The sequence below is a fragment of the Castor canadensis genome, chromosome X (genome assembly GCF_047511655.1).
Source record: "Castor canadensis chromosome X, mCasCan1.hap1v2, whole genome shotgun sequence".
Taxonomy (NCBI): Eukaryota; Metazoa; Chordata; class Mammalia; order Rodentia; family Castoridae; genus Castor; species Castor canadensis.
In genome coordinates, this window is record NC_133405.1 from 122,939,501 (window position 1) to 123,227,858 (window position 288,358).

The following is a 288,358-nucleotide window of genomic DNA, read 5'->3' on the forward strand; positions in this document are numbered from 1 at the left end:
GAGTAGAGGGAGAGTTCTTGATTGTGGATGACTGTAGTAGTACTGTATGGATGCTATGAACTTTGATCCAGAACCAAGCTAGAGAAACTAAACATGTGACTCTGAACTAAGTTAGGCCTTTAAAGGGGAGTAAAAGTGAATCCATCTTGGTGGTGGTCATTGGCCATTAGCAGTAGCAGAAACAAATCCTTTATGGTTTTGAAATATTGCACTGAACCCCATTAATATGTACAATTTAAACATGTTAATCAAAAATAAAATCCTCTATGTGGTAATGTTCCTTCATTTAGGGAGCACACAGATACATTAGTTTAATTTAACTCATACATTAGTTTAATTACTTTAAAGTGACACATTATAATCAAATAGCATCAAAGGGGTGTAGGAGTATGGCCCAGTGGTAGAACACTTGCCTAGCATGAGTGAGGCCACAGATTCCATTGCCAGCACTAAACAAAAGAAATAAAGCCCAAAATAGAAAAAACACCAAATAAAAGAAAACAAAAGGCAATGAGGTCAGCTGGAGCAACCAAACACACACCAAGACTTCCAAAATTAATGATAAGAGAGAGTGTAGATATACCCAAAAGACTGTTACTCCAGAGGCACCTGCACATCCATGTTTATTGCGGCACTATTCACAATAGCCAAGTTATGGAAACAGCCAAGATGCCCCAGCACTGACGAATGGATTAAGAAAATGTGGTATCTATACACAATGGAATTTTATGCAGCCATGAAGAAGAACGAAATGTTATCATTCGCTGGTAAATGGATGGAATTGGAGAACATCATTCTGAGTGAGGTTAGCCTGGCTCAAAAGACCAAAAATCGTATGTTCTCCCTCATATGTGGACATTAGATCAAGGGCAAACACAACAAGGGGATTGGACTATGAGCACATGATAAAAGCGAGAGCACACAAGGGAGGGGTGCGGATAGGTAAGACACCTAAAAAACTAGCTAGCATTTGTTGCCCTTAACGCAGAGAAACTAAAGCAGATACCTTAAAGCAAATGAGGCCAATAGGAAAAGGGGACCAGGAACTAGAGAAAAGGTTAGATCAAAAAGAATTAACCTAGAAGGTAACACCCACACACAGGAAATCAATGTGAGTCAATGCCCTGTATAGCTATCCTTATCTCAACCAGCAAAACCCCTTGTTCCTTCCTATTATTGCTTATACTCTCTCTACAACAAAATTAGAGATAAGGGCAAAATAGTTTCTGCTGGGTATTGAGGGGGGGAGTGGGAGGGGGCGGAGTGGGTGGTAAGGGAGGGGGTGGGGGCAGGGGGGAGAAATGAACCAAGCCTTTTATGCACATATGAATAATAAAAGAAAAATGAAAAAAAAAAAAAAAAAAAAAAGAAGACCAAATAAAAAAAAAAAAAAAAAAAAAAAAAAAAAAAAAAAAGAGAGAGTGTAAGACACATAGTATAGAATGTTTATGGTTGAAGGATCATTTTAAAAAGAAAAAAACAATTGTATATAACAAGACTTTGGAAATAGACCAGAAAGTTTTGGTGAATAAAATTAGAACTTGAAAAAATAAAAAAGTAACAGTAAAATATAACAATGTATTCATAAAATAAAATGCTATTCAGCAGTGAAAACAAGTGAGCTAAGGATAAATCACCAATTTTCCTTTCTTGTGTTCTCTCTGTTCATTCCTTCTGGTATTCTCTTGAGGATGTGAGTTTTCCAGAAGTGATGGAAAAATGTGAGCATAGAGACATAGAAAGCACAATGAATTCCAAGCATGATAAATAAAATACTCATGCAAAGGTACATTGTAGAGAACCTACAGAATATTAAAGACAAAAATATTAAATGAACCTTCCAAACAATATGTACTATGTAATTCCACTATATAATGTGCAAAGACTATTGTATGAGATATCAGTTTTTAAATTTAAAAATCAGATATTTGTTGGTCTGGGGGGCAGGAGTACTTTACCTTACATATATCAATACTTATTACAAAAAATTATATTATTGTTGTACTGGAGGTAGATTGTGACATTTACAAAATTTCTTACAATATATTGTAGTTGAATTCACCCCCTCCATCGTTCTCCCTTATCTCCCTCTTCCCCCCATTCCTGGAATAGTTTCAACAGGTCTCATTTTTCCATTTTCATACATGAGTACATAATATTTCCAAAAGCTTTTGTTATTAAGACAGTGGGTTAATGAATGATCTAAAGTGGCCATACCAATAGGAGAAGGGAATCAGGAACTAGAGAAAAGGTCACATCAAGAAGAATTAACCTAGAAGGTAACACACATGCACAGGAAATCAATGTGAGTCAACTCCCTGTATAGCTATCCTTATCTCAACTAGCAAAAACCCTTGTTCCTTCCTATTATTGCTTATGCTCTCTCTTCAACAAAATTAGAGATAAGGGCAAAATAATTTCTGCTGGGTAGTGAGGGGGTGGGGGGAGAGGGAGGGGGTGGGGTGGGTGGTAAGGGAGGCGGTGGGGGCAGGGGGGAGAAATGACCTAAGCATTGTATGCACATATGAATAATAAAAAATAAATAAATAAAAGCCAAAAAAATGCAAAAAAAATAAAGTGGCCATACATATATCAAAACACTACATTGTATCACATAGTTATATACAACTATTATTTTTTCAATTAAAAATTTAAGAAACATATTGGACAGTGAAGTAAAAGAGACCCAAGAAATGTGAATGCATATAGTTGCCACTTGGTATCCTCTGGGGATTACTTCCAGGAGCCCCTCAGATTCCAAAATCCACAGCTGCTTGAGTCTCTTCTATAAAATGGTGCAGTGTTTGCATATAACCTACATATATCCTCCAGTATATTTTAAATCAGCATCACATTATCTAGAATACCTAATATAATATAATTGCTATGTAAATAGTTGTTACACTGTATTGTTTAAGGAATAATGACAAGGAAAAAAGTCTATATGTTCAATACAGACACAATTTTTGTCAATATTTTCAATATGTAGTTCGTTGGCTTCACAGTTGCAGAGTTGGTGAATATGGGGGTCAAATGTATAAAACTTTGACGTATGACAAGAGGTCTTGCATGTAACTGGGGAAAAGAAAGACTCTTCAGTAAAGGTTACTGGGAACAATTTGTTATTCATATAGAAAGGTCCTTAAATCACAAAATTCACAACAATCAATCCCAAAAGTTTTGAAGACTGTAATGTGGAATGCAAAGCTTCAAACACTTTAGAAAGAAAATATAGGAAAATCCTTCTGACTTTTGTGTAGGGGAGGGTTTTTTGAAGCAGGAAAGGATGTGGGAATAAAATCAAATATGTGTACATTTGACTGTTTTATAGTGAAGTACCACCTTTCATCAAAACACACTAGAAAAGAGGGAGAAATGAAGCTATTAACTGGGAGAAGATATTTGTAAATCCAATAAAGGATTAGTGTCTAGAATACATAAAATATATAACTGAATAAGAAGACAATCCAAAAGGATTCCATGGATTTCACGGAAAATGAAATATCTCTAAGCAATAAACACATAATAAGATTTTTAAATCTTTTACTGATTTAAATGTAAAATAAGAGCTATGTTATATAGCACTGCCCACCTAACAGAATGGCAAAAAACTAAAAAGCTTGACAGAGGATGTGTATCAACAAAAGCACTGTTATATGGCACTGATAGAATATAAATTAGAACTTGAGGAAACAAATCATTATTATATCCCAAAATAGACTATTTACATGCCCTGTGACCAAACAATTTCACGTCTAGGGATGCTATTTAGAGAAATTCTTTCATATTTTCACCAGAAGGCCTATATAGGAATTTTGATAGGTGCAGAATTTATAACAATTCCAAACTAGAGATAATGCAGTCCAAATGTTTACAGGCTGGCAAACAGAAGAATGTGTATATTATACATAATACCCATGCACATTTTTGTGTGTATTTTTCACAGAACAAACTATTATCCAGTAGTAAAAAATGGGTGAGCACTGCTACATGTAGAAACATGGATTAATCATAGAAACATAACATTGAGTAAACAAAACCATTAAGTCTCAATGGACATAGATGGTATGATAGGAAAAAGAAACCTTTAAAACAAGAACAAATTCTATATGTTGTTCATCCATACATAAATGTGTGATACACCTATTATAAAACTAAGGGGAGGTAGGTTTGGGGAAAAGTACATGGGTGGATGGGAGACATTGATAATCTATTCCTCAGACATTAGATATTAACTATTATGGTTTATGATTTACCTACATGTTATATATACATATATTTTTCTCTTACATTAGTATTGCAGAGAGACAATTCCAAGAAGCAGTGGCAGAAAAAAGGGAAACAGGATACTAAAGGGTTGGAATCTAAAAGAGTGCCAGGAATGAGATTAGGATCTCAAATACAGGAAGTCCTGTACAGTTGCTAAGAGAAAGCATAAATTTGGATGTAAGCTTCTTAGCAATTGAGGCAAAGAGGGAATAATTGGTTATATGGGTCACAACATTCATAAAACCAAATTTCTAAAGAGAAACAACTATTTCTGGTATTGTACATCTGTTGTTGGCATTGGAAATATCAATGCAAAAACTAAACCATATAAAAGTATTAAAACAATATATCCCCATGATCACAACTTCCGGTGCATATTTCTTCCCTTTCAGGTAGTATTTAGGTAGCACAGGCTGATGAGCCTCAGAAGGAAGAATATGGTGGGTCTTTGGGGATAACAGAACCTGCCTTTCTTGGATGCACTCAGGGCTCTGCCTTCCTCCTACTTAATACTCCATAACACTACATGCACTAGTGAGACAGCTTAGATAAGTGTATGGCAAAAATTGGTAGGCAACTTCCCTGAACTTGTTGACTGTCCCAGATAGCAGCAGGAAGACAAGGGAATGTGAAAGTAGAGTGATTATTTTTGTTTTAAAATCCCACCGTGTACATGTCATCAAAGGCAAAAATGTGACTTGTTATAATGAGAATTTGTGTTATGCAGTTGGTCACGGAACAGTTGTTTCCAAAGGAATTATTTATGGATAGTTTAATGTTATCATATTATATAATATATAATATGTGTGATTTAATACTAGTCAATTACTATTTGGTGCTGACCTTTACTTTTGTGCAGAATACATAAGAAGTATGAGATTTAAGAAAAGTTCCAGATCAAACATGTCCTCTTATTCACACACACACACACACACACACACACACACACACACATATTTTATTTACATATATACTAAAATGCCCCTGCATGGCATCTGTAAACCTTTACATTCCGGCCCTGACTCACTTCTCCAATATCTCACATAATCTCTCCTGCATTTTGTAAAATTCCTTATCCAGAGTTTTTACTCTCCCAGTAAAAATTCACTACTATGTTTCTTGGTGCAGCCTTTCCACTCCCAACCAGGTAGTACACTATCATCCCCATTTGGTCAACTCCTGTCTCCATCAAAACTCAGCAATAGGGCTGGCAGAGTGACTCAAGTGGTAGAGAACCTTGCCTAGCAAGTGTGAGGCCCTGAGTTCAAGCCTCAGTACCACTAAAAAAGGCCTCAGCTAGACATTGGACTAACCCCAAGCTCTCTGTACCTATTATGGTCCAAATAGCATCTTACATAAATATAAAATTTTCCATGTCTCTTTTCCTATGTCTGAGATCAATTCTGTACTTCAGCCTTAGGTTCAATGGCATGTTGGCCAGATATTTGTGTAGCTACATGAATCCCTTCTAACAATGAATTGCTATTAATACTATTACTTATATATGTTAATTGTATTAAAATTTTCAAAGTGCTTTCATTTCCATTATCCACTTGATTGTCACAACATTTCTGGAAGGATATATAGTTTATATTTTGCAAGTGAAGAACTAGGTACACAAAAATGAGTTGCCTAAAAATGCAAATAGTAATTTCATAATATCTAGTAAAATTAAATATGTTTGCCTTTTGACCAGGGACTTCACTTCTAGAAATTGTTCTCAAGACAGGAGTGGCAAAATATAAAATGATCCATTCATTACAGTAGCAAGACACTGGAAATAAGCTAATGTTTATCAAGAAGGAATATATGAATAAACTATAGGGCATCCATCCAAAGGAGTACTATACAGCTATGAAATGATTGCAAGCTCTCTGTGTCCTTTAAAGCGGTATCTCTGGGATATGCTGTTAAATCCAGGGAGAATAGTCTATGTAATATATTTCATTATTAAACTTGTGTTGTGTTACTGTTATCTTTATTTTTAAAAATATATAATGGAAAGGTAAGCCTCAGTAAAAATGGTTATGTATAGGAGAGAAGGGAAAGTACAGCTTGAAAGGGAAAAGGATAGAATCTATATTTTTTGCTGTATTTGTTAGTATATAAATGATTTAACTGATTCTAAAACAAAATTTTAGAAAAGGTAAATTCTTAAACATGCAAAAGATACTGAAGAAATACTTTATATACCAAGTTGGCAACATAAATACATAAAAATATTTTAAGTGACTTTAAAACATAGTATTTTGACATTATATCCCTCATGGCATATATTCAAAGGATGAAAGGAACCAAAATAAGCTTCAAATGGCTTTCAGAAATCTCATTGTTAGAAATAATATGGGCATTGTTATTTTGAATCTATATTTATTGAGAGAGAGAGAACACATAAAAGGTATAAATGTCATTAAGAACTAAGATTTTGATTTTGATCATAAGACAAAGGATATAAAAATTTATAACCCAGGGACTTAAATACAATTCCTATAATCTTACATATGAATTTGAAATATCACTATGAACTCAGGATTTAATTTTCTTGTTCTAAAGGTTATAAACTTTCCACTTAAATTTTCTGAATAGAGGTATCAAAGTAATGCTTACCCCTCAGTGCTAAATTGTCACCTTTAAATACCAATTTCTATTAAATGAAGAGTTCCTAAGAGAAATGGGTGGTTTCAGATCTGAGGCAAGAAATCTATGAAATGAGCTTGGTGCTTCTAGTGCCAGAAGTCTTAAGAAGTGAGCAATGTCTACTGAGGTCATGTTAAATGAACACAGAAGCAAACATTAAGGAAATTCTTTTTTTCCAATTTGGAAGTTTGAGCATCATAGGACTAATGATTGCAGTGGCTACATGAACTATGTAAGCATAAGTGAATTCATAAGAGTCAAAGTTAGGCCTTTCCCTTTGGAAGTTGGTAAGGATCAATTTACTATTCTGAAAAATTGGTAAGTAAAGTAAAATAATATAACATTTAACCTACTATTTGTGTTTGAACTACTTTTCAGAGTAACATAATAGCGTGTAAAGGAACATTCTTTTTAGAAGAATCTCTAATAAAGTCAAGAATTACAGTATTGGAAAATTATAGTTGCATAATCCCTAATGAACTACTAGATCCATGCAGAAATTATCCAAGGGTGCTAAGATTTTTAAGTGAAAAGTAGATGGGGAAATATAAAATTGATGAACCAAGCTGAAAACACCTGAACCCAGATCAATTTTGGCGTCACTAAAACTAGGGCTGCCACTATTTGCACACAACAGATTTCTAGATACTTTTTGCTACTAGCTTTATATAATATTTATTGAACATTTTTACAAATATTTGTTTTTGTAAGCCTAGAAGTGACTTTTGAAAGTTTAAATAAACTTGATCAAAACATAGTACAAAAACTCTACTAATTGTATTTTGAATGCCACTATATTTTTTTCTGAAATTATATATTTTGTGGTAGTATGAATTTTAATGTTAAGTCATATTAAACTCTTAAGTCAAATTAAGCACACCTGGCATTAGCAGTGTAGCTCTAACTTTCTGGTTTTAGTGAAAACAAAGTTGGCAACTTAAAATCAAACCATACCAGGGTTTTGATACACTTGTGATATTAATGAAACACATTAATAAAAAGTATCTAGACTTTCAGATGGTTGTTGTGTGAGTTTTGTTTACTTGTGTGTATTTTTTCAGGAAATGTCTGGCACCTTGCAATCCTCAAACATGTGGCTATCTTTGTTGTATTGGTGTAATCAATGACTTGTATATTCAGCTATAGCATTCGAGCAAGTTTTATCAGCAAGCAATATTTTCAGTTAATGAAGTTTCAGAAATCATGTAAAAATGGATTTAAACTTGATGAGTGTAAAGATTGAACCTCAAGTCACTGCAGCTTTAGTAATTGCTTATTGTATTAATTTAGATGCTAGCACTGCATGTACTGTGCATGTTCTAATTTTATTAAAACAAAAAGTTGAGCTGCAAAAACAAATAGGGCAGCCATTCTTCATGGGCTTCCTGATGGGATGCAACAGGAAATCCTACACCATTCTTGATAAATAGTTGGCCAAAATAGGAAAGGGGTGGCAGGCAACTAAATTTAATGATACCTCTATATCTCACTTCTAGTTTGCAGGAAATATAAAGGATAAAGGAACATGTTAAATTATACAAGGATTAAATCTATAGGGAAAGGTGGCCTGCTTTCCTTAAATTAATTTCATGAGAGACAAAAGAGGAGTGGGAAAACTGTTATAAAATGAAAGAGGTTTAAGAGACTTAAAAACCAAATGCAATGAGAACCATGATGAGATTCTGATTTGAACAATTCAACCGTAAAATGAAAGTTTGGATTCAATTATGAGAATTTGAATATCGAACAGTTATTGGGTGATACTTATAAATGATTATTAATTTTAGATGGGTTATGGTAGTATAGTGGATATATTAAAACATTCTTAATTTTTAAGACTGAATTATATTCTGTTGTATATATGTGTATATGGATACGTATATATATATATATGTATATATAAAACACATCTTCTTTACTCATTTGTTCATCATGGACAGTTATGTTCTTATATACCTTGGGTATTGTGAATAATGCTGCAATAAACATAGGAGTGCTGATTTCTTTTAGGTCCTGATTTTACTTCCTTTGGTAGTCTACCCAGAAGTAGGATTGTTGAATCATTTGGTAGAGCTTTAATTTTTTGAAGAACTTCCATACTGTTTTCCATGGGGGCTGCATCAATCTACGTTCCTACTAATAGAGTACAAAGGTTATTTTAGCTTCACCTCCTTGCCAACACCTGTTAACTTTTGTTGCTTGGATCTTAGCTATCCCAACAGGTGTGAAGTGGTATCTCATTCTGGTTTTTACTTCATTTATACCTATTGGCCATTTTTATGTCTTCCAAGAAATTCATAACTCATGTCCTTTGCCAATTTTTAACTTGGGTTGTTTGTTTATTTTGATATTGAATTGTATGAGTTCCGTATATGTTTTGGATATTAACCCATTACAAGATATATGTTCTGACAATATTTTCCCTTTCCATAGGTTGCCTTTTCATTTTATTTATTTCCTTTGCTATGCAGAAGCTTTTTAATTTTATGTAATTGCATTTGTCTATTTGTTCATTTTGTTGCCTGTTGTTTGGGGGTCATACCCAAGAAATCATTGCCAAGATCAATGTTAAAAAGCTTTGTTTCCCTGTGTTTTCTTCCAGGAATTTTCAAATTTCAGGTTCTATGTTTAAGCCATCCATTCTGAGTTGATTATTGTGTATGGTATGAGATAAAGGTCCAATTTCATTCTTTTGTATGTGGCTATTCAGTTTTCCCAACACCTTTTATTGAAAAGACTATCCTATCCCCATTGTGAATTCTTGACATCCATGTCAAAGATCAGTTAGTTAATTATTTGTGGATTAATATCTGGGCTCCCTTATTCTGTTCCATTGGTCTATATGTTTGTTTTTATTCCAGTACCAAAATGTTTATTTATTGTAGCTTTGTGATATATTTTGAAATCAGAAAGTGTGATGCATCTAGCTTTGCTCTCCTTCCTCAATATTGTTTTTGTACTGAGTCTTTTGAAGGTCCATAGGAATTCTAGGTTTGTTTTTCTATTCCTGTAAAAAAAAAATGCCTTTTGGATTTTGATAGGAATCATATTGAATCTGTAGATTGTTTTGGGTAGTGTTGATATTTTAATAATGTTAATTCTTCTAATCTATTAGCATGGAATTTCCTTCATTTATTTGAGTCTTCTTAAATTTCTTTCTTTAATACTTTTTAATATTCAAGTCTTTAGCTGCCTTCATTTAATTTAGTCCCAAGCATTTATTCTCTTTAATGCTATTGTAAGTGAGATTATTTTCTTAATTTTGTTTTCACATAGTTCATTGTTAGTATGTAGCAGTATGAATGAATGATTGTTTTGTATATTGATTTTTATATCCTGTGAATTTACTGATTTTGTTCTAAAGAACTTTTTGGTAGAATTTTTAAAGTGTTCTATATATAAGATTATGCCATCCATAGGCAAAGATAATTTTGCTTCTTCATTTCTGGTTTGGGTGACTTTCATTTATTTTTCTGTACTCTCATGTTCATTGCTGCATTAGCCACCATGTCCAAGACATAGAAGAAACCTAAATGTCTATGATGAATGAATGGGAAAACTGTGCTAATGTACATACAATGGAATATTAGTTAGCTCTTAAAACAGAAGAAATCCTGAGTTTTATGATAAGCTAGATTTATCTGGAGCATATTATACTACATGAGGTATGATAGACACAGATGGACGATACTTCATGATCCCATTTTTATGAGGAATCTTGACTAGTCCAATTCATAAAAGCACAAAGTAGAAAGATGGTTGCCAAAAGCAAGGGGGAGGAAGAAATGGAGAGATATTGATTAATGGTTACAACATTTCTATTACACAAAATGAATATATTTTGGAGATATAGTAACCATACTTATAATATTTTATAATGTTTATAATATTTTATAATGTATACTTTAAAATTTGCTAAGAGAGTATACCTTATGTTAAGTGTTTTTACTATCAGTGAATGAATAAATGAATGACTAGAATAAGAGGAAACTTTTGGAGGCAATGAAGATGTTCATAAACAGGCCTTGATATGATAGTTTTACAGGTTTGTATTTATCTAGAAACTCACTAAGTATACAACTTTAAAAATGTACAGCAGTTTGTGTCTCCATCATACCTCCAATAAAGAGCTTAAAATTCTTACTAAAATTAATAAATTGTACTGTATGTGAATTATATTTAAAATTTTTTTTTAAAATCCTTCTATAAAAGTGGATTGTCCAGGGGCTGGTAGAGTGGCCCAAGTAATAGAATGCCTACCTAGCAAGCATGAGGGTCTGAGTTCAAAACTCTAATACTGCAAAAAAAAGGAGGATTGTCTACTAGAGAAGCATACATCCGATATATTAGATTTGCAGTATAATTTTCAAGCAGAAGGGGAAACAGTATATAGATGAAACGGGATTGGTAGATTGTTGAGAAATATTAAAGTTGTATAATGGTTACATGGAAGTTAATATGTTTATTATACTTTCATGAAGGTTGGAAACTGTCATGATAAAAATTAGTAGAAAAATGGTAAAAGAGGTATATACCATTAGAATCAGCACTTCTGATCCTAATACTCTATGTTATAGTAAGTATCTCTAAGAACTTAACAGTGAGCAGGCTTATTAAATGCATAATACAACATCCTGGCTGCTAATATCTCACAAATAACCTAGGAAGAAAAAAATTCTTCCCAAACAATTCTAATGCAAGGCACCATTCCAGGAACCCAGAGATTTAGATCAGTTCTAGGCACAAGTCCTTTAGTTATCTGCACATGCCTAGCAATTCTATGACTTCAGGCCATACATAACTGTAGAGGAGAAAGACATTTCTTTTCCTATTGCAATGGCAGGCATTTGGAGTGAGCGTTAAAAACTGGTCCAGGTTTCAGTATCTAAAAAAAAAATCTATCAAATAGTTTCTCTAACTCTACCTTATGCCCAAGGCAGTCCCCATGTATTTTGTGCTGTAAACATAAGAGAAGGGTTTGCCTTACCTTTCTGTGCTAAGAGCTAAACTGCTTGTGTTAGCTTCCTCCCTCCTCCATAGGGACAGACAGCAGAATTTTTTGACATAAAGACACTTGAGTGAGCCTGAGTTAAAATGCCAGTCCCCCCTCCAAAAAAAATCCCTAGTTTTATCAACAATCTGAGTGGATGAGTATGAACACAAGTGACAGTGTCCCGTGATATGTATAGGAGCTATTATTTTAAGTTAAGGTACTGGTGAGGTGTGTGTATGAATGTATTCTACTATTAAAAACATTAAAAATGTAATAGATGTTTTATAATCTCTAGGAGAGATTATGAGCAATGGTGGTACTGACAGTGAGAGTGCCAGCAGTGTCATTGAAAAGGGTATGGTAAAAATAAATAAATAAACTTTGAAAAGTGTTACAATTAGCTGTCTGTAAGTGGTGGAGATAAGAAGAGACTATGCCACGTTGGTTGGTTGGTTGTCCTTGAGAAATCAAACAAGACAGTTGGTCTGCTGAGATAGCAGAGCTATAAAAATAAATTTGTCATGCTGAGAAAAACAAGTTAACTGAATCATAATGATTAAAGATAGATAGAGATAGTCTCATTCAAAATATGTTACTCTTCTCAGTATTGTATGGGAACTGGTGGGAGGAGGGCAAATAAAAGATTGGAGGGACTTAATTCCCTGTCCATAAAAGACTTTTGGATTGGGCTATGGGAGCTAATCTATGAGAAACAGATACCCTCCACAGGAGGGACCCATTTAGATACTAAGTTGACAAAACCTTCCAGTGTTATATCTCCAAGATTTTATTTTATTGTAATGATATGTTTTATATATTTTATACATAAGACTGATGTATGAAGTATAGGCTTAAGCATCACTGAAGTTTAAATCAACAAAAAAAACTTTTGTGGGAAAAACAGAAAGGAACCCTGGATCATAAAGAATTAGAATTGAATCTCAAAGTAAAGTATGATGGTATGGTAGCTAGAACCAAGAGAACAGATACATTCTGTGAAATAGAATATGTAGAAAGAAAAGGCTGTAAATATAGAAGGCTAGATTTTAATGAATGTCCATCATAAGAGTGTGAGGAAAGAAGGGAGAGTAAGGAAAAGAGTGCGACAACACTCTGTCATGGAAGCCAACAATCACAGAGATACATGGATGATTTTTAAGCAATGTATAATACCACAGAAAGGTCAAGGGCAGTGAGGAGGGAGGATGGTTCTATGAGTATCCTCTGATATTGGAGGTACACACACACATTTCTGGTTTTGGTTTGTTTTTGTTCTGTTGTTCTGGAACCTCAGAAGCATTGTATAATTGTAACTGGAAGATCTGTGTTAACCAAAGCTAGAATACTTACAAGTGGAAAGATATGATTACCTGGGTTTCCTTCTCAGGTGTAGGATTAGAACCTTGAGCCCAAAGACGTATGAGGCACCCTCAGAGAGCACCATGGACAACTGGAGAGAAAGCACTGAGGAGTAAGAATTGAGCAACCCTAAACAATGTGTGGGCATTTTCTTTTGCATCTGCACAGTAGTCAGAAAGGCACTGTGGGCCTAATCTACTAAAGCAAGCCTTTCAAAATGGCTAGATAATTTTGTGCCATAATGTACCAACCAAGTAAAATTCCCTGGTTGATGAATATGTTGTATCTCTGAAGTTACCCTTTTACAGTTCAAAGACTGCACTGAGCCAGGCTCTGTGTAAAGCTTTAAAGAAGCACATTGTTAACAACAAAATGCCTCTGTGTGACAGGGCGAGGGAGAGATGTAGACTAAAAGGGTAGCTGAAGAATGTGCCAGATCTCTGGAGTTTTTCCATGATGCAATCATCTCCAAGCTGTAATCACCCTTGCTGACCCTGTACCCCACTGTGTTTTTCCTCACTCATGCCACTTTTTGCCAGCACCTTCCTATTTAACAGAGATACCCATTTCTGATACTTTATGGGGGCTAATTATCTTCCATTTATTTGTACAGCCTTGCATTTGCCATCTATTAGTCCAGAAACATAAATGATGTAAATCCTTTTATATCTGGCTGCACCACCTAATTATTCCTCATTTGTTTTTATTCTCTCTCAATTTAGCATCATCTGCAAAGTTGGAAATCATGTTTTCATATCATAATTAGGTCTCTAAGAACCTCAGAGAAACTGCCTCATAAATACTCATGCCTTTGCTTTTCATTTTAATGGTGAATTTAAAAGTTTGAAAATAAATTAGGGCTGAAGGAAATAATAAAGTGAAATGAAAGTTTCTGGAATATAGATGAGAAAACATGATAAAGCAACATAGGGAGAGAAACTTCCAGTATCAGAGTGCAAAAGCTGGCCTCCAAAGTGAAGCCTTCAAGTAGATCAGCATTTTGCCTCTTTTCTTTGCTACTTGAATAAACAGCTGTCCTTAAGTATGTACAAGATTTACTTTTCTATAGGGTATCAATGTGTGTGAAATACAATGACAGTGTGTCAGTTGAGCAGACATGCTCAACTGTTCCCACTACTTACTGAGGGAACAGAAAGAATCCATAGGCCCAAAGGGCTGGAGGAGGGTAAATGGGAATACAGCAGCCTCATAAGGAAGTTCTTGAAATTTTTCCTGTTGGATTTCATTTTTCTTCCACAAAATATCCCCTCCTGGGAGTAGCCTCTCCCACAAATCATTTAGCACTTCAGAATTTTCTTTAAGGTGCATTTCCAGGATTTGCTAAAGGAACTTCACCTGGCTCAAGGTCATCTACAGGATTTTCTTCCCTATGTACTTGTCCCCTTCTTGATTCCTCTTTCTTCAATGAGTCCATCTGTATCCCCATGCTGTAAGATTTGAATGTGTACGTTTGGGTATTTGTATCCATTATGTATGCAGACATGAGTTTGTGTATTTGTCTTACTATATTAGTTAAAAATCTCAAGGGCAGGGATGATGTATTGATCATAACCAATTTGGTTATGGCCTAGTAAGAAAAAAAACCCCAAATTTCTGCACCTTAAAAGAACAATGTTATCTTGTTCACATTTCCTATCTGTTTCAGGTCAGTGGAGGTGGTGGTGGGGACTCTGCTTCTCTTTTCTTGCTGATTTATGTTGATGAAGGTTTCCAGTTACTTGCTTCCATAATTTCAGAGAGAAGGAAAATAGAAGCCAGAGAACAATGTTCTGTCTCTTAAATTTTCTGACCATAAGGAATATGTATCACTTCTGCTGACATTTTACTGGCCAATGAAACCTACATGGCCTTCCCTGAGTTCAATAGGGTGGGAGTATTTACTATAGGCAGGGACTCTGAATATCTGTGAACAATAACACTACTATTACAACTGGTACTTCCTGTCTTTATCTGCTTTAGTGAAACCAGAGAGACAAAAATATAGCTAGTTAGACAAATGAAGAATTTAGGTGTTTTTTTCATTAAGATTTAACTATGTGACCAGAAATCTACCTGCTAATTCTTTCTACCTGCTAATATCGCTCTGTGAGATTGTTCTGAACCATGCTTCAGTTTTGTGCAATTAGTAATAAACACACATAAGCAAAGTGAAAGGAATACATGTACATTTGACCAAAAGAGATGATGAATCAATGAAGTTTGAACTTACTCTTTGGAGCGAGCTTTTTCTCACTCCTCTTACTACTAAACTAACTGGGGGCAACAGGAGATGCAGAAAGGACAAACAATAGACAAACATGCATAAAGCTGAGGTCAGGTGTGTTGGGCGCTTGGATGGAGATGCACAACAGCCTCATTACTTTTTTACTTCCCTTCTCTTCACTCTGCTTCTTTTCTCTACCTTTAAAACCTTGCTTCTAAAGTCTTCTTTTCTGTTCTTTAAAGTCTCTTTCCTTAGACTCGCTCTGTCCCACGTTCTCTCCTAGCCTTTCTTTAGCATAATCTCTCTTAAAGTCTCTGTCCTTATACTTGCACTGTCCCATGTTTTCTTTAATCTAAGTCCTGGCCCTCAGACTTGCACTGTCCCATGTTCTCTTTAGCTTTTCTTTAGCATAGCTTTCCTAAAGCCTATGTATAAAGTTCTTGGTGCAGAAAGCTGCTCTGGTGGAGACACACCAGCCAGCAACAGCTTGCATCCTCCTTTAGCAAGTCTTTTATATCCAGTGGTAAACAAGGAGGTGGAGCAACAGTTCTCCGGGAGGGGTGTGACATTGTAATAAGAGAATCCTGAGATCCTGCTTCTCTGAACATAAACAATTTAGGAAAAGCAACTGTGCTGCATCCTGCACTCTTCTGCAGCTGGTGCCATGCCAAACTCAGCCTGCTGATTCTTGAGCACAGCTGTGCTTATCTCAAGTTCTCATAGGCTTCTCATAATCAACTCCCCACAACTCTTCCCCTCTTTTAAAGAATTAAGCATAAGATACCAAAAACACAGGACATAAAAGTACAAATAAACAGATGAAACATCAAACTGAAGAGTTTTTGTACAGCAAAGGGATTAAGGTGAAAAGGCAGCCTAGGGGTTGACAAGTCTTATATCTGATAAGATGGTTAGTATCTAAAATATATAAGGAACTGAGGCAACTCAATAGCACAAAAAGAATAATTTTAAAATAGGCAAAGTTATTTCTCCAAAAGACATAAAAATAGCAAAATTGCCTGACGCCCCTAATCAGGAAGATGCAAGTCAAATCCATGTTGATCTACTGCCCCACATCTGTTATGATAAAAAGGTAAGTATTGATAAAGGTCCACTGTGGAGAAAATGGAATTAATGTACACTGTCAGTGAGAATGTAGATAAGTGCAGCCATTGAGGAAAACGGTATTAAAGGTTTCCTGAAGAAGTTAATAATTGAACTACCATATGACCCAGCAATAAATCTTCTGGGTATATACCCAAAGAATATGAAATGATTATCTCTTAAATTGTACTTTGTTGCAATGAACATGTAAGGAGACATTGTCATTTGCAACCACATGGATGAAACTGGAGAACACTTTATTAAGTAAAATAAGCCAGAAACAGGAAAAATATGACATGATCTCATTAATTTAGAAAAAAATCAAATGATAGTTACAAGATGCAGGGTGTGGTGGGCAGGGAAAATAAGTAGATGTAGGTCAAAGGGCACAGAGTTATAGTCCTGTAAGATGAGTAAGTATAGAGATCAAGTGCAAGCATGATGACTATAGTTAGTGTATTGCTTACTGGAAATTTGCTGAGACAGTAAATTTTAAGCACTCTTATCACAAAAAGGAAGGAAGGAAGGAAGGGAGGGAGGGAGAGAGGAAGGGAAGAAGAAAAGGAGGAAGGGGAGGGAGGGAGGAAAGAAGGAAGGAAGGAAGGCAGGAAAGAAGGAAGGAAGGAAGGAAGGCAGGAAAGAAGGAAAGAAGGAAAGAAAGAAGGGAGGGAGGAAGGAAACTATGTAAGATGTTGGCTATGTGGTTGTAGTAACCATTTCACTATACATGTGTATATTAAAATATATTGTATATGATGAACTTATGCAATAAAAGAAAGAACTGAGGGATAGAATTTTTAAAAATTTGAACCATTATAGAAGTTAACCTTTGAACATTACTGTATTGTCTATCTCTATTCTAGTTTTTAAAACTTTAAATGTTTTTATTTTCTTGCCTATAAGTCTATATTTCTGATTGCTTTGTACTTTGCTCTAACAAGCCTAGAAGTTGAATTCAGCAGTCTAGCCAACACCTCCCAGATTTGCTGTCATTAGGAATTATTTTCAGAAAGCAAGCTTGTTAGGAGAGGAAAAGGAGATAATTCTAAGAATTTACGAGACTCTTAGGAAGTCCCAAACCAAGCCAAGTACTGAAGCTAGTTGAGGGAGCCACAGGAATGAACAAGGCCAGTTCCAATGTCAGACATAAGGAAGAACCAAAGCCTCAAAGACACTTACTTACAGGAAGTGTGAAGTGCATACAGAATCAAAGCGTGAATTACAGGAACTAAGCTGGGAGATAAGACAGAATGAAAGCTAGAGATATTTATTTTTATCTTTATTTTTATTTTATTCATATGTGCTTACAATGTTTGGGTCATTTCTCCCCCCTTCCCCCCTCCCCCTTCTTTACCCACCCTCCCCACTCCCTTCTTTACCCCCCTTACCCCTCGTTACCCAGCAGACACTATTTTGCCCTTATCTCTAATTTTGTTGAAGAGAGAGTATAAGCAATAATAGGAAGGACCAAGGGTTTTTGCCAGTTGAGATAAGGATAGCTATACAGGGAGTTGACTTGCATTGATTTCCTGTGCATGTGTGTTACCTTCTAAGTTAATTCTTCTTGAACTACCCTTTTCTCTAGTTCCTGGTCCCCCTCTCCTATTGGCCTCAGTTGCCCCAAAGTATCTGCTTTAGTTTCTCAGTGATGAGGGCAACAAATGCCATCTAGTTTCTTAGGTGTCTTACCTATCCTCATACCTCCCTGTGTGCTCTCGCTTCCTCATGTGATCAAAGTCCAATCACCTTGTTCCGTTTGCCCTTGATCTAATGTCCGCATATGAGGGAGAACATATGATTTTTGGTCTTTTGGGCCAGGCTAACCTCACTGAGAATGATGTTCTCCAATTCCATCCATTTACCAGCGAATGATAACATTTCGTTTTTCTTCATGGCTGCATAAAATTCCATTGTGTATAGATACCACATTTTCTTGATCCATTCATCAGTAGTGGGGCATCTTGGCTGTTTCCATAACTTGGCTATTGTGAATAGTGCCGCAACAAACATGGGTGTGCAGGTGCCTCTGGAGTAACCTGTGTCACAGTCTTTTGGGTATATCCCCAAGAGTGGTATTGCTGGATCAAATGGTAGATCAATGTTTAGCTTTTTAAATAGCCTACAAATTTTTTTCCAGAGTGGTTGTACTAGTTTACATTCCCACCAACAGTGTAAGAGGGTTCCTTTTTCCCCGTATCCTCACCAACACCTGTTGTTAGTGGTGTTGCTAATGATGGCTATTCTAACGGGGGTGAGGTGGAATCCTAGCGTGGTTTTAATTTGCATTTCCTTTATTGCTAGAGATGGTGAGCATTTTTTCATGTGTTTTTTTGGCCATTTGAATTTCTTCTTTTGAGAAAGTTCTGTTTAGTTCACTTGCCCATTTCTTTATTGGTTCATTAGTTTTGGGAGAATTTAGTTTTTTAAGTTCCCTATATATTCTGGTTATCAGTCCTTTGTCTGATGTGTAGCTGGCAAATATTTTCTCCCACTCTGTGGGTGTTCTCTTCAGTTTAGAGACCATTTCTTTTGATGAACAGAAGCTTTTTAGTTTTATGAGGTCCCATTTATCTATGCTATCTCTTAGTTGCTGTGCTGCTGGGGTTTTGTTGAGAAATTTCTTACCTATACCTACTAACTCCAGAGTATTTCCTACTCTTTCCTGTATCAACTTTAGAGTTTGTGGTCTGATATTAAGATCCTTGATCCATTTTGAGTTGATATTGGTATAGGGTGATGTACATGGATCTAGTTTCAGTTTTTTGCAGACTGCTAACCAGTTTTCCCAGCAGTTTTTGTTGAAGAGGCTGCTATTTCTCCATTGTATATTTTTAGCTCCTTTGTCAAAGACAAGTTGCTCATAGTTGTGTGGCTTCATATCTGGGTCCTCTATTCTGTTCCACTGGTCTTCATGTCTGTTTTTGTGCCAGTACCATGCTGTTTTTATTGTTATTGCTTTGTAATATAGTTTGAAGTCAGGTATTGTGATACCTCCTGCATTGTTCTTTTGACTGAGTATTGCCGTGGCTATTCGTGGCCTCTTGTGTTTCCATATAAATTTCACAGTAGATTTTTCAATCTCTTTAATGAATGTCATTGGAATTTTGATGGGAATTGCATTAAACATGTAGATTACTTTGGGGAGTATAGATGTTTTTACTATGTTGATTCTACCAATCCATGAGATTGATATAGAAACAGAAGTGGACCACAATAGTTATTGAGTCACCAGGAACAGGAGACCTAAAGTCATATCGAATAAGTCAGAGACCCAGAGTGAAAGTAGAAAAGCACCGTCAGATGAGGACATGTTATTAAACTTTTATATTTTTCCTCCCAGAAATATTTTATTTGTAAGTGAACTTTCATCCTTTGATCTTAAGGATCTCTACAGTATAGTACTTATAGTTAATAATACTGCCTTGTATATACTTAAAATTTTTCCAAGGAGGTATACTATCTGTTAAGTGTTCATATCACAAAATAATAATAAAAAATTAGGAAGAAACCTTTAAGAGGTAATGTTTATCTTTATGATGTACATTATGGTGGTGTTATCATGGGGATATATTTATCTCCAAACTCAACTTGTATACATTAAATATGTACAGCATTTGATATGTCAATTATACCTTGATATGTGGTTCAAAAATAGGACTTCATTAAAAATCAGTATGTATACACTGTAGAAAAACAGAAGATACATAGAAGCAAAACTAGGGAAACAAAGATGTTTTATTCTACAACTTAGATTATATCACCATTAGCCTTTGAATGCACATCCTTTCAGAAGAGCATCTTGAGATATCTACAGTTGTAGGTACTCTTTTAAGAAAATTAAATAACATTGGGGAAGTTCTTTGGTATCGTTCTCTTTTCTCTTAACAAATCTACCTTAACATGTCAATAAGTTGCTCTCTAATGGTCACCTTAGACCTTGCGACCCATACCTCCATGGAATGAAAGTGCCCAGATGAAGAGCATTGTTGGGAAAATAGAATTCAAGCATCAAGTTTGGAAGTAAGTTCTGAAACACTTTTAAAATATTGTCATGTTCATCACCATAAAACAATTAGCATTTGTTTGGTGGTACTGGAATTTGAATTTAGAGCCTCCCTTGCTAGGTAGGTACTTCACCATTTGATTATGCCCCCAGCCCTTTTTGCTTTAGTTATTTCTCTGGTAGAGTATTTCATTTTTGCCCAGGACCAGCATTGGATCAAAATCTCTGACTTATGCCTCCCACATAACTAGGATTAAAAGTGTGTACTACCACATCCTGCTTGTTGGTTGATTTGGGGTCTCACTAACTTTTTGCCCAGGCTGGCCTGGAACCATTCCTCCTTATCTCTGCCTCCTAAGTAGCTGGGATAATAAGCATGAGCCACTGTGCCCAACCCTCAAATATCCTTCCATTACTGAATAATAACATTTTCCTTTGATGACCTAAATTGGATGTTTTAATGTCAAGATACTATTAGAATCCTAAGAGCAGGGTCAACTTCATGAGTTTGTAATATGTATAATCACAGAGCCCCAAATTTAGAAAGGCCCCACCCTTAGTTTAATACTCTGTTGTCACTATTATGAAATTCTTTTTTTCAATCTATACAGAAAGACTTATTAGAAAAAAGGACACTATTCTAGGCAGAGATAATAACTCAAATATTCATTGATATGGCAATGAAGGTGATCCATGGAAGAAAAGTTTTATTTGAATATCTGGAATGGATACCAAACAAACAAAAAATCTCTCTCTCTCTCTCTCTTTCTCTCTCCTGCTCCTCTCTCTCTCTCTCTCTCTGTATACACACACACACACACACACACACACACACACTTTTTTTTGGTGGAACTGGGGTTTGAATTTAGGGCTTCATGCTTGCAAGCACTCTATCACTTGAGCCACACCTCCCATCCATTTGCTCTGGTTATTTTGGAGATGGGTTCTTGCTAACATTTTCCCCCAGGCTGGCCTTGAACACTGACCCTCTGATCTCAGCCTCCCAAGTGGCTAGGATTATAGGCGTGAGCTATGAGCACCTGGCTTAACATATATTTAATGCTTGCCTTTTGACTCTCAGGCTCTATGCTAGATATTGGGGATTCAAAAGATGACTGAGACCATTTGAGACCTTAAGCAGCTCAAACTGCTTATGCAGTCTAGTTTATGAAGACAAAGAAGCAAAAAAATAATTAGAATTCCTGATAATTGTAAAGATCTAAACCAAGTGCTACTGATTCCTAGAGGATAAAATGATTAAATTCTGGAGGGTCCATATGTCAGGGACTGTACCAATGACTTTATGTGTATTAACTCATTTATTTCTTACAATTCTGTGAAGCAGATATTATTTTTTCCTATGAAATGGTGAGTTAATTGAGGGTCAGATGTGATGGTACACACCTATAATTCCAGCACTTGAGAGGCTCAGTCAAGAAGATAGTGAATTCAAGACCAGCCTGGTAACAAATGAGACTCTGTCTCAAGATAAGTAAAGTGAAAAACAAACAAGAAAGAAAAAAAAAGTGAGGTCACTAAGGTTCAACTATCATGAAATTCTTTTTAATATTATCCTTGAAATTGTGTTTTGTAAGTGAAGTCTCAGGGGTTATTGGACTATGAATAAGTAAAGGGGACATGTGCAATGTACGTGTTCTTTGTTACTTACTGCCCTGCTCATATATTACCATTTGTAGATACTAGTACTGGTAAGAGAAAAAAATATATGCATGTATGAGCTAAGAAGAGTGAACTATGTAATTTTAGTCACTTTGTTAGTAAAATGCTTCTATATTTATACTTAAAACTCACATTGTACAACATCTAAAGATTAGTGGTAAAATGCATGTGAATAAAATCTTCATTTCTCTTTACTTAGAATAACATTAAATAGCAATTTTCAAAGTTCATGACAAATTAAGAGAGAAGTCACAGAAATTTTTGAAAAGCTTTATATTTTAGTACATTTAATGGTATGTTTTCCCTGCTTTTCAAATAAGGGCTCCCCCATTTTCATTTTTCACAGGGCCCCACAAATTATTAGTGGTGTTTCTTAATAGTAAAAAACAATAAGGGACATACAAATGAGTTCTTTGGCTAAACCAGATTTGGCAATACTAGGGCTTGAACTCAAGGCCTCACACTTGCCAGGAAAGCACTATACCTCTTGAGCTACACCCCAGCCCCTAAACTATTTTCTTTTTTGGTACTGGAGTTTGAACTCAGGACTTCATGCTTGCTAGGCAGACACTCTATCACTTGAGCCAAACCTTCAGCCCCATATTTGGAAACAAGAGCTTGAATTAGAAAGAAGAGGATTTAGCACATGAATGGAGGACTTTAAAGGTAAAAGAATAAAATTCATTACAAAAGCAGAGGGGCCAGCAGTTGTGTAGAAATACATTGTTTACATTATCTTATGACACATGCAAATGATTTACTATTAAAAACTGATATAGTTTTGAATAAAACATGAAAGACAGCAAGCAAATAAGCAAGGAAACTGTTGACAAAATAGTACTTAATGTTCTGGAGTGGTGGATAGGGCATTATAGAGACGAACTGGAGCCTGGAACAATAGGTGAAAGAAGGTTGCATTTGATGATTTGATGGAATTTTCAAAATATTAAAGAGCCACTTAAGATCTAAGAATCAAACCACAGCAGTGGGTCCTTTAATCTTGGAAGATCCATCATTTCACATTTAGAGCCTTTTGTTCAATGTGGCTCCTGAGTTGACCTCTCCTTCCAATTTTTCCTCAGAGAGGTCTCTTCTTGGGGGGAATGGCATGGTTATCCTTTTATATATTTTTTAAATGGGTACATGGACCCTTCACTGCAGTAGCCCACGGACTGAACTCTTTCCTCATCGCTCCAGCCTTTGGTCAGAGTGTGGTCAAGCTTCATGAGGCCCTATGGACAAAAGATAAACAGCCAGATATCAAGGTAATTACCCTACAGAGCAAACATCATGGTGTTTGTTTTTCTGCCTTGTCTGGCTATCTCCTCCCCTTGTTGTTGTACTCATGCTTGAAGGAACAGATGTTATTCATGCTATAAAAGCAAGCCTCTTGTCCTCTTTGCTCATCAAGTAAAACTCATTTCATGCTGGTGCTTGCTCCGTGGGTAATAGGTATATTTAATAAGCTATCCATTGCTCTAGAATGACAGAGAGCATTCTCTAGAGGTCAGCAGCTTTGGGCCATGCTCTGTGTTCACAGAGAATGGGACAGTGCTCATTGCTCAGAAGGAGTAAGCGTTTTGTTATGGCTGTAGCCTGAATTCCAACCTTGTTCCTTTCCAACTCCCCCTGGCTCTGAAAACAGAAGACACTTTCCTTTCAAAGGCAGCTTTATGAAAAGTGAACCCTCTCTAATTTATTTAGCTTTTCTTGTGCCAATATCCTAATAGTTAGACAGCAACTCCCAGTAAGTGGTTGATTATGTTCAAGCAAATACACAGCTGAGCAATTAAGTACATTCACTTGCACCTTAGCAGAACTTAGGTGGTGGGATTACCTCATAGAAATAATTATGGTTGGTCTAACCTGCCTTTCTATGGCTTGGGAAAATGGCTCTTGATGTTGGCTTTGGGTCAAGTGGGATGTTGCCTGGATGTTTCTGACTGAGAACTATTTAGAAGTATTGTTTTGGAAAATAATTAAGTTTACACTAAATGTTAAACCAGTCTTTTGCAAAATGGACTCTTTCCAGCTGAGAACAGGGATCCCCATGCCCAATAAAAGCTTGGTAAATTAGGTGATTCTGTATATATTATGTTCATTTTAATTTTCAAAGAATTGTTTGCAAGCATTTCTTTGGGAAACATCGTAGTGTGGCAGAATGGTTGTGAAGCAGGGAAGCAGCATAGTCCAGCTCTTACGCTAGTTTGGTAGGTAAACTATTAAAGTCTCTGTGCCTCAATTTCCCTTACCATTATTACTTTCCTCATAGAGTTGTTATTAGATCAAATGAACAGTACATAAGAAAGTGACTGATGGGCTGATAACACTGTGGAAACTATGGAAATACACATAAACCTGCTGGGTTTAAGTCCTGCTCTGTTTGATGGCTATCACTACTTCAATGGGAATGATTTGTTCACCTAAAGAATTTTGTTTTGTAGGAGCAAAGTGAAATTAGTTAGGGACAGATACTGCAATAACTAACTCACATAACAGGACAATGGGGGTGAGGGAAGGGAGACTACCATTTGTTGAGTACCTCAGGGCCAGCTACACACATTGTTACGGCATAGAACCTGCAGAATGATTCAAGCACCCCCCCCTCCCCCAGCTATTGTAGGAAGAGACAGAAAATCATGGTGCCTTGAAAATGTTTTTGAAATCAGGAAGAAGAAATGGCAAAGGAAAATAAAGTTCAGAACTGCTTTAGTAGTAAGGCAATACATAGAAGTATGTGAAAATAGCTAAAATTTCAAAAAGCAGCACAGTATAAGCAAGGGCAGTGGAACCAAGGTTGAGAAACAACAAAATGGCAAACCATGAATGATAGAAAGAGAAAAGATAAACAGAAAAGTAGACTTAAAACAGTTAATAAGGTACATCAATTATACTGAGGAGTATTATCATCTTTTCTACTAGCTATTTTGTTTCTATTAATATAATCAGGTTTGTAAGCTGAATGTGAATTGACATTAGTTTTAGTTTAAATAAACTGTAAGCATATGCATTCAGTGTTATATGCTCATCTTTGTCAGTTATCAACCCACAGCCCAGCTGTGTCTAAATTCTTTATCTAGAATTGACTTATGCCAGTTATTCAAGGTGCAACTGGCATATTTATAAAAATTTTATAAAAAATGAATAGTTTCTGGAAGAATTGCATTGTCACCCCAAAGTACAAAGTAGCCCCTCACTCTACCAGGCAGACTTGTAGTCAAACATCAGTCTGGACCCAGGACAATAAAAGGATCCCATTGGTAATACGGATTCTTTCTCTAGATAAACTTTTCTTAAATAAAAGGAGGTCACTGGGGCTGGAGATGTGTCGCTGAGTGGTAAAGAACTTGCCCTGCATCCCCTTCTTTAGGCCCTGGGTTACATCCCCAGCACCATAAATAAATGAATACATACATACATAGTAAATCTAGGTCATCTTGTCTGTAATGTTTATGTTAATATATGAACTACTATAACCTTCGTCTTGCCTGGCACATTGTAGTTACTCAAAAATGATGACCACATGGTTGCTGTTGCCGTTATTATTAATATGACCCTTCCTTTCTGAAAATGGATAAGCATGAAATTAAATGCATTATTCTATCGATTTATATAATGGGTAATACTTTTACTTTTCCATCATTGTTAACTAAGTCAATAAATTAACCCATTTCAAACTTCTAGAGTTCAAGCTGACCTAGGACTTCAGCATTTGCATCTTTTATTTCACACATGATTCCAGTTTAATGCAGTCATGAAGCATTGCACTCCAATACTTGGAGTTTTCAGCAAAAAGGTGCTTTGAGCCTAGTTATGAGGAAGCTCCCGAAAGCTGCATTGTGATCAAAACCTGAATTACTCCTGTTATTGTTTCATTTCCTCAAACATATACACTGATTACATAGACGGTACAGGATATTGGATGAAGGGACTGAGGCATACAGCATCAGATATGAGTCATTCCCTTGCAAACCTTGTCATCGAATAAGGGAAAAATGATATAAATTCATAATTTTCATGTATGATGGGAACTTGCTTGTTTTAAGAGAGGCACAAAGAAAGTGAGTCAACTTTCAGAGGTTGGGGGATAGATAACTGCCTTCAGGGGAATCATGGAGAAAACAACAATCCAACAGTCTGGAGGACTATCATGAGTGTTCCCTTCTGCTCCCATCTCCTGATTTTTTAATCTTAATTTTAGGTACCTCATTTCTTATACATATGCTAGAAGAGCAATTAACAAAGTTATTGAATGTGCCCCATACATCTGATATGTATGTAAGAACATTAGCTCCTGGATGACAGTCAACATGGGTGATGTACCAGACACCCTTTGGGTTCTCTATAACTATTAACAGCCATAACTAATGATATTAAGGAGGTAACTCATTGTTTTATTCTATTAATTACAGCATAGGCATCCCCTGAACTCAACAAGTCCTTTGACTTGTTTTATTCTTTTTTTACTTTTTATTGTTGTGCTGGGGATACATTGTAACATTTACAAAGGTTTTTGCAATATATCATAGTCTAATTACCCCCTCCATCATTCTCCTTTATTCTCTACCCGCCCCCCCCATTCCTGGAATACTTTCAACAAGTCTCAATTTTCCATTATTCTTATTCTATTTCATATCCTCGTGTTCTGCAGACAGCCCTGTTTCTCACAGTGTGATTGAGTGAAGGAGAGGATAAATAAGACTGTAAACACACCTAAGGGAATCCATGAATCTGGAAGTACCTGTTCCTGGTGGATCCCAGTGAGGCAGCAAGCCACCACAATGGAAGTGGCTGTGGGTTGTGTATAAAAATTAAGAGTGTGCTTAATGCTGGGGAGCCACAGTTGCATCGTTTCCAGAATGGTTCCTGTGTGCTCATGAGTAGCACGAAAGTACAAGTGGCTTCAGGGTAAACCTAAAGAGAGAGCACTTTAGACAATCTCAATGAGTTTCCTGGGACTGGAGTAATCTGTGTCCTGGAAGGTACCATGGACATAACAGCAATCAGCACCAGGCCCAAAAATGTCTTGTGAACAGGATCAGAGCACAGGTGCATTCCATTACATACCCTACAGCCTATTCTTTAAAATTATTTTCCTGCTCTTTTCATATTGCAAGTTTTGGGCTACTCCACCCTGATTTTTTAATTTGATTGTCCATGAACATCAGTGGTCAGCTTTGACATAGCAAGCCCTTCTAAGTGCTGATGATATAAATTTTATCACAATAGGAAATAAAATTGTTCCTTTTTTCCTATGCTGCAGAGAGGCAGACAGTATTTGGCATCATGAAACTATCCTTTAAGTGTCAATCTCTGATTCAGGAGTCTCAAAAGACACTCTAACTTTAGAGAGTGTCACTATATCCTATGAAGATTTATTATTTTGTAAAAATGTAATTTTAATTCCAATTGCATTCTTATAAATTGGTTGCCCTGGCATTAATATTTAAATGGAATTCTCTGTCTTACAAAAAGTAGAGAAGTGTGTGAATTTTCTTCTTTAGAACAGAAGTGGATCATTGGCAGCACACACAGAAGATTTTTTTCTTTAAAAAATGTTATATATTAGGTTCCTCAGGAGACAAATAATTTAGCATGTAGAATGCTTCTTAAGGAGTGTTTTTGGGACCAGCTGCTGTGTAAGGGAGGTAGAAGGAAGCAGGACTGGTTATATGGGAAGACTGAGCTGTGATGCCACATTGGTAATAGCCCTAGCTGCCCTGGCTCTAGGAACTTCCCTTCTGACTTGTCCTGGGTTAGGCCTTTCTCTTCCCACATAATCAATCTCGGGATATGGGCCATCATGAAGTAGTATGCTGGAGCTAGCTCATACCACCTCCCATCAATTCCCATGCTGCATTTAGTGAAACCAGTGATGTGGGTAGCTTGAAATCAGCAATTGACAGAACGTTATACATCATGAAAATCAGAAACAAAATAGTGTAAGTTATAAATCAGGGCTTTTTGGTTTTTTTAATTGGGGAGCTAGAAGGTAACACCCACGCACAGGAAATCAATGTGAGTCAATGCCCTGTATAGCTATCCTTATCTCAACCAGCAAAAACCCTTGTTCCTTCCTATTATTGCTTATACTCTCTCTACAACAAAATTAGAAATAAGGGCAAAATAGTTTCTGCTGGGTATTGGGGGGGGAGAGGGAGGGGGCGGAGTGGGTGGTAAGGGAGGGGGTGGGGGCAGGGGGGAGAAATGAACCAAGCCTTGTATGCACATATGAATAATAAAAGAAAAATGAAAAAAATAATAATTGGGGAGCTAGTTCTTCAATATTTACTAGGAGATCACTGACACTATGGGAAGAGTTGTGTTCTTGAGTGAGGCAACTGTCTGAAATGGAGGTAATCCTGTATTGTGATAAGATTCTAGCAATTGGGAGTACACAGTGTCAACCACAGTTGTAATTCCATTCGCTTCCTGTTTAAATGCACTCTTGAGAGGCATTGAGTCATTTAAATTAACAAATGATATCATAAGCAGGAAAAAAATGAGCAAGGACTAGTTGACTGAATATGGTGAGAACACACTGTGCTCAGGTAGGAGCTGGCAAAGGAAATAACTAACTTCTTTTTTTATATACCTCTGGGTTATTCCTTTAGATTTTCAGGATCTATATCACTAAACAACTATTTTTGATAGAAAACTACTGATTTTTTTAGATATTATGGAGAATGAATTTAGGGTTTTGTTGCTGTTATTGTTTTCATTGTGGCTTTTGTCAAATTTCGCATGAGAATGGAGAATGTTAGCAGAAATAGACTGCTAACGTTGAACTCAAAGAACTGCTACTATATTTGAGAGCAGAGTAGGTTAAAACCACAATGTAAATTGAGAAGAGTGGGTTATTCTTTAAGAGAATGAAGACCTACTGCACTGCAATTAAGCCAGGTTTGATTTTCTTGGTAAGTGGATTGTCTTTCCTCATGAACAAGGAGCTTCTGCAGCCACACTTGAAGAATGAGTACAAGGTTTAAAGCTTGGATAATGGAAAACGAATCCATTTTCCCTTCCAAAAGCATTTACCCCCTTTGTCTTATACTTTTAGCCATATACTGTTGGCAAGTACAGCACTGAACTGGATGTGATTGACACATACTGCACAGCCACTAAAACATGTACTCTGAGTTAGAGATTTCAGTAATGTGGATAGAAATGCTTTCACACTTGGAATTTAGACTATAGTTAGTGATCTTGTTGCAAAACAAATCAAATCTACTCCACTTGGTGGTAAATATATTGTAAACTTAACTTTAGCCTCTTGATTTAATACCTTGATTCTAATAAATTAGTATCACAAGTAATTTGTGATGTCACTCACAGAATCTCTGCTCTTACATCTTGGGAAATGCCCAAAAAATCTTCTCAATTTTTAAAACCCACTGCCTATCATTATTCCTGTTACCAAAAGCACCTGGCTTCCACAGTCACACAAAGGGTTCCTACCAGTGTTTTGTAGTGTAAATTTGTACCGCTAGAAACAGATTTCTTAATGCCCAATAATAGTAATAGGTTTTTTTAATTTTTAAGTAATTATTATGTGCTTGTTACTGATTCTATTTATTTTTATATCAATTCCTTTATTTTTTATAACAGACCTATGAAGTAGGCACTGTTTTCCCCCCATTTTGTATATGGAGGTTAGCCGATTTGGAGAAAGTCACACAGCAAAATGAGTGATGGAGCCAGACTTCAGATCTAGGAATATTTAGAGTCATGCTCCTACCACTCAGCTACATTGTGTCGCAACATAAATTTGCTTCATAAACTACATCTCTTCATTTTTTTGTCACAAGAACTCATTAAGGTGCTCCTGCTCAAAATTACACAGTAAGATAATGGCTAAGTGTATGAATGAAACTCAGATTCCAATTGTCATATAGCTAATTTATCTTACTGTGCCATTGAAAGAACATAATCCAAAAAAATGTATCATATGGTATGTAACTTAGTTTATTTTATGCTTCTCATTACAAAATTACATTAGCAGCATAGCCAATCAAATGCTGTTTGTTCTTAAATTATCTTCCCTTGACCAAGAGTTGGAAGAGTTAGGGACAATGTGAAGTGTGGATGGCAAAATTTCTCCAACTTGAATGTGAAAATTGTGATCTTGCTAAAATACAAATTCTGATTCTGTCTGTTTGAAAAGGGACCAGACATTCTATACTTCTGCAAGCACTCAGCTGATTCTGTGGTTCTTCAGACCACAAGCTGAGAAGCAAGGGCATGGAGTAGAAGACTTCCCACTAGAGACCTGTAATGACGCTTGTTAGAAATGAAGGAAAACTGTTGTGCCCAAGACCAAGCAATCAACTGCAACAAAACAGGATAGCACCTTTAGTATATTTTGTTTTACTCTAAGTACAGTGTGATGCAACATGACCATGCAAATGTGTGAGAAGAGAGATGTGGGCTGTCACACCTGCATATTCAATTCTGGCTAATAAATACATGAGTGCATATATGTTCTATTTCCAACCCTAAATTTCTACAGTTGTAATGGCTATAGCAGGATAACATTATGTCTGTCACATGTTCATAAACAGGAAAACATAGCAACTTACTATCAGCTTTCGATTATCTTTATAATTAACCTACTTGTGGGTGGTTCCCCAAAAATAGTTATCCTTCATTATGCTTTGGGTTGTGTTCTCCCACCATCATGCTTTGTGTGTATCCTGAGATTGTATATGTGTGTGTGTGTGTAAAATATAGGTGAATAGTTTGATGCCCTTTAATAATTCCTGAGCCATCAACCAAGGCCTTAAGATGTGTCTATGCTGAAGTGAATGAGCAAAGATGTATGTTTGATTTATTAAAAATTTTTGATTAGATTTAACTCAGCTCTGTAGAAAAATGTTCTGCCTTTAAGAATGAGAATTCCCAAAGATGCTGTTGTGACAAGTTAGATCATTTGGAAAATGAGGGATTGAATGGATAAAGTAGACATATTTCAGAGACACGCCCAAATTTGACAGCTCACCTATATGAGGCTGTCATTCAAAATGTTCATGAGAAAAGCAATTAACATTTCACCTGTATGGGCTAACATGTTTATTCATTAGTAAGGTTAAAAACCCATTTTGTATTTTATGGAAGATTTATGCAAATGATAGAAAGCAATTAAGATGTTTCTGGCCCAGATGTCACTATCAATTACAAGACAGATTCTTATAGATTGAAGAAGAGCTTGGAGCTTACTTGGAAGTTGAAAAATATAATTAAGGTAATATGATAGAAAAGTAATAACTTGAGAGTGTAAGGAGAAAAGAAAAGAAACCTAGACTTCAATCTGTCTGAAAGGTCTGAAGAAAACTACTTACCACTTTGGAGAGAAGGCAAAACATGTCAGAATGAGCTGAGAGGGAGAAATAGGCAGGTAAGGCAGGAGGCTGACAGCATGAACCTTCAAGTGAATTTGAATGAGGCCTGGGTAAAGAGAGATGTTGAGAAGCAGTGGAGCGGAATCACTAAAGTGCAAAGATAGGAAAGGAAGACATGGAAAGGAAAGCTTTGGATACCCACAGCAGGAGTGATTTCAAGAACTCTTGAATCAGTACAGATAAGTCCCTGTTGCTACAACCACAGCTTACTGAAAAGCTGGGGACAGTTATCTGACAACTGTCTGTAGTGCTCTAGGATACTGAAAGGAACACTTGGAGAAGGAAATCCTACAATCAGCCTGGGTCCCGTCACATATGAGATTGAAAGTAAACAAAACAATAACTACTCCTTGAAGTTGAGCTCTTTCTTTTTAATATTGAAAAGACCCAAACGATGTATGCACATGTGAATAAAAGAATAAAAAAAAACAAATAAAAATATTACATGAAATCTTATAACCATGTCTGTCTCCATTTTCCAGAATGGTTATTTATTTACAGAAATGTTTTTACTCATCTTCACTTGAAGTTGATAATGTCTCTGGCTTGTTTCCTTGGTATTTATATTTTCCTATTAGTGTGCCTGTATGTCCATTGAGTTTGCCATTGAGGGGATGAGAGAACAATCCTATGAGTTCACAGATTTGATGTTGCTTCACTTTTTCTAGGAAATACCAAAGGCTTTGTCTAGCTCATGAAATGCATCTCGTAAGCACAGTTTAGTTATATTTAGATTTCTGGTTCTCATCCCAGGGTATACATTAGAATCACCTGGGGACCTTTGTATTGATGCCTTGGTCTCCTCCATAAAAAATTAATTTTATTACTCTGGGGCATTGACACTTTTGAAAAACTCTGCAAATGATTTTCGTGCACATCCAGTGCCAAGAACTGTTGGTTTAGGTATGGAGAACAAAGTTAATAGCATATTATAATATTTGTAAAGAAGACAACAATTAGAATTTTAGACATAAAATACTGATATCATGCCTGTAACAAGTGACAGCAATTAGAAAATTCAATGAAAATGGTAAAAATCACAAAAAAGTGCTGGGGCTCAGTGTGAGGGACCATTGAAAGGAGCAAAGTTTTAACTATTTTTATAGGTTCATCACTTATGATAGTTTTCAATTCATCTTTTCAGTGTGGTCAGCAAAGGATAAGGAAACTAGGTTGTTTTCTTGTTAATTAGGATATTTCATTAGCAGTAGGGAAAAAGAAATGAGTGATTGTTGCTTATCTAATGAATTGTATTTTCCATCAATTTGAAATGTGATTTTATGGAACTCTTTTATTCTCATAAGCACTGTGGCCAGTAATTCACATAACTTGCCACCAGGAGGATAAGAAGCTTGGATTTGGGCTGTGTCATATAAATCAAATGTCAATAAACTATTTCTATACAGGGTCATACAGCAAATATTTAAGGCTTTATGTACCATCAATACTCAACTCTGCCACTGCAGGCTTTGACAATAACACTTTATTTACAAAAGCAGGTAGCGGGTCACATTTGACCTAGTATAAATAAGTTCTTTTTTATTGGTGTGCCAAATGCAAACATTATTCTTTTCTATCCAAAATGCAACTATCAAACTATAAAATATGAGCCTTAAACATCACAATCTATAACAAAAGAACATTGAAGAAATACAAAATTCTAGAAGAAACCTTTCCCATTAACTTAACCACTTTAATTGAGGCTTAATTTAGCTTCTACTCTCTTTCCAATCTAAAGTAGAAATCCGTTTTTTCAATTATCCTGAAACATTTTAAAGGCCAGAAGCCCATTTGCTATAGAGACATAGGCAGCAATGGTTTTCAGTTCTTTTTTGGGGGGTTTTAGAATCCTTGGTTTTTGCTTTCTCCTCTTTTCCTGTCTTTAACTGCCTGCTTACAGTTATCACAAAGACATTACATTACCTTATAGCTCCCAGTCACTTCTTTGGCTCTCGTTTATTTTTCCTGCCCTTTAGCAAAACCATCAAGAAAGGAAAAAAATTGCATTGTGAAGCCATAGGTTTATATAAAAATCTTATAACCCTTTTCCAACTAATGTTTTTCCTGGAATTGAACTTCAGAACCTACCAGAGTAGAGGCAAAGTGCCCTCTCCACTCTAGATTCATTGTTAAGACAGGGGGTGGAGAATGGATTACAAACATTACAGGCAGATTTCATTGGGAAAGTCCTTGAATGTGAATAAAAGGCATTTGCATAATTCTCTGAATGGAGCTCATAGAGGTAAAAGGCTGGCAGCACTCCTGGGGAAGAATCTATGCCAAAATTGTATATCAACCAGTGAGTAGAAATTATGCTAGGTTAGGTGTAGATGAAAAGGGTGGGCTAGCAGAGTAGCTCAGGTGGTAGAACATGTGGCTAGCAAGCATGAGGATCTGAGTTTAAACCCCAGTACTGCCAAAAAATAAAAAAGGTGAGAGAGGTATCCTCATCCTTGTTTGTCTAGGGAAACAGGCATGAATGAACATTCCTTAATTCTTTCCCCCAAAGGGCATACATTAAAAGGGAGGCGCCAGGGAGGGAGGAGAGATAGAGATAAACAGAGAGACAGAGAGAGTGAGAAGGAGGAGGGGTTGAGCCTGATAAGATGTGGAAAACTCAGGTTAAGAATCATAGCCCAAGAGAGCAACACACACATCTCCACAGACATGGCAAGGTTAAATAAAGCTGATGCTCACGTTCAGAGGAAATGAGTTACACATCAGCAACAGAGGCTTACAGACAAAATACCCACACCACTTATATCCTCAAAGTCAAATAAATATCCCTCAGTCCATTTCCAGAACTTAGCTGCCACTTTGAGGGAGAGAGGGCAGAAGGGTTAAAACTTTAAATTGGTTTAACAATATTTAAATGCTTGCTTTTCTGAATATCCAATATTAACTTTTTGCCACTTGCTGTAATAGAAGTTCAAGGTAAAAAAATTTCAACTTCAGTAAATTATATGGCAATGTCATAGTTTGTACAATTATGTTTCTAAGTGTAAAATTTGGTCCTGCTGCCTATACCTGGGGAGATTGGAAGGATCAGCATTCCAAATAAAGAGCACTGGTACCAGTGGGAAGGGGGAGAATATAAGGAAAGGGTGTAGGAGGGTGGATGTAGGGGAAGTAATATGTACTCAAGTATTTAAATGGAAAAAATGAGACCTGTTGAAACTATTCCAGGAGTGGGCGGGGGGGGGGGGGAAAAGAATGATGGGGAGGATGAATTTAACTAAGATATTGTAAGCACTTTTACAAATGTCACATGTACCCCCAGTATAACAATAATATAATAATAAATAGTATTGATTCATATGTCAGTGTGTTATGTGTCTAACCCAGCATGGGGATTATACCCTCACCATAACCATGCTCTACTACTTTGCTGCCGTCACCCTTTCCAGCAGGATTTCTTTGTGTACCTTATGTAGCAGAGAAGGATTGGGTACAGTATTCATCACCCAACCAATTGGGCAAGAATTATACAGACAGGCATACATAGGTTTGCACAGGTGCAAAGAAGTATCTCAGAGGGGAATATGCTTAGGATAGTGACAAATCCTGATAAGGCTGCCTAGCCTGCTGACAGTGGTGCAGACCTGGCTTCCACTAAAGTGACTCTTGATCACTCTAATCCTAAATCAGGAGTCACAAGTATACAGTGATAACAACTGGGGCACCATGTTCCTAAATCAATCACACTCCTTGGAAAACCTTCAAGGACCACTGCATGGAAAACCTGCTAACAGCCAGCTCAACATTGACAGATAGCCTAAGGAATTAGCCTAGATGATGCCAGTCAATCAGAGGACCTCATAGACTGCTTTCCCAGTCTGAGCCACAGAGGCTGCAGTTTTCAGATTTAAAAACTCCTGCCCAGAGTTTCCTCCTCTCAGCCTCATGCCCCAGAGCGTAGACCCTGTACTGAGTCAGGTGCATGCTAGGTAGGGAAATGTTGACACAGGGTTCCTTCATTGGGCCCAGAGACTTCACTTTGTTTTGAGCAGTACTTTTTGTTACTCCTGTACTATTAGCTACCTAAAATATTTTAAATAGACTCTTTTTGGGGAAGGGAGGTAAGAAAGAATAGTGGAAGGGGTTAATTTGGTCAAAGTACATTATATGCATGTATTAAAATATCACAATATACAATTAATATATACTATAAAAAGAGAAATAAATAGACATTTTGGTACATGGCCTTATCCTAGGAAATAGTATTTATCATCATAACTTTTACAGACCCAGTTTTATTTTGTCCTATCCTTTAAAATAAATACCTCACTATTAAAAATGTTTGCTAATTCATTACTTGGACCATCATATACCGGGAAACATAAAATTGTGGCACAAGTGGTAGTCTACAATATTTTGATATAGAAAACTGATGGCCAGGTCTTGTACCTATCATTTTTTGCTTTGCCTCATCTTTCCCTATTTTCCAATTCATAAGTATGTAAACCTAATAAGGAAAACTATGTAGAGTATCTAGATATACAGACCGGGCTAATTGTTCATTTATGAAAAAATTTTAATTGGCAAATGGCAACTTGTTAGAAATGCAAATTATCAGGCCTTATCCTCAAGCTTCTGATTCTGAATCTCTGGGAGGGGGGGGGAGCCAGCAATCTTTGGTAAAATGAGAACCTCTGAGTTAGAGAAAACTTCATGAAGAACGGAGGTTGAGAAATATTCAGGGGACATGTAGATGGAGAAAAAAATCCAGCTTGGAGAAATGTCTGAAAAGAGGGTAATAGAAGCATGCATAGCATGACTTGAATGGCTTGAAAAGGAGTATGCAGCTAAAATAGATTGGTTAGAAGGCAGATCCATTCAGAACTGAGAGAACTTATTTGGACTTCATGCTTAAGGGGTCCATGCTTTGTTTTAAGATTAAACAGAACCTGAATTCTCTTTTCTTGGAGAGATTTGCCTTTATTTCTCCTGCTAGTACAGTGTTTCTTAAAATGTGATCTAAATTCACCAAACGTCTAAATCACCTGGATTCTAGCTAAATAAGAAGATCAATTGGCTTCATCTTTACTAAATCATAACATTTGAAGTATGGAAGAGAAAATAGCACTTTACTAAATAGTGCTCCAAGTAATTCTTATCACTCAGTTGAGTACTGCCCTAGGAGTTTGCAAACTACTATCTGCTGCTTATATTCATTATATCCTGCAAGCTAAAAATTTCTTTGCATTTTTATTGTTTATTCATTTATTCATATGTGTATACATTGTTTGGGCCATCTCTCCTCCCTGCCACCTGCCCCCTCCACCCCACTTTGCCTTGCTTCCAGGAAGAACCTCTTCTGCCCTCTTCTCATATTTTGTTGAAGAGTAGACATAAGCAATAGTAAGAAAGACATAGCATTTTTGCTAGCTTGAGATAAAAATAGCTATACAGAGAGATTCATAGCATTTTTAAACAGTTGAAAAAATCAAGGGAAAACTGTTTTGTGACATGTGAAAGTTTAAATATTATCCATCAAGTTTTATTGGACCACAATCGTGGCCATTTGTTGTCGGCTGTGGCTGCTTTCATGCTACAGCAGCAGAGTGGTTGGAGCTGGGCACCCACAAACCTAAAACACCATCCGTTTTTTAACAATAAAAGTTTTCTGTCCCCAGCCCCCAGGGATCCACACTATCTGTGTGATTTTACTCACCTGATCTGCTGATGCTGATAATGGGGAAGGAGCACAAATGCCCCCTTTGGCTAAGAGGAGGTGTAAATTCTGGAATCTCCTTGGCTTCTGGGATGGTAGAGATGCCATCCCTTCATGCCAAGAAATTTCGAAGAGAGAATAGGTGGAGCTATGTGCAGATCAACACCTCCAGGTGAGTCCTATGCTGTTAGGAACAAGTAATTTTCCCTCCTAGTGAGAGGCCTTATGAAGATGACGATGGAAGAGGGCTAAATTGGGAGACCTTGAGAAATACAATTGAAGGCATTTTAATGTAAGTTGTGAATTTGATCTGGAAACAGATGCCTTTGAATCAAACATTCAGGATAAGGTAGATCATATGATATCAGTAAAATTTTCTATAATTCTGTGAATCATGCTTGTCTCTGTGTTTTCTATATTAACCTTAGGACTACAAAATATACAGCTACTGAGAAAGGACAAGAAATAGGTAAAAAGAAAATTCTGAAAGGAATTAAATTCTGCAATACGCTGTGGTTTTCATTCTCTGATCAGGAAAAATCCATATAGTTTAGGATTGGAGGCAATAAACCCTCTCTTTCCTACATACAACCCAGAGAGCAAGGAGGGAAGCAGAGGAGAATACTGGAATTTAGTTCAGACCCCCAGATGCTAACATGGTGGCTTTTTTTATACAAAAAAATCTCAGTTACTTCGTTCAACACAGGACATAGAGTAAATGGGGGTGGTTGCAATCTATAACGGGGTGAGAAGACAAACCTTTCTTGAAAGGCACAGTGAGTTCTAGCTTTAAAGTCTGTGACATAGCTGTGGACTCCCCAGAGAAAAGGGCAGCCAACAAATCTGCCCCTCAAAGAGCAATTAGGATTTCTGAGACAGAGCTCAGAGCTTCTTAGGCAGAGACTGCAGCACAAACAGCCCACATACACTAAGCCCTCTGCATAGAAGCAAAGCAAAAGTATTCATTTCATGTGACAGGGTAAGGTTTCCAGGTCTGCATTGGCCTTTCACCATCGTGATCAGAAACAGGAGTTGCTGATGTAAAGGTCAGCAGCATGCAGAGCTTGTTTCTACCTCGGTGAGGAGAGATTTCCCTGAAGGAATCTAATTGGTTGCCGATGAGTCACAGATGCTGAAGTCCACAGGCGGAAGCATCTGATTGGCTGTCACTCTGCTTCAGCATTCCCAGCCTCGAAAGTCTGTGATGAATGATACAGAGGGAGTAAAAGCTATCATTTGGATCAATTAATATGATGAGAAGAGGTGGGGAGAACTATCTTCTTCCACGCATCTAACCTAATAGCTATTCCTGAAGCTTTATTTTCTCACTGCTGCATTAGAGGAGGCCTTTAAAAATAAGTCATCCTGAAGATAGGAAACTTTTGAATGCTACGTAAATGTCAACTGTTTTTATTGTTGTTTTTCTTCTGCTTACATCAGTGAGGTGAGGGTTACAAGTAGGCGGCAAATACAGAAACAGTGGTGACGTAAAGCTCAAGGAGGACTCTGGCCAACAGAAAGGCTGGGGGATATGAAATAGAGCCTCTGGGACTCAGTTCTAATCTTAGTCTGGTTTTGACGTTTGTCTCAGAAACCTGCAAGAGACATCTACGAGATGGATTTTCTTTCTTTCTGTTTAATCTCAGTGCTATTAATTTCCACAAGGCTTTGAAGCTAGGAATCTCAGACCATACAATGGAGTCTCTCATACATACACAGTATCCCAAATGTTTAATTGCTAGAGCATAAGAAAGATAATGAGCACATGTATAGGGCTCAACATGCAAAGTTCATTTTGTATTCATAGCAGCACAGCAAGCAAATGCTATTATCCTACTTTATAAGATGAAGAGACTGAAAAGTCAGAGTGGCTAGGAAACAGTTTTTAGGAAAGCAAGGAAGCCAGTGGGGATCCCACCTACTGATGGCAGCCACACTCCACTCAGAGTTCACATTTAGAGACCCTTCCATATGATTCGTTTATCAAACACTTATCAAGCCTTCCATGTGCCAAGCCTTGTGTGTGTTATAGATGCAGAATAGAGATGTGAATTTTAGCCTCAAGATGCTCACAGTACAGTGAGGAAAGGACCAGTATCATGTGTTAGAACAAAGATAGGGCTACACCCAGGGAGACCTAGGAGCACAGAGGTGGCAGAAGCTCACCAGCAGTGGAGGTCAATATTTTCAAGTCTCTTACTCTTTGTGGAGTTCAGAGTCACCATCATCACTTGACATATTTGGCCAAATAGAGATCCTTAAAATGGTGTACATGGATAGTTATCAGAGATTCCTTGAAGCGCCTGAAAAATATACCTTTGTGTCTATTTGTGCATTTTTGGATAAGAAAAGGACCAAGTTCTGAAAGTGAACCCTGACTCAGAAAAGGCTAACATCACCAATGAAAACTGTTAAAGCTCTAACCACAATAATCTAGATAATTCACTCAGCATCAAGCCAACAGAGGTAGAAATGAAAGAATAAAATATTAATAACTCTTTCTAGACAACATGAAAAAGTCGTGTGAAGTTACAGTGACAAATTTTAACCATCTAGATATCTTTTTAGTAGACTTCAAATTGAAGGTCTTATGGTTACTGAGAGAGCATAAAAACCAGAATTTCTAATTCAGAGAGACTGTGCCTTTGAGTTTTATTGTAGAACTGCCAAAAACTAAAACGCAAAGCAAAAACCTGAAGGTCACACCTGGGACTTCAGAATCACTTTCTTTTCTGAAAAATGTATTAAAGGCTTTTTATTTACTTTGGAAGGTAATTAACCCTAAAGGGCCATTAGGGGTCAAAAAGCCATTGAATCCAGATGAATTATGTGCTGAGGGAGGTTAAAGAGCATCTGGCTGAGAATCCTTTTATAACTCATAATCCAAGCCAGTCCAATTCTCATTCCAGCGGTCTTCCAGGTCTCATAGGTGGAGCCTTTTAACCCCAGCCTCCAGGCTCAGCCAAACCTGGGCACTTAGAGGCTAGAAGAGAAAATGATCTTAAGTTAGGGACAAGTTAAAGTCCCAGATCATGAACTTGGAAGCTCTATGCTTTTTGACTTTGTATCCTACCCTGATCTTGGATCAAAGTTATACACTCTTGGCTTTGGACTGTTCTTTGATAATTGCAGGATTTGTCATTTGATGTGTAGAGCTCACCTTTGATTTCCATTAGTTATCCTGCTAGGATTCTAGAGTCCTGTATAAATTCTCCATGTTATTCCTTGAGATTAGGGTCTGTATGAGAAGCACAATCAACCTTTTCTTTATTTGCATTCCCTGCTGTAACACCATGAACTTTATTGACCGCAGGCTCCTCTAGCTTCACAACTTAACTGTTCTTTCCTGTACCCTGAATGGTTTACTTAGTACCTTGGCCTTGGTTATTTTCTGTGTAGCCCTTTCTTATGATGTTTGATTCCTTTTTCTGTCCCACAGGAAATCAGATGTGCTGTCTGGCCTATGAAATTAGGACCATGGTACAGTGCAAAACAATGTATGAGAGAACAATACCTTATGTGAAAAGACTAGAATTTACCATATTCAAGAAAGACCAAAAGCAAATTTAAGAAGTTTAGAAATCAACTGGGTGTAATAGAATACACCTGTAATCCCAGTCCTCAGGAGACAGGAAGATCATAAGTTCAAGGCCAGCCTGGGCTACCTAGTGAGACTCAGTCTGAAAAGAAGTAAAAGAAGTATAGAGATCAGAAGATTCATTTTGAACAGGGAGCATTCAGGGACACTAGCATTAGAAATGCATAATGGTTAACAAATCATTAGTGGTTTATAAAAAGAAGTCCCAACTTGCTAAGTGTATGTTATTTCAATAAGGACAATTCAAGAAGCAAGATAAAAGCAAATTAAGGGACCTCATTTATTTCCCCTAAAAGCTTAATGCTATTCCATCTAAAAGATTAATATATGATGACAATCATGTACACATTTACATGGCATTAAATAAATGGCTCGACAGTGATTATAGGGTTGAAAACCAAGAATGATGGACAGAAATCACTGTCAAATGATGCAAGCTGAGGACCCGGATTATTTGTCAGCAACTATTCAGCTATGAACTGGTTGATAACAGAATATGTAACTTTCTAAGAAGCTAAATATTTGTGGTTGAGAGGCAGGGAAAGAGTGGCTTGTGTCTAGAATTTGGTAAGGGTAACATCTGAAACTCAACAGCCACTATTAAATTTCTGTAGAATGAATACTGGAAGGAACCTCTGTGAGGGTGTACTTTCCTGGGATTTGCCTCAAAGAATTAATAGCATTTATTAAAGAAAGTGCACAAAAGATAGCACTGAATAATCAGAAGCAGACTAGGAAAATAAAAAAATATATAAGATTCTGAATCAAATCTGCCACATCTGTGTAGTGTTCTACTGCCTGATGACTCAGTTTCCCCATCTGTAGAAGGAGGTACTTGGTCATTATGCTCTGTAAGAACTTCCTACCACTATGAGCTTATCATTATGACCAGCATATGAATCCTATATAGTGATTTGTACTTATTCTTGGATTGTTACCTCCTTTAATACCAGTAAAAAACTGAAATACTTATTTTCTGGTTTTCCCTATCCTCAAATATGAACTGTGTCATAAGCACAATCCAATTCTGGCACTACTACTTTATATGTATGCTGGGAAAATAATTTGCCCTGAGAAATTATTAGTCACATGAGTCACCTTTCCAATGTGAATGTACATTGATTTTCCCAAACAACATGAGGAGGAAAGGCAATGCTCAGTGCTGAGAAATGCATGTTCAGTGCAAAGAATTAAGAAATCAGAAGCAGATGGTTGAGATGAGAGATTTTTGAGAGGGAACCTTCCAAATAACCACTCTGCTACAGTAAATACTTTTGTTCTTATTTTTTCCACCTTCTATCACAGAAGCCCGAATTACAGGGTCTCCCACTGGTTTAGCAGTAGCCAATATTTACATAGTTCCAATATTGTAAAAAACCAATTCTTATTTAAATAGTATTGGCAGCATCAGAGAGAGGCTTCACCCATCATACAAAAAAGGTCTCCAACAGATAAAACTTAAATTTAGCACATATAAATAAAATTCTTCAATTAACATATATTTATTAAGTACCTGTGGTGTGCCTGGCATTATTTCAGGCACTGGGACTATAAGTGACTGACAGAAATCCCTTCTCTCATGAAGCTTATACATAAGTAGAGGAAAGAGGTTACTGAAGAGAAATAAATAAGTGCAGGGTATATTAAATAGTGATAAGTGAAAGAACCAAAGATATGATGCATTGCCAATTTAGCTGGATAAGAAAGTTTTCATTGAGATGGTGATCTTTGTGGAAAAGAGAGCTGGGGTGAGTCTTGCATATAGTATAGGAAGAGCATTCTAGGAAAGGGAACAGACAGTGAAAAGGCAACATGATGTAATCAGGAAAGCATCCTTCCTGGTATGTTTGGTGAACACCGTGCTTCATGTGTTTGAGGAACAAGGAGGCCACCATGGCTAATAGAAAAACGAATGAAGGGAGGGATAGGTATAGAGGCCAGAGAAGTAAAGGGCATTGTGTGATTTAAAACTTTTTTTATTTGCAGTACTGGAGTTTGAACTCAAGGCCTCATGCTTGCTAGGCGGGTGCACTACCACTGGAGCCACCTCACCAGCTGATTTAAAACTAATAAAGTAAATACCAAAAGAAATACCTAAGAGTGAATATGGTTGTATCTAGGGAGAATAGTTACATGGGGAAGAGACAGCAGGGGGTTTTGTTGTTGTTGTTACAAGCCTTTTAGCACTGAAATTATGCGCTTAAATGTCTGAGTAAAAATAAAAATGATTTTTGAATGTATATAATAATACAGAAAACATTGTGGCAAAAAATATTCTATAGGTGTTTAAACTACAAATGCACCCTAAAAGCTGGGTTTGTGGGAATTCTCCAAGCATATAGAAAGTTCACTGGGCCTTGAAGGGTGGCTGTCATCAGGACAGATGGAAAGGAAACTAAGAATGTCAGTGTCATCATGAGACTCCAAAATACATGGGAGATCATATAGCCCAGCTCCATCATCTACTTGGCTTAGAAATACAAGGAGATTTTGAGTAAATAAAAGAACTTGCAAGGTCTCTCACTTTGTAACCTGTGCAGCTGGGACAGAAATCACTTTCCTCTTTTCCTTTCCAATAAATGAGCTTACAATCGTACACAAAGGCTCTTTTACCCAAACCTTCTCCATGTACTTCAAACCTTTCACCTTATCAACTGTCCCCTACCCTCTGAAGCTGATCTAGCTCCTTCCTTCATGGAAAACACAGACATCAGACAGGAAGTAGCTCATTATCTGGCCAGCAAAATTTAGATTTCCTCTAGTGTTTGCCTCTTCCCATCCTTTTCAGCAGATGTGTCTGTCCCACATGCCTGAGGGCTCTGGTCTCATCTTTCTCTGTGGTACTTCTGAGTAACTATTTCTGTGGCTGCCCAGTCTCCATTTTGCTGATGGACCACTCTTCTGTAGTACCACTGTTCTTTCCAAGGGTTTCCTTGGATCTCTTCTTTTTGTGTTCTTATTCCCAACGGGAAAATTCACCCAGGAACTCAGCTTTAGAAATGTCCTGTTTATTAACTCTGAAGTATAGAGCTCCAGTTCTTTCTTTTAACCCTCAGACTATGTCTGAGCATATCTGGATATGTGCACTTGTATATGGATATCTCAAAGAAGTCTAATAAAATTATCAACAGCTCTCCTCTAAACCTGCTTTTTCTCCTTTTTTTCTGTTATAGTGAATGGCAATATAACCACCTAATGCCTAATGTCACAAACCTGAAAAAAATCATCTGAAATTTCTTCTTTGCCATTCTATCCAACCTACAAGCCCCATTCGTTCCATTTTCCAACTGCTGCCACCACCACAGCTATTAGCATGTAAAGGATTCAGGCTTCTCTGTTTTTTCACTTGAATGTTAACTGCAACTTTCCAGCAGGTTCCCTCAACCTTATTATTTTTTTAATCTCAGTCAGGTAGTATTAGGCAAACAGAAATCACTCTATTTATGCCAGACATAATGGATTTAATTGAGGACATAGTACTCAACCACTATTGAAGGAACTGAAAGAGCAAAAGATAATGAAGCTGACATTGAAGATTAAGAAAGCTGATGCCTAAATATTTAGTGGGAATCACTTAAGTCAGTGGTTCTCAGTATCTTACCAGGGAGCTACTCTGAATGTTCCATTTTCTCTTGCCTCAAGAGAATAATGACTTTGCCTTCTTATACAAAATCTTGCATTACTGTTCTCTTTAGCCAACTATAATGTAAACCAATAAGAAGAGGACTGGGGGGAGGAGGAATATAGTCTTATCTTCTTCTCTTTGTTGGAGAGAAGAACTTAAAAGGGTCTGTAGTGATAGTGTTGTCAACAGATTATCCATCTTATCCTTATGACTCTCATGCTCAAAACTCTTCAATAGTTCTTCATTCTTTTTAGGGTAAAAAAGAGAAATGCTTTAATAGTGTTCACAAGACTCTTATGTAATCTTGTCCCAGCTTATTTTCTCACTTCTATATATTAACTACCTTTAATTCGTCACAATCTAGTTTGTAAGGAGTAATTGAATGAGAAATTCTGAGTGAAAAAGTTAATGCACTACTGTAGAGAGGTTCAAGTTTGGTCATAGAGGGATAATGTTTACAATAACACTTAAAGTTAAACAAAGAAATTTGGACTTGATGTGGTAGGAAATTAGTTCTTGAGTAAAGGGCTAACTTTATTTAAGAAATACCTTACAGACTGGAGGTGCAGCTCAAGGAGTAGAGAGCCTGCTTTGCAAGCATGGAGCCCTGAGTTCAAGCTCCAGTCCCTCCAAAAATTTTTTTTCAAAGAAGCATCTTAAGAAATTTGGTCTGGGGATATTATAAAATGAGTTAAAAGAGACATGGAACAAAGACTTTAATAGGGTAATAACAATGTTCTACAACTCCTTGTTATTATATCCCTAAGATGAAGGACAGACAGTAGTGGCAATCAAGGAAATGGAGGGCAAATGGGAGGATTAACTGGCTTTGATAGCAAAATACATGCAAAAGAAAGGATGCACAGGATTTTGATTACAAGAATGCTAATGTGACTGATTTTCTTAAGTCTAAATTGGGGAGAAAAAACAATAGATACATTACATTTGAGGGGATACTGGAAACAGATTCAGTTAAATAGTGCCCAAAACTCAGCAGCTAATTATGCTAAAATAATCCAGTTGGTCTGAATTATCCATATGGTCTGAATTATCCGTATAATTACGCCACTTTATACCCTCACTTTGTCCGCATAAAACAGCTCAGAATGAAAATGTTTTATTTTTCTTTTTGCCAATTCGAAGGCATCTTGTTAGGCAGAAAACAGTCCCCAGGGCAACAAAGTTTAAGTACAGGGCTTTCTCTATTTTTTTATGGAATGTGCATTTTCAACTACTTGTGCTGTCAAAACTAAAGAGAAAGTCACCTGGATTTATATGACAGGACTTCTTTTTGAGCTCTCTTTTCCAGCTTTGAGAGACTCCACAATATCATTATTTAGACTCAGCTCAGAATTAGTCTAATTATGAATATTGAGTTCCTAAAGGACAGAGAGATTATTTTTAAAGTCAGTGCTAATTAAATTTAAAACAACATTAAGGAAAGATATTCTGGAGGGATGAAATTCTCTTTAACATTTGTTTATAAGATTGGATTAATTTTATACTTTAAAAACAGTGGAACAATCCTTTTGCATTGTCTACTACAGGATTTTGTGTCATCATTATTCAACTCTTTAAGGGATATACAGTGTTTTCTTGCTAAATGACACCCAGTGAGCTATATGATTAATGAGGAGGAAGCACTAATGCCTATTTTCCTCAAAAGTGAACATCTGCCTAAACTTCCTGGGGCAAGAGAAGTAGATTGGGAGAAGGAATAAATTTTCTCTCACAGATGGTTTCTGTGTGGCTTCCTGGACTCATCAAAAGGAGATAAAGCCACGGTGTGTTTGGGCCACCAGCAACTGGTGATCAGAGTTTCTCCAGCCATGAAGCAGTCTTGACTCACTCCACATGGCTTAGGAAGGAGCCAGAGGTAATGCTCTTATACCAGACTAGTTATGTTTTAGTTTAGTTTAGGAGGGGAATTCATATCCCTAAAGATATACCACATCTTCCTAGGTGACAATAGGGCTACTAATGATTGAAAATATTTTTTAAATTTTTGTTTCTCATTACAGATGAATTGATATTATTAAATATGGTGTTTAATATGTATCCTTGTGTTTTATTGTTATTATTTCAACCCCACCATGTTACTATGTGAGCTACTTGCATGATTTTTAACCATATCAAGCTTGAATTACCATGTCACCTGCATTCCTTGTAGAAAAATGAGTTAGGACTTAGAGACATGCAATAAATAAGGTGGTATAAAATCTAAATACTATTTTGTCACAGAATGTAAATGATGAATTTCCTTTATAAACAATGTGGACTTGGGAACAGTGATAAAGCCTGTGAGCTTCTACTGCCAATAGTAAACACATAGACATTGGCAGAAATGTTTTTGTGAGTGTTCCTGAATCATAGTTGAATATTGAATTTCTAGGTGCCTCTTCTGATATAGGTGTAGTATTCTTTAAAACAAATAAAATATAATCTTTAGTCATTAAAGCAACCATAGACTTGTTTATTGAAATTGAGTTATAAATTCTCCAAAAGTGTTACTGACCTTATGTCACTTTTGAAAATTAATTCTTTAAAACACCAAGCTAATACCAATGCATAGCCACCATTCTGCATTTTCAACATAAATATTTTGGGAAATTACTTATACATTTTCTGCCTTCTTCCAAGAATTTAATACAGAAGCTGACATGGTTAGTAGGCAACAAGAGTGATGTATAATAGCAGGCTGTGTGCCTTGCCTAGGCTAGGTGTCTAAAGACCTAAATTTAACTAAATTTAAGTCTTGGATCAGCCACTTCAAAGGGTGTCATGTAGCAGATTCATTCTCATTCATTCTCTCTCTCTCTCTCTCTCTCTCTCTCACACACACACACACACACACATACACACACAGAGGCCCTACCTATATCTCCTCGCTCTATGTAGAGTACAGCATCCTGACTTCCATCTGGCAACACCAACACCAACTGAGAATGTTTGAGAGCCTACTCTTGTTGACAGAGCTCTTCCCATTGCCATGGCAAAAGTCTGAGAGTGCTGGGTATCATTGCCCTGTGGGAGCAATCCTCAAACAATGAGGATATAAAAACTTCAGCTCCATTGCCTTGACCACATGCTGTACACTGGTCCCTACAATTTCCATGATAGAATTAAGCTCCAATCTCTTACATTTTTTAGCTGTCTTGATAAAGCAACCTATGTTGAATTTCTGCTCTTCCTTTTCTCGCTTCCCCACTTCCTCCTGACTCACAGTTGTTTATGGGGAAACCCAAATAAGGCATAGTATCTCATGTAATAAATAACAGAACTTAACAAAGCTTCCTTCCACTTGTAAAACTCCAAGATTGTAATATATTCCCCTGCTTCTCATTTGGACTTTGAGACATCTGAAATTAATAGTTGATGAATATTTGTAGTCAGTAGTGACAAACTGGTGATTTTATAATCACCTTTCCAAAGTGTAGAAAATAGGGGAGAGTCACCACTTAGATAATGGAGATGCTCAAAAGTGATAGTCACAGCTCACATTCTTCCCCAGCATTCAGTGCCAGTTTTGACTTTCTGCATTATTTGATAACACAATTAAACTTTAACAAAAAAGATTACTCTAAATATAACATGAAAAACCCTTATACACTCATTTTTAAAAAACATAACAATATATTCTCTCTGTGTCATCTCATATATTGGCAATATGTACACTTGTCCTTTAATTGATGCTAATCACTATGCCTGTGAGGTGGGGAGGGCAGATGAGAAAACTCAAACTTAAAAAGGGCAAGTAATCATTCAGGAACTGCCTTTTATCCCCATAATCTCTACATTTTCTGCCAGATTCTATTTCTTCCTGTTTACCCAACAATTCTGTTATATACTAGCAGTGTCTATATTCTCTTGGTGGACTTTTCTCTTTATAATTCCTGTTTTCTGTGCATTGAAAATCTATTTTGTGGGAAAGATCACTTCCCACTTGGAAGATGAGCTAGAAATGGTTACCATCACAGATTCTTTTGGTACATCTTCAGTTTTTAAATGAAATATCTTCTTATCCATAGTAGCTCATAACATTGGTAGTTAAGCACATTAGACCTGATATTGGACACATATTCAGAGGAGAATGTAACAAATAGAGATCTCTCAGGCATGCAAAGAACAATCATATTTACCTCCTTTACCTCCCCTGGGTTTCTGTAATACATAGTATCTTTAGTTTAACAATTCTATTCCTACTAAAATAACATATTCTTATATATGTCACAATGGAAGCTTGGAATGAGCTTTTTCTTGCTCCTTTGTTATTACTGAACCTAACTGGGCCTAACTGGGGGTGACAAGAGATGCAGAAAGGACCCAGGATAGACAGACAGACAGAAAGCTGGGGTCAGGTGTGCTGGATGCTCAGATGGAGACACACAGCGGCCTCATTGCTCCTTTTATCTTTTATTCTCTTCATTTATTTTGTTTCCTTTCTCTACCTCTATTCTTTAAGGTCTTACTCCTTTACAGTTCTTTAAAACCTTGCTTCTAAAGTTTTCTTTAAAACCTTGGTTCACTATTCTTTAAAACTTCTTTCCTTAGACTCGCTCTGTCCCATGTTTTCTCTTAGCTTTTCTTCAGCATAATCTCTTTTTAAGTCTTGCCCCCAGACTTGCACTGTCCCACATTCTCTGTAGCTTATCTTTTCTAAAGCCTATGTGTAATGTTCTCAGTGCTTACTTTCTATCAACCCCTCTTTAGCAATTCCCCTTTAGCAATTCTCCTTCAGCAATTCATTTCCCTTCAACAATTCTTTTTCCTGTCAGCAATCCATTTTCCCCCTTCAACAATCTCCCTCCAGCACTTTCCCTTCAGCCAAAACCCCCTTCAACAATCCTCTCTTTATCAAAAAACCTCCCTTCATCCAAAAGCCAAAAGCCTCACATCCTCCTTCAGCTAGTCTTTTATATCCAGTGGTAAATAAGGAGGTGGAGCAACAGTTCTTGGTTCTCAGGGAGGGGCGGCGTGACATTGTAACAAGAGGAACCTGAATTCCTGTTTCTAAACAATTTAGGAAAAGCAGCTGAGCTGCATCTCGCCTTTTCGCTCTCTTCTGTGGCTGGGGCTGTGCCAAATCTCAGCCTACAGTTTATTTGACATAAACACCTTAGGAAAAGCAGTTGCTCTGCATCTTACTGTAGCCTTATTCTGTGGCTGGGGCTGTGCAGAACTCAGCCTACAGAACATTGAGTACAACTGTGCTTCTCCTACTGCACTCCCCACAGAAGCTGCTCCCAGTTTTTTTTCCTATGAATGATTTCAAACTCTTTTCTATAAACAGATCTGACAGAGAGAAGGGGAACACCCACAAATTGATCATCCTAAATAGAAGAAATCATAGAAGAACAATTGGGATGGTGCTGAGGACACAAGGGAATAAGGAAGATTATCCTGGCATATCTGACTTCACTATTTGTCTGGGTTCTAGAGCAGTCACAGAATAAGTTTTCTGGCCATGTTGTCATAGAAAAGGCATTTACCTTTCTGAGTCAGTTTTTCCAGCTATAAATAATAGGTTAGGACTACATGATCTGCAAGTCCCTTTTCAGTTCTAGAATGCTATTATTCTTTGATTCTGTTTATTACATACACCCATGGGCATGGTTCCAAAGGTGAGTGATAAAATCCATTTGGCATCTGTTTTCCTGAGTATTAGCTAGTAAGCCAAAAAATTGGTAATGAGATTTTGTGTTTGAGTATGTAATCCACAAAAGAGTCTTCACAATGAAAAATGAGGAAAAGCAAAGTAGAGAAGCAGGAGTTTGCATTATTCACAAGTAGTCTTGTATACATGCTTATAATGGACCCCCCCTCCCAGCAATTTGGCAAAGTACGAAGATTGAAAGGGTGTATCTGCTGTGCTGTGCCTGATTTCTCAACAGTTTTAGCCTAGAGGCAGCTGAAGGGCTGTGTGAGATACCTAATCAGAAGGAAACAATATGTTACTCTTCTATCACACAGTATTCACTCATCGCTTTCTATTTCTTCATGTGCCAAGGGCTGTGATCATTGCTTGGGTTTTTCCAGACACAAAGTCTCAAAGATTCCCCAACTATTGGTTTATTTGGAAAGTACAGGGAACATTGGTTTAAGGAAGGGATAGTAAAAAAAAAAAAAGTACATTGTAAAACCTGCTTCCACTGTAGGAAACAAGAGCTTAATCCTTCAAAGAGACCCTGGGAAACTACACAAAACATATGCCTCAGACTTTTCCTAGTTAAAGGTTTAAGGGAGCTGGGGTGTTTATGCCATAATTCCTATCAGTCATTGACTTGACAATTGCTCCTGTGAAATGTTAATTCTCTAATTACTTCTGGCCTCCCTGTGGGGAGGCAAAGTAAGCCCTGATGACCAGCAAAGCAAAGCCCTCCAGCAAAATGCACAGGTTGAAGTGAGGCCAGCTTTCACTGAAGAGGTAAAGGTAAGGGAATGTAAGGAGGGTACCAACATCACTCAACAGTAATCATCTCAATATATTTGTACAAACAACACTATGAAGTGGATACTATTACTATCTTTCTTCTACAGATCAAAAGACTGAGGTTGAGTAGCTGAAAAGTGCCTTATACAGGGTGAAGTTGAGATTGAACTCAGGTGTCTATGACAGAATAGACCATACTGTGAAACAGTGCATCTCTGTATGGTACAGAAAGGGGAAAATGTGTCATCTATGGTAAGATGTAATCCAAATACCCTTCTTTCAGTGAAGAACTCCCTGACTTTGTCATCATTTTTTCCTATGTGTTGCCATAGATCTTTCTAAATTCTATAAAAACATTTACTGTATCTCATTATAGTTGTTATAATTAACAGTTTATATTTATTATCCTTACTAAACAGGAGATTTTTTTCAAGGACATTTACAACATTGGTCTATCTCTTCATTTTTGTATTCCCATGTAAGCAAAGAACGTAGAATGTCTGTGTTAATGCTAATAAAATTCCAGTACCTGATTCTTCTTGTAGAGGCTTAAAGTGACAATAATTTACACTTTAAAAAGGTATCTGATGATTTATAGGATGCCTACTATGTGCTAAGCAAGAAATAGATACAGAAATGAAAACAAGTGTTGCTCAAGGGCACAATTAATATGTGCAAAACTCCTTTGTCTCTTTTTAAAATATTTCTACGCAGTCAACTCAGGTTTGGTTCAATTTTTCTAGGTCTTTAGGATGTTGAGGAATAGCGTTTTTCTTTTTGATCTCATTTTACTCATATGTGATAAACACTACAAAACATACAAGGATTGGTGGAGTGGCTCAAGTGGTAGAATACCTAACTAACAAAGTATAAATGATTAAATCTGCTTAATTTGTTTTACATAAGCTGCAACTATGTATGAATATCTAACATGCTGCATTTTGCAATACTATGTCTGGTGTCAGAATGAACCTATTTCAAATATACCCCAAAGTTTTATTTACAGTTTGTGGCCCAGGCTTCTTTGGGCTGCTGATATACCTCACTTAGTACAGGCCAGGTGGGCAGTAATTTTTACATATTTCTAATGCACAGTACGAAGCAGTTAATTTCCAGCCACATACTGCTTTAATTTCAGTTAGTCCAATCATTTTTCAGTACAGTGCCAGGGTCCTCCCTGCCAGGGGCTATAATTTTGTAAGAGTAGAACTCTCGAAAGTGTGGGGGAGAGATTAGTGGGTGTGCCTGAAACACTTTCTTTCTTACTTTGGGCTTGCAAAGCCTCAGGCAGAAGGTTTAGGAAGTGGTTTCATTTGGAGACATTGATCAGTTTTAGATGAACTCTGGAGAAAATCTCAGATTTTCCTTGGAGTGTAGTAATCAGAATTGCAAAGTGGTCTCCTGGGCCAGAAATGATGCATGAAGAAAATGCAGGCCCTATATGGCAACAGTTCTCCTTTGTGCTTCCTGTTTTTTTTTTTTTTGAAAGAATCAATTAATTCTCAATTTGAGTTGTGATTAAAAATGGAAAGAGTAAGTCTATTTTATGCCTGTATGAACGTCTAATACAGAACAGGTAAGAAGCAGGAAATGAGTGAGAGTTCTAGGAAAATAAATGTCAAATGGATATAGAGGACAAAGTGCCCAATCGGCCCAGACCCTGAGGGCTTTATATAGCTGAATGCACTGGCAAAGTGGCTTATGACAGCAGAAGACCAGTGTGTAATGACACCCACTGAAACTGTAAGTGGGATGTCAGAGTCCATAGCATATTTATGCTGTGTGGTTTATGGAAAGGACACGTCTCAAATACAGAATGACCCAGAATCCGAGTTACCAAGTGCAAAGTGCATATCTCATTTGTCTGATCCTTTTTGGCAGGGAGATTGCTAAGGATACTGGGATAAGAGACTGTGAGGAAATTTTCCATGTCACAAATACATATTCAACAAATATGTGGTATCTATGATGTGATAATCCAGTGTGTTTCACTTTTCAAACTCACAGTCAAACCTATTAGTGGGTCTTGAAAGCAATTTTGTGGATGCAACTGGATTTTTAATGAAATAGAATGGAATAAAAAGAATAAAATATAGCACATTGCATCTCACACAGTAGCTTTCTTTTTTTATGAAGCTTTCTTAGAATGTGTGAATGTTCATTTATATGTATATCTACTTGTATGCAGATATATGTGAATTTATATGTGAGATCGATGAGTGGACTAAGGCATAATTCAAATCATTTTTCTTATGAATTACTATCAAAATAGTTTGAAAAACATTTGCTAGATTCTATGACAGATACAAATAAATGGCACCCACATGGAGTCCCTGCTCTTCAGAATCTTACAATGTAGTTAGAAGTAAGGTACATGAAGAAAAGGAAACAAGAGTTGGTTTTATTCATTACTCATCATAAACAAGTTATTTATGTTGTCCCATCTGTTTCTCATGACAATCTTAGACATAGGTATTATTGCTATCATCATCTTATAGGAAACTTGACCAAGGCAAAGCAGTCCAGCCCAAATTGGTAGGGTCTGCATTCATAACCTGGTCTGATAAAGTAGCAATGTGTATGAAATGGATGATATGAACAGAAGAAACCTGGGATTTTAGAGAAGGGAGAGGTTGCTATTAGCTGTCAAGAGAAGAAGGGAAAAGTTTCATGGAGGAGGTAGGATTTGATTTTAACTTGTTTTTAGAGAGGAAAGGAAAATGGGCAAAGTCAAAAGTCTTAAGAGTAGGAGATGAGTATGGGGTTCATAGGGTCCTGGGAAGTAGACTGGTCTGATGGAAGGAAAGAAACATATTTGGATAATAAAGGAAGAAAGGGCTTCATACACACAGGTTCTGCAAAAAGTTGCTCACATACTGTGTGCAAGGCACTATTTCTTTTGTGCATTATTTAATTATCATCAGGACTCTGGCTGGTGAATAATGTGATATTTATTCCAAAGAGTAGTAAGTGAGACTTAAGAGGTTCTCTAAGTTATCCAGGATGTTAATGTGGTGCTAGATTGAAAGACACACATGTCTAAGTTTAAAGCCTATGTTGCTAGCCATTCAAGCCATATTCCCACTTCTTGGAGTACATTGAAAAGAATTCACAGATAAAGCTTGTAGTATAGCCCCTCCCCCGGGACTGCATTTCCCCAGTGGTGTTTATTCTCATTATGGTGCATATGAAAGGAGTCCTTGAAGTTTTCTTGTGGCAAAGCCTGCGTTGTTTTGCACTTGGAGGACCTCTTTAGTCAGAGGATGAAAATAAGAAAGGGAGGTGAGAGTTGGATTAATGTGGCATATTGAGGAAAGAACCAACTCAATATTCAAAGGTAATGTGGAAGTTTCAATCTTGAGCAAATCAAATGATAACATTTGTGAGATGGAGAAATTTAAGCACACTGAAATCAGAGTCAGACTGAAAGAACATCATCTATATGCCTCTTAAGATAACAACAATGTATCCATGTTTATTGTATGCTTACACCATGTCAGGCATGAGGCTAAGCATGTTGCATGGATGAATTTATTTAATCCTCCCAATTGTGCAAGCAAGGAAACTGATCTTCCCTAAGACTACACAGACTGTGAAGGTCAGAACCAGATTTCAAACCCCAACCTAAACTTCTCTTCTAAACCGTAGCTTCATATACCCATCAACTTTGTAACATTTCTACTTAACCTTCCCAAACTTCACATGTCCAAAAGTACCTCCTGATCTTCTTCTATTATCCTCATCATTCTCACCAGAACTGTACTTCCCGCCTTTTTTTCCATCTTAGGTTGTAGTGAGGGCATCCTTATGGTTGCTCAGACCCCCTTTCATTCTATTCTCAAACTAGAAGCCAAAATGATCCTATTAAAACATAGAGGAAGTATATCCTCTGCTTCAAACTCTCCTATGACTCTGGCATCTCAGAGTAAAAGCCAAAGTCTTTGTATTGGCCTTCACAGCCCTACATTATCTGTCCCTACCCCCAACTCTGTGACCTCATTTCCTACTTCTTTCTCATTCAGTGTCAGTTACTTGGTACTCCTCACATTTCCTTGCTTAATATACAAATACTCCTGCCTCAGAGCCTTTGCAATTGTGTTCCTGTGACTGAAGTGCTCTTTCCAAGTATGTACTCACAGATCACTCTTTCATTACCTCCAGGTATTACTCAAACATCCCCTTCTTAATAAGAACTTCCAAGGTCTCCTACCTATAATTATAAAACTGACCTTTCCTATTCTTCTTTAGCTTTTTCCCTATCACACATTATTCATCAACACACTTATCTCTATTTTTTGTCTCCATCACTGGAATTTAAGCTCCATAAGGCCATCTGTAGTACACAGTATCTAGAACATCACCCAACATATGTTAGGCACACAAAAAGCATTCATTGAGTGAATTAATAAATGCCAGCAATGTGATTCCAGGGAACCCCTAACCCGAACTGCCTCTCAGAAGTTGAATGTTTCTTGAAAGGACAAGTTATGAATGTGTTTACATATTAACTCATTGTCAAGCCTAGAAGTATTCAACTATTTATAGATGATTTTAAATGATATATAATATGGTACATTTTTTGTTTGATAGTAAAACGTTCTCTTTAAAGTTGTTTGTAAATAATCTATTATCTGATTTGACTTATGATCACTGCAAAATTTTCAAGATAGTTTCAATTCTCTATTTGCAGTAAATCCATTGACATAAAGTATATGTATAATAGGTCAGATAAACATATGATATTTTAATAAGAATATAACTTGACTTTTCATGATTTATGGTCTTTATATCGAGCATTTTATAGAATTTCTTTGTTATAGAATTTCAATAAATTTCCTTGTTAGTGTCCTTTTGGTTTTTTATCTTTTACTTTTTATTGTTGTTCTAGGAGGGGGTACATTGTGGCATTTACAAAAGTTCTTGCAATATATCAAATGTATCATACTTGAATTCACTCCCTCTGCCATTCTCAGGTATCATTTTTCCATTTACATACATGTGTACCCAGTATTTGTACCATATTTACCCTACTATGCCATTTCTCTACCCCCTCCTCCCTCCCATCAGTGTCAATCCCCCTAGGCAGGACCTGTTCTGCCCTCCTGTTCTCCAATTTTGTAGAAGGAAAAAAATGACATTTTTTCCATTCCAAGATGGCGGCTAGAGGGAGGAAGCAGAAAGCGAGCCCCCTATAGTGAAATCTTGGAGAGACACCGGAGACACACTTTGCAGGCATAATCACAGAGAAAAGGCATAACTTTGACCCCTCCACACCTCCTGCTGGCTCAGAGAATCTCCACTTCACGTTAAATGGAGAAACAAGGAGGGCCCCCGGGCCGCCAGTGGCCGGTGCCCATACGGCTTGGGAAGACGCGGACCAGGTGAGCTTCGTGGTACTGCAGTACTCCCACAGACAAGCCTGGGCCAGAGCAGCATAGCCCCCTGGACAGACTGACCTCCACCCCAGGAAAAAAGAGAAACTGAGTAATAAGCAATAAGAAAAAATAAGACACGAAGGAAAGAGGGTGGGGCGCACTGAGCGCTGAAGATTGGGGGAAGGGAATCCTTCCTGGGACTGTAAATAAACAAGCCGGGCGGGCCGGAGAGCCTCTGGCAGGAGCGGGGCGCGCCCTGCAACCAGGAGCAGGGAAAGCTTGTGAGAGTGGTGGAGGGAGGAAAACTCCACAGGAGAGGAGGGAAGACCCACTTCCCATGTGAACTGTAAACAAACATGGCGGCTGGCAGGAGCAGCAGCACCGCCCAGTAACCAGGAGCGGGAAAGCTTGTGAAAGTGGCGGTGGGAGGAGAACTGCACAGGAGAGGGGGGAAGACCCACCTCCCACATGAACTGTAAATAAACACGCAGGCCTGAGAACGCGGGTGCAGTGTCACCTTTCCCAGTGCTTGGAAAGGGGAAAGCTTGTAGCAGAGTCTCAAGCACAGGAGAAATCTGAGCAACAAAGCCTGCAGGTCCAGGTGAGTGCTAAGCTCACCCCAGAGATCTGCATAAATAATGCCTCCAGCAACAGCAGACTGACAACAGCGGGCAGGCAATCCACAGTTGCAGAAACCATTCTCAGAACTGTCTCCAGACTCTTTTTTATTTTTTTTTTGTCTCCCTACCTTTGATGAGAGAACAACCGAATTACACCTGCAAGCTGAAAAACTTACTGAAACTGTATTGCATTTGAACTTGGGACACTTGGTGGGGTTATTATTGTGTGTGTGTGTGTAGTTTTGTTCTTCTTTATGCGTCCCCTTTGATGAGACAACTACAGAACAACATCTGAGGCACCATCTCTAGGATTGGAGACTGTGACTTCACTGCATTTGAACTTGGAGGTTTTTTGGTTTTTTGGTTTTTTTTTAATTTTCTATTTTTTCATTTTATTTTAAAACATTTTTATAAATAGATTTTTCTTTCATTTACTTATTTTTTATTTTTATTCTTACCTTCATTTTTTTTATTTTTGATTTTCAATCCTCTCTCTGTCTCTGTAATGTCTGTTCAGCTTACTGTCGATTAGTACACTAAAGCTCCCTGTTTACACCTTTGAAATCTTCTTGTCTGACACCTTGTTCTGTTTTCTCCCTCCAGTCTGTGTATTTGTTTTTCCCATTTCTTTAACTTCTTGCTTTCCATCTCAGCTCACCCTTCCATTCTAAATATTACCATTGTTATTATTACAAGCTAGAAAATACTTAATTGCACACAGTACAGGGACAGTAACAACACCAAAGACAATGATGGGAAGACAGAAAAAACAGGGAAACCAGTTTCCCCACAGCAAAAAATTAGTACAGGAACCAGAGGGGAATGAAGAAAACAGGTACTCAGATCCAGACTCCAACAAAATGAAGATAAACTATGCCAAAGGACCCAATGAAGCCCACAAGAATAATTTAAAAGAAGACATACTACAGGTACTCAATGAGAATTTTTAGAGATGATACTGGATATGCTCAACCAAAATGTACATGAGACACTCAAGAAATTCCAAGACAACAAAAATAGAGAATTTGAAAAAACAAAAGAAGAAATAAAGGAAACCATAGAAGCACTGTATAAACACCAAAGTGAAAGAGAGAACATGATGAATAAACAGATAAATGAACTCAGAACAAAAATAGACAACATAAAAGAGGAAAACAGCCAGGATATGGAAAACCTCAGAAAAAAGAACAAAACAGAACTGCAAAACAAAACGGAAGGCCAATCCAGCAGAATAGAACAAATAGAAGACAGAATCTCAGAACTTGAAGATGAAATGGTAATTAAAGGAAAAACCAAAGAGCTATTAATTAAACAACTCAACACCTGTGAAAAGAAAATGCAAGAACTGACCGACTCCATCAAAAGACCAAACTTGAGAATCATGGGCATCGAAGAAGGAGAAGAGGTGCAAGCGAAGGGAATGCGTAATATATTCAACAAAATAATAACGGAAAATTTCCCAAATCTAGAGAAAGATATTCCCATACAAATGCAAGAGGCCTCCAGGACACCAAACAGACCAGATCAAAATAGAACTACCCCACGACATATCATCATTAAAACAACAAGTTCAGAAACTAAGGAAAGAATATTGAAGGCTGTAAGAGAGAAAAAACAAGTAACATACAAAGGTAAACCCATCAAAATCACAGCAGACTTCTCAACAGAAACATTAAAAGCAAGAAGAGCATGGGGTGAGATCTTCCGGGCACTGAATGAAAATAACTTCAACCCTAGGATACTCTACCCAGCAAAACTATCATTCAAAATAGATGGAGCAATAAAAGTCTTCCATGATAAGCAGAAACTAAAACAATATGTGACCACAAAGCCACCACTACAAAGGATTCTTCAAGGGATTCTGCACACAGAAAGTGAAACCCAACTTAACCATGAAAAGACAGGCAGCACCAAACCACAGGAAAAGAAAAAGCAAGAAAGTAGAGAGTAACCTCAACTTAGATACACACAATCAAACCTTCAAACAACTAAGACAACTAAATGACAGGAATCACCACATACCTATCAGTACTAACACTTAATGTTAGTGGACTTAATTCACCCATCAAAAGGCACCGCTTAATGAAATGGATTAAAAAGGAAGATCCAACAATTTGTTGCTTACAGGAGACCCACCTCACCGACAGAAATAAGCATAGGCTAAGGATGAAAGGCTGGAAGAAGATTTACCAAGCCAATGGCCCCTGAAAACAGGCAGGAGTAGCAATACTTATCTCTGACAAAGTAGACTTCAAACCTACATTGATCAAACGAGATAAAGAAGGACATTCCATACTAATAAAAGGGGAAATAGACCAAAAGGAAATAATAATTATCAACCTATATGCACCCAATGTCAACGCACCCAATTTCATCAAACATACCCTGAAAGACCTAAAAGCATATATAAACGCCAACACAGTGGTTGTGTGAGACTTTAACACCCCATTATCATCAATAGATAGGTCATCCAAACAAAAAATCAATAAAGAAATCCAAGATCTAAAATATGCAATAGATCAAATGGACCTAGTAGATGTCTACAGAACATTTCATCCAACTTCTACACAATATACATTCTTCTCAGCAGCCCATGGAACCTTCTCCAAAATAGATCATATCCTAGGACACAAAGCAAGTCTCAGCAAATATAAGAAAATAGAAATTATACCGTGCATACTATCTGATCACAATGCAGTAAAAGTAGAACTCAACAACAAAAGTAAAGACAAAAAACATGAAAACAGCTGGAAACTAAATAACTCATTACTTAATGAAGAATGGATCATCGATGAAATAAAAGAGGAAATTAAAAAGTTCCTGGAAGTCAATGAAAATGAAAACACTACCTACCGGAACCTATGGGACACAGCTAAGGCAGTCCTGGGAGGAAAGTTTATAGCCATGAGTGCATATATTAAAAAGACTGAAAGATCCCAAATCAATGACCTAATGATACATCTCAAACTCCTAGAAAAACAAGAACATGCAAATCCAAAAACAAATAGAAGGAGAGAAATAATAAAAATAAGAGCTGAAATCAACAAAATAGAAACCAAAAAAACCATACAAAGAATTAATGAAACAAAAAGTTGGTTCTTTGAAAAAATAAACAAGATCGACAGACCCCTGGCAAACCTGACTAAAATGAGGAGAGAAAAAACCCAAATTAGTAGACTCAGGAATGCAAAAGGGGAGATAACAACAAACAGCATGGAAGTCCAGGAAATTATCAGAGACTACTTTGAGAACCTATATTCAAATAAATTTGAAAATTATAATGAAATGGACAGATTTCTAGATACATATGATCATCCAAAACTGAACCAAGAGGAAATTAGTCACCTGAATAGATCTATAGCACAAAATGAAATTGAAGCAGCAATCAAGAGTCTCCCCAAAAAGAAAAGTCCAGGACCTGATGGATTCTCTGCTGCATTCTATCAGACCTTTAAACAAGAACTGATACCAACCCTCCTTAAATTGTTCCACGAAATAGAAAGAGAAGGAAAACTGCCGAACACATTTTATGAAGCCAGTATTACACTTATCCCAAAACCAGGCAAAGACACCTCCAAAAAGGAGAACTATAGGCCAATCTCCTTAATGAACATTGATGCAAAAATCCTCAACAAAATAATGGCAAACCGAATTCAACAACACATCAAAAAAATTATTCACCACGACCAAGTAGGCTTCATCCCAGGGATGCAGGGGTGGTTCAACATATGAAAATCAATAAACGTAATAAACCACATTAACAGAAGCAAAGACAAAAACCACTTGATCATCTCAATAGATGCAGAAAAAGCCTTTGATAAGATCCAACACCATTTCATGATAAAAGCTTTAAGAAAACTAGGAATAGAAGGAAAGTACCTCAACATTATAAAAGCTATATATTCCAAACCTACTGCCAGCATTATACTTAATGGAGAAAAACTGAAACCATTCCCTCTAAAATCAGGAACCAGACAAGGATGCCCACTATCTCCACTCCTTTTCAACATAGTACTGGAATTCCTAGCCAGAGCAATTAGGCAAGAAGAAGGAATAAAAGGAATACAAATAGGTAAAGAAACTGTCAAAATATCCCTATTTGCAGACGACATGATCCTATACCTTAAAGACCCAAAAAACTCTACTCAGAAGCTTCTAGACATCATCAATAGCTATAGCAAGGTAGCAGGATATAAAATCAACATAGAAAAATCATTAGCATTTCTATACACTAATAATGAGCAAACTGAAAAAGAATGTATGAAAACAATTCCATTTACAATAGCCTCAAAAAAAAATCAAATACCTAGGTGTAAACCTAACAAAGGATGTGAAAGACCTCTATAAGGAAAACTATACACTTCTGAAGAAAGAGATTGAGGAAGACTATAGAAAGTGGAGAGATCTCCCATGCTCATGGATTGGTAGAATCAACATAGTAAAAATGTCGATACTCCCCAAAGTAATCTACATGTTTAATGCAATTCCCATCAAAATTCCAATGACATTCATTAAAGAGATCGAAAAATCTACCGTGAAATTTATATGGAAACACAGGAAGCCACGAATAGCCAAGGCAATACTCAGTCAAAAGAACAATGCAGGAGGTATCACAATACCTGACTTCAAACTATATTACAAAGCAATAACAATAAATACAGCATGGTACTGGCACAAAAACAGACATGAAGACCAGTGGAACAGAATAGAGGACCGAGATATTAAGCCACAAAAATATAACGAACTTGTCTTTGACAAAGGAGCTAAAAATATACAATGGAGAAATAGCAGCCTCTTCAACAAAAACTGCTGGGAAAACTGGTTAGCAGTCTGCAAAAAACTGAAACTAGATCCATGTATATCACCCTATACCAAGATTAACTCAAAATGGATCAAGGATCTTAATATTAGACCACAAACTCTGAAGTTGATACAGGAAAGAGTAGGAAATACTCTGGAATTAGTAGGTATAGGTAAGAACTTTCTCAACAAAACCCCAGCAGCACAGCAACTAAGAGATAGCATAGATAAATGGGACCTCATAAAACTAAAAAGCTTCTGTTCATCAAAAGAAATGGTCTCTAAACTGAAGAGAACACCCACAGAGTGGGAGAAAATATTTGCCAACTATACATCAGACAAAGGACTGATAACCAGAATATATAGGGAACTTAAAAAACTAAATTCTCCCAAAACTAATGAACCAATAAAGAAATGGGCAAGTGAACTAAACAGAACTTTCTCAGAAGAAGAAATTCAAATGGCCAAAAAACACATGAAAAAATGCTCACCATCTTTAGCAATAAAGGAAATGCAAATTAAAACCACGCTAAGATTCCACCTCACCCCTGTTAGAATAGCCATCATTAGCAACACCACCAACAACAGGTGTTGACGAGGATGCGGGGAAAAAGGAACCCTCTTACACTGTTGGTGGGAATGTAAACTCGTACGCCACTCTGGAAAAATATTTGGAGGCTACTTAAAAAGCTAGACATTGATCTACCATTTGATCCAGCAATACCACTCTTGGGGATATACCGAAGAGACTGTGCCACAGGTTACTCCAGAGGCACCTGCACACCCATGTTTATTGTGGCACTATTCACAATAGCCAAGTTATGGAAACAGCCAAGATGCCCCACCACTGACGAATGGATTAAGAAAATGTTGTATCTATACACAATGGAATTTTATGCAGCCATGAAGAAGAACGAAATGTTATCATTTGCTGGTAAATGGATGGAATTGGAGAACATCATTCTGAGTGAGCTTAGCCTGACCCAAAAGACCAAAAATTGTATGTTCTCCCTCATATGTGGACATTAGATCAAGGGCAAACACAACAAGGGGATTGGACTTTGAGCACATGATAAAAGCGAGAGCACACAAGGGAGGGGTGAGGATAGGTAAGACACCTAAAAAACTAGCTAGCATTTGTTGCCCTTAACGCAGAGAAACTAAAGCAGATACCTTAAAAGCAACTGAGGCCAATAGGAAAAGGGGACCAGGAACTAGAGAAAAGGTTAGATCAAAAAGAATTAACCTAGAAGGTAACACCCACGCACAGGAAATCAATGTGAGTCAATGCCCTGTATAGCTATCCTTATCTCAACCAGCAAAAACCCTGTTCCTTCCTATTATTGCTTATACTCTCTCTACAACAAAATTAGAAATAAGGGCAAAATAGTTTCTGCTGGGTACTGAGGGGGTAGGGGGTAGAGGGAGGGGGCGGAGTGGGTGGTAAGGGAGGGGGTGGGGGCAGGGGGGAGAAATGACCCAAGCCTTGTATGCACATATGAATAATAAAATTTAAATAAATAAATAAATTTTTAAAAAATGACATTTTTGCTTGTTTAAGATAACTACACAGGAAGTTTCCTTCTGGCACTTCCATGTATGTATGCATTATAGACCGATATGGTTAATCTCCTCTATTTTTCTTTTTACCTTGGTCCCTTTCTTATGGTGGTTTCCACCAGTTTAAAAATTCTATGTTCATTCTTGTATGGAGAGTACATCAACTATATTCACTTTCTTAACTTCTTTTACCATCCTCCTTTCGTATGTGACTTCCCATTTGTGTTACATGCTTTTCATAATATTGCTATATTTGTATTAGAGCTATATTCCACATATGAGAGAAAAGATGTGACTTTCAGCCTTCTGAACCTGGCTAATTTCACTTAATATGATGTTCTCCAGTTCTATCCATTTACCTACAAAAAACAAAATTTCATTCTTCTTTGTGGCCAAATAATATTCCATTGTATATAAATATCACATTTTCTTAATCTACTCATCAATAGTGGGGTATCTTGGCTGTTTTCATAGCGTAGCTATTGTGAATAGTGCTGCAATAAACATGGGTGTACAGTAGCCTTTGTTGTAACCTGATTCACATTCTTTGGGTATATCCCTAGGAATAGAATTGCTGAATCATATGACAGATCTATGTTTAGTTATTTTGAGGAGCCTCCATACTGTTTTTCATAGTGGTTGTACTAATTTACGTTCCCAGCTGCAGTGTATGAGGGTTCCTTTTTCCCCTGTATCCTCATCAACATTTATTATGTTCTTGAGGTAGCTATTCTAACAGGAGTGAGGTGGAATCCTACAGTCCATTTGGAGTTCTTCCTTTGAAAAAGCTCTGTTCAATTCTTTTGCCCATTTCTTCATTGGGTCATTGATTATGGGGGAATTTAGGGTTTTTTTCTTTTCTTTTATTGTTTTTACATTTACTTACATGTGTATATATTGTTTGGGCCACCACCACCCCTCTTCTAGCCCTCCCCCCAGTTTTTTGAGCTCCCTGTATATTCTGGTTAACAATCCCTTGACAGATAAAGAGCTGGCAAAGATTTTCTCACATTCTGCAGGCAGCCTCTTCAATTTAGAGACCATTTCTTTTGTTTTGCAGAAGCTTTTCAATTTCATGTAGTCCCATTTATCAGTCCTTTCTCTTAGTTGCTGAGCCATTTGGGTTCTATTTAGGAAATCCTTGCCTATGCTTACTAATTCCAGTGTATTTCCTGCTCTTTCCTGAACTGGCTTTAAAGTTTCAAGTCTTATATGAAGGTCCTTAATCCACTTTGAGTTGATACATGTACAGGGTGACAGACATGAATCTAGTTTCAGTTTTCTGCAGGCAGATAACCACTTTTCCCAGCAACATTTGTTGAAGAGGCTGTCTTTTCTCCATCATATGTTTTTGGTACCTTTGTCAAAAATTAAGTGAGCATAGCTGCATGTATTCATATTTGGGTCCTCTATTCTGCTCCACTGGTCTTCATGTCTGTTTTTGTGCCAGTACCATGCTGTTTTTATTTCTATGGCTCTGTAGTATAGTTTGAAGTTGGCTATCGTGATACCTCCAGTGTTACTCTTTTTTGTTCAGTATTGCCTTGGCTATTTGCAGTCTTTTGTGCTTCCAAATGAACTTTAGGGTTGATTTTTCAATCTCTGTGACAAATATCATTGGAATTTTGATGGGAATTACACTGAACATGTTGATTGCTTTTGGTAATATAGCTGTTTTCCCTATGTTGATTCTACTAATCCATGAGCATGAGAGATCTGTCCTTTTATATCTAAAGAAAAAGACTGGAATTGATACCATATTTTTAGAATGTGTTTACTTATAGATGTTTATAATAGCTTGCTTGATTCCCATCCTTAAAAATGATTTCTTAGTTATCTGAAATTTTGATAACACGCTGTATTATTAAATTGTTTGAAACTCTTGAACATGTGTTAAAAAAACCCTAATCCCTTTGTGTACTTATAGTTTTCTACCCTGTTTGGGCAGCTTACACTAAAATTGGGAGGTTAATGGTATTTAGCACAGCTTAAAATGTACAGAAAAATATAGAACCTATGACTGCCTTTAAGCCTGTGTTACATACGAAAGCACAGAATGCAAATACAATTGAACAATGTCCTCATTAGTAGTGGGTACTAACAAGTACTTTTTTAAAACAATAAATTTTATTCAATGAGTATGTTCATTAAAATTTAGCCCAGGGCAAATTTATTAATCTAAACCCTTATGCTTCAAAGTAACAAACTTTTTTAAACACATAATCAATCTGTTAGTAACACAGTTCAAGTGCCCATTTCTTGGTTCTTCTATATATAAAATGATTGATTTAATTGCATTTGATCATTCCAAGTTACTTGATAAATGTTGAAAAGACTTATGTTCTGGTTTAGGTTAAAGCAGTGTTCCCTAAAGTGTATTTCATAGAATTCTAATCCTACAACAGTTAATTGGTACTTTCCAGGGGGTGAAAACTATTTCCATGGTCAAATGAATTCTAGAAATTCTCAATTAAACCAGGAACAAAGTTTAACGTGTTTCTTATTGTGCAATGTCTCAGATCCTTTAATACTATGAATTGTGACTCCCAAGGGGATGGGCAAAATTTACAGGGATTTCAAATTGCTTTTACTAAGGAAAATGCTTTCAGTGAGCTACCTTGTTATTCTAATGTTCCATGGAACACAATATGGGAAACACTGAGTTAAAGCCTCAGCAAGAATAGGACTATTAATAACCAGAAGAATATCTGCATAGAGTTTAAATGCCTGTTGTTCAGAGACATTGAAATGTCTGTTGTGTGTGTCACTGATAATATTCTCAACTTGCAATTTTAAGTATTTGACTCTCTGTGGGAGGGAAGGGTGACCTAGCCATGATAAAATGAGAGAAAGAACAGAGAGCAATTACAAAGCATTTTTCCATTCTGATTACTCTTTTAAAAAAAATCTTCTGATGTCTGTATATTTTATCTCTGTGAAATAAATGTTCTGCATTCTAATGAGGCAGATCCTAAAAGTGATGTATTTTAAATAATATGTTCAGGTATGAAATGTCCAATCCAATTCTTAAGCTTAATTGCCCTGTTACCAGGGTGACCATATGTCATGTTATATCCCAGTACAGTCCAAACATTCACCTATCTCTGTGTAATTATTAATAACACTCCATTTTAGTCTATTTTTGGGTGACAAATTAAACTGTCACCATCCTAGTTACACATGTTTGGCAGGTTATATTTTCCAAAGAAGTTGCAGCAGTCTCTCCTGTCCACATGCCATTCTTGCAACAGGAGATGAAGTCTAATTGTTCTCTCCTAGACTCTAGGAGGACCTGTGGTGCACTTGTAAATAGCAGACTACAACATAAGTGACATTACCTGACTTCCCAGCTGAAGGCATAAAAAAGCAATTCTGCTGCAGCCTTGCTCAATTGAAAACACTCTGGAGCCCTTAGTCACCTTGCAAGGAGTCTGACTACCCTGAAGCCACCATGCTGTGAGGAAGCCCAAATTAGCCCACATGGAGAGATCACATGGAAAAGCTCTGAGACTAAGGAAGGGGAACATGCCCAGGCAGCTCCCAGACAGTTCAGCTCTAGGTATCATCTTACTACAATCTCATGAGAGATCCTGAGCCAAAAGCATCCTGCCACATGCTTCCTGGAATACTGAAGCAAAAAATACTGCAGAAATCATGAAACAAAGAATGATTTTTGCTGTTTGTAGTCACTGAGTTTTGGACTGATTTGTTACACAACAGATAAATGCAGCATTGTGGATTTGGACTAGATATAAAGCTATATATCTGCTAGGGATTTGCTTATCTTGTTTGAATTTGAAATTAGGTAGCAGATATTTAATTGTCTTTCTAAAAATGAAATATAATCTGGAGACTACATATAAATGGTGCATTGAAGTACTTCCTATTCAAATATGAACTTATGAAATAAAGTACCAAGGGACAAGGTGATGACCTTTTTTACAGGTTTACTTTTACCTTTGTTTTTTTTGTTAAATATGTTCAGAAAAGAGGGTATAAAACATATCTGTCTAGCCTAAAGACTGAACAAAATGAGCATTGTGCAAAATGAATTTTTCAACCACAAAATTGGAAATACCTAGATCTTTCAAATATTCTCACAAATTTCTTTTCTTGAATTGCTCCTTTCCCTTCATCATAGAGGTAAACATTATGCCAAAATTGGAATTTTTTATTCACCATTTTCTCTGTGTACTTTGTAGCTGACCTACTGCTATAGTTTGGGTGCATTGTGATTGAAGTATTGAACCTCACAGTGACACTATGGGGAGGTACTGGAACCTTTGGAAGATGGGGCCTAATAGGACATCCTTAGGTCATTGGAGGCATGTCCTCTGGAATTAGTTCCAATGGGACACCTTGGTTGTTCTTCTGAGATAGTTGTTGTGAATGACTGAGTTTGGCTCCAGCTAGTCCTGTCTGTTTCCTGACTTAAGATATGACCTCTTCCCCTGGCACACACATTGCCTTCTGGCACTGGCCATTTGGCATGAGGTTCTCATCAAAACCGAGCCAGTATAGGCACATTGCCCTTAAATCTCCAAAACTGTGAGCTAAATAAACCTTTTCTCTTTATGAAGTTAGTTGCCCCAGGTTTTCTATTGTAGCAACATAGAGCTGACTAATACACCTACTTTTCTTGAAACAATACAGTATTCCATTTCTTCAGGTACTGAACACAGAAGCAAACAGTATATTTTTACCACTTATTGTGCTCAAATATATGTTTATGAGTTATATCTGTGTTAATGTATGTAGCTATAGTCCTCTCATTCCCTTCCCTTTCTACATAGGTCTGATTCAAATTAACTAAATTGAAGGGAAATGAAGGTTGCATGCTCACTTGCCTCAGAAGTTTCTACAGAGTAAAATGAATGAATATATGAGTGACTGAATGAAGGCCAAATGCAAGAAAATCTGAAGCTTATTTGGAATCATTTATAATTCACAGGTAAAGAAAAAACTCTGTTTATCTCTTAATTCTAAAGGACTCAAGTAAAAACATGTTGGTCTTTGAGACAAGTTCAAATGATATCTTTATGAGAAAGTGGCTTAATATTTGCATCATCTTAACCAAGCTATAACAGAAATTCCCTAATGATCCCTCATTCTCTCCTCACTATTATTATAGTTGTAGCATAGACTGCCTAGATGTTTACCTATCCTATTTCTTTCTCTTGAGTTCACAGTATATATTGTTGCTATGCAACTGATTCTCATAAGTACAAAGTTAAGACAAGTGGTGTATCCCTATCTGAGACTTGACAATACATGCTCACCCATAAAAATTCATGCTTTCTTTTCTCCCTGAGATGGAACCTCAGAAATAGCCATATTATAGGAGGAAAGAAGCCTGGATTCCATGGTTGCTCTAAGGGATCTGTCAAGGAGAGTCAATGGAGCTGGGGATGTAACTCAGTGGTAGAGCACTTGCCTAGAATGCACAAGGTCTTGAGTTCCATTCCAGTACTGGAAAAAATAAGGAAAGACAGTTCTCCAATTGACACTGAACTGTGACATAACTGAGATTTTAGAGTTGTTTGTCACAGCAGTCTGACTTTGCCTATTCTGCTCATTATCATCATCAATAATGTTGTAGAATACAATGTCAGCAGCTGAAGGATATTAGGTTTGCTTTTTTTATTTCCTTTTAATTCTGTTTTCATAAATAGCCAGCAGTTTTTGTGAAATTAAAAGAGAGTATAAGATAAAACTACTAAAAGAAGAATAACAAATATTATTGATTGGACCTTTACTATTTCCCTGGCAGTGTGCCAAACAATTCGCAAGCAGCCATGGTACTACTTCAGTCATTACCATTCCTTTATTAGGAACTTGAGGTCTAGATATGAGAAGAAACTTAATAAAGTTTCTAGAACAAGTGAGTCCCAGAATAAAGACTTGAACTCAGGTCCTCTCTTCAAAGTTCACACTATGCTTAACTCAATTTTAAAGCTTCCAAGAACAAGTCAGTTTAGTAAAAAGTAATCCCAATTGGAGGCAGTCATTAGAAAGACTCCAGCGTCTCCCTGCCATAGTCTCTACATATTCAGTACTTTCACTCAGTGTGAGATAGGAAACATCCTCATTGTGGTTACTTGCCTGCAGATGCTTCATTATTGTCACTGTCAGGAAAGTAAACTCTAAAGAGAGAAAAGATACAAAAGGCTAAAAACAGAGTTTGTGATATACATCAAACAGCCCTCAGAATCATTCAAAGCAGCTGCCAACCCAAAGAAATATTGAGTTGTTTGTGTCTGTGTTGTTTGAAAGTTGACTACCATTTTACAGCTGAGTATTTGAAATGCCTGAAAATGTGTATCAGGGCCCCACGGCTGTTTAAATACTCTAAATTGTATGGGGAGCTTGATGTGTGATTGTTCCTTAATACAATTTACAAATGACACGCTTATTAGACATTGATGAATCTCAAAAGTTGGAGAGGTTTGGATAAGCATTCTGAGATTCTGAAACTCATCATAAGGGTTTCTTTTTTTAGTTTCGAAACAAGCTACTTTTGTGATGCTTTCTGAGTGTGAAAATTTTTGTTTTTGAAAACTACTTTTCATGAAGGAAAGGGAGAAGGGTCTTTATGCTCTATATGGAAAGTAAGCAGCCTTCAAAGATAATATAATACAGTGAAAAGAAGTATAAGAGAAGATGTGAAGTGGAATAGGAGAGAGACAAGAGAAATCATAAATAGAAGCAGGAGAAAAATTACATCTAGAATGGCAGACAGACATCAAGGAAGAATACTTTTTCAAAAGGAGCCTGTCCAACCACTTACAATTTCTTAGAAGAAATGCCATGTGTGGTAGTTTAAGAACATTCTATAATAAAGAGGGCTTAATAAAGACCTTGCCTAAAGAAAGTCAATCTGTAAATGTTTTTCTTACTACAGGAAAAGACAAATAATTCAAAACAATAGATCATCTGAAACCATTCATTTTGTACTTATCACTGGATGCTTATAGAGGTCACTGCCTCTTGGACACACACACACATTTTGTGCTCCTTCCCATTCTTACCCACTGTAAGCAAAGGATGTGCATGAAGGGATCTACCCCCACTCCTATCCCATATCAACACAGATAAACCACTTAAGAAGGATGGAATTATATGGTTGTTTCATAATCCTCTGTAAGCTATAAAGGTTTTCTTTTTGAAAAGCTGATGAGATAATATGCCTATGGTATCAGGACGATGTTCCCTGTCAGCAGAGGGAGAAGGGAGAGAAGCGATAAAAGAGGAAGTCCCTTTAATCTGAATTGCTTTGTGACTGGAAATTCACAAGTACAGCCAGGAAGGTCTGGACAGCTACTGCACTGCTGCTCGTACCATGCTGATAAAGCAATGCAGTTTATTTCCATCATCTCAGGATAACGGCAAGGAGGCCACCCGCAAGCATGCAAGAAGGAAGGAGAAGCAGGAAGCCTCAGAGAATATCGCTTCTGATAGTTTGGCCTTATCACCCTTTATTACCTATGTCCTTTTCTTTTTTTTTTCTTTTATTATTCATATGTGCATACAAGGCTTGGTTCATTTCTCCCCACTGCCCCCACCCCCTCCCTTACCACCCACTCCGCCCCCTCCCTCTCCCCCCCACCCCCTCAATACCCAGCAGAAACTATTTTGCCCTTATTTCTAATTTTGTTGTAGAGAGAGTATAAGCAATAATAGGAAGGAACAAGGGGTTTTGCTGGTTGAGATAAGGATAGCTATACAGGGCATTGACTCACATTGATTTCCTGTGCGTGGGTGTTACCTTCTAGGTTAATTCTTTTTGATCTAACCTTTTCTCTAGTACCTGTTCCCCTTTTCCTATTGGCCTCAGTTGCTTTAAGGTATCTGCTTTAGTTTCTCTGCATTAAGGGCAACAAATGCTAGCTAGTTTTTTAGGTGTCTTACCTATCCTCACCCCTCCCTTGTGTGCTCTCGCGTTTATCATGTGCGTACCTATGTCCTTTTCCTCAACGTCATTCCCCCAGCCTCCTCACCCATTTTAGTGTACGTGTACAAGTTAGTAGTAAAGATGACTGGGAAAAAGAGAGAACACACTTAGAGCAGTGACTGAGAGTAGTTCCAAAATCTGCATATGGATTTCTTTCAAGTATCTGGCTTAGTTCCAAACACATAGGTAGCACACAAAAAATACTTGTTTTCTTCCTTTCTTATTATCCCTGTGTTCTCTAATCTCCTGTTTTGCAAGTTGGGTTTTGGGGGATTGGCATCAGAGAGTAGGTTGGCTAGATGTCTGTATGGTACTTTGTATCAAAAGCAGGATACGAACATTCAAAGTTTGAGAACCACAATTCCATTGAAATGTGAAATAACTCATAAAACCCACAATTAGTCATTTAGACATCTGTTCCTCATCTTTATAATTGAAAAAACAAGAGGATCTTTATTCTTCCCTAACTCATTTCCAGTAAAAGGATTTGTTACTAAAATATTTTGTCTCATAAAATTCTTGCCTTAAACTTTTGTAGACATAGATATTAATAGCAACAAAAACAAAAACAATGACTTTCATGTAAAGAGAAGTCAGCCATTGGCCAGTAATTAAAGTAATTTACATATCTTACTTTATTTCCTCCTTACAACAACCTTCAGAGGAGTTATTACTATCAGCAATTTATGTCTTTCAGATTATGATTAAATTAACTGAACAAGAACATTGGTAAATTATCAGAAACACTACAGTTTCAAACTCTACTAGGACTTTCACTACTTTTTACTTAAACGTAAGTTCAATAATGCAATGTTGCTTTAATAAGCACAAGTTAACCATAATATGACTGAGCTGGAGGATGTAGATGACTCACTTTATGATCATCCTCCTTTGCCCGCCTGTAGCTAACACTATCAAGCACTTCCTTATGTTACCATTTAAACTCATCCAAATAAACTAATTGATGGGAAGATATTGGGAGATTATGTAATTACTTCCTCTGGCTCTGGTGGTGTTACCATCTGACTTCCAGGCAGCAAGATGAGATCTAAATTAAATGCAAATAATTGTTCACAATTAGTAAATGAAATGCCTGGAGAACCCCATGGTATTTTAAACAAGCTGATGTACTTGCCATCAATCAACAATTGAGACTTTCTAGCATGTACTTGGCTTGAGTCCCAATGATGATATTGTGCATAGCAACAAGATACCCTTCTACATCAGAGGCAATAATTCCCAAGGATGCACACTTCAGTTGGAAATGAACTTTGTATATATATATATATATATATATATATATATATATATATATATATATATATGTATAAAGTATTCTTAGTTCAAGTTGGTGAGGAGCATGGAGTGGTTGACACCAGGCCATGCAATGACTTATAATGTAACACTACCTAGATAATCATTTAAATTAACCATTGTGGATATGTTGGCTATATCTGGCCTTCTCTCAGGATAGTTAAACCAGTACATTTTGTATTGCTTTAAGTTCCCAGTCAAAGAAGCCATTCTTTTTAAAGTTTCTCAGAATCCTTGGTAATGACCTTGATGCCACAGAATTCATCCATACCTGTAATGACCACATCTAACAAAAAAGAGACTTTATTGCTTTGAACATTCTAAAAAAAAGATGCTATCTGTTCAATAGAGAAAAAGGGCAGAAAGATGAAGAGAAGACGTAAGCCTGGAAGAAAACATTTCCAAAGAAAATGACCTTAACAGGCTAACAGCTTAGATGGGTACAAAGGTTTTTATAAACACCATTAGTATTCATTTGGTAAAGGTAGCAGACAGCAACAAGGATTGGAAAATAACTTGGAAGTGATAACTGAAGGGACAGAGGGAGGCCAAAAAATATAAGCTTCTTCCTGAGCACAAATCTCAGAGTCACTGGAGAGCACAGTTGGAATGTCCTCCTTTCCTGATTAGCAACCATCTAATCAAGGACACTGAGTGCCTGCCAGGTCTATATATATGTCATGCCGAGAAGAAACAGAAGGGTTCAGGCCATGGTGTTTTCAACTATTGTATGCGCCAGGTTAGGAGCAATTTAAAAAGTAATTATTTGGGATGAATTTGATGAGCTTGGAGAGTAGATTTTTTTAATGAAGAAAAAGGTTTTTCAGGAGTCTTTATTAAAAAAATCCAAAGCCTCATTACTTATTTACATATAGTTAAGGTAACAGGGCATAGGGATAAATATTCAATATATATGTATATATTATATATGTGATAAAACAGGGGAAATCCAATATATATATACATATACAGGATATATATAATATGTATACATATATAATTTATGTGTGTATTTATCTGTCTATATGCATAAAAAATTGTGTGAAACAGTTTTCATGAAAAGGCTCCTCAAACTACATATGCAGAAATATTATATAAATACCTTTGAATAGAAATTTTAATGAGACTTGTGCACAATGTAACTACAGAGGGCTAAAATGTATTAATTGAAATACTAATCTATTAGGTTGCAATTTAAAATACCACTGCCCAGTCTTCCCACCACCTATGTATACTTGACTGGGGTCATAGAGCAGATGCATTTTCTCCCTATTGTCACGTAACATGGGAAAACCAATTACTATAATCAGGATGCTTGTGAGTAAGGTATCAAGGCAGGAAGAGAAGTGATGCAAAGATTTCTGACATCAGCTTCAGATGGTCCATAATAGGGATATACCTGCCAGATGGGAAGGAGTGTAGCATCTGCTTTCCTGGGCATTCTCCCTGTTGATTAGCATTTGGGAAAGCTTGAATACTCCTGGCATCTCAAGGTCTTTTCTTTCCTTTATTCCCAGAGCCTGCCTATCATACCTCAAGGCTAAAAGACAATCTCAATAGTGACTGATGAGTACATGAATGGCTTTCTCTTCTCATGGACACAGTCTTTATATGCCTATTACATTTGAAACATTCTTGTTCTGATCAAGAAAATATGAAAATAGCACAAAGAAACCCACTAGAATCTGTTAAAAAGGATGAAGGAGAATAGTTAAGAAAGAGTAACATAGATGGGGTGAATTTGATCAAAGTACATTATATTGCATGTTATAAATATCACATTGAAAACCCATTTATGAAATTAATTTTTGCTAAATAAAAATTTTTAAAAGAAACAATATTCTGTGCCTAAAAGTGACCTTGGGTATCTCTGTTCTAGTCTTGTGTGTGCTTTTCTTTGTGATATTCAAGCTAATTTCCAAACTAAGAAATTTACATTTTAGAGGAAAACAGAATGGGAAAGTCTGGTAGGCATTATGGTGCAGCAAATGTCTTCTATGTAAAATAAAGGAAGCATGACTCAATTAAACAGGCTACCATACTTCTCAGAAGGTCTTTGGGTTTACTGCTATAGTTTTTCCCAACTTTACATTTGCATTTGGCGAGAGTTGTTCATAATGAAACTACAGTAAGGCTAAGCTCTGTAAACTAAAATACTAATCTGTTAGATACTGCTCCAGTTTCCACAAACTTCTCAAAATGACAGTGGTATTGAGATGATCGTGGAGTTTCAAGGACCACAGGATAGTCTTTATATAGACTTGGTCATTACTTTTATAAGTCAACTTCAAATATGATAACACCTGCATTTAACTAGAATGAAACTTGAACCTTTGTTCAACCTAAAGGACCATATAATAAGTAGGAGTTACTTTACAAAATAAATTGGTTTTTAATTCCCCGATCAGCACTCAACCAACTGCATGATAATAATATATTCTTTGGGTAGAGAGCCAGCTACAGCTTCCCCAAAACCCCGAAATCTACCTTCTGATGGAGGATATGCACTTACAAATATGTCTAGATGTAAAATATTTAAAGAATTGTGATGACTTTTGAGGTCATAATGCAGCTTTGGAAACACAACTCTCTGTTATTAATGGCTGAATTTTCTCAAAAGATTTGTGGGTAGTTATGACAGAGAAACTTTGTATGGCTTTTCATTATCATTTAATTCAAAATACTTACATAAAAAATAGCAAATACACATTACAGTTCTCAGAGTGAGACAAATTTGTGTTGAATATTATTTGTTTATCTTTTGTTAGAGTCCTCGGAGTACATTTCAGACTCTCTACAAGTAAATAGCCAAGCTGTTAACCGTTTTCATCCCTGGAGAGGAAATACTGACACTCCTTTAGAGTGTCGTGGACCCTAAATTAGTGATGAGCTCTTTCCATGTGTCTAATATCCAATGTAACCAACACTTCAAGATTTTTTATGTTACAAAGATTTATGCATTATTTCTATCATTCTTTTCTAATTTATGTTCTTTTCAAAGAGGATTTTATGTGATACTGAAGATCAAGCACAGGGTCTTTTTAAAAAAGTATATCTTTTATTCATATGTGCATGCAATGTTTGGGTCATTTCTTCCCCCTTCCCCCCACCCCCTCCCTCTTCCCCCCCACCCCCTCGCTTCCAGGCAGAAACTGTTTAGTCCTTATCTCTAATTTTGTTGAAGACAGAGTATAAACAATAGCAAGAAGGACCAAGGATTTTTGCTAGTTTAGATAAGGATAGCTATATGGGGAGGTTCCTCGCATTGCTTTCATGTACATATGTGTTGCATTCTAAGTTGATTCTTCTCGAACTGACCTTTTCTCTAGTTCCTGGTCCCCTTCTCCTATTGGCATTTTTTGCTTTAAAGTTTCTGCATTAGTTCCTTTGCATTGAGGACATCAAATGTTATCATGTTTTTTTGGGTGTCTTATCTATCCTTATACCTCCCTTGTGTGCTCTCGCCTCATCACGTGACCAAAGTCCAGTCTCCTTGTTGTAATCGCCCTTGATCTAAAGTCTGCATATGAGGGAGAACATACGATTTTTGGTCTTCTGAGCCTGGCTAACCTCACTCAGGATGATGTTCTCTAGTTCCATCCATTTACTTGTGAATGATAAGATTTCATTCTTCTTCATGGTTGAGTAGAATTCCATTGAAACACAGGGTCTTTAGGCAAGTTATTAGGCAAGTGCTGTACCACTAGAACCATGCCCCCAGCCCTTTTGCTCTTAGTTTATTTTTCAGATAGGATCTCATGTTAAATTTTCCCAGCCTGACCTAGAACCAGGATTCTCCTACCTCTGCCTCCCAGGAAGCTGGAACCACAGGTATGTACCCCTACACTCAGCTTGTTTTTGAGATAGGGTCCTGCTAACTTTTGCATAGGTTGGCCTCAAATCCTGATTCTCATCTCTCAACCTCCCAAGTAGCTGAGATTATAGACATATCCCACCACATCTGAGTATTTTAGAGAGTTTTCACTTTCTCTTTACTATTATTCATTATATTTTCATATTCTGAATTCACCCTTTTTAAAATAAAACATGAAATACTTTATTTTCTAGTTACATGCTTCTACATGTATGTATAATGTGTTTTGCATGTTTAAGAAGAAGCATACAACATAGACACAACCAAATATCTCTAGGGTTTGGCTTTAAATGTCCCTTACAAATATCTCCTGAAGGTTCTTTGTACATTTTGAAAAGAGAAGCAAAATAATTTCAAGCAGCCATGTAAATATGTCAAGTAAAGATGAAGCTAATATTTATTTGTGGAGGCATTTCCATATTTAGATCCACAACCATTTGACCATTTTTAAGTCTTCTTTCAAATTGAATGACAAATTTCTTCCAAAGACCACAGAATAATTATTATGTGAAATGTTTTCAGTGGATATGTCTCAAAATGAAAAAGAATGTTGGAAGAGCAGCTTAACTCTTGAGCAAATATTGAGAATCTTTCCAATAATCTAAGAGGGGAGAGAAATCCCCCTAAATATAAATCTGTTAGGAAAGAAATCCTGTTCAATTCCATCACCGGGTGTTACTTTAATGGATCTGGGAGAGAAGCAAAACACAATAATTAAAGATGAAAAGAAAAGCAAATTTAAAAATGCCAGCAATACTAGTGTCAAAATGGGTACCTTGGCTCAAGCAAGGCAACATCCTAAATAAATGGTTTTGTAATAGGCCCATCTGTCTGCTTTGCAAAACTAACCTATAACATAGCACAAATTTTTATATGTTAGGTTTAGAAGAAGCTAAGGAATTAGAATTTCTCATGAGCCATGGGTAACCATTCTATGTTCTTGTTTGTCTTAAATTCTCACTGATCGTGATGACCTTAGCAATGTTGATGAATAATTTTCCCAGTCCAGGCTGCCAAATTGCAAAGTACAATACTTGCCACACATTTATTCATTTGCCTCCCTTCTTGCCTCATTTGTTTGCCTTCTTTTTTGCTTCAGAGCCAATCACCCATGGTCAATTATCTTAATCAACCCACAGCCTTAAATTCAATCACAATTACAGGTGGTACATGTAGCCTTACAGAATAAAAGAAACATTTGCTTCATGCAAATAAACTAGAATCTTGCTATCTATTCAGATTTTAGGAACTTCCTTTTCTGCTCTACCAGCACTCCTCCTTACCATCATTTAGTCAACCATAGTCACTGAGACCTACATTAGGTCCAACTGTATGCAAGGCACTAAAGCCACAAAGATGTAAAAGAATAGGTTTGTTGCCCTGACAGAGCTACCTGCAAAGTGAGAAAGACAAATGTGCAATCACATAATTATAACAAAGAATTAACTGGTTGTAAAATTAGACCTAGATGTAGGGCCTATGAGTACATGGAGGAGTTATAAAGAAAAGTCTCCAAAGAGAAATAATATGCTAAGTTTGCTTTGGGTTGTAATATGACAATACCAACAACAATAGGTATAACTTATTGAGTGTTTAATGTATTTAAGACACAGTGCTAAGCACCTAATATTTTGATTAATATTTTTAATGACACACAACATTGAAGGCTATTATTTCTCCATTCACACGGAAGTGTGAATACTTTATTATACTTGCTTTAACATTCCCTTCCACTATAGATGGGTACTTCCACACACAATAGTTAGTTGTTGCATCTTTTTGCGCTCCTTCAATTTGAAACAACTCCTCAGCTTTTCTCTGTCATTCATGATGTTGGCATTTAAAAAAACTTTTTTATTATTGTTGTGCTGGGGGTACATTGTGTCATTTACAAAAGTTCTTATAATATATCGTAGTTGAATTCACCCCTGCCTTCATTCTTCTTTCTCTCTCCCTCTCCCCATTCCTGGAATAGTTTCAACAGGTCTCATTTTTCCATTCACATACATGTGAACACAGTATTTACACTGCATTCACCCTCCCATGCCCTCGCCCTTCTCCTTCCCCATCACACTGGAGCCAACACCTCCCCCCCAGACAGGACCTGTTCTACCCTCCTGCTCTCTGATTTTGTAAAAGAAAAAAACTGACATTTTTGTTTGCTTAAGATAGTTACAGAGGGCATTTCCTTGTGACATTTCCATGTATATATGTATTTTGAAGAGCACACTCCAGGTATTCTGAGAACTCTTTCAATTGGGACAATCTGATGTTTCCTCATGACTAAATTCATGCATTATTGGTATGAATACCACAGAAAGTGTGTTGTGTCCTTCTCTGTGACCCATATCAGGAATCCGTGATGTCAGTTTATTTTATTTCTGGTTACATTAACTTTGATCATTTGGCAAAGGTAGTGTACTATAAAGCTACCATTTTTCCTTTGTAAATAATAAGAATTTGAGAGGGATATAAATATACTATTCCTTAGCAGTCACCCACTAGTTTTAGAGTGGTACTTATTGCCTAGATTCATTGTTATGATGATGATTATCAAATAGCCATTTTCTAATTCCGTTACTTCTTTTGCATTAATTGGTTGACATACTACTGTAATGAACTTTCACTTATGCCCTGTTTATTTTTACATTATTTACTTATTCATATTTACATGGACTCCTGAATTTACATTTTATTCCAGGAGTTATAATTTATTACTATCATTATTTACTATGCTACTTCATTTGTCCCAAGTTTGGCCAAAGATCTTACTGTATTGTCAATCATTTTTAGCACCTTCATACTTTATGGAGCCACAAAAGATTCTAAGCCCATCTTGTATTTTTCCTGCCTCAGCTTTGGAATCAACCATTTTCTGAGATAAGCTTTTGTTCTTAAACTGTTTCCTCTCTCTAGCCACTCACTGATTTTTATTTCTATGCATGTATAAATATAGGTTCTATAGGTATTTTATTGTCCAGAAATCTCTATTAAATAACCATTTTTACAACTGGTAATGTGACTGGTTTAAAAAGTTACTAAGAGTTGTTGCATAATTTCCCAAAATATCTTCCAAATGCTCAAATAAAGAAAATGACTCCAGGCCTAGGAAAGATAACAGAAAAGATGCATAAAAGGAGATGAAGAAAGGGAGGAAAAAGACATACAGAAAAAGTGATGGAAACTGAATTTTTAGTATCTTCTCTGTATCAGGCACCAGGATACTTCCACATGTAACCTCTATCTTCGTCCTTGCAACAGTTTCCTGGGGTGGAGATTATTGTCCTGCCTTAATAGGTAAGAAAAGAGAGGTTCAAAGATTTCAGTGGCTTTCTCAAACCTACACAGTAAATGAGGGAAGTAGGAATTGAATCTGTATCATGTTCTAGAGCAATCTTCTCCTTAATGCTGCCTCCATACAATTTCCATGTTAATTCATGTCCTACATCTTATTTCTGTGATTGGCCATCCCTCTACAACTTATAGAAGCTCTTTATTTACCCATTTCCCAAATAACAGAACACCTTACACTCAGACAGATGATAAAAACTTTCCTGAGCTCTAAGAACCTATTACAATATACATATTCCCTTAAATTAGGATTCACCATCTGCTTTTTAGGTCGGCTTCATTTGCTGAACTGTGAGGCAGTGTTCTTGACACATCACAGAAAGCTTTATTCAGCAGGCTGCTGTTAATACACCTCATAATAAAACTATAATTGAAGTCTCCATTTCTTAAAGACTATAACAATTGGGGAAGGGGATTCAGTTTGCTCATCAGTAGACAATTCGAGAACATGGAGAATATTCCTCTAATAAGGCAAAACTAAAAATATCTGATTATATAGCAAAACAAGGTGATGGTGTTCATTCTGTGCATGAATCAATTACAGATCAAAACTAAGACACACAGATATGTACAAGCAAGTTAAAACAGGATGCAGGCTTGGTTGCATGCATACTATGTGAAATATGTACAAATACTTTCTAGTAGAGCAATGGGGAATAGATAATAGCTAATGTTTGAACCTTTAAAAAAAAGTCCATGCAAGAGCCAGGCACAGTGGCTTCATGCCTGTAACCCAAGCTACTTGGGAGATGGAGATCAGGAAAATTATGGTTCTAGGTCAGTCCAGACAAAATGTTAGTGAGATCCCATCTTAACAAACAAGCTGGACATGGTGTCTCCTGACTGTAAACTCAGCTACTGGGATACATAGGTAGGATTGTGGTCTAGGGCTGTCCCAGGCAAAAATGTGAGACACTATCTAAAAAAGGAGCAAACCAAAAAAAGGGCTTGGGGCAAGACCCTGAATTTAAACCCATAATACTGAAAAAATAGTCCATCCATGTGCATTTGCATTTCAAAATAGCCTTGAGAGGGAGAGTGGGTGCATCACTTTGTTCTTATTTTACAAGAGAAATATTGAGGTTGAGAGAAAGGAAGTGACTTACCCAACATCTCATAGCTAATCAGTTGGTAATTAAAACTCATATTTTGCCTAGTGCTCTTTACATCACATGATGATTAAAATCCTACAAATTAGATTCTTGCTAGATTCTCACTAGGCTTAATCAAATTAATGTTGAGTAGATGGTAACCAAAGGAAATCCATTCTTCATTTGTTTATTGATGTTCCTTCATAAAAGGTGAAAGAAGAAATCCAGGGCCTGTCATTCCATCCTTTCAGTAATTTTTTTTTTGATTTTTAGTGACCACACTATCATACATGAAATATAGTTTGGGCAAATTAATGGTGTCATATACACAGAATGAATTTTGCTTCTGGTATTATCTAATCAATTGTTTAACTGTAGCAATCAAGTAACCTCTTCTATCATGTGGATATGGATACATGGAAACCCAGCAATAAGTAGAGAACAGAAGGGGCACATAGGTTTGGGGAATTTGCCTACACATGCACACACACATACACACATGCACAGACACACACACACTCCACAGCACACTAGACTGGGGTTATTAATTGGCTTATGATGTAAGTTTATACAAGAATCATCATACTGCATAGAAAAATTTATGGAGATAAGATGATAAGAATTTATGACCAAATTCTTAAACTAAATATAATAAGGACTACCATGCCTGGAGTATGAGTACCTTCTATGTATCCATTGGAGCACAAGATGCTGTACTGGAATTATTTATTAGTAATCCAAATCTTTTGCGATGTACCTATTGTTACTACTATTTCATACACAAGAATGCTGAAGCTCAGATCACTCAGTTGATAATCAGGGAAGACAGGATTAGAATTTCATTGTTGTGAATGACAACTTGGCTATGCTACACATCAGAATATTGTAAATTGTATGGTAGGTACAAATCTACCCTTCACCCCCAGTCCTTCATTATATAGGAAGTTAGTGAATTACTTCCAATCAACAGTACTTGGATTTTTCATCAAGTTGTGTTATACCTTTCTGTGGTACCATTTCTTTCTCTTCTATCCTGGGTACAGCAAAAAGATTTGAGTTTTTCTTTTGTAGTAAACTAATGCCCAGTTATCCCATTATATTTGTCACCTCCCTTTCCTCACCCTTCTGCACATGTGCTCTTCCGCAGTGTCTCTCTCCTGATGACTTATCTTTACCTTCTGTTCATTGCTAATCTTGCTTCCTGGTACACTGTGTTCCATTTCTGTCATCTGTCATTCAGTGCACTATCTGTTTTTCAGAGTCAGGCTTCACGTAGGTACCCTTTAGCTTTCATGCCCATGAAAATTTGCATTCTCCTCTGAAGGCCAATTCTTAGAACCTGTCATAATTAATCTAGAAAGTAAAGAACTCACTTATCTACACCTACTCCATCTCTTTCCTTGGGAATCCACACAAAGACCATTTGCTTACTACAGTGGTTATCAAGATTCAGAATTTCCTAGAGGATTATATGTACCCCCATCAAGCACAACAATATAAATAAATAAATTTTAAAAACATGAAATTTGGGTCAGAATTTCTGGTTCAATGTGCTTTGACAGGGGAATGGAGCAGGTCTTGAGAGGTTGCTTTAATTCCACATTCCCAGATGGTATTAATTTTATAATTCCAGACACTACAATTTGACAAACCACTGCCTTAGACTGAAGGGAAAAGAGAAAGTTGATCTCCCATCTCAGTACTTTTGTCGGAACCCAGTTTGACAAATTTGAAAGCTATCTGTAATATTTCAGCACCTTTTAGGTCCTGAGTATGAAAGATAAAGAAGCAATCCATGATTTCAAAGAGTTCATAACTTGATAGGAAACAAAGGAAATTGAATATGATGAAAACCCTAAGAAGGATAAAATGAGATGCAATCAGAAGACAAAGAGAAATAATGACTTTCCTTAGAGGTTACATAAAGCTACATATAGAAGAGGTGATGGTTAAAAGAGTCTTTGAAAGAGGTACATTCTGGGCAAAAGAAAGTGTGTTCAAATGCACAGGAACTATGTTTTAGGAATTAGAAGCAACTGGTAGGTCTTGGTATGGCTGAAGTGTTGAATGAGGTGAACAAGAGATATTAAAGGCTGCAATTGAACAGGTAGTAAGATTGGGCCCATGTGTGATCTAACATGCCCTTTTCCTGGGGTTGTGAGAATAATTTAAGTGTTTTTCTCAGTGAACAATATCATTAGATGTGAACGTTAGAAATGTCATTGTGGAAGGTGGTTGAGAGGACAGAAGAATATGCTGAAGTAGAGAGCATAGAGACTCTTGAACAAAAAAACCGATCAATGGGGTTGTCAGATTATTTTATACTAGGAACACTTCTGCTTAATTTGGAAATACTCTACAGGCATTGTACTATAATATCTTTATGTGTCTGGCTTAGGCAGTAAACTGTAAACTCATCTTTGTATCATCAATACCTATAGAAGGGTTTGGCTTTAATGCAAGCTCAAGAAATGTTGACTAAACAAATTAGTGAAAACTTATATACCATTCACTTTCCTTTGACAAATGAATGGTTGAATATTAATAATGCAATATGTGCTTATTAGCAAGCAAGTAGAAAATAGGTAGCATTTTGGTGATGGGATTTGTCACACAAATGATAACCAGTTGAACCTTCATTTATTTGAATAAAATTTCTGAAATTATCTCCAAATTGCTTTGGTGTAGACAGCTAGAATGAATTAAAATTGTTATTATAGAAGTCTTCAATGTCCATTAATTCTTTTGTACAAGTAGGCTAATTTGCAGCTTTACCTGTTTCTATATGACACTGTTGGTTCTGTTTGATAATTTCCTCAAATTACATCTCTAGGCAATTAAACAAATTATATAAAAAAAGTCCATTGCTCCTAGAAACTTGATTCTGAAAGGAGTGAAATTCTTACCCATAAGAGACTAAGTATCAGTGTTCTGAAGAGAAATCCAAAATACCTTCTTTTAATCTTATATACTTACTTTTCTAATCAACCCTTTGCCTAACACCATGACGTCATCAAAACTAAGACATTTTCATGTTTCTTTTATTTTGTTTCTCCCTTCTAATGAAAATGCAAAAGCTCAGTGAAACATATTCTAAATACCAAGAAAGAAGTAATGAAATAATCATGTTTAGACACATGATTGGGAGAGTTCTGAACCCAAAATATTCTAGAAAGAAAGGGAAAATGTCTACATAATAAAGGAGAATGAGACTTTTCCATCAGATAATGCTAGTAGGCAATGATGAAATTTCTTCAAAAGTATGTGGGCAAAAGTTTCTGACCACAGAATTCTAGATCCATTCAATTGTAAAATTAAAAGAAGATTCTTAAACATAAAAGGAATTTAAAAGAATACACTCTTTTCCTGAAAAATGAAATGACTAGTAGATACAATCTAGCAAAATGAAAGAGCAAGAGAAAAAAAGGACAGACATTGGATATAAGAAACTATGTAAACAGAGAAATCAACAAATCTATACTGCAGCTGAAATCAGTGTTTCTCAATGGCGGTGCTGTGGGCATTCTGAGTGAGAAAATGTTTTATAGGCTATCTTGCCTAATGCAAAATGCCAAGGATCTGTGATTTTAAAGAAAGAATTCTGAGCACAATAGGGGCATAACACTTTTTAAAAAGTAACTATAAAAACTGAAGCTATCATTTCAGGTGCTATGGTTTAGATAAGTGTTCCCCCAAGCCCATGTGTTAAAGGCTTGGTCCCCATTCCATGGTGTAACTAGGACAGAGTGGAACCTCTGGGAGATAAGGCCTAATTGGAAGTCTTAGGTTTATTGGGGACAAGCCTTTCAAGGAGCTGTGGGATCCTGGCTTCATCTTTCTCCCTTTTGCTCTCTGACTATGAAGTAAATACTTTTGCTTTGCTACAAGCACTGGCTATGGTGTGCTGCCTTGCCATAGGCTCAAAAGCAGCAGGGCCAATCGGTCATGCACTGGAACCACTGAAGCTTGAGCTTTCTCTGTATAACCTTTCTCTGTATACACCTTTCTCTGTATAAGTTGATTATCTCAGGAAATTATTATTTTGATGAAAAACTGAGCTAGTGGAGTATCAAGGGCTAAGAGTACCTGTCTAGCAAGCACGAGGCCCTGAGTTCAAACCCCAGTACTGCCAAAAAACAAACAAAAAAAAAAAAACAAAGAACTGACTGACCTACCAGAGGTGTGAAAACTAGAAATTCAACAAAATGCAGCAAAATGGAAAGCAGCTGTCATTCAAATTCATTCTATCTTCCCAGACTGATATCAACCTTTTATATGAATAAGAGAATGCTCTATACATATATAAGCTTTTTATTCTAGAGTATGTTTCTGTATCTGCATAAAAATATAACTTGAACTTTTTTCTATTTGCTCATTTTTTGTTAAATGTTACATTATAGAAGAAATGCATGCATGCAAAAGGGATAAATTCCAAAATGCAAAGAACATGAAATGAAATGTATCTCTTCTTTCCATCCTTAGCCTCTGAAGGATCTACTATCAAAAGTCCTGCTTTTGCCTCTCATGGGTTTTTTTATCACTGTGTTGTAATTTTTCCTACAACATGATACATTCTTTTTAGATAATCAATATCTCTCTTCCTCCCCCAAACGCTCTCCTTCCATCTTCCATCTCATAAAATATGAGCCATGTAGCACTTTGTACCATATCTCCTTGCATTTCCTGTTGGTTTTTTTGTACATGAATTTTGTCAGATAATGAAAATTTTTTCTATTCTGAGTTGCTAGGAGTTATAGTAACACAGAATTCAGCTGTATCTTTTACTGCATTTATTAAGATGATTATATGATTTTCTTAATCACACAGATTCATAATCTGATAGTATGTTAACCTTGTGATAATTGGATAAATAAAAATTGGCCATTATATCACACTAGTTTTGTAGTTAGTGTTAGTCACTATAAAGTTGAATACATGAAAGCAATGTTAGGAATCGCTCTGTATAGCTATCCTTAACTCAACTAGCAAAAAATGCTTTGTCTTCCTTATTATGCTTGTGTCTTTTCTTCAACAAAATTAATGATAAGGGCAGAACAGGATCGGCCTGGAACTGAGGGGGAAAAGGGGAGAAGGGAGAGGAGGGGGGCAGGGTGGAGAAATGACCCAAACAATGTATGCACATGTGAATAAATGTTGAAAAAAAGTTGAATCCCTCAATGACTTCAGGCATCCCTCCAGAACAGCCCAAACCACCCATGCACAGATAGATCTGAAGAGCTCTGGCAGGACTGCAATAACCACTCCATGCCCATCCACAAGGACAAGAAGACCAGGTGGTTGTATGATACTACAAAGGGCAGTTAATTGGCAAGTCAACTTTATAGAAAGAAATTTGTTATAAACATAGAGAGGGTACAGCATGAGAATCCTATCAAGATTAACTGTCCACATTGGCATTCAGCAGAGCATAGAGCTAATCAAGAAGCTAAAACAACAAAGAAATTCTTGAACACTAAGGCAAACCTCAACAAGTTAGAAAGGAAAAAGGCAAATATCAGAAGTTAGTGAGAAAATGCAGGATATAAAGATAATTTCTGCTTCCATAGCTGTGTTAAACTATGAATTTTTAGCCTAGATTGTGTTCCTTTAGAGCTTTTTACTCTGTATCTCTGGAAAATTTTATTTGCCCTCTCGTTCTGTTGTTTATGTGGCTCTCTAAGTCATATTGAAATTTTAATTAATAATCTCAGGGGTAGAAATTGTACATTTTTCCTAATTATTAAACAGTCTTGATTGAGTGATTGATCAGTTGTTTAATCTGTCTGTACATCCATCTCTGTACTGGATATTTGCCTAAATGATTTGTATACTAGGACTTCAATGCATTTTTAATATTTATGGGGAAGTTAAGCTTAGAATTTTTCTCAATGTAGATTTAACTAAAATTTTCAAACCCTGCAAAAATGATCCATTTTTATGCTCTCTGATAATCTTAGAATGATTGGAATTATTTAGTCCTTGAATATTTGATAGGATTTACTGGCAAATTATTTGGGATTGACAATTTCCTTGTGGGAAGATTTTGAGCTCACAAATCAGTGTTTTTAAAAGTTTTAAATTTTTAGGTGGTGTACTTCTTCTTGTTTGGCAATATAGATTTTCTTACCCGTCCATTTCACCTAAATTTTCTAAGATGTTAGCTTATCTTTAAGTTTATTTTCCTTCATTGTTAATAACAAAGCACCTGTTATTATTTCTCCTTCTCTTTTGATATTTGTTGGTGCTTGCTTCTCAATTTTTAACTGATTCTGCCAGCTCTATGAAATTTTTAAAATTTTTGAGAAAGCTCAACTTTTGGCTTTTGTTAATGCTTTGCATTGTACTTTCATTTGGATATTTGCTTCATATTTGCTCATGTCTATACTATTTACTTCTTCTTTCTTTGATTTTATTATTTTGGCCTTTTCCTAGGTTTTTATATTGGCTACCTAATTCAATGATATTCACCCTTCTTATTTTTTAACTTAACAATTTAAGGCAATAAATTTCCTTCCAAAGACCTCTTTATCCATATTCCACAGCAGCAAATTATAATGCTTTCAATATCATTAAAATATATTTTAAAATTTTCAGTATGTTTCTTATTTCACTTAAGTGTAGTTTAGAAATATGTCTCATAATTTCCAAAAATATGGCATTTTCTAGACGTTACATTGTTTGTATTTTAAAATCAACTACTCTATGATCAGATAGCCTCGCTTGTATAATGTGCTAATCTTTTGACATTTGGTATGATTAGGCTTTATGGTCTGGGAGAAATCAATATTGCACTTTACTTGAAGTATATATATACTTATGCCCAGAGTCTTTCTGCTTTTTCTGTTTAACATAAGAAGTATGGGAGAGGCAAATTAAGTTCTTTTAATGTGATGGATTTGTCTATTTCTCCTTTTAAATTATATCCACTTTTGCTTTGTATACTTTAAGGTTCTGTTATTAAATGCTTGCAAACTTTTCAAACATTTCATTTTCCTTTCAAAGTTTATTTTTAATGACCATTTTGTTGCACAATTATTCTCTGTATCTTAAGAAATTTTACAACAAAATTAATTCTGTCTGATTTGCTAAATCTACATAAATTTGTTTTTATTTTTAATATTTGCCAGATATAAACATTTCTAACTTTTATGTTCCTTTTTCTCTTTATCACCTTCTTTCATATTTTACAAATAATAAAGAATATACATACATATAACATTTCCTTATTTTTGATACATAATAAAAATATCGATCATGTATTTATGCTATAAAGTTAATAAACAAACAAACCCCTAAGAACTCACCAACCAAGCCAGACATGGTGGCATACTATCATCCCAGCTACTCCAGAAGTGAAGGCAGGAGGATTATAGAAACAAAAGGGCTGGGAGTGTGGCTCAAGTGGGAGAGAGCTTGCCTAGCATACCCGAGGCCCTGATTCAATCCCCATTACTGCAAAAGAACTCACCAACTGACCACAAACTTCAATGTTGCCAGTATCGTGTAACTACTTACAAGTTCCTCTGTTCCTCTTCAAACCTGTCATCGTGCCAGTTCTTCATCCCAGGAAGTAGCCATCAGCCTTAGTTCGTGTTTATTATTAAGTTGATTTTTATTTTATGACTTCAAAACATATCAGTATATGACTAAATATCATACTGTTTATGTTTTCTAGTATTTTGCTTTATAAAAGTGTCAACAACCTCTTTGAAATCAATTGGTCAACTTTGTAATGTAGTAAAAGTTTGGATACTTTACAGCCCAGTAATTTCACTACTGGAAATATAGCATATAAAATTCTTTTAAAATAGGAATTCTATATTTGTATGTTTTATATAAAATGAGTGACTATATTTTTATAGTTAAATCTTTAAGAGAAATTTTTGTTTTTATCAGCATAAATGAATGGGATAAAGGCGTTTCGTTGTGGTAGTTCCATACATGGATATAATATACTTTGATCAAATTCTCTCCCTCTATTAAATATTCTTTCTTATTCCCCTTTCCCTTTTAAAATAATTTTTGATGGGTTTCATTATTCTGTCTTCATATATGCATGTATCTTTGTCTTTTAACTTTCATTATCATTGCTCTAATATTCCAATTTACTTTTACTGTTTTAGTTTTATATGTTCAGCTGTTTCTGGTCTTCTTTTTCTCTTTTTTCCTGCTTTTGGTTTGCTGAATATATTTACTTGTCATTTTTCCTCTACTTGGAGCCCATATGATTGTTATTGTATACTTATTTTGTTATTTTTATATCATTAATAGATCTTTCTGGCATATCAATACTTCATGTGGGATTACATTCCTCCTTTTTTTCAGTAATAGGGATAGAACTCAGGGTCCCAGCATGCTAGGCGAATACCACTGAGCTACATCTACAACCCTACCTTTCTCTTTCTCTTAAGAATTTCTCTTAAGAATTCACTGATGGCAAATTCACTTTCCATTTGTCTAAAATTATCAGTTTTACCCTTATTCTTACAAGATGTGTTTATTGAATAAGCATTCTTTTTTAACTTGATTTTTTATTAGCATATAATAGTTGTACAGGGAGATACATTGTGATATTTACATATGTGCTTACAATTTATCTTACCTCCTCCATCATTCTCCCTCATCCTCCTTTCCCCCTTCTTAAACAATTTCAACAGGTTTAGTTCTTCAATTTTCATATATGGATACAAAATACATCCACCACATTCACCCTCATTCTCCCTTTCCTTATGCCCACCCACCTCCCACTGATACCCACCCTCAGAAATGACCTATTTTTCCCTCCTACCCTTCAAAGGGGTTTGCCTTGGTACTTCAGGCCTGTATATATCATGCTTTAATAAAATCAACTCCCCCATTACTTACTCATTCTCTGTCGCCCTGTTCCCCTGTTATTCACCAGTTATATTCATAAGTAGATGGGTTGTTTCAATGTTTTTTATTCTCTAACATTTTCTTTCCCTCTCCCACCTCCTGTAGTCCCTGCAGACAGACCCACCAATACAATCTTGCTCTCTCTTTCACTATATATGTATTATAGGCCTAGCTTCCATATACGAGGGAAAACATGTGACCTATGTCCTTCTGAGTCTGGCTTACTTCACTTAACATGATGATCTCTAGTTCTATCCACTTACTTGCAAACAACATAATTTCATTCTTCTTTAATAATACTCCATTTAAGTATTAAGTATTTAGTAATACTCCATTGTGTATATGCCACATTTTCTCAATCTATGCATCAGTTATAGGGCATCTTGGCTGTTTCCAAAGCTTGACTATTGTAAACAGTGCTGCAATAATCATGGGTGTGCAAGTGGTTCTTTTGTATCTTAGAGCGCATTCTTTCAGATATATGCCTAGGAGTGGTATTGGTGGATCGTATGGTAGTTCTTTTCTTTTTATACTTCCAAGATTATATTTTATTGATTTCTGTTTGCTATCATTGTTGCTAAATCAGCTATTAACCAATTAATTGTTTATCCTGACTTCCTTAAAAGATTATTTTTAACTTTGATATTCTACTTTTTATTATCTATTTAGGTGCACATTTCTTTTTATTCATGCTTCGGAATTCACTAGACTCCTGAAATCTAAGAACTACTGTATTCAGTTTCTGGAAAATAATTATCAATTGTCTTTTCAAATGATGTGTCCCATAAATCTCTATCATCTCTACTTCTGGAACTCCAAACAGAAATGGGATAGATCTTGCCATCTTTGCTCCATGTCTTCTTACTTATTTTCCGTTATTTTTCTTTCCATACTTCCCCCTGAGTTGTTTCTTCAAGTGCATCCTCTTACTAATTCTATCTGTAAATGACTACTGTACTAAATGAAAATTTTCCTAACTAAAATTGTATATTTATATTTAATTTTTAACTTTTTATGTCTAGAAAATTTGAGGGTTCTTTTTTCTAAAGTTAGGTGTGATTTTTCTTAGTTCCTTGATCCTGACTCATACTTTCTATCCATGTTGTGTTTTTAACTTCATTTTGCATCCTCTCCCCTGTTCACCAAGAGGTTGCGAATACTGCCCATAGTCACCTGGATCGGTCAAATGGTCTAAGGGCCACAGTCCGCCACTTACTTTTCACTTAATTCTTAGAAACTAAGGAGTACTTATTTTCCTTTCAGTTCATAAATGCATATAAAAAGAAGAATTATTGTCTATTTTAATCAACATTTCACTTTTATAGCATGTTAATTGCTCTGGGTTTACACCTTCCTTAGTCCTAAATATAAAAGTCTTTTGTCCTGTAGCATGCAGAGGTATCACAGTTCCTGGATTCTTATAAATTTCAAAGTCTTTAGTTTGCTCTTTGATTACTAATTTGTTCAGGTCTAGAATTTTATATTTATTTTATCTCTCAGAATGTTAAGGAAGGCCTTATTAAGCAACCTTCAAGTTTCTAATAATAATAATGCCTGGGTAAAATCTGATTCTTTCCTGATTCATTATCTCTGAATGTAAATTACCTCCATTTCTCTGTGTCTGTCTGTCTCTTTCTCTCTCTGAGTGATTTTTGTTCCATGTGTTTCTGACAATATCACCAGGCCATACTAAGATTAGGTAAAATTTTCTCCTACTGTTTATTCTCTCTATGCTTATCAATGTCTTTAACTACTATTACTGTAATGTTGGACTTCTTAGATCTTTTTTCTCCTTCTATCATGTTTTCTTTTTCTATTTATTTGGTCTTTATTCAGAAATAAATCTTTATATATGCTAGGTACACTTTAATTAGAATAAAATAGAACATCTATTTGAGCATTTTCTTTTACCTCATATGCTATAATGTGCCCATTTTCACTAGGCCATCATTTCCTCATTGATAAATACATACACAGTTATAAACACACACACGCGCGCGCACACACACACACACACACACACACACACACAGGATAAACCCGTGGATACTGAGATATACCCTGGATCAATCACCCCTACCTTGTACCTTAAGTAAATCAAATTCTAAGTAGTAAAGTCCTTGAAAAGAAAGTGCATTTTAATATTGTAATGTTGAAATCCCCCATTTGGGGAAATAATGAAAAAGTAATTTATGTCTATCTCCTATATGATAAGCATAGAGGTAAATAAAGGCAATATTATTCAGAGCCAGAAGGTGAGTCATAAAATGAAAGTTGGTGAAAGAGAATAATCATCAGTAACACTAGTAAAGTTAATTATTTAAAATTTTATAATACAAAAATTTTGACTTTAATATTTATAGATTTTAGGTACCATTATGTTTCATGGTTATTACTGTGAACCACAAAAAATTTTAAAAATATAAATGCAAAAATAACACCTGTTGAAACTGTTCTAGGAATGGGGAGTGAGGGGGTGAAGGAGAGTAGTTGAGGAGGTGATTTAAGTAAGATGTATTTGATACATTGTAAGAACTTTTGTAAATGCCACAATGTACCCCCGCCCAGCACAACAATAAAAATTGATTATTAAATACATGATTTTTTGCTCCTAATTTGTAAACTCAAGGGGCACACAGGACTCAACTTATACTCCTTAATTTTCTGCTAAGTCCATACTTCCTCTTGTATTGGATGACAGGCAGAGAGAAGTCTGTGGTTATCTGGAATGTGACAGAAATAATTATATTTCCTTTATTCTATATGTTAGGATGCTTTTCAGATTTTATCATTGATTCCAATTAATATTATGCTAGAGTTGAAATTATTACAAGAAATTTGGAATACTTTTATCATATTTGAATAAAAACTATCTTGATTTATAGAGAATTAAAATTGTTATGTCAGGGCTGGGATGTAGCTCGGTAGTACAGCACTTGCCTAGCATGTGTGAGGCCCTGGGTTCGATCCCAGCACCAAAAAAGAAAAGACAAAAAAATAAAATAAAATAAAATAAAATTGTTATGTCAAAATTACCTATTTGAGGCAAAATATTGTCCATTTTAATTTTATAATTCATTACTCAAAATTATATCTTTTCTTTCATTATATGTGCTTATTTATTAGCATAATATGATATAGTACATATTATATTATAAATTATACATAATTTATTTGGATGCTGTTTGTAATACAATATATGTAAATATGTTTACATATTACATATAACATATAAAATAGACACATATATAACATATATATATAGCACAAACATGCATGTGTACATAAAGATTGATAGGTATACCGTATTCCTAAGTAGTTTCTTCTGCTGAAATTACAAATTTGATGATTTTTCTTCTTCTGGAATACACTCTAATTCATCAATATTTGCAGTACAAGGATGTTAATAATATTTATGTTGAATTTTCTACCTATCTTCTTTTTAGTATTCTTTTGTTGATTGAACAGCTTTGCAAGTATAAAGCAATGCCACCTGTAAATAATGATTGTTTTTATTTTTGCTTTCCAAAATGTATAGTTCTCATTTCTTTCTCATATTTAATTGCATTGGTGAGAATTTTCAGAACATTGCTAAGAAACATGGATCATTGTTTTATTTCCGATTTTGCCTTTTTATTAGCATATATTAATTGCACAAAATAATAGGTTTCATTATGGTATTTTCATATATGTATGTAATGTACTTTGATCATATTCACTCCCCATTACCTTCTCTTGTACCTTCTTGACCCCTATATCTCGTCCCCTTCCTCTTCCCAAATAATTCCCTTCTACTCTCAGGTCTTTTTGTTTTTGGAGAGTCAAGTTTTTTGTTTTGTTTGTTTTTTATTAGGGAGGATATTTTTTCCATTTTTGTTAGTATATATTCATTGTACACGGGGATTTATTATGACAATTTCCAATAGCCTTACATTGTACATTGGTTAAGTTGCCCCCACCATCTCCCCTCCATAACCTCCTCCCTGTCCAACTGAAAGTAAAAGGTTTCGTCATTATATTTCATATGAAGTCCATCGACCATATTCCCTCCCCTTCATGTCCTCCATTCACCCTCCCCCCAACAAGTATCCCCTTGTACTGTATCTATTTTACAGTCCTGTCTTTCTTTATTAATTCCAAGGTTAATATTCAAAGGTGTTTCTTGAAGTGTCCCTTTTGTGAGTAAACTTTACTTTGGTCAGTTCAACCCCTTCCATTAGTCTCCCTTACTCCTTCCTTCTTACTCCTCATTATTCAATAATTTTCAATAGTTATCTTTATATCCTCTACCTGCACAATTGTAAGGTATTCCGATATTATTGACTATTATTCTCTTCCTTTCCCTCCTCCCCTAAGTTCCACAGAGTAGTTCCAGTATTACAAACATATTCTATATATAAGTATGCATATTATCATGTTTGATTTGTATATATGTTTATCTTTTGGCTCTATCTTCCACATAGGAGAGAAAACATGTGGCCTTTTTCTTTCTGAACCTGGCTTACTTCACTTAACATGATGTTCTACAACTGCATCCATTTACCTTCAAACCACATGGTGTAATTCTTCCTTATGGCTGAGTAAAACTCCATTGCACATATATATACACCACATTTTCTTGATCCACTCATCAGTTGTAGGGCATCTGGGTTGTTTCCATAGCTTGGCTATTGTATACAGTGCTGCAATAAATATCAGTGTACAAATGTCTCTATTGTATCCTGACTTACATCCCTTCAGATATATGCCCAGGAGCAGCATCACTGGATCATATGGCAGTTCTACTTTTAGCTTTTAAGGGAATCTCCATACTGCTTTCCATAGTGGTTGTACTAATTTACATTCTCACCAACAGTGTATAAGGGTCCCTGTTTCAGTGTATCCTCACCAACATTTGTTGTTGTTTGTATTTTTGAAGATAACCATTCTAACTGAGGTCAGATGAAATCTTAATGTAGTTTTGATTTGCATTTTTTTATGGCCAGGGAAGTTGAGCCTGCATATATTTATTAGCCATTTGTACTTCTTTGAAAATTCCTTATTCAATTCATGTTCCTATTTCTTCATTGGGTTGCTCATTCTTTAGGAATTCAGATTTTTTATTTCCCTATAGATTCTGGATATTCATGATCACATGAATAGCTGGCAAAGATTTTCTCCCATTCTGTGAGCAGTCCCTTAAGTCTAGTGACTGTTTCTTTTGCTGTGCAGAAGCAAAACTTCTAGTGCTGGATCATATGGCAGGTCTATGTTTAGATTTTTAAGAAGTCTCCAAATATTTTTCCAGAGTGGTTGCACCAGCTTGCATTCCCACCAGCATTGAATTAGGATTCCTTTTTTCCCACATCCTCACCAACACTTGTTGGTGGTGGTGTTTTAGATGATGGCTATTCTAACAGGGGTGAGGTGGAATCTCAGTGTGGTTTTGATTTACATTTCCTTTATGGCCAGAAATGGTGAGCATTTTTTCATGTGTTTTTTGGCCATTTGAATTTCTTCTTTTGAAAAAGTTCTGTTTAGATCACTTGTCCATTTCTTAATTGATTCATTGATTTTAGGAGAGTTTATAAGTTCCCTGTATATTCTGGTTATCAGTCCCTTGTCTGATGTATAGCTGGCAAATATTTTCTCCCACTCTGTGAGTGGTCTTTTCAGTTTAGAGACCATTTCTTTTGTTGTGCAGAAGCTTTTTAATTTTATGAAGTCCCATTTATTCATCCATTCTCTTAGTTGCTGGGCTGCTAGGGTTCTATTGAGGAAGTCTTTGCCTATATCTATTTTTCCAGAGTGTTTTCTGCTCCTTCCTGTAGTAACTTCAGAATTTCAGGTGTGATATTTAGGTCCTTGATCCATTTTGAGTTGATGCTAGTACAGGGTGATAGATACCCAAAGGAATGCAACACAGGTTACTCCAGAGGCACCTGCACACCCATGTTTATTGCAGCACTATTCACAATAGCCAAGTTATGGAAACAACCAAGATGCCCCACTACTGATGAATGGATCAAGAAAATGTGGTACTTGTACACAATGGAATTTTACTCAGCCATGAAGAAAAATGAATTCTTATCATTTGCAGGTAAATGGATGGAACTGGAGAACATCATTCTGAGCAAAGTCAGCCAGGCTCAGAAGACCAAAAATCATATGTTCTCCCTCATATGTGGACTTTAGATCTAGGACAAATGCAGCAATGTGGTTGGACTTGGATCATAAGAAAAGGGGAGAGCACATATGGGAGATATAGGAATAGGTAGAAAACCCAAAACATGAAAGCGTTTGATGTCCCCACTCCAGAGGAACTAATACAGAAACCTTAAAAGGACAGGTTACCATGAGCAGGGGATCAGGAACCAATGTAAAGATCAGTTAGAGTTGAATCAATATTGGTCCTTACACATGAAAGCAATAGTAGGAATCTTTCTGTATAGCTATCCTTAACTCAACTAGCAAAAATGCTTTTTCTTTCTTATTATGCTTATGTCTTTTCTTCAACAAAATCAGTGATAAGGGCAGAACGGGACCTGCCTGAAACCGGGGAGTGGGGGGGAGCAGGGTGGAGAAATGACCCAAACAGTGTATGCACATGTGAGTAAATGAACAACAACAACAAAAAAAAAAAACTTCTAGTGCTTAATTTGGGCCTAAGATATTTTTTCATCATATCAAAGAAGACACCATGAACTCATATTTACTATATTTTTAGTTTGGTGTGTACATTTTATTTTAAACATGTAAGTAGAAACTTGTCAAAGGTGTTTCCAGTATTTATCCATATTATCTTAATTTCTGTGTGTCATTTACAATATGATGAATAATATTAGATCTCTTAAATAAAATTATGCTTGCATTTCATGTATAGTATATTTTTATATGTAGTTTTACACCATTTTATATGTATGTGTCCACATATGTCTTATATGTGCATATATTAAAATATGTTTAGAAGATTTCATTCTCATGAAAAATTTAAAATTAAAAAGTTGCCAGTTGCCAGTGGCTTATGCCTGTAATCCTAGCTACTCAGGAGGCAGAGATCAGGAGGATTGCAGTTTGAAGCCAGCCAGGGAAAATAGCTCAAGAGATCCTCTCAAAATAAAACCTATCACAAAAAAAGGGCTGGTGGAGACATTCAATGTATAGGCCCTGAGTTCAAACCCCAGTACCACCCACACCCACCCACCCACCCACACACACACGCACACACACACACACACACACAAAAGAAAAATTTAAATATTGTCAGAATTTCTTGCTTCTTTACTCTGAAATATTTTTTCTGTGATATCATCTATTCTCTCTACATCTATTTGTTGAATTGCTCTGATAACTTTCTCAGTGTCTTCCTCTGTTACTTGCCTTTCTTAGTTCACAATTTTGTTAGGTTAAGTTTTTGCAATTTATATTTTCTTAGAATCATGAATTTCTTCTAAGTTCTTGAATTTGTTTTAATGGAAGTTGGCAAAATATTCTAATTCTTTTTACTTTATTTCTAGTTCTGTGATTTTTTCCTCACTTCTTTATGTTCTCTCTTGTTTCCTCTGTTTTGCATCAATTATGTGATAGAATAATCGATCTAATAATTCAATTTATTAAAAACCAACTATATTTTCTTCATCCTTTCTATACCATTCTGTTTAATTTATTTTCATTGCTTTTTGGGTTTATCTTATTTGCTTCTTAGCTTCATGATTTGAAGGCTTATATATTTTAATTTTCTTTTGTTAATATTAGTGCTTAGGCTATAATTGCTACACTGAACTCAGCTTCAGTTCTTCATCATATATTTTCTTTTTCATTTTTTGCACTACTGGGGTTTGAACTCAGGACCTTGAGCTTGCTTGGTTGGTTCTCTACCACTTGAGCTATGACCCCAGCCCCATGCCTTGTATATTTTGATAACAATTTTTCCATTATTATTATTAGTCACAGATTTTAAATTTTACTTTTTGATTTATTCTTTAAATCAAAAGTTAGTGAGAATTTAAAATTTTACAGCTGGAATCTTAAGAAAATGTACAATAATCAAAACAAAGTAAATGATAACACAACAAAAACAGAACCAAGGGATCCTTATGAATTCACTCCATCAGCCTGATATCTTCAGCATTGGCCCAGAGGTCTTGCACTCTTCAGGATTCTCTGGCTCTAGGAATTGATCATCTGTATACTCATATTTATGTCAGATGTGGCATGAGTCTTTCAGAAATATGGGATCGCTCCTAATTCATTTCATCATTATGAAGTCACACTTATTTAATAAAAGAAGAAAAGCTGATTTGATAATTCTTTTGTTGAGTTTCCCCACAATTACTGATAGTATTCTTATGAAGACCACAATACATTTTCATAGGGTTGTCCCGCAACAGGGTGCATGAGATCCAAAAGAGGGATATCTTCTCAAACATCCTATTGTCTTACTTTCATTGCAGTGTTTGTTTTGTTAGTATTAGTCATGGGAATGGTAAGAGTTGTAAAAGCCCATATAGTGTGCTTTTCAATTCTCCCTTTTGACTTCCATTGGTTGACTTAATGGGGAAGCTACCAGAATTTGTGTACTAGAGTTGGAATTAGATTGGGTAGGGATTTTTAGCCAAGATATGAGGGAGTGGGAAAACCTGGAAGTTAAGGAGACAAAGAATTGTACAGATAACAAAGAGTTAAAATAGGATATTAGGATTAACTGTCTAATCCAGGGCTCAAAACAAGGTTGAAAATGAAGCAAGGGTCAAGCTAAAGGATAGCAATAATGTTAATTTCCTAGATAGTTCGATTCCCCCTTCCTCAACTACCATCATTTGTTTTTTATTTCTTTTTGCCTTTTTGCTTCTGGCTTCATGGTGCCAAATAGAATCTGCCCTGAAGATAATTATCAATTCAGAAAAACAGTGCTAAAGATCAAATTGAAATTAATTGCCTCCAATTCCAATCCACATATTTTGGGAGACTTTAGTCAATGTCAAAGTTTTCTGGGGACCCATGAGAAGGAAATTAGTGTATTTTTCAGATACTCTGGCTTTCAAATTTTTGACGAGTATTTAAAAAATCTCTGTCCTTTTTCCTTTCCTTTCCTTTTCCCTCCCTCCCTCCTTCCTTCCTTCCTTCCTTCCTTTTCTTTTTCCTTCCTCTCTTCTATGTTACATGCCCTTAATTTACCTCAAAACATCCACCCAGGGCATTTGTATATATGGGGAACTTTGCTGAGTGTTGAAACAACTAGTTTTATGTCACTTTGTTATTCATACCATAGCCTGTCAAGCAGCACTATCCAGTACTTTAGCCACTTGCTGGGTATTGCTACTGACCGCTAGTGTGTGTGTATGTATGTGTGTGTGAGTGTGTGTATGTGTGTGTGTGTGTTGAGAGAGAGAAACTAAAATTTTAATTGTATTTAATTTTAATTTATTTAAATTCAAATAGCCACAATAGCTAGTGAATACCATATTGAACAGAAGAAGGTCTAGTATTTTTCCTCTTTTTTTTCCTCTTTTGTGTTTTATTCCTCCTTTCTCAGCATTTTTCTCATTATCTATGCCCATAAATCTTAGTCCCTCTCTTTTCCTTATGCAGAAAAACTTATATCCCATCCTTTATGGAGTTTGGCTTTGCACTTCCAAAGACTCCTATGTATGCTCTGCTAATAGTGGTCCATCCACTTTCAATCCTACCCATAAGAAGCAGAGAGCTAGCCAAAGATTTGAAATTTAATCCTTGAACTTCTTTTTCTTCCATTATATCTGGACACAGACTGCCTATCTATTTATATTAACTAATTGTTCTCCCTTCCCAGAGAACAGAGAGGGTTACTCAATTTTGATTTTATATAATCATTTCTCTAACATGCTTCTCTTTTGTGAGCATATTACAGTCTATTTCTCTTTTAGCAATTTAATACTCTTCAATTCTTACCTATGGTATTTGAACTAAACCTGAATTCAATTTATGAGAGAGCTCAAATTGGGAAAGTATCACTACAGGATTGTATGGATAAAGCCATAGTACAGTGTTGTCATTAACTATCCATAGACAGTGATGTATATCCCCAAAAACAGATGAGCAGGGCTAATTATCACTGTTTTATGAAAGCACTTAATACACATTCTGAGTGGACTGGTAAAATTAATGTGGGTTTTTACACAGTCACAAAGCAATGTATGACATTTCTGAAAGAGCATGCTCCCATCCAAGTGGCAAATCTATACCAGGGAACTGAGCAAAGATTTCTGTCAGATACAGATTAAAACAAGCCTCTTGCAATTTAAATTCTGGGGCTATAATACAACTTGATATCTGCTAGCATCTTATGAATAGATTGTGGTTAAATGTCTTATGGGGTCAAAAAGTAATTAGGTACTTTCATACTTTTAAGCAAATCTAATGGAAATCCAATCCCTTGAAATTTAGTTAATCAAAAACCACCATTATCCATATTTTAACTGTATTTTATCAAGGTGCTTGTTCTGTTTTATCATAAACCAGTTTTTTAGACAAGTTCTCCCTATGTAGTCCAGATTGGCCTCAAACTCATGATTTTCCTGCCTCAACCTCCTGAGTGTTGCAGTTTTAGGTATGTACCATCACTCCTGACCCTTGAACCAATTTTCAACTACACATATTTAATGAGAAATGAAAGAACATCTGCTTTCTTATCTAGCATGTAAGCATCTGGGAAGTCATCACTCTGTTTTAACAACAAGTAAAAAGCTTCACAAACTGAATTTCAACAGCTGTTCTTTGTTCTGTCAGAGAATTGAGGCTGGATAGTCCAAGATCATGGGGCCCACACATTCAGTGTCTGGTGAGGGCCTATTATCTGGAGAAAGGAACAGGGTTGCTTCCTAGGACTCCTTTTATAAGATCACTAATCCCATTTATGAGCGCTCTACACTCATGACATAATCACCTGCCCAACTCCTAATACCATCACCATGGGAGTTAAGATTTTAACATAGAAATTTGGGGGGCACAAACATTTAGACCATATCACTTTGGTACATTCATACAATGGAATATTGCTCAGTTCTAATAAGAAATAAGTTGTCAAGCGATGAAAACACAAGAAGGAATCATAAAGTATATTACTAAGTGAAAGAAGCCAATCTGAGGAGGCTACATGCTATATTATCTCAACCGTGTAGCATTCTGGAATAAGGCAAAACTATGGAGACAGTAAATAGATCAGTGGTTGCTGGGAGCTGGGTGGAAAGAGGAAAGAATAGGTAGAACACAGGATATTTTAGGAGAGTTATACTATTCTGTGTGATACTATAACAGTGGATACATGTTGCTATAGCTGTGTCACAATGCTTAGAATATACAAACCAAGCACAAGCCCTAATATACTATGGACTTGGATGATAATGATATATCAGTGTAATTTCATCAGTTGTAATAGATGTACCACTTTGGTAATGGATGTTGATAATAGTGAGACTGTGTTGGCAGGGGTAGTCAGGGACATATGGAAACTCTTTGTACTTTCTACTCAATTTTGCTGTAAACCTAAAACTGCTCTTAAAAATTCAAAGTACACTGTATGCATCTATGGAAACATCAAAATTAAACCCCCTTGTACTATTAATGTATGGTAATAAAAAAATAAAAAATAAACTGTTAAATTTTTACATCATTTGTGAGAAGTGATTTGAATTTTTACAAATGAAAAGTGACCTAAAGGAGAAACAGTGAGAGTATTGTTTTAATTAAATATACTAATTAGAGAACCCCTATGTGGTGAGCAAACTGAACTTTCTGTTAGGACACTATCTCTTCCTGAGCATATTTTTTAAGTCTCCCAAAGTTACTGGAAGAAATCAGTGGCAACAGATATTAATTCTTTAAAAACAGTAGATTGGCCCCTGATCTGGGACTTTATGTATTTCTACAAAAAAAACAGAAGATTTATCTAATAAGGCCCAATTCTTGCTACTGGGGTGCTAGATTACAATACTTATGAATTCTTGCATATAAAACTATAGATAACATTCTTCAATAGCTAAGTATGTATCTATGACAAATCTCTACAAAACTTAGCCACTGAGCTTGATGATATAGGAAAGAAGGCCATTTCTCCTGCTTCCTGTACACTCCATACCTAACTTTAGGCCCCTTTATGTTCGTGTAAGGAAGTTGTATACAGGAGAGGTGCCCTTTTCTGGAATCTTTCTATCGAGAAACAATGGGAATAGAATATTCTTAAAAGAAGAAAGATGACTGGTAGGAATGATGCTCCTGGACTTGGGAGAGAAATCTATTCTACACATGACCAAGGCAACATAAATATCAAGGAATCTGACAATAGCATCCGGATTGTGCTGCTGAATATCAGAGCTAACATCCCTTCTGTCATAGTGCTGTCTAGGTGAATACAACCATTTATTTTACCAACTGAACAAATGCGTACTTTACTAAATGTCTCTGTCTGTGTTATAATAATGGAGCACAATTCATACCATTTGTGATTTCTGCTACAGTTCTAAAAATAAAAAACAAATTCTTTAAAATAAGCCTTCCTTATTCCTCCAAACTATAAAGCTAGTTTTAGTTTTAATGTCACTTCATTCATTCAAGTACTAGTACCATTTCATTCTTCTTCCATTCAGCTCTTCACTTCTCATTCACTTTTCACATCTACTACAAGGCTATGGCTCAGATTTTGCATAGCCTTCAGTGAATTCTGTGACTGTTCTTTTTTCTTTTCTTTTTCCTTTTTTTTTTACAGTACTGGGGCTTGAACTCAGGGCCTACACCTTAAGCCACACCACTAGCCCCTTTTTTTGTGATGGGTTTTTTCAAGATAGGATCTCTCGAACTATTTGCCTGGGCTGGCTTCGAACCACGATCCTACTGATCTCTGCCTCCTAGTAGTTAGGATTACAGGTGTGAGCCATGGGCACCCAGCCTGTGACTGCTGTTTATTACTTTATTCTTATTCTGGCACATGAAGAGGAAAACAACCAATGACATCCTTGGAAAAGGGATTATCATGTGCCTCATCCACTCCTATGCGTATAGCTCATGTGTCTTCCTATGTACACCTATCCTTCCATAGCATGTATGTAACTATGTTGATCTTCAATGTAGAAAGTTTTAGTCAAGTAAAAATGAGTATAGAACAAAATAACTCTTGTTGAGTCTAAGGGAAAGTATAATATTAGGACATTTCCCTTGACAGGGCTTAAGTAGAACTGTTCCACAAAATAACAGATTTGAGAAAAAAAAGTTATCATAAAAACTAATTCTTGAATTCATGCTCCTTTTAAATCTTCCACGTAAATGAGATGTGGATCACACACATCTATGGTTCCTTTCTACATTTGTAAAATGTTACTGAAGATATATGGCTATCTTGGCAACCCTGTCCCCACTTTTGTGATATTTGTCACCTTCTGTTTCCAGGCCAGATTAAACTTTTCTATATATTTCCATACGTTATTATCATATATGTCTATTGATTGTGAGGGAAAATTTTGGAAGATTCTAGGAAAGTTAATTCAGAATAACATATGACTCTCCTGTAGGTTTTTTCAACTATATATTTGGAACTAGAAGACTCTGCTTTTCTCTACAATTTATTTCACTAGATATATGCATGACTGACTAGATTATGTGTGAAATTGAATGTAAAGCATGGATGACCTTGAACATTGCCCTTGTCCATTCTCTCATTGTGATTTTTTCCTATCTCATCCATCACATTTTATCAGTCTACTCCCTCAACATAGGAAAAGTCTCATGAAGGGTGAGAGAAATAACTTTAGAGGAAAAAGTAAAGGGGAGGTCCAGAGTCAAAATAAGTAGAAGCATAAAGAGCACTGGCAACAAATAACTGCTTGCCATATTGAGACACTGCAGGAGATTCCCAAGTTGCCCAGAGATGCTATTAAATTCACAGTGCCTGGTTTTATTCTATTCTCTTAGGATTTACAGCAAGTGCCAGAAGCCACTTGAAGTTTTTCCAGACTATTCTCTACTTCTTCTTCCATATTCTTAATGTTCCCAAAAGTCGTTGAAAGGAGTTAATAAGAAAGGATATAGAGATTTTTCTTTTTAAGCCTAGGGTGAAATATTTGTATCTTAGGGACTAGTTCTGTGTGAAGTCACAAAGGCCTAAGGAATCTCAAGGAGCTTTTGTTCCAATGATTTTACAAACATCTTTTTAAAATGTTAGCAACATTTTTTTTAGTGAGCAGAAGGTAGAGTTTACAGTTTTTAAGTGTGTAAACACAACCAAATTAATATGCCAACTATATTGCTAAGAAATACTTTTGGCTGAAAGAAACAGTAATTTCACCCAAGAAGATGATCAGAGGAAATTATGGCAAGTACTGTCAGTGAGATGCCTCTTCATGTCATTAGGGATCCAGATTCTTTCTCTTTTTGTGCTCCACTATCTTGGGTGTGTGGGCCTTGGGACTTCATGCTACATCATGGTAGCAAGGAATATCTACAGCTCCGGTGGTAAAGCTCATGAAGAAGGGAAAAGGGCTGATAATGCCACACGTGTCACATTTACCAGAAAAGAAAAATTTTACTAGAATGGCACTCATATGCAACCCCTTACATCTCATTACCAGGACATGGGTCACTTTCAGTTTTAAGGAGGTCAGTAAGCTGATATTCTGGTATTTAGTCCTTTATGATGAGAGGGAAGTAAGAGGTAGAGTGTTGAGATGGTCATGGACTAGACAACTAAGAGTATCTGCCACAAAAACAATTTATTATTATGAATCCTGATCTTATGTACCATAAATATGTAACTCCAGAAGGAAAATCCATGGAAATAGATATGGTAGAAGAAAACTTCCCACAATGCTTTATGTGATAAGCCATTATCCTATATATAAATCCTCAAGTTGGCTAATAGGGAAAAATTTTACCATAAATTAAAAGTGGCTTACTATAAATGTCATTTTATTAAAAATAAATGATGAAAAGAAATTTTGAAAAATTACCGAAATTGTAAGAATATGAATTCTTTGTCAAAAATTTCAAGTTAAAACACAAAGGACTACCATCATCATCATTTGAGAAACAATGTGGTAGAGATTTGAGAAATTAAATAGATGTCATTGGAATCTATAATCATTAGGTTTCTAATGAGAATGTTTCTGACAAACAAGCTTCAGTGCTTTGGATGAATCATTCTCATTCTTTAGCTTTGTTACTTATGAGACATATTCTTTTTTTAATTGCAGACTGAATATGTTTCAAATGATGTTAATAATAATTATTGATGTGTGAATTATACAGGATTGTGAAATTTGGTTTCACTTGGACAAGAAAAATCAAACAATTGAGAAATTAAATTCATTCCAATCAACTGAGCTTCTAGAAAATCAGCTTGAAATGACATTGTGGAATCTAATTTAATTGGTTCATCTCATGTGCTAATATAACTATGGACCAAAGATTTAGCATCATGAACAAATATTTGAAGTTAGAAAAGTTTAGAAATCATCTTCTGTCACCTTAGATCATATGGTGGAAATAAATGAGATTTAAGATTAAGTTCCTTAAGATTTCAAATAAATTTCCTTAACTAGCAAAAACACTTTGTCTTCCTTATGTCTTCTCTTCAACAAAAGTAGAGATAAGGGCAGAACAGGTTCTGCTTGGAAGTGAGGGGGGAGGCAGAACAGGTTCTGCCTGGAAGTGAGTGGGAGGGGAGCAGGTGGGAGAAATGACCTAAACAATGTATGCACATGTGAATTAATGAACAATAAAAATTTTTTAAATTTTTTCCTTAGTGTAAAAGAAAATGACTTGATCAAGATAGTATAACTAGTTAGATGAGTCAAGAGCTGGATCCAAACTGCCATAACTCTTGAGTCAACATGAGTCCATGTTTTTCTGAAAATCATGGTCATATCACTATTTCACTTGCTACTTACTACATAAGAAAATTGACAGAAATAAACGTCATGAGCCATCCAGAATTGGTAAATGATTTTAATGTATGAGAGGTAGGAGATCAAGGGACCTGAGTTTACGTATTAATGTAGCCTAGCAAAGAATCAGTAACCCATATAGCTGTAAACAAATAAAATCTTAGACTTAAAAGAAAAAATACAAAGTACCTTATTAAAATAAGGCAGGAGAATAATGACTCTTCAGTGTATTCTATCTAGATTATATTCTCCAAGAAATCACTTTGTGGGGAGGACAATGAAAATGTTTGTTGCAGTCAGATGGCTGGGTTTTCATCTGGGGAATATAAAGGTAGTTAGAGAAAGAGAGTAGGTTTTGTGTTAACTTGGCCTGTATTCTCATATTTTCTGTTGTCAAAGTTTCCTTACAAGGCTAAAAATAGTTTTCAATTTTTCCCAACAGTATTTTCTGTGTAACTGAATACTGGATAATAACAGCAGCTAATATTTATAAGCTCTTTCTTGTGTCTAGACTTGCACCTCATACTTTGATGGCTGATTCTTATTGATATTCACCAAACTCCTATGCGATAATACAGTAGTAACTAGAATTGATTATGAACTTTTTTCTCCTTCCAGGCAGTGATAGTATTACTCTTTTTCCTCCTCTCCCTTGGAGCTCAATATGTTCATGCATCTTGCTTTTAGCAAATGAAATGTAAGTGGAAGTGATGATTGTTATATCTAGGTGATAGCCAATGTGCAATTGGTCAGAATCTCTCCTTCATCTCTGCCTTTGTAATTAGCAATGCCCCAGTGAGATTGGTACCCTGTTAACCTGCATCTTAAATTAAGAGCCACTGGAACAAAGTTCTTAGCCTCCTTGCAGTGAAAATGTATGGAGATTAAAGGATAAATGTGGTATTAAGCCATTGAGATTCTGAGAATTATTTGTTACTGTTGTGTAGCCTAGTCCATTCTGGTTGTAATTATTACTATCTTCTTCAATTTTTGAAGAAATAAAATGAAGATAAGTAATTTGTATTTCAATAGCATATGCCTGAATGTTGTTGACCTCAGAGAAGAAATGAGTACAGCTAAGTCATCAATACCTATCTCTAGGTATCCTTTGCAAATATCCCTGTATTAGTCTGCTCAGGTGTCAAAACAAAATACCACAAACTGAATGGTATAAATAACTCAGAAATTTATTTTTTCACAGTTGTGGAGGTAAGGATGTCCATGATCAAGGCACTGGTCAATTTGGTTTCCAATGAGGGCTCTCTTCTTGACCTGCAGGCAATTGCCTCCTCACTGTGTCCTTACCTGACAGAAAGAAAGAGAGAGCTTATGTTTCTTCTTCTTTTTATAAGCATACCAGCCCTTTGTTCAGGCCCTACCCTTATGACCTCATTTATCACCTTATAGGCCCTGTCTCCAAGTGCACTGGCATCAGGGGTTAGGGCTATAATACATAAATGGGGTGACACAAGTATTCAGCCTGTAATAATCTCCAGGGAACCCTGAGAAATTTAAGAAAGGTTTAATTAGAAAGATTTGCTCTCGTCTATTTTCCAATTTCTCCTGTCTCTGTACATGGAAATAGAAGGAAATGTCAATTAAAAGTATTTCATTCATTCATTTATTTACTTATTTACCACATATTTGTTGGGCATGTATAGCATGCTAGATTATTCTAGACACAGAAATACAGCAATGAAAAATTCTTTCTTCAGTTTGATTTAATATTCTGCTGAAGGGAAACAGATACATAAATATATATCATATTATGCCAAAGAGCAATATTTTAATAAAAAAAGCAAAGATACAGAGGATAATAAGGTCCAAAAGTGCTACTTTTTTCAGTGATCATCAGATAAATCCTCTAACATGAAGTGACTTTTATGTAGAGAGCAAAATTTATGACCTTTAGCATCTTCAACTATTAAAACTTAAAAGATAATGAGAGAACATATTCTCAGATTCTTTCATTTTATAAGCTGGAATCTAGAATGAGGACTGGCAAACATTCTCTTTAAAGGGCCAGGTGGTAAATATTTTCAGTTTTATTCTCTGTAGTGTCATACTCCTCAATTCTGCCTTTATAGCCCAAAATGAACCAAAGAGAACATAGAAACAAAGTAGTTATGTTCTAATAAAACTTTATTTACAAGAACAGGGAGTGGGTAAGATTTGTCCTTTAAGCTGTAAAAGTTTGTGTACCCCTTATCTAGATGAAGTGACTTTCCCAGGGTCACACATTTGAAGGTTGATGATAGAAGATAGGACGCTTACATTTCTTAACAACAAAGGCATCTTTAGAGCACATTGTCATAACTAAGAGATAGGGTTAAATAAATAATGTGTCAGAGGAGAAAAAAACTACACGCTGGTCACACCTGAATTTATTTTAAGAAGGAAACTATCTTTATTTAGGGAAATAGGTTGATCATCTATTTCTTGGAGAAGGTGACACCTTGAGGGCCAGGTTTAGCAGGAAGCAATGAAACAAGAGGGATGGCTCAATAACTCTGCATTAGAAGTGGACAGAATTAGAAGGAAAGGGAAAGGCAGAGAGGAAAAGTGAAGGCAAAGAAAGAGGGAAGAGCCAATCAACACATCAGTGTAATAAAAGCATTTTAAGAAAAAGATATATAATCAATTTGTAATGGCCTGAGTTGCTACAATGAAAACCTCCTATTGTCACCCAAAGTTAAATAAACTGATGCACACGTCAAAAACGTTTTATGAATGGGCTTTTGAGGACATGTTGGGGGAGTGGGAGGAATTGAATAGGAAAGCAGAGTTTCTTGTCTAGGCCAATTCTTTTGTGTGTGTGGCATTTAATTAAATCCCAACCTTCTATAGCTCAACCATCTGTTTTCTCTTTTCCTGTAGTTAAACACTGCCAGAATAAGTCCTGTTAACAGGGCATATTGGTCCAGTTATAAATAGAAGAAAATCTCCAACCTCAAAGGGGCTTTCAACTGTGTGTACAGACTTTCCTACTCTTTGCAACAACTATTGGAAACCTCCATTCTATGCAAAACATCAAGCTTTCTCCTCAGTCTCTCCATTTATCAGACAATAACCTGGCATTTTACAAGAGAAGGCATCAGATTGTAGCTCCTTTATCTTCCTCCACCATAAACACCTAACATGACCAAGAATCTCTACCTTTGTAATATTTTCCTTGTTTTCTGTGAAAAGAGAAAGCTGCTTCTCCTCCCATGTAAGGTGAATCCTGTCACCTCATGAAGGATATCTTATCATTCTCATATCCCAAAGTCTCTCGTGGAACTGAATCCTTCATGTTAGGGCTTAAATTCCTTCTAATCTCTCAGTAAGTGAACTTCAGAGTATCAATTAACATCCATTATCTGGTGAATCAAAATTTTATTTCTACAGAATAAAACTCTTCCTAGAACCCTAGACCATAATTCCACACTTCTATTTTACATCTCTCTTTGGATGCCCCTTATCTATCAAAGATCAAATTCATGATCTCCCTACTTGATCTTCTTCCATGGTAAAATGAATGGTACTGCCTTCCAACTACTTATACAAAGAAGAAAGTTACCAATAATCCATGGCTTATATCCAAATCATCACAAATTAATCAATTTTACTTCCTAAATATAAGTTTAATTTCTAGATCTTTGCACATATACTGCCATCCTCCTAGACTAAACTATGTCCAATCCTCCAATGGACTATAGCAATAGACTCCCATCTTCCTATTTAAATCCTGGACCTTACCATCTACTCTTTCTCCAAATCAGAATATCTGTGAAAGAGAAAGCTGCTTCTCCTCCCATGTAAGGTCCAAACTGGAGTGCTAGTTTCCACTACAAATCTGATTATATCATACTCCCATTGCATCAGTAGCCTTTAACCATTGTTTGGATAATGGCTACAATCTGTAACATTTCTGATATGACACTGCCATTTTCTCTGGCATCACATCACACCACAATGACCTTCCTGCATGATTTCTTTCTTACTACAGGGTCTTTCATATTGTAGTTTTCTGGGTGAGGAATTCTCTTACCCTTTTTGTTAACCTCAGTTAATTCCTACTATTCTTTTGGGTCACATAATAATGGCATTTTAAGATAAGCTTCCTCTAATCTCCTAGACTAGATAAAAATGTACTGATTATGTGTTTTTGTAACATCATACTCTCCCAGCATAACACTTACCATTAGTAATGTCCTGTATTTGTGAAAATGTCTCCTACACACATTAGCCTACTGTTTCCTCTACAGTCAAATTACTCACACATAATGTGATCTAGCAAATAGTAGTCCCTCAATAAATAATTAGTAACTGAATAAATGAATAAGTGATACACTATAGAATACACTGATGGCAAAAAACACTTTATACAATGTACTATTTCATAATAAACAGGAGAGTAGAGCCAGAGGTGACCTTGAGATTATGACCTCCCTCGGAATATGGAGGAATTTAGGAAATGGCATTGAACTTTATATTATAAATGAAATTGGGGGGTTAAGCAAACTTCTGTAGGCTATAGCTGATACCTGGATTATAGTAAAATTCATACAATATATGCCGACTGTGATTCAAATTTAGAATCAAGAAGACCTAAAAAATTTGACTTAGTGTTACATGGGACCACTAACTGGGAATAAAATGAGTTTGGGACTTATCTCTCCACTGGCAAACAAGGACTTCACCTACCAAATGACTCGGCAATTTTGTAAATTTTTATAGCATTCACTTCACTCTGATATTTTATAAAGGTATATTTTTTCAAATGAATGTCTCATTAAAAAATAAAGAGTTAATTAGTATGTATTATCAAATAAGGTACAAATCCAATTTTCACTGGAGTTATCTCACAGAGGGACATCACACCTGCTATATTAGGAGCCAGCATGCTGAGTAAAGCCATCTTAAACTAATTTTAACACTCATTTTTCGCTGGAAGGGATCGTTTCAGTCATGGAACATGTCATATTTTACTTATTTTACACCTCAGATTTTATAGGCATTAGATAAAGCTGTAATTTCAAGGTTTAATCCAAGTCCTTCATCAATTCTCTGGCAGGCATCCAATGCTCCATGACCTGGTTCTCCCAATTAATCTTCTTTTTTGACTCAGATTGCTCACAGCTGTGATCAAACATTGGCGTAGCTCCTAAGAAGGAGGGGCATACAAGAGCTGTTATTGGGCAAATAATAGAAGCTGTCACACAACCTGTGTTTAGTTACAAAAAAGTTTGCAAACTTAGAAAATGCTGGCTGTTGGGCTAGAGAAAGAGTCTCGTTGGGAAGGAAACCCCATTATTTAGATTTATATGGTATTTTTTCCAAGATTGGTAATCATACCACTTGGACTGTGAATCACTTTTAGAAGGTATATAAATATTTCATGAATGATTCCTTGAGGGAGAATCTAAGTAGACAAAATTGAGGGGATTGACAAATAGAACAACATTCCTACATATAATTAATTTGTAAATTACTAGATTTAAGAAAATTTAGGACTTATTCCATAATTGAATTTTATTTTAAAGTTGATTACTTAATAAATTAATAAATATTCCAGATCTCTGACCCTCAGAGATGTTGAGTAATTTTCCCATGTTCACATAGCTAGTAGTTACAAATCTGGGGTTCAAACCTAAGTCAGTATCAAGTTTTAACCAGTCTCTCAGTTGCCCATCATATTTTGTTTTCTATGTTGACATATGATTTAAACAAAAATAAGCAGTCATCACCAGGGATACAGATAGTGACTATAGTATACGGTGTATCTTCATTCTACAAAAGGCTAGATGTTTTATGAAATTATTTGATTACTAAAGGAGAACTTCATATAGCTTTGGAGTCACTCTTCAGAGCTTTGAATTTTACACCAAAGGCCTATTGGTTTCATCCACTAAGAGGATACAAGTCCTGTGCTTGCAAGAGTAGAGAGAAGTACACATTCTCACTCAGTGCTGGACAGTGTTCCAATATACTCAACTGGCAGGTAAGAATCAAGTCAGTTCTGTCTTTTGAAGGTGGATAATTAGCTTCTTTCATCCAAAACTATTTTTAAACATTTTTATTAGCATATAGTAGTTGCACAGAGGGGTTTTCATTGTGACATTTCCATATCTGCTTACAATGTATATTGGTTAGGTTCACCCCCACCATCTTTCTCCCTCATTCCCCTTCCCCTACTTAAAATAATTTCAACAGGTTTTATTATTCTAGTTTCATACAAATGTATAAAGTACATTGACAACAATATTCACTGTCCTTCACCCTCTCTTTTCCCTTCCCTTCCTATTAGTATCTACCCCTAACAGAACCTGTTTTATATTCCTGTCCTTCATTTTGAAGTGTATATTCATTGTTCAAAGGGGTTTTGCCATGGTATTTCACTCGTTAATACATTGTAATGTAATCACATTAACCCCTCTATTACTTTCCCTTACCCTTCCCCCCTCACCCTCTGTTATTCATCAGCTTTCAGTGTGTATTTTGATGCCATCTCCCTGTACACATGCAGTGTATTTAGATATTATTCACTCTCTTTTCCTCTCCCTCCTCCCTTTGTCCCCTCAAACTGCTCCACTATTACAAACATGTTATATATATGATAATGTTTGTATTTGTGTATATGCTTATCATTTAGATCTACCTTCCACATATAAGAAAAAACTTTGTCTTTCTGAACCTGGCTTACTTCACTTAACATGATGATCTCCAGTTCCATCCATTTGCCTGCAAACAACATAATTTCATTTTTATGGCTGAATAATACTCCATTGTGTATACATATCACATTTTCTTAATACATTCATCAGTTATAGGGCACCTGGGCTTTTGCCATAACTTTGCTGTTATTAATAGTGCTGCAATAAACATGGGTGTACAAGTGTCTTTATTGTATCCTGACTTACATTCCTTCAGGCATATACCCAGGGGTAGTATCGTTGGATCATATGATAGTTCTAGTTTTAGTTTTTTTAAGTAACCTATTTACTGTTTTCCATAGTAGTTGTACTAATTAACATTCCCATCAACAGTGTATAAAAGATCATTTTCCCCCACATTCTCGCCAAGAAGAATATCAGTAGAATGGAACAGAAGATAATTATGTCTTCTCTTCAATAAAATTAGAGATAAGGGCAGAACAGGTTCTGCCTGGAAGTGAGGGGGGAAGAGGGAGAGAGGATCAAGGAGGGGGCAGGGGAGAGAAATGACCCAAACAATGTACACACATGTGAATTAATGAATAATAAAAAATTTTAAAACTAACTAAATAAAATTTCACACATAGCAGCTAACAACAACAACAAAAAGAAGATAAATCCATGCAACTACAACCATTTAATATTCAACAAAGGAACCCAAAACATACGTTGGAGAAAAGAAAGCCTCTTTAACATATGGTGCTGGGAAAACTGAATATCCACATATAGAAGACGGAAACTAGATCCCTGTCTCTTATCCTGTAGTAATGTTAACTCAAAGTGTATCAAAGATCTTACTTAGTGAAATGTCTGAAAACTGAAACTACTATAGGAAAGAATAGGGAAAACACTGCAACATATAGACATAGGCAATAACTTCCTGAATAAAAGCTCTAATAGTTCAGCAATATGAGAAGGATTAACAAATGGGATTGCATCAAACTAAAAAGTTTCTTTATAGCAAAGGAAACGGTCACTAGACTGAACAGATAGTCTACAGAATAAGAAAACAAATTTTTGCCAACTATACATTTGATAGGGGATTGATAACCAGAATTTACAGGGAGCTCAAAAACTAAACTCCAAAGAATTAAATGAAGAAATGGGCAAATGAACTGAACAATTTTCAAAATAAGTACAAATGGTCAATAAATACATTAAGGAATGCTCAACACTTCTGATTTATAAAGGAAACAGAAATCAAAACTACATTGAGATTTTTCCTTCATTCCAGTCAGAATAGCCATCATCAAGACCTATTGCCATGGACTTAATCTCCAAGATTGCATGGTTGTATAATTGATATTGTTAAAAGCTGTGTAGGTAATATGCATTAATATTTTTTAATAACAAAATAAAGGTTTAATAGTAAAAAAAACTTACACTCACACTGAGGTTAGCTGCTAGTGCAGAATTATCTTCAGAATAGAGGTTTTATTTGTGCTCCTAGAAAAACTGACATAGGAAATTGTCAATACACTTCTAAAATTATTTTCCCAGGAATGGGAAACTTAAAAGAAAGGGTCAATGTTATTCAATCTGTCTTAGGTATTGATCCAGATCACTTTAAGGTCTACAGATGCTCTCTTTGGAATTCCTTTTCTGAAAAATAAGACTGAGAAACAGCAGATACATAGAAAAAATTCTAGCAATAAGATAACAAAAATGGATAAAATGTTTTTTTAAATCTTTAAAAATATATGAATGAGTCATCAAGATACTAAGGGAAATCCTCAGAGGTCAAAAATAAAGTAAAATAATAACTTAGAGATATACACAAGCTGTCAAACCAGTGCTTTCTTATGTAATTTTAGCCACATGAGAATAAATAAAGCTGATGATTCATGAGATGTGTGGAATCAGATTGGATATCATAGAAATATCTAGGCCCAAGGGTTATATCCTCAGTGAAAATATTTTTAAAATATGCTTTACAAAGGAAGACAGCATGGATACTATCCTTCCTCTAAATTTTGGATACAGATAATAGGAGAAAAATTATCTACCCTAAGATGAATTTGGGGGCCTTAGTTCATATTTTCTAGATGGTCAAAAAAGCATCAGACAAAGGATAATATTTGTGTTGCTTGGGTAGTAATGCTCAGAGGAAGAAAAAAATAAATGAAACTCTTCCCTAAAAGAATACAAATTCTACCCAGTCCTTAAACTAGTCCCTTAAAAATTCATATGCATATGAACTCACAAAACAAAAAAGATAACATAAGGGAGGATAAAGGAGAATGGTGGAAGTGGTGAATTCAAGTATTATACATTTGAAATGTGTGAACTTTTGCAAATGCCACAATGTACCCCTACCCAGCACAACAATAAAAAAAATAAAACCCAATAAGAAAGAAAGACATCATGAAGGAAATAATGGGGAAATAACCAAAAGCAGAATTTAGAAAACATATATTTTGTCAAATTTACTACTGTGCCATTAGCCAAAAACAGTTGTATGACCCAGTTCAGAATCACTATGGTTGGGCACTACCAAAAATGTTCAGCTTCACCAGTAATCAAAGAAAGAGACATCATAAACATAGTATTTTTATATTTTTAAATTTTATCAAAATTCATAAATGAATATATTTTAGAATTAGACACTGGTACTCTATATTTTGCAGAATACATGGGTCCCATTTTCCCTCCCAGAACCAACTTTCAACTCTTTTTAGCTGATTCTATCATTGTTTTTATTTTATTTTGTTGTTGCTTGGTTTTTGCTGATAGATAGATTAAGATGATATTATTTAGAGCATTCCATTCATGGACTGGAAGAATCAAGATTGTTAACATGTCCATACTGCTCAATGAAATCTACAAATTCAATGCAATTCTTATCAAAATACCAGTGTCATTCCTCACAGAATTAGAAAAACAATCCTAAAATTTAAGTGGAACCACAAAAACTTACATAGCCAGAGTAATCTTGAATAGACTTTATACCACCTGATTTCAAAATATTCTACCAGGCTATAGTAATAAAAACAGCATGGTGTTGGCATAAAAACAGTGGCACAGAATGGAAAGCCTAGAAGTAAACCCATACACCTATAGCCAACAAATATTCAACAATGCTTCTAAAAACACACATTGGTAAAAGGGCAGGCTGTTTAATAAGTGGTGTAGGGAAAATGGGCAGCCACATGCGGAGAATGAAGCTGGACTTCTAACTCTCACCAGTTACAAAACTAAGCTCAAAATGGATTGAAGACTTAAATGTAAAAGTTAAAACTATGAAACTACAAGAAGAAAACCTTCAGGAAACACTTTATGACATTGGAATGGACACGGATTTTTTTTCTTTTATTCATATATGCATACATTTCTCCCCCCTTCCCCACCCCACCCTCCACCCCCTCGCTATCAGGCAGAAACTATTTTGCCCTTATCTCTAATTTTGTTGAAGAGAGAATATAAGCAATAATAGGAAGGAACAAGGGTTTTTGCTGGTTGAGATAAGGATAGCTATACAGGGAGTTGACTCACATTAATTTCCTGTGCGTGTGTGTTACCTTCTAGGTTAATTCTTTTTTATCTCACCTTTTCTCTAGTTCCTGGTCCCCTTCTCCTATTGGCCTCAGTTGCTTTAAAGTATCTGCATTAGTTTCTCTGCATTGAGGGCAACAAATGCTATCTAGTTTTTTGGGTGTCTTACCTATCCCTCATACCTCCCTTGTGTGCTCTCACTTTATCATGTGATCAAAGTCCAATCCCCTTGTTGTGTTTACCCTTGATCTAATGTCTGCATATGAGGGAGAACATATGATTTTTGGTCTTTTGGGCCAGGCTAACCTCGCTCAGAATGATGTTCTCCAGGATTTTTTTAACAAGACCCTCACAGCGCAGGAAACAAAAGCAAAAATATCCAAAAGAGATTCTATCAAACTAAAACACTTCTGCACAGCAATGGAAACAATCAACAAAGTGAAGATATAACTTATAGAATGGGAGAAAATATTCACAAACTACACATCTGACAATGGGCTAATATCTAGAATATATAAGAAATTCAAATAACTGAATGGCAAAAAAACCTAAGTAGCCCAATTAATAAATAGGCTATAGACATAAGAGATATTTCTCATAAGAAGATGTACAAATAGCAAACAGATATATAAAAATGCTCACCATCACTGATCACTGAGGAAATGCAAATTAAAACCACAAGATCACCTCATTCCAATAAAATTGCTATCATCAAATAGGCAAATGATAAGTTCTCAAGAGCATGTGGAGAAAAAGAAACACTTGCACACTCTTGGTGGGAATATAAATTAGGACAGACACTGTCAAAAACTTTATGGAACTTCCTCAAAAATTTTAAATTAGAACTACCATATGATCTAGTAATCCACTCCTAGGTATATATCCAAAGGAAATTAAATAAGTATATGGGGAAGATACCCTCACTCTCATGTCCATTGCAGCACTATTCACAATAGCCAAGAAATGAAACAATATAAGTGCCCATCAGCTTATCAGTGGATCAAGAAAATGTTGTACATATACTCAACAGAATGCTAATCAACCAAAACTAAAGAAATCTTGTCATTTACAACAACATAGTTGGAACTGGAGATTATTATGTTAAGTGAAAAAAGCCAGTCACAATAAGAAAAGTACAGCATAATCTCACTCATATGTGGAATTTTTGAAAAGCTGATCTCATAAAAGTTGAGAATATAAGGGGGTTAGCACAGGTAGAGTAGGAGGTGGAGGGATAGATGGGGAAAGGTTTATTAGTGTGTACTAAGTTACAGTTAGCACCAATAAGTTACAGTATTGTATTGCACAGTAGGGTGAGCATAGAAAAATTATAATGCAATATCTATTTCCAAAAGCTAGAAGGAAAGATTTTGAAAGTTTTTGCCATAAAAAGTGATTAATGTGTAAGGACATAAATCTGTTTAACCTGACTTAAATCACAATGTATACATGTACCAAATATCACATAGTACCCCATCTATATGTACAATTTTATATTTTAATGAATCAGCTGAATTTTTTAATTAGAAAAAGTATTATTTAGATTTAATGAAAATTATGACATCATGACTATATCTGGAAGATTAGCAATGGAAATCCCAAGCTTTTTAATATAAGTCTTTATTACATGTTTCTTCTCAGAGTTGTTCTCCCTTAGAGTCAGATGGATAGTTATGTGAATTTGTTGCTTTTAAAAACCACTTTACTGAGCTATGCTAAACATTTAAAAACTGTGCATATTTAATATACATAACTTGATAAGTTTAGAAATAAGTAAATACCACAATCAATGGCATGAACATATCCATCACTTCCAAAAATTTCCTCCTACTCTTTATTTTGTTATAGGAACACTTTGCATAAGATCTACCTTTTTAGCAATTTTTTAAAGTAGACATTACAGCATGGGTAGTATGCTGTATACTATATATCTCTAGGACATACTCATTTGCATAATTGAACTCATCTGCCCTTTAATTATCTCCTTTTTCCCCTTCTTCTAGAACCTGCCAACCACCATTCTACTATTTGTTTCTATGAGTTTGCCTACTTTAGATCCCTCATATAAATGGAGTCATGTAGTATTTGTTTTGTGTCTGGCTTATTTCACTTAACACAATGTCCTCCAGTTCTACCCATGTTGTTGCAAATGTTGAAAATTATTAAAAACTGATGAAAAATTAGAGTAGATGCAGACAAATGAAAAGGCATCCTGTGTTAATAGATTGGAATAATTAGTATTGTTAAAATACCCACAACTCCTGAAGTAATCTACAGATTCAATATAATCACTGTGTATCAAAATCTCAATGGCATTTTTCATAGAAAAATACTAAAATGTATAAGGAATTTGAATTTGGAATTTGAAGACCAAAGAAACTTTGAAGAAGTAGAATAAAGGTAGAGGCATTACACTTCCTGATTTTTTCAAAATTTACCTCAATATCTCTAAATACTATGCTTCATTTTTAATGCATGTGATTTATTCTTACATTTTCTGGTATGCACTCTCATGTCCTATACCCACAACACTTTCCCCTCCTTCACTTTTCAATATAAAATGCTTTATTTTCTTTGATCACTATTCAGTGTTTGGATTATCACAGTTATGAGAAGGTTTTTCACTAGATAATTATGGAAAGATAATGTGGCATATTTTACTGCTCATTTTCCCCTTGGAAATAATGATAGCCTAGTTTTTTGCTTGCCTTATTTTTCCATATTATTATTAATTCAACCTAAAAGTCTCAATCACTTATGTAAACAACTCCTCAATATAGTCATATGATCCAATCATTCTATGAATTTAATAATTTTTACAAAATCACTTCTAATACATTTTGACCTGTTCTTAACAGGAATGGTTACTCTGTATTCTTGGGGCATAGCTATTATTCTGGAATAGCCTCTAATTTTTATCCTGGCATTCTCTTTACTTCTTTCCATGTTGGGTAATCCATTATCTGGCAACCATTTCTTCTTTTATCTCATTTTATTGGACTATATCCTATAATAACTTCCTGAGAAATGGGTTATAGTAAATAAATGTGTGTGAGGTTTTTCATGTCATAAAAACTTTTTTATTCTACTATGTAACTGGACAGAGAATACTGGATTATAAATATTTCCCTTCAAAAATTGAAGTTTGTAATACCACATTCATGAATTGGAAGAAATCCTAATTAAATATGACAATTTTCCCTAAATTGGTCTATAGGCTTACAATAATTTCTCTTAAAATCCCAGAAAATGATTTTGTGTTTACCTACAAGCTTACTCTAAAATTAATTTAGAAAGACAGTAGATTACCTAAATAAATCTTGAAAAAGAAGAATTAAGTGGGACATTATATCTTACCTTATTGCTACAGTAAGCAAAATAGTATGGTATTTTCATGGTAATAGAAACATAGTCAGTGTTACAGAAAGAGAACCTGAAAAAGAAATACACTAATATGTTTAACTTATTTTTCACAAAGGGAAAATATAATTGAATAATAATAGCCTTTTAAATAAATGGTGCTGGAAAAATTGGGCATTCCTATGCAAAAAGCCTTGAACATTGACCCAAATGAATACCACACATGCATCTATCACCCAGTCCAATAAAGTGAGCATCACCGAAACAAGTGAAACTTTCTGTGCATCTCTCCATTTTCCCAGTCATCCCCTTCCTTCATTCTAGAAGTAACCACTAACCTGAAAGAGGTATTACTTGTGGAATCAATTGAACTAAACCTAAGCAGCTTCAGACCATAGTTCTCGTGACAGTGTTTTTACATTTGAATGATGAACATTAAGTTGTTATATTTTAAAGTAGTGTTTTAAAATAATGTAGGATTTGCATCACCTTTTACTTTATCAAACCTAAGCTTTTTTCAAGCTGGAAAAGGAAAATCAAAATAAATTTTTGGCCATTTTACAGAATAATATTTAATACCATCTTGATACAGTTGGGATGATAGAAAGGTTGAAACTTTTTAATCCCAGAAGACTGACAAAATCTAGTGCATGTTTGCACCTATTAAAGACATTGAACATTTCTACAAGAGACTGCCTTAAGGAAGAACAACACTCTACTTTCAAATGCTGAAGTGGAAATGTTTCTTCTAAACACCAAAAACTTTCTTCATTTATTTTACTTTATAGTTGCTCTGAATATTAAGAAAGAGCAAAATTAGAACATCGTATTAGCCATTCTGGTCATATTCCCCAAACCAAATGTCGGATCATGCCCTCGTTAGCACCAAGAGGAGGCAGTCCTAGTGCAAAGCCTGATTATGCAAATACTCTTCAATTATGTACAACATGGTCACTGAAACATTCTGAAGGCCCCAATTAAGGCCACAGTTAGAGACTACTTCAAGTGAATAGAAAAATATAAACTATGTTCTCAAGCTTAAGAAGCTGTCCATTTTCATATAGATGGCCTTTTAATTTATTGTAATGTATTTTATAATAAAAAAAACAAAACATTTGTGCTCCTTTAATTTTGTTGCCCCAACCTAAAAGCATAAACAAAATTTCATGAAATAGTTTAAGCAATTTATATTAAATGCATATTTTCTTGTTTCAAAGTGATGCTAGAACGTATTTCCTATGTCAGTAAAGCCATATTACAATTTGCAATTATAATTTTCAAACTGCCTCTCTTTTTCGTAAACTCTGGAAAGATTTTCAAAGTTTTAAATTACTATGCAAACTCCTAAGCTATATCTGTTTAGTATTTTGGATGATGGTATTTTAATTTCTAGTGAGAATTACATTTAATTCATGCATGTATGTGTATATATATATATACACACACACACACACATATATACATATACTGCATAATTTTCTTCTGGAAAACAACCTCAATCTGGTCAATGATAAATGTATAATTCTCAAAGAGAACTAATCTGAGTTTTGCCCAAAATTTTTGCTTCCAAGAAGTAGAAATCAAAACATAAAAGGGTCATACAGTCTTCTTCCTCAGGAAGGGCAATGCCAATAACAATATACTAATTCTAATAATAGGTAATATTTATTCCAGTGCTTGTTCTCCCGGCATTATATATGCATCATCTCATGTAAACATTATGAGGGCTCTATAAAATGAGAACATCTGTTGTCAACAGTCCCCATTACCACTCACCTTAAGTTCTCTTATACATTGCAAAGGAGATAATAGGAACTACATTTCCTAGAATGCCCCCTCTGTCTGGTTCTCAAGACAAATTGACCTAAAAGAAGCACTTGGTTGAGATTTGAGAGGTTTTGGAAGATGTGTGAACAAATGTGAAGTTCAGAGTTTCAAGAAGACCTCTTAAGAACCTCTCCACATTTTCTAGGGATTCTTTAAGGTGCAGCAGTTTACAAGTTAATCCTTAAGAACCACTTGCTTGGACGCTTCATCCTGAGATTTTTGCTGGCTTCTTCTTTGAACTTCTTTCTGCTAGAACTTCCAAAGACTAGATGAGCTTCCTATTTTAAAACCTTTTATACTTGATATACATAAAGCAACTTCAACTTCTGTTTTCCTGGCTATATGTGAAAAGAAGAAAGTAACATTTGGGATCTGATATCTTTCAAGGCACACATTCATCTGGAAGATGTAATGAACCTTATGGGAATGGAATTGACCTCTGGGCAGGTAGAGGAGGTCCTTAATATTTGACAAAATATGATTGACTGCATACAGAGTTCAAGTTACCCCTAAGAACTAACTGCAGTCATTCCCACTTTGCCTCTCCTTATCCTCCACTCTCAGGATCCCAATACATACAAATGAATAGAAAGGAATGTGTATCCATGATACTAAGGGGGTGAATACCAACTGTTCTCTCTCAAGTCAATAAAACATCATCTACAATATATTCAAGTTAATGTGATTTCTAGACCAGTGCTTCTCCAAGGGTGGGGTAGCTCCAGGATGCATTTGAGAAAAGGCTTCTGACACTATTGGAAGCTACATTGTTTTTTGTGACCTCATCTCAAAAATCATGCAGCTTTATTTCCCTTGAATTATGCTGGTTACAAAGGAGTTATAAAGACCAGTCCAGATACAAGATCCTTTTCTCCATTAGAGATGTGCCAAGAAATTTGTAAACATGTTTTAGAAAACCACACTACTCTATCTAAAGTTACTTCTGCCTTCAACATTCATGATAAATAGATGAGAGAGAGAGAGAGAAAGAAAGAAAAAAAGAAAGGAGAGAAGAGAAGAGAGAAGAGAGGTGAAAGATAGATAGATAGATAGATACATATACAGACTTGCCTTCATCAGATATAAACTCCACAATGATGGGAACTTTTGTTTTGCTTACTAGTATGTCTCAATAACTAAAAAAGTCCCTGTCACACATAGGCATTCAATAATATTTGTTGAGAGAATGAAATAATTTCTCCACATTAACTATCAGTATCTCAATGCTAGTTTTTTTTAGTTTTCTCAAGTTTTTAATTCATAACTGCTCTAATAATGCTACTGGTGAAATAGAGGACAAATTTGGTAAAATTGGTCGCAGTAACCTCGTCATGAACTTGAATAATTAAAGCCAAAGTTTCTTTCCTATTGGAAATTGTTCTCTTATTGCTGTGACAAGGGCCTCAGCCTTAATTAACTCATATTTGTGTGAGTCACCTTTTCCTAAATTGTAATTGAGTTGGCTTCCAATTAAAAAAGAAACAGTATCCTCTTCTCTTTGTAAGCCAGAGAAATAAACAAATCTTGAGTTAGTTTACTTCCAAAGAAGTAAAATAGGAGAAGAGAAGTCAGGATTGTGTTCATTGTCTAGTTTAAACAATGTAAGTTACATTGTAAAAGTCAAAAGGATAATAATTTTTCTTAAAGTATCCATATAAATGAATAAAATTGATTTTGAGAATTTAAATATGCTAATAATGGCTACCATCTTTTGCCTTTCACCACAGAGAACTGTTAGGATTAAAGAATGTGGCTATAAACTTAAAACCCGTGCCTATCCAGTCTGATGTTACAATCACAGCCTCACTAAGTCACTTTGTATAAAAAACAAGCTGTAGGTCTGGAAAAATTAAAGTTGCCACTATTATTTCTTGACCAAAGATACCAACACCATTCTGCAGATATTTTCAAATTCATTTGCTCATCATTCTAGCCACAGGGGTAATGTGGATTGTTAAGCTGAAAGAAAACTCTGGGGCTTTACCCTGCTGTGAATAGTTATGTTCTTTAAACTTTATGGGAATATGTATGGTCATGAAGTTTAAATCTCTCTTGAGTTGTCTCTTTGTCTGCCTTGGCATGCTCTCTGCTAGTATTTTCCAGTTGCATATTAATGAACTGAGCAGTGAGGGAAGAAGCTTGCCCAGAGAAGACATAATGGCTCAGCTCCACAGCTATGTGACACTAAAGCCTGAATCGATTACCTCTGGCTAATAAGTCCTTCCATTCTTGCATGACTAAGTTTTGACACTGAACATGTACCTACATTTAGTCAAATCTCCCTTTGTAAACACAGAAAGAGGTTTAATCACTCTTTTCCTGTAAGAAAGTATTTCAAATTACTTCTCAAATACAAAGTGACAAAAGTTTTACTCAGGATTTTAATTTTCAAGACCTCTTCCCATCAAATGTATATGTTTTAGAATCACAGAATTGTGGTTCATTTATAACTAGCTGTTTTGCATGGAGCATATATGCAAATTTAAAATAATCAGGCTTTGTAGAACAGCTCAGGGTTCTGGACAACACAGGTTAAAAGTCAAGTTCAGATCAAGAGTCATCAACTTTAATTTCCTCAACTTATTTTCTCTAGAAATGTGTTGATACTAAAAAAGCAAAGCTGAGAGATTTTAATACTAGAAAACAAGGTTCTATTATTTTTCCTTAATGCTAGGAAAACGCACTACAAATAGAGTCAAAAGATGGTCCTTTTTCTCTAAAAGTTATTTTTCCAACTCATGTTATGTGCCCTTCCTTTGGTATTAACTGGATTTTCTCTATGGCCTTAAGCCACAGTACCAAATTCTCAAGGGCTTCCATTAGTAAATGCTGGCTGATATTAAAGGGTGGGTACCCATCAACTCTAAAGTAAACCACAGGCATTTATCATTTATTCATACTGCATCTATTTCTCATAAAAGCCCACTACTCTTTTTATTTTCTTCCAGTAATGATGCTTTCTTTTATGCCTTATAGGAACTATTCATAGAAACATGTTTCATGACAATTACATCAGCCATCCCATGAAATATACAAGATCATTGCATTCTACTATAATGTCCACAGTGCTTAACTGAAGAGTAATCAGATTTCTGATTAATGAATAGTTTGACATGCTTTGGCTACTTTCAACTCTTCACATAGCTGCATCTTTGATTTGTATGTTTTGGTTGGCATGTACATAACTAGATGGATAATTGGTCATTTCTTTGGCTCATGTTATAGAAATTGATTTTGAAGCTGCATCACTGCATTACAGAGTAATTTTGAAAATAAATTTCACCAAAGAAAATGTTTCAAAGTTTAATTACATCTATTTCCTGCTTTGAGATGTGCTTTATTTTTCCTAAACCTACATTATACACATAAGTCAGGTACAAAGTAAAAATACCTTTTGGTTTTGAAACTATTGTGTGGGCTTTAATTTCAGGCAAAAATGAAAGTGTGGGGACATAATCACTGAACCATCTGAAAGGGTGAATTTCTCCCCTCCTCCTTGACAAATATAGGTAATACTTTACCAGTAACAAAAACTTGCTAACAAAAGTCAATGGGGGACACATTTACATAATACATCTTTTAACAAGGGACTGAGTGAGGGCATATGTGACAATGCTCACACGATGTTCTCTCCCTCCTGTCAATTATCCTTCAGTCGCCCTGCAGTGTAAGCTTTAGGTCAATAAAAGGAATTTCAAAGCATAAGTCTTCACCACCATGGAGGAATTAACTCTGTGGGGTTGCTTCAAAAAGCAATGAATTTTTCCATTGCTTTTACTTCATGCAATAATTTTTCCCCAATTTTTACTTTTTATCAGAAGCATCCTTTATTCACATTTAATTTCAATTTTTGATAAGAATTCATTTCTATAAACAAACACGTCTCTTTTTAACTATAATAAAAAATGGGAATTTCAACTGTATTTTTGAAAGTAAACACATAATGAATCCCTATCAAATATTTGCAAGTAACTGTTTTGGGTTGAACATCAAAATATTTTGTATATTTTCTTTCCAATTTTCTATGCATGCAATATGCTGTCTTCCCACGCTTGAAGAAATAAAGTTAATTTTCCCAGATAGGAAGCAGGGCTTAAACTGACTCTTCAATTTTTGGGGATAATCTGAAACTATCTTGTTATGTTCCTTCAGCAAATTCACTTTTTAAGTTTCTTCCCACAAAAAGATGTGCAAACCAATCACATTTTTCTTTCACTTAAAGTAGGGTTGACAATGTTTTTCTTTAGTGAACTCTGTTTTAGAATTTACAGAGAAATTATGGAGCGGTCAGAAAGTTCTCATGCCCCACCCACCCAATTTGCCCTATTAATAGCTACTATGAAAGTATGTTAGTATGCTACACTCATTGCAATTCATGAATCAATATTGATTCATTATAATGAATTAAAATCCATAGTTTATTCATATTTTCTTAGTCTGTACCTAATGTACTTTATTATGTACCACAATTCCTCTAGAATTCCACACTGATTTAGTTGTCATGTTTTCTTAGGCGCCTTTAAATTGTGACTGTTCTCAGAGTCCCATGTTTTTGATGATCTTGAGAATTCTAAAACTTACTAATCATTTATTTTGTATAAAGCACCGCATTTGGGATTAGTCTATTGCTTCTTTATGATTAGACTAGGGTTATAGGCTTTTGGAAGGGAAACCACAGAATCTCTGTGCCATTTTTACTATATCAGACCATGGGTACATATTTACTAATATGACTTTCTGTTAATGTTGACTTGATCATCTGGCTAAGATAGTGTTTGTTCAGTTTCTCAACACTAAAGTTACTCTTTTTCCCTTATTCCTACACTGTGATTTTGGGGAAGAAATCAATATTTGCAGCACACACTTAAGGAATGGGGAATTATGCTACATAAATTGGAAGCATAATGTCTATATAAATTATTTGAAATTAATCTGATGATACCTCTGGTGATTTTTCTCTTTCCCATTTAATTGTTTATCCAGTCACTTATGTTAGTATGAGCTCATGGGTATTTAAATTATATTTTGAGTTATAATCTATTATTTTATTATTTATTTGCTCAAATTGTTCCAATTTCAGCCATTGGAAAGCCTTTCAATTGGCTTTGTCCCTTTGACATACCCAAATCATTATAAAGTTTACCTTTTTAGTTCTTGGGTACTTGCTTTCTTTCAGGCACTATACAGTTCTCCAGTCTCATTGTATCTGTTTTCTAGCCCAGTCCTAGAATCAGCCTTATTTCCAAAGAGTTCTAGGTGTTAGATGGTCACTGCTAATCATGTATCATTGTTTTGTGCCCTCTCAGAGTTATAGTTATATAGGTATAGGGTATATATATGCATCTATAACATTTTTCTATCTGTAGTTATATATATGTACAAACACATATATAAATATAAATATATATTAGCCTCTGAACATGAGTTCATATTGATATTTCCAACTCTAATCCATTGACATGGAAAATCGTTCTAGTCTCCTCCCCTGGCTGATCTGCAAATTCCTACTCCAACAGTGGGAAACACTCTTCTATCACCTGCCATCTATTTACTTAATTATTCATTTCCATTGTACATGTACAGTGGTATCAGAATTCTTCAACTGTACCTCTACAGAAAAAAATGTTTATCACCAGAGTTCAAAATTTAACTTCTCTTGAGTTTTCTTCAACTTAGATAGCATTGAGAAATGTTGTTCAATTTCCTAATATTTGAGGATTTTCCAGCTTTTTTATTTCTAATTCAACTACATTGTGGTCTGAGTAATAGAACTCAGAGTCTGAGCTTCATTTGAAAGTTGCTAATCTGTGTTTTGTGAACTCAAATGTGTTATGTCATGGTGAGTGTTCCACATAGGCTTGATAAGAACATGTACTTTACTATTATTGGAAGGCATATTTTATTTAATTTTAAAATTCTTATTTTTATTAGCATATTATTGTTGTACTGGGGGTACATTGTGACATTTACAAAAGTGCTCATAATATATCTTAGATTCACCCCTTCCATCATTCTCCTTTATCCCCTCTCCCCCTTCCTAAAATAGTTTCAATGTTCCATTTTCATCCATGAATATGTAATATTTCTACCATATCCACCCTTTTTTGCATTTTTATTAGGGTAAATTCATTGCATGGGGAGGATTTATTGTAACATTTCCAAATAGCTTTACATTGTAAGACTCACCCCACCATCTCAACCCCCCATACTACCTCTTCCCCACCCCACTTAAAGCAATTGCAAGAGGTTTCATCATTCTACTTCATATATATATATGAAGTCGATCAACCATATTCCCTCACATTCATGTCCCTCATTCACCTGTCCCCTTCCCACAAGTACCCCCCCATCACTGTACCTATTTTATAGTCCTGTCTTTCATTATTAATTTCAAAGTCAGCCTTCAGAGGGTTTTCTCAATGTATCCCCACTGTGAATATACTTTACTTTGGTCAGTTCAACCTCTTCCATTATTTTTCCTTACCCTTCCCTCCCACTCCCCATTATTCAATAGCTTTCAATACACATCATGATATCCTCTGCCTGCACAGACATAATGATTATGATATTATTGACTCTCTATCATTCTCTTTTCTTTCCCTCCCCTCCCAAGTTCTATAGAGTAGTTCCACTGTTACAAACATGTTCTACATCTGAGTTTGGATATGATCATACTTGTTTTTGTACAAATGTTCATCTTTTGAATCTATCTTCCACATAGGAGATAAAACATGTGGCCTTTGTCTTTCTGAACTTGGCTTATTTCACTTAACATGATGTCCTCCAACTGCATCCATTTATCTTAAACTACATGGGTTCATTCTTCCTTATGGCTGAGTAAAGCTCCATTGTATATACATACCACATTTTCTTCATCCATTCATCAGTTATAGGGCCTCTGGGTTATTTCTATAGCTTAGCTATTATGAACAGCGCTGCAAGAGACACCAGTGTACAAGTGTCTCTATTGTATCCTGACTTGCGTTCCTTCAGATATATGCCCAGGAGTGAGATCACTGGATCATATGGCAGTTCTATTTCTAGTTTTTTGAGGAATCTCCGTACTGCTTTCCATAATAGTTGTACTAATTTACATTCCCACCAACAATATATAAGGGTTCCTGTTTCATCACATCCTTGCCAACATTTGTTGTTGTTTTTTGCTCTTGAAGATAGTCATTCTAACTGGGATGAGATGAAATCTGTGTAGTTTGGATTTGCCTTTCTTTTATAGCCAGGGAAGTTGAACACTTTTTCATGTATTTATTGGCCATTTGTACCTCTTCCTTTGAGAATCCCCTGTTCAATTAATGTGCCCATTTCTTCATTGTGACATTGATTCTTTAGGGGTTGAGTTTTTTGAGTTCCCTGTAAATTCTGGATATTAGTCCCTTATCGAATGAATAGCTGGCAAAGATTTTCTCCCATTCTGTGGGCAGTTTCTTAAGTCCAGTGACTGTTTCTTTTGCTGTGCAGAAGCTTTTTAGTTTGATGCAGTTCCATTTGTTCATTCTTTCTCTTAAATGCTGAGCCTTTTGAGTCCTATTTAGGAGGTTATTCTCTGTGCCTATATGTTCCAGTGTATTTTCTACTACATATTTTCAGGCCTTATATTAAGGTCTTTGATCCACTTTGAGTTGATGTTGGTACAGGGTGAAAGACTGGGATCTAGTTTCCATCTTCTACAGCTTCACCCTTTCTTTATGTCCTCCCCACTCCCACTGGTACCAACCCCCAGATAGGACCTGTTTGACCTGGAAGGCATATTTTATAAATATCAATTAAGTCAAGTTGATTGACCATGTTCTTCACATTAACCTATACTTATTTTCTCTGTGCTTGACCTAGAAATTACTAATAAAAGGAGGTGATGAAGTCTCTAGCTATAATCTTACAGTTCTTTAATTCTTGCTTCAGTTCTACCAGTTTTTACCTCATATATTTTTCATTCTTGTTAAGTGCACAGTGTTTTGTATTGTTTTGTCTTCTTGAAATATTTACTCCTTTATCATTAAATAGTGTCTTTTTTTACCCGTATAATTTTCTTATACTGAAGTCACTTTTATGTGAAATTAATGCAGCTACTCCACTTTTTTATACTGGTGTTAGCATGATTTATCTTCTTCCATTACATTACATTTACTCTATCTGTAACTTTATTTTTAAAGTTATAGATAATATATACTGGAGTTTTTAAATCTTTGATAATCCCTGTTTTTAATTTGTGTATTTATATTATTTAAAGCAACAACTTATATATTGAACTGATATCTATGCTTGTAACTACTTTTTGTAGCTTGAATTTGTATTTTTGTTTGTTTCTTTTTTGTGCCTTAGTTTTCTTTCTTCCCTGGTTTTAATTGAGCATTCTACATTCCCAAGCATTAACTATTATTTGTCTAAGAAATTCTATTTCTCATTCAGTTTTGAAGTTTAATTTTTCACAATTTAGATTATGATTTGATGTTTATTTCATTTAATGTTTTAAATATTTTACTCCACCCTATTATTGATTGCACATTTTATGACATGAAGTATGTGGTAATTTTTTATCCCTATTTCTCTGCAGATGTTTTTGCCTTTGTTGTCTTTCTATTTTTTTCTTTGCTTTTCTGAAGTTTGAACACGATACGATGAGATAGTATTTTTAATTTTTTATTCATCATACACCAAATATGATGCACAGATGATACACACAGGAATTTCACGTGCTCAGGGTTCTTGAGTCCACTCTGAGAATGAAAGCACAGCACTCGGATCACATGACAAGGGGAGAGCACATTTGGGTGATATAGAAATAGGTAGAAAACCCAAAACATGAAAGCGTTTGATGTCCCCACTCCAGAGGAGCTAATATAGAAACCTTAAAGCAACAGAGGTTATCATGAGAAGGGGATCAGTAACCAGGGTAAAAATCAGTTAGAGATGAATCAACATGGGTCATAACACATGTACACGAAAGCAATGCTAGGAAACTCTCTGTATAGCTGTCCTCAACTCAACTAGCAAAAACGCTTTGTCTTCCTTATTATGCTTGTGTCTTTTCTTCAACAAAACTAGTGATAAAGGCAGAACAGGACCTGCCTGGAACTGAGGGGGAGACGGGGGAGAGAATGGGGGTGGCAGAGGGGAGAAATGACCCAAACAATGTATGCACATGTGAATAAAAGAATAAAAAAAAAAAGAAAGCACAGGTGGACTACAGCAGCAGAAGTCGGAAAGATTTTATTTGTGGAGAAGAGAAGAGAAAGACTGCATAGTGGGGAATGCAGGGGTACCCGGAAACCAGTGATCCCATGGGGTCAGGGTGGGGATTGGGTTTTTATAGCCTTTTTGAGTATTGCCTGAGGGCAGAGATGTCTCTCAGGTGTTGACAGAGGTTTCCTGGGAAGGAGAGGTATCTTCTTGACCATTTATCACTTTTTGGGACCTCCTGCAATCTATCCTTCAATAAGAGATTTGATGATAATTCTATGCATGTGTTCAGTGTAACTTGGACAATTTCACTCCCCCCCACATTATGTTTCCATTCCTCCTCCCCTTCTTCCACTCTCTTTCAGAGTTTGGTGAGTTTCACTTTGCTGTCTTCATATGTATGAGTATATACAGCATATTTCCATCCTCTTCACCCCTCAGTATCCATTCCTTTCTACTTTCCCCTCCTGCTGAGTCCCTCTCAAGAATCCCCTATATGCATTCATGTCCAATCATTATCATCATCATCATCATAACCATCATCATTTTACGTCTAGGTTCCACAAATTAGTGAGGACATGGGATATTTGGCCTTTTGAGCTTGGTTTATCATAATAATCTCCAGTTCTATCCATTTTTCTGCAAATGACATATTTTCATTTTCCTTTATGGCTGAGTAATATTTGATGGTATACATATACCATATTTTTTAACCATATACTTGTTGGGCACCTCCAGCTGATTCCACAGTTTAGCTATTGTGAACAGAGCGGTAATAAACATAAATATGCAGCTTTCGATCTTGTATATTGATTTATACTCCTTCACACATTTGCATAATAGTGGTATGGTGGGATACTAAGGTAGGTCTATTTTTAGTTTAGTTTTTTTTTTTTTTTTAGTGGTACTGAGGTTTGAACTCAGGGCTTCACATTTGCTAAACAGGTGCTCTTATTGTTTGAGCCACTCCACCAGCCCTATTTTTAGTTTTTTGAGGAACCTTCATACTGACTTCTGTAGTGATTGCACAGTGTATAAAAGTTACTTTTTCTCCTTCACCCTGACCAGTTTTTTTTTCTTTTTTCTTTTCTTTTTTTTTTTTTTTGATGATTGCCAATCTGACTGGAATGAGATGGAATCTTACTGTAGTTTTGAATTTCATTTCCTTTACAACTAAGGATGATGAATATTTCTTCATGTATTTATTAGCCATTTGTATTTCTTCTGAGAACTGTCTGTTCAATTCATTTGCCCATTTGCTAATTAGATTGTTTGTCCTGCTGTTTACTTTTTTGAGCTCTTTGTATGTTATAGATATTAATCCCTTATCTATTAAATAACTAACAAAAAATTTTCTCTCATTCTGTGGGTTGTCTTTTTATTCTGGGAACTATTTCTTTTGATGTGCAGAAATATTTAATTTGACACAGTCCTACCTATTTGTTAATTCTTGCTCTTATTTCCTGGGCAATTAGAGTCCTATTCAGAAAATAATTACCTATGCCTATATCTTTCTGAGTTTTCTGTGTTTTTTCTTACAGTAATTTCAAGATCTTTGATCCATTTAGGGTTGACTTTTGTATAGAGTGAGAGATTCGGATCTAATTTCAGTTTTCTGCATGTGGCCGGTTTTCCCAGCACTATTTGTTGAAGAGGCTATCTTTTCTCCAGTGTATATTTGACTCCTTTGTCAAAGATCAGATGGCTGTAGTTGCTTAGTTTTCTTTCTGAGTCTTCTGTTCCATTGGTTGTTGTGTCTTGTTTGTGTGAGGTGTATTTTTGGTATTTTTCATTCTTGGTGTTCTCTGAAATTTTTGGAGCCATTATTTAGTTTCTGGCATTAATTTTGGGAAATTCTTGGCCTTCTTGTTTCAAATATTTCTTTTGTCCTTTCTTCTCTTGTTGTTTTTCTAATTACATACATGTTTTATAACTTCACTGTTTTTGGGGAGTAGAACTGGAGTTTGAACTGGGGGCTTGCAAAACAGTTGCTCTACCCCTTAAGCCACATCTCCAGGCATTTTTGCTCTGGTTATTTTAGAGATAAGGTCTTGTGAACTATTTGCCCTGGCTGGCCTCAAACTTCAATCTTCCTGACTCTCAGCCTATTATTTAGCTAGGATTATAGGCATGAGCCACTATTGCCCAGCACATATTTTAAAATTTTTTTGTTATTTTTTCATTCTTTCTCCTCCCTTGGATTTCTATTCAGGAAGTTTCTATTGCCCTGTCTTGAAGCTCATTGGTTCTCTACTCATCCCTATGAAAGACATACTTTATTCCCAGTAAGATACTTTTTCTTTTTTATTTCTATTGTTTTCTGTTGAACTTTTTTAAAGTTTCCATCTCTTTGATTGCATTATCCATGTCCTTACATGTTGTCCACTTTTTATCATGATGGTCCTTAAAATATTAGCCATAGTCATTTTAATTCCCCTATCTGATAATTCCAATGTAGATGTCATACCTGAATGCTGTACTGATATTTGCCTATATTCTTGAGGTGATTTTTCTCACCTTGTAGAATGCTTTTTAATTTTTTGTTGAAAGCTGGAAATAATTCATTGTGTAATAGAAGCTGAGGAAAATAGGCTTTTTGTGCATGCTTCATGGTAATCTGACTAGGAGTTGAGCTGTACTTAATATTTGCTATTGCCAGATATGGTGGTGCAGGATATGGTGGGAGGAGAAGACAGGACAATCACAGGTTTGAGGCCAATCTGGGAAATGTTAGTGAGGCCCTGTCTCAGAAACAAAATACAAAAGCAAATGGCTAGGAACATGGCTCAAGAGTAGAGTGCTTGCCTAGTTTCCACACAGACCTTGATTCAATCCCCTGTACCTGCTCCTCTCAAAAAAATATTTGCTGTAGCTTTAGGTGCCAGAATATTTAAATTCCTCTTATGTCCTTGTTTTCGTCTCTCCTTGGGCTTCCCTATGTAGTCCTCCTCAGAGAGTATTTGTATTTTACAAACCTTTCAGCTGTAATCCAAGATTGTTACATTGGAGAAAGGCCTGAGGGAGGGAAAATATTCTATTACCCTATTATTAAATTTCAGTCCTATATTTGACCTATTTCTCTAGGTTGTAACCTTCAAAACTGTTTCTTAGCTTATTTTCCTGGGTGAGAAAAGAGAGTTAGAGGTAGCTAGAGTGGGATATTAGCCACTATGTGGGACAAATTTCTGGTACAGTTCTTTTTACCTGCAGAGTAAGCTTTCCTTATGGGGGGACCCTCTGCGCATATTTCACAGGGGTTACTCTTCCCATCCATCTCCCAAAGCCTCAAGGGCACATTTCTCAGCTTTTCACACTGATAGGATTTCTTGAGGTAAAATCCATCAACATTTAGGAGGCCCCTAAGATCTTAGAATTTTCTTACTCTCATGCTACTTTATGCTGAAGCTTCAGAAATTAATCAAAATCACCATTTACTATTTCTCCCAATGAATGGCCCCAGTGTCTTCTGCTCAACATAAGGAAATCTTGACTATAACTCTCATCATTCACTTGTCTCACCAAATTTTGGGATAGTAGTTGGCCTTGTGAGTTTGTAGCAGAGAGAAAGGTCAAAAGAAAACAGACGAGGCCTGAGTCCTGAGAAGGTAGCAGGGAGGTAGGGATGGCATAGCAGAGAGATAAAACCTGAGAAATCTGAACATGAGGAAGGTCATGTAGCACCAAGGAGGAAAATGTCATATGGCACTAGGATTAAGTAGTCAATAAAATTAAATATGCCATATATGGATTAGACCTTGCTGTTTGCTTCTGTAACCTGCTTGCAAGGGTATATAAGGTGAAACCCCTTTGTTCTCCGGGCTCAGCCTTTGGACATGAATGAGTCTGCTGAGTCTGTGCTGGCACAATAAACATTGCTTCCTGCTAATTGCCTCAAGAGTCCCGTATCTCAGCTAGCAAACTCCCACAACAAATTCAGTTCTTTGACTGAAAAGTTGTTGACTTTCACTTTGCTAAGAACTTGTGTTAGTCAGGTTTTTTTTTTCATTTCTATGACAAATAACCTAAGAGCAACAATTTCAAAGGAGGAAAGATTTATTTTGGCTCATGGTTTCAGAGCTTTTAGTCTCAGATGCCTGGATCCATTGGTTTGGACTTAAGACAGACTATCATGGTGATGGGATGGTGTAAAGGAAGTTGCTTATCACATAGCAGCCAAGAAAGAGAGAGAGAGAGAGAGGCCAAGGACATGCCATATCTTTTCAAGCATGCTCCCAGTTACTTCCTTCAACTTCCAATAATGCCATCATATTATGAATCCATCAAGGAATTAATCTATTTATTAGGTCAAAGCCCTCAGAATCCAATCACTTCCCAACCAAGCCCCCAACACTTTTTTTGGGGATAAGAGTGACAATTTCCAAAATATTTATATTTTGGAGCTAAAACTAGAGTTCTTCAGAATGTTTTCTCTCTAAAGAGCTATACAGTATATTCAGCTTTATGGCCATATGGTTGCTTTTGCCACTGCTCAGTGCTGTTTCAGTGCCAAAGCAACAAGAGACAATACATAAATGAATAGGTATGGTGGTGTTCTAATAAAACTTTATTTAGAAAATAAGAAATTGTCTGGATGTGACCTACAGGCCATATCTTTCTGATCCCTGATTAAAAGCAAAGATGGACAATCCTGAAAGCTAGAAATGAGTTCATAATCTAATTTATTGAATGGATTAAATACCAAATGAACTGGTCTTAAGTTAAAATGTCTGAAATAGATTTGATAATGCCACTAATGTGCTTCTCTGTTAAAACTATTAAGCAGAAGAGTTTTTATAACCATATAAGGGTCAGGTATAGTAGTTCACACTTTAATCCCAGCTACTTGGGAAGTGAAGATCAGGAGGATCATGTTTTGATGCCTGTTTAGGCAAAAAAGTAAGCAAGATCCCATTTCCACAAACAAGCCAGGTGTGGTGATGCACATCTGTAATCCTAGATATGTGGGAGGTGTAAGTAGAAAGATCATGGTGCAAGGCCTGCCTCAGGCCAAAGCCCAAGACCCTATCTGAAAAATAACTAAAAGCAAAGGGGACTGGGGGCATGGCCCAAAGGTATAGCACTTGCCTAGCAAGCACAAAGTCCTGAGTACAAATGCCAGTAACACCAAAATTAAGTAAATAAAAAATAGTAATTATGTATAGTTCTCTTGTTACAAACATAGTCATAGGAGTTTCAGTATATACCCAGGTTCAAACAAAAGACAAAAAGTCATTTAGTTTTCTCTTAAAATTACTTTTATTCTCTGGTTCGCCAAAGAATAATATTTGGGTCTAAATACTACAAAGCAAACAATGAGCTGTTTTCCTTAATTACAATTCAAAAATGATAATTTTGCAATACTTCCAGTATTGCAAAAGAAATGTAATAAAACCTTAACCACCTGGGATTCAAGTAACTGTATCCTTGAAGAAATTAGCATCTTTACAAAATAAGATGGCTTCACTGGGTTAATTAGTTAAAGCTTCACTTCACGATAGAAAAGAGAAAAATAACAGTATCCAACCTCACAAATTTAAGCTATTTAAAGAAGAAGAGTTATGTGAGTGAAAAGCGTAACTTTTAGCGGATGACAATAATATGACAGGCTTGCAGAATGAGGTAACTAATTGGGAATTTTTATTACCTACATTACAACTGTGTAATGCCTATAGTAAAAATAGAATATTTTTGGGAAACCATCCATAGAATAAATTTTCCAAATACCCATAAGATGAAGATGCTTCACTGTGAAATATGTGAAACAATATTCCCAAACATTTCCCTTTCTGAATCAACAAATTTCCCCTCAAACTGCATATTAGGAACAGACAGAACTGATGCCCTCTGGTGAATAGTATTTAACTAAAATATTTTATGTATGCAATGAATTTGCTCTCTGCCAACTTCTCAGACCTGGATTCACTTTGATTTATTGTTCTCTGGCTCTGGGAGCTCATCTGTCTTTCCTGAGATTGCCTAAATCCTCTCTTACTTATTCATTACCTCAACAATTAGTTCTAGTTGCTAACACATATAAAGGCAGATGACAGTGTTAAGTCAGCAAATGAATATCTACTGTCTGTCTCATTGAGGCTGGGTGATTCACTTCAATGACTAACATCACTTTTTATCTAAGTTGGGGTAAAAGAGAAAGGTGCATAGGATAGCAATAACTCAGTTTCAGAATTCAGCATCTAAGAAACCCAAATTACATATGTTGCCCTTTTATTTCAGTAATGTTAACATTTCAAAATTTTCAGTTTTGTACATTCTGGTTAAGAATCATCGTTATTGAAATTATGTCTTTTTATGATTGATGTGCATGTGTTATACTTTTGCACTACATGTTGTAATTATTTATGGCTGGTATATATAGGAGTTTTAAATATTTATTCAGAATTCTCTTGTCAGTAGTAAATTTTTTTTTTTTCAAATTTTTATTTTTTTTTTATTATTTTTATTTTATTATTCATATGTGCATACAAGGCTTGGTTTATTTCTCCCCCCTGCCCCCACCCCCTCCCTTACCACCCACTCCACCCCCTCCCGCTCCCCCCCTCAATACCCAGCAGAAACTATTTTGCCCTTATCTCTAATTTTGTTGTAGAGAGAGTATAAGCAATAATAGGAAGGAACAAGGGGTTTTGCTGGTTGAGATAAGGATAGCTATACAGGGCATTGACTCACATTGATTTCCTGTGCGTGGGTGTTACCTTCTAGGTTAATTCTTTTTAATCTAACCTTTTCTCTAGTTCCTGGTCTCCTTTTCCTATTGGCCTCAGTTGCTTTAAGGTATCTGCTTTAGTTTCTCTGCATTAAGGGCAACAAATGCTAGCTAGTTTTTTAGGTGTCTCACCTATCCTCACCCCTCCCTTGTGTGCTCTCGCTTTTATCATGTGCTCATAGTCCAATCCCCTTGTTGTGTTTGCCCTTGATCTAATGTCCACATATGAGGGAGAACATACGATTTTTGGTCTTTTGAGCCAGGCTAACCTCACTCAGAATGATGTTCTCCAATTCCATCCATTTACCAGCGAATGATAACATTTCGTTCTTCTTCATGGCTGCATAAAATTCCATTGTGTATAGATACCACATTTTCTTAATCCATTCGTCAGTGCTGGGGCATCTTGGCTGTTTCCATAACTTGGCTATTGTGAATAGTGCCGCAATAAACATGGATGTGCAGGTGCCTCTGGAGTAACAGTCTTTTGGGTATATCCCCAAGAGTGGTATTGCTGGATCAAATGGTAGATCGATGTCCAGCTTTTTAAGTAGCCTCCAAATTTTTTTCCAGAGTGGTTGTACTAGTCTACATTCCCACCAACAGTGTAAGAGGGTTCCTTTTTCCCCCGCATCCTCGCCAACACCTGTTGTTGGTGGTGTTGCTGATGATGGCTATTCTAACAGGGGTGAGGTGGAATCTTAGTGTGGTTTTAATTTGCATTTCCTTTATTGCTAGAGATGGTGAGCATTTTTTCATGTGTTTTCTGGCCATTTGAATTTCTTCTTTTGAGAAAGTTCTGTTTAGTTCACCTGCCCATTTCTTTATTGGTTCATTAGTTTTGGGAGAATTTAGTTTTTTAAGTTCCCTGTATATTCTGGTTATCAGTCCTTTGTCTGATGTATAGTTGGCAAATATTTTCTCCCACTCTGTGGGTGTTCTCTTCAGTTTAGAGACCATTTCTTTTGATGAACAGAAGCTTTTTAGTTTTATGAGGTCCCATTTATCTATGCTTTCTCTTAGTTGCTGTGCTGCTGGGGTTTCATTGAGAAAGTTCTTACCTATACCTACTAACTCCAGAGTATTTCCTACTCTTTCTTGTATCAACTTAAGAGTTTGGGGTCTGATATTCAGATCCTTGATCCATTTTGAGTTAATCTTTTATGTTGTCATTATTGGTATCAGAGGGACCGAGAATGTATGTAGGAAGCAACAGTGATGAGGCTGGGAAGTATGATGGGTCCATTGCAGCCATGTTTTAATGGCTGCTATTATAATATGTGACTTAATCCTCTCTGGCCACAGCTGAATGAACCATGTATAAACACTAGACACATTCTTAGTCAGTCACTATCTTCCCTTGGAATTTAGATTCAGAACTGAAAAAATATTCTCTGCAAATGCATACGACTTTAATATATAAGCTTAAAAACCTTTGTGACAGTCATATTAAAATAATGTTAATACAATATAGTAGATTTAGGCAGATCCTCTGAGAGAAGAAAGGACAAATAGAAAGCACTGGCTATTTCCCAGGTCTTTCCTAAGATGGCTGTATTTCTGCCTTTCAGTTTTAGAAGACACCTCTATGTCCTTTTAACATATTTCTCTATTTTACTGAAAGTAGGTTGATTTGATTTCTGTCACTTGTGACCACAATAACCTAAGATAATATCTTACCATTATGGTAGCATCTTTGCTAAACTCTACTATTTTTACTTACTTCCCCACTGAGATTCTTAAAGGAAGTGACTATAATTTAATTTTCTATGTTGCTATTACTAAGTCAGCACTCAATAACTATCTAGATGCAAAGCAGTGAAAGATAAAAGCTTGTCTGGGTGGTAGACACGGCATTGATGGCACCTACTGCAATAGCCATTCTTTCACAGGGGGAAATGTTCTTCTTGAACTATTGTTTTTTAAAAACCTCAGCAGAGCTTTTCAGGAACTGCATTCAGAAGTTGGGGGATTGGTACCAGTGGGAAGGGGGAGGAGGTGGGGATACTGTGTAGGAGGATAAATATGTTGCAAATATTGTGTCCACATGTATGTAAATGGAAAAATGAGAAACTATTCCAGGGATGAGGGGGTTAAGGAGAATGATGGAGGGGGTGAATTCAACTATGATATACTGTAAGAACTTGTTTAAATGTCGCAGTGTACATCCAGTACAACAATAATTAAAAAATAAAATAAAACTTTAAAAAGTTACCCACTCTGTTAAGGTGGGAGTAAGTGTTCACTTACAAATTAGTTCCACAGTAGTTAAACAACTGTAAAACAGTGTTGACAATTTTCCTTATCTTTAGTAGTTCTCAGAGTTGTTACTATGATATAGGTATACTGCATATCTTTATGGAGATAAAATAAACAGGGGTTCCCTAACTCTTTGATTATGGAATCTTTTTCCTATACAATTTCACAGAAGTCAACAACAAAAATGTCCCCAAACCAATTTTTAAAATGGGTAAATGATTTGAATAGATATTTCTCCCAAAAAGTTATACACATGGCCAATAAACATATGAAAAAAATGCTCAATGTTATTAATTCCAAGGAAATGCAAATCAAAACCACAATGAGATATCACCATATACCCATTAGGGTGGTTACATTAAAAAGGAAATATCCAATGTTGGTAAGAATGTGGAACAAATTAGAACCCTTCCACACTGTTGATAGGAATGCAAAATGTTGCAGCTACTATAGAAAACAATATGATGCTTGCTTTAAAAATTAAATGTAGAATTGCCAAATTATAAATTCTACTTTTAGATATATATCCAAAATCATTTAAAGCAAGGTCTTGAAAAGATCATTTGCACTCCCATGTTTGTGGCAGTATTCAAAATAACCAAAATGTACAAGCAACCCAACTATCTATCCATTGATAAAGAAAATGGAATATATACCACAATGGGATAGTATTCGGCCTTGAACAAATAGGAAATTCTGACACATTCTAAAAGATGAATGAATCTTGAAGACATTGTGCTAAGTGAAGAGAGACAGGCATAAAAAGAAAATGTTGTATAATTCCACTTACATGAAGTACCTAGAGTAGTTAAATTCACAGACAGAAAATAGAATGGTGGCAGTCAGGGGCTGAGAGAGGGGGGAAATGTGGAGTTGTTTAGTGGTACAGCATTTCAGTTTTGCAAGAGGAAAAGTGTCCTGGGAGATTAGTTGCATGGAAACATAAATGTACTTAATACTGAACTGTACACTTTAAAAGGTTACAATAGTAAATTTTGTATGTGTTTTATCACAATTAAGTTTTTTAAAATGCCACAGAAAAGTATTGTCAGAAAAAGTACTTAGAGAAACAATATCACAATTCCATGGTGTCTTCCTTTGCAGAAATCCATACACAGGAGCAGAGCCACTCTTTTACAGACCAGTTATCTTTCCTTTCTTGTATAATTTTCAGCATGGTAAGTTGCAGGATAATCAGCATAAATGTAGCACCCACTTGTTACCTATTACTTAAAAGTTGTTGAAAATCACACAGATAAATTTTGTTTCCTGATGGATGCCTTTTAGCATAGTATTATTCTGTTCTCCTCTGCTTTCTATTTTAAATAAATGGTACAGGAGGATAATGACATGGAAAGAAGTTTCAGAGGTGATAAGGAGTGATCTCCCCCAATTGAGTAGCCTCAATATAAGATGGATAGCCCCCAGAAAATCTCTGAAGGCAAGTGTAAATTTCTAAGGATCTAGCAGTATTTGGTGGGTGCCAGTTCCCAATGTTTAGGGGGATTGATCTAATCTGAGAAAAATGTGTAAATTTCCAAAGTTTCTCTTTCACTTCTGATCATATAATCAAACAGAAAATAAAAACTCAGTTATAATCCTCCTGCTTCCCCTTGCCAGATTCTACCTCATCACATAATTTCTCAGTGCCTATTGTCCTCTCTGAAACCTGGAGCCACTATCATAGCAGCTTTCTTGCAGCCACGCTGAAGAGTAATGAATAGAAATGAGTTATAAATATAAAATGCTGTATAAATCTTTTAGCACCAGAGACTTGGGATGTTTTAAATACATAAAGGACAGACTAATAAGATTATCAATTCTATCTCCAATGTGTAGACATTTAGAAACTGGGATCCCATACTTCCTTGACTCTTAAAGCCTCAGTTTGAAAAAACAGCAATCTATGATTTCCATCAGAATAGAGAAGTGTGACCTTTTGCCTTTCTTGCTAGGGCTAATTTAATGATTTTTTTCCTGTGTGTACTAAGACCATGTCAGATGGAATTACATTTTATCTCCAATGTGGCTAAACTCTTTATGAACAGTTTTCTTAATTCAGAGATGATTCAATTCTACACTTCTCTGCTTGCATCTGGCTACATTGGAGACATCAAAATTAGTGGATATTGATAGTGAGGTTATTTGCATATTATATTAGCTAACATACTGAAAGAAAGACAATTCAAACATGAGAGAGTCTAAGCTGGCAGTTTTGAAACCTTAATGGTGTGCTCTTTTCAATTGTGTTAGTTTTAATATTGAATAACTTGGTCTTCATTAAGGAACCAATATTTTAAATTACGTATGTTTGGGGTTCTGGAAGTAAGATAAATTTGACTGTTGTTGAAGTAGTGACACTCAACCGTGCCTGACCTCATTTATATAAATAAAAAATAATCTATTGCCTTATACCTTCCAAATATTATTTATAAATAAGAAACCCATGTTAAGGAAGAATGTATGAATATGTTCAGTCAGGGATCTTTGTGTAGAACTTTTTGTCATAGAATTAGAAACAAAAAAACATTTAACATGTAGTCCCAAAACCAAAAGTACCTTCTTAATCTATTGGAAGAAAGATGTCTTAGTTTCATCAACTAAATCATTACCATGCAAATGCAGTGCATTGGGAATCTGTCTTCAAATGTCCAATGCTATATTTTTTAGGAAACACAGGAAGGCAAACATATGCCCCTGCAAGTCTAGTCCCTGTAGCAAAGTGGGTGCCATTCCACTCCAAATGCATCTGTTTCTCCACCTCACATTCCTACACTAATCTGGATTCCTAGAGAGAATGTTTCAGCAGTTGAGGGAGATAAGATAGCAATAGTGGCCTCTTTCTCTTCATTTTTCCTTTATGCGGCTGACAAACAACTACCCTTCTCTCTTTTTTTACTAAATAAAAATTAAGCTAACAAAACTCTGCAAGGCCAGGCATAATCAACCAAGCCCATGTCCATAATCCCAGGTACTCAAAAAGCAGACATCTGGAGAATCATGGTTTGAGTCAGGCCAGGCAAAAAGTTAAGAAAATCCTAAAAGAACAAGGTAGAGTGTAGGAGGGTGAATATTGTGAGAATCAACTAAAGCTAGGTCTTTTGTGTCAAAGGAGATAATGTAAAACTATTATTGAGTAGATACCAGATAACTTCCCCTAATTGCTGCCTATATGCTTTGTGAAACACTGCTTGACCTTCCAAGGTTCTTGCTGTCAAACAAAGAGCTGTTTATTGCCAGATGTCCTAATCTCAAACTGCTTGCTTCAAGATTTATATTTCCCAAAAGAATTTTCTTGTTCTCCCTGCTTCAAGGTTCCCCTTACCCCACATGCTCCCTTTTCTAAGTAACCAATTGGGAATATTGTGAACCCAAACCCGTCCATCAGGGTGAGGGGCAGAGATAAAAACTGAGCTGACTCCCTGCTCAGTATGTTCTGCCTATCAGACTATGGTCTGTAGCTGCACCCTTCTGCAGAAGTAAATGTTTTCTTTTTGCCTTGCTGAGGGACTCCTGCATGTATCTTTGATCACTGCTTGGGAATGGCATTTCTATCAATTTGGTGCCCCATGTGAGGCAAACTTCATTGCAATGGAGATCACAGGGACCCCCTTCTCAGAGGAGACATGTCCTGCTGCCTAGTTGCTGCAGCCTCAGAGTGGGGAGATCTGCCATCCCCGGGCCAACAAAAAACCCAAGGTTGAGTGTCACCCAGCATCACGGGAAAGGAGCCCTTATAGAAAGCACCACGGTGGCCAGAGCAACTCTGTGCACAGACCAAGGTAAGAAGATTTCCTTGGTGGCTGGGACATCCCAGAGATTGTATAGATGTGACTGGGACTTATCTCAGCAAGCGCTGACTTTGGAGAAAAAGAAAGCACCTTGGGTAAAATGCAAGAAACTCCAGTACTGGGAGGTTGAGATTTTCCCAGGGAAATAGACACAACCAAGGTTAAGGGATGGGTAACAAAAATTCAGTTCCAAAGTGTGAGACTCATAAGAAAACAGATGCATCATCCACCATTTCACTGGATAGCCCTCTGCACGTGGTTTAAAAGGTTTTTGTGAGAGTACACTCTTGTTTGTGTGTGTGGGTGTCAATTTGTTTACAGCATTGGGCAAAATTTAATTTGCTCCTAAATTCCAACTCATCTTATGCATGCTTAATTTGGCATTTTTTTCTGGCATGATTAATTTATAAAACTTTTGTGTGCATGTATATATGTGTAAGCATCTTCAAAGTTGTTCTTAAACTGCTGTTATAAGGTTAATGTGATATTCAAGGTAACAAAAAACCCAGAGTGTTTGTGTTGAAGATCTCTGTTGTAAACTGCTTAAGCTTTTTACATATGAATATGTAAATATCTTGAGGATGGTGCTTATTGTAGAGTCAATGTAAAAAAATTGTTACTTTTATTCTGTTCACCTGCTGCTTTTAGGAAAACCAGTTTTCAAACTTATTTCAGTCAGGTGTCACTAAGATGCAGGCATTCAGGCGTTAACACTCTGGCTCAGACCAGAGAAAAAGAAAACGTGAGGGGGGGGGTCCACAGCCTGCAGCAGGAATCAGGAATCTTGGAACTTGGGTAGTTAAAGAAATGACCTTAGCCTGTTTTCATTTTGTTGTAAATAAAATTTGGGACTTAATTCTCTCTTATAATACATGGGTCTATTAACAAATGAGCTTTCTATAAATTGTTTTTATACAAAAAATAATTTTAAACTTGCTTTCTTTCTGTTTTTTTTCATACAAATGTAAGGCTCTAAGTTAAAAGGTTTTATGAGTTATTTTCAACAAAAAATATAAAAGTATTAGGGATATGGTTTTCAAAACTGAAAAGTTAAAGGAAAATAAATACTTTTTGATAGAAAAAAAGGATTATGTAAAGAAATGTTTGTCCTCAAAATTGACTCAAAATGAAAAATTTTTTTTCTTCTATTATTCATATGTGCATACAAGGCTTGGCTCAAAATTGACTCAAAATGAAAATTTTTTAAAAAGGATAAGGACAAGCTCCCTGAGGGGATGCAGAGTAAGTTGTCATAAAAAGATGGAGCTCATAAATGCTTATGTAAGTGAATAAGTTGACTAGACTAAAATCTAAGAGTTACATTAAAGGTTTTATAAGGTCAAAATTTAATGTACTGATGTTAAACTAAAACTTGATTCTCTAAGCTAATAACAACAAGGCTGTCTTAAAAATATTGTTTTGTTCTTGATAACATTTACAAAAAAACTGTCTTAAAAAAGGTTTTTGTTTTGTCAAGATAACTCTCAGCAATTTTTGGTGCTACAGGTTGATCCAAAAATTTATCAAGACAACAAGAATTTATTAAAACACAGAGAGGCAACAGGCAACCTAGCACAGGGAGTGCTGCTGCACTGATATGAGGGTTGAGACAGATTTACTTATGTAAAGCAAAGAAAAAAAAAACAAAAACAAAGTGCACCTTCCTGAGAGGATAAAGGGAAAACTCAAAAAGGAGCACTACACTGGAGGTCTTGAGACCTCTAGTTTTTATTGGAGTCAACAGAGTGGAGGTGTTAGTCCTACTCCTTCTACATGTTAGGCAGAGGGTATTTTTGGCTTGGGATGGCAGGATTGGGCCTGTTATTTTAGGGGGGCTCCATTGACTACAGGCTGGCAGGATCCTGCTATATGTCATGAGCCATCTGTTAAGGTCAGCAATCTAGGATGTGATCCCTATCAACATCTGAGCCATGATTCTTGGCCATTAGGTTTCCTAACTCCACACTTAGTCCCCATGAATATTTACCTGTGTTCTCTGGTGATTTTTGTAAGGGTTCTGACTACTCAGATAACTAAGTTAAGTTCATTTAAGAGTTTATTTATGTAAAATCTTCTAGATGACCTCATAATTATGGTTAAACAACTATTGTCTTGGGTAATTCTAATGCCGTCAGTACCCTATATGTGTCTGTGACTGGGCTTTTTGGGGTCACTGACACTGTTCTCCCCCCAGCTGATGAGAAAATCTAAGGTTTAACTTCAAGAGCAACAACTAAACTAATATGAATATATAACCTCCATAGAGCTTTGATGCTGTTGCTGGTTCCTGCATATTAAATATATTTGTGTTTTTCAAGTATATCAAGTCTTATAAAATACAAAATTTAGAGAAACATTGAAACAAAAAGTTCATGGTACTGATATACTGTTCTGTTAGTTGCTAAATTGTCCATTAGAATTTTAATCATGGCTCTTTTAAGTTTTTGTCATTACAGTTCTGATCCTTCTGGGGGCATTTTCAATCGAGTCCATGGAAAATGACTCTAATAAGTACTTATGTGTCAACAAGGTTAGCTTTTTGGATGTCTGCTTTTGCTGGATTTTGTTTTGTATTGTCCTTTCTAGAAGCCCACTGCCTAAGAGCCACTCCTTCCAAGCCTCTTTGTTGCTTAAATTTGGCCAAAGGGTCTAGTTGGCGCTGACTCCCACCTGATCTGCTCATTACTTCCCCCCACACACATGGGACCCAAAACAAAAAATTCAGAAAAAAGCCAAATCCTCATGACGAGGGGTGAAAATGACCAATCAAGAAAGATCTTCAGACTATAGCTGCACTGTGGCAGGAAGGCAGAGGGGAAGGGAGATGAGAGACAATGAGGGAGATAATGAGAGATAATGAGTGCAATAGTGAAACAAACAAACAAACAAACAAATGGATTTGAGGAATGTCACATAGCACCGGGGGCAAGACCACAGAAGGGTCACCTACCCCAGTGGTTAAAATGGCCAATGAAATAATATGTGACTATGTATGGGACAAGCTGCCAATTTCTGTAACCTGCTCTAAATGGTATATAAGGAAAGCCCCCTTTGTTCTTGGGGGCTTTGTTCTTTGTTCTTGAGTCTCTGCTAGCCTGTTTAATAAACTTGCTTCCCAAAAGCTTTGGTGCCCTCTCTGTCTGGGTCTTCCTACAACAATAGCACCCTAAATGCACCCAATCTCATTTTATCTCAGAAGCTAAACAAGGTCGGGCCTGGTTAGTACTTGGACGGGAGATTTTCAGAGAAGACTACTCAGAGACATGCAGTTTGGAGACAAAGGGGGAAAGCCATCAAAGTTCAAATGGAGTCACTCATACCAGACCTCTCAAAAATAACCAAGGCTGAGAAGATTGAGGAAGTGGTTCTTATGCGTGGCTGTCTGGCATTAAAGCCTTTGCAGGGACAAACTCATAAAGTCACCTTCAAGGGGGAGGGAGTCCAGTTCTAACAAGCTTCCTTTTGTTCACCCTGTTGGAATTAATAACCCTCCAGTGCCGAAAACACACACACAAGAGACAGAAAATCTTGACAAGGCAATTTCTGTTGGTCAAGAGGGTACGAACATGTGCTCACTCCCGCTAAGCAAACACATAAGCACAAAATGGCTGACAGTGGCTCCTCCTTATATCCCTGACGCAATTGTACCTGCCCCTCACCTGGGATTTGTCCGGGTCAAAGGTTCACAGTCTTTCCCAACTGGCTAAAAGGCTTGGGAGATAGGTTAGGGCATGCAGTTTGGTGGGCAATGGAATCGTACAGGAATCCGGAAGAAGAAGCAAGGACCCTTTAAACATGCAAGTCCCCTAAGATGGTGACCTGAGGAATTTTTAAGTAATCAAAGAGGGTAACAGATACTTTAATAGAAAAGATCATTTTTCTTACAACCCTAACAGGGACATCAACAATACCTATCCAAATATCAGGCTCTTGAGTTAAATATACTCAAAATTCTAATTCTTCCACTGAAAAGCCATCTCTGTGAGTTTAGACAAACACTTTAACCTCTCTCAATTTGTTTACACATTTGCAAAACACATATATTAATGTCCTAAAGTTTGATTGCTTTTGCTTTTTGCCAGAGAAATAAGAAAAATTGCATAACATTGTTCATTGGAATTTGTCATAGAGGAAGTCCTTTTTAAATTTTTCCTCACCCCTACTACTATGTAAACATTTTTACTTTGGAGGAAAAATGTTACACTGGTAGTGCTTAATAGTACCTGGCTAAATTTCAAACAGTAATATAAAACTAACATGCTTACCTGAATTTCATGAGTAGCAAAATGAATTTCTCAATTAAAAACTCAACAGGATTTATAACATTTGATCATTATCAAATATTCACATTTTTAATGACCATATGTTGAATCCCAATTTCAATATTTTCTGGAAATAGAAAGCTTGTTGAGTTTTTGCAAGTGTGTCCACTGACTATTTCAATTGATGTATAAATAATATCCCATTTATCTTGACAAAGTAGCAGAATCTGACTTATGGGCATTTTCACTGTTCCTATGTCCCTGGAAGACACAATGTTCTATTCCAGTTGTCCCCTTTCTGATGAGCCAGCCATAGAGCAGAATGAATGAATAATTATAGTGGAACAATAGAAACCAGCAAGTTCCGAAATTTTAAAGCACTTCAACAAGTGTTGTCAGTAGTTAAGCACTCTTTTCCCTAAAATAAAAGAACATGCTGGGTATGGTAGGGCATGCCTATAATCTCAGCTACACAGGAAGGCATAGATAGGAGGGTCACAGTCCAAGACTGGCCCCAGGCAAAAGTGTGAGACCCTATCCAAAAAATAACTAAAGAAAAAAAGGTTTAAAAAAAGAAGTAAAATATTCCAGACTTTAACTTTCCTTTTGTCCTACATCTCAAGTCTACCTTTTCCCTGAAACTAACTTACCCAACAGATTTGTGTAAAGATACATTAATATACACAGAATACGGGCTGTAATTGAGGAAAGGACTTCAGAAAAAGCCATTATTTTAAAGATCAGCAACCTTTCCAAGACCAAGTTGAAACATAAGCAGACCCAATAAAAGTCACAGAAAATGAAAAATAAAAGCATTGTTAAGTCCTCAGCTTTCCTACCACAAAGACAGTAAGACAACTTCCTTGAAAATAATCAGAGCCCATTTTGGGTGAAGGATATCTGGTTATCATTTCCCATCTCCACATCACCACCTGGTTAAATGAAGCCACTCAGTGATTCATCAGTGAGTTTAAAAAAGCAAGGATAGTCACTCATTTCTCTCTATAGATAACCCACTTTCAGTCTTTTGAAAGTGTATTCCTTTCCTCATAAACATTACTATCACTTCGACTAAAAAAGAAAAAAAGAGCAGAGATTTTCAAGGTCATTTCAAAGCAAGGAGCCTATAAAACACCAGTTACTTCCCTAGAGAGATGCATCATATCACAGAGCAACACTACATAAATACTGACCCCCAGGTTTGATGGAAGAGGTTTAGTGATCACTATAAAAATGTTTTCAGTTACTTAGTCATAACACCCCTAATTGTATTTGTAAATCATCACTGCCATTTCTTGTCTCTAGTGATTCCTAAAAGAGATCAATGGAAATGTTTAGACACACACACATTAATGAGAAACCTTACTTCTGAGCACGTAATATGTTCTACAGAATTTTCTGGCTAATCCTATAGAGAAACATGTCTTTTTCATGAAAAAGGCAAAAAGAAAAACCCCTAAAAACCTCAAATTCAGGTTATCAAGGCTTACTTCCTTCTCTTCTAACCTGACTACAACTTTGGAGTGCAGGGTACAGCAAAAGTCCTATCATACTCCATTTACCAAGAACCAATCCTCTATAATTACAGCTTTCACATGTTTTCTAGGTTTAATTCACTTGTCCAAAAAAGGAGCAGTTTGAGGAATAATAATAAGGTTTCTTTTAACAACAACAAAAAACCCTCTTCACCTTCTGAAATTCAAGTCTTTGTGGCTTTTCACAGAAATCTGGCTCTTTCTACCAACATTTTGTGGTCAGGGCAAATTAATTACTCAACGACCTTGGCTAGGAATGGCCCTCTGTAGTTTCATGGAGGGAAGAATGCCAGAACCACAAGTACTCCCAAATGAAAGGCTGCACTTGACACATTCATCATACGAGTTGGATAATATCTCAGGGCACAGATGCCAGGAGTTTTGTTTTGTTTTGAGTTTAATTTTATCATGCTTTTGAAGCCATTTTCCTTTCCACAGGCTCCTTTAATACCTTTGAAAAGAGCCATTCTCCTGAGGCATCCAAGAGGAGGGAGAACAGTATGAGCACAGAAGAGTCTCCCTCCTCTGACTGGTTCTTCCAAAAGCCTTATATGTTCAACCTTCAACTAATTCCACTCACACTATAACCCCAGTGGTAATGAAGACAAATAGCACTGCAGTCTTTGGGTACAGCCTTAGTGTTTACTTCTGGTAACAGCTAGGGATATTCTGCTCAGATTCTGGGAAGTATAAAAATCATTTTGGAGAAATTTTTGACTCTCTACTCCTCTTTCTTGGCCACAGAGGGAAAGACCACAGTAATGGTTAGGAAAGCCGAAACAAGAAAGGGTGCAGAAAACCTGGATTCTCCTTTCATCTGACTTCAGACACCCTATTATATAGAGTTAATTGCAAACATTTTACCAAGTATAGCAAATGCCTTGTCCTCCCCACCCATATCCCTTTAGGCCTTCCCATTTCATTGTCCTACCAACTGTTAGTACCTGTCTCTCCCTGCCCTCAGGCATTCTCTAGTTTTAAGAGCCTCAGCACTTCCCCATATATATATAAGACCAGAAAATAAATGCCTCCCCACAAAACTAATGATTGACAGAAGTTGGTGTACAAAGACTGAAGTGTCCTTTTCCTCAAGTGCAATAAATTAAAGTGTTGTCCTACTCTGGGCCTTGGGCCCCCCAATGAAATTAAGCTCCGGTAGTAAATAACACAGCCTTTATTTCCTGAACTCCATTCCTTATTTTACTTTCCTACTCCTCTACTTGTGTCTCCTGAGATCACACCTTGAATAAACAACCTGCACTTAAATCTATGTTATGGGTCTACTTTGAACACTTAAAGTTTTGGGATATGTACTCTAAAAGAAGACAATGAGCAACCCTGCTAGATGAGACTCATAAACATAGAATCCATCCTTTTCTATAAATTTCCTCCAAAGGATATTAACCTTTTGTGCTAACTTTTCCTCTTATGGCTACATTTTACTTGATGTACAAAAAATGGTGGGCCTACACCAACACCTGCTTCATTTCCTACCCTACTCAGCTTCTGAGTCCTCATAAAAGTCCTCAATGCACACAAAGAGCAGAGAGAGAGAGAAAGAGAGAGAAGTTCTTAACATTTTTATATTCCTTTGGCACCCTGTGGAAGCATATCAGAAAATTATTTTATTTTGTGAATTTAAAAACTAAACTTTGTGATATGTGTCCAGTAGGATCCCAAAGGAAAATAGTTATAATGAAATACAATTTTTAATACACACATAAAGGCTCAAAGAACTTTGGTTCTTATCACTTCACTTCCCCCCATAGGGCAGTGGGAGTTATAATTAAGTTAAATCAGGCTTTCATGCAATTGCTGATTTCCAGGGCTCTTCTGGTTTCCCAGTACCAAGATCAAGTGAAGACTCTGTGTCCCACAGGGCAAATCCTTATCATGTGATCCTTGATTTAATGTCTCATTCCTGTCTTTCCCCTTTCTTATGTAGATATGTCCTATTCATATTAGTGTCTCCTCTATGAAATGCTCAGTTGCCTGGCTAGCTTTCTGCTCAGACATGGGTTGTTGCCTTCCTTGGTTGTAGTGATAATCATATTTTTCAGTATTTCCTCCAGTGTAACTCCTCATTACACCTCTAGCTCACTGGCTAAGGCCCTCTTCTTATGAACAAATCACCTTTGATAATGACTCCAATCTTAAAAAAAAACACTTCAGTATAGCTTGCATGATATGAATGTGTTTTACTATCCCTGTAGGAGCAATGAGTGATCCTAATCAGGAATCCATACCCCAGGAATAATGAGGTAACAACTAAGGGGAGCCACTCTGGGGATGACTTCCACAAACGCCTCCAGTATCTTTATCTTCCATAACACTAGAAGTTTTGCTAATTAGCATAATTAATAGTAGAAATGAAAATTTATTGCTGAAATATATAGCTTGCTAATTATGGTAAGGCATATTACAAATGTCCATTCAAAGGTGAAACTGGTAGTATTCAAGATTGGCTAAAATATTTGAAAACCACTACCAGTCTGAATAAATAAGGCAGGAGAATCAAACACACTTTTCACATTTACCATTAGCTTTGGCACATTATTTTACTCTAAATTCAGAAAACAGCTGTTGTTCTGAAATATTCTTGATCATCTTTCTCTAATGGGTGGTTTTCAAATTCTACCACTGTAGTAATATTAAAATATTATAATAATGTTTCATTTGCTTCAGGTAAACATTTTATTCCAGCTACTTATGGAGCACCAAAAAAGACACATTTCTGGGATTTCTTTCCTTTGGAATCATATGGCTCTTTTTGCCTACACATTGAAACATATTTTTGTTACCAAGATGTAAGGGAGATGCCATCCCTCACCTACCTCTAATTATTGGTGGTTTCTGAAATCTTTCAGAATGAGCCTAGCAATTGTGAAGCTCAGATTGCTTTATGTTTCCTCACGCTACTTCTTAATCACAGAACAGTATCCATCATGTTGAATACACTGTACCACCCATTTTTCTCCAGCAATAACTGCGATTGTTCCATCCCATTTGTCTGACTTCTTTGGTCCCAATTCTGATCTTTGTAAGTATTACCTAACCCTGATCTTTTCCTGGATGATAGTTTGTAGCCCTGTTCTGGCTGACTCTTTACCATTACTGGTGTCAGATTCATTTATTTGTTCATTCAACAATTAGTAATTGAACACTCTCTACACACCATGCAGTGCCCTAGACTCAGTGAGGTTTTCAGTTGACAAGATATATAAAATCTTGTCAGTAAAGGTGAGAAAATTAATGAAATAATTTCAGAGAGTGCTAAGTGTCATGAAAAAAAGTTATGAGGTGTGGCATTACAACAGAGTTGGCTACTTTGGAAAAGTTGACCAAGGAAAGCCACTGTGAGGGATAATAAATATCCTAAGCAAAGATTGTATGCTTTACACCAAACTTTCCATAGTTTTAATAGGATTAGTACTCAGTGTGATGTACAACGAAGGGTGAGTGCGAGGGCCATGCAAATTCATTTTTAAGTTTTAGGAACAGCCTAATAAAAGGAACAGCTAATAAAAATGTGAAAGAACCCCTTTAGAAACCAAGATCCATTTAGTTATCTTGAAGCAATGTAGTGCACAATTAGCACTTTGAATCTTTCATTGAATTGATTAGTTGGATCAGTTTGTATAAACTGATTGGCTTAGCATTTTGTAGTTCACAAATAGATTTTTAAAAAATCAGTCAAAAGAAAAATCAGTCAAAAGCCAGTTTAATTTAATTCATATCGATAGAGCACTGAGAATCATAAGAAACTGAGATTTAGAAGGGCCTTTAGAAATCAGTGTAGAAAGAAAATGAGTTCCACAAAATTAACCCCCGATGCTCACCTTGCACACTGAAAGCTCTTATGCTTCTGTTGTTAATTAACTTTCAACGTTTTTAAGGATCTTTGGCACTTATATTTCACTAACTGTAAGATGGCTTCTCATAAATTGTTTTTAACTTTAGACCATATTTATTTATCTTCCATATCTGGCACATAAAAAAATTTTACTGTTTTAGCCCTAGAATTTATAAAATTTAATATATTTCTTTTAAACTCAACATTATATGTCTTTCCATATTGCTATGTAGTGTCTGTGTTTTATTTAAATAAAATATTCCACTGAGCAATTGTATCCTAATTTAGTTAGCCACTTTCCTATTTTAGCTATTAGAATTGTTTTTAAATTTTCATTGTTATTTGAAAAGTATTTTAATGCATAAGGCTGTTCTAGAATTTGGATTATTTCCTTAGGCTAAAGTCTCAGAAGGAAAATTACTAAAGTATTTGGATAGTTTTATAGTTATAGAAACCTAAAGCTGTTACTTTCTGTGAAGTTTTTGCTAACATTCAAAGCAGCAGTAGTAAAAAAAGAACATCAGATTCAACATATACTTACCAAGATTTATTAACCTTATTTTTAAGGCTTTACTGATTAAGTAGGTTAAAAATGTTACCACTTTTTTATTGAACACTTTAAATTTACTTATTGAATTTCCTCTTTTGTAAATTGTCCACATTTTTTTCTCATTTATGTATTTATCTGATAGTTGCTTCATTTGTTTGGACAGTATAAATGAGAAGTATTCACCCTCAAATGTTTTTGCTACAAATATTTTCCTAGATGGCTTTTTATTTTCTTCAGTACAGAATATACAAAACTAGTTGTCCCTCTTTTCCTTTGTGACCATTTGTACATCTCCTGTGCTGAGAAAGTCCGCATTCTTTACAAAAATTTTGATAAATGATTGATACGATTCCATTTTGTAGATATTACAAGTTTAATTGTATGAACCTCTTCAGGTTTAGTGTGATGTACATGTTCATTTTATTGTTGTCCTTTGGCAAATGAATTATCCTGTCTTTTGTTGTTGTCTATCTTTCTTTTTCTATCTTAAAAAGATAACAGGACATTTTTATAGTTAAATTCATGTACAATATATATTTAAACAGCTTTAATGGTGGATACTTGACATCAATAACACATACTTAAAATGTACTGCAATCACCGGAAGCATGGCTCAAGCAGTAGAGCACCTACCTAACAAGCACAAAGCCCTGGGTTCAAACGTCAGTACCGCCAAAAAAAGTACTACCATCATAACAAAATAATGAATATGTCTGTCATTCCACAAAGTTTCCTTGTGCCCTATTGTACTCCTTCTCATTTATCCCTTTTGCCCCTCCTAGAGCCTCTCTCCCATCCTCAGGTAACCACTAGCCACTATAAATTAGATTATATTTTCATTTTTTTGTTATAGTGGGGCTTGAACTCAGGGCCTACACCTTGAGCCACTCCACCAGCCGTTTTTTTGTGAAGGGTTTTTTCAAGATAGGGTCTCGAGAACTATTTGCCTGGACTGGCTTTGAGCTGTAATCCTCCTGATCTCTCTGCCTGCCTCCTGAGTTGCTAGGATTATAGGCATGAACCACTGGGGCCCAGCAATATTTTTAAAAATTAGGTATAAATGGCATTATATGGAATATTCCCCTTTGATCTGATTTGTTTTGCTCAGCATAATTATTTTGAGATTTATCCATGATGTAGTGTGTATATCAATACTTTATTTTATTTCTGAGTAACATTCCTTTGTATGGATATACCCTTGATAGTTTATCCATCCATTCATCTGTTGGTGGACATTTGGTTCACTTAAAGTTTTTGACTACTACAAATTGACCTGTTGTGAACATTTATGCACAATTCTTTGTGTGTATGTGTACTTTCATTTCTCTTAGGTAAATATTTAAGTATGGAATGACTGAATCATATTGCCCATGGATGTTTAACTTCTTAAGAAATTACCGAACTGCTTTCCAGTGTGGTTGTCTCACTTTATATTTCCACCAGCAATATAGGAGAGTCCCAGTTCTACATCCTCACAAATATTTGGTAATTTTTGTCATTCTTGTAGCTTTTAGTTTGCATTTTTCTAATAGCTAATGATGTTAAGCATTTTTCATCGGTTTATTTGCCATTCTTTTATACAACTTAACACTAATTATGTTCTTTGATGAATTGACTTTGTCAACATTATATAATAATCATCTTTTCTCCTGGTAATAGTCTTTGCTCTGTAATCATTAATATTAATATAGCTAATCAAGCTTTATTTCATTAATATTGGTATAGCATACTTTTCCACTGTTCACTTATTTGTGTCTTTGTATTTACAATATGTTTCTTGTACGATCTTCCATTTTTATTTACTCTAACAATCTCTAAACTTTATTTGGGACAATTGGAGGTATTCATATACGATATACTTATCAGGTATAGGTATAGCATCAGATGATAGGCATAAGCATAGTATCTTGCTATTTCTTTTTCTCTGTCCCATCTGTTCTTTGTTCTTTTCTTCCTTCTTTTGAATTAATTTAATTTAATATTTTTTATTTTGTGTTATCTCTTTTGCTGGATTATTATCTTACAACCATCTTACAATTATTTTGGCAATTGCTTCAAGTTTATGTTATACATCTTTTTTTAATTTAATGTTTATTTTTTTCTTTATTAATTTATTCATATGTGCACACATTATTTGAGCCATCTTTCCCCTCTGCCCCCTTCCCTTCCCCCCCACCCCCCTCGCTTCCAGGCAGAACCTGTTCTGCCCTCTTCTCCAATTTTGTTGAAGAGAAGACATAAGCAATAATAAGAAAGACATAGCAATTTTGCTAGTTTGAGATGGGATAGCTATACAGAGAGATTCTTAGCATTGCTTCCATGCACATGTGTACTCCAACATGAATTGATTCATCTCTACCTGACCTCTTTACTACTTCCCGATCATCTTCCCATATTGAGCTCTGTCATTTTAAGGTTACTATATTAGCTCCTCTGCAGTGGGCACATCACATACTTTCAAGTTTTGGGAATGTTATACATCTTTAACTTATCCCCATTTCCCCTAAACTGAATACCTCCCCACATGTAGTATAAAAACATTGCTATGGCATGTTTATATTCTCTACTCTGGTTTCTGTGTGTGTGTGTGCGCGCGTGTGAGAGAGAGAGAGAGAGAGGAGAGAAAGAGAGAGAGGAAAGAGAGATTCTGTGTATTATTATAATAATTATTATTTTAATGCAAATCATTCTTTTATTGTGGGAAAATATGCATAATATCATATATATAATATAAATATATCATATATATAAAATTACATATATAATATGTAAATTTTTCTTCAAGTATAGAATTAAAGTCATTAGATTCATTCACATTATTGAGAGACCATCACCATAATCCATCTCCAGATGGTTCTGGTCTTTTTCATCACCCCAAACTGAAACTTTGTATCATTAAACAATAACTGCCTATTAATTCTACCCTCCAGCCTCAACTTTCTATCTTTATGAATTTCTCTAATCTAGGTACTTTATATAAACAGAAGCATACAATATTTTCCTTTTGTGTCTAGCTTATTTACTTAGCATACTGTTTTCAAGGTTCACCTTTTTTGGGGAGGCAGTACTGGGAACTGAATGCATAACCTTATGTTTGCTGAGCAGGCACTCTGCCACTTGAGCCTCACACACAGTCTTTTTGCTTTAGTTTATTGTTCAGATAGGGTCTCATGCTTTTTCTCAGGCAAGCCCCAGACCTTGATCCTACTACCTCTGCCTCTAAAGTAGCAGGGATTGTAGGCATAGACCACCACACCCAGCCTTCAATATTCATCTTTTTTTTAATTTTTATTTTATTCATATGTTCATACAATGTTTGGGTCATTTTTCCCCCCTTCCTCCACCCCCTCCCTTACCCCCCAACTCCTCCCTCTCCCCCCTACCCCCTTGATACCTGGCAAAAACTATTTTGCTCTTAACTCTAATTTTGTTGAAGAGAGAGTATAAGCAATAATAGGAAGGACCAAGGGTTTTTGCTAGTTGAGATAAGGATAGCTATACAGAGAGTTGACTTGCATTGATTTCCTGTGCATGTGTGTTACCTTCTAGGTTAATTCTTTTTGATCTAACCTTTTCTTTAGTTCCTGGTCTCCTTTTCCTATTGGCCTCAGTTGCTTTAAGGTATCTGCTTTAGTTTCTCTGTGTTAAGGGCAACAAATGCTAGCTAGTTTTTTAGGTGTCTTACCTATCCTCACCCCTCCCTTGTGTGCTCTCACTTTTATCATGTGCTCATAGTCCAATCCCCTTGTTGTGTTTGCCCTTGATCTAATGTCCGCATATGAGGGAGAACATATGGTTTTTGGTCTTTTGGGCTAGGCTAACCTCACTCAGAATGATGTTCTCCAATTCCATCCATTTACCAGCGAATGATAACATTTAGTTCTTCATCTTTGTTTTAACATGTATCAATAACAAATGGTATATTATATGCCATTTAACATCATATTAACATATTATGATATTAACATAATATGATAACATGTTATCATATTAACATCTGATAACATGTTAAAACAAAAATGAATCAGAATTTCATTTCTTTTAAAAGTTAAGTCATATTTTGCTGCATATAATATACCATTTGTTATTATCTATGAATCAGTAGAAATTTGGGTTGTTTCTACTTTTCTACTTTTTTTTAGGTAAATCTCACGTAAAGGTCTACAACTATTTTTTTAACCTCAACTTGCTTTGTTTTATTATTATTGTTGTGCTGGGTAGGGGTACACTGGAATATTTGCAAAAGTTCTTACAATGTATTAAATATATCATACTTCAATTCATCCCCTCCCCTGCTCTCTTTCATCCCCCCCCCCCGCCCCGATTCTCAGAACAGTCTCATCAGCTATCATTTTCGCATTTACTTACATGTGTATACTTTATTTGGACCACCTCTGCCTCCAGGCAGAACCTGTTCTGCCCTCTTTTTCTCCACTTTTGTAGAAGAAAAAACAAAAAAGATAATAAGAAAAACATGGCATTTTTGCTAGTATGAGATAAAGATAACTATCTTGGGAGATTCCTTGTGTTGTTTCCATGCATATGTGTATTGCAACCCAAATTGGTTCATCTCCAGCAGACCTCTTCACTACTTCCTAGTCCCCTTCCCATAGTGACCTCTGCCAGTTTAAGATTACTATATTCATTCCTATACAGTGAGCATATCAACCACATTCAAGTTTTTGGTTTCCATCCCTTTCCCTATTCCTACCACATGCAGTCTCCTCTTAGTGTGTGACCCATGTCCAATAACATTACTGCATTTGTTCTAGGTCTATGATCTACGTATGAGAGAGCCTGACTAACTTTGCTTAAGATGATGTTCTGCAGTTCTATCCATTTACCTGCCAATTTCAAAATTTCATTTTTTCTTGTAGCTGAATAAAATCCCATTGCATATAAATACCACATTTTCTTAATTCATTCATCAGTAGTGGGGCATCTTGGCTGTTTCCATAACTTAGATATTGTGAATAGCACTGCAATAAACATGGGTATGCAGGTGCCTCTGGAGTAACCTGAGTTGTATTCCTTTGGGTATATCCTTAGGAGTGGGATTGCTGGATCATATGGCAGATCTACGTTTAGTATTTTAAGAAGTCTCCATATTGTTTTCCATAGTGGTTGCACTAGCTTGCATTCCCACCAGCAGTGCATGAGGGTTCCATTTTCCCTTCATTCTCACTAACGTTTGTTTTTGTTGGTATTCTTGATGGTAGCCTGTTTGACTAAGAGTTCATCTGTTTTTTTTTTTTTTCATTAATATTTATTTTATCTTCGAGCCCTGAGATTTTGTCTTCCACTTGTTCTAGTCTGCAGGAGTGGCCTTCCACTGTATTTTTTATTTGATTAAAGGGACGTTTTATTTCCCTTCTTTTTTCTGAGGTTTTCCATATCTTTGTTCAACTCCCCTTTTATATTTTGTGTTTTCTTCTTTAATTCATGTATCTCTTTTTTTCTAGTGTCCTTTGTTTCACTTTGGTATTTGTTGAAATCCTCTCTGAGTTCATTCAGTTGTTTCTGTGCCTTCTCAAGTTTTTTATTTGTGGTATCTAGATATTTCTTGAGTAGATCTTGTACTTTCTGGTTAACCATGTTTTATAGCTTCTCCATGAGTTTCTCAGTGAGCTCATCCATCATTTCCTCTGAGAGATTTTTTGGTGCTTGTCACTGAGTTCATTTGTAACATTTATCATTGTTTTGTTGGGGTCAGGAACTGGGTTTTCATTTTCTTAATTTTCCACTGAATCCTGTTTTGAGTTATTTTTTTGTGGACAGTGGTTTCCATTCCTTCTTCCTCTTCCCATTGCTCCACTTGGTGCTATGCAACTATGTTCTTGATAGGTTACTTGGTGGTTTTAATTGCCTGTTTTCTTTCCCTTGATTTAATTTTTGTGTTGTGACTGGCTGGATTATTAGTTAGGTTGATGTGCTATTTTTGTCCCTTGCCTGGAGGTGTAAATTAGCAACAACAAATTCACAGGTTCAATGCCAGACCAGTTGTTTACATATTATATAGAAAACCCCTTGGTGATAATATCTATACACAGTGGGAATTGGAGGGGGATAATGGTTGTTTGGTTAAAGATAGAAACTTGGGTAATTGGTAAAGATGGTGCTAAAAGGGGGGAGGTGTGTGGTGTGTGGGAGAAGAGTTATGGGAGCTGCTGGGTTTAGGGCCCTTGTGTGTGTTTGGGTGTAGCTCCACGGTTGTAGTGTCAGGGATTGCAGAGGGCTGGGGGGTGTGTATTGTTGGTACAGTAGGCTACTCAGCAGGTGCTAAATGTGTAGGAGGGAGTGGTAATGTGGTGACAGGTTGGGGAAGGTGAAGGTGGGGAAGCAAAGACAGAGGGAGAGAGTGAATGAGAAGGGGCAGAAAGGATGGTTCGGGGTGGAATAATGGGTTATAGCACAAGAAAGGGAGAGAAAGTGAACAGGGTAAGAACACGGACAAGAAAATAGTAATGGTAAGGTTAAAATACTAAAAAAAAGAAAGGTACAACAAAAAGTTCAGTCAGCTCAGCAAAAGTTCTGGACTTACTTCTTTGGCATCCATACTGATATTGGTACTTGCTATTCTGGGCTGTTTGGGGAAGTACACTGCCTCTCTTATTGGACAACTTGTATTGGTGGAGATGGCTGAAGGTTTTTTTCCCTGCTTTCCTTGGTCTTATGGGCCATCTGTTACAAGCAGGAGTTCTGAGGTGGTCTCATCAGACAGCTGGCTTATGAGCAGTATTTGGTTCCTTCTGTCCACTGGGCAGGTGGCAGTTGGGACCTGTGATAGCTCACTACCAGTTTGTGCAAAGTAGTTCAATCTATTGTTGTTTTCACCAGGCAGTAGCAGCTGCTGTGGTACCCTACCGCTGCAACTCTAGCTGGTCAGCTCCTCCCCCAGCAAGGTGGGCTAATTAAGTTTTGAGTACTGCTCTCAGTCCCACCAGACTAGTTCAGCGATCTGACATTTCCCCACTTGTCTCCTCACCCCGCCCCTCTGCTTTCAGCACTCCATCCCAACACCCACTGTCAGTGGTAGCTTTCAAGTCACTGTTTATGTTTCCCAGTTTTGTTCACAGTGTGGGGGAGGTGAGTGGTGTGTGGTGCTCATTTATTTTCCATGACTTACTGCATTAATAAAAACTTCCAAAATGCTACTGTATAAAAACAATAAACATGGACATTTGCTATTGTTTTTGAATTTACTGCAAGAACTTCCTGTAGAGATTTGGTATTGACTATAACAATAACAGGCTTATGATAAGGACAATTTTATATATATATATATATATATATATATATATATGGGAAAGCCTTCAATTTCTTTTCAAAGTTCCTTTAAATGTTCAATTTTAACAAATGCTTTTCTGTAGCTATTGTATTATCTGTATAATTATATTAATGCATGTCCTTATACTTTATCATTCCTGCATTTCTGAGATAAGCCCTGCTTTGCTGTACCAGCTTATTCTTGTATTGTTATATATTGTTAGTGTCTTCTTTAATGTGTTAATGTGCATTGTTGTGTTTAGGGTATTAATGAAGCAGAGAACCTAATGCTACTCCACAAGGATCACTGAGGAGAAATCTATAATAAAAAAAATAGGTTAGTGACCTTATTAAACACTAGAGGAAAAGATATTCTTTTTAGCATTTTCTTATTGCAAGTCATTAGGGACTGCATTCTGTAAAATTATGGTGATTAGCATAACTATGGCTGGCAAATACAAGGTCCAGTTTTAAAATGGAAAGTTGGGTAAAATTTTAATAAAAGAACATTAAATCCATTTTTAGGACAGTAGCACAAACCTCACTGTGACACCCACATTGACCTAACCACAGAGTCTGGGTAAAATGGGAAGCAGTGTCAAGAAATTATTTTAAACCTACAGAATATACATTATGAACTACATTCTCTCAAAACTGACTCATAAAAACAACTTTATTGACAAATTTCTCTCAAAGTGGAAAAACTCTAAACAATCCCATCTCTTAATGAACCACCATATGGTCCACCTTTTCCATTCTTTCCTATTGCTCTGTGGCATTTTCTGAAAAACAAAAATTGTGGCGTATTATGTGTCTTTTCATCATATCCCTGGGGCTGAGTACATATTAAGTATTCTATAAAACATAAATAAATTATGTATTTATACATAGGTCATAATAGTTGGATAATAGAAGTAGATATAATAAGGCTTGCAACAGTGGAAACAATGGGAGGACAACTGTTTTTGTCTTATCAAGTGAAAATCTTTACCAATTTCTATGATATAATTTTAGTTTAGAGCATTTTTAGGTTCACAGCAAATTTGAGAAGCACAGATGTTTCTTATATACCTCTGGCCACTACACATGTATAGCGTTCCCATTTTCAACATCCCACAGCAATAGTGTATTTGTTATAATTTATGAAGTGCATTGATATATCATTATCACCCTGAATACATAGCTTACATTAGGGTTCACTGTTGGTGGTGCATATTCTATTAGTTTAGACAAATGCATGCTGACATATCTGTAATTTTATATCATACAATGTATTTACACTACCTTAAGAATTCCCTGTTGGGCTGGGAAGCACAGCTGAAGTGGTAGAGCACCTGCCAAGCATGCGCAAAGCCCTGAATTCAAGCCCCAGTACCACCACCAAAAGAAAACAAAAATTCAGTGTCACCATCTATCCATTCCACCTTCTCCCCAAGACAACCACTTCTTTTTATTGTCTCCCTCATTTTGACTTTTCAACAATGTCATATATATGGACTCCTACAGTCTATATCCTTTTCAGACTGGCTTCCTTCACTCAGTGATAAGCATTTAAGGTTGCTCTGTGTCTTTTCATGACTTGGTAACAAAAAGAGTACTTTTGGAAGAGTTGTTAACTACAGACCAAGCCCAGTGTTGTAAAAGAAGATTGCAAAGGAATTTGTTAACCCTTTTTTTCTGTTGCCTTTCTCCTGCTCTTTTCCATTCATAGTTTACCTAATTTCTTATCAGGGAAGAAACTGATAAAGTAGGATTGATTTTAGTTTTACACATAAAGAGCACTTAACCAATATTACTTTGCCAAATAGTGGGAGAGTTCCAGTGGACTGTACTACCTACTGCCCTACTAGGAACCCTGACTCCATGTGGAGTTCTGTCCTATAATATTGCCTTAAATGGAATTCCAAAACTATCTTGTGAAAATCATTATTTCACCACATCTTTGAAAGGTGACTGTTTTGCCCTTAATAAAAAGTAAGCTTTAATACATTTACATTTAAGAAAGTTAGTAGCAATTATCTTTGGTTCCATGGTTTTTCATTCTGATTCTCACATACTAGTCCACAAGGTATCTCCATCAAAATCAGCTAGAAAGCTATTTAAAGATGCATATTAAGCCAGTGTTCTACCACTTAAGCCACTGCCCCAGCCCTTTTTTGGGTTGGGTATTTTTGGTGGTAGGCTCTCACAAACTAGTTGCCCAGGCTGGCTTCAAATCATAATCCTCCTGATCTCTACCTTTTGAGTACTAGGATTACAGGGCTGAACCACTGCACCCAGCCTTCTTTATCTTCTTTCAGCAATGTTTTGTGATTATCAGTGCTCACTCTTATATATTTCAGCTTAAATTTATTCTGTAATATTTTGTTATCTTATGCTAAAGCAAATGAAATTGTTCTCTTAATTTTATTGTTATTGTTCATTTCTAATGTTTAGAAATACAATCAATTATTATCACTGATCTTAGATACTGAAACTTGGCTAACGTCATGGATGGGTAGGCTAGAGACAGGATGGCCCCCAGGGCATTAGTGAGCTTTAGGAAAGACAGAAGTGTTCTGTATCCCCAGCAACATGGAAGTCTGATGATCACAAGGAACATAGGAACCATAACACAGTATGTGGGAAGGCTCATGTTCTGACTGTTAGAATGAGTCACCAACTTGAACATAGGACAGTAAGTGAAAGGGGACAAATTTCTGCAGCATACATGCATGCTTGTGGTTCCAAAGGATCCATGGAATACCAATAGGGGAAGCATAAGCTAGTATGTAGATAGGCCCGTAGGGCACCATCTTAATGGAGAAAGGGTAGCCAAATGTTCAATCAGTTCCCCCAACAAGCTAGAAGGCTAATGGCATAAACCAGATGGGAACACTTGCATAAGAAACACTAGTACTTGGAAGGACCCCAAAGGCACCAGCATAAGGCAGTGATGTCAGTTAAAGAAAGGCAAGGTTCTATAGGCTGTGATCAGGCCCCTACTCATAAGCAAGCAAAGGCCCACAGATATCCTGATAATGTGACACTCAGGCAGTAGCCTGAAGGACACAGAGACCTTGCAAAGATAGAAGGCATGTGGCAAGAACTGTGGCTGGCAGGGCCTTTTTATCACAGATGCAAGCCAGCTGACCTTCCAAAGGACCCATTAACCCTAGAGCACAGGGAAAGAAGAGAACCAAAGGGTTCCACAACACCACTATAAGAGTAGAAAAGAGCCAAAATTTACCACCACTGTGTGAGAAGGAAGGTGGCCAAAACTTTACCTGTTTCCCCAGCAATGGAGAAAGCTGTTGAGGATAAGAGTTACCAGAACCATAGTTTACATGCAAGTTGGTACCTAAAAGGCCTCCAAGGACATCAGAGCCAGGATATGACTGTAGCAAAAGGAGCCGGAATTCTGCATCATATGGGCATGCTAGAGGTCCAAAATATCCCCCAACCCCCCAGGAGGATCCCAGGACCATGGAGAGAAAGTGGATGAAAGTTCATTTGGTTCTCCGGCAAGCTAGAAGGCTGGTGGCCTGAAGGAAACTGAAACTAGGATAGAAACTAAAATCTAGGAGAGAACAGTGCCGATAAGGTCCCTGTGGAACAATAACATAGGAATGGCAGTGTTCAAAAAAAGACTCTCAGTTCTCCAGAATGACAATAGGCTTCTGGACTAAAGAATCCAAATAATTTCAGTGACTGAGTATTCTCATGTCCTGATGGGCCCCTAGTACTTCAGCCAGGTGAAGGGAAAGTATCAAGCAAGCTTGATGTCTGATAGCCTGAAAAATCTAGAAGCCAAGAGCTAGGGCTGACTGTCCCAAGTGATCCACATGGCACCAGAATAAGGCACAAATGGTGGCCAAAGGGGGCTAAGATTCCCTAAGCTCCAATCAGTCCTTAGTCTCAAGACCCCCAATTCCTTGCCACAGGCAACATGTAGGCAGGATGTAGCCAAAGGCCCCAGAGAGGAACAAGGATAGAATGTGGACAGTCAGGAGATTGTTTTATCTGTAATGTAGGGTCATAAAGTGGCCAAAAGGGCTCTTCTTATCACAGCACAGGGAACAGCTGATGGTCTAAACCACTAACCTAATTGACAGCTAGTGTAAGCAAGAGGACCCTTGACTCCTGGGACATTTGCAAATCTAAAGGAATGAGGCAAAAAGTACCTCCTATTCCCCATAAGCAGGAAGGCATGTGACCTGAGGACCACTAGGACCATATTACATGAGCAGAATGGTGTCCAGAGAGTCCTTCCAGGGAACCATCTGAGTAATTGTTAAAAACAAAAGAAGACACAGCTCACCAGTATGCAGCACTTTCTGATATTTTTATAGAAGCCTTAGAAAGGAGGCAGGCTTCCATAAAAGCACATCACATTGAACCTCACATACATATGTAATTATTATGTGTCAATTAAAAAGTAAATATGAAAATACATACAGAAAAGTAAAGAATGGAAATCTGACATGCAACCTGGGTTTGAAGACTTTTGGATTAAGCATAATCAAAAGATTGGGCAAAGACTTGATTCCAATTTCTGGTATTCTCCCTCATAAATTAAGCAGGCAATCTGGGATCTCTGTTTGAATGTAGTAAAGAAGGAAATAGTGCAACCGTCATCCATTTCTCTAAGGCTCTCTTGAGTACTGTCTTTGGGACTATGGTGACTGGTGATGATTCCTTTTCAGACTTGAGTTCCCATTGTAGATTCATCCAAGAAAACAATATAATGAATTGGCTTTTCACTCTACTGGTTCATTTTCTTTAAGTTTCATTCATCAAAAAATGAAGACAGTCTTCTCCTTGAATTGTTTAACTCTGAATCCATCCAAAAGATGTGGAGAAGATTTCTGAACCTGGACACTACTGACATGTTGGGTTGGATAGTTATTTGTTGGAGGAGGAGAACAGCTTATATATTATAGGATCTTTAGCACATTTCTAGTTTCTACCTGCTAAATACTGGTAGCAGTTCCCCTCACTATGACAACCAAAATTGTCTCCAAACATTACTAAATATCCCCTGCTCGGGCCCAAGTCATCCCCAACTAAGAACCATTAGAATGAGGATAGAGTTCTTAGTTCAAATGCTTATCTGTTTTTACTGTGGCAAACTTTGTAATACTAAGAATCAAACTATTATGTACCAGTAAAAGGCTGTTACCTGTGCTTTTTTATAATACAGACTACTTAGACATGAACAGTTGCTCTCCTTTCCTTATCTCTAAGCTACACATGTGCAGGAATTATGTCTTGTTCACTGCTATATATCCTGCCCACAGAAGAAGATTCCTCACAGGTATTAATGAAAATTTGTTTATTTATTGAATAAACTGGTGCCAGGTCTCAAGCAAAAACCATTATAAATATATATTTCTGAGGTTTGGATGAGTGTCCACCAGAGGTCCATGTGTTAAGCACTTGGTATTCAGGGTGGCACTATTGTGAAGTGCTGTGGACCTTTAAGAGGTGGGGCCTAGTGAGTGTCATTGGGATATGCTCTGAAACAGATTATGGGACCTTGGCCTATCCTCTATCTATATGCTTCCTGTCTTAGGACGTGACACTCATTCTGGCATATGCACCTGTCATGATATACTGCCCTATCTTGGACTTGAGCCCCCAGAACTTTGAGCCAAAATAAAACTCTTTCTACTTCATAAGTGACCTGTGTCAGGTATTTTGTTACAGTTATACAAAGCTGACTAATATATGTGCAGTTAGACAGGTAGATAGATGTATATACATGTTTGTATGTATTATGTTTATGTAGAGAAAGAGAGAACTCTGTTCACTCAAAAATGTTCTCTTAGTAATGGCCAGTGATTGTATATCTAATAGACTCTTTAAGTATACAGGCTATATTCAGTTTGTCAAATAGTTACTTAGATGTCTGAATAAGCTATTTTTCCCTCAGCTGCCTGTACTATAAAACTTGATATAAATATATTTTTAAACAGCCATTACTATTGCTAACAGATACTCTAGAGGAGTATTTTTCATACTGTAATGTGCAGACAAATCACCTGAAGAGTTTGTTACACATCCTGATTTAGTAGGTTGGAGGCTGTACCTGAGATCCCACATATCTAATAAACTCCCAAGTGATGCCAATGCTGGTTAACCACTTTTGAACAGCAAAACTCTTGAGCTATGAACCAATGTGCCACATGTGGCTAAATTTAAATTAATTTATATGATCTTTTGAAACCCAGGTCCATAAATACTCAATAGCTGCTACATGTGGCTTGTGACTGCTGTACATTTCATAAATATTTCCCTAAGGAATAAATAACCAGATATCAAGTGATTCAAAGAAGTCTGTGAAATTTGGCTGGACCTGGCAATGAGTGAATATGATTGTGATAGAAGAAACATTCAGTGTGGAAATACTAGAAGGCAGCTTTGTTCAGTGGAAATAAATAGGGCTTTGGAATGAAAGAGGTCTGATATTAAAACCTGCCTCTGACATTTATAAGCTTTGCATTTCTTGGGGAAGTTACTTGAACTTCCCCAGCATTTGTTTACTCAGAGTAAAAATGCAAAATAGGCATAGTTTATATGTATGAAAATATTAGCAATGTCAGTAGTTAAGTTTCCCAACCCACAGCACTCCTTTTCCTTCTCACACTTGATCTGTACTTAGAGTCTTATCCATATCCTTGATTTGCAAAGTCCAGATTTATGAGTCACTTAAGAAATTCTGGCCCCACATATCCTTTATTTGGAACCATTTACTCAACTTCCCATCATATGGTGATCAAATCCTGGAATTGGCATGGAGGAACCTTGAATATAAGTGTGAGAGGTCATTTCCATTGGATAGGCACTAAGGAGATACAGAATGCTTTTGAGCATGTTAATGTAAAAAGTGAGAATTTTCAAGAAGATTAGCAACAGCATTTAGCATAAATTAGTTGTGAGTAATATAACTCCCCAGGAGGCTGTAGATAAATATGGAGAGTCTTTCCTGCCATGTTAAGAAGTTCGTAGTGGTAAGAAATGGTGCAGGTGACAGAGGAGCTTGAAAAAATTTTTATGAGGCAAAACCTGCAAGATGTGCTGATGAAACAATCTCGGGAGGAAGGAAAGAGAGAATTATGTTCTCAGTTTGATGGTTCTGTCATGGGTGGCTGTCAAATGCTGAAGGTGAATACAGTGGAAGAAAGAGGTTTAGTTCAGCTTTGAACATCTTGAGTTTGAAGTACATGAGAGATATTCAAGTAGATGCAGCCATCCAGTGGAAGGGTGGAATTTGGAAGGAGGACCAAAACTGCAGCATGAGATAAAACAGCACCCCACATGCAGAAATAGTTAAAGCTGTAGGAGAAGATTAAAACATTCAGGGAAACACATGGAAAGGGAAGAGTCATAGAGTAAGCGTAAATGCTTGGGAAGCAATGGCATTCAAGACCTGGTCAGAAGTAAAATGAATTTTAAAAGAAATGATCACAGAGAGGATGAAAACCAAGTTTCTAAAGGATAGAATGATGAACTGTGTTTATACAAAAGAAAAACCCAGCATTATAAGATCTAAAACACATCCATTGTGTTGATCTTTGGTGTCCTTAGGAAGAGCAAACCAGTGGAATGATAAGAGTGGATGCCTTCATCTCTCTAGATACAGATGACTGAGATCCAGTGAGGGGCCAAACAAAGGTGATTTGAAGGAAATAAGATCAGAGGCAGGAAGGAAGGAGGAGGGGCAGATAGAGATGGAATAACAGATAGTACTAGGTGACTGCATGTGTGGAGGAGTCATTTTATTATCCAGGACACAGATACTTTTTTCTTTTTTGTTTTGTTTTGTTTTTCTCTTTTTAAAAGTTTTTTCTTGTTCTTTGTATTTTTGGTTTTTCATTCCTTTTAGAACACAGATTTTTAATAGCTTTATTACCAGGTAGCTCTGAATGTGAGAGAAAAGACACGGGTTTGGTTTTGTACATATGGAATTTTCACATTTCAGGACATTAGCATAGGGATGTCCACTGAACAACTGAAAATGCAAATTAGAACTCATTGAAGAGAATCTGCTGGAATTTGTTCATTTGGAATAGTTGACATGGATGTAATAGTGAAACTTGAAAGATGAATGACATTTATAAGGATATGAATAATAGTATGAAAGAAAGAATACAGAGAAAGAAGTTTAAGTAATGATCCCTCCATCAACCAAGACAGATCAGGATGCAATAACTAAAAGAAATTTCAACAATTTAATACATGGAAGATTGACTTCTCACTTTTGTGAAGTACCACACAGGTTCAACAATTCCCCAAGGTAGTTTTACTTCATATATTGCTTTTAAGAGCCAGTATATGCTCCCACTGTATGGCTCACAAATATAATCTAGAACCCCAGGAAGGAGAAAAAAGCTGTACATTTGGGAGGAGTGGTAATTGCTACTGAAGGACGGATTGCAGGAGGTTCCAAAAGGTGATAAGTGATCAAGGAGACACCTCTCCTTCCCAGGAAACCTCCGTCTGCACCTGAGAGACATCTTTGCCCCCAGGCAATGCGAAAAAGGCTATAAAACCCAATCCCCAACCTGACCCACGGGTCCAGTTTCTGGGTCCCCCTGAATTCTCCAATATGCAGTCTTTCTCTTCTCTTCTCTACAAATAAAATCTTTCTGACCTCTGCTGCTGGAGTCCACCTGTGCTTTCATTCTCAGAGTGGGTTCAAGAACCCTGAGCTCCTGAAATTCCTGCACGTGTCATCTGTGCATCATATTTGGTGACACACAAAGGGACATTTCTTCTGAACCAAGCTCAGTATAAGTTGTGCCAAACTGGGAAAGGCTGCCTAGGAGCATGACCGTGACTGTCTGGCACTTCAATGGAGTCTGTTCTCCAGGAGAGCTACCCCACCCCACAGCCTAGCTATGGTGGACCTCTCAGGCCAACATTTCCGCCCCCCCTTCTGTTGTTAAGGAGTGTTTCTCCCTTGGGAACCTGAGGAAAAGCTCCAGGCCCATTACAGCTGTAAAGCAGGAAACCTGAGAGAACTCAGGGGCCAGCCAGAGGCTTATATCAGACTGCCAATTCTATGTGGGTGGAGCCAGACTTCAGTGCACTGAGGCTTTTTCTTCCTCTCCTTAAACTCTCTCTCTCTCTCTCTTTCAAGATCTGACCTGCTTAAGATGAGTTCTGCAAACAGCTGGTGGAAACAAAAGTTTCTCTTCAAGCTATAAAGGTGCTCTGGCTGGGCAACTCCCCAGTGACACTTGAAGGCTGAAAATGCAACTTCCTGACCTGCCCTGAGGCTCCAAAAGCAGCTAAGTCTCGGACCCCTCCAGCCATGTCCTCGGCAAATAGACAATCAGATCTCTCCTGCTTCCTTCATGGTTTCCATGGCCAGAGAGTGGAGGTCACCCCTTGCTTCCAGTGCTCCAGTACTGTCCTTGGGCAAGATCACAGCAGTGGTGACCAATAACCCCTCATGCATTGAGCCTGGAAACGCTCTTTTCCCTCAATCCTCAGCCTCTCCTTCCCCTTTCCCAAGTAGTTCAGGATGAGTGTCCCCTTCCCCTCTAAACAGCAGTGGGCTTCCTCCTTCAGGGAGTTTGTGGAAAATCCCTGCAGGCACCAGAAAGTGCTAGTCTCTTAATTTAGGCTTAACTGTCTTTGTCAAGCATCTGGGTAAACTGGTTAAACTGGTTAAACAGGTTCCACAGCCTGCCCTCAGGGAAAGAAAAAGCAGTTAAAAGGCAGAGACCTCACAGTCTTCTCCATTTTTTGCCCCTTACCACAGCAAAAGCCTTCAGATGCTCTCTCTTTTCATAAAAAGCATATATATGCCTCACAGGATATATAGGGGGACAGAAGTCTACTTCATCAGGAGTCCCCATCCACACCTCTGCAGGGGTCCTCCCTCTGTCCATGCAAGCCCTCTTGGTTACTTTGATAGAGTTATTTTTAAATCACAAGCCTTCAGCTGGTAGAGAAGAGCCAGGTACCTGGGTTGGGTTGCAGGGCAAACAGGCAAGTCAAAATAGATAAGAGATTGGTCAAAGGTCATTTCTGTGGGGTGGCTGCACCCCAAATACCTAAAAATCCTCCACGACCTTAGCCACAAGTGGCAGTGGCAGGAGAGCAAGGGAGAGTGAGACGCCCTCTCCCACATAGAGTTTCTCCTCATCTTGGGATGCCTGGATAAAAGGAGAAACCTCTGTTAAGGTGGCCAATTTTCCCTTGTTTCCCTTTTCAGATGGGGAATCAAGCCTCAAGGATCCAAAGGATTCCCCCCTTGCCTTCTTATTAAAACATTGGAAAGATCTTGACCCAGAAAGTCTTCAGCAAAAGTGATTCAACTTTTACTGCACCCAGGCTTGGCCACAGTATCCTCTGGGAGATGAGAAAAAATGGCCAGAAGGAGGGAGCATTAATTATAATACCATTCTTCAATTAGATATGTTCTGTAAAAAGGAGGGAAAGTGGACTGAAGTTCCATATATTCAACTGTTCTTTTTCCTAAGAGATCACCCAGAATGGCTAAACAAATGCAGGCTAGATACCCAGACCATGGTAACCCTTTGCAAAAAGCCCCCAAACTCCCTTGAGCCAAAGAAACCATCTGATGTTCCATCAGCTCCCCCTCTCTTCCCTTACCCAGCTACCTCACATACCAGGCATTGCCCCACAGGACTCTATCCCCTCCAGTTAATTCCTGGAGGGAGTAGGGCTCATGTTCCTTTTAGAGTGAGTGAACTTAAAGAAATAAAAAGGATTTCGGAAATTACACAGAAAACCCAAATCAGTACATCCAGGCATTCAGATAAGTCAGTCAAAACTTTGAACTGAGCTGGAAAGCTGTAATGCTATTGCTATCTTAAGCCCTTACTGCTCTGGAGAAACAGTGGGTACTAGATCAGGCAGTCACAGCTGGAGACAATTATCACTTAGACAAAAGTGGCCTTACAGCCCTATCTTGGACTGGGCTTTCACCGGAGGGGGAGGGAGAGGGAGAAGAAAGACAAAGACATTGGATACCTAAAAGGGAGCCTCAATTCCCAATTCCAACAGGAGATCAGGCAGTACCTAGGTATGACACTAAGTGGGACTCTGAAAATGACAAGGATGAATGGAGCCATAACCACTTCATCCATTGCATTCTTTGAGGGTCTAAGGAGAGCTAAGGTAAAAACTCTTAATTACTCCCAAGTCACAGCTGTACAGCAAGGACCCTTAGAAACTCCAGTAGCTTTCATACAGAGACTTAAGGATGTTGTACAAAAATATACCAACATTGTACTGGAGTCACAAGAGGAGGAGATCATCCTAAAAGATAAATTTCTTACACAGTCAGACCCACATATTCGTAAGAAGCTTCAGAAACTGGTGGCTGAAGAGAGCAGAGATCTAGACCAATTGGTCCATGTAGCCACATCCATATACTATAATAGGGACTTAAGAAAAGAAAAGGAGGACCTGGAAAAGGAAAAAAGAAAGGATAAATGGCAGGAGGCTCTGATCACAACACTCAGAGAGTCTTCACCGGGGCAAAGTCCAAACCCGAGGACATGCTTTCAATGTGGACAGGCAGGCCATTTTAGGAGGGAGTGCTCCTGGAGAAAGCTACCTCCAGGACCCTGCCCCATTTGTCAGGGAAAACATTGGAAGGCACACTGTCCCTGGTTCCCAGGAGAATCAAGGTCAGAGCCTCCCACCCAATGACAGGTTTTGAGGCCTCCCATCAAGGCTCGTGTGACCACCATAAAAGCAGGGAAGCCCCGAGTTTTACTCATGATTGAAAAGCACAAGGTCAGCCTCCTTATCGATACTGGAGCCAGCATCTCAGCTATTCCTTTCTCTCCCAGACTCAAGTCCTCCAAGAAAATTACTGTTAGGGTCATATCAGGCCAGCCTCTAGAATGTTATTTCACTCAGCCTTTAGCCTGCTCCTGGGGAGATTTCCATTTCTGTCACTCCTTTTTAATTGTCCCAGAAACTCCTATTCCTCTGCTAGGGCAAGACCTTCTATCTAAATTGGAGGTACAGCTCCTTTTACCCCCAGGAGAGTACTTTTGCTTGCCCCTAATAGAGGAACAAGTAGACTCCACAGTGTGGACAGATGGACACACTGTGGGATGGGCACAAACAGCTGCCCCTGTCCTAATTCATCTCAAGGACACTTCCTGGTTTCCCCATCAAAAACAATATCCTTTAAAACCAGAAGTTAAGGAGGGGCTAATTCTCATAATCAAAGACTTAAAAGAAACAGGGACTACTAATAGAATGCTCCAGCCCATACAATACTCCTATTCTTGGTGTCAGGAAAGGACCTAACAAATGGAGGCTAGTCCAGGATCTCCGCCTGATCAATGAAGCAGTAGTGCCTCTCCACCCTGTAGTTCCAAATCCCTATATGCTCTTATCCCAAATACCTCTAGGTACTGCTTACTACTTTGTTCTGGAATTAAAGGATGCCTTCTTTTGCATTCCCTTACACCCTAAAAGTCAACCTATCTTTGCCTTTGAGGACCCCACAAGAAAGTCTGGACAGGTCACTTGGACTGTCCTCCCCAGTCATTCAGAGACAGACCCCACCTCTTTGGGTTGGCTCTAACCTAAGACTTGGCAGAGTGGCAATATCCACAAGCTACTCTGCTACAATATGTAGATGACCTCCTGCTCTGTGGACCAAATGAGCCTGTCATTTCACAAGCCACTGAATCCTTACTAAACTTCTTAGCAGGTAGAGGATATAAAATCTCTAAAGAAAAAGCCCAACTGTGTCAGTCTAGGGTTACATATTTAGGTCTTGTCCTGGAAAAAGAAATGAGGGCTCTAGGAGAAGATAGAATCCGTCCAATCCTGATGTTTCCTCTACCTAAAACTCTAAAGCAATTGATGGCCTTTTTGGGGGTAACAAGATATTGTAGAATTTGGATCCTGGGATATGCAGACCTAGCCAGGCCCTTATATCAAATCCTTAAGGAAGCACAGAAAGATCCCAAGCCCTTTATTGAATGGGATGACAAGTCAGAAAGTACATTCCACCAGTTAAAAAAGGCCCTTATGACAGCTCCAGCACTGGGTCTCCCAATACAAGACAAGTTTCAATTATATGTCTATGAAAAGGGAGGACTGGCCTTGGGAGTGGTGACTCAGCTCTGGGGCATCACTCCCCAGCCAGTGGCCTACTTAAGCAAAGAGTTAGATCAGGTAGCTAAGGGATAGGCAGGATGTCTTAGAGCAGTGGCTACAGTAAGCCTTCTAGTGCCTGAAGCTCAAAAACTTATCCTAAACCACCCCCTAATGGTTTATACCCCACATGACCTAGGGGGAATTTTAAACTCAAAAGGAGAACTTTGTCTATCTGACAGCCATCTACTTAAATACCAAGCCCAGCTTCTGGAAGGGACAGAAATAAATTTAAGGACCTGTCAGAGCCTAAAACCTGCATCCCTTCTACCAGAGGCAGAGGGAAATCCTAAACACTCATGTGAGGAGGTACTTATGGAAAATTGTGCTGCCTGACCTGACTTAACTGATTGGTCCTTAAAAAACCCAGATCTAGAATTATACACTGATGGCAGTTCCTTTGTCAAGAATGGTGTCAGACATGGAGGGTTTGCAGTTGTGACAGAATTTGGCCTCCTCAAATCAGGTCCTCTTCCTCCTAATACAAGTGCTCGGTTGGCAGAATTAGCCCTAAGACTGTCAAAAGAACAGAGAGTCAACATCTATACAGATTCTAAGTATGCCTTTCTGATCCTGCATGCTCATGCAGTCATCTGGAAGGAAAGGGGAATGCTAACTACAACAGGCTCTCCTATTAAACATGCTCGTGACATACTAGCCCTCCTAGATGCTGTTCTATTGCCTAAAGAGGTCTCGGTGATTCATTGTAAAGGTCACCAAAAAGGAGAAGATAAGATAGCAAAGGGAAACAAAGCAGCCGCTGAGGCAGCTAAACGAGCAGCCCTGCAGGAATATATAGCTGGCCCTCTCCTCTGGGAGAGGACTCTCCCTCCCCCAGAGAGACCACATTATCGGTCAGAGGAAAATAAGCAAGCCTCAGACCAAGGGTACCAGTTAGATCAGCAAGGCTGGTGGGTGTCACCCGGAGGAAAGTTATGGCTCCCTGAGGCACTCCAATGGAAAATTCTTAAGACTCTCCACCAACTCTACTATTTAGGCTTAGACAATACTCTGGTTTTGGTCAACAAAATGAGGTACTAAATTAAGAGACACTGCCCAACAAGTTGTACAGGGATGTGAAACATGCCAAAAAAATTAATCCCAATAATAAAAGACTCTAGGCACCAGGGGCACAGAGATAGGGATCCTATCCCAGGGAGGACTGGCAACTAGACTTTACCCATATGCCAGGGGGACCAAAGTCAAAACTACAGTTAGTATTTGTGGATACGTTCACTGGATGTATACAGGCTTTTTCTTGCAGAGCAGAATGTGCTAGGGAGGTGGTCCGAGTTCTAATCGCAGAAATAATCCCTCACTTTGACCTCCCCAAAAGCCTTCAAAGTGATAATGGGCCTTCATTTAAGGCAGAAGTAACTCAGGGACTCTCTAGAGCACTAGGCATAGAATACCACCTCCACTGTGCCTGGCGTCCCCAGTCATCTGGAAAGGTAGAAAAAACAAATGAACTTTTAAAAAGACAACCTGGCTAAATTGGCCCAGGAAACCCACTCCCCCTGGACCAAGCTCCTCCCTATTGCTCTCATCAGGCTCATAAACACTCCAGGCAAGCAAGGACTGACCCTTTCGAATCTCTATATGGCAGCCCCTTCCTAACCAACGACCTCCTTCTTGACCAAGAGACAGCTCAGTTAATTTCCCATGTCACTCAACTTGCTAAATTCCAACAAGCACTCTCGGAGATCAAACAAGCCACCCCCAGAGAGGATATAAGGGGACCCCTCTCTTTTGCCCTGGTGACCTAGTCCTAATAAAGTCTCCAAATCCAACCCAGGATTTAAACATCCCGCTCTGGGAGGGGCCGTATCCAGTCGTTCTGTCTACTCCAATGGCAGTGCGAGTGGCTGGCCTGGATTCCTGGATCCAGCACTCAAGAGTCAAGAGCTGGAATTCCTCTGCGAATGTCACATCTCCACCTCCAGACCCAGAATTGGAGCCTGCCTCCTTCTCATGTGAACCTTTGGATGGATTAAAATTGCTGTTCAAAAAGAAGACGCCTACAGATACAGATTAGTCACCTCCATGAGCCTTCTTCATCCAAATCTCCAATACCTCCTAGCTAGCTGTGACAGCTCCTTCTAATTGTACTGAATCTCAAAAGACAGCATCAGCATGTTCCTTTTATATGCTAGCTATATTGCTATGCGGCTTGGTCTTCTGGGTACACTAGCACCCCCTATGGGAAGAGCTATAGCCCTTCATGGAAAACCAACAGGTTTGAATTTCACTCAGGGTCCTTTCCCTTCTTTGATATTCAGGCCAGATAACTTCTCCTATGCCATAGAACCAGCCTACTACGTCTTACTCTTGGCTTGGGTTCATTTCTCAGACAAAAATTCGGATGTTTAATGTTTCTATACTAGACAGCTATATACCAGTTTGTCATTCGTCAATAAAAGACCTAGGGCCTACATCCCAAAAAGACATTTTTGACTTCACCACCCTTAAAGGTGACTATCATCTGACAGCCAGCTGGTGCTGTATGACTAACTCTAAGGGCCCCACCATTATGAGTCCCAATGTGATCAGGGCTGATGCTTGTAATGGGAGCCTTGTCTCCAAGGTAAACGAGTCCTCAAACCTCACTGGTAAAAACTCTTATTGCATACTTATGACTGGCTATCACAGATGCATCTTAGCAAAATATACAACAGGATTAAGAAAACTGAATAACTCTACCTTTCCACCCCCTGCGTCTCCATCTTTTACCAGCAGCCTTAATGTCTCTGACTATCTGTTTCCAGGAGACACCTCCCAGGCCCAGGCTAACAACACCCAAGGTATTTTACGCCTTGAGGAAGGATATCTCTTTGTAGGGAAGTCATGGGAAAAGGACCAGGTATGGGGGCTGCCATGTCTACACCCAAATCATACCAGAGGAAATTGGGCAATTGCCCATCTGATACCTAATCCTGAACATATCTCTTTTTGGAATAATACTATAATACAACAGACTGAATTTTCCCAACAAGCAGGAACAGCTTCCCATAGGGATAAAAGGAAGATTACTCTAATAGTTTAGGGATAACAGCATTAATTTCAGCCCTAGCTGGAATCCACTATGGGGTGACTGCCAATCATGTAACTGCAAAAAACCTAACCAAAGTAGTAGAGGGCACTTCAGACCAGGTAGGCCTTGCTATTAAGGACATGCAAAGGTCTTTGTCATCCCTTGCCTGTATGGTAATGGACCACCACCTGGCCCTAGATTTTCTTTTGGCTAAACAAGGAGGGGGTATGTGCCATAGCCAATACCTCCTGTTGCACATATATAAACACTTCAGGCATTGTAGAGGAACATGCAGACTACATTCTCCAACAGGCTAAATGGCTCCCAGAGCAATCTCTTGAAACTCAGGTTTCTAGACAGGTATGGGAACAAATAAAATCCTGGCTTCCCTCCAGGACTTGGTTCCTACCCTTTCTGGGGCCTATAGTTGCCATTATTCTCTTGTTTGTGTTTGGGCCTTGCATTTTAAACTTACTTGTCAAGTTTGTTTCTTCTCGCCTAGAATCCATCAAACTACAAATGCCCCTAATGGAGATGAAAACGACCTACTATGGCAGTCCCCTCTAACTCCTCTCTCATGGTCAGCGTTGATGCTGCAGGCCCCTCCATCGCTCCCTGTCAGCAGGAACCAGTTACTGAACAGACTTCCTCATCCCTATCCCTAACAGCAGTTAGGGCGACCATTGAGAAGGGGGATTGAAGGACGGATTGCAGGAGGTCCCAAAAGGTAATGAGTGGTCAAGAAGACACCTCTCCTTCCCAGAAAACCTCTGTCTACACCTGAGAGACATCTCTGCCCTCAGGCAATACTCAAAAAGGCTATAAAACCCAATCCCCATCCCGACCCATGGGACCACTGGTTTCCGGGTCCCCCTGAATTCCGCACCATGCAGAGTTTCTCTTCTCTTCTCTACAAATAAAATCTTTCTGACCTCTGCCATCTACCTGCGCTTTCATTCTCAGAGTGAGCTCAAGCACCCTGAGTACCTGAAATTCCTGTGCATGTCATCTGTGCATCACTACCACATCAATTTAACAAGTTAGAATAAAATCAAGCAAATGAGAAAGAGCATTTTTTTTTGGCTGAAGAATGTAAGGTTATGTATGAGTGCAGAAGGAAAGGTAATATCAAAAAGGAAGAGACTACTCACAAACTTCATAGGAAGGCTCACAAAATTCTTTTTTCATTTTGTGGTGCAAGGATGGAAGCCAGGCCTTGTACATGCTAGGCAAGTGTGCTACTAACTGAGCTACACACCCAGGCCTGGGCCTACAATTTTTGATCAAAGAATTTGGTACCCATGAAGTCACTGATAAATTCAGAGAGCTTTGAATACACAGATGACAAACCTAAAGCTTCTCTACCTCCTTCACTTGATTTAGCCAAGATAAGCATTTCCATTTCTATGTCTTTCTATATACAAGTACTGTGCTGGAAATGTGATCTACGCATAACAAGGGTTTTGTTCCTGTACAGGAACTAAAGAGGACTGATCTCAATTTAAATATAAGCTCAGATACCCATTATTTGAGAATGTAGGTGAAATGGGCTTATTTCATCTAAAAGAATTGTCAAGAAAGGACTCTCTCCAAGGAAATTTCTTATGGGAAGCTTAAGGTGCCTGAATTTCAAGCACTATATAATTTGAAGTACTGGGCTTTTCTCAGAAAAGATGTGAACTCATCATTTGTGCTGTCTACGCTTCCCAACCATTATTATGAGGAGAATCTTTCCTAGAATTAGTTTTCTTACTCAAAGAAAGTCAAATAGTTTCACATTTGGTGATGAGGCATATTCATTTGATAGATACTGCCGGGGTATATGTCATCAACAAGTTGACCTTTAAATATTTACATGTGGATTATCTGCCACTAGAAGAAATGTAGCCATTTTCCATCTTCCTGAGCTATTTTGTTCCTTCCACTATCACCTTTAAGTTCTCCCCCTATCCACAATAGAGTAATCCCTTGTATTAATATCCTGAAAGTAGTACCACTAGAAAATATAAAACTATAAGCAGCCTAAAGTGTGCTTCCAAGTGAATAAAAATGATTTGGGAATCAGAATCTAATAGGAATTAACCACTTCACCTCTCTTCTGTTCTTAAAAGGTGACAGGGCATGTCTTTCTGTCTGTTCCAGTTGTCCTTGTGATCTTTTCTCCCTGATTTCTGGAGACAATTATACCATACTATAATATACTGCACCACTGAAAAGAACAGAAAGAAGCAGTATAACAACCCTTTCTGTCATGTGAGGTTTGTTTTTTTGTAATATAAAAAATTGATTAATGTTTAAGGGGTTGCTTATTGCCTCAGCTTTAAAATAAATGACTACCTTATTTTTCTATATCAATTTCTGGTATGACAATTTTATATCCAGGTCTATGGCCAAGGAAACTTGCAACACTTTAGCTCTCAATTTTTATGCTTTCAAAGTTTATTTCCAGCCTCTCTCAAACACTTGATTAGTTATTACTTGTGTTTTCCTCCACAGTGTAGGGAGGCTCCCAGGCTTACTTGTATTCAGTAGCAAAGGAAAAAAAAAATTAAAGCTACTTTTCCTTCTGGATTTCCCACACAAAAGTCATTACTCTATGGAGATTACCATCTGTAAGCTAATTCTGAAGTTGTTAGTGACAAGAATCAGAGCAATTGGCGTGTGTTGTAAAACACATGGGTTTAAGACTTAAGACGAGCTCTCCCACTCATTTGTTACAGCCATGTGACATAGCAGTGTGTTCTCTCTAGGGGGGTTCGGCAAAGTCTTTTACTTCAATTGCTTTAACTGGCTTTTAGAGAGTACAGATTAACTCCCAAACACAAAGCAGATCTGTGCCACTTGGTTTGTTGTAAAACCATAACACGTTTTCCATTGATTTCCACAAACGTTCTTCAGACTTCCCCTCATTCCTAAGCTCAAAAAAAAAAAAAATCAAACGGAAAAGAAGCTGTGATTTCTTTCTTTTCCACACACTCTGATGCCAAGTATACATGGGAGGAATGACAAGGGAAGAAGTTCATGTTTCCAAAATAATAAGATTCTAGAAAGGGACAAAGGTTTTCAAACAATCTTGTACAGGCTTTGCAATAATCTGTTAACAGGCAAATATTTCCCAAGGCCTACAAAATGTCCTAAAACATTCCTACTCTTAACAGTGTCTCAAAGGCACAACTAATGACAGTTGTGAGTTGTAAAGAGTAGAATACCAGAGGTTTTCATTTCATTTTTTAAACTTTATTTTAACAAATATAGAACAACATAAAAATTGTACAAATTGGTGGAGTACCAGGCAATGTTTTAATACATGTAGACATTGTGTGATGTTTAAATCACGTTCAACGTAATTATTTCTCCAAACAGTTGTCATTTGTATATTGTAAAAACTTTCCAAATCCTTTCTTCTAGCCTTTTGAAATGTATATTATTTTTATTTATAGTCACCCTAATGTATAATAGGATTCCAGATTTGTTGCTCCTGTGTAACTGTAATTTGTTCCTTCTAACTGTAATTCATTGATTAACCTTTCCCCATCCCTCCCTCACCTTCTCCTCCCCTGGCCTCTGGTAGCTGAGATTAGACTTATTGTGCCTAGCTTATTTTACTTAACATAATAACTTCCATTTCCATACATGTTGTGGAAATGTAGTTTGGTTGAATGGCATTCCATGTAGTTTTATGTACTACATTTCCTTTAGCCATTCATCCGTCGATGGACCCAGGTTATTTCCATTTCTTGGCTGTTGTGAATAGTGTGGAACATGGGAGTGCAGATGTCAGCTCAACATACGGATTTCATTTTCTTTGGATATATACCTAGTAGTGAGTGGGACTGCTGCATCATATACTAGTTCTATGTTCAATCTTTTGAAGAAACTATTTTCCATAATGGCTGACAAATTTACTTTCCCACAGAGTACACGACTTCCCTTTTCTCCACTACTATACCAGCACTTGTTACCTATAATCTTTATAATCTTTTTGGGGGGGTGGTACTGGGATTTTTACTAACAATTGTCTCAGTTTCTGTTTCCTGAGTATCTGGGATTGTAGGCATGAGTCACTATGCTGAGCCTCTGCAATATTTTTAATACTAGGCATCTTACTGAAATGGGGTTACCACATTTTCCTGTTTTGTTTTGCAGTATCAGGGTTTAAATTTATGGCCTCATGCGTGTGAGGTAGGTGCTCTATCACTTGAGCCATTCTGCTGGCCCTTTTTACATTGGTTATTTTTAAGATAAAGTCTTACTCTATGCCTGGGCTAGCCTGTACCCCACAATCCTCCCTATTTGTGCTTCCCTGTGTAGCAGGATGACAGACATGCGCCACCACATCCAGCCATTGGTTGAGATAGGATCTAGCCAACTTTTTCCCCAGGTTGGCCTCAGGAACCATGATCCTCCTGAGTAGCTAGGATTATGGGCTTGAGTCACTGTGCCTGGCTTTTGTGGTTTTCATTTGCATTTCCCCCATTTCTGTTGGTTGTCTCGGCATTCTATTTCCATTGCAATGTACTGAAACATTTCACATATGGTTTCTTCTAGTACTTTCAGGATTTACATTTAAGTTTTTAAACCATTTGAGCAAATTTTTGTAATTGATGAGAGATAGGTATCTTGCTTCATTCTTCTGAATCTGGACATGCAATTTTCCCAGCACCATTTATTGAAAAGGCTGTCCTTTGACCAGTGCATGTGTTTGGCACTTTTGTTGAAAATCAGCTGGATGTAGACACTTAGATTTACTTCTAGGCTCCCTATTGGGTTCCATTAGTCTATGTGCCCTTCTTGTACCCAGTGAATTCTTACATTTGGTCTTTGATTGTGTCCCAGATTTATTGTATGTTGAAATCATAAGTATTCATTTTTGTGATTGTCTGTGTGTAATATGTCCTTGGTCTTGTCCTCCATCTCTGATGATAATACTATGGTTTTTATTTGATTTATTGAAGTTTCCTTTTCTAACATTCCTACTTGTCTTTTTTTCATATTTTCCATTTCCTTGCTGAATTTCTCTTTCATGTTGCTGACTTTCTTGTCTAGGTCTTGAATTCATTCCCTAACTTCATTTATCTGTTTATTTGAATCCTCCTTGAGGGCATTGATCATTTTTAACAGTAGACTTTTCAATTCTCTATCAAACATTTAGTCAATCCCTTATGTTTGGATTCAGTTGTGGGATTTGGAGAGGAGACTGACTTGGTTTTTCATATTTAAATTTCTACATTGTGTTTTGTGCATCTGTTGGGTTAAGTTTCTCTTTTGCTTCCTCCCATATGTGGAGAATCTACTGCAGTAACAAGGTCAACAATTCAGCAATAAATTAAATATTTGAATGAGTAAGAAACAGATGGACCCCTTAACTGTGTCCCCACTAAGGTTGTATGGGAACAAAACTCTGGTTCTGAGGGGGATGATCTGGGAGTTTAACACTGGTTGAAAGGTATAAGGATTGGAAATTGAGTAATATAGGGGATGGCCATGGGGAAGTGAAGGGAGTAGGGATATAGGAAGAAGGGAAGGTAGGTAGAAAAGATAATAGTATGCTATATACTAGTAGCAGTGAACAGACAATAGTTTGGGAAATAAGGAGAATAAAACTTAAGAAATAAAGAAAAAAATTCAAACAAGTTTCCGAGATTAAAAAGAGAGAGAAAAAGGACGAAGTAGCAAAAACATTTTAGATTAAAGAAAAACAAATTTATGTTTCTCGCTGGAGAGAAGTGTCGATATTCCCTGTTCTGTCTAAGGTAAGTCCCTCTTGCTGTGGTTGTTGTCGGAACAGCTTCAAAAGGGCAGGGTTGTACTTCTGGATGTTGTCAGCCTGTCAGGCTGGTTTTTCCAGTAAGAAGGATTTTGCAAGAAGAAATTTCTAGCTTTAGATGCAAGCAGGGGCCTGAGGGAGGGTAGGGGGCTGTTTGAACCACTTAGTTGACAAACTCTAGCTCATTTTCTTAACAAACTGCTTTACCAGTGGAGTTGTTTTGGGAGTGCACAGGATCCACAGATAGGGAGATGATACTCTTCCTGTTGAGATGTGGAGAGATCTGAGCGGGTGGGACCACTCATTCTGTGAATGGTTAGTCAATGGACTTGCTGTCGCTGGATAGGGTCCAACCCTGGCTACAAGTCCTGGACCTTGCCAAGCTGCAACTTTTCAAATCCCCAGAGTTGATCAGTCTCAAAGCTTGCCTGCAAAAGATTTTGTGACCTGAGCTCTCAGTCAGTGGAGGCTGAGTGTTTTTTTAAGTCGACCTTAGTCAATGGAGTTGCTGTCTGTATTATTCTTTTTGCTCAAGATACTTTGGCTATCTGGAGTTTTTGTGGTTCCATATAAATTTCAGAATTATTTTTTCTAGTTTTGTGAGGATGTCAAGGGTATTTTTAATAAGCATTGCATTGCATCTGTAGTTCACTAAGTGCAGTATTGACATTTTAACCATATTGATTTTCCCAATCCATAAAACAGAATATATTTGTACTTTTTTGTGACTTCTTCAACTTTCTTTTATCAATGTTCTCTAATTTTAATTATAGAGATTTTTCATCTATTTGGTTAAATCTATTCCTAGGTATTTCATTTTCTGTTGCTGTCATTAGATTTTAGCAACCATTAGATTGTTTTCTTGATTTCTATTTTAGCTAATTCAGTATTAGCAAGTAGCAACACAACTGATTTTTAATGTTCATTTTGAATTCTGCAAATTTGCTGAATTCATTTATTAGTTCTAATAGTTTTTTTTAGTGGAGCGTTTGTGGCTTTCTGTATATGAGATCCTGTCATTTGAAAAGCAGCAATTTGACTTTTTTTCCAACTTGGATGCCCTTTATGTCTTTTTCTTGTTGATTATTCTGGAAGCCAGAGCTTCCAGAACTATGTTTAATAAAAGTGATGAACGTAGATATCCTTGTCTTGTTCCAGATCTAAGAGAAAGGTTTCACCTTCCCCCATTGACTATAATGTTAGCTGTTGGCTTATTATATATGGCCTTTATTTAGTTGAGATATGTGCTTTCCATACCTAAATTAGTTAGTGCTTTTATAATGAAGGGATGTTGAATTTTATCAAATGCCTTTTCTGTATCTATTGAGATGACCATATGGTTTATGTCCTTAATTCTGTTGATGTAGTGTATCACATGTATTGATTTGTGGGTACTGAACCATCCTTGCATCCCTGGCATGAATACCACTTGATCATGGTGAATAATATTTTGAATGTGCTATGGATTAAGTTTCCTAGTATCTTGTTCAGAATTTTTGCATCCATGTTCATCAAGGTATTGGCCTGTAGTGGTCTTTGTAAATTGTGTCCCTGTCTGGTTTTACTATCAGGATAATACTGGCCATGTAGAATATGTTTGGAAGAATTTCTTCCTTTTCTATATGTTGGAGTAACTTGAGAATTGGTATTACTTCTTCAGTAGTGAAGCCGTCTGGACTTGAGGCTTTTCCTTGGTGGGACAATTTTTACTACTGATTCAGTCTTGAGGCTGGTGATTGACCTGTTCAGGTATTCTCTTTTTTCATAATTCAGTCTTGGTATGATACATGTGTCTAGGAATTTGACTATTTCTTTGAGGTAATCAAATCCATTGGCATGTAGTCTTTTTCATAATAATCTCTAATGATCTTTTATATTTCTATATTGTCAGTTGTAATCTCTCCCTTTCACATGTGATTTTGAGTCTTCTTTCTCTTTTTCTTACTTAGTCTAGCTAAGGGTTTGTTTATTTTGTTTTCTTTTCATAGAACAGCTCTGTTTTTTTTTTATCTTTTGTGCTGTTGTTAGTCTCCATTTCATTTATTTCTGCTCTGATTTTTATTATTTCCATCTTTCTATTAATTTTTTATTTGATTTGTCAAGAAGGAAATTCTTTTCTTGAGATGCAGTGATAGGATCCTTATTTGGGATCTTTCTACTGTTTTGACATGGGCATTGTTTGCTATAAAATTTCTTCTTAGTACTTCTTGTGCTGTAGTTCATGGGTTTTGGTATGTTGTATCTCTATTTTCATTTGTTTCAAGAATTTTTAAAAAATTTACTTCCCAATTTTTTCCTTTATACATTGGTTGTTCAAATAGAAGTTGCTTAATTTCTATATATTTGTATGTCTTCCAAAGTTTTTCTTGTTAATGACTTCTAGTTTTATACCATTGTAGCCAGAAAAGAAACTCAATATGATTTCAATTTTAAAAAAATTGTTAAGGCTATCCAGGAAAAAGTTTCATGTGCTGATGAGGAAAATATGTATTCAGCAACTGTTGGATGGAATGTGCTATAGATGTTAATTAGTTCCATTTGATCTATGGTGTAATTTAACTCTGCTGTTTCTCAATTTTCTGTTTGAATGATCTGTCCATACTGAAAGTGAAGTGTTAAAGTTCCCTACTACTATTATGTTGGAGTCTGTCTCTCCCTTTATGTTTAGTAATACTCACTTTACATAATTGGGTGCTTGAATACTTGGTGCATATATCTCTTGCTGAATTGACCCCTTTAACATTATATAATGATCTTCTTTGTCTCTTTTTCCTGCTTTTTTTAAGGGAGGGGGTGGCAGGATGAGAGTTTGAACTCAGGGCTTTGTACTTTTCACACTTGCAATGCAGGCCTTCTGCCACTTGAGCCACACCTTCAGCCCCTATTTTTACTGGTTTTAAGTGCTACTCCTGCTTTCTTTTAGATTCCATTTGCATGGATTATTTTACTCCATCCCTTCACTTTCAGTCTGTATGTGTCCTTAGAGGGGAAGTGAGTTTCATGTAAGCAATATATAATTGGGTCTTTTCATTCAGTCATTTACCATATGTTTAATTTGGTGGCACTTGGATTTGAATTCAGGGCTTCACACTTGTTGGCAAGAGTTCTACTGCTTGATCCATGCCTCCAGCCCAACACTCTATGCTTTAAATGAAGAATTTGATCTATTCATATTAAAGATAACTGCTGGTCTTAATATAGCCATTATGAAATTCGTTTTCTAGCTTTTTTGTTTTGTAGTTCCTTTCTTTCTTTATCCTTCCCTTACATTCTTATTTGATGTTTAGTATATAGATCTTATAGTGTGTTTTGATTCCTTACTCCATACTCTTGATTTGCCTATCATAGATTTACACTTTTGTAATTAACCCCCAAGTACCTCTTATATTTTCAAATGACCTATCTTCAATCTCACTAATTTTTTCTTCTGTTTGATCTACTCTGCCATTATATGCCTTGTGTTCTGTTTTTAATTTCACTGAGTGTGTTTTTTAGTTCAAAATTTCATTTGATGTTGGAGGGGGTAAATTCAACTATGATATATTTGAAAAATTGTAAGAAATTTTGTAAATGCCACAATGTACCCTCATCTAGCACAACAATAAAAAAGAAAGAAAAAGAGATTTTGTTTGATTTTTCATTGCTTACCTTTCTTTAAGTTTCTCTGTTAGTGTATTGGAACATTTCTCTGTATTTTACAAGCTCATTAATTTTCCTTAAAACAGCTGTTTTAAATTCTCTGAAAGTTGTTCCATATTGGTCACTACTTGGTCAGTTCCTAGCCCTTTATTTTGAGTATTAAGTGAGGTCATGATTTCCTGAAAGCTCTTGATGCTTACTGGCATGCAACATCATCTGGGTATTGAAGTTTCTGGTACTAATTCTAGTTCTCCTAATCTGGCTTTGCCTATCTTTCTAGAAATTCTAAGTAGGATGCTTGTTTTATCTAAGCCTATATTTACTTTCATAATTTTGGCACTGGATGGTACCCAGGTCCAGATTTGTCATGAGTCTGTTGTTCATGTGTTATTACTGTTCAGTACTAGAGGGCAGTCCAAGCCCAGGTCTTTCCTAAGCATATTGTGGCAATATTGTCCAGAAAGACATAGAAGAATGCCTAGAAAGAGTAGTCTATCCTCACAAGCCTTTATCTGGGTTCCAGATGCCAGAGTAGTTCCAGATGCCTTAGCCACAGTTACCAGTCTATTGTCAAGCATTGCAGAATTCTGTTTGGATCCCAGCAAGGTCACTCAGGCTCCTATGTCACACCTGTGACCACCAATGTCACCAAGCTGTGTCATACCCTGATCCAAGAGCCTGTCAAGACAAGCACAATACTGGGTTAGGATCACAGCCCAAATTGTTATGTGCTGCCTACTTCTGAGGTGGACTGTGGCCCACCACTGCTACAACCAGACCATGCTAGCTGGAACAGTAATCTCATAGACTGCAACTGCATATCTTCCCCTGGCACCAAAGCTGCTCCAAAGGGTCTGTACACAGGCAGGCTTGGGCATGGGGGGCTACTAGGATCTGCCTAGTGTTAGGTTTTGCCAGCCCAACACTGAGTTCCAGGGAAAAGGATTGTGCTTACTACCCTGTCCTACCTTAGAAAGTGAGGTCATATACCACACTATGCTGCCCGAGGTTGGGATAATGTTGGTGAAAATAGACCCTTGACCACTTAAGCTGACACAAAGCTGGGTAATGTCTGAATCTCACAGTGGCAAGGATTCACACAGTCTTAGGAGTACGCTGAGATCCACAATGCAGTTGGCAGTGATGCAGGCTGAAAAATGAGTCTGTCTACTGAAGCACATGTCTCTGCCTAGTACAGGATCACTGGCCTGGTGATAGTTCTGCTGCCAAAGTTTGGAGGATGGGTGGTAGTTGCAGTCCATTGGCCACCAAAGCTGATGCTAAGCTGGGCTGTACCTGAGTGTCACAGCCATAGGAACCTGCATAGTCTCAGGAAGAGACCAGGTGTGAACCAGGCCCACTCCCAGGCTAGAAGTGTTACTGCGAAAACTTGGATCTGTCCCACAGGTGCATGGGTCTCCACCTGAAGCCAGGCAGGGTGCGCTCTGTCAGCTCTGGCCTATACATGAGGTTTTCAGTTTCTCCTGAGTGCTGAGTTTCACCATGGTGGGCTTGGTACTGGGCTTGAAGACAAAGCCATGTGCTAGCTTTCATGCCCTGCTCTCCAGTGAGTGAATCCCTATTCCCCACGCCACAGCCTGAGGTTGGGGGAGAAGTACTGGAGACTACTTGCCACCTGGTCTAATACTGTTCCAGGGACAAATTCCACAGATACTGGCCTGGTAGGAGTCATGACACTTTTCCCAGAACTAGGTTTCACTGTGTTGTTACTGGTAGTAGGTTTCAAGTCTATGGTCTGGACTCAATTCACATTTCTTCCCCTAAGAGGGAGGCACCTCTCTCTGTGATTGGTTGCTTAGATTTGGGGCAGGGGGTGATACAGCCAACTCTTTCCTTCCTGCTTTCCTCAGTGTGTCTTTTCATTTTGTTATACTAAAAGCATTCATTATGGTTTCTCACTTGATTTCTTTACCTATTCTAGAGGTAGTTTGGTACATGAATAGCTGTTCAGTTTAGTGTGTCTATGGGAACACCATCAAGGAGAGATCTTAGCTGCCATCTTGCTCCATCTCCTTGATTTCTTTTTCAATTAAAACTTTGCTTATCTACAGTTTAAATTCCTTAGGATGCAGTCTAATTGTTTTAAGCCCTGAAGAATCTGTACTAGTTTGTTTATGCAAAGGAAGAATATCTCACTAATATTGGCAAAGTTAAGAATAGCACATACACACACACACACAAAAAAACCCCAATAAAACGGGCTATTTTTCTCCATCCTCTTCTCCCTTTTTAATCAGGTCACAGAGATTGTAACTAAGAGTCCTCCCTTGATGATATTCACATCCAGATTTTACATGTCAAGATTTCAAAGAATAAAAACAGGCAAAACATTTGAGGCTGAAAATGTCACATAAAAACTATATGGAAAGTTCTAACAGAGCTTCATCATTGTGGAGCCCTAGATTTGACAATCATTAATTTACTATTAATAAGTCTCACCGTTAGGAGGATTCACTTCACCAGCCACAGAAAGAGTCTGTTCTTTAGACAACCATTGCTTTAAGCAGTCTGTCAAATTGAATCACGCATTCAAGGTAAGAAAGAGATGTAATTAAATCTTTTCAATAGACTGGCTAAGCACTCATCTGCTGCCACTGATAGATACAATTTGGGAGTTTCTAAGATTTCTTTACTATTTCCTTTAAAAAAATTAAAAATGATCTTTAATGCCCTAAATGTGTACCAACTCATAGCAGAATTGCTATTACTTGGTAACATTAAACTTTCTCTGTTACATATATAAAGAATACTCACCTAACAAAAGCCAATTGGATAGTTTTTTCTCTAATACTAACAGTGTATGACATATATTATTGTCTTATATTTTGGGTTGCTATACAGTGAGAATGACAAAGATTAAGTTATCTTTCAAAGTAAGTGATTATAGATTGTTGCCCCTGATTTTTTTACCCAGGCATTAAACATTAACGGGAATGAAAATTTCAGTTCAGATTTCTGGAGGGAGGTAGAAGAAATGCAACAGGAAAACAACACTGCCTTCATAAATAGTTTTTCAATCCTTGTGCTCCTAAAATCAGCAATTTAACTTGAGAAAAATGGCCTTTTTCAGTTATGTACAAAAGCTTTCTTCCTATGAATAGAAAAGTGTCTTAAAATGCCAGCAATGTCCCCAAATGATGAATTCTCCAGTTGCTCAATTGCACTGATTATTCTGTAGTGTTGCTTAGCCTCTGTGCTTCTAAAACATATTCTGAGATTACTACTGAAATGCAGCATTTGTTGCTGAGACCTATCAATGGTACAGTAAAGGCTTACTCTAAAGTGTGGTACAAGAAAAACATTAGCTTCTGGAAGTAGAATATGTTGAGTAGTTACAGTGGTGTGTACTTTGAGGGTACCAAAGAAGTTAAAACATGGATCAAACTACACTAGTGTCTTCTGTCTAAATGAGAAGGCAAAGTATATACAAATAGAAAACCAGCAAAAATTTACTAAGCAATAAATGGAAAAATTTATGTGATAAACATATGTCAGTCAGCTATTGCTATTAACAACCACAAAATCTTACTGGCTTACAATAAGAAGACTTTATTGTCTATGATCCAGCCAGAGTTTGGCTGCTATAAGCTGAGCTTCACTAGGCTTGGCTCTAGGCCATGGATTTGATTCAGGGTTATTCTACTTGTCCATTAGGATTGGATCAGTGACCTACCTGAGCATGTTTTTTTCCCCTCTCAAAGCAGCAGAGTTCAAGAACTCCCAGAGAAAGCATAACAAGCAATTCTTTCTAAGGCCTACTCTTGAAGTGGCACATAATCACGTGGCAACATAATACTGGCTACGGCAAATCACATTGCCAAGGCTAACATCACTGGGGTGTGGAAATTCAGTTCCCTTATCAGGTACAGAGGGGAAAGAGTGAATAGTTACTAAAAATAACCTAACCACAAATATATTCATTTTTCAGAGCAGAGATAACAGAATACTAGAGGATTCAGCATGGTAGATGAATTAGAACAGTATTTCTGAAAAATGTAGGAACTGTAGGTGCATTCTTAGCAGTTGGGTTATAATCTATGACTCAAAGCTTACCTATAAACTATCTATAAAATTTTTCATGGTTGATTCACTTAATATGAACATAAGTTACAATTTTCTCATCATCAATGAAAATTAGGTAAATGCAATTAAGTTCTCTGAACTAGAATTTATTGAAAAAGAAGACCTATTGTGCCATCATAATATCAGTGTTTAGGCATTTTTTTCAGTGATATTTTTATGGAGAAGTTTGCTGATATTTTAAGATGTTCATAAAGGCCTTCTTACTAAGTAAGTGTTCTAGCCAGCTTCCAAGTTGCATTCCCCAAGGGTTAAAATTTATGGCCTGCTTCTTGCCACTCTGGTTCTCTAAGTCAGTCCTCTCTAAAATTTGTTATCCCTTGATAAGTCTGGATAATAAATCCATGGATATTTATGGAAGGAACTATTTCTCTGATATTGTTACATATTTAGCTTGTCTCCATTTGCCCCATTCTTTGGGGAGTGCTTTATAAGTCTCCAAGATATACTTTAGAATGAGTATGTACATAAGAAAAATGAAGACGAATGTGGACAGAAACTCTCATTTTTCCTTTTAAATAGTTCTCATGGAATTCATTCATCTGGGTGACAAAAATTCATTAACAGGAAAAGGTCTAAGATAGAACTGATACATCAATATGTGAAATTGTATTAATTGTAACTATATGACCAGAAATCTTTCTGGGATTTCTTCGCCTGTTTAAAAAAAGGATTGAACTATATGGACTTTAGAATTTTAGTGCTAAAATTTTGGTTCTTTAAAAAATTAGCATTTTATATTCTAAGATCAGACTAACATCTAATCCAAGATAACATCAAAGGACAAAATGAACAAAATCAGGTCCCTACCACTGAAGACAAAAGCATAATACATAGAATAAATATGTTGAAGAAGCAGAGTCAGACACACAGGACCATAGCTTGAAGATGGTCAACTGGCCTGTACAGCATTGACCCGACACTGAGCTGAAGCTTATTCCTAGAAGAGAACCCACTTCAGTGCCACAGGCACAAAGATGTTGAATAACAGGGCTCTTTTATATAATAAAATTATTCAATGCTTATATGGTAATTCATGGCTTTAGACTGTGCTATACATATTTCTTTTTATGTGTTAGAAAAAATTTTCCCTCATTGTAAGATTTGCTATCTTTGAGTGTTCCCAGAGTTATGATTTTTTAAAGAATGAAGACATCTGATTAGTTCCACTGATTCCTTGAAATGACTTGGGAAATATTTCCCATCAGGAAGTAACTTTGATTCTCAACATAGATCACCTGCATTTGGATTTATAATTTAATAATTATAATGATTATAATTTTTTGCAAAGAAAGTCAGAAGAATATTCCAAAATGTGCATTCCACTGTCTCCTGCAGGAAAATCCACATGATGTACAAAATGTAATGGTATAGATTTTTTAAAGTATATGATGAGTCACTATTAATTTTGATATTGGAGAGATACAGGGATCATGCTGAAAGTCTTTTATCAAGAGATCTGATGAAGCAGTGCTACAAATTTTAGGATCACTAATGCAATATTGGAGAAAAGCAATGACCCAAAACTTATGAAACACAGATAGGTAGTTTTCTCTGAATAAAATCATTTTTTTATATTTGAAATATGTCTTTAAGACATCCTACATCTTAAGGTCAACAATTTAGAAATTGTGAATGCTAGTTAAAGGCATGGTTTTAGAGGAAACCTTTTGAACATTTGCTTTATGCTGGCTAATTTGAAGGGCAAAAGTTGCTCTATTGTTTAAATACAGATTTCCTTCTTCCCCATAATGTCAATACCCATCTGTTTCGGTTGTATGAAAAGAGAAGTCATCATTAGGCAGGTGAAAATAAGTAAGGTGACATTGGCTTGGTGGCTTTAAATTATAATGGTTTTGTTGAGTTATACCAGTGTACCTGGTCCTATTGATACAGAGGTAAGAGAAAAATTATAAAGCCATAAAAAGGGGTAGTTTTTTTTATTTATAGGTGAATGCAAACTCAGTGGCAGGAATGTTCCAGGATTTCTTCCTGCTGTAACTTTTAATCTAACTAATAAATGATATGTTCTACAGAAAACCACAGTTGGTCAAGTCTCAGAAGTATCAATTACTCAAGTGAAGCTTTTTTTTTTTTGCATTTGTTGTTGATTTGACTAAATCTGTAACTGAAGAGGTTTTTCAGAACTGCTTTGCTTCCTTTACAAATAGCTTAAAAGGAACAGCTAAGATTTTGAATAATAAAGTTTTCAAACTTCTCCAAACCTTTCTCATAAAGTACAGGCAACATAAATAACCAAAAGAACATTATATCAAGCTGGGAAATTAGCAACATGTTAAATTACTTCAGCATATGTGTGTGCAAAATGACATACACTCACGTAGGAGTCATTACACTCAAATAGGAGAACTCTGGTGATTCAATGTGTCTACTCAGCACCACCATCCTAAACAGGTAAAATCTGTAAAAATTAGCATTAAGGGCAACAGCAGCAGGGAGAAAGCTAGGGGAGATTATGACTATAGTACAAGGTTCAGGTGTATTGTGAACGAATTAACTGTATTCTTAATCAATATTTTCTTCTTTCCTCTTTTTCCTTTGTATACTCCTGTCCTGAGTATTGGAATCCTCAGAATTCCTGGTTTCCAAAGGAGGGGCCCAGTCAAAATCCTAGAGTGTTTCAATATGTCAAAACTACACATAGTGAATAACAAACAATTTCAGTTCTAGCATTTGTTTATTTCACAAGAGGTAGACTAGAAGTTATAGGGCCTACCCACAATTATTTTAGATGTATTTCCATGTAAATTGAGCATGAAAATCTAAATCTTATGAATTTTGAGTGACTTATTTTGAAATGTATAAACATTAGTTTTGATAAAATATTTCATTATAATATGCTTTATTTTACTTAAGAATATACTGCAAAAACATAAAATTATATTTTTTAAATGTGCACAGGAGAAAAAAGCATGTATTTACCATATATTTTTGTATGTGTATATATATACATATATATTTATTAGCTCATATTGATAGTACAGAAGAACAGGTTTTTGTGTCATTTCCATCTGTAGATAGATACATACATACATACATACATGCATACATGCATACACTTTTAGGTCATTATTTTATTTTAGATTTCACATATAAGAGGAAACATACAAAATACTTGTATTTCTGTGTTTGGATTAATTTTGTTTAACATGATGATCTCCAGCTCCATCCATTTTCCTGCTAGTGATGTGATTTCATTCTTCTTGATGACTGAATAATACTCCAGATTTTCTTTGTCCATTCATTTGAAGATGGATACCTAGGCTGATTCCTTAAGTTGGCTACTGTGAATAGTGCTACAATAAACATGAATATGCAGGTAGCTCGTAGGTATGCTGACTTCATTTCCTTGTGCCATATATCTAGGAATGGTACAGCCGGATCATATTGCACTTATATTCTTAGTTTTTAAATGAATCTCCATACTGTTTTCTATAGTGGCTGCTGAGGCAGATGCTGGGGTGCATTGTCCAGGGTATCTGAGTCTTACAAGGCTCCAGTCTCTCTCTAGCTGAGTTCCAGTGTTCTTCCATGATCACTCACCTGAAAATGCAGCTACATACTTGTTACTTTGTTTCTTCTTTGAGGAGGTGGAAATTAGTGCTGGGTAACTGTATTCAGTAACATTGCACTGTTCTATAAATTATTTTTAATGCGGCATCTAGGTGAGCAATATGAGAGAGGACTATAGAAAAGAAGAATTTCAGGAATCTTTACTCTTATATTCTGCATGGGGAGCAGGAAATGATTCTCCCCTTCTCCCTACTTTTATTCTTTTGTATTAGATTCCTTTCTTAATAAACTTTAGTATTACTTTCAGGGGACAGGGGTGGGGAGGTGGCCCAAACAATGTATACACATGTGAGTAAATATAAAAATAATGAAATAAAAAATAAAAATAATAAAAAGGTAACTATGTGACGAAATAGATATGTTAAAAAAGAATTTCAGCCAATGTAAATAATTACATTGAAAACATGCATTCAGTCAAGCATGAATGCATCATAAAAAGTTTCTAGAAATATATGTGAATTCACAAAACATCTCAGGGGAGATGTATCATCATTACAAAAACGTGTAATTATTACAGAGTATGTTTTATGTTTCATGTGTGATGGAAAAATAACTGTACAAACATTAATGTAACCAAATGAAACACATTTTAAGCAGAGCAAAAAACCAGTGTAACTCTTTTTCACCTTGAAATAACAAAAAAATCATAACCTGACATTGATCTCAAAACAACATAGTCCTGTCCAAATATTCTTTAATTTCACATTATGTGTGCTCAGTAGAATTCTTCAGTTATAATCTAAGTCCAAGTAGTTTTCTACTATAATTGTATGAAAAATGGGAAAGATTTGTGGTCTATTTTATTACTTCTGACAGGAATACCTAAGGTTCTGCAAAATAAAAAAATTAGAAAAAGGAAAATGACATTAGTTTATAGAAAATATTACAAAGTCAAGATGGTAGGACATAATTCTACCATAAATCTACATGTAGAAGCCAATGTAGAGTCTCAAGTTGAACCAGAAAGTGAGGCCATAATCTACAGAACCTGTATAAAGTGATTACTTCACTCATATAACCACAAAACTTCTTAATTGCTCCTGTAAATATTTATAAGAATAAACCCATGTTGCCCTTGGGCCAGGAAAAAGGTCCTGATTCCGTGAGAAGGAAACTTTTGTTAAATTCTTTTGGGCAGTTTCAAAAAGAACTCCCCTTACCCTCTTAGTCTCCTAAGCCAGGTCTTCTCCTACCATCTCTTTACTAAAAACAACCCCAAGTTTTCATGTTGTGCTTCTCAGTAAGCTGCGTGTTAAATAAAGGGTTCTGACAAAAAATATACGAAACTATTGGGCAAAGTAATGGCTATCAGCTAATGCCTTTGTCTCATTTTCCCCAGAAATCTTCCCCCCCACTAGGAAGTAGCATCATATTTTTGATAAAGCATTATAAAAAAACACACTTTCATTTACCTTATTTAATTTCAACATTGAAATATAAACATTTTTAGAAGCAAACTGACATGTAAATAAAAAACTAAGATTTGAGATAGTTTTGCTAATTCGACTATAACCTAGCCTACAGGCTTATTCTTTTCTAAGTGAGCCTGTATGAGTAAGAAGGTGATTTGTGTTCTGATTCTTTTTATGTGTGGATTTAAATATTTACATATTGTAAATAGAATAACATGACTATGAGAAAAACAAGGCCAAATTATACATTGAAATTAAGTTTGAATATATTATGTGCTTTATAACTTTTAAGATTTAGACATTTAAAATGCTTGCTCTATTCTAAGAAAAAGGCATTCTAAGTCAAGAGAATGGCAGAAAACACTACAATAAGAAAGTATGAAACCTGAATGCTTATGAATATACTCATGTGTATAAGTCAGAGGATCTGTATGAGGAAGTAGCAAAATGTAAGATTAGAAAGAGAGTTTAGAGCCAAACATGAAATCACTGACTTTCAAAACTAGAAAGACCTAAAAAGATCATTCATTTGTACCTTTTTTCTAATGCATAAACCCCAATCATCTACTCTGTTCAAAGGCAAGAGTTCAAAGGCAGTCCATTTAATTGTTTATTGTTCACCATTCACCTTCGTTTTCTCTCTGGGATTCTTTTTCAATATAAATTGTTTTGAATGTTAAAAATCATTAAAAATACTGTGATGTACTGATGTACTTCTCTGTGGTTTATAGTGTATCACATACACTATAATTTGACTTCAATTTGGTCTTCATCCACAGAGAACTATATGTTTACTTAATATTAACAAACATGTATGTATTTCTTATTATGTCTCAAGCCCTATAAGTAACTTACATATGGTAATTTATTCATCCTTATAACTTCCTTCTGAGCTTGGTAGAGTTATCATCATTTTTTCTAATTGAAGAAACTGAGGTATAGAAAAGTTTGGTGACTTACTCAAAGTTACATAGCCAGTAAGTGACAGACCATTAGGATACCATACTGCAGTATTAATGAGTTCTTTGCCAAACTATTCCCAGCATCTTTGCATTTAAATAGGAAGTAAGGAGAAAGCAAAAGCTCAAACTGCGAAATTACATTGCTGGGTTATCAGAAATTGAGCTTAATACTCTTTTCTCTCATTTTTGGTTATTCAGCAATTTATCTAATTATTCCATTTTGTGTGTGACTTTTAGTATTTTGTTCTCTTTGAACTCATATTTCTATTTAATTTTTTATCTTCAATTTCACAATAATATAGTTGGAAATAGTTGCTTCCCTATGTTTTAGGTATCTCATGTATTGATCTATTTATTTTCTCTTTTTTCAAAATCATAGATCTTGGTAGGGTCATCTTAGATATGGTAACATTTTGGAGCATAGAATGTGTTCTTTCTTCAGATATATCTGAGTGAATCTTTCCAGGTACATTTGAGTTTCCATACCTATCCTTGTTTCAGCATTAGTTCGAGAGTTTGCATTTCTATAGATCACTATTTACTGATGTCAATGCGGAAAAGCCTTGAGATCTAGATCTTCTAAATTCTAATAAAACCATACAGAAAGATAGCTTCCAAAACATAGAAAACCTGCTTCATTGAAGTAAGTAATTTATAAAATTTTAAGGAAGACTTCAACATCCTGAACTCAAATTCAAGTACAGTGGGTGTACTGTCGATGTGAGGGCATGTGTATATACAGTAGGCTGTGTCAGAACTCTGTTCATATCCCTTCAGCACTCACAGTTCCTCTGCACAAAATTGTCTGTATCAGGGATTTTTCTGCCTGTGGAAGTATGCTTGGCTCGAGCGTAAGCCTGGAGGGTCCAGGAAATTGTTATTGATTAACAGGTTAACCAACAACAAACTAGAATTAGTGGATAACTACTGAACCCTCCTCACCCCTCAGGTACACAACGCTGAAGTCTGTTCCATGCAGCCTCCCAGAAGTCTTCAGTGTAGATTGAGTCCCCGTTTCCCTCAATGGTGTCTGCGCATTAACGTACTCTGTGGTGGTTGCTTTTGCTTTTCTTTCTCATTATTCCACTTCTTGCTGGTAATTACCTCCTAAATGTGTGGCAAAATCTCAATCTGAGGGTTTCCGTTCTGGGCAACTCAAGCAGATACTCTACACAGGGCTTCCCTGCGTAGGCAATGTCTGCCCTTGGGGACAATGCTATCTCAGCTTTTCTTGCTTGCAATTAGCAACTTTATTTGTTACTACGTGTACTATCGTTATAAGATGTATCCTCTCTCCTGCCATCCTGGCACTGTCACCCCAAACTTTCCTATTTTCTCATATTGTTAAGTTCAAATCACAGGAACACTGTGCTTGGTAGACCTTGGTTCTGTGCATAGAATAACAAGATAATCATTCTCCTCCTTAATGTCCTGTTATAAGCAAGTCAGTCTGGAAATTGACTTTTCCCTCACCTTCATTTCTATTACAATTACTGGGTTCTATCAATTAAGTCATAAAATATACTCACAGACATGCACCCTATACTTCATGTGGCCTCATTGTTCCTAGCAAACCTCAGGCCTTCTAATCTCTACCTACCCTACTACCAGAGTATTTTCCAAGATTATAAATTTAAAGGTTTCATGTCATCTTGAGAATTCTGTCTTCTCTGTAGCATGAAACAAAACATCCTTCATTACCTAGCTCCTGTTTACCTCTTTAGGCATGTCACTGCCCACACTAATCACATACACACAGTCATTTTCAGTTTGCTATTCATGATGACCTTTCAAAGGGCCTTTCAAGTATGACTGAGTCTAAAGTCTGTTTTCTTTTATCTTCACCATGATGTCTCCCATGCACTATTTCACAAATGCACCCTAAGCACACATTTCCTGAGAGCATGAATGAAAAGCAAGAGAATATTTTGAGCCTTTTACAAAATAATTGCAGACATTTCTAAGTGCAATAGAAATCTGGGTGAGTAGGTAAAACAGCAATATAAATAAAATGCACACCTTTTAGGTCACATTGGGAGATTGTCTTGAGGTTTAAATGGCTGAGATCATTTCTACATTCCTCACAGCTAGCCATCTATAATTAAACAGTGACGCAAGTCAACACACATTCATCTTCAAAGAAAAGGAAAGTCACCTCCATAAATCTCAAAATATGGGATATTAAAAGTTTGTTTTAATAATAGTTGCTACAAAACAATTGGTACAAATACCTAATCACAAGTAATGTGAGTAATGTGTACTGAAGCTGATTCCATATCCCAAGACATGGATTACCCAAATAATAAAGAAAATCTGCTAATTTTGTTCAGCTAAACACAAAAAGAAATAGGCTCCAATAACTAAAATGATCTTAAAACAAGCAAGTTTAGATTTTCATTGGCATTAGCAAACTCACTACATAATACAACAGGTATCAATGAACTTATTATAAGCACTTCTAGAATGTTCTTCCCTGGTTCACAACTGTATCTCACACAATTCTCCCTGTCCTTACTTTGATGGTTGAAGAATAATTCTTTTCTTTTGTGGTACTGGGTGTTGGACTCAGAGCTTTGTACTTGGTAAGCAGGTGTTCTACCACTTGAGCCACTCCACCAACGCTGTTTTGGTTATTTTTGAGATAGGATCTTGCTTTATGTCCAGATTGGCCTGGACTGTGATCCTCTCATTTATTGTTGTTGTTTGGCAGTATTGGGCTTGAACTCAGGGCCATCACCTTGAGCCACTCCTCCAGCCCTTTTCTGTGAAGGGTTTTTCAAGATAGGGCCTCATAGAACTATTTGCCTGGGCTGGCTTCGAAACGTGATCCTCCTGATCTCTGCCTCCTAAGTAGCTAGGATTACAGGCGTGAGCCACCAGCACCCAGCTTGATCCTCCTATTTGTGCTTCCCCACTGGACACACCACTGTGCCCAGTCATTGGTTGGGATGGGGTCTTACAAACTGTTTGCCTGGTCTGGCCTTGAACTGCAACCCTCCTGATTTCTACCTCCTAACTGGCTAGGATTACAGGCTTGAGCCTCCAAACCCAGCCCAAAGAACAAATTTTCCAAATGTAATTCTCCTTCTGAAATTTTCTGTGCAATTTATCAAATTATCTTGAAATCCCTTCTGTCTACCTCCTATTCCCTTATCCTAAATATCAAAAGACATTTTTCTCCCTGAAATAAAAACAGTTGTACTACTAAATTCTTAGAAAGAAACAGAAGACAAACCAATTCTACATTGTCTGATGCTTAGTCATTTTTCAGGAACTGACTCCATATATAATTAATTATTATTTTTTTCTGCAAATGACCTGATAGTAAATTTTTAGGCCATACTGTTACAACTACCCAAGTTTGTTATTATAGGACAAAAGCAGAAATAGACAATGAATAAGTGACTGAGAGTGGTTGTACTGTGACAAAAGTATTTACAAAAATGGGCTGTGTGAGAAAAAATGTGTCTGATTGACTCCTTATTTAGACCCTTAAATTCCAACATCCTCATAGACAAGTAACAAAAGGATCATTCAATTAACTTTAATACAATTTTGTTGAGCAAGGCACATAAAAATAATCCTCTTTCTTTGAGAACTTCAATTTCAAAATCAAATAAGGTGGATATAATAATACCAGATATATTCAGTGCATAAAAAAAGATTAGAAAGAAGACAATGAGGACACTGGAATATACAGTCAATTTCAGGTTAAAGGGAAAATATGTTTAGAGGTTGGAAAAATTAGTTAATTCTGACTATTCTTTGTCAAGACAGAATGGGAATGTATTAACTTGGAAGAGTACAACAAATATAAGATTCCAAGGTTGGGCTTCTTCCATTAATGGCCATCAGAATGTGAAAAAAAAAATCACAGAACCTATCGGATGTCTAATTTTTACCTATAAAATGTATATAACACCGGCCCAGATATCTTTCTCAAGGCTGTTGAAAGATTATATATATGAAAGAGTATATATGTGAGCTACAAAACTCACTTCAGATGTGGAAGAACTGATGAGATTTTTTTGAAGACTTTTATTTGAATCTAATATGCTAGGAGTTCAGTTAATAATATCTTAATTTTTCCACCTTTTGAAAATCTTCCTCCAGGAATAATGATCAGAACTAAAGCACATAATTTGAAAGGATTTAGTAGGTACTTTTATCAAGTCCTTAAAAATTAGGGGAGGCAGTGTGGGGACTGAGGACGTGCTAGGGATCAAACCCAGGGCTTTATACATAATAAGCTATACTCCCACTTTAAGGATTATAAGTGTTTTTAATGGTGGTCTACTAAGTCAACTTGTAGTCATTCTTACTAAATAAGAGAGGTGGAGTTACCTTAAAGTCACCCAGATAGCTATTTCTTAATGAAGTAGAGCAAGAGAGGGGCAAGGCTATGAAATGAAACATCTTCTCTCTTCTTCAACTCTCATATGAAACCTCAGTGGACAAACCTTATTAGCTCAAACTCATTTATTTTGCCAGAGACAAGTCAATTGCTGGCATATAATAGTTTCTACCAGGAAAGTTGCATGAAGATTTAACAAAGAGAAGATAAATGACTTGAGCTGTAGCACACAGATCATTGGTGGCAAGGCAGGCCTTCAACCAAGCTGGGTCAATTGAAATCCTGGTTAATTCAAACTTTCCTTCAGGTCTTGTGACATCCATCTTGGTAAAGCCTGAAGCAAATAGTTCAACAAATTTTCTGCTATTTTTTTTTAAATCCTGAGTATCTCATATACATTTCATGGTCTCAGTGATTATCTTGGCAGATCATTAAAGACATTACACTATTGGCTTTAAGGGGCTCTTGAAAATTACTTTTTTGGTTTGCCTAATTTCTAGTTTGCTCACACCTGCAACCCATTTCTAAGCTTCCATGTGCCTCACTTGAAGAAACTTTATTTAAAAAATAAATGTTGTTTTCTTCTCACCAAAGATTTTTTTCAGTGGAGAAATTTCATTTAATATTTCTCAGCTCAAAATGGGGCTCTGATGTTTCACCCTTACACCTCTAAGTAGACAATTTCTTTGGTGCAAAGTGCTGAATAAAAATGAAAATGAAGGAGAAGTTCTTATAGGAAAGTTTACTAGGGCCCTAGGACCCTGTGTGTCTAGAAAAGATAGATTCAATTAATAAAAGTGGAAGACTACCAAAGTTCCTTTAACAAAGAACTATGGATTTGATTTAGGATTTACAGCTCCTCCTCCCCAGTTTTAGCATGTATTGTATTGTTATGTGAGAAAATGTTAGGCAGTCTCTATTTTAAATATGCGATACAGATCTAAAATATATGTATTTTAAGTATGCCAGCCTTCACACCTTACATTAAAAGAAAAATCCATCTTAGATTCTTTTTCAGGGACTTAAAAGACTACAAAACAATACCATGTATGAAACTGGAGCTTGAGATCTGAGAAAAAAGGCAACCTGGATTTCAACATTTCTTATTCATTACATTTGCACTTTCTCCCTTTGACATTTCACTACATAGCCACTGTTTAACTTACTGAATTGGGAATTCTCTGTATTGCTCTTACTGAAAAATATGTCCCCACCTTCTTTTCCTTCACTTGAGGGCTCAAGGACCAGTAGCCTAGCAGAGCATCTTTCAAAGTTGTTTACCATACTGTCACAAATACAGTACAGCAGAACTTGAATGCCATACTCACACACATCATCTCTTTATTGCTTACAATGTGCTTCAGCAGCTTAAAATTACAAGAAAATTGTAATGATCTTTATCAGTCCCCAGAAATTGTTCTGCTTACCAAGAAATGATATGCTTTATCAGTGACAAAAGGCTCTTATTTTGCCTTTCCCCGCGTGACACACTGGGGAGCTTTTCTTGTAAGCAGAGTGAAAGAACTGCCAGACATGATCTTCTGGAAATGCCTGGAAGAGACATGAGCTAAGAGGAAAACAGCAAACTTTGAAAGAGAGCTCTGCCATCCTTCATCAAATCAACTACCCCCAAACTGGGCTCCTCACATTGACTCAGTAAGTTCAATCTACTGACGAATCATATACCATAATTAACTGTTCTTAATTCAAATGAACATTTTATGGGCCCACAGGGTCTGGAGAGAAAATCGTTAGCTTCACTGACTAATTTTCAGTTAATCAGCAACAGTTCACTCAACAGAACACTAATAGGGCAGTCTTGATTAGAAGTATAGGGATATGATATTAATTGGCTTCTTCTAACAGAGATGAGGGTGCTAAATGGCAAAGACCATCTGTAGCTGTGGAAGAGAAACACTTGAAAAGCACTTTTTGAAGGTAAATGATAAGACAAGAATACTTTTTAATTTTTCACTTAGTCTTCAAAATACTTTTTGTTGTTTCTTTTTACTGTACATTGGAGTATTTACGAAGGTTCTAACATTGTATCAAATATATACTTGAATTCACCCTCTCTGCTGCTCTCTTTCACCTACCCTCCCCCGATTTCTGGAACAGTTTCAACAAGTATCTTTTGCAGTTTCATACGTGTATACATTATTTGCACTGTATTCACCCTCCTACCCCTGTCCCTGCCACCTCCCCTCACCCCCATGCCACCAGCACTCCCCCACACCCCACTCTCCCTCACCCTGCTTCTGGACAGTTCCTCTTCCACCCTCCTGTTCTCTGATTTTGTAGGAGAAAAAACTAAAAGATAAGAAAAACATGGCATTTTTGCTAGCATTGCTTCCATGCACATGTGTATTACAACCCAAATTGGTTCATCTCTACCAGTCTTCTTCACTACTCCCTAGTCTGCTTACCATAATGGCCTCTGCCAGTTTAAGATTACTATATTTGTTCCTATACAGTGAGTAAAATACTTTTATATTTATTTTGTCATTATTGCTTTGATTATTCCCTTCAAAGGCAAAAGCTTCCTTTGAAATCGATGGCTTTAAGGAATTTATTCAAATGCTGAAGTGATATTGGTCCAAATACTGGATTTTGACTTGGGGACACAGCTTAAAATATTTCATATATCCAGAAATTTTATATTTATATATATCAATATCTTGGAAGAAAAATACACAGAATTTCTTGAATGGAATCTTTTGATGTTTTCATGGCCACTGTTTATTAGGTATGTCTTTAAAAAATTACAAACAGAAGCTAAATAGCATGTATTTATGGCTTTGAATGAAAGCGTAAGGAGAAATTTTCAACTCAGTAAAAATGCAGTTTGGGTTTTATTTACTGCAGTTATATCTCAATTAACCAATGAACTTAATTAAAATTTAAATCTAATGTTTCTTTAGTGCTTATTGTTATATATTTTATTTTCTTACCTGAGTGAGTACAGGAGATAAAATTAAATGATTGATCACTTGGAATTTTCACTAGGATTGTTCAGAAGATCTTATCTCTTACTGTAATTCAATAGAGGTAGATGCAGAAGGCTGGTTTAAGTGAGTAGTAATTTTTCTTTAACCCTAGGACTGGTACATACACTTGTTCTTCTCACTCTCCCACTTCTTAACTAAATCTCAGGAATAAACTTGCTTTATTCTCCTCCTCTGGTTTCTATTAACAGATTATTAAAAGTACTTTTATTTGAAAGGTTCTTTCACATTTATACAACTAGCTATTTTATTGTTCCTAAGGGAAATGTCTCTTTATATCAATATCTGCATGAAGAAAGTAACACAAAGTTTGAATCTATTGTTCATTTGAAGGGAGCAATACTTCAACACAAAATGATTAGAATATAGAGTCACATGTCTCTTAACAAGAGAGAGATGTTCTGAAAAATGTATTGTTAGGTGATTTCACCTTTTGGTAAGCATCATAGAGGGTATTTATACAAATTAATGTGGCTACAATATCATCAGGCAATATATTCTCACATTTGTGGTCAGTCATTGACCAAATCATGATTATGAAGCACTTAGCCATAAAAAGCCAGGGCCCAGGATCAAGTGCTAACCTTTCTCTTTGTTCCTAATAGGATTAATGATTTCTAGAGATTGGCAGGGCTTTCATTTCTATATATCCTTAAAGAATAAATGATCTGGAACTGAGGTATTGTCATTGGCAGAGCAGTTGCCTAGCATTCATGAGGCTCTGGGTTCAAACCTCAGCACTGCAAAAAAAAGAATAAATGATTTTAGTTCAGAATCATTTATTTAAGAATAAATGTATGCTCAAGGACACTAGAATATAGTGTCAATACACTAAATGCAAAACAAATAAAGAACTGTGTGTTGCTTCAGGAACAACAACCAAATGAAAACATTGTGAAATATAAGTTTACTTTAAAAAGAAAATCCAGAGCAAACACTTCAGACAAATGAAAATGTCCTAGATTCAAGATCTAAGATTCAGGATGGTATAACAATTTGTGTTTATGTTAGGAAATAGATAAAATTGTACCATTTGGCAAAAATAGTATATATTTCAGGAAGGGTGATAACATTACATTTTTCTAAGGTCTTTGTATTATTCAAAAGGAAGATAAATATTGATTGCCTCTGTATTTTACTAAAAAACTTAAAATTGTCAAAGTAATGTGTGAAACAATAAAGATTTAGTTTATAGTCTCCAAAATGAAGGGAAAATGGAATTGGAAAGAAGGTATGAGAGGGTAAAAAATAAAAGCAAAACAAAACAAAAGGTATGACAAATATAAAGAACTTAATTTACTTCTCAAAATAAATATAAATATGATAGCAATTTTAAATATAATTGTTAAATAGTTCAGTTAAAAAACAAACACTGCCAGATGGATTAAAAACTTGTTTTCTCTATACTACTGACAAGAAAAACATCTAAAATATAAAGATATTTAAAGATATGATAAAAGATCTACCAGGTAAAAATAAGTAAAAAAAAAAAAGCTGGGTTACATAAAAGCTTTTATAGTCACAAAAGGGGCAATGATGAAAGGATCCATTCACTAGATCTTATACCAACAATAAATGTATACATAGCTAATAAAGCAATCTCTAAATAACTAAAGCAAAAATGACTGAACCTCAAGGTAAAATTGATAAATGAACCACTATAGAAGCTTATTTTAATACTTGTCTATCAGTAATTGATAAATGAAGTGACAGAGACAGGATACAAAACAAAGATGAGTTCTCATTTACATTGTTGTACTGAGGGGGTGGTTACTTTTTGACATTTACAAAAGTGCTTACAACATACCTTAGTTAAATTCACCCCCTTCATCATTCTTCTTTTCATAAGAATTTAAAATGGTACAAGCATTCTGAAAAGGATTTTAGCAAACAGTTTTCTGCATTGTGTACATATACCCTGTGACTCACCTATCCCATTCCTGGTTATATGAAATGTTTACATGTAAAACCAGGTGATACATACAAGAATGTTTATAGCTCAATTGTACACAATAGCAAGAAGTTGTGAGAAAACAAAATGTACACAAGGAGTGAGATGGATAAATATAAGACCAGCATAACTTTGATTATAAAACCTGGTAAAGAACTTTCCAGAAAGATACATTGCATAGAAATCTCTCTCATAGGTAACAAAATTTTAAGATATTGACATAGCAGATTCTGTGATATACACAATGAATAATATAAACAAATGGGTTTCTTCTATGAATGCAGAGTTGCTTAACATTAGAGAAATCAATGAATGAATTCATAATTCACTAAAAGACTAAAGACTAAAGAAGAAAATTCACAATTATCACAATAAAAGAAAGAAAATTGTCAGTTCCACAGTAGTACTCAGGGTTCCATTTCAACTCAATTAGGAAGCAAATAATAAAGGATCACCTCCTTTGTCTAATGAAGGATGTCTTTAAGAAACCCACAGTAACCTAATGCTTCATAGTAAACTAATGAAATCTTTTCTCCTAAAATTGGGAAGGGAATCAGCAAGTCAGCTACCACCTCTTCGACATTTTATGAGAGTCTATAGAAAGTGCAATAGACAAGTAAAGAGGTTAAAAGAGAAATTAAGCATTAGATAACATGACTGTTTAAGTACAAAATACTGAAACAATAACAGACACACCATTAGAATTAGAATTTAGAAAGATAACAGGACTAAAAAAATCAATTGTGGGAGGATCCAAAATGGTGACTGGTGCACAGACACAGACAGCGTGAACTTCGTGAATCAGGGACCTTGCTGAGACGCTGGAGACACACTGGGCTGAGGTAAAGCAGAAGGGAGAGCTGAAACATCGGCACCCTGAACACATAGCCCGTGGAAGGCTTCTCCACACCATGGTACACTGAAAGAACAGGTGGGCCACTACCCCACAGGTCTGCCAGGCCTGCTGGCCAGCAGCTCCAATCATGCTTGGGAGACCTTCAGCAGACCAAACAGAATACTTTACTGCTGGAGCCACACTTAGCAAAAAAAACAGAACAAACAACAAAAAAAGAAGAAACAAAACTCCAAAACCCTGAATCCCCAGCCTGTAAAACGCTTCTCCACACCACGACACACTGAGAAAACAGGAGGGCTTCAGCACCACTAGATGCCAGCTCCAAACCTGCCTAGGAGACGCAGACAAACAGAACTAGATGCTGAAGGAGTAACAACAGAACTGCTAAGACCGAAATTCTACTGTTCCTGAACCAGGAATTTTTTTTCTTTTCTTTTCTTTAAGTGTTGTTTGTCTTGTTCCCTGTTTGATTGTTCACCATCTCTCCCTATTAATTTCTTTGGTTCTCCTTTTTTTTTCTTTCTTTTTCCTTTTTCTCTTTCTCTCTTGGTTTTGTTAATTTTACTATTGTAAGTTAGCTAATACTAAATTACACATAGACCAGGGACAGAAACAGTACCAAGTGGAATGATGGGAAGACAAAAAAGGGATGGAAACCATTCTCCCCCCCAAAATAAATTAGTACAGGATTTAGAGTAAAATGAAGAAAACAGATACCAGATCCATACTCCAACAAAACAAAGATAAACTATACCAAGGAACCCAACGAAGCCCACAAGAACAGCCTGAAAGAAGAAATCCTGCAAGTAATCAATGAGAATTTCAAAGAGATGTTACAAGACATGGTCAACCAAAACATACAGGAGGCACTCAAAAAATTCCAAGACAATAAAAATAAAGAATATGAGAAAACATAAAAACAAAAAAATGAACTGGTCAAAGTCCTAAATAAACACCAAATTGAAACTGAGAACACCATAAATAGACAGACAAATGAATTAAGGATGAAATTTGACAATATTAAAGAGGAAGTGACCCATGATATGGAAAACCTCAGAAAAAAGAAAGAAACAGAAATACAAAACAAAATGGAAGGCCAATCCAGCAGACTAGAACAAGAAGAAGACAGGATCTCAAAACTTAAAGATGAAATGGAAATTAAAGGAAAAACTGAAGAACTATTAGTCAGACAATTCAAGACCTGTGAAAGGAATATGCAAGAACTCACCGACTCCATCAAAAGACCAAACGTGAGAATCGTGGGCATTGAAGAAGGAGAAGAGGTGCAAGCAAAATTAATTTATAATATATTTAATAAAAAAAACAGAAAATTTCCCAAATCTAGAGAAAACTATGCCCATACAGGTACAGGAAGCCTCCAGAACTCCAACTAGACCTGACCAAAATAGAACTACCTCACAACATATTATCATTAAAACAACAAGTACAGAGACTAGAGAAAGACTATTGAAGGCTGTAAGAGAGAAAAAAGCAAATAACATACAAAGGTAATCCCATCAAAATCACAGCAGATTTCTCAACAGAAACCTTAAAAGCAAGAAGGGCATGGAGTGAGGTCTTCCGGGCACTGAATGAAAATAACGTCAACCCTAGGATACTCTATCCAGCAAAACTATCATTCAAAATAGATGGAGCAATAAAAGTCTTCCATGATAAGCTGAATTCTATCAGACATTTAAAGAAGAACTAATACCAACCCTCCTTAAATTGTTCCATAAAATAGAAAGGAAAGGAACATGGCCTAACTCATTTTATGAAGCCAATATTACTCTCATCCCAAAACCAGACAAAGACACCTCCAAAAAGGAGAATGATAGGCCAGTTTCCTTAATGAACATCGATGTAAGACTCCTCAAAAAATAATGACAAACAGAATCCAACAATACATCAGAAAGATCATCCACCATGACCAAGTCGGCTTCATCCCAGGGATGCACGGGTGGTTCAACATATGCAAATCTATAAGTGTAATACAACACATTAATAGAAGCAAAGACAAAAACCACTTGATCATCTCAATAGATGCAGAAAAAGCCTTCGACAAGATCCAACACTACTTCATGATAAAAGCTCTAAGAAAACTAGGAGTAGAAGGAATGTACCTCAACATTGTAAAGGCTATATATGACAAACCTACAGCCAACATCATAATTAACAGTGAAAAACTGAAACCATTTCCCCTAAAATCAGGAATGAGACAAAGGTGCCCACTATCCCCTCCTATTCAACATAGTACTGGAATTCCTAGACAGAGCAATTAGGCAAGAAGAAGAAATAAAAGGAATACAAGTAGATAAAGAAACTGTCAAAATATTCCTATTTGCAGATGATATGATCCTATACCATAAGGACCCAAAAAACTCCTAGACACCATAAACAGCTACAGCAAGGTGGCAGGATACAAAATCAACTTAAAAAAATCATTAGCTTTTCCATACACCAACCATGAACAAACTGAGAAGGAATATATGGAAAGAATTCCATTCACAATAGCCTCAAAAAAAAAAATCAAGTACCTACGAGTAAACTTTGCAAAGGATGTGAATGACCTCTACAAGGAGAACTACAAACCTCTGAAGAAGACTACAGAAGATGAAAAAATCTCCCATGCTCATGGATTGGTAGAATCAACATAGTAAAAATGGCTATACTACCAAAAGCAATCTACATGTTTAATGCAATTCCCATCAAAATCCCAATGACTTTCATCACAGAGATTGAAAAATCTACCCTAAAGTTCACTTGGAAACACAAGAGACTGCAAATAGCCAAGGCAATATTCAGCAAAATGAGCAATGCTATCGGAATCACAACACCTGACTTCAAACTATATTACAAAGCAATAGCAATAAAAACATCATGGTTATGGCACAAAAACAGACATGAAGATCAGTGAAACATAATAGAGGACCCAGATACGAATCCTCACAATTATAACCACCTTATTTTTGACAAATGTGCCAAAAATATACAATGGAGAAAGGACAGCCTCCTCTTCAACAAATGTTGCTGGGAAAAGTGGTTATCCGCCTGCAAGAAAGTGAAACAAGATCCATGTTTATCACCCTGTACTAGTATCAACTCAAAATAGATCAAGGACCTTAATATCAGACCCAAAACTCTGAAGTTAGTGCAGGAAGGAGCAGCAAACACTCTGGAACTAATAGGTATAGGAAGGACTTCCTCAATAGAACCCCAGCAGCCCAGCAACTAAGAGAAAGAATGGACAAATGTAACTTCATAAAATTAAAAATCTTCTGCACAACAAAACAAATGGTCTCTAAACTGAAGAGACCACCCATAGAGTGGGAGAAAATATTTGCCAGCTATACATCAGGCAAAGGACTGGTAAGCAGAATATACAGGGAACTTAAACTAAACTCTCGCAAAATCAATGAACCAATACAGAAATGGGCAACTGAACTAAACAGAACTTCCTCAAAAGAAGAAATTCAAATGGCCAAAAAAACACATGAAAAAATGCTCACCATCTCTAGCTTAAAGGAAATGCAAATCAAAACCACACTAAGATTCCACCCCACATTTGTTAGAATAGCCATCATTAAAAACACCACTAACAACAGGTGTTGGGAGGATGTGGGGAAAAAGGAACCCTCGTATCCTGCTGGAGAGAATGAAAGCTAGTGCAACCACTGTAAAAAATTTGGAGACTTCTTAAAAATCTAAAGGTAGATCTGCCATATGATCCAGCAATTCCACTCCTAGGGATATACCCAAAGAATGCGACCCAGGTTACTCCAGAGGCACCTGCACACCCATGTTTATTGCAGCACTATTCACAATAGCCAAGTTATGGAAACAGCCAAGATGCCGCACTACTGACAAATGGATCATGAAGAAGAATGAAATTTTATTTTTCACAAGTAAATGGATGGAACTGAAGAACATCATTCTAAGCGAGGTTAGCCAGGCTCAGAAGACCAAAAATCCTATGTTCTCCCTCCTATGTGGACTTTAGATCAAGAGCAAATACAGCAATGTTGTTGGACTTGGGTCACACACTAAGGGGAGAACACATAAGGGAGGCATGGGGATAGGTAGAAAACCCAAAACATCAAAGTGTTTGATGTCCCCACTGCAGAGGAATTAATACAGAAACCTTAAAGTGACAGAGGTCAACACAAGAAGGTGATCAGGAACCAATGTAAAGATCAGTTAGAGATTAATCAAGTTGGATTGTAACAGATTTGTACATGGAAGCAATGCTAGGAATCTCTCTGTATAGCTGTCCTCATCTCAACTAGCAAAAATGCTTTGTGTTTCTTATTATGCTTATGTCTTCTCTTCAACAAAATTAGAGATAAGGACAGAACAGGTTCTGCGTGGAAGCAAGGGTGGGTGTGTGGGACAGGGTGGGGGAGGGGGCAGGAGGGAAAAATGACCCATACAATGTATGCACATGTGAATACATGAATTTAAAAAAAGAACAAAATTAGGGAAGCAAATTACAAAATGTGGAAGTATGGAAACTTTACTGAAGTTCTTAGCATCTATTTTGCAGCTAACCATGACACAATAAAATTAAATGATGTTAAAAGAAAAGCCTGGCCTATATTTGTATTTCCAAGTAAGTGGTAATGTATATATAAAACGTACCTGTACATTAAAAAATAAGACTATTTAAAATGACAGGCACTGTCCTCTTAACTTGTAAGAGAGCTAAAGTTTTGAGTTCTGTCAGTGCTGTATACCTATTATCTTACTAGCCAAAATTCTAAATTTTACTCCAAGAAAAAAAAAAAGCCATGAAGCAGGCATATTGTGTCCATGTGCTCCTAACTGTAACAAAGAACACTTAGTGTTGCCCCTTCAATGCTGTCAGTCAAAATGTTTTCTACAATAAAAATAATAGATGTTCTGACAAAAAATATCAATTGTGTTTCTATATACCAGCAACAGTTAATAAAATAACATAAAATTTTTAAAAAGGGATAATCTCTCCAGTAGTGTCAATAACCATCAAATACCTAGGAGTAAATTTAATGTGTATTAGTCAGTTTTCCATCACTGTACAAAATACATGAGATGAACAACTTCTAAGAAAAATAGATTTACTTTGGCTCACATTCAGAGGTTTCAATGAATGTTTGGTTGCTTGACCCTGTTGCTTTGGGGCCTGTAAAGAGGCAACACATCATAGCAGGAAAGGATGTGGTGGAGGAGCTGGTCACCTCATGGCAAGTGCGAAGAAAAAACAGAATCAGGGTCCACATCCCCTTCAAGAGCATATGATAATGACCTAATTTCCTTCCACTAGGCCCCATCTCCTAAAGGTTGCAGCTAACCCTTTAGCATAGGGGTTCTTAGGGAACATTTATGATCCAAATAATAACAATGAAAGATACATGAGAATTCTATATGGTAAACTATGAAATATTATTGGAATTGAAGACTTAAATTAATAGGGGACTATACCAAACCATGCTCATGATGCTCATTAATTACCCCTTATTAATTCAGTGTAATAATACCCACAATTCCATGAAGGTGTATGTTTGTGTGTGATAGATTGCCAAGAAGATTCTAAAATGTATAATGAAAAAAAAAATCTGAGGGCTCAGTAAAAGCTAAGATAGTCTTGTATGAGAAAAAAGTTAGAATAATGTAACTCATCAGGCTTACTATAAAAGTAAGACAATGTGGTAACACTGCAAGGATAGACAGATAGACCAGCAGAAGTAATAAGATCAGAAATTTACTTACAAATATTTGGAAATTTGATTTATAATAAAGGTTGCAATACAACTTTGTGAGAGAAAAGTTTGGTCTTTTTAATAAATGGAAAAAGTCATCTGAATTAGTTCATACTATGCACCAATATGAATTCCAAAGGTATCTGATTAATATAAAATGCAGAAAAATAGGATAATATCTTCATAATCTTGTAATAGGCAGACAATGACAAAGACTCAAAGGCACTAACCAGGCAAAAGGGATGGACAACCTTTTAAAAAGTAGTAATTTCCTCATAAGAACCCTTAAGAAAGTAAAAAGGCAAGCCACAGATTATTAGAAGGTATTTGGAATACATGTCAGCATCAGAGGGCTTGTACATAGAATCTAAAAACTACTTCAAATCAATAAGAACAAGACAAACTATCCAGCAGAGAGAAAAAGCAAAAGTCTTGAACAGGTGCTTGATTAACAAGAATACTCAAATAGCCAATGAGCATATTATCCATCACTACTTACTAGATTGTCTATATGTTAAGACATTCCTAAATTTTTAATACTTTTCTCATCATTTCTAATGGCCACACAATGGTGCATGTTTGAAGCTGAGTACATTCTAACTTGAGACATTTGTTTCATCTTGATTAGTGACCTTTTCAAAGCAATTAATTGCCAGGTTATAATTTTGCCTTTCTTAACATGAGTCTAAGTTACTTATAGGTCTCATCTTAATAACTGAGGTTCTGTATTTTAAGTCAAAGTGATTAACTTTATTTTTCTTTAAAGTAAAGCTTATTCTCTTATTACAGAGATTCATTTCTATTTTCACATTTTTCTTATCCTGAAAGAAGCATTTCCACACCCACCCACACATACATAATTTGTTGCCTTGAAGTAGTATCTCTATTTAAATTTCATTTTGCAGTGTATCTGCAGATATCAAATTATGGATACCTTCAGTACTATTTGAAATATGTTCATAATTTTTTTAAATTAAAGTAACTTTTAAAGCCCTGATTATTGAGGGCACACGCCCAATATTAAGTCATTGGGTAATGAATACTGAGTAGAAAAAGGTGCATAATTTTGATGTTATTTAATCTTTCTTCAACATTTACCTCCAACCTCGGATGGCAAAATCTTTTATCTGAAATTGAAAGGTAATAATTATATTAATGAATCCAGGGGAATCAACATAGTGACATAACTATTAAGGTAAATTTTTTAGGATTAATTTTTCTTGATATTATTTCATATCTTATGCTCATATACTAGAAGACCTTTGTAGTCTATGCTTTAAAATTGCAACCCTTGATTTTCTTCTTGCAGTGGTCCACATCAAATCTTATTGGTGATGTCAATACCTTTCGGTCAAAGACCATCAGGGAGGACTTAAGCAGTCCCAGGCAATGTAATTGAAATTATGTCCTTTCTGCCGAATCCTGAAATATTTCTACTCTCCTGGCTGTCACCCAATAACACCTATTCTTGCAGCCATGAATTGAATATCTTGTCACAAGTCATTAATATTTGTAATAGTGTACAAAGTATCTAATGTCTGAATACTTTCCAAGTAGATGACCACTACCTTATTGCAGAAAATCTTATGACCATACCTATTTATATTCATTTTTCTGTTGATTATAGATCACATGCTCAGAAGCACTACTAAATATAATTATTTTCTTTTCATGATTCAATGACACAATTTGACCACTGAGGCATCTTTAGCATGGCTCCCCTTAATACTACTAAAGAAATTTTGTAAACATCTTTGCTTTCTTACAACAAAATAATCAAAGCCCAATTTTGTTTTCCCTCTTTTGCTAGAGTCTAGTAAGGATTTTCATTCACACTTTAATAAGAAATGCCACACATGATGCTAAGTATATATGCACTTGGAATGCCACCAAATTCCAGAAAGGGCAATTTGTAATCAGTGAGTTTATCATCAGTGTTGTCTTCATTTGATTGTGGTTTTCAATTAATCTAATCTTTGCATTTTAATTGTAAATAGTGTCAATTTAGCCTCATCATTATTAATTTATCTTGGGAATGGTTGTTTGTTCACCTTACAGTGAGTAAGGATACATATTTGCATCAACAATATTTTTGATGTATAATTTTCCAATAACTTGAAGATGTGCATGTGTTGAGGTTCACATATGAATTAGTCTTCCCCTCATTTCCCAAGGAGCTGGATTCCTAAATTTCTAAAATGTCAAAGACTCTAAAAATTATGTTTAAAAATGTGTATCTTTTCTGAAAAGTTAATGTGTGACTCATCTATGTTGCCAACAACAATGTTATTATAGAATTGTTTATCGTGTTTCTCTACAGTCCTTGTTTACCATGAAATCATTTTTCACTTGGAAAGTGGAAAATGAGTAGTAAAGATAGACCACAAACAAAAACGTTAGAGAAAACTGTTCTTAGTGAAGTCTCCCTCAAAACTGCAGGGATATGTTGAGTGATTTCATTTTACAAAATATGCTTCCCAACCGTTACTAATAGAATTGGCATATGATTACAAAAACTTCTTAGTTTTATGAAGTCCCATTTATCTATGCTATCTCTTAGTTGCTGTGCTGCTGGGGTTCTATTGAGAAAGTTCTTACCTATACCTAAAACTAAAAAGCTTCTGCTCATCAAAAGAAATGGTCTCTAAACTGAAGAGAACACCTACAGAATGGGAGAAAATATTTGCCAGCTACACATCAGACAAAGGACTGATAACCAGAATATATAGGGAACTCAAAAAACTAAATTCTCCCAAAATTAATGAACCAATAAAGAAATGGGCAAGTGAACTAAACAGAACTTTCTCAAAAGAAGAAATTCAAATGGCCAGAAAACACATGAAAAAATGCTCACCATCTCTAGCAATAAAGGAAATGCAAATTAAAACCACACGAAGATTCCACCTCACCCCTGTTAGAATAGCCATCATTAGCAACACCACCAACAACAGGTGTTGGCGAGGATGCAGGGAAAAAGGAACCCTCTTACACTGTTGGTGGAAATGTAAACGAGTACAACCACTCTGGAGAAAATTTGGAGGCTACTTAAAAAGCTAGACATTGATCTACCATTTGATCCAGCAATACCACTCTTGGGGATATAGCCAAAAGACTGTGGCACAGGTTACTCCAGAGGCACCTGCACACCCATGTTTATTGTGGCACTATTCACAATAGCCAAGTTATGGAAACAGCCAAGATGCCCCACTACTGACGAATGGATCAAGAAAATGTGGTATCTATACACAATGGAATTTTATGCAGCCATGAAGAGAACGAAATGTTATCATTCGCTGGTAAATGGATGGAATTGGAGAACATCATTCTGAGTGAGCTTAGCCTGGCCCAAAAGACCAAAAATCGTATGTTCTCCCTCATATGCAGACATTAGATCAAGGGCAAACACAACAAGGGGACTGAACTTTGATCAAATGATAAAAGCGAGAGCACACAAGGGAGGTGTGAGGATAGGTAAGACACCTAAAAAATTAGCTAGCATTTGTTGCGCTCAACGAAGAAAAACTAAAGCAGATACCTTAAAAGCAACTGAGGCCAATAGGAGAAGGGGACCAGGAACTAGAGAAAAGGTTAGATCAAAAAGAATTAACCTAGAAGGTAACACACACGCACAGGAAATCAATGTGAGTCAATGCCCTGTATAGCTATCCTTATCTCAACCAGCAAAAACCCTTGTTCCTTCCTATTATTGCTTATACTCTCTCTTCAATAAAATTAGAGACAAGGGCAAAATAGTTTCTGCCGGGTATAGAGGGGGTGGGGGGGAAAAGGAGGGGGTGAAGTGGGTGGTAAGGGAGAGGGTGGGGGCAGGGGGGAAAAATGACCCAAGCATTGTATGCACATACAAATAATAAAAAAAAAATTAAAAAAAAACTTCTTCCACCAATTGCTCTTTTCAACCTTATCTTTCTTTCCTACCTAACCCTTGAGAATCACCAGTGTTCCAGGTCTCTAGTTTCTATGAATTGCTGCTTAGAATATGCTCAATAGAAGCAGACTCAGCAATATTGATGTCTTTACAAAGAAGATGTGATATCCCAATTGGTTATTTCTGCATCTTCAGGCCATAAGATATTTTACCATAGCATTCCTAGAGCCATGGATTAGCCTTATGATTTTAGAGGTCTGGTCTTTTCTTTCTGATTCAATGCCCTTTCTGACAGATTGCACTATGGATCTGTCACTGTGGAGGAAAGAAATATCCTGGTAGTTGAATGCTGTTTGGAATTAGTTAAGCAGGAGAAGTAAGTAACAGGGTGTTTTTATTTATTTTTTCCTACCAGTAGTCATCTTGCATAAGTACTGGGCTTTAGAACATGGAGACTATCCCTCCTTTGCTTTTATGTGTCCACATATGTGAGAATACAGTGATAATTATTCCTTCTTATCCTGTAATATGAGCTCTTTGGGTGTAACAAACAATTTTGAAATCTCCAGTGGCATATACAGAGTGAACATTTTACCAACTTAATCTGCAGCTCTACTGATCCCAGCTGAGCTTGCTCACAAATCACTTATCTGAGGTTACAGTGGGTGGCTTATTGAACTCAGCTGGGCAATCTCATGTGCATGAAGGTCAACAGGTTAGCTGGAGTTTGACTCATCAGTGAGGTGATGCCTGGGACAGGCCTGCTCCACACTATAGGTCTATTCTATTTGTTGACTCCAAATGTTTCATATCCGCCTCTTTCGACCCCCATGGGTATGACCTCTTTGTGGTAAGAGCAGAAACAAAAAAAGGCCTTTCAAGGCCAGACCCAGAACTGATAATGCCATTACTTCCATCTCACTCTTTTGGCTAGAGTAAGTCAAATGGCCAAAACCAAAGTCAAGGAATGAGGAAATACCAAACTGTTTAGAATTAGGAGCTGCAAAGTCACTTGGCAAAGGGCATGAACGTAGGGAGGTGACAGTGAAAAATATGTGGTTATTAATAACAGCTACTAATGCCTCTTGTTTTTCAGTATGTAACACATGAAATACAAATGGAGAAGCTCTGTTAGTAATAATTCCTATCCTGATTCAGAAACTGAAACTCAGAAGGGGAAGGTATTTAAGTGATTGTATCATAAGAGTTGGTTAACTGCCAGACCAGGATTCAAATATCTGTTCTACCCCTTAAGAATCAGATGCCTTTGAGCAAGTTTGTTTCTCTGAGGATGATTCTCCTCCAACTAAACCAAGGAAAATATAACAGAGCCTATGTCAAAGGCTATTATGATGTTGAATGAGATAATACTTACAGATTGCTTAGCACCACATCATGCACTTAATAAGAGATCACAGTATCGTATCTGTTTTTCACTTACCCTCCCTTTCTTTATCCACTTTCCTTCTCGTTTTCCTCTTCCTTCTCCTTCCCTTTTTTATTCTCTTTCCCATTTCTCTATCTTTAGGATTACTTCCTAAATGTTATGATCTTTCTTTTTTTTTTTCATGGAACTAGGATTTGAACTCACGGTTTCCCACTTGCTAGGTAGTTGCTTTACTATTTGAGCCATGCCTTCAGCCCTTTTTGCTCTGCTTATTTTGAAGATAGGGTCTTGCTTTTTGCCCAGGCCAGCCTGGACTGCAATCCTCCTATTTTAAGCTTTCTGTGGTTGCTGGATGGCAGGCGTGTGATAGCATGCCCAGGTTTTTCCTGTTAAGATGTGGTCTTGCAAACTTTTTTTTGCCTGTGCTGGCCTGAAACTGCTATCCTCCCAAGTGTCTAGGATTACAGCCATTGTGTGGCTATTATGCTCTATCTTAAACCAGCTCATTTTACATAAAATACATTCATCAAGGTCTTATTATTTTCCTTTTAAAAAACTTTTTAAAAGAAAAATTAAAAATAATTTCATAGGTTTGGCCCTGAGTCTGAACAATACCCCTAGAACAAAATTGAACATAAAACAGGCTCTCAAAGCACTGGAAAAAAGTCACTGGGTCTATGGGTTCAGCATAACTCACAGTTTTCTGAGAAGAAGATATTGATTTTCTGTATTTCCAACCATGACCTTGCAAGTGTGGTAACCATGGAAACAACCTAAGTTTCGAGGCCTTGGGAAAGCCAACATGGTGAATTCATATTAAATTAGCTAGAGGAAACAGACAAGGGGGATTTAATCAGCATAACCATTTATGTCCTCTAACCATCTAGTATTTAATGATCTGAAGACTTCCTTGACTTCTAACTCTTACCTAGAGGTTCTCAGCCTTGGCGTCACACTGGAATCTCTTGGGGACTTTTTGCCATTAGTATCATTATTTAGAAATCCTTGTTTACTAGCATATAGTGTACAAAATGATGGGTTTCAATATGACACTTGTACACATATATAATATACTTTGATCATATTCACCCCCATTACCTTTCTACTCCCCCCTCCCACTGGTCCCCTTCTTCTTCCCAGATAGTCTCCCTTCTACTTTCAGGTCTTTTAAAAAAGTAAATCTAGATTCAACATGTAAGAGAAAACATGCATACTTGACTTATTTTGCTTAACACAATTATCTTCATTTCTATCAATTTTCCTGCAAAAGACATAGTTTCTTTCTTCTTTGTGACTGAATAATACTCCATTGTGTGTATATATATCACATTTTCTTTAATCATCTGTTGATGGGCACCTAGACTGATTCTGTGATTTGGATATTATGAACAATGCTTCAGTGAACATGTGAATGCAGGAATCTCTGTTGTATGCTAACTTTGGCTCCTTTGACTTTATATCCATGGGTAGTTTAGGTGGATCTATTTTCAGTTTTGTGAGGAACCTCCATACTGATTTCCATAGAGACTACACTAATGTACACTTCCTGGAGAACTTTAAAATAAATAATAATGTCACAGGTCCATCTAAAGAGATACTGATTTAATTACTTGCAGATGAAACCCAGACATCAGTATTTTTTAAACTTAATGTGTAGATAAGGTTGAGAACCACTGCTCTGACCAAATATATACTTTCTCATTTATGATATTCTAGTTAGAGATAAGTCACCCAAAGGTAATTATAAGAATCTCTTCAACTAGCTAATCAGAACAAATGTATTATATAACCTAAAAATATTTGAAATAGACACCACAGAGAAAACAAAGAGGTGCTGTGTTAGGAAACATAGTAGAAAACAGGAGGAGGTAGTGTGCTGTTTTAGAAAGAGGATCTGAGTGGGCATAGGCTCTTTGGTTCTGGCCTTTGCTCAGTCACAATAAAAAAAAAAAAAAACTGTGTGAGCTTGGCCCAATCACTGCACTTCTCTGAACTGCATTTGCTTCATGTGAAAAAGAAGATGATTTAACTTACTGATTTCTAATTGCCTTCCTCTTCTAAAAATCCTGTTGTTTATAAAATATAGGAAGATTAAACATGCTATACCAGGGGACCAATCCCCCCAACCAATTTAATTAGAATCTCCAGGAATGGGAAGTGGCTGTCAAGACTTTTAAAATCCCATGTGAGTTGAACATTCAGAGTGAGTTACTAGCATTAGACTTTAAGAACCCTGTTATGGTATGATTTTATGTGGGATGGGAAAGAAGAAAATAAAGACTAAAGTTTTTCATGAAAAATGGGATAAAAATCAGTAACATTTTATAGGTTAATTAAAATCTCATATTATGGGTTTTTTAATCATTTTGCTTTTTTCATTTTTACCATATTCTTGAATCATGGTTTGGCATCTGTTTTCCCTCTTCTCTCTTAAACCTGCCTTACATTTCATTACCAATGAATATTTCATTTGAAGCATTGAGAAAGTGATCAAAAGCAGTATTGCTTGGGAAATGGAACTTACAAAACCTACTGTTCAGAGAGATGTCACCAAAACCATAATGGAATATATTTTAATTTTGCAGCTATGAGGATGTGTGCTTGCAGTAAGTGTATATTAAAGTTAGTTCATTGCAAAATATTTTTTGTTCTTTTTTCTGTTTTTTGTTTTGGGGAGAGAAGGGAGAGAAGGAAAGAGAGAAAGGAAGTTAGGGTGGGAGAGAGAGACACAGGGAAGGGGGAAAATGAATATAGGAAAACAAGACTAAATTTAGTTAGAAGATAAAAGATCTGGTTTATTATATAAGGTTATGGAGAGCATGATAGTTCAGCTCAAGAAAAAGTGGGCAAATGGCCATTGTCAAGCAAGCAAAAAATTCAATAAAACCAGCCAACCAAACAACAACAACAAGAAAACCACTTGTCTAAATGTACTAATTTATCCCTAACATCTTCCTGATGTCTTTGTCATTCTTCTCATTTTCTGTCCTTTTCAGGTGACAGTTCTAAGAGTTTACCCCCAAAATAACATCTTCTTGCAGTCCTACATAGAGCTTTCATGACTCAGTTAAGTAGCCACTAGTCCCTGGGCCTACATAAATTTAAATTAAAATTAGAATTTTATTTCTTCTGTACACAGATCACATTTTACATGTTTAGTAATCACATGTGGCTTTTAGCTACTATATTGGACATTGAAGGACAGTTTCTCATTTTCATCACAGAAAGTGCCACTGGACAGAGATTATTGAGGGTTGCTAAGGATTTTCTAGCAGTAGAAAGGCCAAATTTACTTGCTAGCCAGAAGTAATTGGAGCCATGTAGAATACTGAGATTAATTCTCTGTGTCTCAGTTTTCTCATCTTAAAAATGGATATGAAAATAATGATAAACTCCAAAGGAAGGATTATATAATTTTGTCTGTGTCTTCAGGAGCATAATTGTGAATAACAAACCCATACATGGATAGCAACTATGTTATAACTCATAGTCTGGGGGGAAATTAAGGTTACCAGCCCTTTTCCACATATAATCTATACGCCACTTGCTTTGGACTCCCCTGCATTGCTTGTTAAAAAGTATAGAGTTCTGTGCCTGATTTTCAGCATTACTGAATCAGAAAATTTGGTGCGGAATCCATGACTGGACATTTTAATAAGTCCAGTGATTAGACTTACACATACCATCTGAAAAGAGGCTTTATGGAAAATAATCATTTCTAGCCCTTCTTAGCACCTTGTACTTTGTATTTACACTTTAATTTGATTAATTGAATTTATCACTCCTTTGATCATTTGGTGCTTTGCAAACCTGTTTGGGAAGTAAGCACTTTCTCCAACAGGGAGATTACAACCATGATCCTGTAGGGAGAGTTAAATTGCAGCATATTCCACACTTGCTTTTCCTGTGACTGGGCAGTACCATTTGGTAATGTTATTTAGTCTATCTCTCCTAAATTGCTCATTTGGGGCTAGCCAAATTATTACCTAGGAAATATTTTCCACAGTTTCTGAAAGAAGCCATTACAATTGGAAACAGCAGGAAAACACGGCCATTAAAAGAAAGAGAATGCCTATGTTTTTACAACAAAATAATTAGAAGCCATTACTGGCGCTGTTTAGATTTCAGTGCCCCATCTATCTTACTTTCAACTAGAAACAGTGTGCCCAAATAGGAAAAGTCTGATTAAATATGAGTGCCTTTCGACTACACTGTTTAATAAAATGTGACCCCTAGTGATAATATGTAGTGTGTGAAGTTTTTTTTTTAAAGTACAGCTTTTGTTGTTGTTATTAGATTTTAGGTAAAGAGTTGGGTATCAGTTTCACTAATTTACATCCATTTATCCATTGTGCTAAAAAGAAAATCTGAGATGGGATTTTTTTACTTTGTTCAATCCAATTTCTATCCAAAGTCTCATTCCCTTTTACAACTTTCCCAGTGAGTAATTGTCCCCTCTCTATTTGAATGCTTGCAGAAATGAGATGATCATTTCTTCCAAAGGAAGGCATTCTTACTTTGGAATGGTCCTAATTCTTCTAAACTCTATGTATCTTTTAATCTTTGGCTTTAGTTCTACCCTCCTTGGACCACAAAGAGTGAACCTAATGCCTCTTTACATGACAAATTTTCCAGTAGCAGAAAATTACTAGGTTGTTCCCTCTTCTCCATTGTGTGTTCAAAAGTATTTTCTTTTAATTAGCATATTCTAGCTTTCAGCTAATGGTGATGTAAAAAGAAGAAATCATTATACATTTCTTCTACTTCAAAGCATGTTCACTTTTCATATTGCTTAATTTAGACAGTTAAGAGTTGACAATTCATAGTTACAAATTCAAAGAGACTTAATATAACCAACCAGAGAGATTGTCTTGACTAATGAACATTCTTAAGAAAATACATATGTACTTTTCATTCAAACTCCATCAGTCTATCTTCTGAATCTGTTCAATAGGACCTCAAACTTTATTCATTAATTCAGGTTGTCTGATACACTCAACTTACAATAGGGTAACAACATCCTGATACCCCATTTAAGTTGAAAATATTCTAAGTCAAATATACATATATGTATATCTATGCTAATTATCCTGATTTGATCACTACCCATTGTAGAAATGAATCAGAATATCACATTGTACCTCATGAAAGTGTACAAATATTATGTCAAAAGTTTTTAAGATTTTTTTTGGTGGTACTGGGGTTTGAAATCAGAGCCTCACACCTTGCTACACAGGCACTCTACCACTTGAGCCCCTTGGCCAGCCCCACAAAATTTTTTTAATATTTAAGAAAACAGAATTTATGTAGTACACCTACCTACTGAATGTTACATTATAGATTAGTCTAGCCTACCCTAAATGTGCTCAGAACACTTACATTAGCCTATGGTTGAGAAAAGTGACCAAAAAAAAAAAAAAGCCTGTTTCTTAATAGTGCTGAATTTCTCATGCATACACACAGTTGGAAAAGATCAAATCAAACTATGATTCCTATTGAATGTATATAACTTTCATATCACTGTAAACTTGAAAAATCCTAAAGCAAACCATCAAAAGTCAAGTATCATCTATACTTATTAAATACCAATCTGCCACATGTAGGGACTCAACCATTAATTAGAAGCTTAAAATCTAGGGAAAGAAATGTATAGATGACTATATAATACAAACTTTAAACATTTTCTTTTTCATTTCTTAGCACTCATTAGAAAGGGGCATGGGCAGTTGAAGCAGCAGAAAGGTCACAAGATCAGTTGTCAGAGGCAAAATCTAATTTTGACATTCCAGCTCTGCCTTGCAAACATACCAAGTGGGCCTTCAGCAAATCACGTCAGCTGCATTTTCTCTTTTGCATACCTTATGATTTTGTGTACATGTTGTTGTACTTTAATAAGTTGAGATAATGCTTAACTCAGATGGCTTTCTTATTAAGGAGAACAAGAAACGTAGTATACTAACACAGGCATACTACAGCACATGCTGTATTGTTTACAGTTTACAAAGTAGTTCTCAAACATTATATCATTAAATATTTACATTTGTGAGATAAAGAAACTGCAACTGAGATAGTGTAGGATTCAATTTAAAAATTATTACAATGAATTGTATCACTGTATTTTAAGTAACCATTTCCAGATGTATTTATTAATATCTGAAGAATATTTTTGTGCTCAAAGTGAAGTTTGCTCTTTACTTTTGTAGAAGACAAAGCTAATGATTATGTCTTCTTCCTTAACAGTGTTAATTCTTTTCAAGAATAAACTTTTATTGATTTCCATAGTCTTTGCCAAAATGATCAAGTAACTGATTGTTTGGGTTGATGCTCATGAAAGTGGTTTCCAATTTGACATTTTGCCTCCTACCATTTAAAAAGTAGCTGCTGAAACATGAATATCAGAAGAAAAAAAAGATCTTTTGAATTAGTGGTTTGATACCCTTCTATGAGAGTTCCCTTTTCCCAGAAATATACTTTGTGATGTTTGCTAGTTGAGTTTTAAGCGCCTCAAGAGGTGGTAGATCTGGCACTTCCTTGGCAGCATATTTCACAGCCTAATAATCTTAACAGCTTTAATACCCTGGAATGTGTTTAATCTACTCTTATTTGTTTTTATAGGTTAAAATTTTCCAAAGGCCTCTTAGCAAAAAGAATTATTAATGGTCTCATCGCTTTTTAAATGCTCAAATTTTACCTTTTTATTTTTAGTGTTTAAAGCAAACATTTTAAAGTGAACATTTTAGTTCGCCCCACAAAGACCTTCAATGCTCATATGCAGTAACATTTCCAAAATATTTTGCTTAACTTAATTTTGCAACTTTCTTCTTCTAGCAAAAATAAGTTGGCTTTGTTTATTTTTGTGTAGGTAGAAATAATTAAAATAACACCTACAAATTGCTTCATGCTTATGACACACCAAGTGGTAGCTATGCACTTTACCAGGGTCTCACAACCTTGTTGTGGGAGCTGTTCTGTGCTTTATAGGATGTTTCTCAGAATCCCTGGCCTCTCCCTGTTGGGTGCCAGTAGCACTTCCCCCTCCTCACATTGTGACAATGAAAAATGTCTTCAGATGTTGCCCATCTAAGAAGTACCCAATAAGATTATCTCATTTAACCCTTGTAGCATCCCGTAAAATAAATGGCACTACTCCAGTTTTATAGCTAAAGAAAATGAAGCTAAAAGGGGTTAATTAATCACAACTAGCAAATAGAGGAGCCAATATTTAAACCCTTCCTCTGAATTCAATGCTAATGATTTTTCTATCAATGCAGCCTTACTTCAATAATAATATGTTCATAGTGCTAGTTTCACTTCAATGTTTTTGCACGTTTAAGTTGAATGGCGTTATAGAACTTTTTATTCACATTTCTTTTCTATATGAATTCTTAAAATTCCCTTACATAGAAGAAAACAGTTTTGCTTTCTTCAACTCCATCACCTTCTCTGTATGATGATATTTTGCATTATTATTCAATCCATTTTCATTGCTTTGTAGCCAGAATGACTTATCTGATATATCAAGATCTCATTTTATTTCAATCCTGACACCTAAAGAGTTTAACATCTCTCTGAGCTTCACCTAATACACAAATTTCATTAGTCTTCTGTTACATCAACAAAATATTTACTGTTCCAAAGGGCACGTTCCATTACATGTCACTTCCCAAAATACTTTTCTCTGTATTTGGATTTTCAAGTTTACAATGTATTGATTCCATCTAATTCATAGTAACCCATGTTTTTCAAAAAGACAAGAACAGGAACTGAGGAGAACCAGAAGGAAAAGATAATGAGCAGCTAAGCAGCGTAACAGTAGCAATAGTCATAGAAAGAGCCTGGATTCCCTCATCTTCTAATGGTACAAGCCATAGGAAAAGCATCACAATAACACAAAATAAAACAGAAAATATACGGCTTATACCATATATGGTATAATATATATATAATTATATACATTTATAATATATAATTTATATTTATATATTACATATATAATTTATATTATAAATTATAATTTATTATATATAAAATTATATACATATAATTATATATTATATGTATATAATTATATGTATATAATTATATATATATTATACCATATATACATAATATATATGATATGCCTATTCATTCTTATTAGCTGTCATGACAATCTGATTTAGATTTCTGGAGTCTAGCAATGGTCAAATGCTTTCAAGAGAAAAGAAGCACAAAATTTTGTGTTTCCTTTTCTTAGTCCATCTGTTTAAATTTAGTCACACAGAAAAAGCCACACAGACAACAAAAAATTAGAATCTGTCTTAGCTTTTCCTCTGATGGTCACAGTCAATCTTTCTGAGGTCAATGCACCAGTCTGCAACAGAATCAGGGCTAAAGGGTTTTGAGAGTGTCAAAAAGCCAAAAGAACAAAACTACAACTGTGAATCACAAAGTACTGAGGAAAATCTTCTACACTGCTTTAGGATCAAAAGGCTTTTCTTAAGGGTAATCAAAATAATGCATTCGTAAGATGTGTGGCTAAATTAAGTGTGATGTCTGCAACTATGATATGGAACAAAGCTCAAATACTGAGAAGTTGAGTCTATGGCATGGGTTTCATCAGCAACTTTATCTGACCTACTCTGACCATTTAATGAGTAGGTCAGTGATTAGATGTATTATAAGTAACCTATGATCCCCATCCAAGTCATATGTGTTAGTCACTGAAATATAATAGCTGAGCAAATCAGCTTCAAGGAGGAAAGATTTATTTTGGCTCACTGTTCAGAGGGTTCAGTCCACAATTGGCTGTCTCTATTCCTACAGCCCTATGGTGAGTCAGAACATTATGGTAGAAAATGCATAGTGGAATAGAGCTGCTCACTTCATTGTACCCAGGAAGAGAAAAGAAGAGAAGAGGAGAGAGAGAGAGAGCAAGAGGAAAGGAAGGAAGGAAGGAAGGAAGGAAGGAAGGAAGGAAGGAAGGAAGGAAGGAAGGAAGGGAGGGAGGGAGGGAGGGAGGGAGGGAGGGAGGGAGGGAGGGAGGAAGGAAGGAAGGAAGGAAGGAAGGAAGGAAGGAAGGGAGGGAGGGAGGAAGGAAGGAAGGAAAGAAGGAAGGAAGAAAGAAAGGCAAGCACAGTGCTTATAGTAAGATGCCCTTGATCATGAGTGGGACACTGAAAGCATCTGTGATGAAACTATTATTCCCCAAAGCATCAGAAGCCCCCTGAGTGAAAATTTCAAATTGTGGGCCACAATTTTGGACTGTAAAAATAAAATCTAACTTCCATTAACTGGCCTTTAAAAAGTAAAAACCTAATATTTTCCCTGTGTTCCTCAAAACAGCTGCTAACCCAAGAAAATCTAAACAACTCTTGTAAAAGTCCTTCACCATTTGTTCCAATTGAGTCTGTTGTATGCAAGTTCAGTTTAAACAGAAACCCCTATTGGTTTTGACTTGCCTTTGAGAATTTTCTAATGCCTGCAGTGTTTCATTTATACATGTACTTTATAACTGAAAGAGTGGTCCTTGGAGAGAAGTCATAGCAATCATTTTAATTAGCAGCAACTTGAAAACTATTCTTTTTCTCCCTCTCCCCAAAGTAACCCAAATGAACCAAGAGATAAGCTTATAAAGCTTTTCCCCTAAGTTTCCTCAACCAGTAGCTGATCAAAATGTGCAGAGGCACTAATACTAGACAACTTTTTCATACTCAGGTAAACTTTAAACTGCTAATTACACACCAGCTAAGAGATAAAGGAAGTCTTATGGTTATTAGAGTTTATAAGTTGTCAACACTGTTTGGTCTACCCAGAAACCACAAAGACTTTAGCGAAAAATAGTCATGTATTTTTGGAAGACAAACAAAAAGAAAAGCTCTCCACTCCCTGAAGACCATAGCTTTTCACAACTATCCTTAATCCTTCTCGCCTCAGAGTTGAAGAAATACTTAAATACACAGCTCTTTTAGACTTGAACAGAAACAGAATCAATGCTGAAATCACAAAGCACAAGGCAGTAGGATAAAATGTTAAAAACACACCCATTCCCATCTGTACACATTTGGGAGCAGATTTTCATTTTAGATGAAGTTATTGGACCCATTTCCATTTTGATCTGACTTTTTTTTTGTTTCTTTAGCTTTTCTATCTTGCTTTCTTTTCATTTTCTTTGGGTGGGTTATAGGCCAATCCTTAGAATGGATGAAGTGGTCCAACAAAGTATCTGATTGCATGTGGCACATTCTTGTTCTTCTTTAAATACCAGAACTCTGCATGGCACAGGACCAGGAGACAATGGTAAGGGAAGGAATGATAGGCAGAGAAGAACAGTAAGAATTAAGCCTTTTCTTGTGGGACAAAGCTTTCAAAGGAGACTTCTGTCATCTTTCTTTTGTTTTGCAGAAACAAGTTCTCTGCTGCTTTATTTTCTGAGTAACTAGTGTTTTAGAGATGCTCTTTTTGCTTGCATGTCAGATGGCACATTTTAAATCTTCTCCTCTTGTAAAATGCCATGATAGAGAACATTATATAAATTCAGGGCATGTAAAATGTTTTGCACAATTTTATTGAATAAAAATAGATCTGAGAGTCATATAGTTAGTGTCTACATGATCCCATAACAACCCATGAAATACGAAGCACCCATGCAGTTAGGGAAGTTGTTCCAGCTCCATTAAACCAAGAAGCCAGCATTCAGATAAATCATTTAAATGCTTGATTACACTGTTTTCACATTTAGTCTAGTGGCTTGGCTTCCTGGTAGGCATGCCTTGAAACCCCACTGATTCTTTCAAAATGTTGCATGCATTTCTGAGAAGCAATGCTCTCTTCAAGTTACTTTCCCAGCATTTCCAGGTTGGCCGACATAGATCTTGACTACGTTACATGTCTACATTACTTGATCATTGGGAAAATACCAGACTCATTTAAACATAAAACAATGTTTAGAACAGAGTGACTATTCTGAAATGATACTAAATACTACAATACCATGCCAAATCTGAGTTTTCTGGAAATATAAAGTCTGTGTTATTTAAAGAAAAAAAATTTGGAAAACCCTTTCAGACTGTTTAATGAAATGCTTTGCCACATATGACATTTTTGAAAACTTGAAGAGGTTGAATGATTTTTCTTCTTCTTGTCCACTCCACTTCTCTTTAAGTATTTCAACCCTGCATGGATTTCCTTGGCATCTCAGCATGTAGCTTTTCTAGGACTGTCTGATGGTACTGCCATGAAATGTGATTAGGGAATTTAAGAGAGAAAGAAGTTGTCTGAAGGTCATTACCAATTAGATGAATTTTCAGATGAAAACTAAAGGCTACTGAGCTACTCAAATAAGAATAATTGTCTAAACTTTTAAAAAGACTTTAGAATGTAATTTCACTGTGGATTTTCATTAAATTAAATAATGGCAAAGTCAGCTTACCGCAAAGATACCTGTAAACCCATGTTTATTGTGGCACTATTCACAATAATCAAAACATGGAGCCAGCCTAGGGGTCCATCAACGGATGAATGGATAAGGAAATATGGTACATATGCACATACGCATATGGTATTTTACTCAGCTATTAAGAAGAATGAAATTATGTCATTTGCTGGAAAATGGATGGAACTGAAGATCATTTTGTTAAGTGAAATAAGCCAGTCCTACAAAGACAAATATCACATGTTTTCTCTCATTTGTGGAATCTAGGGTAGAAAAACAAAACAAACAAAAAAATAAGGTCATAAAAGTAAAAGGAGGACTATTTGGGAGGTGGAGGGGAAGGGGAAATAGGTAGAGGGGATAGTAAAGAGTAAAAGAAGGGGTGAACATGATCAAAATACACACACATACATGTGAGGTTTCCAATGAAACCTCTTATTTTGTACAATTAATACATACTAATAACAAAGCAGTGGGGGAAAAGCGACAAAAGCACCAAATCTACCCAGACACCCAAATACACATACTTCCAAGGTAATGTAACTTCCTACTCTGGGGAGTGGATAATCTGAAAAATTGGAGCAGGGTTACAGTAGTTTAAGCCACCATCCATAGTTAACTCGGTGTGTAAGAGAAGCTCATGCCAAAGTATGGCCCATTAACTACCAGTCCTAGAAGCCTCAAATGCCTGAGAATAATGGTAAGACGTTTTCCTGGTATTTCTTATTTACTAGAGAAAGTAACGGGATAGTCATCTCCCGAGACCAGCATTTGCCTCAACCTAATGAAAGGAGATTAGGTTCTTTGCTTGTTTCTCTAATGGAATTATATAAAACACTAATTTTCCCCAGTTTAAAATTATATTGCAAATATTCCCTGTGAGCATACAAGTATATAACAATAATTTAATTGTTTCGAAAGGTAAAGCACAGAATAAACAACTATTCACAAAATTGGATCCTTTTCTCATGTATTACTTTAATTACAGTTATTTTAACAGCTTCACCAATTTCACGTGCTATTATTCTTAAAAGCAGTATAATTGCATATAAATAATTCAAGCAAGATGTGACCACACAGGTCAAGAAACATTTGATTGGCTATCATGAGCCCAGACTAAATACTTAATATTTATTGTTAAAGTCTGTAACTAAAAGTAAAAATATAGTAGTGTAAGTCTTCAGTATTAAAGTGGAAATGATATGTCAATCCATCAGCAGAAATTTCATCACTTGGAATGGGCTGCACCCAGTGGGATAATAGAATCAAAAATTGTGATACAATACTTCATCAGAAATTGGAAATGTGACAATCTTTAGTGATTTGGCTTTAACCACATACAAAGTCTATAACTAGGGTGGATTTTTATATCAGTTTTTACCCTGTGGATGAGTATATCTCTGTGTGTTTACAAAATGTCTTAGGAAATTAAAATGCTTTATGTTAGAAGTGCTTTGAGGCGTCCAAGCACATCTGAGCTGGAACTTCTGAAGATAATGTAATCAGATACAAGAATAGAAAATGGAAAAAAGTAAATTATACATCCATTCTGTGAATGAGACTCTTCATCAGCTATGACTCATCAACTGAAATTTAGTTCTGTGTTTAACTACAAGAAAACTAAAGCAAAATTAAACTAGTTTGGCATTATTTTTATAAATTAAATATTATTAAGGAAACAAAAGAAAAATAAAAATGCAACCTACTAAATAGGAAAAAATAATTGCAAACCCCATAGCTGAAAAGAGGTTAATATTGAAAATACATAAGGAACTCGTACAACTCAATAGTAAAAATAAATAAATAATCCAATTTTTTAAATGAACAAAGGACTTAAATGGGCATTTCTCCAAAGACATAAAAATGCTTACCAAATATTTGAAAAGATGCTGATTATCACTAATCATCAGAGAAAGACAAATCAAAACTACAATGAGCTTATTGCCTGATACCTGTTAGGATGGGCATTTAAAAAAATAGTGTAGGTAAACATGTGGTAAGTTGGAACCCTGTGCACTATCAGTGGGAATGTAAGATAGTGCAGCCACTATGGAAATCTGTGTGGAGGTTCCTCAAAAAACTAAAACTAGACTACCATATGATCCTGCTGTACCACTTTCAGGTACCTATCCAAAGGAATAAAGGAAGCTTATAGTAGGGATACTTGCATGTCCATGTTTACTGCAATGCTATTTACAATAGCCAAACTATGGAATCATTGTAAGTGCCCTCAATCCATGAATGCATAAAGAAAATACACAGCAGGGTATTAGTCAGTCATAAAGAATGAAATCTTATCATTTGCAGCAAAATGTATAGAACTGAAGGACATTGTGTTCAGTGAAAGAAGAAAGACAAGTACCACATGTTCTGTCTCATATGTGGAAGCTACAAAAAAGTTAAGCTGAAAGTAAAAACTGATTGATAAGAATGGGGGAGAAAAGGTGAAAAAAAGGAATTTGAATTTAATCAGTGTACACAATATATAAAAATTACACAGGATCCCATTAATATGATTAATATGTATTAATGAAAAATAAAGTTAATAAATTTGCTTATAATGTTTGTAGAGATTTGGTGAAGATTTTTTTTCCTCATGCCTACTTTTTTGGGATTTTTGGCTTTCTGCTTGTCTTGTTTAATCTATTACTCTTGAAAGAACACATTCAGATTGTAGTCCATTTTTGCTTTCTATATCATCAACTTTTTATTCTATCAATAATAATTACATCTTCTATCTTCATTGAGTTTAATTTTCTTGTTTTTTCCTGATGACCTGAAATAGATGTTATATCATTGATGATCAGGCTTTCTTCTTTTAAACATATGCCACTAAAGCCATAAATTTTATTTTAAATCTTACTTTAGCTTCATGCTACAAATATTGTTATGAAATACTTTTATTATAATCTGTTACAAAATATTTTCTGATTTTCATGTTTAATGCTTCTTTACCCTATGGATTATGGGGATGTAGAAAGTTGATCAATAAGCACTAAGTGATTGTTAGACTAGACAAGAGGTTCTGATGCTCTATTGAATAGTAGGGCATCTACAGAAAACAATTCTGTACTGCATATTTTTAAAAAACTATAATAAAGGATTCTGATGTTTCTACCATAAAGAAATGATAAATATTTGAGCAGATAGATATATTTAACCTGATTTAACTATTATACAATGTATACAGGTATCAAAACATCACATTGTACCCTATTTGCAATTACAATGTTTGTTTTTATGTATCAAAGAAATGAAAATTAAAACTCACAGCAGCAATTGGAAAAAAGTCCATCAATGAATTTCTGAACATGAATACTGCTTGATGTTTTTAAATATTAACTTTTAGCCTAATTTTATAACATTAAGACAGTATACTCTGTATGTTTTCTATCTAAGAATCCATTCTCGCAACCAAGATAATGAACACACCCAACTGTCTTAGTTTCCTATGGCACACAATCTCAGAGGATTAAAACAACAGGTATCTTTGTCAAAAATCATTCATTCATCTATGAGCGGGTATCTTTCCGCACTCTGTTTAATTCCACTTTCTAATTTTTCTACTTTTTCACCAACACTATATAGTCTAGCTAACTATCTTTTTTTAAAGTATAAAGTAGCATTTAATACATATATGCTTGATTATAATGAGGGAAAAATTGAAGGGTACCTGTCAACATGCTAACTGTAGTTTTGTTAGGGTTATAGATTATGGTTGAATTTTTTTATTTCCTTCCAAGTTTTTGGTAATATGATTATTTCTTTTAAATACAAAATTATATTAATGATTTTTTCCTTGAAAGAAGAGACTGTTACCTCCTCCCCCATTACCATTTAGGTTATAGCCATTGTTTCTTTTTACTTGCTCAATTTTTTTCTGAATCTTCCCTTGAAAAAAATTGTTAGACATCATACTTTTTTTACCTTACAACTCTCTCCTCTCTACCTCCTTAATTTTTTTCTTCATGTCCCAAAGTAGATTTCCATTTTTCAAAATGAAAAATTCTTCAAAATGAAAAATTTTTCCAAATGGAAATCTACTTTGGGATATGAAGAAAAAAACAAGGAGGTAGAGAGAAGAAAGTTATAAGGTAGAAAAGTAGAGATCCTTTTTAAGTTGTTGCTCATCATGTTCATCTTTGAACTGTTAGAAAACCAAGTGTAATGTTTGTGTACCACACCAAAAATATGAACAAGCTTGAGATTTAGTTTTTCATAGAAAGAAATTTAATGTAGTAGCTAAGTTTCAATCTAGGTGTTAATTTTAGTTTGAGGTAGTTCATTAAAAAATATTTGCTAACTTTGCTTTCTGTCAATCATTGTGGTAGGCTATCTGGATATGACAGTGATTAGAATCTACTTCTCAAAGAAGTCCCATGTGATGAGATAAGAATAAAGATGAACATGAAATGAGTGATCTTTTCAATCTGGGATACAAACTTGAGGTGGGGGAGGTTGTTATATAACAGAACTTATGTGCTAGAAGGAATATTTGTAATTGACTCCAACACCTAAGCTTTGCCAAAAATCACAGAGTTGAATAAATGATACAACCCAAATTAGGATCTATGTTCTTTTGGAGTCCAAAATTCTTTATTAAATTATATCCCTAAAAAATGGCTTGAAAAAATCCATAGTTATCTTTATTATCTAGAGTACTTAGAAACAAATTGGTAGTTAATACTGACATATATTATTGCCCATTTACTTTCCCCATAATAATGTAATTGACAAAGTTTTTATAAAGTTATAATACAATTAATTCATTTAAGTCCACAAAGAGAGGATCCAAGATGGTGACTAGGGTATAGAAGCAGATAGCCTAAGCTCCATGATTCCAAAACTTCCCTGAGATGCTGGAGCCACACTTGGGTAATTTTGACTGCTTCTAGCCAATATAACAACTGCCATCAAACTAGGTGCAGGAAAAAATTCAAAGACTGGTCCACAAATCAGCCTTTAATTGCACCTAACAGCTGCAACCTGCTGCACAACCAGCAAGGTGGGTCCAGCCCCAGGGAAACCCTCCTTCCCCATGGTGATTTTTTTTTCCTTTCCTTCTCTTCTCTTCCTCCCTCAAGTGGAAATAAAGCACCAACCAGAATCAAACCTTCAACACTGTGAACCCCTAGCCTTTGGAAAGTTTCCCCACAACACGTTACACTGAGAAAACTTGAGAGCTGCCACTGCTGCCACAGCTGCCACCCAAACCTGCCTGTGAGACATTAGACAGACAAAACAGATGAGCACCACATGTCATGAGGAACTCCCCCAGCCACCCCAGGATAAACCAGCACAGCCCCTGGGCAGACTGACCCCCCCCAAAAAAAACTGAACAGCAAACAGCAAACTAATCTAGCACAACAGTAGAGGGGGCGGGAACACTGAAAGTACTCAGGAGAAAGGGGGAGAGGCAAGGAGCTAATCTCAGTGCAAACTATCAGTAAATAAATGCTGGAAAGGCAGGAAGGCCAAGAGCAGGTGGGTGATAAGCTATTCCCCAAAGCAGGGCAGGTAGCTGATCACAGAGCTCATCTTGTGAGCCAGTAAATATCACCCAAAGCCAAACTGCCCATTGAAAAACAAACATCGAACCATCATAAGACATTGACAGCAGGGGGGGGGCTGATGGAACACTGAACCTGCCCCAGAGAAAGAGGGTGGGGCAAAGAAATAAGCCCCAGCCTGGAAATTCCAGTAAACAAGCACAGCAAAAAGGCACCTCCAAAGCAGGGCAACTAGTAGACTACAGAGATAATCTCCTGAACCTGAGGGCAGCATTCAAACTTAAACTGCCACACCTTCCTGGGAGAGGAGCTGACCAAGCAGCTGCAGCTGAAGGGTAACACACCTATCAGCTGAGGAAATCAATATCTCTGACCACCCTGCATGATCTGGCAAAGCTACCTCACCTCACAATTTCAATTTAACTGGTAGACAGAAGAACAAAACGCTATTCACAAGCCAATCACCTGGAGAGACCACATCAGAGCTTCTGCTTATATGCCAATACCAGGACTGGATGCTGGAGGAGTAACTCCAGAACTTAAACTAAGACTGAAATTCTGTTGTCCTTGAACTTGGTGTTTTTCTTTTTTCTTTTTGTTTGTTTCTTTTTCTTTTTTTCCCATTGATTTCTTTGGTTTTCTTCTGTTTGTTTGTTTTGTTATTGTGAGTTTTCTATTTTTATTCCTATTATCTTTTTTTCTTTCTATGCTATCAACTTTACCATCATCATCTTCTCATCCCTACTCTCACCCCCTTCACTCTCCCTCCTTCTCTTGTGCTAAAATCCATTGCTCTCCTCCCCAACAACTCATTTAGCCCTTTCTTACCCACTCTATTTACCCAGCCCTCACCTTCCCTTCCAATTCTACCCCAACCTGTCACCAGACTACACTTCCCTCCTACACACTCATCACCTGCTGACCAACTCCCCAAATTTCTATAACTAGCCTTATAGACATTAACCCCCCCAACTTCCACTGCTTATAGATATTACCACCAAGGGGTCTTCTATATAACATATAAACTACTGGTCAGGTATTAAACCTGTGAATTAGTTATTACTAAATTACATCCAGACAAGGGACAGAAATAGCACACCAACCTAGCTAAAAACTCAAGATAGCCACAAAACAAAATTTAAATCAAGGGAAAGAAAACAGATGACTAAACTACCAACTAGCCTATCAAGAATATAGTTGCACAGTACCAAGTGGAGTGATGGGAAGAAGAAAAAGGAATGTAAACCACTCTCAACTTAAAATAATTTAATACAGGATTCAGAGGGAAATTAAGATAATGGGTACCAAGTTCTGGACTCCAACAAAGCAAACATAAATGACACCAAGGAACCCATTGATGCCCACAAGAACAGTCTCAAAGAAGAAATCCTGCAAGTTATCACTGAGAATTTCATGGAGATGATACTAGACACAATTAACCAAAACGTACAAGATGTACTCAAGAAATTTCAAGACACCAAAAATAAAGAATATGAGAAGACATAGAAACAAATAAATTAACTCATAGGAACCAAAAATAAACACCAAATTGAAACAAAGAACACTATAAATAGAGAGATAAATGAATTAAAGATGAAAATAGAAAATATTAAAGAGGAAGTGACCCATGATATGGAAAACCTCAGAAAAAAGAATGAAACAAAAACACAAAATACAGTAGAAGACCAGTCCAGCAGACTAGAGCAAGTGGAAGACAAAATCTCAGAACTTGAAGATAAAATAGAAATTAAAGGAAAAACTGAAGAACTGTTTGTCAAACAACTCAAGATCTGTGAAAAGAATATGCAGGTCAAAAGACCAAACCTGAGAATCATAGGCATTGAAGAAGAAGAGGTCCAAGCAAAAGGAATTCAAAATATACTCAATAAAATAATAACAGAAAATTTCCCAAATCTAGAGAAAGTTATGTTCATTCAGGTATAGGAAGCCTCCAGAACACCAAACAGATTTGACCAAAATGGAACTTCCCCATGACATATTATCATTAAAACAACAAGAACAGAGAACAGAGAAAGAATATTGAAGGCTGTGAGAAAAAACAAATAACATATAAAGGTAAACCCATCAAAATCACAGCAGATTTCTCAACAGAAACCTTAAAAGCAAGAATGGCATGGAGTGAGGTATTCCAGGCATTGAATGAAAATAACTTCAACCCCAGGATACTCTACCCAGCAAAACTATCATTCAAAATATATGGAACAATAAAAGTCTTCCACAATAAACAGAAACTAAAACAATATATGACCACCAAGCCACCACTACAAAAAATTCTTCAAGGAATTTTGCACTCAGAAAATAAAAGCAAACAAAACCATGAGAGGACAGGCAGCACCAAACCACAGGAGAAGAAAAGACAAGGAATCAGAGAGTTAACATTGATTCAGTTACACACGATCAAACCCTTACAACAAAACAACTAAATGACAGGAATCACCACATACCTATCAATGTTAACACTGAATGTCAATGGACTCAACTCCCCAAACAAAAGACACTGTTTGGAAACTGGGTTAAAAAGGAAGATCCGACCATCTGTTGTTTACAGGAGACCCACCTCATTGACAGAAACAAGCACTGGCTTAGGGTGAAAGGCTCCCCCCAAAACAGGCAGGAGTAGCAATACTTATCTCAGACAAAGTAGACTTCAAACTTACATTGATCAAATGAGATAAAGAAGGACACTCCATACTAATAAGTGGGGAAATACACCAAAAGGAAATAACAATTATCAACCTATATGCACCCAATCTCAGTGTACCCAATTTCATCAAACATACTTTAAAGGACTTAAAAGCACATAGAGACTCCAATACAGTGGAAAATAGACAGCCTTTTCAACAAATGTTGCTGGGAAAAGTGGTTATCTGCCTGCAGAAAACTGAAACTAGATCCAATCCATGTTTATCACCCTGTACTAGTATCAACTCAAAATGGATCAAGAATCTTAATATCAGACCCAAAACTCTGAAGTTACTATACAGAAAAAAGCTGAGAATACTCTGGAAGCAATAGGTATAGGCAAAGACTTACTCAATAGAACCCCAGCAGCTCAGGAACTAAGAGAAAGGATGGACTAAGAGAAAGGAAATGGGACTACATGAAAGTAAATACTTCTGCCCTACAAAAGGAATGGTCTCTAAACTGAAGACACTACCCACAGAGTGGTAGAAAATGTTTGCTAGCTATATATCAAAGGACTGATAACCAGAATATACAGGGAGCTCAAAAAACTAAACTCCCCCAAATCAATGAACCAATAAAGGAATGGGCAAGTGAACTAAACAGAACTTTTTCCAAAGATGAAATCCAAATGGCCAAAAAACACATGAAAAAATGCTCACCATCTCTGGCCATAAAGGAAATGCAAATCAAAACCACACTAAGATTCTACCTCACCCCTGTTAGAATAGCTATCATCAAAAACACCACCAACAATAACAGTTGGGGGAAAAGGAACCCTCATACACTGCTTGTGGGAATGCAAGGTAGTACAACCACTCTGGAAAACAATATGGAGACTTCTTTAAAAACTAAACATAGATCTGCCATATGATCCTGCATTCCCACTGCTAGGGATATACCCAAAGGAATGTGACACAGATTACTCCAGAGGCACCTGCACACCCATGTTTATTGCAGCACTATTCACGATAGCCAAGTTATGGAAACAGCCATGGTGCCCCACTACAGATAAATGGATTAAGCAAATGTGGTATTTATACACAATGAAATTTTACTCAGCCATGAAGAAGAATGAAATCTTGTCATTCGCAAGTAAATGGATGGAACTGGAGAACATTATCTTAAGTGAAGTTAGCCAGTCTCAGAAGGCCAAAAATCACAGGTTCTCCCTCATATGTGGACTTTAGACCTGAAACAAATGCAGTAATATTATTGGACATGGGTCACACACTAAGGGGAGAACACATACAGGAGGAATAGGGAAAGGTATGAAACCCAAAACTTGAAAGTGTTTAATGTGCCCGCTGCGAGGTAATATAGTAACCTTAAAGGTCACTATGGGAAGGTGACTCGGAAGTAGTGAAGAGGTCTGGTAGAGATGAATCAATTCGGGTTGTAATACACATGTGCATGGAAGCAATGCTAGGAATCTCTCTGTATAGCTATCCTTATCTCAAACTAGCAAAAACGCTATGTCTTTCTTATTATCGCTTATGTCTTCTCTTTAACAAAATTGGAGAAGAGGGCAGAACAGGTTCTGCCTGGAAGTGAGGGGGGTGGGGGGGGAAAGGGAGAGGATGGGGGGGCAGTGAGGAGAAATGGCCCAAATGATGTACGCACATATGAATGAATAAATGAATAAATAAATCCACAAAATTATTGTATATATTGTAAGAGGACTTTATTGAAAGTATTTTAAGCTATGTTTCTTCCTGCTTGTGCTTCAGCCAGCAATTAAAACAAAACATCTAACAAAAATTAGACATATTTGTAAAGAATTTAGAAAAGTATTTGAGCATAGTAAGTACTTTAGTGTTTGTTAAATAAAAGTGTGTGGCATAGAGATAGATAATTTTTCTTTTTTTTAGGCAGAGATAGCTATATCGGTATGTGTTTATGTTTGTTGGAAAAAAAACTACAGCTATAGTAATGGATGCAAGCTTATTAGCTCAGTTCCTGCTAAGAACTCATTATTTCCAGGGGCTTGGAGAAATATTAGTATAGGAAAAGGGAAGTATTGCGTGTTTCAATTTACTATTTTATTATTATTTTATAGCATCAACTTAGATTCCTGGAAGCCCAAAAAAGAAACCAAGAAGTGGTTCTTCATCGCAAAACTGAAGAGGTACAGTAAGCAAGTTGACCATTTGGAGAAAATGTTCTGATTTTGAGATTGAGGTATTTCTATAGACTAAGAGAAAGTGTTAACCTCTGGTGCTGTTTCAGGTTACAGCTGTCCATCGTCAAGTAAGCCCCTTGTCCGATAAAGTGGCTGGGAGAGTCACTCAGAAGCTGAGCTCATCCGATGCTGGCTAACTATCTTTTTAATAAATTTTGAAATTGAGTTTTAGCTTTTCAGCTTTGTTCTTCTTTTTGAAAATTGTTTTGTTAATTTGGGAACTCTTTTGGATCTTCTAGGATCACCTTGACTTTTAGGATCAGCTTGTTGATTCTTAAAAAAAACCAAGTTGGGGTTTTGACTGGGATTATATTGAATCTATACATTTGTTGAGAAGAATATCTTAATAACTCTAATGATTCATAAGACAGTATATATTTCCATTTATTTAAATGTTTAATTTCTCTCAACAGTGTTTCATATTTTTCAGTGTATATGTCTTTCACATGTTTAATCAGATTAATCCTAAAGTAGTTCATATCTTTTTGCTATTTTAAATGTTATTGTTTTTTATTTTAATAGCTGATTTCTATTATATAAAGAAACATTTACTTTTATTTTTACATATTGATCTTGTATTCTGCAGCCTTGTTAAGCTCCCTTCTTAGTTCTAGTACTTTTTCTGTAAATTCCATATTTTCTACACTGACCAGCTTATCTTCGTGAATAAAGATAGTCTCACTTCATCCTTTACAATCTGGATGCCTGTTATTTCTTTTCAGTGGTACTGGGGTTTGAACTCAGGGCCTCACATTTGCTAGGCAGGCACTCTACCACTTGAGCCACTACTCCAGCCCTGTTATTTCTTTTTGTTACTTGATTGCACTGTTTAGGACCTTCAATACAATGTTCTCTACAGAACAGATATCCTTGTATTGATCCTGATCTTAGTAGTCAGGCTTTTACCATTAAATATGATAGCTATAGTTTTTTTTTAAATAGATGCCTTGTTATAAACTTAAGGAAATTTCCTTCTATTCCTGTTGTTTTTTGAGTTTTTTTTTAATTAGTGGATGTCAGATTTATTAAGTGATTTTCCTGCATCTATTAAAATGGTCATAATTTTTTAAGTTTAGTTTAGGGTTTTTTTCATTTGTAGAATACAGAATAGTTTTTTCTAAAATTCCTCATGCTTAACCTATTCATCCCTTTCTCTGTGAACTCTTGGAAACTTCTGATCTTTTACTGTCTTGATGCTTTTTCCACAATGTCATGGAGCTGCAATCCTATTGTATGTTTGCCTTTCCAGACTGACTTGGCATTTGAATTTCTTCCATGTCATTTCATGTATTTACAGCTCATTTCTTTTTAGAAGGTCCTTTATAAGGATATTCTATAGTTTATTTAACTACCTGTTGGAGGACATATTGATTGCTTCCAAGTTTGGATGATTACAAATCAAATAGCTACAGATATTCATGTGCAGGGTTTATGAGTTTTCAGTTCCTTTGGGCAAATAAACCAAGCAGCATGATTTCTGCATACTATGGTAATACTATGTTTGGTTTTGTAAAACATTGCCAGACTATATTCCAAAGTGGGCATACCATTTTGCATTCCCATCAGAAAAAATAAAACTATTTGGGTCTCCATTTTTACCAAAATATCCTGTCATCAATATTTTTGCATTTTAGTGTTTCTAATAAGTCTATAGTGTATATCTCCTTTTTCTTTTAATTTCTACTTTCTTTTGTTAACTGATGTTATATAATAAATTATTATGCATACCATTTTCTTGCTATACTTACAACTTGGTATATGTGGTACTGATTTAGTCTATGGCTGGTATCTTTCATTATTTCTGGGACATTATCTGCCACTATGTCTCTAATATTCTCTCTCCATACCTAGGAGTTAGACCTTTTCATTATATCCCCCAAATCTTTAATGCTCTTTTCTTATTTCTACTCTTGATTTTTCATGACTCAGTCTGGATATTTTTATTCTGATCCATATTCAACTTGAATAATTCTCTACCCTTTTGCATTCAATCTTCTACAAAAACAATCCATTGATCCCCTCATCTTAATCATTTATTCCATTTCTGTAATTGTTCATTTTTCTCATTTATATTTTCTACCAAAATTCTTCAATTTTCTTTGCAATTCTTGAACAAATTAACCATTGTTATTTTGAAATACTTGAATGCTATCTACATTACATGGAACCCCGATGGGTCTATTTTTATTTTGTGCTTTCTCTGTTGGTTTTGATCAAATTTTTCCTTCTTATATTCTTGGTTTTTTTGGGGGGGTAGGGGAGTTCTAGGGTTTTGAACTCAGGGCCTTGTTCTTGCTGGGCAGGTGCTCTTCCAGTTGAGCCATATCCCAGCTGCTTTTTGCTTTAGTTATTTTTCAGGTAAGACTTCACATTTTTACTGGTACTCAACCTCAGATCATGTTCCTCCTACCTGTATAGCTGGAATGGCAGAGATGTGCCAGCACATGCCACTTGTTGATTAAAGTCAGGTCTTGCTTTTTTCCCTGGCTGTACCCCCAAACCATGATCCTCCCAATCTCTGTCTCCCAAGTAGCTAGGACTACAAGCATGAACCACTGTACCTGGCATTCCTGGTTATTTTTAAATTGACTGTTGAATATTCTATATGAAAAAATGAAGAGATAATTTATGGTGTGGATGATGTAATCTTCCTTCAGAGTACATTCATTTTATTTTGCCTCTGGCAGGCAGGTTCTTTAAATGAATTAGAAATCTCAGAGTAACTTAATTCAATCAAGAAATGATATTACTCAAAGCTAGGCTTTAGTATATATGAGAGCTAGAACCTTCCATTTAGTACTGAATTTAGTGTAGAGTGTAGTTTTTAGAATTCCAACAGAAATCCTGAAGTATGTCAGGACCCCTTCATTCTTGCTGATCTTGACCTCAAATTTTTCCTCAGTTCCCTGAGTCTGCTGAATGCTCTGTGCTACTTAGCCTCTTAACCACAGCTTTTGAAATTGTAAAATGCCTTGAGTTAAAAAGCACCACTGAACATGAGGCTTACTTTTCTTGTAACTTCATAGTTCTTTTATGCCTTCAAATAAAGCTTTTTAATATTTTGTTCGGATTTTCTAGTTGTTCTCAGTGCAAGTTGTTACCTCACCAGAAGTTTAACTCCCTCTCAGTCTATGAATGTGTAGACATAGATTTAAATGACATGTATTTAATGTTTCCCAAGTGCTGAGTGCTAAATAAAAGGCTCATACATGGCTTGTCTCATATAATCTTCCTAGTAACTTTAAACACAAACATTTTCATTGTGCAGACAAAAGACATAAAGATGATTCCAAAGAATGTGTATCCAGCAAGCTCCAGATACGGAATTTCATGCATGTAATTCTATCTCTGTCCTATAGCTTATGCTGGACTTCACCAATTATTTTAATGATAAATAAAACAAGTGCACATACTAGAAAATGCAGCTCTAGTCACAGTTACAGAGGGTGAAGAGTTTCCCAGATCTAGCATTCTTATTGAGTAAAAGTTGATATTCTTCACATATTTAAGGCAACCTATTTCTTTTAAGTTATCTTTGTTGTTGTTTTGTGGTGCTGGGGATTAAACCTAGAGCCTTGGGCATGCTAGGCAAGTTCTCTGCCACTGAAATACACCCTAGCCTTTTTTTTCTCATTTTTGTTGGGGAAATGTCCAAATGTGCTTAAAAAAATAAGAATTTCAATGAAATTAATCCTAAAGAACATATCATATACTTTTAGTCACCATATTTGTCATTTCAAAAATCTATATCCAGGGAATGATAGAGAATGAACAATATTGAAATACATTGCATCTGTGTATGAAGGTAGTGTAACAAAATGCATTGAAAGCTGTTAATAGAGTGAGTTAATCTGATTAAAGTGGGATAGATACATGTGTGAAATGTTAAGGTGAAATCCTCTTGGAACATCAATATAGACTTAAAAATAAAGGCTAGGAAGGTAAAATAGGTCCTGTCCAGGATTGGGTATGAGTGGGAGAGGGGAGGGCATAAAGAAAGGGTGAAGGATAGTAAATATGGTGAGTGTACTTTGTATACATGTATGAAAATAGAATAATGAAGCCTGCATAAATTGTTCTAAGAAGGGGGAGGGAGATAACGGAGAATGATGTATCTAATTAAGATACATTGTAAGCAAATATGTAAATGCCACAATGAAACCCTCCCTGCACAATATATGCTAACAAAAATTGTAAGTAAAATCTGTATCCCTGTATTTTCTATTTTGCTATAGCCATTTAAGTGACATTCTGAAATTCACCCCCTAAATAATTCCAGCATACATCTCTAAAAATTAAAGTATTTTTGCTTCATGATTTTCAGAAGTTTGACTGAATGTACATTGCTCATAAAAATTGGAGTTCTATGTTTAAAAGGATCTGGAACTCTATTCTACGTATATACTAAAGTGAATTGAGTATATACAATCACTAAAATACATGTACAAGAATGTTTATAGCTGCTACATTCAAAATAGTAAAAAACGAAAGCAACCCAATATCCAATAGGAAAAGAATGTATAAGTTATAATATGTTCATAAACGTTAAAAACTGCTGCAACATCCAACAACATGAGTGAATTTCACAGACATAAGTTCAATAAAGTAATCCAGACTAAATACATTCTATCATCCCATTGACATAAATTTTGAAAAGAGGCAGACTCAATTCATGGGTGATGTACCTTAGAAAAATTGATAACTCTAGGAGGGCATATTGACTGGAAGGGAACCTTCTGAATGTTGGATATTTTCTTTCTTTTGATAGAGTGGGGAGTTACACCAGTGAATATATAGGTAAAAATTCTTAGTTTGTACCCTTTACCCTTTACTGAAGTATTGCATTATACTTTACTAAAAGTTGAAAGCTAAAAACTTTAAAGGAGCAATAAGTATGCTCTAAATCCAAGTTGGTAATATTTTTCTGCAAAGACCCAGAGAGTAAATTTTTTTGGCTTTATAGGCCATTGGGTCTCTATCACAGATATTCGCCTTTGTCATTGTTTAGCAAAAAAGTAGCCATAGATGGTACATGAAACAATGAGCATGACTTTACATATAGACATCAACATTTAAATTTCAAATAATTTCCACTTGTCATGATTTATTATTCTTCTGACTTTCATTGCTTTAAAAATGTCAGATCCACGCTTAGCTCATAGGATATGCAAAAAGTAGTAGTAAAATATTTCTGGCCCACTGGTTGTAATTTGCCAAACACCACTCCTAAGTGTGTGTGTGTGAGTGTGAGTGTGTGTGTGTGTGTGTGTGTGTCTATATAAACATTAGGAATATACATATGAATATGGGCTTGAGAACTTGAGCAGTTCTAGAAAACCTGGAGACCAAAACGGAATGGACATTCACAGGTGAAAGATTTAGTTCAGACTTTCTATAATTCCAATGAGAGATAAAAAGAGCCAATGTAACACAGTGATTGGGGACAGTGGTCAGTGATGGGAATGTATATTGTGATTTTCACACTATGATTTACTGTGAAAATAAGTAATGCTTGGGGATTGTTATCATTGGACCACTGTAAAAGCATTTAACATTTCTTCCTGCTGTGCTCTTTATTTACCTGGAAGTGTTACTACACACAGTGGTGACAGCAGCAATTTGGGATTTCAGGGAGATGGCACTAAGTGCAGGCAGCTTGTGTGTGGAATATCTCAAATGAACTTCCGTCACCAGCCCACCTCCAAAGCATTCTCCTTTGTGAACATGTTTTTCTGTGGCTTGGAAGTATTCACAGAAGTGGCGATAATAAAAAGATTTGGCACTTATATGGTGTTTTCTCCTTTCAAAGTGCTTCTCTTTAAAAGGAAGTTAAAGGGTACATTTTAAGTCCATCTTCCTCTCATAGCAGTAAGAACCACAATTTTTAGTAACACTAGAGAATTGCTGTGGCATTTTTTAAAAAACATATGCTGAGTTAGTGACCAAAAAACTCTAGTTATGGCCATTATTTTTCCTTCAAAATTAACGCAGTCCTCTTTTTAATCTTTAATTTTCTATTTTTTCTTCCATTGCACAAAATAGAATTACACTTTTCCTCGGTTATATAAGTAAAAGTTTAATCACCTAATGTAATGATATTTTTGTATAACTTCACTTACTTGAATAGTTATATGAACAAATATGTGTCGCCTTAAATCTGGATAACTATTTTTCCATATTGCCAAAATTTATTTAGCTTCTACGTGATAAGCACAGGAGGGATAAGTATGAATTAGATAAGAGCTTCCTCGGGAGGCTTACAGTCTCCTTGGAGAGACAACTTAAAGGGTGGAGCCTATCCTTGTCCTTTGTAGCTGACTCTTTCTGATAATGCACTCTTTTGGTAACATAGTTCCAGCATCTGATCACGGGGACTATTCTAAAAACTGCCTGTGGTAACACCTTGCTTTCTCAAAGTGGATTTCCCTTATCCTTGGCACCTAACCTCTTCCTCTATCTCCTTGGACATTTTCTCTTTAGTCATCTGCTTTGACTTGGCCTCTCTGGCTTACTAAACTCAACTTCCTATTCAACTCCACTCCACATCCTCCCTTGATTTAAGCCCTGCTGAGGTTTTGAAGGAAATAATTGCTCCATTAGTACTAGACCCAAGGGGCCATGATAGCCTGGCTGGTTATTGGCCTGGAGACAGAATTCTAGATGTACATGCCAAATAGGACTAATATAATGGAGTTGGACAAGGTGGGCACAAAGGAAGGAACCAAAGTTCAATGTGTGGCTATTGGCAACTGTCTGATGCAATTTAATGCGATACCCAGAAAATAAATATTCCCAAAGAAAATAAAGGTAATAATGAGGCTTTTGGCCTCTGTTGCCAGATTCAAACTAGGAAGTAGGCGTGCTAGATTATACTAAACAAGCAGTGTTTGAAATCTCATAGTCTACAGTGTTCTATTCCATTGATAATTTCATCTTCAGGCTACCTTAAACTTTCAGTATATGCCTATTCTCAAGCTTCAAGCTCTGGAAACTTCTCATATTTGAAAAGCTGTTTTTCCTCCAGTAGACAGAGCCTATTTTTCATTAAGCTGAGAAGAGTGGCCAAGCCAGCGAATAGAGCATCCTAAAGGATAACAACAGTGAGGTGTTCTCTTTGTGGGACTACATCAATTCGAGCAGGAAAATCAATGTACCTGGGGGAGAGTACAATACTATTCCAGCATCATTAATGCTCAAAAGGTAACAAAAAATCACAAGGAGAAAAACTCACTCAAGTTTGGCCATGCAGAGAAACAACAGGTGAGCAGGCTAAGCTCTCCTTCAGTTGCTTAGAAGGGAATGTCCATCTGAGAGGCATTCCGCATTTACTTTTAGCCACTCCAGATACTAAAATTAAAACTACATATTTAAAGTACTCTTTTGAAAGTCTCAGCTATCTTTGTTTTTTGTCACATTTACTTAGATAGGAAGGCAACATAGTTTCCTTGCTTTCTTGGTGACAATGCTTGAGAGACAGGGATGTCAGGAAGGAGAAAATTGCATCACTGAAGCCAGAAATAGACTTTGTTAAAGGGAAGAGTTCCACTCAGTTGCCTTGTTCACTGAGCTGTGCAATTTCTGTCACCCAAATCCTTAGATTTTGAAGGTCTCCTTATTCTTACCATTACTAAAAGAAACTGGTTTGAAGGCAAATAATCCCTGTCTGATCTCCCCCCATATTAAACGAAAACACTAGAAGGATCTCAGAAGAATTATGGAGCTTCTCTCAGAAACACACAAAGTCTACCTAGAAAGGATAAATGCTTTTTATATTGCCCCTTGTATTAGTTCGCGGTGCTACAGTAATGCTGAGTAACAAATAGAGCCAAAATTCTGTGACTTAAAATAGGCCTGAAGATTGATTATACCTCAGCTGGGCTAGGATGGACTCTAGGCACTAAATGTCAGTCTCTGGGTTGGATTCAAGTATGCCCCCATATTTCCACATTTTCCTTAGACTCTGGTCCATGGATAGACTGTTCCCATGGCAATCATAGGAACACAAGCATCCAGACACATACATATAAGCAAGTTTAAATTGTATCCTCTGACACAGCTGTTAACACTTCATTGGCCAAAACAAGTCACATGCCCAAATCTAAACTCAAGAACTGAGGAAATTACTTACCTGACCATGTGGGTATATAAGGAAGGAAATTAAGTATTATAAAGCAATCTACCTTACCCTCCAAATGATAGGGATATTCTCTTATGAAATTCTAAGAGAGAGTATATCCCTTTGGCCCCTGCAGGAAAAAGTATCTAGTTGCTCACCTGATTAGGTTCATTCTATTTATCAAGATGAATAGGGATTGGTTGTTTTCATAGATAGTCATACAATGAAGCTAAGTTAAAAAGAGAAGGAAGATTTTCTCCTTTTTTTGGCAGTATAGGGGTTCAAACTCAGGACCTGTGTTTTCTAGGCAGGTGCTCTGCCACTTGAGACATACCTCCAGCCATTTTTGATTTAGTTACTTTTCTAATAGGGTCTTGTGTTTTTCACCCAGGGTCAGACTTGACCATGATCCTCCTAACTCTGCCTCCTGTGTGTCTAGGATAATAAGCACATGATACCATGCCCAACTATTGGTTTTTAAAAAATGCCACAAGATCATAAATAATATAACTAAGAAAGACATACATTTCTCTCAGTTGCTGAGAGAAATAAAAGGACACCTAAACAAATGGAGAAAAGTAGTATGTGCATAGACATGAGGACTGAATATTACTGAGATGTCCAAATATCTCAAAATTTAACTGTAGGTATAACACATATTTCATTGAAACTTGACTTCTGGGTATCTGTACATAAACCCAGAGAACCACTTATCAAAGAATGTTCATAGCAATACTTTCATGATAACCCAGATCAGGAAGAACCTGCATGTCTTTTTACATGAGAATGGATAAGTGAATTTGAGTGTATTTTTACAGCATACTAACTCAGTGAATAAATTACTGAAACACACAATGACATAGATGGATCTAGAAACTAACAAAGAAACAAAAGATAAGTTTAGAAAAAGAAGCCAGCTAACATTCTATTGAAATCCAGACAGGCAAAACTTAGCTATATTTTGTGACCTGGGTGTTGGTCTGAAGAATTTGGATGTCACCAACATGAAACCTTAACATGGTTTAAGCTAGGGCTAATATGATTAAATAATTTGAATATATTAGGCTTGTAACAGGAAACTTGCATCCTGTTATACAACCTTAAACGATGCAAACTCCTGTAAATATCTAAAAAGAGCATTTATATAATACTTTAAATTATATCTAACTAGTCGTACCACTTTGTGTACAGCTATTATAAGAATAATTTGGGGGAAGCACCTTGCTTCTAGATGACATTCAAATTAGGCTTTTAATAAAATCATCTTGAGTTTGTCACTAAAAATGTACGAATGTTATAAAGACACAAATTCCATTAAGACTTTCATATAATGGCCCATTGTAAATGGGCATGCCATATTCAAACTAAACTTCGTGTGAAAACACTGTTTTTGTTTTTCGTTTTTTTTTTTTGCATTTCCTAGAATTTTTTTTTCTTTTAATATTCATATGTGCATACAAGGCTTGGTTCATTTCTCCCCCCTGCCCCCACCCCCTCCCTTACCACCCACTCCACCCCCTCCCTCTCCCCACCCTCAATACCCAGCAGAAACTATTTTGCCCTTATTTCTAATTTTGTTGTAGAGAGAGTATAAGCAATAATAGGAAGGAACAAGGGGTTTTGCTGGTTGAGATAAGGATAGCTATACAGGGCATTGACTCACATTGATTTCCTGTGCGTGGGTGTTACCTTCTAGGTTAATTCTTTTTGATCTAACCTTTTCTCTAGTACCTGTTCCCCTTTTCCTATTGGCCTCAGTTGCTTTAAGGTATCTGCTTTAGTTTCTCTGCATTAAGGGCAACAAATGCTAGCTAGTTTTTTAGGTGTCTTACCTATCCTCACCCCTCCCTTGTGTGCTCTCGCTTTTATCATGTGCTCATAGTCCAATCCCCTTGTTGTGTTTGCCCTTGATCTAATGTCCACATATGAGGGAGAACATACGATTTTTGGTCTTTTGGGCCAGGCTAAGCTCACTCAGAATGATGTTCTCCAATTCCATCCATTTACCAGCGAATGATAACATTTCGTTCTTCTTCATGGCTGCATAAAATTCCATTGTGTATAGATACCACATTTTCTTAATCCATTCGTCAGTGCTGGGGCATCTTGGCTGTTTCCATAACTTGGCTATTGTGAATAGTGCCGCAATAAACATGGATGTGCAGGTGCCTCTGGAGTAACAGTCTTTTGGGTATATCCCCAAGAGTGGTATTGCTGGATCAAATGGCTGGATCAAATGGTAGATATTAAAAGTGATTAATATTGCAAATGTACAGATGTCTGCTAATCCAGAATAAACAAAATAGTGATGCAAATAAAATATAAGCAGGATATAAAATCAACATAGAAAAATCATTAGCATTTCTATACACTAACAATGAGCAAACGGAAAAAGAATGTATGAAACAATTCCATTTACAATAGCCTCAAACAAAATCAAATACCTAGGTGTAAACCTAACAAAAGATGTGAAAGACCTCTACAAGGAAAACTATACACTTCTGAAGAAAGAGATTGAGAAAGACTATAGAAAGTGGAGAGATCTCCCATGCTCATGGATTGGTAGAATCAACATAGTAAAAATGTCGATACTCCCCAAAGTAATCTACATGTTTAATGCAATTCCCATCAAAATTCCAATGACATTCATTAAAGAGATTGAAAAATCTACTGTGAAATTTATATGGAAACACAAGAGGCCACGAATAGCCAAGGCAATACTCAGTCAAAAGAACAATGCAGGAGGTATCACAATACCTGACTTCAAACTATATTACAAAGCAATAACAATAAAAACAGCATGGTACTGGCACAAAAACAGACATGAAGACCAGTGGAACAGAATAGAGGATCCAGATATGAAGCCACACAACTATAAGCAACTTATCTGACAAAGGAGCTAAAAATATACGATGGAGAACTAGCAGCCTCTTCAACAAAAACTGCTGGGAAAACTGGTTAGCAGTCTGCAAAAAACTGAAACTAGATCCATGTATATCACCCTATACCAAGATTAACTCAAAATGGACAAGGATCTTAATATCAGACCCCAAACTCTTAAGTTGATACAAGAAAGAGTAGGAAATACTCTGGAGTTAGTAGGTATAGGTAAGAACTTTCTCAATGAAACCCCAGCAGCACAGCAACTAAGAGATAGCATAGATAAATGGGACCTCATAAAACTAAAAAGCTTCTGATCATCAAAAGAAATGGTCTCTAAACTGAAGAGAACACCCACAGAGTGGGAGAAAATATTTGCCAACTATACATCAGACAAAGGACTGATAACCAGAATATACAGGGAACTTAAAAAACTAAATTCTCCCAAAACTAATGAACCAATAAAGAAATGGGCACGTGAACTAAACAGAACTTTCTCAAAAGAAGAAATTCAAATGGCCAGAAAACACATGAAAAAATGCTCACCATCTCTAGCAATAAAGGAAATGCAAATTAAAACCACGCTAAGATTCCACCTCACCCCTGTTAGAATAGCCATCATCAGCAACACCACCAACAACAGTTGTTGGCGAGGATGCGGGGGAAAAAGGAACCCTCTTACACTGTTGGTGGGAATGTAGACTAGTACAACCACTCTGGAAAAAAATTTGGAGGCTACTTAAAAAGCTGGACATCGATCTACCATTTGATCCAGCAATACCACTCTTGGGGATATACCCAAAAGACTGTTACTCCAGAGGCACCTGCACATCCATGTTTATTGCAGCACTATTCACAATAGCCAAGTTATGGAAACAGCCAAGATGCCCCAGCACTGACGAATGGATTAAGAAAATGTGGTATCTATACACAATGGAATTTTATGCAGCCATGAAGAAGAACGAAATGTTATCATTCGCTGGTAAATGGATGGAATTGGAGAACATCATTCTGAGTGAGGTTAGCCTGGCCCAAAAAACCAAAAATTGTATGTTCTCCCTCATATGCGGACATTAGATCAAGGGCAAACACAACAAGGGGATTGGACTATGAGCACATGATAAAAGCGAGAGCACACAAGGGAGGGGTGAGGATAGGTAAGACACCTAAAAAACTAGCTAGCATTTGTTGCCCTTAACGCAGAGAAACTAAAGCAGATACCTTAAAGCAACTGAGGCCAATAGGAAAAGGGGAACAGGTACTAGAGAAAAGGTTAGATCAAAAAGAATTAACCTAGAAGGTAACACCCACGCACAGGAAATCAATGTGAGTCAATGCCCTGTATAGCTATCCTTATCTCAACCAGCAAAACCCCTTGTTCCTTCCTATTATTGCTTATACTCTCTCTACAACAAAATTAGAAATAAGGGCAAAATAGTTTCTGCTGGGTATTGAGGGTGGGGAGAAGGAGGGGGTGGAGTGGGTGGTAAGGGAGGGGGTGGGGGCAGGGGAGAGAAATGAACCAAGCCTTGTATGCACATATGAATAATAAAAGAAAAATGGAAAAAAAATAAATAAAAATTACATATAGTGTGAATAAAAAAAATTTGAGATATAATTCACACACCATAAAATTCAGTATTTAAGGTGTACAATTCATTGGTTTTTAGTATATTTACAAGGTTATGCAACCATCACCATTATCTGACCCCAGAGTATTTTATCACCAAAAGAAGAAAGCCCATACCAATATAATTATTAATATACTTTCATTTATCCCTTAAGTTTTTGTTCTTTTTTTTCCTTATCTTTACCACATTGATCATGTTGCTTTTAATCTGCTGAGTCTTTTTACTTATCAATTACAAATTTTCTTTTACTTCCCCTCATTCCACTACTACTTGCTTTCACTTCTTCTGTTCTGATAATCTGGTGCATAAAATCCTAGCATTATTTTAAAATAAGGTATGCATAATTTCTGTGACAAAATCCAAATTCCCCCCATCAGAGTACCCTATCCATCCCATTTTCCTTTACAATAATACAAGGCCCTACTATTTCTAGGTTTACTGTATTCTCTCCCATACTTCATATATATTGAGCTTCTGTTACTAAGTGCTTAGAAATTTATCATTCTTCCACATAGATTGTAGACTTTTATTGTTATGCAAGTTGTCTCTTTATCCCTAATACTTTCTTCTCACTATCGAGATAATTTTGTAATTATGCCTTTAAGGTCTTACATCTCTATATAAAGAAGGATAGTGCCTTATAGTGATATTAATGATATCAAAACTTCCAGTCATGGAAGTAATAAATGGCTTAATTTAGCCCGTTGCAAACAGTTTCTATGTCTTCCTCCTAAAGACATTTGTCATTCAAGTTGTAGCTATAAGCAGTGTCTAGCAAGAATGACTTTTTTGTTTGTGTGTTGTTTTAGCTTCTATGCTCAAGCAATGCTGGGAAGATAAGAACCATCTCAGCCTTTGGTCTCAAGTAGAGAATATGTTCCAGTCTCTCATTTTTCATGAACCAAATTTAGTTTTTTGTACCCTAAGAGGCTGAACTCCCATCACCTCTGCTTGCTTCAAGAGCTATAGTCTAACACGCCCATGAAGCCAATGCACCCCCATTTACCATTTTGAGTTTCTGTTGCTTTTCTGGTTTATGTTATATTTGAGTCTGGCTAGGTTATTTTGGTTATTCTTCTTTTCATAATTTATCATAGTCAAGTTGTTAAAGAAGAGGGCATTATTATAATGTAAATGCATAGTACCTTGATTAGCAGTTTACCTTCATATCTTTAATATTTAAAAGCACAATTATAGTACCTATATGATGATCTATTACACCTCAAGTTCTTGGGTTTTAGTTGTTATGATTGTAGAAACTTCTAAAAGTTTCCTCCGATTTTCATACTATTTTACTTATGAGTTCATCTTTAGGAGAATTTTATATATGGAATTTCTGCTGGTGATTCCAAGAGTCACCATCCCAGAAAGCATTTTTATGTTAATTTCTTAGCTTGAGGGAATCTAGACCATGTGGGCAGTTAACAACTGTGAGTACCAAACTACACTAGCTATAGCTATGAGATTTCATGGGGGAATTTTTTCTCACCCAGAGTCCAGACCAAGCTACAACCTTCTTTTCTTTTAGCTATTTTTATTACCATATTATTTTTGTACTGAGAATATATTGTGACATTTACAAAAGTGCTTATAATGTATCTTAGTAAAATTCACCCCCTCCATCATTTTCCTTTATCGCCCTCTCCCCATTCTTAGAATAGTTTCAGTAGCTCTCATTTTTCCATTTTCATACATGAGTACATAACCACCTTCTTTTCTATCTACCTCCTTCCCGTCCTTTAACTGAAGATACTGACATTTGAGGGCCCCCAAATTTATGCTTCTGTGTGTGTCTCTGTTCTAACTGCCATGTCTTACAAACCTACAGCCTTATCTCCTAACCCCAAGAAGGCACAAAAAACTAGATTGTGAGATTACCAAAATGAGCATTTATCTCATCTTCACCCAGAGCACCTTTAGTCTCAGTCTTAGTTTGTAGGCATAGACTGGTTGTCAGGGGTTTTTTTTTGTCCCTCAGGGATTTCCCTTGAACACTCATAAGCTCAAGTACCCATTCAGATGGATATTATCTCCTCCTTGCACATTTCTAGGTACTTGGTGCCAAGATGGTGTTGTGGTTATCTAATATGACCAAAATCTGCCCAACATATTCTTAAATGTAAACATATTTTAAATTGTAGATATAAGTACAATAAATATGATATTTTCCTTGTTACTTTTATTTCCTGGTTTTTTTCCCACAGCAGTCTTGGCTACCACAATAGACTCTAATGGTGACCTCTTGCCTATTTAATAAGGTCACCAAATTGGCTAAAAGTATTTTTTTCCAGTAATCATCTGAGATGAACTCTTTTTTGGTTTTTCAGATGTGTACATATTTTAAGTGGAAAAAAAAAGGTTTTTAACACAATGATCTGATTACACTAAGAAAAATTTTGGAGTAAAAAGTATTAAAGGTTCTAAATAAAAACTCCATTTCCATGTTCTCTTACTTCAAGTTCCTTTCCCAGTTGGCTTTGAAACAGAAATGAAGATATATGACCTTGCAGAAACTAAGGACACTCTCTACTGAAAAAACAGCAAAGTTTCCAAGACAAGTCTCATCTATCTTATGTCAAACTGGCCAATCAGAAAGAGGAAATTGAGCTTATCAGAGCCTTGTTCTACAAATCCTTAAGAAGGTGGCTTTGGTTCCTTACTGAGCACCTCAGCTTTGATCATACTCAGAAAAATTTGTAACAAAGTGTAGAAGTGGTAAAAGCAAAAATAATTCAAATAAAAATATGGTAATGATATTTTTAGAGCCCCAAGATAACCAAAAATTTCCATTCTGTCAAACTAAACAGGTATTTTTAGAATTGTTTTTAATGCCACCCTAGAAAATAAACATTTTAAACATGAAAATGAGAAAACTTAGGATGTCAGCCAAGAAGAAGAACCATGAATGAAGACCTTACTAGGCATTCACCAATGCTGGCAGTTCTTAGCATGTTTGAGCCAAAAATACTTACCTTCAGAGATAGGAGACAAACTAAGTCATAATGTTATCCAGTAGGAAAATGAGAATTCAATCAAGAATTTGGTCCAATAGTCTGGCTTTATTCTAAATTTTCAGAATTAGCTTTACACAGTAGAGTCTTACATACCAATTCAGTGATCTAATATTATCAGTTGAGTGAAGAAGGTGATAGGATTGATAGCATGGTTATTAACATTAGACATTCATTGTTAGGTATTGAAGTGTCCCCACTCTGTCAACTCACTGTTTACTGCTACAAGAGTGGCTGGTCAAAGTTTACTTGCAGTCAAGGATATTTACACAGCTTCACTAAAAAAAATACCAAAACTCACCATATATATTCAATAATCAAAAGGATTTTACATTAATTGTGGTACACTTGCAGGATGAAAGATTATGCAGCCATTAACATTATATATGCAAATATGAGGAAATTTACTTCTACTATTTGATTCAAAAATGCCAACAATAAAGGGGAAAATGCAGATAATAAAATTAGATCTATCTGATGACATCAATTAGGTGAACTATGCTTAGAAAAAGGTGTGGAAGGAAATGCAACAAAATGTTAATGTTTACTCTTGGATAATATAATTATGGACAACTTTTCTTTTTGTACTCATATTTTTCAGTTACTATATTATATATAAATTTATTTTATAATCAGGAAATTGGAAACTTTTTTAAACCAAGGGCATCCACATCTTTCCCACTCTTGTACATTATAGTACTATGAAAAATCTCCTTTTGATCTGACCCTGGATTATGACTCTTGATAAAGACAAGTGTGATTATATTATATGGATAGTTCAAGGAGGTTTATTATCTTTAAACTACTGAATTGGTTAGCATCTCTTCAACAGTACTTCTTTCTTCTGGAAAATATTACAACTGGATTTGGAACAATGGGCTCTATCAACTATCTTAATTTGTAAGCACCTGAAAAATGTAAACTTTGTCTTACCAACAATAAATGATCATTGATGTGTTGCAAAAGAAATCATGGTGATCCAAAATCTTGGTGTTATTCTCTGAGCATTTCCTAATGTCACTATTATTCCTAGGAAAAGTTTAGACCAAACAGAAGCCCTATTAGTTCTGAGTTGGAATAACTTCTACACAGAAGCCGTGCACCCCACATTATCAGGTTGCGTGGAAGTGGTATGTAAATGCTCTGATGCATGAGCTCCTTATGAGAAAAGCTGCAACTATATATATAGTGATAATTACGAAATTGCAAATTCTGTGTAAAAAGCTTTTTGAAACATTTCAAGCTATAGTCTTTCAACTTGAAGACCAGTGAAAGTCAAAATATTTTTCTGAACATTTAATATATCTTCATTATTTTCATAGCTTCTCACAAGATAACAGAATTTTCTAACTACTCGTCCTTATATATTGTTTTCATCCTTATATTTTGAAAGGTTTCAAATTTTGAGCTGCTTTACATTTGCAATAATCTTACAAAAACTTATCTGGCCTGCCCTTGGCTCAATGTGTAAGTTGTAGCTTTCTTTTAGATATTCAAACTCAACAGTGGACATTAACATGCTACCTAAGAGTAGAAAATGTATTTGTATTGTTTTGCATTATTTTGGCTCAGGTAGGCATGAACGGAGTTGTTGCATGGCCATGAATAGGAAAGTTTCATTATGTTTTGAGGTTCTTAAACAAATCTATTAGGAATATAAGCTTGAACCAAGCAAATCTACAGGGACATCCTACAGAAAATGAATTCGTTTTGCATCCAAGCCTCAAGGACATAAATTCATAAAACTGAAAACTGAATATTGTCTATGGCCCCTTAGGCAACCTCAGTAAGAAATATGAAAGGGAAGCAACGAACCTTCACCATCTCCAGGCAATATGATATGATGTTTTTTCTTTGAGCGATTTGAATTGGAGAAATAATACATTACAGATGACTGGATCACTTTGTGATCCCCAAATTTGGTTTCTATTTAATTTACATATATTGAATGTACTCTCAAGGAAAGATTATACATCTGGGACAATCAGTCATAACTTCACTGTGTTTACATTATATTTTCTCCCTTGCCATTGTATTACCTATGGCTAGCATGGGACCTGGTTTTTATAGACCATCAAGAAATACTTAAAAATAAATAAATTCCAGTTGCCTTTGATTAAAAATAAAAGAGAAAGCCTGAAGACAGCAAGATGGAGATGTTCAAGACGGCATTGACACAAATCTGAGTAAAAAGCACTAAAGAAACCATTTCTTTTTTTAAATACATTTTTTATTGTTGTACTGGGGTACATTGTGGCATTTACAAAAGTTCTTACAATATATCAAATACATCATACTTGAATTCACCCTCTCCATCATTCTCCTTTGTCCTCCCTGCCCCTATTCTTGGAATAGTTTCAACAGGTCTTATTTTTCCATTTACATAGTATTTGCACCATATTCACCCTCCCAACACCTTTTCTTCACATCTTCCTCCTTCCCACTGGTACCAACACTCACCTCTCCCCAGGCAAGACCTGTTCTGCCTTCTTGTTCTCTGATTTCGTAAAAGAAAAAAAAAACATTTTGTTTATTCAAGATAGCTATGTAGGGAGTTTCCTTGTCACATTTCCATCTCTCTCTCTATATATATTATAACCCAAATTGGTTCATCTCCTCTATTTTTCTTCTTTCTACCTTAGTCCCTTTCTTATGGTGATTTCAACAGGTTTTAAAATTCTCATATAGGAAGTACATCAACCACATTCACCTTCTTAATTTCCTTCTTTTACCATCTCTCTCTTGTATGTGACCTTCCCTTAACGTGACCTGTTTTGCATATTTGTATTAGGTCTATATTCCACATATTCTGAGAGGAAACATGTGGTCTTTGACCTTCTGAACCTGAAGCCATTTCTAGCATTCTACAAGAAAATAGTCACCTGAAGTTAGAGAAGTACTGCCCAGTAGCTCCAGGTACCTTATTATCAAGAACATTTGACTCACACGGGTAAGCCATTAAACCTTTCTCCTTTCCCTCATTTGAAAAATGAGAATGTTCTAGAATAAAACACTGTAATTCTTTCTACCCGTGCTCCTCTAAACTTTGCACGTTACTCTATGGATCCTAAAACTTACTTGAGTCAACTGAGTGGTTTCTGTCAGCTTCCTCTCTGAGGCTTAAGCTTCTACATTGGCTTTGCTAAAGATCACCTCCATGTTTTATCTTAACTGTCCCTTCATATATGAAAAAAAAAGACTTCCTGAGACATCCTAATTAGGTTATAATGTAAACTTTGAGTTATCTATACACTTTTTTGCCCTTTCCACTCCATATTAGCCTCTCTTCCATATGAATGAAATCTCTTGCAAGGCAGCTTCAAAAGATCGAGTCTATGGTGCTATTTAGAGTAAAGCCTCAGAGGCTTTGAATTCATATAACTGGTCTTACTGACATTTTTGAAATATGAACAATCTCAATCAGTAGCTTAAACAAATCAACTCTAATGAAGTCTTTAAGATGACTGCACCTTCTCAAACCCCAAAATTCAAGTATAAGAAATTTTGGAAAATTCATAGGACAGACTAGTGACTGCTCAAGTTAACCCTGGAATATCTCTATCATCTTATTTGTGACTAATCCAGTCCCTAACAGCTACTGGTATATTGAATACATTTATTGCCTTCCAGAAAAGAAAAGACTTAATAACATTCATCTGATGTTTGTTTCCTTATCTCTAAGTTTTTCCCTCTGTTTTGCTTTCATAACTATCTATTCCTCATACATGTACAAATTTAGATACCACATGAAAGAACTAACTCTGACTATAACCATAAGAAATATAAAAGCAAAGAATAAATCATACAGAAATAGGATTTTTGTGGATAAGGAATTATACATGATTCCAAATCTAATGGTTAAGTTTATTCAGGAAGATCTTAAGCAAAACAGAGACAATAAGATGAGTGGAATCAAATGACAATTTACCAGAATGCATCTAGAATGGAATCCACCAAATAATTTACTTTTCTAATTAATTAGTAATCAGACTTCATAGATTTGGAGGGTTATATGTTATTTATTTGGTCCTCACAACTACCCAGGAAGACAAGCCAAGTATTATAATTATGTTAGTTTTGCAAATGACAAAAAGAAAGCTTAGAGAAGCCCAGTAATTCGTCTAAGTTTGCATACCGAAGAACTGGTAAAACAGATATTCTAAATGAAAATGTCATCATATTTCCAATACAATGCAAAGTATCTGATGGGCCAAGAACTAATCCAAACCACTTTAAAAAACCCTGCTCAGATTGTTGTAAAGCGTATTTGTAAACTTAGTTCAAGAAGCAAGATAATCAGACCCAGCTGATTATTGTTATAATGAGACACATTTTAATAAAGATATTAATTGCAAGGGACCACAGAGTGCAGGTATATGTCAAGACATCAAGATGTTTGTTTCAACAACCTTTATATACAAGTAAATTTTCAGATTAGATTTTAATTATAAAACCAGGAAAGCCTGCAACAGAGAAGTTTATTTTATTTTTTAAATTATTCTTTAAGTTTTTTGGGGGGCAGTACTGGGGTTTGAGTTCAAGGTCTTATGCTTGCTCTACTACATGAAACATGCTACAAGCCCTTTTTGCTTTAGTTATTTTTTGAATAGGATCTCATTTTATGCCCAGGCCAGCTTGGGATGACAAGTGCATGCCACCACACCCAGCTTTTTTTTATTGGTTGAGACTGAGGTTTACTGTTTTCCTAGCTGGCTTCAAATTGTGATCCTCTGATGGCTACCTCACAAGTAGCTAGGAATTCATATGCAAGCCATCGCAACAAGCTTTGATTTTGAGACAGGGTTTTACTATGTATCTCAGGCTGACCACAAATTTGTGGACTTCCTGCTTTGGACTCCCAAGTGCTAGGATTATAGGCCTGAACCACCATGTGTGGCTAGAAATTCTTTGTAGCTATGAATAATCAGATTACCCATTTTGAAGGTCAAGGTTTTCTTGCATCAGGTTTTTCATAAGAGTCTCACAACAACAAATTCCATTATTTTAAATCCTATATGAATCTTTTTTGTAACATAGAATAAGAGGGCATCAACACACGCAAGACAGTTGTAAAGCACAGCTTAAAATTAGTACTTAAACTTAGTTTTTATCACCTAACCAAAACAGAATAGCCATATGCAAAAATATCATACACAATCGAGTACTGAAATATTCTTTAAACCAATTAGAGAACATAGATTATTCAGGAGAAATGAAAGTAAAGTTCCATTATCAGATGAAAATTTAGTCAACTAAAGTCTCTTTCATACCTGCATCTCTAAGAGTCAAAGAATCCATGCCTAAATATTATTGTTCTCTTCACTAGTTATGTCTTGCTAATTGACCTGAATAGCCACACTGAATTACTGAATAATGCGTACATACCTTGGGCTAGAGTTCAGGGACATTTGAACACTGCTCTCAATAGCATTTCCAATCTCTTCTCTCTTAAACTCAACCAGAATTATGAAAAAAATCACCTCTTAAGTGTTTCAAAAAAAATCTCTGATTAGCAGTATTTGCCAATTTCCATGGCATAAATACTTCCACCATGACCAATTTCAAGCTACTGGGGTTTAAAAATGGCTGGTAGAAAATCCTGAATATTTAGCTTGAATGAGTCAATCAAGCTCAGGCATACCACCAATATAACCCATACTCTAATCAGATGAATGTTTTACATTTCTGTGAATGTACCCTTCCATTCTCTATAACTATGCATCTACAGATAATGGAGTGAACTCTATTGTTTTTCACGTAAGAGTCCTACCTACTCAATTTTCAACCCAAATTCTACTTCTAAATCACCTCTGCATCTTGTTGACCTTGACACATTGACTTTATAATTATTTATCATGCATGTCACAATTCCTTGATCTATAAAGGACAGTTCTATTTCTTGTTTTTAGTAACTTTGAGGGATTTACACATAATGATATGTCTTAGTTTCTAGGTTTGCTTAGATGGAAGGACAACTGGGATATGGTTTTACATTGAGGGAGTTATGGTTACCAGAGGCTGGAGAGAGTAAGAGAGGGAAGGGATTGGGAAAGGTTGATCAATGGGTACTAAGCTATAGTTCAATGGGAGCAAGAAGTTCTGGTATGCTATTGCACTGTAGGTGACTAATGTGCTGTATATTTCAAAAAGGTACAGGAAAGGATATTTCATGTTTTTGACATAAATAAATGATAAATCTTTCAAATAGGTATGTTTAACCTAATTTAAATATCACAAAATGTATGCATACATTGAAACACTACATAGTACCCATTAATATGTAGAATTTTTATATCTCTATATTAAATTCATATATATTTTTATCAACATAAAGTTTATATTTTAATGCCAAAAATATGGAATAAAAATTGTATTTAAGATGCAAAATCAATAAATGTACAATTTTAAATTAATTTAATTATTCATCTATTTAACATATTCCTCAAAACTTGCACTCACAGCATTGGAGAGTTTAGTAGTTAGAACCACTCTGTTGTAAGATCCCCTTGCATCAAATACTGTCTCTACTACTTACTAGCTGGGCGATATTGGGCAAGTTGCTTAATATCACCAAGCCTCAGTTTCTTCATCTGTAAAGTTGACACAATATCTATTTTCTCAGATTATTCAGAAAATTATATAAATAACATGTAATACATTCAATACACATTTTCAGTAGTAAATCACATCTGTCACATTTTTTTAAATCTCAAAATTTGCAAACAAAATTAAAGAGCAAATGAATGTTAAAGGTATTCAGAAAAATGGAAGTAGTTGTGAGTGACTATTCTAGCAATCACAATCATAGGATTTGATTGTAAAGTAGTCCCTAAATTTAACTTTCAAAATTCTAGTACCCCCTCTGGTCTCAATTTTTCCATATAAAATACTTCAATCATTCTCCCCATATACTACTTTACAGCTCCCAAGTGGTGCCCCACTGTAGAGTTTCAAAGTTACAGTCATATTTCAGCAACACTTGTCTAAAAAAGAAATTTAAGATCAGTTTGTTGAAACCCCTTCTAAGCCCACAGCATTCACTTGGCTGTAGCACAGACTGCCCCGACTCACATTAGCCACAAAAGATTCATTTACTGTCCCCCTCAAGTGCCAAACAGATGAACCATGAAGGATGTGATACTGCTGACATTTCCTTTAAACAGGTAACAATTTATAAGGACTCCAGGTTATCTACTTATTACATGTCAAAGAAATATTCTGCTTCTATCCTAAATCCTGATGAGTAGAAGGAAATTGGCAAAAGGAAAAATTGTTGCCTATACCAGGAAAGAAGAAAATATCCAGGCTCTTTTATCTAAAGGAAGTAAATCTGCCTTCTTGGCTCACTTTGGAGATTGCTGAAAATACTAAAAAAAGAAAGAAGCAACTAAATGACCCTCAGCATAAAGGTTTAAAAAAAAGTACTAAAAATTTCTAGGGGATCTTTTGTCAACAAGTATAAGAGAAATTAGTCATGTAAACAAAATATCTGGAGATTACGTGCCTACTTGGGGCTTTCATAGTTTTCACATGAATAATTCCTAAAATGAGTAATTTTGAATGTTCATCTCAGAAGGACATTGAAGCTCTCATTACACTAGATTTGCTTGACAAATAGCAAACGTTTGAGTGTATTAAAATCTCTCTCCCTAGACACACCAACAAAGTGTCTGTTCAGAAACATGGCTAATGGGAGATGAGCTCAAATGAACTCAGAATACCCTGACTGCACACACTAAGCTCAAATTTGCTCTGTGTTTATTGGACTTTTTCTTCCAACGGGAGCCAACTACTGCATTGCTCCATCCTCCTAGTTATGTTTCTATCCCTATCCTTGAGTCCCAGGAGCAATTTGATCTAGTGGTCATAGCTTATTGACTACACATTTCTATATCAGTCTCTTTTCCAAACAATACTGACAACATAATATACAGTGAAGCTTTTACGTTGTAGCTACTTTGTTCAGAGAAAGAGAGTAAGGTCTATTGGAGTCTATTTTTCTTTAATTTATGAGAAGACATTGGGGTCCTCTGAAATATCCAGAAAACAATCTGATAGCCCCTTTTGAGCACCAAGCTCTCTAACATTTCCATGGCTAGGGGTGGGAAAAGCTAGAAAATCTTGAGCCATAGAATGTTATACTTTGTAGCTAATAAACTCTTTCCCCATAAAGACACATCATCAGCCTTTATATGGTCTAAGAAGTCAGATTACTCAGAGTTGCTAGCTGATTCAGTGTCTTTCATTCAATAGCCTGCCAACTGCTCAAAGAGAAACTACCAGACTCTCGTTCTGAAATTCCCACGCTAGTTTAAGAATATCATTTGATAAGTTAGACTCCTGTAGAGAAATGATAATAAACAAATAGTTTCCACACCATAACATATGAATCTCAAAACTTAATGAGTAAAAGAAGCTGATCCCAAACAGCACGTACAATATGACTGCATTTATTTTAAGTTTAAATACAGGTGTTAGATGTTTGTACCCCACTTACCCTTGTGGAAGAGGCAGTGAATGAATAGAATGGGGCATAGAAGAAGCTTCTGGGAAAGTGGTTGTTTCTTGATCTGGGTTCTGATAACATGGGATTTGCTTGGTAACAATTCATGGTACTCTATGTTTATTATTTATGTACTTTTCTGCATGTATGCTCCACTGTGATAAAAATTTACTAACATAATAAGATTAAAGGAAGGAAATTTGAAATTTCTCTACCAATTCTATATTTTGGATGATATATTGAAAGCATTATTAATAAATCCTAGATATAGAGAATAAATAGTTGTCAGTTTGTCATCAGTAGTCTCCCAATGAGTGGGGGAAATCTGGAATGCAGTTATAGGGCCTCTGTAAGCGCTGTAACCTAAATAATTTCATATAAATTTTTTATCTTGTACTCTTCCAGCAAAACTCTATAGCAATGATATATGCATATGTCCATCAGTACATACACATGCACATGCTATAAATTCACTGCTTGGATAATTGTGAGCTTAACACTGCAAAATGCTAAGTGCAATTTATAATATGAGATTTCTTCTTCCAAAACTCACCTCTTTTGGACAGACATCCTCTCTAAACAAAATTAAAAGCAATAAACATACCACCTGGAAACCATGCCTCATTTTTCCCTTATCACTATGGCCTTAATCCAAGACATTATCTCATCTGGCCTCCATCCCAAACTTCTGCCCACCCATCGTGTGGTTGCATCACTCTAGGAATGTTCCTTTTTGTGCTTTTTGCTTTCTCTGAGAATCCTACCTTAAGGCTGCCAGCTTTTTGTCTCTCCAAAGCTTTCCTCAGTAATATGAATATCAAGGTTAGACAAGTGAAGGGAAAAATTAAAGAGGAGACCCTGCAATAAAGATATTTAATTGATGAAGCCCATTTCAATGGAGCCAGATATCACACCTGGGATACCTAAAAAGGATCTAAAATGTCAATTCTGTCACTTATATGACAGAAAAATTTACCAACTAAGTTGCTATAGTTCTGTGCTAAATTTCCAATTCCAATTTTTGGAATTACCAATTCCAAAAATGATGTAGTATAAACTTCTAAGATGTTAAATAGGAGTGCTTTGTGTTTTTTTATCCTTACTATTTATCACAAATAAGCAAAAAGTCTTTCAGATTCACCCAGAGAGGTACCCATGTTTGCCTTTCCTTCTAATCAAGTTTCCTTTTCATCACCACATATTCTTACTCTTTCCTGCATAGGCATTTCCAACCCTATCCACAGCTCAAACCCTCAGTTGTCTGTGCTACGAAGTTTTATCAAGGCCTTTTTTTTGGCAATACTGAGGTTTGAACTCAGGGCCTCATTCTTGCTAAGCTGGTGCTCTAGCACTTGAGCCACTTCACCAGCTCATCAAGACATTGTGAAAATGCTTGAGGTCAAGGATATAGTTGTGTTACTTGGGTAAGACACTTAAACCCTATAGCTCTCAATTTCTTAATCTGTTAAAGAGGCACATAGAGTAAATTACCAGCAAGGTTCCTTCAGGTTCTGAAAATAATCCAAAATGGTGGAAGGCAGGAAGATGAAGGAGAGACATAACTAGCTTATATATCTCTAGAGCTACAAACTGCCTCCCCCTTCATCTTTTTCTACCCTCCCTAAGCTTTTCTCTGCAATCAAAATTCAGAGCCTGGATATTTGTCTTACAAAACATACTAACAATAAAGAATTTATTGTCCATAATTGGCCTGCACTGGGAACTCCTTCAGATCAGGGACAATCTTTGTGTTCTCAGTGTCTAGAACCTGGCCCAAATTCTCTTGATAATTCTTAAACTACTGAATGTGATGTCCCTTCCACATATCTTTGCAATAAAAATTTTATCTCTAAATAGAATGAAAGATTTCATCTTCTAATAGGGAAATTACAAAGGGAAGTAAGGCATAAAGGATAGCTTTGGCAGTGCATTCTTCCACCATCTGAAAAACATCACATTGGTTGACTTTTGTCTAACATGAAGAATTTTAGAGGGTTTGAAGTAGATCCAGGAAAAGAAACTCATAGGAGAATGTTAGGGTTATCCCTACTTGTATCAGTCAGGTCGCCGGCAGGAAAAAGAAAGGTACATTTAAATGGGATGAGTTTAACAAAGGACTATTTAAAGGAACCCAACAGTAGTAATCTACTGCCCTAGAGATAGCACATAAGGTAGCCATTACCACTCTTCAGGCTAAAAAGGCAACGGCATGGACCCCCTGACCGAAATTAGAGCCTTTAGTAGAGGTAACGAACTCCAGTGACTGGGCAGAGAGGGAGCTCGTGGAATAAATACACTGATAACATTCTCCTGCTCATCCTCTTCCTGGGATTCACATTGGTCAAAATCAGCTAGAAGCAAAAGGACAAGAGAACCCATAGAGGCAGCCTGCTGGGACACAGCAGGATGAAAATACAGTAGGAAGTGGACTTGGAGTGGCAAATGGAACAAACCTCCAACCCATTACTCAAACAGCTTGCTGACAAGTGTGACAACTTCTATGCAAGCAATGACAGGAAAAGCCCATTCCTGACCTGTGGTTCACAAAATCTTGTGTTCATCTTTGATCTCTACAGTCTGCCTCCATAAAAATAAGAACAAGATTCTCCATGCCTAGGACAAAATCATCAGGTTATTATTCATTTTGAAACTACAAAGAGCACCTTTACTATGTTCAAGATTTGCTATATTTTGAAGCCTTAATTTATGTTTACAGGAAGAAAGTCTTTCCACTCCAAAAGTTAGTGGTGTGGATAGTTGAACCAGTGGCCCCCCCCTCATAATCCAGTCTCATCTCAACCTACCTGAAAGTTCCCAAGCTCTTTGCCATGACCAAATCAGCTGCCTTCCAGGTTTATATGCTCCTTTCCATGAAAACAAAATAACTTGTCTTTTTTCTAATACTGGATTCATTTTTTGAAGAGGAATCATTTTGCTGGAGAACAATAACTTTCTGTACCTTTTGCAAGTGCTACTTGCTTGAAAGAAAGTGTTTATCTTTAGAGGGTAACAAACTGGAAAGATCTCTAAGAGTCACAAAAGCAGAGTCTCTTTCTCCTTTTTATCTTATTTAACTTTGGCCATAAAATATGAATCAGATTGTAGAAATTAAAGTAACATCTCAGCGTTAATGTAGTCTAATTTCAGTGCTAATAAAATAGTTGACAATAATGTGAGCTTGTTTGCTCTTCACTGAAATGGATGCTTTTCCAGATTTCATAGGGAAATAGCCCTATCCAAGAAACTAATAGGATAATTTTTAATCCCTTTGAAAAATATGCCAGAATAATCACAGATTCTATATTAGTAAAAAGACCTCATTAGTACCCTTTCCTCTGTAAGTCCTCCTTGCCTGGGAATGAACTGTTAAAAGACCATGGCTTTTAAAACAAAGATGGGTTTAAGACAATTCCATAATGATGTTAAATTTCATGGACTCCAGATGGTTCTGTCAGATTTATCTTCAGCTGCTTGATTTTTGTGATTTTTTTCTGAGGACTAAATAGACATCAGTGATAGTGCTAGATACATAGCTAGCAATCTCAGAAAATCATATGAATCATTATAGTAAATGTGTTTTAAAACACATGCCCACCCTGAGATCCACTTCACTTCCCCTGAGAAGTAAGACCCTGAAGCTATGTCAATGTTATGTGCTCACAACTCATTGACTCCAGATGAATGGACCAAAAACGAACACTTGAATGAGGGAAACCAATTTAGAATCTAGATTGGTAGCAAAAATGTCTCTTACCATTAGGTATTAGGATAGAGAAAGGTTAGAATAAAGTGATGTGAACTGGATCATTTAGAGATGACTATGGCATGTCCTATATAAACATAGCAGAAGAATAAGCACTGAAAAATGAAATATGATGCCAATAACAGATTAGAAGATATAAAAGAGCATGTTATCCAAAAGAAAGACATGGGTATAGATAGGAGAGGTCTACTTTGACTTGTGTTGATTTCTCAGGTTCTATTTCTAATCCCTAGTGAGGCCTGAATGCAATTCTCAACCTTAAGACCATGGAGATATCCTCCCATCCACTCAGAAAATGTTTTCTTTTGCTTAGTCCACTTTGGATTTCATCATCATAATCATCTTGTGGATGATGGGGAATCTCAGTGCTCCAGCTTCTAGAAGCAATGCCATGCAGGTGCAGGGATTCCCACAAAAATGTTGACTTTGGTGGCTAATATAGAGATAGTGTATATCAAAGGGAATCTGGCTGCAGGGTTAGAGGAGAAGACAGGATTGGCAACCCCTTAGCAGAAAATGAGTTACATGAGGCAGCTGTTAATTCCTTGGCGCTGGGTGAAGGAGTATGTCAGGGGCAGGGCTTCTTCAAAGGACTTGCTTCCTCACTGTTCTTTGTCAGTGAACTCCAGAGGTGTGTTTACATTTTACTGTTCTTGGTAACATTGCCTGTTTTATGCCTCAGCCTGATCTTCATTTTAACCATACCAAGCTTATGATGTTACACTGGCCCTCTCAAATCATACTTGTTTAATTCAGCAAGGATTAAAATATCAAACTTAATTTTTAAACTGATGCCTCATAAAATATGTAGTGTGATCTATAAAGTGACACAATGTATTTTCATTTTTCAAAGCCTCTTGCTTATGGACGTAATTTCTCCAGGTAATGACTAAATTTGGGATTGTGTGCCATACATTTTAAAAGGCTTTTACATATTGTACTTTAGTTATCCCTGTAGCAATATTGTGAGTTTTGTAGAGCAAGCACTAGTACATTCATTGTATAAATGAAAAGGGAGGTTCATTTATGGCACTGTAGCTATCCAGAAAACTAATACGTGAATGAGTAGGGAGAGACACAAATTCAGAAGTTTGAAATGTATATTCTTTTCTATATAGCTATTTCTATAACCTATATAACTCTGAAACCTATATTCTTTCCACTACAAAGAAAGTGCAGAGTTATGCTGAATATATATATATATTAGTAGTGGGGTTTGAACTCAAGTACTCTAGCACCTGAACCACACCTCCAGCTCTTTCTTGCCTTAGTTACTTTTCAGATAGGGTCTTGATCAATTTTTGCCTGAACTGGTCTTGAATCACCACCCTTCCAATCTCCACATCCCAAGCAACTGGGATTACAGGCATGAACCACCACGTGGCCCTAAGATGCAGTCTTTATTATGAAAGCTTATTTAATGTGGCTCCTCCCTATGACTTTACAGTTAATAAAACATGAAGGTAATACTCTATCTGATTTTGCTCATGCATTCCCAGGGCGTAGAACAATATGGAATATGTGAAAGGTATATGACCTGGGATAAGAATTCATGTGAAAATGGATTATTAGAAGGTGTTCCTTGGAAACCAGTAGGCAACTAGGGAAATGGGACTAGGAAAGGAAGGAGGAAAAAGACAGGATATTAATTCCCATAGATGATAACTTTGACTCCATCCCATAGGGGAGTCCTGGAGCACAGTTAGGTCACAGCTCAGAGCTGTCACTGTTAGGGGGCACAATGACTACAGGATTTCTTTCTTCCCACCTATCAATTATTTTTAAAGAATGCCCACAAGGGAATGTTAATTTCTAGGCACTTTTGATTCTGCAGGCAAAGTGAGTTTTGGCAGCTTGAGGGAAAACCTTTGCCAGCATGACGAAAATGTTGGCGTCTGGAAGTAACAGCATGACAGGAGTCATATGCATAAAAACAGGAAACGGATCCAAAAGAACACGGACAGAGCACTGATGGCATCTGGTTCAGTGCTCAAGACAGGTGTTGAGTGAAAGAACTAGAGAAGAAATACAGAAGAAGGAAGAAGGAAAAATGGAAATAACATGACCCAGAGGCTAAGTAATAATATCTAAGCTAAACATTCAGCAATACACTGGGCACAGTGGCTCACATCTGTAATCCTAGCTATTTGGGAGGTGGAGGTCAGGAGGATTATGATTCAAGGCCAGCCTGAGCAAAATATTAGCAAGATCCCATTTCAACCAATAAGCCAAGTGTGGTGGCACATGCTTATCATTCCAGCTACATAGGAAGTATAAATAGGAGGCTCATCATCCAGACTGACCAGGTACATAAATGTGAGCCCCTATCTCAAAAATATATAAAGCAAAAGGGGCTAGGGGCATGGCTAAAGTGGTAGAGTACCTGCCTGGCAAGTGCAAGGCCCTTAGTTCAAACCCCAGTACTGCCAAAAATAATCCCACTATAATTGCAGATAAATATGCTTTATTGTACTGATGTTGGAACTGAAACTCAGAATGGTTAAGAGGTAAACTTAAGACCATACAGCTATAATAGTAGAGTCAAAATTCAAATAGGTCTATCGTGCTTTGAAACCTCTGTACTTTGCACTACTCTATCACATTGAGCTGTCCTTCACCTGCTGCCCTGTCTCCATACAAACTGCCTGGCCTTTCCAACCCATCCATAGTGGGCTTTTCAGTGATTATGATTTGGATCACTTTGCAGTATTCACATACCTGAATCCCATACACACAGCTTCTCTGATGCCCTTAGAATTTGTCCTTTGGAAGAGGGTTAAAAAAAAGGGGTTGGACACACATGATCAGATGAAAGTGTTAACACCATCCTATATGCAAAAACAATGAAAGATGCCAAGGCCTAATGAAGAGTCCAGTCTCCCGAAGTCTTCTGGCATTTTCAGCAGACTGCAGTTTTCTGAAAATGTCTGTGTTTTCCAGAGCATGTCTGCTCAGAATGTATGAGCCCAAACCTCCTAGGGATTTTTCATCACTTGTTTATATTGTGCCTGGATCTACTCGAATGAGTTTATTATAAATAAGATAGAGTGATGGGGTTTTTTCATGAACTGAGACTGAAATTGGTTTTAAATACTGTTTTCAGCTCTAGACTATAAATGGCATTTAGACTGATTGCACTATTAGCAGGTAAAGGGTGTTGAGTTTTTAAGGGATTACAACCTGATTCAATATAATTATGAAACCAAATTATAATCAGAGGAGTTTGGTAGGAGGTCTTAAGAAGCAGCTATTTCCCATATAATACTCCATCCTTTCCCATTAAACATACAATTCCATTTCAAAAGAAGAGAAAAAAAGTAGAATTGTCAGTGTTCCCAGAGCTCAGTGCACTACTTGTGGTATTAAGTAGCCTCTGCTTTCATCCGGGAGCCTTCTGTTTTTCTCTACCACTTTCCATCACATCTAAACAATTTGATTCATTAAACATTCAAACCACCCTCTTAACTTTCACTGCCAAAACAGGATTACTTAAGGCTGACAGGAGTGGGCTAGGTCTATGAAGGGTCAAAACTGTAAAGTCATATTGAATTTTACCTTTCAATGCCCCTCTTTTCCTACCCTAAATGATAGATCATTGATAATCACTTCAGTTCCATAGCTCTCTCAAAGTCATTACCTTTTTAAAACAGACCCCCAAAAGTAAGGCTGAACCTAAAGGGGTTTCCTGAAGCTTCTCAAAGTAATTGACATAGGCTGTGATCTAGTCTACTGATGGGCTATGCAAACCAAGATAATGCTAGCTTTTACATCTCCTTTTAATAAGAAATGTAGCTACTTTCCAGGCATTGTGTTGAACGGCTATAATCCCAGCTACTCAGGAGGCAGAGATCAGGAGGGTTGTGGTTCAAGTCCAGCCCAGGTAAAAAGTTAGTGAGAGCCCCATGTCAAGCAATAAACTGAGGTGTGATGATGTATTACTATAATTTTAGCTATGCAGGAGGTATAGGTAGGAGGATTGCAGACCTGGCCCCATACAAAACTGTGAGACCCTATCTGAAAAATAACTAAAGTAAAAAGTGCTGGTGCGGGGGAGGCATAACTCAAATGGCAGAGTACATGCTTGGCAAGCTCAAGGCCATGAGCGCAAACCCCAGTACTGCCAAAATAAAATGAAGGAAGTTTAACCACACTCATTATCTTACCTGAATTATGTAAAGTGAAATTGGCTCCTCCCCATAAGGGAAAAATACAACCCCAGCACATATGATTGTGCTTCAAAACTATATCTCTGCTCATCTCCCTTCTAGGAATCAAGATAATCTCAATTGTGTCCTAGCTGACACATAGCTAACCCAAGAAACATAAGTCTCATGGGGCTTAGTTTAGTTTAGTAAAACCATCCCACCAATCTGTAGACACATTAGTAGTAATAGATGGCATTGTTTTAAGCTACTGAATTATAGAGTGGATTGTTACATGGCAATAGCTAATCCATACAGCACTGACCCTCATCATGAGTAAACTGATGGTATGCAGAATTTGCACACAAAACATAATACAGTGTGTTCCTTTAGCATTTGGTTGATAAACTATGGAAAAGATGAATGTGGATACTACCTGTGGTTTATGAGCAGTTCAATTTTAAATTATTAGTATCAGACTGGGGATGTAACTTAGTGGTAGAACACTTGTCTAGAGTGCAAGAGGCTTGGTTTTGATACCCAACACCACCAAAAATAAATCCTTTAAATGTTTACTCTTTATTATGTGGCGATTACAAAACAGCCCACTTCAGCATCCATCAACTTTGCATTTTTCTGTTATTAAAACGTTCTCTCAGTCATGATATCCTTGACTCATGGGACCCAGGGATATTTTTTTCTATTACTATTTTCTACATATCAATTATCCTAGGTGATAAAAGAAGATAAAAGTGGCAGATTCAAGTTTACCTTGAAAATTGTATATTTTATGAGTTAGAGCCAAAACAAAGTCCTTCCTTTAGAGCTAATGCCCCAGACTATTCATAAGGCATGTCCTTGGCCATTCCATGTGAGCATAGATGTCCATTGCTGATTGCTAGACAATTTCCTTAGAAATTATCTGAGTTGTGCTTAGAGGCCCATCTTAGAAATTTGGCAATTGCCTGTACCATTTTCACTGAAGACTATGAATATTCCCAACAATAACCTTTCTAAAAATGTTATTCTAATAGACTGTTTTTCTAGTAGACTAGGCCTCACCTCCTATCTTTATGGGGATTGCTTACACAATTCTTGAAATACTTCTCAAAATATCACATGAAAGTTACCAAATTACTTTAAATCTCATTTCATCTTCATAACAAACTTTAGAGATGGGCAAGGACTAAGAATCCAAAAATTCAATTGGCTTGCCGAGGATCCCACTAGAAAGTTAAATCACAAAGATCTATTTTACCACAAATCTCTACTTATTTCTCAAGACTAATTTTAAATGTTGTGCCCTCTGTGAATCTTCCCAAACTCCACAGGCACAGTTCAAGCACTATCCTTAATGTTCTTAGAGGTCTTTATGATATATTACCCTGTGTTTTAGTTATTGGTGATGATATACCAGCTAGAAGTGGTTTTCCAGATCTCAAAAAGACCATGTCTTCATTTGCTCATCAGTGCTCAGCATAATACAACTAGTTCTTCAGTACATGTTTAGGAGATGCATTAATTCACAGATGATGACCCTTAGTACAAATCATATAAATGTCCTCTGGCAATATTGATAGGAGGAATAAAAATCACAGTACCCAGAAAGTAAACAAAACTGAGGTCGAACCTTGGCTCTGACATGTATTAACTGAATCACCTTGGATTCATCTCAGTGAGTGTCCATTTTCTTACCTGTCAAAGATGGCTTCTACAAACATATGGTTAGGCTAGTTTCCAATAGTGTGATGGCACTGTAGTCAGAGAATCAAAAACATGTGTGGGAAAGCAAACACACAATGAACAGGAATAGTAGAAAGAGACCATGGTGAGTTTAATCGTATAATGAGAGCTATAATAATTCAGGGACCCTGTAATCACATTTCTAACTTTATTTAATCATGGTATAAATTTCCAACGCTTGCAATGTATAAAATGTTGGACTCTGGGCATATGATTGAATATCTCTGGTTTGTAATACTGTGCATCTGGATGTTTTCTTTGGGGGGTGGTGGTAGGCTTGAATGCCCCATGTTTTGTTACTGCTAGAAAGGACTTCGGTGAAGAAAACCATTTTTTCCAATAACAATACCTGCTAAAACTTGATTAGTATTTTCCAATTTTGATGGTGGTGAGGTTGCTAAATATGCGACATTCCCTGTGTCAGAGACTCTACTACACGACTGAGTGCCCCATCTGTCCATCCTTCCACCTCACAAATGTGTCACTTGGTAACCACAGAGCTACGCAAATTCATTTTGGTTGCAACTAAGACAGCTCAAAAGGATTCTCCCATTCTTATGCTGCACACCTCAGAGAGGAAAGATGCTGACCACACCCTGGTCAGGATTGAACTTGGGCATATAATTAACCCACTCCCACACATCAAGCAAGTTTTGATATGACTGTCATTTCCTCTACTGGCAGGGAGCAATAAATGAAACATACATTCCTATTATCTGCCCACCCTTCAAAGTGATGGATTATCTGAATGGCAAGGGATATTGCTCCTGGGCTTCAGAGAATTATAGAGATCTCTTCATGAATGTTAATATCAAATGGTAGAGTAAAATTGCCACAGCAGAGGCAAGAACTTTCAGGTAATTCATTGTTCCTTTATTTCATGCTCTACAAATAAGCAATGTCTTTTGGCTTCTCCCATTTTCCATAGTTTTTTTTTTTCCTTTAGACAGTAATATCACTATTCCTTCACTAATGGCAGTATTGGCTATAATTCGAGGCTGAAAAGCAGAATCTTGTGTTTCAAATACCTCTGCTAGAAGGCTGAACACAAGGTTGCCTTCATCTATTAGTTTTAACAAAGCCTATTGTTAACTAAAATGCTCTGCCAATGGGTGCTTCCAGGAAAAAATTAAGAATTTACCTAAAACCCCACTTTATCTCACTATTTGCATTTCAGACTTTTAAAACTGGTTTTCTCCCTTTTAACCTTAATGATTATGAGTTAACTTTTTATCAACTGAAGGCTGAAATCTCCACTGCAGAGATGGTTATACTTCCGATGGAGGTGCACAAGTATGAAACATGTGAACAATTAGGCATAATGGATCTGACCCAGGACTATTTCCTGGAAGGTGTTTCATTAGCTAAATCCCTAATGTCAGTTGGCTTCCTGGCCACTGCCTCTATATCTTATAAGTCTATGCCAAAGCAATTCCCAGAATTTAAGTTCACTAAGCCAGAGTTTATGCTACAAGGAGGAGAAGATATTGCTTTTGACAAGACTGTTAGAATTACTTTAGAGCTCAAACTTTTAGAAAAATCCAAGAGATTTTTTTTGTGTGGGGGGGGGTATTTTATTTACTTTTTGTGATGCTGGGATTGGAACCCAAGGCCTCACACATGCTAGGCAAGTGCTCTGCCACTGGGCTATACATGTGAGCCTAAAAGACATTTTTGAGCTGGTTGCAATGGCTCATGCTGAGGCAGACTAGGTTAGGGATAGTCTGGGACTTCCCCCTCTTGACTCAAGGGCTCCTCCCCCTAGGACATAGGTGAGGTGAGAAGAGGTAGGTGATGATATAACACCTCCCTACCTCCAAGTTCAAGGTGGTATAAAATTGACATACCAAGAGACCCTGGCCCTTCTTCTTCCCTTTTCCCACCTGGCAGAACAGGTGACTCCCCTTCCCTCAATAAAGCTATTCTACCTTACCCCATCCACTTGCTCTGCTTGGATTCTTCCATTTGGAGCACTAGGACCAAGTCCTGTTGAGAACAACGATTGCCAATAACACAGAGATCATTAAGACTGTAGAGTTAAAAGTCCATGAAAACAGATTTTCTCAGAAAATAATCCTTAACAATTTTGATCCAACTTGATTTAATCAGAGAAATAAAAATATTCTAGGTGATCATAGGAATATTTTTCTTGACCATAAAGGAGTGGCATTTGTTTTCTATGAACTAAAATTCCCAAGATTTGTTGCACACGACTTAGTCAGAACAATCTGTTGTGGAGTCATTCAAAATCCCTGCTCAGGGAGCATCAGGGGTGCCCACAACAGCTGAGCTGGAAGAATGCTCAGGAAGGAGAAAATAAAAACAATAGGAGTGCGTTCCTGGCTGTATTATCAACTTCAGGCTCCTTCATGTGAAAGATCAAATTGTGCTTTTGTAAATGTTTCATTTTTCAGATTTCACCTCTGAGACTATGGGAAAGAATATACTTTTGTTATTTGAAATAGGCAATGAGATCTATGGCCATGTCACCCCCGAATGTGCTGGATCTCATCTGAAATAGCAAATGACTCTTTCAACTTTTCAGGCACAAAGAGCCAAGCCAATGTGATACTATAGATGCTTTATGGGTGTCCCATGAGAAGTCAGGAAGTACAAAATAGAACATTTTATTATTTTCAACCATGTTAACAGTAAAGAAATGAATATGTGTATGTGTGTATAGTATATACATACTCTGAATCCAGTTTACACTGACAGATGAGCCATTACTTAGATAACCATTCACTACTGGCTGCCTTCAAGAATTGGAAGCTGCTCTTTCCATGATGGAAGATCTAATTCATAATAACAGTTCACCACATTAAAAATGAAAAATACCGGTCTAGCACATCAACCTAAATTAAGCTTTAGTAAATGTTCAGACTTAGATAAATCATCTCTGTTGGAGCTGAAGAAAAATTCTTTAATATCTGATCAAGACCAAATTTGAATTGTTTATCTTATTGTATACGCAAAGCAAACTAGCATTCATTTCTTTAGGGAGTTCATGATCTTTGGCATAATATATTAGTACTTGAGAATTTATGACTTCCAGTGGTTATTCAATGGTTATATGATATCACATTTTTGTGCATTCTCAGAAGCTGAACCATTGCCACCTGGGCCCATAGCTGCCTGCTCTGCATCACCCATTTCCATGGTCCACTGACTCTCCTCAGGCTTGTGAGTTCCACCATCTGGGATCAGGTGTGCTGAGTGCTTTTCCTTGTCCTCTGCCTGGACCCTGGTGGTCAGCCGTATACCTGGTGTTTCTGACTCTTCTTATACTGAATTAGGATGGAACACTACGTCACAGGGCATGGGATGGAACTTTCTCTGGGATGCCAAAGTCAGGGCAATGTATCTGAGAAGAGCAGGAGAGTTTGTTCCCTTTGGTGAAACTCCAACTGGTGGGAAATAGGTGATTGGAGGAAGCTTGAACCATCAATTCTCCATCCTTCCTCCCATGGACTGTTTAGATACAGTTTATCCACACAGTTTGTAACATTCAAAGACATCTTGAGTGACTTGACACACCTGCCATGCAGTCGGCTTTGTCTTTTTGAGCTCACTGAGAAGTACCAGCACATATGACCTTGCATTGCCTCCCTCACTTCTCTGCCTTACCTCCTTTATCTTAACTTTTACTGCCATGAGTTTGTACTTCCCCAATGAAGTACTAGCAATTAATCCTTGCCCCAGGCTTGAGGGAATTTGAGCTAAGACAGCTAATTATAAACCATTCCTGTATTCTCAAATTCATATATTTCTCAGCTAAATAATGGGACACTGTACCTTGTATAGATGTTTATGACATTTTAAATCCGTAGAGCCTTAACAGCCAAGTTGTTAGCATGTATTTCAATTTTTTAATATTTATACGCAATGACAAAATAGTGTTGCTCCATTTCATCCCTAAAATGTCCTGATTTATTGGTATGCTGAGTTATAAGGGATGAATATAATAACACCCTATTTTATCATATCACTTAAATCTGATGACCACAATAAAATTTACATGAACTCTGAAGTCACAAAGAATGTGTTATCTCAGCTCTCCCACTTACTTAGCTGTGAGATTTTAAATTACCTAAACTCTGAGTTTTATTCCCCCTTCTATAATGTGTCAAAGTAATACATACTTCATGATTTTGTAAAACACTGCCCTGTGCTAATAACACTGAACGTGTTCACTATTTTGTAGCAATATGTATCATCACCCTGCAGCTTTTCAATTACGCAAGAAACAAAATGTTGAGTTTCCTATGGAACTGTTGAAAGAGTTGTGACATATTTGAATTATGAAGAGGTATTTTGCTTACAAGTGATAGAAATGAGACTAAATAAGGTTAAACAACAAAAGGACATTGCCAACTCAGATAACACAAAGAAAAGAATGGATATGGCTTTAAATGGCAGTGCTCAAACACTTTCCTACTGCAAATTCTCTTCTACCATGTCCACATCCATAGTTAGTTTATCTAAGCTTAGTGACCACAGTGAAAAGAGAAGGAATTTCTTACATATGAATTCTATGAGAAGGACACTAGTTTCATAAGTTCACCTCTTAGACCAAACATAACTGTTAGGGTATGATAAACTAGGATTGGCCAAGTCAAGTCTTCTAATTATATGTCCTCCATAGTGGTCTAGAGGACAAAATATATTATTTGAAGAAGGGGGCTGAGAAAGATTTCTAGGTATGTGCAAATATGCTGGCACACCCCAAAGTAACCATGTAAAGAGCAGCAAACTTTTTCTGTAAAAGTAGATTAAACATAGACCAGTCAACTCTTTCTGTAAAGTCAGATAGAACATAGGTTAGGTTTTATAGGTCACATAAGTCTCAGTTACATGTTGTATGTTTTTTGTTTTTGTTTTTTCAAATTTATGCAAACATTAAAAAGTGTTTTTGGTTTGCTGGTTGTACAAAATCAGACCATAAGTCATAGTTTTGCTGACTCCGCACTGAAGTATAACATGAGACAAATGAATATGAAGGGCTTTTCACCATAGAATTGGTGGGATGTTGAAACAGGTAAAAATATTTAGAAGGTTTTGTTATTGTTTTAATTTTTTGCAATACTGTTGTTTGAACTCAGGGCCTTATGCTTGCTAGGCATGTGCTCTACTACTTGAGCCATGCTTCCAGCCCAGTGTTTAGAGTTTTAGTCCTATTTAATGAGGAGAATTTGTGGTAGAATGTGAAATTAAGGAAACTATTTTTATCCAGAAGTCAACAAATGTTTTCTAAGCACCTACTTTTGAAATTCTAAAATGAATAACATACCCATAATCTGGGTATTATGTTTTAAAGACCCTGAGTTATGTATATGTTATATATCAGTGTGTAATTAGAGGGAGAGAGCACTGTAATAGATATTCTAAAACTTTCAAGGAGGCAACATAAAGAACAAAGAGAGAACCTTTATAAGAATGCCTATCCTTCCTTCCAATAAAATATTCTGAACATCAAATAATTGGAATCGAGGCAGATTTAAACGTTTCTGCCCTGGTGAATTCACTTCCAAATCTGTTTTAATATTAGACATCTTCATGAATATTAATGTTCTTCAACATAAGTAACTAAAGAAAAGAATATTCAGAATTGCCCTCCCCACTCCACCCACTCCCTCTGTCATTGCTCTTGTGCCCCTTTAATGTCATTTTCTAACAGTGAAATAGAACATTGACAAGCCTAAGTTTATTGCTCAACGTTAGTCAAATATAGCAAAATAAGTCACCATGTAGAAGAATCCACACAACTGAGGAGTGTCATTTCTGAAGAGTTATCTCTGAACATTAGACCAGTGGTTTTGAAATCAGATACTCTGTGAACTTTTCTGTGGAAAATGTGTCTTTATTTTTCACCAATAACTAAACAAAAATTAGCATTGCCTTGAGTTTTAAGCATGACTATCAAACCATGGTAGTATTAACAATACCTGTGACCTTGTCACAAGGAAAAACCACAAGCATTTTCATATTACATATTATATTTTACTTTTTCACATTATATCATAAATATGACACCAGAGATAGTGATATCTTAAAACATCATTGCTGTTCATCACTACTTAGAGATTTCAATTGTCATTAGACCTATCACTAGATCTAATGATCCAACCTTAATATAAAAACATACACTACAATTAACTTTGTGTTTTGATATTTTGATACTTCTACCTTCTTGTGTAACCCTACATATTTTATGTTGCACATTTAAGAACACTTTTCTAATATCAACTACTTCAGAGGCAGAGATAGGAGAATTGCAGTTTGAGGTCAGTGGGGGCAAAAAGTTAGCAAGACCCTATCTCAAAAAAATGAGCCAGATATGGTTATGTAGGAGGCAGAAGTAGGAGGATTGCAGTCTGAGGTGGACCCAGGTAAAAGAATTTATCTGAAAGATAACCACAGGAAAAAAAGCTCATCTGATAGAACACTTGCCTAGCAAGTGTGAAGCTCTGAGCTACAACCCCAGTACTGCAAAAAAAAAAAAAAAAAAGAATAATTTTCTAAGAAGTAGTCTATAGGCTTACAAAAGACACTACAGCATAAAAATGTTTTAAAATAGCTTTTGACTATTCTGTCCTACTTGAAATTTTTTTCTCTTGGGTTTTCTCAGTTTTACACTCTCCTGATTCTCTCTCTCTCTCACTGACCAGTCTCAGCTGGTTTCTCCTCTTATCTTTGACATCCATCTTGGAGTGTTCTGTGGCTCATTTCTGGGCCTCTTTATCTTCATCTATACCCTAGTTGTGTGTTCGCATCTTACCCATGGCCTTAGAGACCACTGATAAACTGATGACCCCAGAGCTCCATCTCCAGCCTATTTTATCCCTCCTGCCCTCTCCCTTTGAAGATCTAATAGGTAACCCATGCTTAAGATAGCCCAAAGGGAACTTTTCATCACCCTACTACCAAAACCTGTAGTTCTCCCAGTTTTTGCCATCTCAAGAAATAACACAATGTTTTAGTCAATTGCATAAGCAAAACGTATCTTTTATTTATATTTTTCTTTAATGCTCCACTATCAGCAAGTTTTGTCAATTTATCTCCAAAGCACATCTTGAATCTGTCATCTTCTCTTCCTCACACCATCTACCACCAATTCTACCCACCTTTATCTACAACCTGAAACACAGTGGGCTCCTGTCTCATCCCTTTACCTTCATTCTTGTCCTATAACAATCAATTTTGCACTTAGTAATAAGAATAATCTTTTAAAATATGAAATATTTTAGAACTATAAAAGAATTAACATAACAAATACATATGTTTCTACCATGCAGTAACACATCTTACATAATAATGAATCAGGTCCTTGTTTTCATACTTCAAACCAGCTTGTTGCTATCTATTATATTTGGAACAAATCACCAAGTGTGTTTATTATGGTTTACATGGCCTTACTTGATCTAGGCCTTGTCCATGTTTACAGCTTTGTCTCTCACCCCTTTCCCTATGACCCACCACAGTCAGTCACAGTGACTTCATTGGTGTCCCTCAAACCCACCAAGCTCACTCCCACCTTAAAAGCTTTGTATTACCTGTTCTCTCTGCCTACAGTTCTCTTTCACCAGGATTTTGTGTGGCTGGGATTTTTATGTCCTAACTGAAAATTTCATGAAAAGATCTTTTCTGATCACTCAACCTAAAGAATTACCCCACTAATCTCTCTCCATCATATCACCCCTTTTTCTTCATCATAATATGTAAAACTAGATATTTTTGTTTATTACCTTATTTTCATATTTATTTCTGTAAATAACCATCCCACATGCTCCACAAGATATGAGATATTTAACCTTAGCACCTGGTAGGTATGAAATAAATGTTTGAAGAAAGGGAGGAAGAAAGGTAAAAGGAGAGAAGAAAGAAGAAGAGGAAGGAGGAAGGGAAGGAAGGAAGGAATTTCACATTGTAGATACTCCATTGAAAACTCAGTCATAAGAGCAGGGCATGGTGGCACATGCCAGCAATTTCAGTACTTGGGAGCTGAAGCAGGAGGATCACAAGTTCAAGACCAGCCTGGGCTACAGAGTAAGACGCGGTTTCAAGAAAAAAAAAATAAAGTTAATCATAAAAAGATTTCAAGCAGCATCGCAATAGACATTTTCTGAGGGTGAAATTATTCCACAGCACTCAGTAACTTAAAAAATTCATGCTTAGATTTTAAAGAACAGACAATTTTTAAAGATGATGAAGGCTGAACAATCACTATTACAGCTCAAGAGGTCTAACTGCAAAGAATGCCACCCATTCATCTTTCTACCCCTCTTGTCCCTAGCCACATTACCAAGCTAACCATGAAGGGCTTTGTGTGGTCACTCAACCAGAGAACAGGGTACATTCTTTCCACCCAGGCGAGCTAATTGCCTCCTGGAGAAAAATGTACATTAACAAGAAAATGTTTCACTACAGCCTGAGCACAGAAATGATTCCTTAAAGTAAGAATTCTAAGACCATTCTGTCATGTTTTCCAAATGCCAGGTATTGATAGAACAATAGGATGCCAGAACTCAAATCAAGGTGCTTCATGCTAACAACCAGAGTTGAATTTCTATTCTAACTCTCCACACAGAGGCTTGCTTGGAAAACACAAGTAGATTCATAAATGTTCAAGATGAGATAGTCCCTTTAGGTGGTCCCAGCCTGGGCCTCACACAGTGAAGCATCTTGTGAATATGTATCACTGCATTATATGCTGGGGTTCAGAATTCCTGGTTCCACTAATTACTGACAGTGGGACTTAAGAAAATTGCGTTCTCTAACCTCACATTCCTAGATGGAAAATGAAAAGAATGATAGTACCCACTTCATGTGGTCATATTACAAATAAAATGAAATGGCACAAAGAAAGGGCCTAGTATAGAGCCTGTGATGAAAATAATGCTCGAGGAATTTTTGCATTGTCAATTAGACAAAATAAGGTAAAACCCTGCTTTTTCAGAGTTCACAGCTCAGTGGAAGAAAATGATGTATAAATAGTATGTGTGATGTTATGAAAATTTAGGAATAGAGATGTATCCAGAGGAAATTGCGATCGTTAGAAGTCCAGCAAATCTAAAGATAGAAAGTGATCATGGATTAGCTAGGCATAGTGGCTCAAGTAGTAGTAATCTTAGATACTCAGAAGGCAGAGATCAGGAGATCACAGTTTGAGGCCAGCCTCAGCAAAAAGTTTGTGAGACCCCCATCTAATCAATGTCTGGGTGCAATGGCATGCACCTGTCGTTCCAGCTATGCAGGGAAGCACAAATAGGAGGATTGTGGTCCTGGCCAAACTGGACATAAGGTAAGACCCTATCTCAATATAAAGGGGCTGACAGAGTGACTCAAGTGGTAGAATGCCTGCCAAGCAAGCACAAGGCCCTAAGTTTAACCCATAGAACTACCTTATTCTAAAACACTATCCTTTCAATTTTAAGGAACTGAGTGGAGGTAAGACAAATTGGGGAAACTAAAAGTAAAAACAAAATTGTACTAGAAAAGAGGTAAACTGAGTCAATCCACTGAAGCACACATAATATATAGAAATCCCAGAGGCTATGTAAGCCAGCAAGAAGTAGGATCACATGAGCCTAAAAGCAATGACAAGTGTCTAATGCAGAAGCACAGAGTCAAGTCCACCCAGAAGTATGCCCTACTCTCTGATGCAGCATACAGACTTTACTTCAGCACACAGAAGTTATTAGTTTTTAATAGATACTTATATATTAAATAAATGTTTACTAAAAATGCACCCAGTCATTCTGCTAGACCCTGGGAGACAGGGCCTTGAAACATCTCACTTATTTTCCCTATCCTCAATGACTTTGTTCCTTCATTGGCATATTACTTTTCTATGCTGCACAATAAATCATCACAAACTTAGTGGCTTAAAACAAGATTCATTTATCTCAGTTTCTGTGGGTCAGGAATCCAAGCACAAGTTAACCAGTTCTTTTGATTAGGGTATCACAAAGCTGTAATCAAGGTGTCGGCAAGGGCTGAACTCTCATCTGGAGGCTCAACTGAGGAAAGGTCAGTGTCCAAACTCATCTAGGTCACTACAGAATTCCTTTCCTTTGCAGCTATAGGACTCATGCAACTGGCTTCTTCAAAGCTACCCAGGAGACTCTATAGAGTGAGCTTGAGAGCAAGACAGTTTTACACAATGTAGCATAGGAGTGATTTTCCATCATGTTTATTGTATTCTATTGGTTAGAACAAGTCACAGATCCCAAAATTGAGGATAGGAAATTATATGAGTGTAAACAGCAGGAGGTAGGGATCCTGGGAGCCATATTATAGTCTGTCTTTTGGGAATAAAGACAAGTAAAGCAGTACTTACAAAAAAAGTATGGTAAATGGTAGAATGATCAAGTATAGAATGCTACATACTTTACTGGGTTTGTGAGTAGTAATGGTGGTTAATATTTTTATGGTGGTTAAATATATATATATACATACACGTATACATATATATGTATGTATGTATATGTTAGCCAGGTGTGTATTGCATGATTCATGTGCCAGGCAGAAAGCATGATAGAATGAAAAATACTTCATAAGTTAAAAATAATGCAAATGCCCAAACAGTGTTTCATTTTGTTTTTATTCTATTGATTGCTGGCATCTCACCAAGAGAAAATTCCCTGTCATGTGCACAGGCTCACATTCAATAAGTTTACATGCTTTCTTCTATTAATATTTGAAGGAAAAAGTCTTTTAAAATCTTGTTCCTCATTCTTAGGGGGAAATACTTCCAATGCATCTTAAAGAGAAAAGACTTTCATTTGATGAGCATCATTATTTTAAAACGTGATATCCTAAAATGTTGGTATATCCTTGTTCCTGAATAATCCCAGCTCAGATCTCAGCTCTTTGTCAATCTCTGAAGTAATTATCTTCTGAAAAGAAATGCCTCATGGGTGGGAGAGCACCAGCTGTTGAGTGCTCACTACTACATGCCAAGAGAACAGCCAATTGCCCAAATAAAATAGGTAGCTAAGCCAGGTGGGATTGTTTATTCTAATTTGCTCTTTCAAGTTGGAATGTAGCCAGTTAGTTTTCTGAAATGTGCTTGCAAAACAATAAACTATTAATGATTGCAAGACATCCTCCTCTGATACTTACAATGAAATTCCATTTCAAGAATACTGCAACATGAGGACTGTAGTTCATATTTGGGATTTTTGCTAGTTGAGTAGACTATAGCTGGTCATGCCATATAAGGGGGGGTGACAATATGAGATGATAGATACGTTCATTTAATTCACTCTAATAACCATTTTACTATCTATATTTACCTCTTTATACCATATAGTATACCTTAAATATACACAAGAATTTTTTAAAGACACCTGGACCTTGTCCTTTGATAAATTCCTAAAGAATGTCAGATTTCTCAGCCATGACTAATATCAATTAGAAGCTACACTTCTTTGTTTCCAGTGAGAGAGGCTTCCTTCAACTATTCAACAAAAACTGTACCCATTGAGGTAAAAGGACCACATTCCAACTAATTCTTGTGGACAGTAGAATGTCATTTGCTAATTGAGTCAATCATATGATTTTGCAAATGAATGTGCTTATATTCCTCAACTTCTGCAATACTGGTATGAGTACTCAAATCTTTTAGTCACTAAGTGAGTGGATCTTGAAGGCCACCCAGCATCTGCATCTCACCACGGTTGTCTTTTCTTTGCTCAATATTGTGTTCATACTACAGATGCATTTATCAATCTAGGGGTGCCTGAATGTCTACTGAGGTGCAAAGAGAATGTTAATGGCCCATCCTTTGGGAGTTGAGAATATATCACAATGGGACACATCAGAGATATCTCCAAGTTTCCCAAATCTAGACTTCAGGTCACCACAACCCAGAACTCCAGCATCTCCCCGCCCCCCATGGATCCAGTCCCCACATTTCCCTGAAATTTGAGCACCTATTTACAGCAATCCCATGGTTGGGGAAATGACCCTATCTAATCAGCAGCCTATAACTGACCAGCTTACAGAATAATATTGACATTTTATTTTATCATGGAATATTGAAATTCCTTTCACAGTATTCTTTTTGCCCCTCAAATTTTCAATCTCTCAAGATATCATGATACTTTCAGGAGCCAGCAAACCAAGTTATACATAATGCATTTTTATGTTCCTAAATTAACAAAGTGACTTTAGATCTGTGAAGGGTGTTAAAAATTATATGAGCCATGTAAGTATTTTTATTTGTTCAAACATTTTCCAGTTTCCATCAGGGCTTAAAAGTTTCATAGAACTTTGTATTTCTAAATAGACCCAGCTTGTTATGTATGAAAGAAAGGTATTCTAAAAACATGCCCATTTTTTTTCTGAGGAGCCTCAGATCCAGGTTTTTTGGGGTTTAACATTCCAGAATACCATACAATTATTTATCTGTATCTATCCCCAAACCAAAAACTACCTAGATTTCTTGTTTAGCCCTAATCATCACTCAGTGCTGTCAAGCAGACCCTGAGACAGGATTTGAATGCAAGTAGTTTATTTGAGAGATGATCCCAGGAAACACTAGTAGGGAAGTGAGATGGGAAAAAACAGATGCTGATTCAAACTGCGTTGTCAGTGAGCAGGTGTCTACTGTGTCCTCTTGTTCAGTTCTACTGGAGACCTCTGTGTGTGTAGCATAGCTTTCAATGTTATCCCACCTGAAGGCCAAGAAACTAAAACGTTTATCCTTTGAATGTCTTCGGCCATTTTCAGGGGATTGTCCCCAAGGAGGCATTTATTCCTGAATGTTTCTGCCCTGCCCATGAAAGGTCAAGAAAAAGTCCACAAGCAGAAAGTTATAAGTATCTACAGAAGGATGTGGATAGCACGTGGTGGTCTAGACAGCAGAGGAAATATGAATAGGGCCCCAATATCTTTGCAACAATGCCTAAAGACAAAAGATTCATATATTCTTTTTGATAACAATCATAATTATCTACACATATACATGGAAATGTCACAAGGAAACAAAATCAGAGAACAGGAGGGCGGAACAGGTCCTGCCTGGGGATTGTACCAGTAGGAAGGGGTAGGATGTGGAGAAAGGGTATATAAGGGGAATGTAGTGCAAATACTGTGTACACATATATGTAAATGGAAAAATGGGGGAGGGGGAATAAAGGAGAACGATGGGGTGAATTCAAGTATGATATATTTGATATAAGAACTTTTGTAAATGCTACAATGTATTCCCAGTACAATAAAAAAAGAAAAATGGTCAAAAAATAAAATAAAATATATTAAAAGAACAATCATAATTATCACTGGTTGATTTTAGTTGTTACCTTAAAAGAATATCTCATTCAATAGAGTTCCAGTTCCTTGGAATTTACTGAAGTTATTTCATTTACATAGTAAAGCATCAATGAAATACTGCGTATTTCATTACATAGTAAAGTATAGAGTAAAAATAGTCCTGAATTTGGAGTGAGCACAGTTGGATTTTGGCCCAGACTGATAGCCTTACCTACAATGATTCATGGCTCTGGACCTCAGTCTATTCAATGTAAGTAGAGTTCTTAAGCAAATAATAATGGAAAACATATATATGGCTTTATTACATGCAAGACACTATTTGAATGCTTTTACCAATATTCATTCACATATCCCTCAACACAGAATGAGATAAGGACTATTATTGTTTCTACTTTACAGAGAAGAAAACTGAGTTAACTAGGTGGTTAAGTAATTTGAATGAGGTCACAAAGTACGTAGTAGATTTGGTAAAGGAGAACAGCTTGGTATATATGAAAAAGAATAGACTGGCTCCAAAATTAGGAACTTTAACTATCATCAGGCTTAACACGGTGCTATGGTTTGAATGTAATAATGTCCCCCAAAGGTCCATGTGTTAAATGATTGGTTTCCAAAGTTGTACCATTGGGAGGTGGTGGAACCTTTAAGAGGTGGAACATTGGTCATTGAGGGTATGCCTTCAAAGGGAACTATGGGCCTCTTGCCTCTTCCTGTCTCTCTTTGGCTTTCTGGCTCATAATGTAAGCAGAAGAAAAAGACAGGAACAGGCTACACGCTTTTGCCATTATGTATTGCCCTCACCAGAGGCTCAAAGTGATGGGGCCGCCAGATCTTAGACTATAGTCTTTAGAACCTAGAAAGTAAACCTTTTCTTTCTATGATTGTCTCAAACATTTCATTGTAATTGCATAAAGATAACTAACACACACAATATCTCTAGATCCCCTTCATGTCTAGTATTCCACAATCTTTGATCTCTGATAAAATCAAACAGGAGAATGCTATATTGATCTGTCATTTGTTTTGACTTCTGTTGGTTGACACAGTCCCAATTTGTGCCATTACTATTATAGAATAATTTATGTGTTTGTAGAAGCTAGGGATATGCTAAAATATCATGTAACTAGTAGGTTAATATATCCTTTCTGGAAAGGGCAACACATCTTCACCAAAGAGAGATGTGATTTTAATCTTTTCCTTAAGAAAATGAATCTTCCTATCCTTCCAATACCCTTGCAAATGTTTCACTAACTGTTAACGCTTTAAACCATCCAAAAGCTGATCTTCTGCCAATTTTATTACTAGAGTATATACTTTCCAAATTTAACCTACATTTGTTCAAATAAGATGCCAACAAACTAGTCATCATCAGTTATCAGACTAGAATTTTCATTTTCTATTGAAGAGTGGCATATATCAGCTCCAGGTAATCACTAGAGGCAGATTTTATCTTCTAAACTATGATCCCAAAATAACTCAGAATATCACTTTCAGGTATCCTAAAGATTCTTTTAAAGTCATATTATGATGAAAATTATTTAATTCATCTGTAAAATGTCTAAATTCCTATCACATCCAGCTCATTATGTTAGTAACTGAGATCTGAGGATAGTGATATCTTTTTAATGGCCCTGACCTTTAAGATGCTTAAAATGTGGCATGAGAGATACATGTGCCAATAACACAAGAAAGTGAATGATGTATACAGAGTTGGGCTCTAAGTGTAAGAATATGGAATTGGCCAGCCTCAAGGGTTATAATGGTGTCTAGTAATTTTGACTGAGTTCTTAATTCATTCATTTATTCATCTATTTACCAAATAATTGCTGAGCACCTATTATGTCTCAAGATTTTGCTGTGAAGAAAATAATTTCTTGCAATAGATAAGATAAATCTGTATCGTGCTCTCCTTAAGTTTACAGTTTATGCAGGTGATTGACAGATGAATTAACAAATGTTGTGTTCTTGGTGTGCCCCTCAAATCCCTTTTGTAACCTTCCAGGACACAATTCTGATCCTTCAAATGTCTATTCTAACTGACTGTCTCCACCCCATTCCCTTACTGATTCCCTTCACCTGGTCAAGGAAGATAAGAATAATGTGTTTTAAAAAACAGAAAAGACAATCCTGTTAATTTAAAATTTCCTCAGGCACCAA